Raw genomic sequence first — 219,210 nt, forward strand, 5'->3', positions numbered from 1 at the left:
GGGTTGTAAATCGTCTTTGCAGAATCCACCAACACACGTGTAATCTCGGTGTTGGTCCTTGGTTTAGTCTACAGGGTACTGGTGCATTACAATACTATTGAGAAAATGAAAAAACAAAATATTTTGCAGTCAGCTTAGGTGCTATGAATGTTGAATTTTAGTCATGATAATAATCTGATATATTGCATCAGAAATGAGTGTACACATAAACAGTCAAAAACAGTCAAAGACAAAGAATGCATGTGCACAATCTGTGACCATGTATATGAAAAAAAAAAAAAAAAAACATTTTTTACTGACAGATTACACCAGGGGTCTCCAATCTTATCCAGAAAGGGCCGGTGTGTGTGCAGGTTGTTGTTTTAGCACAGGACTAAGACAGCTGATTCTACTCATCTAGATCTTGATTAAAGACCACGATTAGTTCATTAGTATAATCAGGTGTGTTACTGCTGGGTTAAAACAAAAACCTGCACCCACGTCGGCCCTTTTAGGATAAGATTGGAGACCCCTGGATTACACAGTAGGTAGTAATTCCTCAATGCTATACATAACAGTTGGGGGACAACACCGGTAAGTAATGACTGATTGTATGCATTCTTTTTTTTCCTTAGGACTTGTTATGGATGTAATCTGTGTGTATTTTGAATGTGTACTGCAGATTGCTTTTTGGTTACCATAGATAGCTAGTGCTTCAGTGATAAATATTCACTTGTCAGGGAATGCACTTACTCTGCTGTATGTTTCTCTATTGTAAGTTGCTCTGCATAAGAGCATCTACTTAATGTAATGTACTATAATGAAGGAAATTGAGAAAATGGCTGTAAACATAATGCAGTGGAGAACATTTCCAATACCCTCAATACCAAAGCACAGAAGCATGGCTCACTCTTTTCCCATCAGACAAGATACAGAAAGCAGACGATGTCACTTCCCTTCCATGAAGAGGATCAATGGCTTACTTCTTGTTCTTAGCCTTGGCTACATGATGAAGGCTCCTAACACTGATAAGGACGATGACTGTGTGGGTGATTTTCTGTCAAAGCAGCAGAAATGTTTTTTGTTTAATTCTTATCATTATATTCTCTTTACGTCATCTCTTTTTTTCTGGAACAAATGCCAGAAGGCTTGTCTCTCCATTCATTATCTACTGATTAGTTGTGCAACCCAAAGCCTTGTGCCAGCCTTGCTAGTCCACTCTAATGTTTTCTTACTCTTAGCTAAAGTGAGTGCCAGTGAGGAGGAATTGGATCAGGGACTGTTTATTGAAAGGACCATGGCATACAGTATGATAACCTAGTTTTATAACCACAAATAAACACTATCCTGGCCGTGCCTTGTTAGTACCTCATACTTAGGGGTGTCATTGATCGACATTTGATAACATAAACACACTACGTTTGAATACTGTACATTACCGCAGAGCTTGGCCGCATCATGTCTGCTCACTGCCCTGACAAACGTCTTCAAATACAGTAAGTGTTCTGAAAATTATGCATGAATAGTGACTAAACTTTAAGTGAACTGTCATAGTGCTGACCAATATGTAGGAGCTTATTTGAGTCAGGAAGGGACTAAATGACAATGACCAAACTCTATCAGATATTGAAGAACACCAAATAGGTTTTACACTGAATAATTTATGTTGTAACAGCCAGGATCTGACACGGCTCAAACTCCAGGGAGAGAAGGGGCTGTTCTAACCATTGCGCTAAAGATTTCACCTTTAGTGCAACTGTAATACAGTTCAGTCCTGTAGTTAAGCACAGTAAAAACTTTAGGATACATTTGAGGTTGATGACTGTAGCTGGTGTTTATACAAATGTCATATCAAGATATGGTTGTGCTGAATTAAATATATAATAGCAGAGATTAGCACAAAATCCTGAAACGGATCAGCCCTTCTTGTGTACCCCTACTTTTGTGGGGTGGGCTTCTGTGTTTGCGAAACATATTGGCCGTGCTGCAGTAGCTGGGGGAGTGGCTTGTGTTGTCATTTTTTCCATTTTGATTGGCTGGCATTGTACATCTTCTGCTCATTTAACTGAGGTTTGCAACACTGAGCTGCAACACTGAGCTGCCTAAATAAAATTGTATAGATGGGGAACTTCATTACATCAAAACCCACGCACTTGTACTAATTAATCTAATTTGTTCAAAGGTGAGAAACCAGGGCTGATCAGGATAAATTGGAGCTGGATGTGTGTTAGTAAATTTCATTGCTTTTGTGGAAGTAAGTTGTATTCTAGATCTGCCACCACATATGTAAAATACTGAAACACTGAAAGACTGAAAGACAGAAAGACTGAAAGACTGGAAGTAGGTGGAGAGTGAAAGGAGGACAGAGGTTGTCTGCCTCCCGTGCTGAGTTGCAGGATGTAAGCATCACATCGGATAAGACCGGTCATGACAACCGAGATGGAACTGGGCAATGTGGACAACAGGACAAGGTCCTTCAGAGGCTAGCAGACAATGGGTAAAGAGAAGCAACCAAAATCCTTGTAACTGCATTATAAGCCATCTATGAGTGCCCTCTAGTGCATGTGGCAGGAACTGAGTATGTAACAAGCTCAATTTTTAACGGATTGTTTAATGACCATGATTAGGCTTCACCTTGGTTTATTGGTTCGTTAGTGAGGGAGAGGAGGAGATATTAGATTATATCTATGTATATGTTTGACTGTCTTTGTACGGGGAACCCATGGTCAATAAATGGTTAAACAGTATCTGAGACTCTGTGAGATTATTTCCTTCGTCTTCATCAAACCAACTTCCATCTTAAATTGAACCTAGTGAGGATAAAATGAAGACTTTACTTTCACACTTGTCAAACAAACTAGTCTGAGCCATAAGCTTCAACTGCTGCAGATGTTATAAGCACTTGTAACTAAAAGGTATTAACATGCAATAACATGGTTATAACAGGAAGGCATTCTTTGCTACAATTATACGACTGGGATGAATGTTAAAGGGTATTTTCCTTAGGCTGACTTTGAAGGGAAGTATTTTCCGCTAATTGTCTGTGGGTAAGCAGTAATTCAAACAATAATTAAATCGTAACCAACCATACACTCAGTCAGGCAACCAATCCGCATGTATTTGTGTGTTGTAGAAATGTTTTGCCATTCATGCAATTTATTTTGTATAATGTATGGACCTGTTGGAAAGAGGGTCTGTAAACATTAGTTTGAACTAAATACCTCAAGTGCTTGACATAAATCACAAGTTTAATATTCTTGGCTTCACCACCAGACCACTGTTAATAAATCACATCCACAGTTTATTTAGCAGTATTTCTGTAGTATAATATAAGGTGTAGTAGGCAACACAGGGCATGGAGTATATGCTGTACTTCTCTTATATGTCAAGCTGAGATCAGCTTGTTTTGACATGAAGCTGTCACATTAAGTTTTATGTTCACAAACATCACAGAGGGTATGTTTCCTAGCCATGGTCCTTACATAAATAATCATTGAAACAAATGAAAAATATGCATTATTTATATTATTTATACATTATTTATCCAGGTGAACCCCAATGAGATTAAAACATTTCATGCGAGCATAAAATACAATACAGCACAATACAATTCAATAAGAAAATGGAGGGTCTTAAAGAACTCAAATGTCAACAGCGCCTCATCTGTCACAAATTTGTGTAAACATAAGAGCGATTCAATTACACGGATAAGTGTGGTAATGTGTTGAATTAGGTGCACAGCTATGATGCTCTACACTAGAGATTATTCAATCACGGTCCTCAATGGCTGAGAACTGCTGATTTTCCATCCACCCTTTACCTGAGAGTCAAATGTAAAGTTCAATCAGTAGCACTTATTCTTCAATTATTTACCCGGGAGAAAAGAAAACCAGGTCTGGATTTGGATTTGAGGGCCAGATTTTATGATCCCTGTTCTACACACTGAAAACAGGCAGAGAGAGGGCATTCCCCATCGATAGACAATAGAGCAAGAAGAGACATTCTCAAAGGCGCCTGACGTTCTGCTGGCTACATCGGCAAACCCAGTGCAATCAGGCATCCCAGGGGAAAACAGTGTGTTTTTCATGTATTTTCCATTGTAGTTGGCTAAGACCCCATGGGAAAGCATGGTACCACAAACAATGGGGCTTTGCGTTAACAATGTGTGCAATCTCTGGGCTTTTTCTTTCTGGGGCATGTATGGAACTTAAATTCTGTATGTCAAAAAAAGCAATATAGTCATAAACAATGCAATGCTTTGTAAAGTGTGACATTGGCATAATACAGTATGTATTATGTACGATTATGTTTTTTTCACATGTGAATAATACCAGATAATGCCGCTTAACTTAAGGTCACCTCTCATCTCCATGACTAAAATCTATTCCCAGATGCTTGTAAATAGATTTTAAACATTTTATACTCTGTTCATTTAGTTATTAGGCATGGTACATTAAGGCTTTATGATTAAATATGTATACAGTGTGCTTCTTGATCCAGTAGGGATGATGGATAAATAACTTTGAAGATGCATTGCAAGCACAACCATTTCAGACAGTAAAAGGGAATGAATCATGTCTCACAGTAGCCTCAGTGTTAGACTCCCAGGTGAGGCTCAAGGACAGGGTTTGTTAAATACCCAGGGACCTGCTGTGTCCAGCTCCTGAATTACTGCTGCATTGCCTCAGTGTTGACCTGGGGGTAGGGCGTTGGATATTGCCACTGGACGGGGCTAACATTAGAGGACAGACAACAAACCAGCCATTTTGTACCTCAGGACAAAAATGAACTGCACCATTATCACAAGATACTGAACTTCCAAAACTTAAACATATAATGCAACACATGTTGTGCTTTGTTGTGACGAAACTGAGTTCCCGAACTCTGACTGTGTTCATGACCCCCAGAAGACTGCAATGTGAATGGCCTGTTAAGCTCAACTCTCATCCAATGCCCACGGTCAATGGCATATCTAAACTCATGCTACTCATACACTGTAACAGGCTGTGTGGGACATTACAATGTGCATAAATTCTGGTTAATACAATAGAATGATGAAATCCCAGTTTCAAAATCATTTTTCGCATTTTCATGTTCAATTTCATTTTCATACTTTTTTATGGATTACCAACATAGTGATGTCTTTCAAATGTGAACAAAAATTCAGGAGGGAATCACAAAACTGGTCACAAAACCATGCTTTGTGCTTTTGTTTCACCTGGTACAGGAGCAATAATAATTCTGAACTGAAACACAGATGGTAAATGTGGATATTGAAAAATAAATTCTGAATAGCATGTGTCAGATTTTTTTCCAAGAATCTCACAGCTTTCCAAAGAATAAGGCTCACAGTGTTCTGTGAACTTGGTAAGCCTTTTTTTGCTGAGTTCTGAGCAGAAAAACAAGCTGAGCCATGGTATCAGCATCCAACTCATTACGGGAAAAACGGATCATTCAGGATTTTAGTGCTGTGGACTTTATTGCTGTAGTTATTGCTCATTCACTTACCATCTGTCTAAGTGATCCTTCAGCTACGTGTTCAAAAGAGATTTATTTATCTTTATTTAACCAGGTAGATCAACTGAACTCTTAGTTCTCATTTACAACAATGGCCTGGGGTATTAAAGTGCATAAAAATGCAAAGGATTGTGAAGCCAAACAGATGTAGAGGAAAATTAAGCAGCCAGTTCTAGTGAGAGTTTTTACACAAATAGACACGTAACCCCAGGCATCTTCACTGAGTCTTTTGTAAATAAACTGGATTAGAGGTTCAAAGAAAATGCACGGGGACAGAATATCACAAAAAATCACACATTTACTTAGCACAAGAAATCCTAACTGGAGTCAGTTAGTTAGCTAGCTGCTAAAATACCTGTTATATAAATCAGTTACAAGCCATCAAGCAGTTTTACATTGTGAAATAGGACTTTAAGCAGTCTATCCACTCCAAATAATAGCACAAAAAAAAGAGTTAGAGAACAAGGCTTCACTCAAAGAGAAAGACAATTAACCTGAATTGTTTCAATAAAATATCAAGCTTTATACATGGATTGTATGCAAAACTGTTATCTGTTTGAGCTGCTCTGGATAGTGTCTGCTAAATGCCACACTGCCATGTACAGTCTAAGGTCAGAGGTATAGCCAGATAAGGTGGAATAACTACCAGACAATTGGCAATGCAGTCTTACTAATAATTGTTTGTTATGTCATTTCATAAATGTCTCTTGAATTATCCCCATCCAGCACTGAAAACAGAAGGTTTAATAAGGGTTTACTTTTGTTCTGAGAACTTCCTACCCTCCCGTGTGATTAAAATTAAATTGAGACATGCAAGATTGGATTGAAAATGTCACTGCTCAATTAAGTAGTCCTGATGTTAAATATCAGTGCTGTTCACAAAGAATGTTCAAATGACGTCCGTAACAATATCCCTATGACTCATACATTGTCTTATGATATGAAATTGTATTTTCCACATTTGTTTCTCCATCAGATGTGCAGTTCTGGCACCTTAAACGGGCATTTGATTCGATTCTCAGGCCCAAAACAGACAGGACACCGGAGAAGGTTTCCATGGGGACGAATGAGGAGGTCCGGGGCGGATGTAGCAGGAGAACAGGCTGTGCCGGTGTTGCGAAACTTGTTCTCTCGACACTTGCGCCATTGGCTGTCCCATGGTTTGTCTTTAAAATAGATCATGGAGGCATAACAGTGTGAAAAGGTCAGGATTGTGGGAAAGGGCCCACTCTGAGGACTCACTATTCCGCTCCTTTCACCCCCTGTCCTCCATTCTCCTGCATTGTTCTGGGCAAGCTCGTCATTTTAATAAACCCATGTGTCTCATTCATGCATGCTCGTATGACAAATTCTTGTACGATTCGTATGCTCCTCATACACCCATTCACACACCAATCGCCGATAAGCCTTCGGATTTGCTTTAAAACGGCTTCTAGTGCGAGAAGACTGAAGAGGGTTCCAGGATGTATGACTTCAAGAGACCAGCGTGGTCGGTGGGCGGAGTTAATGAGTGTGCCCCTTCCCATATCAGCCCGTTCTCATAGGCCCATGTCCAGGCGCTCATCAGGACCAAATTACATGGGGATTGGTTCATGGATGACTTAGTGAGAGCAGGGAACAGATTAGAGAGAGCTGCAGAGATTTAGAGTTTAGAGTGCTGCACCTTCATCCGAGTCCAGGGCTGGAATGACTCCCAGCCAAGAACAATATTCACTCTGCTTATATTAAATCCATTGGATGCAGCACTTATTTCTCTCTCTCTCTCTTGCTCCCTCACTCACTCTGTGTTGAGTAACAAATAGTTGCTTAATTAGCATGGACTGGTCAGTATACATGATTTAAAAATAAATAGCTTAAATTAAAACATAGAAAGCTGCTGTAGGATTAGCTTAATCCTATTTCTGAATGGCTATTACTTTGTCATTTGTTTACTATGCCCATAAATGTTTATAAATAATGATAGACATTAAGAATTGAGGTAAGTTGATAGGTGAGGTCATATTAAGTGGATCAGATTGTGAAGTGGGTGAGGTAACAATGCTCAGGACACACGCTCGGTACTCACTACGCAGTGGTCTGTTTAATGTTCCTGCAGGGTCGCTCAAGATGCCAATATAAACACAGCTTCTCTGCCTCAAAGAGAAGAGCTTAGTTCATTCTGGAATGAATTGCCTGGGTGGAACCTCTCTGCCAGTAGATGGCGCCAGACGCCAGGACTTCACATGGTGCTGAGGTTCTTCCTGGATTGGCTGAGCCACCTTTGTAAAGCTTTTCACTGCACACATTTATTATTTAAAATACTAACTAAAATTACATTTCTGAAAGGCAGAAGATTAGATTATTGTCATTGCCTTCAAAGACAATTAAATGCATCCTCTGTGGCCAGCGCCCTGGTTAAGGGCAATGCCAGGAGTACCCCAAGGGGCAATTTAGACTCACCAATTAACCTAACATGGATGTCTTTGGACTGTGGGAAGAAACCAGAGTACCTGGAGGAAACTCACACGGACACAGGGAGAACATGCAAACACAGAAACATTTTAATCTATTTTTAAATTAAAATTGTAAAAACCTATTGTATGCAGTTCAGCTAATTTATTATAACACATTATTGGCAATAACTGAGCACCCAGAGTTGTACTTAGGAGCACTTGCGGATCTCATTTGTGGTTTCTAATTCAAATAGAAGAAAGAGTATAGACACAGCTGTGCTAACAAACTGCCATGTGCCTATTACAATTGGGTCTCATTACTAATGTAGTGATTGTTATTCAGGTCTCATAATGTAACATTGGTAAGAGGAAGTCATATCACTGAATTCAAATGCAATATACTGTATAGATTCATCTGAATGTTACATTTCCAAGCAACTGTCTTACAAGTTACATTGGTCTAAGTGCATGTTCTTTCTGCATACTTCATTCATCAGCTGACATCCAATTCAATTTTATTTGTGTAGTGTTTTGTAAAGAGGCATCTGTGCTAAAACCGTGCCTAGCATAAGGGTTTGTTCCTGCCTTGTAACTTTTACAATGGTTTAATTACATTACAAAGATTCATTACAAAGGTAGGCTCATTATCCCAGTAGAATTTGGGATGACACAGATGAACACACAGCGTTTCCCAGTGCCCAGTGTGCCTGCTGCCAGCCAATCAGCTGAGCCGTGGAGTCATTCCATGAGAAGTCCTCATATAAGCATAAAATTTGGCCGCAGTCCCTCCATTTACCAGAGGGGTCACCCTTGTGCATTGAGAAGGGTTCAATCCTGCTGACTGTAACTGACATTAAACCCAGTGATGGCCACAGACAGGAATTGACTCTGTCATCTCTCAATCAGCTGATACATACATTCAAGAGCTTCCTTCATCTGCACATCTCCACAGCTGCTGAGGACCAAAAGGTGCATCAGCTAGGGCTATCTGTAAAAGGCTCTGGGTCTTCCCCTAAAACCCACTGATATATTGTGAGGAGCATTCCTCAGGCAGGAAGCTGAGACAGCCCGCATTCTCACCTGCTTCCCCAGGAAAGGCCCAGCTGTACCTGGGGATTAGTTTTTGTTAAAGGGTTAGCAGTTGCTGTTTCAGGCCCGGCCACACATTGATTGATCTTATGGGTTTATGCAGGATGAGGCATAGCTGGTTTATTGCTGGGAGTCGGGGATGATACTGAAATAAACACCTCACAGCTGACAGTTTGAGATGAAATGGTGTACGAGCACTATTGCAGAAGATGATCTCATGTGGTTTCATGTTTGACTTTGTGAAAGGTGCCTTGAGATTTGTATGTGTGATATTTTGCCTCGTTTTCTTGTAAGGCAGTGGGTACTGTGTAATGTCAAATAATTTGCCTTACGAATGATCCTCTAAACCCCGATATTAAAAAGTGACTAAGCCACTGATAACATCTTGGTGTACATAATGCAGTGTATTAAACAGTCAGCAGATGATTGCTCTGGTGTTACTGAGACTACAGTGCCACAGTGTTGTGGAAAGTTTGATTAGTACGGTAAAAGCTCCACCTATCACCTAGATCATAAACGTTTGTAAAGCTTCAAGTTCTGGTACTCTTTTTAGAGCCCAGATCCCTGCTGATTCACACTGCCACCTAGTGGTCGCCCACTTAGGTGCCAATAATGTAGCCACAGAAGCTTAAAGGTATAGTTCATTTTTTGGATTTAGTTCTAATATATCTATTCAGTTGGGCCAGACCGTTTTCAAGCATGATGAATGATATCTCCATTTTATAGCGGCTGGTGTAATATCTTTCGCAAGGTATATGCCTTTCAAGTAACTCATGACTCATGAGTCATGAGCCACTTGTTCAATGGTGTTATGTCTCCAGAGGCAGAACTGAAAATTGAGGAGCATAGAACATCCACTGAAACTGATTATTGACCTGTTTTTAATCATTTTCCTTGATTACAAGTTTGCCAATGATCTGAATAATTAATTAGCAGGAACACGCACAGCTGCATTCTTCACACCATGTTAGGGATATTAAATTTAGAAAAAGGTGTTTTATCTGCTACCCAGAAAACATTTTTTCATGTTTTTTTCCATGAATATTGGAAACATTTTTCCATGAATATTATTTGAGTGTGAGTGTGAAAAACAAAGAGTAGCTATATGTATCCACGGTTGTGACTACCGTAGATTGAAATGTGTAAAATTCTGTGTGCAAGGGAAAATAGTTAAATTTCTTGTCTTACCTAATTGAGGAGAACTGATGGTATTGAGTCCAGTAATCTTATTGTTAATCAAGGAAAATTATTTAAAGCAATACTCCATTTAAGGGGATGTTTTCTACCTCCTCCGTTTTCAGGTCTGTATTAAGCTGTTATAAAGCCAGCCATACTGTAAGAATGGAAAATATCCTTAATCTCAGGCGAAATATAGGCTAGCAAAATCATACAATAAAATTGAAATAATATTTTTTTCAAACCTCCAGAACTATCCCTGTTAATATATACTATGAAGGCAACCCAGTCTTTGCTTTCCTCCAGTAACTGTTTGGATTTCCTTTTCCGCAGACAAGTTTAATACAGCAACATGTCTTCAATATAACATCTCCAAGTTATTCTACTGGTAGAGAGAAAATGCTCTCCCAAGCTTTGTTTGGTGCCTCGATAACATCAGATTTTTATGTTTGCTTCAGGCGTGATTTAGAGTGAAATAGGAGTAACTATCTCATCATCATATTAAACTAGCGTTTATTTTATAGACACAGATGCTGCGTTCACCATCAGACACCAGAGGAGGAGAAATGACTAATATGCTTAGCTTCTGGATTTTAAACATCAAGTCAGGAACAGTGATATATATTTTTCTATCAAGATGCTAGATGGATAACATTCTTTAGACACGGGTGGTTTCTGACCCAAAATGTGACCCCACCTGCCTCAGTTCAGCCACCTGAAATCTGCAATGAATAAGCAGTTATTCCTTGATATTTCTGGCTGTGCAATTGGACGCTTAAGCAACTTTGAAACCCATTAAACAGTAAATTATCTTACTCTGTCTCTTCTCCCTTCTCCACTCACACGTTTGGAACGTGTCCGTCGGCCATCCATTAGCACAACTGATGAGAATATGGCTCCCTGGGCAAGCCACTGAGATAGTGCTGCAGGACAGGTGTTGATGTGTGAGACACTATTCTAATGCTAACACAGCCCAGCTGTCATAACAGGGCTTACGTGCTGCTCAACACCACCTTAACTTGACCGTGCTCCTGCAGTTTATTTCTCTACGGCAGAAAATGAGGCGTCTCACACACGCAAATATGTGCATGCAAGTGGGTTTACACACGCCTGCACACCCAGATACACAGACAAGTAAGAGATACACATGCACACACACTATAAGTACGCACACAAGTGCATATCAACAAATGATGACATTGCATTCTTTCTCTTTCATGTGAAATATTGTTTGATCCACTTCATCATGTCCAAATGTTAATACCTTATATTTAAAATTATTATTATTTTCATAAAATGTATCTGGAGTTCATGCTAGGGGTTTCTTAATGAATTTACAGACTGCAGTCAATTATACATGTCATGTGAGGAACTGGTGCATCCTATTCCAGGTTGCAGAGGGATGTTTCCTGTTATGACAGTTATTAAACTGCAGAGTTAATAACCATCTAGTGCTGAGCCGGACCACATGGCTGATCTCCCAAACTGTTTACAGCCCCCTCAACCGAGCCTGTACAAGACACTCTTTACAACACAAGCACCATTTCACCCAGCTCTGTCGTTAGCCACATATGCCATCCAGAAAGAAAGCAGCTTTTATTTTACTAAGTGCATTCGAGAAATACCTTTTTTAAATCCAAACAGGGAAAGATTCAAACATGCAGGCATTTCCTATGAAACTCTATTTGGTTCAATGTGTCCATGACTCCGAGCATTTTCATATTGAGTAACAGCAATTGACTGTGCTGACTGCAAAAAACATCAAAGCCCCCAATCCTCTTGTGATACGGTAAACCCTTTACTAGCTGTTCCTTACTGTAAATTGTCGTCATGTGTTTCCGTCCATTTTGGATAAACAAACTACAGTGCTAAGATTACACTGTGAATTTATTTCATGACTTCAGACTCAACAACATAGTTTCAATGGCATTGGAGGTTAATTTAAAAAAATGCATGGACACACTGCATGCCATGACATGTCAGAAATGAAAGACTGTTTTATCATTGTGGTCAGGATAAAACATAAAATGGATGTGGTAGTAGTAACTGTTACACATTTCTGTAGCACTGTTTACTTTTTCCAGCGGCTCCATTTGTTGCTGGAGACACACACATTGCATGTTTGCTTTTATCTGTATAGTTCATAGTTTGCACCGCTGTGTCATGTTATGACAACCCATCAGCAATGCTGGCAATCCTACAGCAAAGATGACTGGTGCTCCAGGAAAACAATAGTCATTTCCGCCGGCCTGTACACACGGAGGGGTTATGCTCTCGCTTCGATAACGTAAACGTCTGAGAGTGTGAAGACACTCTTCCTGAGTGGTTGGGTGGTCTGAGGATCCCCTCTTGGTTCAGAACTGAATTGGCTTTACTGCAACTGCTTTTACACAGCACATTCCTGCCCTTTTTAGCCAGGGAAATTCACTCAACAAAATCAACAAGATGTGGACAACAAGACATAAACTGTCTGTGCTCACAGCATTCACCATAACCTATGAGACAGACAGAGGTTCATTTTTAATTAACCAAACTATTGTAAGTGCTCATTCAAAATAATATTTGTATTATACGTCAGGTTTGTCAAGCTCAAGTCCAATGGGACCACAATATCTCTGGATTTTTGGTGTGTCCTTTCAGTCAACTGCCAAATAAGGCCTTGGAAACAAGGTGTGTGGATTAATTAGCCAATCAATGACTTACATGAAACACCGCACATGAAACACCAAAGAAACACCACGGAAACACCAAAAACCAGCATCAAAATCAGAATTTTAAAGGATATTGATGGGAAATTGATAGAAATGTCATGTACCGCTGCATTGTGATAGTCAAAAGTCAAACAGTCTAATTCATGGGGTCATCTGGTCAAGACAGTAACACATTTACATTTTACTTCAACCATTACCATCAGAACTAACATTAACTTTACCATTGCAAATTAAAATGTAATGTCTTATTGTTTCTCTGACATCACTGCACAGATGCATCGACCAGTAAAGTGAATTGTGAATAGCATAGGGTTAAGAGGTGCTAACCTCTATAGTGACTAACAATATCAGCCAACATTACAGGAATGGATTGCGGTTTTGGAGGAAAATAAAATGTTTTTTAGCACATTCCTCATCAGATAACGCAAATTCACAACGCATCGCACACCTGTGGCTGACTGCTGGGACAATTCAGCAGTTAGCCACAGGAAAAAGCAGCCGAACGGCCTGAAATTCCACAAAGTCGCTGCTGGAAGCCAAACCCAGCAGAAAGCACTCAGCAGTGGAATGATAATGCTCAGGAAACACTGTCATCAGGTACCTGTTAGATAAGCAGGGTTTCTTATTGTCGGCCTGTTGTCTCCTGCGTGCTTGACAGGCAGTACAGAGCTTCTCTCCACCTACAGTGTGTGAGCAATGCGCCGTAGCGCTGTGTGTTTAAAGCTGTGGGGGCAGTCCTTTCCGTACGCGAGCAGAGTAGCGCAGTGCTGCGTGAGGAGAACTGGCCGCAGGCTGACGCACTGCAGCGGGCTGGCCCGTGTGGCAGCAGAGCGGGGTCGCCCCAGTGCAGCTCCGCTGAGAGATCGTACACATTCGTTCTTCTGGGGGAGGTGCGTGTGAGGCTCAGCATAATGAGAAGGACCACATTTACAAATCGCTTTTCACAAAAGGCTACAGAGGGGGGAACGCTCGCCTCAGTCTGTGTCGGTGTTCCTTAATGTAGCATCTGCCCTCTGTGAGATACGACGGCCATGCTTTCAACAGAACACCGACCTGCACATTAGCTGAGGTGGAGGGGGGCTTTGGTGATGGAGTTGGGTTCATGCTGGGATTGAGTTTGCAGCGTGTTAGGTGGCAAATTACCTAACACCTTACAATCCTGGAATCGCCCATGAGAGGAGGAAATGTCTGAAGCTGGGAAATTAGCCAGGATTTTTGGAAACCCCCTTTGTGTTCCCTTCCCCTGAAGGGTACAACCCAGAGGGGCTTTTCCATAGCTTTTCCATCCTTGGCTCCCTGTAAAAATGTAACAATGTAATGTATTGTTCAAACCTGTATTCCCATGATCCAATATGTCTTCTTATCTTGATTTTGTGTTCAAAAATATTCTGTTTCCTTGAGGAACCATCTCACCACACACTCATCTCAGTTTAGAGTCAGGCTGGAGGTAACCCAAACACTGTAAAAATTAGTAATAACAATACCATGTTGGGCAGGCTTACTTTAGCAATGAGTGTACACAAAGCAAGCCTGGCATCATGAACACAGGTCCTAAGGCCTGTGTGATTAGTGGAGATGATTAGCACAGTAGATTCGCTATGCACCATTGCCTGTTTTAAACAAACACCCGCAAAGTCCCAGATGAACAATAATAATGGATCTCTGTGCTCAAGCAACAACTTTCTCAAGCAGAATGGATGAGACCAAGATGATAGTAATCACCTTTGACAGAAGACTCTGTAATTTCTCTTTGAGGACAGGCAAATGGAAGGTAGCAAATGGACAATAATCGCTCAACGTGTATGTGGATTTGCTGATGAAATTCTGTGGACGGATAGAGCAATCCTTTCTACTGGTAGGGTATTGAGTGCAAACTGTACTTTTCAATGGGCAAAGCAGAAACAAGCATAATAGCTAGTACGTAGCACATCTGCTGGGTGTGTATGGAGTTGGAAAAAGAGAATGAACACCAAGTCTGCTTGCTACAGTGTGTACTGACTACTGACTGCGAGTTGGGAGTATGTGCAAATGAGTGAAATGAAGCAGCTATGACAACATCACATGCTTCAGGGGAGAGCGCTTAAAGAGTTTTAGGAGGTATTTGGTAGCCAGCATCATAAAGCAGAGAAACAATATTGTACTAACTATAAGATTAAAACACCGAATCCCCCCCCCCATGATGTCATATTTTCAACAGCATCCATAGTTCTGCATAAACCTGCCAGACTGGCCATTTTAGTTTGCTCTTACGTGCAAACGAATGGGCAGCCTTCCCACCGTTAGTAAGACGTTCGCCCTGTTTCCTCTGGATCATTAGACGCCGACTGTTAAACTTTACAGTGTGTTTTCATGGTCCTGGCCTGCAGCGGCCAGCACTGGACGCCCGCCCAGTGACTCATTAAATGCACTGTACAGAGCTCTGCAGGTATGTCTTCTCATGCTTATTCTGATTCACACAGGGTTGCTGGAGTCACCTATTTCAGACAATCTAGGATAATTTGATGCATCTTGTGTCAACTTATCTGATTAATTAAATTTGACCATACTCCATAGATCCATAAATGAGAACTAGGATTTGATAAGTGAATCTAGCATTGGATCATCTTGGATAACTGCCCGCATCCACTCCGCTATAAAGGGCAGATGAATCACACGCCAAAATACTGGATCATACTCCTTATGAGGCTGTGCCCACGTCAAAATTGACTAAAGTAGGCTATGAGCCCACTAAATTCCAAAAAGTATTTTTAAGTTGGACAGCCAAGATGAAAAAGAATTCTATATTTTTTAAACTTCGGGGCTTGGTACGAAGCAATATATTTTGACTTGTTGTTTTAACCTGTTTTCTGATAATGCCGGCACAATGAAACATTAAATAATCTTTCATTACTTCCCATGCTCTGGGGAGATTAAATATAATTAGAGCATGGTGGCATTATCGGGAAAGCAAGTAAATCAAATTCTTATGAAGAAAAATATAAATTTGTTACTAAGCACATCGCAATGAACAAGTGGTTAACCTAGCATTTGGGAATACTGTTGAAAACGTTGTTGACAAAAGCTGAGTTCCTTTCAGCCCACGTATCACAAAAATGTGAAAGTACGACGCAAGATGTTAAAAAGAAGATGGTTGGCCAAAAAAAGCACAAAAACATTATTTAAAAGAGAATCAAGAGAGAAACTTTACAAACTGAGATGTTAATTAATTTTATAGTATCGCCAGGCTACTAAATCAACAAATAGCGAATGAAATACAAGATTTAGCCTTTACACCATTTGAGGTTTTAATACTTGGTGTCGAGATGTCCAGACACACACACACAGACAAAGATGTTATTTACACTGTATTTTGATTTAGTTTCCCCTCGATGAATCATATTCCAGTCTGTAGACTGTAAAACATGATATACAGGGCTCTTGAAAGCTAGAATCAACCTACACAAAGCCAAAAAAACTATGGCATTTTTCCAAATCAATATTACCCAGACTGCTACATTGTGCCTTGTGAGACTCCATTTCCACCTAATTCTCCACACAATGCGTTAAGACCCCAAATACTCTAATTGAACATGATTGAGGTAAAAGGACCCTTTCTCCAAAACCTTTATCCAAATGTCAACAGTCCAGAGCTGGAATTCTCCCTGTAGTGGCTTGAGTTCTGTCTGAGCCTCTCCCAAACACTGCTTGCTTTTGTGGTAAGACTCCACTTCTCTCTCGATAGATATGGAGCACCTGAAATACAACCAAAAATAATAATGTGATAAGCTATGCAGTTCAGAATGGTCAGTGTTAGATTACGTTTCATGGGTTTTGGGGTATAAGTACCACAATGAATGCGGTTTTATTGTGGTATTTGTAAGATTTCTTCTGAGCAAGCAAAACATTGTGGTAACCCAGAATATAAGAATGGAATAGCATGCCAGTCCCACATTCATATAGGAGTGAATGGGGAATGCCCACAATCAAACTGTTAAATTATGCACACTTAGTCACCACAGAAGAAGCTGGTGACATGTGCTAGTTTGTTGCTGAGGAAAGACAAAGCCCACCATGCAGATAAGAAATCTCTGAAATTGTGATGCACCTCTTTGTGTAGAAGTCAACAGGTAGGCTGCTATAGCTAGTAATCACAGGGGATTACAGTATAGCACTGTTTTGGGAGGGGATTTTCCCAGGCTCTTGTAGGGTTTGCTGAAAGGGGTCACTGCTGAGTTTTACCTGAGAACTGGCAGCCTTCTCACAAGGTTGGAACACTGTACATGACCACTCTGTGTGTAGTGTAGTATGACCTTTTCACCAGACTTGCTTGATGCATTGCTGAAAACTGTTTTGAATAAGAGATACTGTATACACATGAATATACAAAGATTAATCTGGTTTCCATATGAATTTGAATTTCTTATTTACCTTTGCAGGAAATTTGCCATTTTACTGTTACCCACTAGAAATGGTTTAAAACTCAAAGTTTAAACCTCATTTTAAAGTTCCCTTTCACCTACACTTGCAGCTTTGAGTCACGGTCACCCTGAGAATTTTTTCTGCCCCAGCAATATTCAAAACACTCTTTTCCCCTCATTTCCTGCCAACTAATCACAACCGTTTCCCCTGGCCATGCTTGATGACTTCACCTCAAAAGAAGAAAAGAAAAGAAGGACTGAAGACACAGAAGAAAAACTTAACCTAGTTAATTTCCTGGTTTGTTCAAACTAACTTAACAGCATGATTTCCTTCTACAGCTTCCCCTTCCCAGCTCATGTATACATGCTTGTGCCATGTGTATGTGTGTGTGTATGTACACACATACACACACACACACACACACACACACACACACAAGCAAATTGCATTGTGGTGGAGAGGGCTAGGAGTTGGAGCCATTGTTCCGAGCTGTCCCTGTGGTCTTTATTCTCCTGGTCTTTGCAAGGCACCATGGGATATCCCCCCCGCTCAGCTGCTGTTTATGGAGCTTCGTGTACATGTGCATGTGCAGAGTCCCTCTCAGCTGACCTTTGACCGCCTCCTCACGGGGGAGCCCGGCTAGTTTCTGCGGCCAGAAGGTGGAAGTGACTCCCCGCTAATCCAACTGCATAAACAAATCTCCCTTTTGTTTTGCTGTTGACCCGCCAATCATTTTGTCCCCCAATCAGAGCGGGGCACAAAGGCAGGGTAGTGTTTTCTTCATCCAGGCTGTTTGTTTGGGGGATCTTTATCCTTCCACCTGGTCGGAGTCAGGCCCTCAAAGACGGAGAGAGAGAGAGAGAGAGGGCGACACATGGTTTCCTCCGTCTCCTGGGCGAAGCGAACACAAACAAAAGCAGCGTTATTCAGCTGCGGGACACGGTGGCAAAGCACAGAGGAGTCTTCCCCCGGGCGCGGTGCGCCTCCCAAGCGGTCTCCCCTTTCGCAGACGAGGAGGAAACATTCCATCAAGTCAATTTCATAGCATTCCAGGGGGTCGGATCACATTTCGAAATCCCGTCTCTTTTCCTTAATGCAGTTGTGACTGGACTCTTGCCTCCACGCATTCGCAGACTGAAACGATTACATATTACACAAACCGACATCTGTCTCTCACTCAGCTGCATGACGTGTACATTTGCATGAAATTAATGTTAATAATTGCAGGGTTGATCTCAGAATGAAAAAGAAAAAACAGAGAAGCTGCTTCACAATGATACAGTGACAAAGAATAGCCAGTAACTGTTCAAGTGCTCTCACCTTACCCCTTCTGTGCACTATAGTATGTGATGAAGACGATTTTGGAGAGGTAGCTGGGGGAGCCCTAATATGACACAGATTCTGCTCTTGGCAGCGATGCGCAGTGGTACCAGCAGCGTTGGACCCCGGTCAAGAAACAGTTGGATGGCAGGCGAGCAAAATGCAACCCAAAAGGGGATCTCGCAGACACGCAGATGCGCAAACCGTGACGTATTTCACAGAGCGTCCTGTCGCTGGGCTTCACCGGACCACGCACAAAGGGCTAAAGATAAACCCCTCAGGGGCTTCAGCCAAAAGATGAGCCGTTGTGCCAGCTGTGATCTTTGGGATGTTTATTTTACAAATCGCCGGCCTTTTTCATCAAAAGCAATGGCACAACAAAAGGACAGAGAGTCCATTCACTGGAAATTGCTCTGTCACTGTTTCTAATTCAGGCCAAGACATGGCCCTTGGGAGACCGGTACGGTGAAGATGTGCAGTTATTTCCTCTGAAAAATCAATAAAACACATTATTATTACTAAGGCAGCTTCTCTTTCTTCTTTAGTGCATTAACCTCTACACACCTTTCATTTTCCCCCTGCCTGTTATACAACATTCAAGGCAATGAAAAGCAATGATGGCTCTGAAGAAAACACTACAGTGCACACTAAAAAGCCTACCTGAAGTGTTTTTCATCCTCATGTCAATGACGGAAGAATCTGGAAAGGTTCTGGACTGTGAGGACAAGAAGCAGGAATCCACATTTAATCATCTGCATTCGCTTCCATTCCATTCACTGCCAAGCCTGTGATTTCTTCTTTAAAACACATTTTATTCCCCAGTGTCCTGGCTAAATTCCCATCCCTGGCTCGTTCAACCTGTCACCCAATTATCCCCTGATTCAATTGGCAAACACATTGTTCTCTCCCACTCCACAGTATCTGGTGTGTGGTGAGCGTTCTGACGCAAAATGGCAGCCGTGCATCACCCAGGTGGGTGCTACAGATGTGGTGATGGTTGAGGCGAGTTTCCCCCTCGTCACTGTAAGCTGTGTGTCTTAAAAAGCGAATAATGATCTATCAACACCTATTGGGGGACATCAGCCTTTGGTACTTTTCTATCCATTGCTAGTTAACTGAGCGAACTCCAGAATGTAGAATCAATCTTTTTGAAAGCGCTGCCTCATTCAGAAACAGAAGCAGAAGTGGAAGTCATTCTCTGTACGTCTGTTTCTGTTTTACTCAGCTGGCAGAGGCGCAGATAAATTCCTGGCGGAAAACAAAAAAGTTGCTAGGACCGTAAGCTCTTTCACACATTGCTGAGGGCAGTTTAGGAATGTTGTCCCAGGAACTGTTCGTCTTTTGTCTGGTCGGGCTGTAAAAATGGGGGTGGAATGGTGGAGTGGATATTTAAACTCCTTGTTGACATGCTTGTAGAATTAATCTCTTGAGACACAGCAGACTGTAGAAGAGTGCCATTCTGGGACAGTGCTGCCATTCAGTCGTAGTGTTCACAATGTGGGTAGGGACCGACTGGGAAGCTATGGTAAGGATTTTGGTGGATTAGGAGATAGGCTTGGTTAATATGGATAGATAGATAGATAGATAGATACTTTATTCATCCCGAGGGAAATTTATGCATGTATATGCATTCTGTTTATACATTTAGCACACTTCCCACAGACACATTTACCCTTACTATTATACAATTGTAATACCATATATTGTACCTATATTATTAAGCATTTTTTAGGTAAAATATTGAATCAAAATGTATTCTTTTACACATTTTTAAGAAGAGTTTTAGTTTTAGTTTAGTTTTAAGTGAAAATGCAAATGATGACATTCAGTAGTCATATAAACTTGAATCTGTTGTGCTGAAAAGAAGAGACCACATTGTAGCGAGTTATACTGCAGGGAAACATAAATTATAGCTCAGTGTATGTAACACATATAATGAGATTTTTACATATAGTGCCCTCCAGACATATTGGTGCCTTCAATTAATATGAGCAAAGGATGCTGGATTGCTCAGAGGAAATAACTACTTCAACACAAATGGACTCTGAAAAATATGTGTGTCACAATTATTGGCACCCCTGCATTTAGTACTTTATGCACACTCCCAAACAGCACGGAGTGATCTCTTATGATCTCTTATGATGCTTCATACGGTGCCTGGGAGTACAAAGGGATTCCTCTATAGCCCATACAGAATCTCTCCAGATCCTTCAGAATGAGTAAACAAGTTTCCTCATCATTTGTTTACTCTCCTCTTCAGCTCACCCCATAGGTTTGCAATGGGACTTAGGTCAGACAACTGAGATTGCCATTGAATACGCTTGATTCTGTGATCAATGAACCATTTTGTATGGATTTGGAGATACTGTATTCTTTGTATCATTGTCCTGCTGGAAGGACCAAATGTGGCAACCACAATATTTTTTTTTCTTCATGCGTGCACACACACACACACACACACACATGCACACACACAGCATAATCCATTCCTTAGTGAATTTATTTACACTAAGCTCCAGTGAAGGTAATTAAACTAGACATTTAAGCACAGAGAATTCATGAACATTAGGCGAGGGGCCAGTCTCTCAGTCAGAGTGAGGAGAGAGAGGACATGTTTGATAAATACAAGGTGCAGGCAAACCGTGAATTGCCAAACTGCAGGAGGGCACTGCCATCGTTCTCTCTCTGCCAGCTTCTGAGACAAGGCTGGGGAGCTGAACCCTGTTCATTTAAGGACACTGAATCAGGTTCAACCAGCAAACCACACGCATCAGCCTTCTCTTCCTGGTTTTAGTATCTAAAACGCCCACAAAACGTTCGCAAAGACCAGTCACATAAGCCCCTAACTCTGCCCCCAGAGCCCAGTTCCCCCACACCCTCTGCCTCCTATGGTCAGCTCTTAATTAACATTTAGCAAAGTCGTCCCATAATTATGTCACATGGGAAATTGTTTTACAAACAGCTCTGGAAATGACTAGTTAGATCCTAAAATATGCATACTTCTACCAAAATTGCAATTGTTTTATTTAGATCAGTATATAATACAAATCAAAAGCTCCAGGATGAAATTAACAGCTCAAAAACACAAAGAATATGATTATAATGATATTATAATTATAATGCCTATGCATGCGGCTCATTAAATATGTTTGGTAGCAAGAAATATTTGGAGAAATGAAGTGCAAAACAGGCACAGATGCACTCCATGTGCTGTCCTACAGGGGTTGAGTGGATAGCGTATGCTGTGTCTGGTGCATACCGCCTCGCTTCAACAGCATTTTACATTCCAACGCGGTTTCCACCGAGCCTTTAACGAGCTGTTACCCACCAGTGTCTATTCACCTCTGTTTGAGGACGAGATATCATCACGGCGCTCGTGACCCAGGCTGCTCGTGATGACAAAGGAGGCGTTTAATTGCGTATGCTAGCTTTTTCCCCACAAGTTCGGCTGCAGGCCTGCGTGCAGAAGAGAATTCTCCGGGTGGCTCCCGCCGTTATTGCGGAGGAAAAAAGCCATGCGGTGCTAATGCTCTGTGCTGAGGTACAGCTCTCCAGCTGTGACGCTTAGACGAGTCTCCCGCTGTCCGAGGCATAGATGGCGTGACACCGGCAGGGGCTCGCACCACCGGGTGCAGATCCGAGGGACCACTGCACAGTGCCGTGCGTCGGTGAATAAACACTTTACCTCACTGGAAAATATGACCTGCCCCCCAACAGAGCAGCAGGATAACTGTGTTCCTTAACCCTTGTTCATGAGGAAAACAAGGCCCCCCCGCGGTGTACGTGCAGCATGGAGAGGGCCCGAGGAGGTGGCTGCCAGCGTGGACTGACTCTGTGAGTGCGCTGTAGGTACGGCTGGGTGAGGGGCTCCCACTTTATGACCTTTCATGGGTTCAGTTGATGCCCTTGCCCAGGGTGAGTCACAGCACAGAGGCTAGGCTATGAGACCAGTGCAGGTGACAAATGACCAGACACACAGACACACAAAGTGTTACAAAATACAGTGTTACTACTACTACTACTACTACTAATAATAATAATAATAATAATAATAAGAATAATAATAATAATAATAATAATGCTCTTTACTGATATAGCACATTCCACGCAAAAGGTGCACCAAATATTCATAATAACATCTGGTAAATATATATGATTGACTGCTATGTGCATGTGTGCATATGTCTGATGAAGGCTGTATGCCAACATTTAATCTATAATCTCCTCTTTACTAAATGACACTGGATGCAAATCTTGAATGAGTGCACTCAATGCACTCTAAAATTCCTGTTAATAACCGTGTAATAAGCAGCATAAACGAGAGAAATTAGAGAATGTCCTACATGTGAGAGAGAAAGCCCAGAATTCAGATGAGAAAAGAGCATCATTTTTCTAAATTGGGGTAAGATCTCACTGGGAGGAAGGACAGATGGCTAAAAACTTCCAGAGGAAAAACAAAAATCATCATTAAATGTTGGCAGTCTGTCTGTGGGAATATATGAAAACCATTTCTTTCTTTAAGGGAAAAACCTGATGTTGATCTAGGCAAAGCTGTTAGGCTCCCCTGCAAGTCAAATTTATATATAAATTTATTGTCACATATGAAACAATCTACAGAGATACATCATTAGATGACTTTGTTGTTTGCTTAATTGATCAGATATAAAAGACAAAAATACATAGTTTATGTCCTTGACATTTTGCAAACAGATTTATAACATTGGATTTTTACCAGAGAAATTAAGATAAAACACCTGGCTCAGGCATACACATAGGCCTACATGAGATTTCAACTCATTATCCTTGTTATTTGGCCGTCAGCCAATAAAGTGATGCTGGTTGTCAGCCAGGAATAAGTGAAATATGGTGATCTGGTGATGTTCATCTGATGCTTATTTGTTGCTGTCGCTCTTGTTGACATGTATACTATGGATGTTTCAACAGATGAGGCCAGGAAACATCAGGAATAAACCATCCGTCTGTTTCAGCCTTAGGTTTCAGCTGTACTGCTTCTGACTACCTCTGGCTTAAGGCCCACTGGACTGAGCTGTCTATCTCAAGGGCCTGACTGGAAACATTTGTAATTCTTGGAAACATGAAAGCTACTTTAAGAAACTGTGCAGAGGTCCTGGGACAGTTTATTCATAACAGTAACGATCCAAGAAGCCTCTTGCACTACCAAACATGTGTGTCATCTACAACCTCACAGATGTTCTCACAAGAATCCACATCTTTAGATCCAATTATATATTCATTAGTAACTGTAGCATAAGCCAGTGAAGTGGAAAACTATCAATTTACACATACACAGAGTAAAGTTGATATAATGCCTAGCGGCCCTCTTATGAAAAATGTCAAAGGTGAAGTTTACTTTAAACTTCAGTGCTTTGGGAGCTTGCCGTGGTTTGAAGGAGTCTCATGACAACAATAGATTTGTCATTGTGCTCAATGCACTGCATTTCTTGTGGCTGGTAATGTTTTGTAACTGTCTTTGCTGAGAGAAATTTGTCAGCTGTGAAATTGTGACTAGAACACTGCATCTACAAACCTGACCACCTTGATCTGATCATGTCCTCATTGATTAGGCCGATTTCATCTTCGTTACATGAAGCAGTACGCATTCTGTCACATGAAGGTGCTGGTGTGTTTGTACTGGCCTATCAGCAGGCCTTTAGCTTTAATTTAATTGTACGTATACTTTTGCTTAACAACTGAATTCTCATTTGTGAGACAACCTGGGGAATTAAAGCAGATTGTCGATGCATAGGTTTGTTTAGCCAATCAGTGGTAGCACCACAAGATTCTGGCTCTGGCCTATTTGTACTGCCCTGCAGTTCCACACAGCTAAAGCTAACAGGGTCTGGGATTCATTATTACTTCTGATGGAGATCTGAGAAACCAGGTAGCTGCTGGAATAGCGATTTGCAGGGCAGTGGAGGAACCTTCCAACAGTGACAAGCAGAAGAGGTGCCACTGCCAGCACAGCAACATGACTACACTGTGTTTTGCATGTAATCTGCATCTAGTCCAGGGTCCCAGCCAACATCTCAATTTGTTTCAGTCACCCAGTTGGCCATCTAAATATCTCCCAGTTCACTTGGCTAACTGAATCTTCAAAGCTGATGCATCGCAAGCTTTCCAATACCGATAAGTTAAAAGCTACAGTATACACTCAGTGTACACTTTATCAGGTATTTATTTGACTTATTTTCTAGCATTATTAAGTCTTATGCTGCTGTAGCCTAACCACTTAGAGGTTTTACACGTTGTGTGTTCAGAGATGGTCTTCTGCATTCTACTGTTGTAATGCGTGGTTACTTGCGTTACTGTCACCTTCCTGTCAGCTTTGACCAGTGGCCCTTCTCCTCTGACCTCTCTCATTAACGAGGCGTTTCTGCCTGCAAAACTGCTGCTCACTGGATGTGTTTTAGTTTTTCGCACCATCCTCTGCAGACTTTTGTGCATGAAAATCCCAGGAGATCAGCAATTTCTGAGATACTCAAACCACCCTGTCTGGCACCAACACTCATTTCACAAAGTGAAAGTCACTTTTATCAGATTTCTTTCCTATTTGGTCTGAAAAAAACAGCTGGACCTTTTGATCACATCTGCTTGCTTTTATGCATTTAGTTGCTGTCACATGATTGGCTGATTCAATATTTTCATTAACATGCTGGTGTACAGGTCTACTTAATAAAGTCGTCAATGAGTGTATACTATATACAAACAAAAAAATCTACATACATACACAAATGCACAAACATATATAAATATGCAAGTATGTATGCTGTTTTTTTTTGGTTGCTGTTATGCATATTATATTTTATCTTGGTGTTTCACACAAGCGGTTGTGTGGTGAGTGTACAGGCACAAAATGTCTGCCATGCAACACCCAGGTGAGTGCTACAGTGCATGTTGATGTTGGCTGAGGAGAATTACACCCACATACTGTCTTTGAAACAATTAAGAAATGTAAAATACAATCCTTTATTAGAATTATTATGAATTGAGGTAGACAGAAATTGATTACAACCGCTCAGAGTCCTTACATGCTCTTTCCATTGCAGTGGTAAGAAGGGCATATTTCACAGATCTGTATGTGTCCTTTTTTACCCTCTCTTCAGATTTAGTTGAGCAATGGAGAATAGCTGCCCGCCCTTGGAGAGTATAAACTGCAGACCTTCCGTTTCAGCCGCGAGGGCTAACTTCACAGCGCTTCCACTGATTAATGACTTTCAGTCACTGCCCTCCAATGAGGGAGCCCCTCCCCTCAGACAGGCGGGCTGGGTACTGTAGGTACGGCCCGCCCCTGTCGGGCAGATGAAACACGTTTCGCCTCATTTTTCTGTCCCAAGGTGTATACGGCTTCCGCTGGGGCCCTTGGTGAACTCTAGAGCAGATTCGCTTTAACAAGGAAAGTGGGAATAAAGACAACTCTGCCAATGATAAACTCCTAGTCATCCAGGCCCCCGTAGATGAACTGCTTTAATGCAATTTAAAGTCTCTCTCTCTCTCTCTCCCTCTCTCATTGCCCCTCTCTCTTTCTCTCTCTCTGTCTCTCGCTCCCTCACTCTCTGCCTTTCTCTTCCTTGCTCTCTCTCGCTCTCTCTTCCTCTCTCTCTGTCTCCCTCTATCACTCTCTTCCTCTCTCTTTCTGCCTCACTCTCTCTCTGACTCTGTCTCTCAGAATGAACTGAAATGACCACCACAGTTTAATTAAGGGAAGGAGAGGGATTTTTATGATGGCAGCTGTCATTAATTTAGATGAACATGAGTGGTTTCAATATACTGGCTGAAATGTATTTGTCATACATAAGAATGCTTGTGCACACTAAACCGAATGGAAGTAGGCCAGTCATATACGATAATGGTGTAATTACGTTTCTGCATGATTAAGTACAGGGCCAGAAAATGGCTCTGAACAAGGCTGAACAATAAATGTTACACTATATGATAATGTCCTTACAAAACTTAAAACTCAATCTATGAATGCTAAAGGACAAAAGTACATTATTTTACAACAAAACAAACGGCAGCAACAACAACCAATGATTGAATACACTGCCTGTGAATCACCTCATATATATATATCATGGAGCGGCGGCACGGATGGTGCAGTGGGTAGCACTGCCACCTCACAGCAAGGAGGTCCTGGGTTCGAATCCCCGTCGGCCGGGGCCTCTCTGTGCGGAGTTTGCATGTTCTCCCCGTGTTCGCGTGGGTTTCCTCCGGGTACTCCGGTTTCCTCCCACAGTCCAAAGACATGCATGTTAGGCTGATTGGAGAGTCTAAATTGCCCGTAGGTATGAGTGTGTGAGTGAATGGTGTTTGCGCCCTGCGATGGACTGGCGACCTGTCCAGGGTGTATTCCTGCCTTTCGCCCAATGTATGCTGGGATAGGCTCCAGCCCCCCTGCGACCCTGTTCAGGATAAGCGGGTTCAGATAATGGATGGATGGATGGATGGACCTTCCTTACTCATTCAAAGTGTTTGTATGTACTACCCATCCTTGCCTAACCTGTAGAATTCTGTTCTAAAATCCCTTCCAGATGGATCCCAGTTAAGCCTCACCCAACCTGCTGCACGAATACGGGTGCAACCAGACACCATAGCAGACCCATTAAAGACCAAGGTCATCACTGCCATTAGCCTTTCATCTCAAATTTACAGGAACCCAACTGCTGGTCCACTCAGTGTAAATCAATCAATCCTGCATTTCATTGACAGCAGAAATCCTTAGCTCCTCGTGGTTAAGTTTATTTGGATTTTTCCCAATTTTGATCTCTGGGGCAAGAGAAGAGGTGAGTGAGCCTCTCGTCAGGTGTCCATCATTAACTCAACTAGTTGTGCAAACTTCACTCACAAGGCCTCATAATATACATCTGAATTTTTGAATATGTATAATGCATTATTGAATTAATTAATTTGGTTGTTTTACTACTGCAAAAAGTCAGGTTTTATAGATCTATTACAGGCATAGACATTGTGCTTAAAGTGATAATGCGTGATGTTCTGAGCATTTTAGCTCAGAACATTTAACACTAGTCACAACGTGATGTCCAGATCAATTGGTCTGTGCATCCAGAATTTTGGCTGAACAGGTGAGCTTTGAATTCTCAGGCGACTGTCCGATTTGGTAGATTCTCATTAGAAGTGTCAATAAAAGTGCCCTTAAAAGAAATATAGCCCCAGTCCCATCCAGTTTCTTTCACGATTGTCAGTGCTGTTTTTTAGTCTCTGATGATCTTGCATTTTACCCCACTTTACTGGTCCCAGACTGCTCCAGTATCATTTATGAGGCCAGTTTGATGGATAGTTCTGATCCAATGGCTGACTCGTCCATTGTCCTGGGAATGGAAGCCTCTCCTGGGGGGAACCTGGGGGCCTGCACGTCGCACTGTCGGGGTAACCTGGATACAGTGCCAAAAACTGACTGAGCAATGATCAACATCAACTTACTAACTGGAATGAGGATGTACTGTATATTTGTAGGGGTGACAGGAGTACAATCTAGGACCTAACAAATCCATAGTCTCATTTGTCAGTTTACAATAATAATTTTTAATTTTTTTGAATAAGTTATCATGGTACATCATTCCAGTGTTCATCACGGAAGAGTCACCCTGCAAGACAAGCTTTATAATTATGAACAGTGAACTACATCACCATGTACTCCACATACTGTAGTTGCACAATGTGGGAATCAAAGCATATGATAATGACATGATGAGAGAGAAATCCTGTCTGGCTTTTTATGCTTTTTAGAAAGGGATGCATACGTTACTATCCGTACATGTATTGTTTGCCAGTTTTACATAGTCATTGTTGAGATGGGAAAAATAATTTGGTCACACTATGATATGATATACTTTTTGTGCCAAAATTGTGAAATGTTTTCTCAGAACTGATAATGAAGCAGCAGATGAAAGAGTTTCAGTGACCCGTGTCACCTAAAGACAAGCCGCTTTGAAGAGTCCGGATGCCCGTTTTATGCTTCCTTTTTCGGGATGGGATCCTCTGCCCTTCCGACCCATCCTGAGCTGGTTAGTGCTGACTCAGGGACAGGACAGGACACTCACAGGTGGGGCTTCTCCCCCCTGGCCAATGGGAAGTGCTCGCTACTTCCTCCATGGGGTCATTAGGGCCAGTTTAAGGGTTTCCCCATTATAGGATCTTCAAAGTATCTTCAAAGAGGATGCTCTGAAATGGATGAAACACGAGAGAGCCTCCATCACTTTTACTTTAAAGGTGTGTTAGTGGTCAGCATTAACAGGGGTCCATTAAAGTAATGGGTCAATCCACCGGGTCTATTAATGTGCAACACACACAGAGTCACGCTTCCTCCCTCATTTGCTCTTCTCTTTTCTCTGGTCTTTACCTCTCTGTCCTGCTGAGCATCCCTTCACCCTCAACCCTTCTGGTCCCCTCTAGCGGTGACAGATGAAAGGGCGTGGCCCTTCAGACAGCAGCAGGCAGTTAGACAGTCGCTTCACTGAGGCCTAAGCAAGTCTGAACGCATGTTCGTTTGCTGGGTATGAGCTGGTCAACCAACATGGCCACGCTGGTCATAAAACTGGTCTAGCTGGGTATGAGCTATTCACTTGTCTTTCCAGCTGTTTTAAAACATAACTTGAGCTGGTCAAACCAAATCAAGCTGAGAGCTGGTCTGACTGGTGAACAGCTAAACCATGTTGTGCTGAGAGCTGGTCTGACTTGTGAACAGCTAAACCATGTTGCGCTGAGAGCTGGTTTTTTTCAGCAGGTTCCTGCATGGTGAATAAAGCCCTTGGTAATGTGGTGATGAGGTTTAGGATTTATGCTTCATAGCTAATAAGTGATTATTGAGCATAGTACAGTATATAATAAGCCATATTATATTATCTATTTTTTGGGGAGGGGTCATTAATGTATCAATGGATTGATTATCATCATCATCAATCATCAATGGCATTCGCTCTCATCCAGAGCGACGTACAGTTGATTAGACTAAGCAGGAGACAATCCTCCCCTGGAGCAATGCAGGGTTAAGGGCCTTGCTCAAGCGTCCAATGGCTATGCAGATCATATTGTGGTTACGCCGGGGATCAAACCCCAAACCTTGTCCCAGTCATACCTTAACCACAAGGCTACACTACCACTTATATGGATACCAGATCCTTTTTGGGTATATTTGGGAGTCCTTATAATGCATTCATTACTGATCAGTATGATGACTCTTTTAAATCTGATTTTGCAGTCACCAACTCGCAGTTGATACAGAGTGAGCCCTGTCACCATGAGGGTTCAGGAGAGTTCAGCAGGCCAGGTATTAAGAATAGAGCCTGGCTTCACCGAGACCTACTAGCAGCAGAGACATCCTGTGATTTACTGGGCGTGAAATTGACTTGGGAATGTATTGCAATCTTCGAAAGGGAAAAATAATGTTTCCTCCTCTCTTCAGCTCATTTCATTTTGGCAAAATAGTACATGAATGCATTCCTGCCAAATCGAATATTACCCACAGCCTGAAGAGATTAATTTGTTTGCTTAGCCTTTCTAGGGTTTGCTTTCTGTAGAGATTTGCTATTTCTAAAATGTTTTCAAATTGATAGATCAGTAGAGTGATAGAGTGGTTGGTATCTTTGGTATCTGGAAAGTGTTTGGGCTCAACTTGTCTAATGTAGTATCAAACAACACAAAGAAACACAACAGTTGAAATCAGCAACTTTAATATGTATGGATGTCCAAATTACTCAAAAGAAGTAATAAAAAAAACATAGAAACACTGAGCAGGGCAACAAAAAAATCATTAAACATTCTTTTTTAATAATGAGAAGTCAATGTATTCAAAATGAAATGCATATAATAAAACAATCTAACAAAGTCCAGCTGAGAAAATGTTTGCTTGACATAAAATCTTCACATTATTGTTAGTTCTTTGCCTCTTGACTTCGTTGACTGTTGGTTATAATCCTGTTTGATTCACCACATCATTGAAAACAAATTTTGTTTGGGGGAAAGCCTTGCTTTGGCTTTTATACTGTGGGTCTGTGTTAGTGCTGTGGGCACTGCTGGCCTATACTCAGACACAACATGTTTTCTATTTCACATAGTGTTTTCTGTAATGTTTATGATTGACACCATTGTTAGGAAACAGGATTGTGTAGCATCAGTCTAAGGCATGGCGGGTGGTCCGTTGGTGTGTATGGAGTGTAGTTATCACAGAAGAATAATCTGTCTGTGCCACCTCTCTGAGGTGTTTATAACTAAGCGGCCATGTCTGGGGATGTCTGTTGGGTGTAGTTGTAAGATGTAACAGGGGATCAAACACTAGTTTCATCTGTGGTGACTGGAAACCCATGAAGCTTTACTAACCAACTGCTCTTCATGATAGAAGACAGGTCCTTGGGGCTTCTGGGTGGCTCAATGCTATAGTGTGTGGATGGGCCCCGTGGTCTGGCATGGAGTCAGTGGAAACTGTGGTCGGCAGACCCATAGGGCGACCTGCAATTGGCCCCAGTATCATCAATAGACGGGTTTCACTCAGCTTCACTTCAGCCGGGATCATGCTGAATCAATGCACACCACTGGTGGATTGGATGCCTTCTTCCATCGTCAACAGGTTTCCTCTTGTCCACGAGCCGTGGGAATAATATTTGAACAGTTATGGGCTATTGTACCGACCTTATGCACAATAAATAAAAGGAATGAAAAGCTTAAGTTTGTAGTGTACAGTACGATCCATTGTTTATTGCAGTCTGAAATGGTAATAGTCAAGTCAAGCAGGTCATTACCATCAGTCAAGCCAAGTGAGGGTTGAAGCATTCTCAATGTAAAGGTTTTAATGGCTCAAGCCTCATAAGGCCTGACTGATGTCAGTGACCCGTTTCACTTGAACTGCACCTCTGTTGACGGTACCTGGGATCTGCTATGGAAAAAATTCTGATGCTGAACAGCTTTTTTTGTCATTCTGCAGATTTATGTCCACTGCAAAACTTAAACATCATTTTACGTCCTACCTGGCATGTTGTTTTCTGCTGAGAGGCACTAAATTACCTTATGATGGAGAAAGGTTCATTTTTAGTATGTGTGTGTGTGCACACTAATATAGTACATTCCACACACGCAGCGGTGTGCAAGGCCTTCAGAGAGCAGTTGAGGTTTCTGTTCTTCAAGAACACAGTGCAGTCATGGCTGAATCCCCTCTGGCCTGTGAAATAACGGTGTGATTTACCTGCCCTTCATTTTGAAACAACCTTTCACAAAAGAAGATAGGAAAGCCAAAACCTTCTCTAATATATACGTCTGGTTTTGTTTTATACCCAAAGACCGTTAAATACAGAAATGGGACAGGTCTTGGAGTAAATTTGTGTATATGTTTTTCCCCCCCCCTAATTATTTGACCCACTTTTCCGCAATAAAATTCACACAGTCCGTGTAGCCAAGATAAAATCTGCACAGCTGTTGGGCCCTTGTGCTCCAGGGGGAATTGTCCCCTGCTTACTTTAATCAACATTAAGTCACTTTGGATAAAAGCGTCAGCTAAATTATTATTAGCAATGTCCATCACAACCTCTAATGTCGATATGGGAGAGTGTAGAGGCATGGCTGGAGGCCTCTGCAGCCATCACCCCCTGCTCTCCTGGACTTGCATTAGTCCGGCGCACAATGGAGTGGACTACAGAGAGAGCCCACGGGGCTAAACGGTGCTTTGTATATACAGGCCTGGCCTCATTTCACCCCTCAAACCCTGCTCTACCCCGATCATTCACAGGTCCAGGTGTGGCATGGGGCACGGCTGTCTATGGGTCTTCTACCCGTCATTGCTTAAGCGGTTTAATAAGGGATTCGGCACCCCCCGTAGAGCCATCAATGTTGCACAATTTATGGCCTCCCGTCTGCTATAAACGAGTCATTAAAACGGGGGCATTCACATCTGGAGCCATTACGGATCTACAAAGCAGAGTCGCAGAGGAAGACCACTGGTGCTGTAGGTATTTTTGCAAGGAGAGCTCGGTGGGGTATCCGTGACAATAAAGGCTTCTTTCACGCACTCGTTTGTTGACCTTTCTCTTTGACGCCTCCAGTCGCTAAATGAGGCTACGCTCACGGATGCAAACACCTGCATGCGCTTTAGAGCAGTTACACATTTCTTTACGAGATTCCAAGAGTTCAAGTTTTTCCAACTTAGCGATACATTAAAGCACTCCATCATGAAATCAACATTCATCTTAACCCTTGCACTCTCGCACTAGCAAGAACCAATATGAGTGAAGGCCATCTGTAGGAAGCTTTTCTTAGATCAATTAAAAAATACCCACCGTGCATATAAATTCCAATACCTTTCAGTGTCTTGTGAAGCTGCTCAATTAAAACTACCTCTTGATTCTTCTCTACAAAGAGATGGATGTATAGATTTTCCCAAGGTTGGCAGATACTAGATGAGACATTCATAAAAACCATGTAATTGGTAATACCCAATCCATTGCTGACTTTATTTTATTTCACCTGAACATAGCAGTGTGCAAATAACTTTGTATCTGTAAACCATATTGAGCAATTTTGCCAATTTTGAAAGAACACAAATTCTGTTATACTAAACTGTTTGGACCGGATTCACGGACACAGATTAAGCTTAGTCCCGAACTAAATTGAATCTACATTCATAATTGAATTTAGTCTAGGACTAGGCTTGCCTTTGTCTGCGGAACAGGCCATTTAAGTTCACATAAGGTTTCAACATGGGGATGATGATCAGCTAGCTATTCTCTCTGCCATTCCTTGCCCAAAAATTCATCTGGAAAGTGGAAAGTTTGTAGGCAAACTGCACATCAGCAAACAATGAAACGTTTGTTTTTCAGTGCTCTTCAAAAACATGATTTATTTTTAATAAATCGTTAAATGGCTTTACAAGAGCTGCCGGTCAGCAGGCTCACTGAAACACTTCGGACCGTGTGTACAGGCCCTCAGGAAGGGCCCATGAAGCGCTCGCGCTGTAGAGCGCTGACTTCAAACAAACAGATGGGATAGCTTTTCCGCATTTTGGTGTCTGACAAGCTACTTTGGATGACAGAAAACAACCAAAAAAAAAAAAGAAACATGACATTTTACAATTCCTCAGCCCTCCAACACACGCTATTGACACAGGGGAGGTGGGGGTCCTGGAAAACGAGGCTCCTATGCCGACAGCGACGTTACAAGGGGCCCGCCATGTTATGTTTCTGGAAAGCCCCACAGGCTCGGCAGATGAAGACCTGCGCGTTTGAGCACTCTGCAGTCCGTTTGGCGACCTTTCGGTCTCGGCGACGACCCCAAACTCGTTGCCGCGGGTGACTGGCTGGGAATTGTCCGTTACGTTGATGACGCGCCCGCTCTGGAACAGAGTGGTCAGAAGTAGTAGTTGTAGTAGTCATTGTTGGACCTCGCTGCCTTCCTCGCCGAATCACGCCGGTCCACTCCGTTACGCCGAGCTACTGCCCAAACAGGATGGTCACGGCCATGATGATGCAGCAACAGGCCACGTATGGGCTCTTCCGCTCACCTGTAAGCACAGAACGGACACTCAGAACACAATCATTCAGGTCATACAACATCTATAATCACAGCGTTTTCCATACCGTGTATACACGCCAGACATGTTATTTATACATGATATTTATCTGTGAGCCTGCTATAGTCATTCTATCAGTCAGGCTTTAGTTTACCGAAGGATATATGAGGAAATAATTTTGCTTCATTAGATATGGGAATTGCAGGCTTGTGTTACACTTATGTGTGCCAACAGACTTGGGAGCTGGCAGGGATGTGGTGCTTTGAGGTGGTGTGAAAACTGGTCCCCCTTGTAATGAAAAATGGTACACTCAGGATATTTCACAGCTTACCTATTCTTGCACATTTCCAGAATATTCCCAGAATCCTGCAAACAGGACAAGAAGAACAAAAAAAACCAAAACATTTTAATCACAGGGTAATTAAAATTTATTTCCAGTTTATACAACAATACTTTCGGAGATCACTTCAGATTAGCCTCAAACAATTCAAATGTAGTCATTGAAATAGAAATTATCCGTTTTGCAGAAGATTTATCGAAGGCGCTGTATTTAGGAAGCCATTTGAACTCAATGGAACAGTGTTGGAGAGATACAGAACCATGTATCGGCTGTGGCTAGTCCACAGGGTGGTGTGATGTGACAGTCTGCCAGGCTAGCTCATCCTCTGGTCAGTATAACATCTACACCACCAAGTCTGCCTCCAAGGGCAGCCCACAGTAACTGGGTGCCTTGTGGATCAAGGCAAACAGTCAGTGAGCACAGTCATGGGCACAAACCGGGATGTCAAACTGGGAGACAGAATACACAACAAAATCAGGCTGCACTGCCGTAGAGAGCAACAACTCAGACTTGAGAGAAAGTCTCGAGCCACTCAATGGAAAACAATTTGCCGGAAATTGTGGCTGTGGACAGGAGTGTGTTTATCTGATGGAGACGGATTTGCAGGCTTAAGCGTTTCCTTTCACTTCCTCGCCCAAACCACAGACTAGACTAGATTAGACTCAGATTAGGCCTAAAAGTGCTCTCGTCCACTTGTGATCTGAGCTGTGGGGCTCCAGCAAGGAAAGTGAAAAAATATACATTACCATTTATCGGCAAAAATGTGATTTCTCTGAGTAAATGCAATACCTGTAATGGATGCTGGTATTTTCTGGAGAAGTTTATTTCGATGCGGGCGTGATTCAGTATAAATAAGAGTGTACAGTTTGGCCGAATTTACCTTTGAATCAGCCAATTCAAATACATTTCCTGAATTGAAATGCATTGACCTCTGACCCTGGACTGTACACTTGACTACGTCTGGGAGAAAGCTGACTGGGAGTGTGACTTCTGAGTTCATCACAATTACAATCTCATCAGCCAAGTAGAAAAGCAAACGGCGTCGTCAGCTACCAGTGAACTGTGTTTCACCGATAGCCGGCAGGCGGTCGGTTGCTCCCGTCCTAATTAAGTGACCTGTTCAGACGACTGGTCACAGCTGGGGGAGTCCAGCGGGGTGCAGACGCTCAGACCAAAAACAGCTGCGGCTCTGGGACAGCCAGGAGCCAAAATGGCCGTGATGAGGGGGCCAGCGGAATAAAATACAACACTTCAACTGGAAGCCCCGTCAGGGCACTTCTCTACTCCTGAACCAACTGTCAATACGCATTCATCGTGCAGGGGGATGAGTATAAGTTGCCGGGCCCTGTCCTGATGGAGCAAAAATGCCATATGGACATAATCTGCGAGACAGCATTTGGGTTTAAGGTCTCATCACTGGGGATCTGATGATGCGATTGCACTACAGTACATTACCTCTACTTTGAATAGTACATGCATTTCGCTTAGATTAGCTTCATTTGTGCATGACACGCAAGAAAAATTGAAGAAAACTTTGGGTTTCACAGTTTAGCTCCTTGAGCAAATTCACAAAGGCACTTGCGGTTCTGGGAAATGGGGGTAAAACACTATGTCAAAGATACGGCAAAGCTTTTTCATTTTCAGGATACCATAATTCAGCGCAAAGCAGTCCCGCTGATACTCGTAAATTTGACGGACGGTTGGTTTACAATGCTCCAGCAGCTTGCTCTGCTGCAGTTCAGCCAATACGTTTGTCTAAACTCGCATTCATTTCTCCGTTACAGAAACAGCCTGGTGACTCGAGCCATTTCCTCCTCACGCACAACACAACTGCAGCTACAGCAAGCAGTCCATAACCGCCTGTTTAGTGCTAAACACCATTACAGAAGCACACGTCTTTTATCCGGCTCAGATCGTCTATAGGGCTCAGATGGCGGGACGAGAATAATCCCCTTCATTTCCTCCTCTCCATCTCTCTGTCACATTTCCAAGCATTGGGCAACATCCTGTTGCTGTAGCCTCATTTAAGAAAGGCTTTTTAATGAGAACTTGTCTGTTTTTTTTATTTTTAAAAGGAACAGACATAGAGAACTAGGACTAGGCTACTTTCATTTACTTCTGCAAATAATGAGGATGTGGTAATTTTGTGAATGAATAAAATGAAAACGTTGCTCATTCACATTACCCATCTTCACCATGTTTTCACATGACTCTGCTCCCCGTCCCAGCGAATTACTTACACTTATACTCACGATCAGGAAAGCGTGGCCAGTGCAACAATTTACCTTATGACTCAGTACACAAATAGGCCTAACTAAGAGTTAAACCAACTGGCTTGGACAGTTACCTAGCTCATATGATAACATTTACAAACAAGATTCAATGTAGATAACTAAGAAGAGAAAGACTTCCATTGCTAACTTAATCTTCAGTATTTTACTCAAAGCAGACTATATGCAAGTACACACTACAGTTGTGGTTCTGATCCCACTGTTACGAAAGCAGGGCAGAGCCAAAGTGGATCGGTCCCAACCGAATGTGAAAGTGCATCGTCTCATTACGACCCTGCACCTGGAGGCTCTGTGCCGCAGTCACCCACCCTGTTTTGTTCTTGTCCAGCAGGGTGGGGGTGAGGGAGCGGAGATAGGCACACGTGCAGATGAGGAGCAGGATCACTGTGAGGAGGCTCTGGAAGTTGAAAATGGCAGACTGCAAAAAAGGAAATAGCAATTAGATTTTTACTATGAAATGACATCGTGCTTTGTGAATAAATAGCATGATTATTACAAAAATAGACAAACAGATCTTCAAAACAAAAACATGAGTTGCTGTTAGCCTTAATGTGTGTCTACTGAACCACAGTGCACAAGTATTACAACGCACCACATTAGTAGTATACAGGACCATATAGTGTGCAAAAACAGGGAAAACCATTTCACTCTCAAAGCCCTAATATAGAATCTAAAAAAAATACCTATTATAGTATACTTATAATCCAGTTAAACAGGCTGTCATGTATATTTGACGTTTCCCAGGTAAGGACTTTCATTCATGTTGCAAAGATAATTGGGCTAAAGCACCACAGAGAAACAAATGTGAAGCTTGTGAACCTTTCATAAGAAGGATTTCTGTGGATCTGTCAATTTGACATAAAAAGTGAAGGAAGGGGGCAGACAAACAGGGTACAGAATCACAATCCTGAGAATTTGCTTTGCTGGAATATGTCCCTCTTGGCCTCTCAACGCCCCTGCGAGCTGCAGGTGGAGGTAGGACAAACGTGGCGATGAACAGATGTTCAGACAGCTGAGCAATCTGTCCTCGGCTCTTGATCACTGATTGTGACCTGCCGTCAATGCACCCAGACCTTCAGCGGGTCCTGCAACAGCGTTGCTGTTTCATAACATGTATGTGCAAGTAAAGGATTTCAGACTAGCCTCTAGAATTCTTACTCTACTGCAGTTTAACAACTGTAAGGCAATCTCACATCCATACAAAACTATTCCTTATTTTCCAACCACTTGGAAATAGTCTAGACATAGATTATGTCCAATATTAGCCTGTATACATGTGATGTACATGCACGTGTGTTCCACTGTTTTTGCACTGTAACCACTGCTGCATTGGTAACACGCCACCTTAGTCGCAAACCAGCTGTAACCTAGCAGTGCAAAAACACACTGACCTAGGTATGCTGGCCATCCCCGGACAGAAGGTGTACTTTCCACTGCTGTCTTATGGTTTACCAGACAATTAACATTCAGCCTCCTGCGCTATGCGCTCCTAGCTTGTGCGCGATGTCTTTATGTTGCACTCCCTCCAGAGCAGGAGTAACAAAAGTACATCACATTTCCTTTGCTTGCAAAAGCTTCCCAAACACTATGCAAATTTGCCAAGCTTGTCTTCCCTGATATAGTACTTTACATATATGAAAACCATGGACTGTGAACAGCAGAAATGGCCAGACTTAAACAACCACTTTTGCTACCGTTAGAACAGCACTTCGGAGCACACATGTGACTTCAGTGGCAACTAGGCTCATGACAGAGCATAAAGAGGATGCGACCAGATACTTAATTTCTGTGTAAATTGATCATGCTACATAAGTGAGATTAATGTGCGGAGATCTGTCAATTCAACAGCTAGATCTAAATTTAAGGCTTAAAAAACTGGATTTTTTCTGTAACAGTGCACTAGTGTTAAATACTAGCCAAGTAACTACAATCCATAGCACAGGACATAGCTATGCTTAACAAGATTAAGAAATGTAGCTTTCGGCATCCCGTTACTCCATTCCAACAATAAGCACAAACCAGAGCGGGTTTACTATGAACAGGCGAATCAACGTGACAACGAACCGTATTCATGAACTTAGTCTATACAATTAGCAACTCATAATAACTAGCTAACATTAGCCATGTCAATCACACAACAGAACATAGGTAGTTGTTATGAACCAATCAGTTGCTAATTTGATTGCTCAAGAAAATGTTCAATACTGGGCTACTTCTGGAGTAGTTCGCGTTTCATATTACTACTATTAGCTAGGTAACGTTAGCCAAGGACAGCTACAGGCTCAGCTATACGTCATACAGGTAAGCTGCTAACATCAGTTAGCAAAAAATATTTAGCTCTGCAGCTAGCGAGCTAGATACTGACTGACATATTGCCTTGGATACCAATCAAACCTATAAAAATAGTAACACGAACGTAATTCTCTCAAAAACAAATCTGTAAATTGTAGATAAGTGTTCACTAATTTACATTGGAGCTAATCTCTTACCATTGTGAAAGTAACAGCCACATCACATTTCCTGTGTGACCCTGGAAGTAGCTACCGAAGCCAGGAGGGCATTGGTAAACGTTCACTATGTGCACATGGCGCTGTGATTGGTCTATAATTTTTGGTTTAGGCATATCACCAATCCGAGGAATGCGCGCTTTGTATGCGTAGTGAAAAGCAACGTTCATGAAACCTCACGTGCTCTTCGCGCAATTTTATTGGCTGCTTTGTGTAAACGAAAATCATCTCTCAAGACAAAACAGCGGAACTTTCTTCGTTGAGGTAGGTGTACTGTACTGATGAGTGGAAATGCAGTAGCTACCCACCTAAACTGGGGATGAGAAAGTACATTTGTTCCAGCTAATCTTTGTTAAATACCTCCCACAACTATCGGAGATTTACTGAAACTAACTAGATTTAAACGTGTATGGCCAAGACACATGGGGACGTTGTCAGCCGATACTGTACAATGCATTTAGCTTGCTAAACTGTTGCTATTATTGCGGTATGAAAACAACATTGGCGTATTATAAATATTTCGTGAACAAAGTACAGAGTACCTATAACTCGTGTAACCTTCCACCATTAAAACAATGTATGTGCTATCCACGCCGTTTTTATACATATTGTATTTTGCCATAACCTGCAAACATTATGTCACAGCTCTACGTTTGGTGTAGTTCTAACAGGCTAATATATCTAGGTATACAATCGTTTCACATCAAAAACACCACATGCCACTGTTGCAGTATATTCATATGGTATGAATTGCATTGCACTGAACGGTGACCAGCGTGCATTGTATGGGTGAATTATAGGGTCAGCGTATTGTGACTTCTGTGGCAAAGAAAACCCAAGCCAATCCCAATGAATCTTCTGCATGTTAATAAAAAAAAAAATTTAGTCTAGCGTTTAGGCTAAAGGCCACCAAAATATACAATTAAGACTGCAATCCAATATGTGCATTATAACCCCTCTGAGGTGAAGATTAAAGCATTTTGAGTCCACAATTTGGGAAATTCAATCATGCTTCAATAAAGGTTTCATGAATTAATTGCTGTGGTGTAACCTTGGAATGGACAATATAGGCCTCATTTATATTTTTCATACTGTATGACCATCCAGGTTTTTATGTGCCTGAATGTGATTAATGATAATGACATTTTATGATAATATTTTTGTAAACTGTTTCACTAAACTGTTTAGCTACCAATTCGTTTTCTACATGGAATCAAATTGGTATCAACCAACATGCTGACATGCCTGCTTGGAAGAGACTGGCCAGTGGGTTTTTTTGTTCTTTTTTTTGGTTACGGTTGAGAAAAATGGCTCTCCAGTGGGAAATCTGTCAGGGTAACATAGCTGTTGTGGCAATGAGTTTAGAGATTTTCTTGAGGGATGTAGCGACCCTAAAATTATGCGCACCAGGAGAATTGTCCAGAGAAGGTGACACAATCGCACAAATCAATGGTTACCACTGGCAAGGAAGGGGAAGAGAATGGAACAGAGTTATAGGCTATATTTTACAGACAGGCCTCCATTTAATCAACACACAGTTTACTCACCCAATCAAAATCAGCAGAGAGAAGAAACCTGCGACTATTAGGTGTGCTGTCATTGGGGCGGATGGGTTCATTCCTGAACTAAACCTTAACACTAATAGCATGGAGTCTGTAATTATAAGTGAGGCGGTGAGTGACAGTTTTGGCTCAATTTTAGCCCTGTCAGTGCAGCTGCAGCCATCTGCATGCAAAACATATCCTAGTATCTTTTTTTTTTGGCATTTGAAAGTTTTTCTTTGTTTAATTTCACTGTTTATTCAGATTGCAAATATTATTGGGCTGTTTTTCTGCCACAGATCTAAGGGCTTTTCATCTCTGTTGAAAGATGCAAAGGTGTAATGTAATCCATTTTCTGCCCATCAGTGCAGGCAAGGAATTGTGGGCATTTGTACTTCTGCATGGCCTCTTCTGATCCCCCCATGCCTGCGGGCAGGTCCCCCTTTACAAGGGCCGGGCACGAAGGGAATGTGTTTTAAACACACAGCTGTTACCTCCGTACAACAGAATCTGGATGTGTTATTAGCAAACCACTAATCTCAGAAGACACCTTGAATTAGTGACTACTTGCGGTTTAACCCAAGTTTCTCAGAAGCATAAATCTTCTTGTCGTCAGTCAGAACTCATACAGTATCTGACTGTTTGCTTTGTCTGAGGAGGGAGGGGGGGACCCTCATACAGACATCGCACTGTAGGCCACAGGCAGTAATCATGCTGAATATTGTCCTCTCATTTCCACGCCATCAGCTGGTCCAATGATTCACATGAAAGGCAAACCGTTTATCATCTCCACTTCCAAATGGCGTTGAGTGAAAGCCATTATTTAACCTTCTATGTGGCCTCCATGCATTCTTCTTGCACCTTGCACCCCTTTTGACCTGTGACAAAAAAGTCAATGCAGTATTTTATATTTTGTTTGTTTTCTGAAAGGTTGTGTCAATATGCAACAGACCATACTTGTTTTTAGGTTATAGCTATGTTTGTTTTTAGACTCAATTCTTCACAAAAATAACTCAGAGGTTCAAGGTCAAGATAAATTGTGTGAAGAGAAGTGGTATACAGAGCCCCCCTGGTCACCCTAGTTAAAAAAAGACGAACAGAAATCCATTTCTCGTTTTTTCTAACTGTGTGCTCGGTGTGTCAATCTGTACCCTCAGTTTTGCAAAGGCAAACCGAACGCATGGCTGGCAAAACCAAGAGTACAGATTTCTGCATTGAAATTATATAGGGAGTACAGGGGGGCTCTGTAGGTGTTATGTGTGGAGTGTGTACCTGTATATGATGTCAAACGGATACAACTGCCAGTAAGAATGTGTATTTGGTGCAGTTTTTTGTCAGGCCTCTTCTCTTTGGGAACAACGGTATGAAAAATGCATTGTGAAGGTACAAATGCTTTTCACTGGGGTGGTACCCTATAGGCAGGCATGTGCAGAGGGGGTGGCTCCAGGTATCCAAGCACCCGCACCTTTTACCTCAAGTTCCCAACGGGCCCCTTTGATTTGATACAATTAATATTGGTATTATTATTGTTGCTACCATTCATTTCCATGAATTGATTTTGGTAAAATATATTCGGTACAATAACTGGGTATCATAAAACAGTTTTTTCTAGCTTGGTGTGCCCTGTTCTAAAATTGTACCCCTAGCCATAGTACATAATTCATTTGTACCTTTTTTGGAAAAGGAGTTATTAGTGCCCAAATAAAACATCATCGTACTTTCAGGGTACATTTGCAAATGTACTCTAAAGTTCTCTAAAGAACAAAAATGCACCTGAGAGTTTTTCTGAGAGTCTATATTGGCTCTTCACCGATTTTTCCTTCTAGCTTTGGAAGGTAATGGAACACAGCTACTAAGGCTGCTTTTTGCTGGTTGGCTTAGACACAGGCTGCCCTGCCAGCGTGATGGTTAATAGTGATGGTTATTCTGCTGTAACACCTACCATGGAGACCTAGTGGGCAGAACCAGAAGATAGGAGTGCTGTTCCCGGATTCACACTCACCCCAAAAGATTGGCATATTATGTGTATTTTTACAGGGAGGTAAAGCCATAGATTGCAGGTGGTCACAACTGGTGCTTGGGACAGGCATGGCGAGAGTTTGACATTAAAAATTCGTCCCAGTGTTTCTGGGCTACCACCGTCTCATTTCGAGCCAGCCAGGGCCACCTTGGAGGGAACATCCCAACCTTTTGGCACGGAGACGCGAATGCCTGCTTCTGGGCGCCACCATCTTGGCTCGGCGGGCATCCCTTTAATCACAGCCTCCAAGAAACAAGGAGCGACCACTTTGCCTGGCTATCAGTCACGCTCCGCTTCTTGCAGAATTGCAAGCCATTTTGATGATTCACATGAATGCAGGATATTCGGGCAGCCAGCAGAAGCTGCAGGTCTACTCTGGTTCTGCATTTAAAGCTTAGATGAGTACTTTCTGGGCGTACTCACTAAAGGCTGGCAGCCCACAGAGCTGCTTTTGTTGGAGAGTGGCCTCTGGGCTGGACCCAGGGCTTCCCTGACAGGCAGGGGGTCGGTGTCCAGAGCTGGGCCTGTTATTCACCGGTAGCTCCTGGCTACATGTTCACAACTAAACTGCAGTCTCATGGTGTACAGAATATGTCGGTGCTGAAAGGACTGTGCTTTTTATCTCCTGACAGTTGGTGGTTTTGGCGAAATAGTTTGAGTTGATTTTCTGGAGATTTGGAAAAGGGAATAGTGGAATTGTGCGTTCTCCTCATCAACAGGAGCGAAGTGAAGAAGAGTAGAATTTTAAGCATACTGGAAGTTGCAAGTCTCCAGTCTATTAAAAAAGAAGTCAAACTATGTTCAGAAATCAAGCAAATTATGCAGATTATTAAGGTTAGTAGGGTGAAAAGATAAAATCGGTCAAGGTTTTTGCTCTGGACATTTGGTTTTCATAATAGGCTAAGGAATGTCCTGTGCACAACAGAAGTGCATTAAACAGTTTAAAGAGCTCTCATTACCTCCCTGTAACATTAACAAGGATGGATTGAGATGACCAATGTCAGATTTAACCCCCTCTGTGCTGGTGCTTGTTGACCGTTCTGTGCACACACGTGTTACCTGGCAGCTGCCCGGCTGTTGCACATCCCAGCAGTCCAGGTGGAGCGCACAGCTGATTTACGGGGATTCCGAGCCCGCGCGGGCTAAAGACAGGACTGCGGGATTGCTCCGCCGACTTTGAACTGGCCCCAGCGTCTCCGCGGCAGCAGAATGCGTGGCGGGACTCACGCCTGTCATTACCGCCGGCCATTGCCGCCCGTGCAGCTGTTACCGCTGCTAATGAATGGCTGCCCCGTTTTTTTATGAGGTTAAAGTTTAATCTGTCTCCGAGCATGCACGGTCAGGTTCAATCTGTCCATGGGGTCTGCCTGTTACCTGTCCATTTTGTGTACCGTCCCTGTAAAGCCACCGCAAATTGTTACTGGTAAAAATGCTTCTGTTTTGGGTGCATAAACTGCCCTTTTTGTATAGCAACAGCTGTTCTTTTGTTTCATGAATCCAGAAGGGCGAGTAATAATTTTTGCATACCCTGACTGGCCCAGCAGTGTTCCTGGTACTATTAAAACTTGAGTTTGAGTTCCTGTGTTCACTGCGTTGCCTGACATTATGCAAAAGTTATTTAGTTTAATTCTAGTATATAGTATTGGTGGGGTCAGTGCAGCAAGAACCCTCAATAAAATAGCCCTTGACTGAGTATTGTACTCTCAAGCACAATGGGAATCACCTGGAGCAGTACATTAATGAATGGAAAATACTTTTGCACTGAAGAGTTGAAGGTGAATTTTGTCTATGAGCGTATTTAAAAGTGGGGCCAGGGCAAAGGTCACTGTTTGGCTCTTCCTCAGAGGAGAAATGACATCTTGAGTTCATGACCAGGCCCAGAGTATACAGCCTGAAGATTGTGGGGGTAAAAACCACCACTACACTGGGACCAGCAGATCCAGTTTTATTCGGCGCTCTCCCTGTTCTCTACATGGGCAGAGTGCCCTCCATGTTGTCGGTACACCACAGGCTGGCCATCCTTGCGGTGGCCCAGAACAGCCATTGTCAAACCCAATGGGGTTTCTTTGTGGTCTGGAGAAACCAGGGGCCCAACAGTGGGAGGAACTTTCATTAAGGACAACCCGTGGTGTGTTGCAGCTTCTAACACTGCATGTGTGTTCAGCACCAAGCTGCATTTACAGTAAAAACTTGTGTGTAATAATGTATCAAGAAGGCTAAATCCACAGGGATTGACAGAGGGGCAGCAATTATTAATTGTGCTGAAAGCCTTTTACATGACTCAAGGTTCACAGTAAAATACTTCCCGCAAGCGTTTCTGACTGCTTGATGCTGACACATCTGTGTTCCATATTAAAACTTTCCATGCCTTTGTAATAAAAAATCTAGAATGGTGCAATCTAACAAACATGACAGCGAGAACAAAGTGAATCACTAATTCGATTATTTCTTGAATTGTGGAAACAACTGCAACAACGCGTGTTGCAAAAAGTATATATCTTGTACATTTGACCCCCTGGTGAGCATACAAAACCACTATTACCATAATAAAACCTGCTCCCTTGTTTTATTTTTTTCTAATTGTTTGCCATACACCAGCATAAATGACAATTTTAACATTAGCATTTAAATCTTTAGTAAGGGGGTTCCCCAACTTTTTGAGTGGCCGGCCACATAAGAAAAGTAGGCAGCTTAGGCAGTGGCAGGGAGAGCAATTGTTAGACTGCCATAATTTTTAATGGCTTAGAGGGAAATAAACATCACCTTATTCAGCCTGGAGAAATGTGGTAATTGCTCTATCTAAAAGTAGCCGGCCAGTAGAGATTAAATCAGCTGACAGCCTGCGCTTTGGGGACTCAGTGTTTTAAAAGTTAAAAAACTAAAGCTTGTGATGTGAATGTGAGGCTTTTTCAATCACATAATGAGAGACGCCAGAACATGCTGACAATCCCTGACTCGTGTGAGCCAACCAAAAGGCACCGCAACAAAACCCTGCTATCGATTCAGACCAGTGAATCCCCAATATCAATAGCCCTCTTCCGCCATTCTGAGGAACATGAAGTCTCACTCTCCTACCCAAAGAATTACATTTATGCTTAACATAACGCACAGGGTCTGTTGCTTCGCATGTGCTCTCAGCTTTGAAACGTCTCTTCCGCAGGCTTCAGTCTAGGCCCAGTAGAATGAGTGTCAGCCTGCGTGAGATCAGCGTTTCCTCCAAGCCCGGACACACGTTCTTTCTGAGGGTGGACTGGACGGAGGACCTGGGGGAGGGCTTCACCGTCCTGCTTTGTGATGGCGTCTCTGCCTGGGATGGCAAAGGTAGGCGCAGGCAGGCCCTGAGTAATCCTGGGTTCCAGGAGCCTTTATTTTATCTCCAGCCCACCTTAAGGCCCAGCTAAGAAGTATAGCAAAAAGAGCAGCGCTGACATTAACTCCAAATACAAAATGTGCAGGGTTGTCATAACCATGTGTGCAAGGACACAGTGGTCCTTTTGTATTGGATGCAATTATTCATTTCCATGTGATTTTGCATAATCCTTCAATTTATTAACATTTTTTTACGTAACTTGTGTCCATGAGTCAGACAGAGACAGAAAAAACGTGTGCAAAAACTGGAATTGTTCCCAGACCCTTCTCAGTGATTGAGGTAATTTCCTGGAAAACTCCTCAGACATGTTAAACAAAAAAATTAACCGAAGATTAATTGATGCACATATACTGTATACAGTATGGTGAAATGTATGAATACAGGAAACATATTTATATCGTGGCTGTAGATCAACAAGCACAGTAGTTAAAGGGAAGCATTTTCTACAGCAGAAAATACACTCCTCCTTACACAGAGTTTAAGCATTTATGATCAGTGTTGAGTGAATGAATGAGTTGTGTGGGGTGTGATGGGAATTCAGGCATATTGTGTGCTAAGCTTTGAATAGCCTATGAGTGTCCCTTGATGATCTCAGTGATCCTAATTCAAGGCCTTTGCTTACTGTGGGAACGTAGCGCCCAAAGGTCTGCCACAATAGTGGTGGTGTAAGGAAAATCAATCAAGAATAAGTAGCACTGCATTGTGTATCTGTGCCTGTTTGTCTCTGTAGGCATATGGACCTGCATTATTAAACTGTGCCTGTCACTGCCCGACTGAGTGTGAACACAACACAATATTCAGAGTAAAATCAACTCCAATAGAGTACATTAGACTCTATTACAGTATATGTGGTCCCTGTTGGTGTGTGTAAACTCTTGCAGTTGATTTAACACAGGTATTTTTGTCTTGTGGGCCTCACTGAGATGTCGCTGTTTCTCTGTCTGTGTATGGTCATCACTAATTTTCTCTTGGTGTCTGCACCTCTCTCTCTCGCTCTGGTCATCGCTAATCCCTCTCTCCTGGCCTCCATGTGCGTAGTGTCTGAAGGTGACATTGTGCGGGAGTGTGAGGAGATGGAGATGCCGATGGAGAAGTACCTGCAGGACCTCCAGCTGGCTCTGACTGAAGAAGGAGAGCAGGCCGAGGGCTACGCCTTCCACCTGTCCCCTGCCTCTGCCTCAGCCTCTGCCCCTGCCCGGTCCGGCATCCTTCACCTGTCTTACGAGAAGGTGCAGAAAGACATCTCGGTGAGTGGCTGCGACTAATGTCCTGCAGTCCTTAGGATTTAATACATCCAGAGAAAAAATGGAAAATGAGGGGATCTCTCGCTCTCTCTCTCACACACACACACACAGACACACACACATATTCTGTACACTAAAACATTAAATCGTGCTATAGGATCCAGGCCAACATTTAGGAAGTGCCTACACTTGGATCACATCAGCTCTGGATTCTGTCTAAAAGCATGACATGAAATACAGAACATCCCGGAAACAAGTGGTCAGCTCTTGCTATCATATGGGTTCTTGGATGAAAATGCTTTTTTCTGTTATACATGCCTTTGTAGTACACATATTTTACATGACCCAAACCTATCTCGCTTTGTGAATTTCTGCTGTAAAACAGATGCGAGGAAAGAATAAATATTCACCCCCTTTTGACCTTGTACAGAATGGATACGTAAATCATGTTATGCAATGCTTGTTAGGGATCACTGCACTTTACGTGTCTCGGCTACGAATATTTATTTTTCAGTTTGGGTCACAACTCACACGTACAGCAAATTAAGTTGTATTTCTTTTTTGCGTTAAGTCAAAAAAGAGCCCCAAACTGTATTATTTCCTTCTCACCTTATAACCAAAGTGAGGGTGGATTCCTTGATGGATTTTGGGATACATTACAGGCCTTAAGTTAATGGGCTGAGTAACTCAGGGTCCATTGGCCAAAGAATATGAGACTCATTCTTAAATGCAAAAGCACTAGTTTATGAGGCATATTTAAATTCAATTCAGCATATGCTCATTGTTATCGCCCAGTGACGCCCCCCCCCCCCCCCCCCCCACTGCACACACGGTCTAAACTATCAGAACCCCCCAACTCCAAATAAAAATATTGATGTAAATCGAGACTGATTGGTACCCTGCTTGGTTGGATTGTTGCCGTTCGGTGGCGTTTGGTTGCGTTCGGCCCATAAGCCCGTCTCGTTTCCGTGTTCAGAGATCCATCCTCAGGGTCTCCCTGCTGATTTGGCCTTCCCCCCTCCTTACTGTATTATCCGAAGACCGCTGTTCTCTTCGGCTTTGATGATAGCATTTGGGTATCTGTACAATTTGCTGAAGGACAAATGGTAAGCTTAAAAAAAGATTCAATGATTCTTTTGAGTTTTAGCAAACTCACAATGAAAACTTGGATGGTGGATGGTGCATGAAGGTCTCATGAATTCAATATTCCTAAGACCTTCATGCACCATCCACCATCCAAGTTTTCATTGTGAGTTTGTCTCACAAAAAGGTTTGTGTGAGTTCTATAGATCTTGGATAACTCCAGTATCATAACTTTTATTTCAACATACAACTTTGGCATTTAGTGTTAACATTTATGTAGAAACGGTTTCCCTGTGGGCATTAATGTTGAGGCAAGGCTCCAAACTGTTTAATAATTTGAACAGTTGTACAGAACCCAAAATACCGTGCTCTTTAGAACCCAGGACCTCCCAGACTCCAGACCGATAGGGCCCACCAGTTCCTGCTGACAGAGTGATAGAATTGTTGTTGCTGTGGCTTTGTGTAAACAGTGATTAGTGTGTGTGTGTGTGTGTGTGTGTGTGTGTGTGTGTTTGTGTGTGCATTTGCAAGTATATGCATGTGTGAATGAATGAATGAATGAGTAAAGGAAGGAAAATTAGCACATTTTGTAAAAATACAAAAATATTGAAAAGGGTATAGCCTATAGTGTACAATAAAAAAACAAAAACTTTGCAATAATCATGCTGATAGTGATCGATAACTCATCAATGAAAACATTTAAATCAATTAAAACATCAGATATAAATGAGGTAGGTGGCCTTTTTATCCTCCTTCTGAGTTTTTATATCTGATGGTAGTGGTTTATACTCCAGGAATAATGGATGGCCAGTATCTTGAGGGAAATGAGTGATTTGATGCTTTTCAGCAGGATGGCCTGTTGACTTTAATTACTCTGTCAAGTTTGTTCTTACACAAGCTGTGTATTCTGTTTTGATGTGTTTTACACTGCTGACCTCATGTTAAGACCTTCAACTTTGCTAACTGATGTTGCATGCATACTCTGGTTATGTATGTAATTATAACAATTTTGTAGTTATCGGGAATTGGCTGTGCCTAATAATTACACATGCACACCTAAATGCAATATGTTGGCAGTGGAGGGGTAACTTAATATTGGGAATCTTCCCTAGCATCTGGCAGAGGGGCCCCAAATCCTGCGGTCTGTTTTAATATGGTGCTACAGGAACTGCTACATTAAACCTGTGCTCCCTTTTAATGTGGTGCTACAGGAACTGTTACATTAGACCATGAAAACACCTGAATATTTGACGATGACACAAAGCCATTCAGCCTAACCTGGTCTTAAAACAGCCTACAAGCCATAATTTTATCTCTGATGTATGTATTGGTATGCCATAGCACGAGCCATAAACGGCATAATTAAGCTGGAGTAGAGCCAAAATGTCGAGCCATCGTCATTTGAATACCCAGGTGCAGTGCTGTTCACCATTGCTGCCATACAGGTGGCAGCACACTGTTGCGTGCCTGGCCAGAGTGGGGGGATGGGTGTGAACGGGCCCGATGTTGACAGGGTGGGTGAAGAGGAGCCCACCCACCAGGTCTGAAGTCAGCAACTGCCAGGGGCTTCAGCTCCACCTAAACAAATGGCACAGGCTGGCCGTCCACCCCCCATCCTTCTGGGGAAGAATGTGAGATCAGAAGATGGTGACACTGCTTATCTTACCACCCCCCCCCCCCCCTCCCTACAGCCAGTAATCAATGCACTTGTTTCCCTGAGGCAGTGAGAGGGCCTGTATGGCTGTCCCTAGCAGGCCCTTTTAGGGAACTGAGCTACCGACGATGTGACGGGAGATGCGTCTGTGATTTCCTCTCCAGTTCAGCTGAACACGGCCTGGGTTGTTTTACACCATTAAGAGTCGGGTCTGCTGGATGGCATTAACCAACAGACCAGCCAGATAGCTTGGTTTTCAGTCCCGTCTGAAACTTGCTGTGACCGTCCCAGGGTTTATCTGTGGTAGACAGCAAACCCTGATTTTAGAATAGCATATCCCCCCGAAAAAGTGGCTGAGTTGAATGTGCGCGACAGTGTAATGTGCCACTTCACAACATAAAGGGATCTGACCTAAGGCTTGGGAGGCCTTACACCACACTGCTATCCTGCCAGTAGGGACCCAGCGAAACCACCCCGCTCCTGCTGGAGTTTGTAAGTGAGCCCCAGGCTTTTATTGGCCCATGGATGAATATGGCCTTGTTTGTTAAACAGTACTACACTGTTTGTTAAACAGTATTACACTGGAACCCAGTCTCATTCTCATGCTTTTTGATGAGGCCAGAGCAAGAACATGAAGGCCTTCCTGGAACAGCTGTCGTCCATTTCTGCCCGACGATCGACCCCCGGGCCTGCTCTGCAGGATTGTGGGAAACTTCCCAAACCATCCTGTTCTCTTCTCTGTCCATCCATAATTTCCAGAAAACAATCATCAGTTTTTTTGATTACTGTCTGTACAAACATTTGAGCATTCAGCCACCCTGTTTCTAGGCAAAACATCCCTCCCACTGCCTAACTCACTGTCCTAGTCTTCTTCACTCTAAACACCTAACAGCTGTCATAGATACATACTGAAATGTTCCTTTCTTTTTTTTTTGGAACAGTGTTGGGGGATGTTACCAGGTCTTTTCTCACATGTAGTTATCTGCAATAAAGAAGCATGTTATTGTGTGTTTTCAATGTGAAATAGTGAAGAAAGAGATTTTGGGGTTTTTGAGGTTTCATTTTGGCTTTGTCTGGTAATAGTTATGTGATGGGCATAGTATATTCCTCTTCTTAGGCTCAGTCCAGTGCACTTTTTGTTTGCCTCTCTGTTACCTTTTTGTTCTTCCAATTAAACTATAGTTTGTTGCTCATGTCTGTGATATGCAGTATTTGTTGGGTTTTATATATTTTCTAAACAGGTGTTTTGATATTTGTTAAGTTTTTGAAACTCTCGTTGAAATGTTATCAAAGCAGGTGTTTCCATTGTGCCATTGTGAATGTTGAGTTTTCAAATGGAATTGGGAGGGATGTCAAGATGCGTTACATGATTGACACCTTGGAGTAGCATATGTGATCCTGCTGTGGCCAGAATAGGAATACTGGCCACTTTCAGTTATTTGCTGGCCTGACAAACATGATAAAGTTTGCAAAGTTCATAAAAGTAGACACTGTTTTATTAAGGATTGCTCCATGATAATCGGAATGTTCCAAGTGAAAAACAAAGCAAAACAAAGCAAGGGAATCAAACCCTTACTAATTACCAGATTGTCACGTAGTACATTTTACTGGAACTTACTTCATACTTATCGTAATTCCAAATCAAGTGGATTAAGAAATATACCAACATCTGTTTATATTTTAGGTTCTGTGAATCTGTCTGTCTTCACAGCTTGGAAAGGTTGGCACTATCACGCAGAGATCTTGTTTTGTTGAGCATCAGAGAAATATGAGTCAGAAGTAAAATACCTTCCATTGCTACCATAATAATGACTGTGGGCCCCATGCCTATTATGTAGAGAAATCTTCACATGGAGGTTTGGTTTCTTTTTTATTGCTGGTTTTTAAAAACAATTTCCACTGTGCGGTGTTGGCCTACTAATTAGGCACATAAAATAGTGGGACACTGTATTATAGGATGCTCTTCAGTGACCCGGAGAAACCTCATAAACTACAACAGCATTTTCAAAATGGCTAACAGCTTATGATACGTGCACGTACATGCACACAGGAACACTCGCTCTCTTCAACACACACACGCACACACACACACACTCACACTACAAGAAGTAGATGATAGTTTCTGCCTGGTTCAACCTACTCCATGGTTGCCTATATGAGATGTGTGATGCATTTGAGATTCTGGGAAAAAGAAATACTCAATACTTTTCCATATCCAGTATGTGCCATCATTTGATTGTCAATTTTTAGTGGCAATGTTGTCATTCTTACGCACTCAAAAACCAGAGAAACGGTAAATGTTAGATCATGATTTATGTAGGCTAGCATTTCATATCGTTGACGTTTGTGTGCAAACATGGTACAGTATCTTCATTTCTTGAGAGAGAGAGAAAATGAGTACACTTAGGAGTGTGCGAGCCTGCCTTTCTCCCATCCATGATAAACATGTTCCCTTCAGGATGAGTGACAGGAAGGGTGTTTTAGGGCCCTGATGCCTGAACAGGTGTGATGTTTGATCAGCTGGATTGATGTGTTTGTACAGTTACTTTTTTACTCAACCCCTCTCCAATTACACAAGTGTGGGTGGCACAAAATTCAAGCCTTCCTATTAGGTGTATATTCTAAGCTTGTGTTCTTGTTGTCAGATACCTTGCCTAGAAACCTGTGTCGGGAGAAATCTTAACCTCTTCTCCCAACCCCGGCCGGATATATTCTGTATGTGCATTCCACACTTGCTTTCAGTCTGCTCAACAGCCTTGGTATCGGTTAACATTTTCATTCTATTGTCACATATTGTTATTATCATCATTACAGCAATGTTAGCATTATTCCTACTGGTCCTGAGTATATGCAGTTAGTCAAATAGTGTAAAAATGCTGTAAAAAGCATGAAAATTGGTGTAGGAATACATATACTTTGGAAGTAGGTATCTACAGCGAAGTACCATTATCAATTAATAGAGAATTCATCCAGACTGCAATCTGTAATTTCAGGTTCATATTTCCCCTTCTTTAATTATCACTGGAGCATAAGTGATAACACAGCGTTTATTTAATTAACATGAATATAATCTATACATGGAAAGAAATTGAAAAAGTGAATCATCCTGTAACTGCTTTTGCACAAGCTTTGAACGCGAAAGGCAGTAATTGGGGTCTGATTTGGAATGGATGTGCATGAATGTGCAGACTGGGGCACATCTGCACGGAGTAACTGATTTTCACCTCATTGCTGTGCTTTGGCTATGGTCACAGGAAACGGAGAGTGAACCTGTCTGCACAGATAGATAGTCAACAGATGTGTGCAATAAAAGGTTGCTATCACAAGAGACAACAGCACTGAGTGGGGGAAAAAAAGCAGTTGCATCCCATAATAACCCTCCTGTCAACACTTGATTTTTCTTCTCTGCACAGTCACTCATGTTAGCGTGATTTCTCCAGGCGAGGCACCTGTGGATTTCCTATGTACCGGAGCAGTAATCCACCGGCGGCCTTGCAAGTCAACCATGGACTCACCCTCGAAAGTGCATTTGCAGGCAGACTTAGATTTTGGAGGGATGGTGACACAAAATTGTCAAATCTGAGAAAATGTAACTGGCCAGCAGCATCTTGCACACTGTTCCTGCCAAATGGCTGAAGCTAAGCGGGTGTGGGCTTGGTTTAGTACCTGCTGCTGGAAGTGATGTTGCATCCTGCATTAATCACTTTTGTATTACCCCCAATGCCCCAGCGCAGTGATGGGGACACTACTGTAGGCAACGCCGTCTTTCGGATAAGATGTTAAAATGAGGCCCTGACTCATTAGCGAGGCCCAGTGGTCATTAAAGACCCCGGAACACTCTTCGCAAAGAGTAGGCTCCCAACCTGGCTCTTTCAACTTTCCACCTCATCGTCCCCTGATTCACTTTGAGTGTCTGGAAAAGCGCTATATTAATGTAATGATCTATCTATCTATGATCTAACTTTTCCAAATTTAGATTTTCCCCATTTACTCACCTAGTTTTTTATCAACCGAACAGCACAGCTGGCTTGTGGCTTATGAAGTACAACATTTCATGGAAACACTGAGCATCCATTTTAGATGTTTAGAATAATGGAGAATAAATTGATTGGTATCTTTCATAGTGCAACCAAACGGTGTACAGTTGAACCTGGGTTGACTGATGAAAATAAAAATTGGTTTCTGTTAATGTTTTGGGGGTGGGGGGAAGTTGCTGGAAGTGTGCGTGAAACCCCTCTTCCAATGGGCAGGAGAGCCAGTGCAGCCTCTGCCCATACACGGGGATATGATGTCATCGACTGCAGAGGTCTGCCCCCCCAATCAGCTCCCAGCAAACTGTCTTAGGAGATTTTCCTGGCAGCCCGCTTCCATCTCTCTACTGTACTGTGGCTCAAGGTTCTAAGGCTGAATCCATCCGCCAGCCTTTCCCTCCTGTTCAGGGGGAGCTGTGCCAATGCTCCAGGTTTGAGCCCAGTGTTGCCAGGTCAGCCATCCCGTTTCACTCAGGCAATTGTAATCTTTACAGAAAATACTTGCAAGACCTGCTTTTCAGTGATGTGGGGGCCAAAAAAAAAAATTGATGTGCTGTGTCTTTCACTTTTGGCACATAGAGCATCATGGGAAATGCCATTTGAAAGATAATCTCTTTAGTTGTCCTTGAATTGAACTTCCCTCTTTAAATGACTTGCGGTGGAGGGAGTCCAAAGCTGTCTAGCTTTATCGTTTTGCACAAACCTTCTGGAAATCCTTTGGAACCCAAGATATTCGGTGATGCCGCAGGTTACACTAAATCCATGACTTAAGTGTGGGTAGATGTTTATGCAACCCCATTTAATGCGATTTGCATGTTGAATCCCACTGCTGGATATGTTTCAGTCTATACTGCTTGCAGTATATATATATAAATATATAAATATATGCCACTTTCTGTTAGAAAGAAGGCGGCACGGATGGTGCAGTGGGTAGCACTGCCGCCTCACAGCAAGGAGGTCCTGGGTTCGAATCCCCGTCGGCCGGGGCCTCTCTGTGTGGAGTTTGCATGTTCTCCCCGTGTCTGCGTGGGTTTCCTCCGGGTGCTCCGGTTTCCTCCCACAGTCCAAAGACATGCAGGTTAGGCAGATTGGAGAGTCTAAATTTCCCGTCGGTATGAGTGTGTGAGTGAATGGTGTGTGCGCCCTGCGATGGACTGGCGACCTGTCCAGGGTGTATTCCTGCCTTTCGCCCAATATATGCTGGGATAGGCTCCAGCCCCTCTATAACCCTGTTCAGGATAAGCGGGTTAGGATAATGAATGAATGAATGAATGAATGAATGTTCGAAAGAGCTTTTTGCCCCAGCAATATGGCCTCCTTAGTGGAATCTGGAGGTTTAGCACATGAGAACTTGACAGTGAAAAAGGCTATCCCCCAAATCGCAGGAAGGAATTAAATATATGGTATGTTGCCTGCGGCATGAATCACTTTGGATGCTTAATCACCTTTATGATAATAAGATATCAGAAAAAAAATATATATATATATTTTTAATTTCCAAACTGGTCTCCTCTATGTCTCTATAACATAATAACATAAACATTGTGTTGATGAGTAAGTTAGTGCCTTGTGTGCTTTTCCCCCACAGGTATACAGTTGTAATTAAGTTTTTATTCAGTTCTCTGTTTACTCCTTGAGAACATAATGTCTGGTGGTTTATGTGGTTTTATACACACGTCTTTTCTTCTGCCAGAAAACTTCTGAACCTGATGATAAAAAACCTTTTTTCCTTTGGAGAATCATAATTAAGAACCTATGACTTTTTTTTTTTTACACTGCCAGTGAATTTAGTCATACAATTACAATTCCACATTAAAAAAATGACAGCGAAATGAGGATAAAATAAATACAGTGCGGAGGGCATTGCTGCAGGCGTAGACTCCCCCATGCAGTACCTCTGTTTACACAGGGAAATGAATCCCCTCCTGTGTGGGCTACGGGGGGTCCCATTCCAAAATAATCTCGTGTAGTTTCCAGGTATGAGGAAATATGAGGTGCCGTGTTAACATCAGGTTACAGGGAGAGCCATAACTCAGTAAAAGTAATCAGTGAAAGGAGTGTGACTATGGGTGACTGGACCGTAGATTTTTGTGCATGATAACAGCCCAGCTTGTGAAAAGGCTTGTGTGAGGCTGTCACCAGTCCGACCGCTTCTGACCTCCTTGCTGCGAGGCGGCAGTGCTACCCAGTGCACCATCCGTGCCGCCTCTCCTGAATATCTCCCACAGAACTTATCAGGAATGACCTTCCTGAATCAGCCGAGTTGATTGTGCTGGACTAGTATCATTCCAAAGACACAGAGTTATCCTTCCATTAGCAACACGGAGACAGGAATATTGCTAATATTATGCTGGGGGTCTTCTGTGGAACTTGGGAAAGAAGGCCCTTCAAAGCGGGCAGAGACGTGGTGTTTCACCATGTTTTCCCTATGCGGATAGTTTGAGAGGCTAAACTGCGCCTTAGAGACCAGCATCTGTATCTGCGACCAGTCAAAGTGGTTTGGGGAAAGTGGAGCTTTTGCCATGTGGTGAGTGTCATGCCCCCAGCCTGCCTGCTTTGTATCTCTGTTACACGGTTCAGCCGCAGTTGGCGGGATGCCTCTGGGGACCACTGTTATGCAGAGACCGTCATGGAGTAGGCCCTTCCTATGCAAGTGGTGAGCGATAAAAAACGCTTTCTCAAACATCTCATTTAAAGTGCAGGGCCCCTACCACAGGCCATGCCCAGCTTTCTGCACTGCTAGCGGGGATGCACTCAAGCCCTGATTAGTCTCAGCTCAGAGGCTGACCCACATCCCACACCGAATACCAGACTTCATATTGCTTCGGATGTTACAGTGATTTGGCAGAGTCTTTGCGGTGTTTCTCTGCAGTCAAAACTACACCAGGAACAACTTGGCATGTTATTTTTAAGGCCAGCCATTTGCTTGACTGGAATGTCTAAAGTGCATGCTCTCCTGGACCTGAAAGTACAGTGTGGGGGGTAAAGGAGCTGGGGAGGTGCTAAGCGTGCAGGGAGGTGTGAAGCCTGCAGTGAACATGAGGGTGGAGGCGGTCTCTATCACAGAGACACGGCCGCACAGCACAACAAGGCCCTGACCACGGTGTGATGGAAATGGACGCCCGCCAGGGTGACCCCTCTGGCTGATAGGGAGACCTGGTCCCGCATGCTCCCTGCGGCGGTCCTGTCATCCTGCTCTTCACACCACCGATTGCTGCAGTGCCCAGTCAGGTGTTCTCTGTGACCGCCTGCTCTCCCCTGAGCGACCCAGCAAGCCTCCCTCTCAGCAGCGCTCAGCGTCTCTCTCCGACACGTACCGCCACACTCCGCTAGCGTGCCGTCGTCTGATAACACCCCTGCCCAGACTGACCCCCGGGGCCCCAACTGCCGTATGGGGGCCACATGTTTCAAATGGATATTGGGAAGTCGATTGTGCTGCTGCCATAGTGTCCATGAAAACAGACGGTTTTAGACACAGAAATCATTAATGCAATGAACACTGAATCCTGAAATCATGTCCTTTGGTGTTCTATAAAAAGGAACTACCATGTCTTGATTCCTTTTGAAGGAATGATATTCAATTAGTAGAAGAATATTGATTTCACACGCTTTATTACTGTGTGTAAAATTACATTTATAATGGGAAGAACAGGAAGGCATGTGAGAGCGCAGGGAAGGGGCTGACTGCTCCTCTGATCTCTGATGCTGGTCTGGTGCAGCTGCTTTTTCCATTTAATGGTGCAGTGTGAGAGAGCTGGAATAATCATAACATAAATCTGCTCTGTTTCCCACAATTCAGTCTTTATTGTGGGGAGGAATGATCCAGTTGTGCATTTCCGTTGTGGTTGTATACCGTCATTAGAGTTCAAATTACACATTACATATACCATTCTTACTATAATAGACATTTTCATTTAGTAAGATCTAGTCTACCAAATGTGTTTCACTTTAGTGGGACCTAAACATTTCACTTCATACCATTCAGCTGTAGGGCATTTTACATAAGTGTGCCTCTCTGCAGACCCCCAAAAGGAAACAGACTGTGTTGACCATGTTAACACAGGGTCAACAAGGTTTGATGAAAAGTGCTTGTTAATACAGGACTATTGCTCCCATCATTGTGCTGCCTCTGCGCAATTCTGCCACCTCAGTGGAATGCTCCCAGAACTGATGAGTTGAAATAGCACTGTATAAACCATGGGTTTTCCGAATACAGTGGTTGGTGTCTTTAGATAGCTAATGATGTGGGAAATAGTTTGGTGTCATTGGTGGTGTAGTACACTGGTTGCTGAATAAAGATCTTGTAGGAATAAACCACAGGTAATGCAAGTTACTTGTGAATCAGCATCCAGTAATACAAAGGTTAACCAGGTTTGTTGGACATACAGAGATAACATCAGCATGACCATTGTTACTGCCATCTTGTGACTCTTTATGTGATGATTTGTTGTTTTCCTGTAAACCCTGGGTATATAGAGGGGAACGTGGAATGGTTTGAGGAGACTTGCTCATACGATCTCCTGCGCACTATTTGCGTATAGCCATTCATATTACAACTTGTAATTCTTGCAACACATTGTCATTCTATTTCTGCAATGCACATTGTTTCATAAATTGTATTAATTTGAACCTACATCCTCTTGGCTCGCACCACTGCACACTTAGCAGTTTAGAGTCCTAGCAGACATAGACAACCTAGGATACCTGCACCCCGTAGTCACTCGCCTATACACCAGTGCCGTCACAAGATACATACTAAGTGTATAATTGTAGGCTATACAGGCCACAGGCACGTCCGCGTCTATACAAATAGATAGCGATCATATAGAGCCACACTATTGGCGGACATTTGCAGTTCCTTTTGTTGAACTGTTAGAACAGAGGAGCAGTTGAACTTATCTTTTGGAGTCAGATAAACGAGAACAAAATTAAATTAACCCAGTTCCAGTAGCATTGGTCAGACTACACGCGTTTCCTTCTCCTCTCGGATATTTCCGCCTTTTGGTGTATTTGGGGGGTTTCTTACACAGCCTTTAAGTCCTTAGCACTGTTTAGACCCTGTTTTGGAGAGTTCTTCAGCCACCTACTTTTCCTGTTTAGACCCCCATGTCTCATGATGTATAGTGTGATTTACTCTTTGAGTCTTTTTAAAGCTGCACTTTGGTAGTATACTTCTCTGGGGAAGCATTTTTTAGCCCTAAACTACAAATTGTTCCAATTGAACTGAGTAAATCTTCTGTCGCCCTGGCGTACACTCAGTACATCCAAATGAATGCTATCTCTGGGGGTCAAATTTAATTTCGGGTCTCAAAACAGCCATAAATATTTCATTGAAATTGCTGGTGATGGCCTGAAAAGACGCTCTCTAAGACCTTCAGTATGGCTCCTCTGGCTCATACGCTCACGGTTCTGCCTGTGTGCTTGCAGGTGCTTCGTGGTGAATTCCACTACTGTAGTCCCAGGCATATCTGCCTGCCAGTCTAATCGGCTCCTGTGTTCTGCGGGGCATCACCGAATGCCAAAGGAAGTGGTCCTCACACACCTACCCCCGAATGCCAAAGGAAGCAGTTCTAAAATTTCCCTTGGGATGAATAAAGTATCTATCTATCTATCTTGTCCTCACACATCCATCCCTGTTCCAGAATAGAGTGTCTCCAGTGTGGCAGCTGTCGATGTGGCCTGTGTTGTTTTGAGAAGAAACAGAGAGGCCGTCAGAGAGATTTACGGCTCAGGGACTGGACCTAACGGCCGTGCCCACCCCCGCACACCTCCGCCTGGCTCTCCTCACCCACCCACAGGCCAGACAGCAGGAAAGGCAGGCGACAGCTCTAGATTACCCGTGTCCGCAGAGACGGCCTTACCTCTCCGCTTCCCGCCTTTTATCGCTCCGCGCGGTGGACGCTCTCGTCCGAGGGACGGACGCATGGGCAGGAGCTTCCTGCTGACGCGTGTTAAAGCCCTGCGCCCCCCCTCCCCGCCCCCGCCGTATGGAGATTAACGGCTATTTTCAGCCCGGGGCAGAGAGAAGGCCGGGAAACGGAGGGCACAGGTAGGCGGAAACGGCGGTTTCAAGGACCGTGTCCTCTGTGCCCACACAGGACATCGCCAGAAAGGTCAAAGCTTTCTCAGAGGACTTGTCCCAGCCATATTTTCTTGTTACTCCCAAAATAGCAGCTGCAGTAATGTAACTTAAAAGCACACCTTTCCCGGCTGCCTGTAATCACTTCTGCTAAATCGTTATTACAGTTTGATGTACTTTATAGTCTTTAGATGGACTACAGCTCCTACATATTTGACCTTGGCTAGTTGGAAGTTGTAACTGTGGCGTGCTGCTGGCTACACTTGTGAGACCTCACTGGTGTCCTTATGGGTAGATAAAGGGGAGAAATTAGGCTTTCAGCAGGAAGAGATAGCATATAAACATGCTTCTATCACTCCAGCAGCCCAAAACAGAACAATAGTATTTTTAACTAATCAAATGTCACTTTTTAAATGGCATTTGTAGCTCTCGGGAAGATGACTGTGAGGGGAACCTTTGTAACTTCTGAAACTATTGGGAATTTTTAAGCAAGCTGGTTGTAAAACTTTTGTTTTGAAAGTGAAAAATTTTGTTGGGATTGTTTTCTTTTATAGGTAAGGCATTATGAGGAGAAAATGGGATTTTGAAAAAGGAGAAGAGAAAGAGGGGCAGAGCAGAACGGAAGGGTTTGCTTGCTACACTCCTCCGTTTCTTCATTCATTTATTAATTCCTGGCATCTTGTTTTCCTTTCCCCTTTTCACACCTACGTTTGTCCCTTCAGAGAGCTGACCTTCAGTCCTGCTCCCCGAACCTGTCCTGTGTCCAGACAAGCATGACACCCCCTCTGATAATGCTGTGCTCCTGTTTCCACCCGACCAGCGTGGGTGCCTATCCGCCAGATTCCATGACCTTCACTGATAAAGTGGAAAAGAGCCACAATCTTCCTTAGCCACTTACTTCCTATTACACATTCGCCAATGGTGGATCTTTGAAAGCAGTGCGTGGGCCTACTTACCTGCAGTGAACCCTGTCTCTTAATCCAGTCATAGTGTAGGGTACTGGTCCCTCTCCTGCTGCTCTTTGGCTTTGGCCTTCATAGGACATAGGGCTTTTACAACCAGGTCGATGTGGAAAGAGGTGAGCGGAGGTAACAGTAAGGGGATCCACATGCCCGGACACTCAGTATGGGGCTAAAAGCTTGGGGCAAACTGAAAGGAAATGGAAGACTTTGGGGTCGGTCCAGGCAACGGCTGTGTGCGTCAGGGAGACGCTCACTGTCTGGGAGGGGGGGTGATTATGGGTCGAGCATCTGGGGCAAGTCAGTGTTGGGGTGGGGGTCATAGCCAGAATTTAGGTGAAGGACCCTGGTCTTTGATCTGGAGACTGGAACCAGCATCCCGCTGGTTTTAATGCCCAGTCTGTCTGTGTAGTTATGGGTCTGCTCCAGGCAGTGCAAGCATTACCGTGACAACAGACCAGACTCTGATTTTAAAAATGAAAAAGACAAGAAAGATGACGTGTTGAAGCAACGCCGTCCTCCAAGATTTACTTTGGATCCTGTATTTGATGCGTCATTATATTCCTGCTAATGGGGCAACTCAGCCCATGCAGTCAGCAAAAAGGGTTATAGAGGTAGCAGAGCCCCAGACGTACTACAGCATGGCAGCTGCAGCTTAGCTAACACAGTTCCAAAGGCCTATGAGGACTGGCAATCATTAGGATTTTCTAAGCCGTCATAATGGGGGGTCAACTCAATGTTATGTGCTGTACCCTTAAGGTATAGTGCTGTGTACTGCTGCCCTTGATAAATGTCATTATTTGTTTAAATATCTCCTAGTGAAGTGAATCTGGCAATCTCCAGGAGTTTCAAAATTCACTTTTGTGGTCATGTACTTTTTTCACTGTTTAGGCTAAATGAATAGCCTTGATTGGATGAATGGCCTGTTCTCACTAGAATAAGCTTCTTATGTGTATTCCTTTTCTTCCTCCTCTGAAGACATAGAAATACCTTCTTTGAAATATTATGATGTAGTTCCTGCCACTGAGGAAACCAAGGTGTGAGCTGGTAATTACCCATATGGCCTTGCATGATTAAGATGAGCCTTGTGGATTTTTTTTGTTGACATGTGCAATGGGCCACTGCTAATTGGGTCTTTATGGAAGTATAGGGAAATGTTTACTCCTGATATGGAAAGTTCTCAGGAACTGCATGATTTCCCAAATTGTAGATGTAACAGGAAACATGAAAAACATGGTAAAAACTGTGCTATTCTGGTGTTTTGTCATGCATTGTGACAAAGAATATATTTGATCTGATCCAAACTGCCATTTCCACAATAAAAATGTTCCCTCAATAAAAATAAAGAAGAATATAAAATGATCAGGTTATAACTTGATTACATTGCAATTTAAGTCTGTTAAAATGTGTCATTTGTTCATCATGCTTTGTAAAGTGCAGGTCTGTCGACATTAAGTAGTGGGTAGCAATACTGCAGAGAGACAATCTGTCTTAGAGCACGCTGTCAGATTACACAAGCAGCTTCTTGCCTGCACTGTTGGAAGAACATCAAGTTTATATTTGAGGAACATATTCACTCCAGAATCACAGCATTGTGATGCATACAGTATATAAGTAGAAATGGTTCATCTGGGAGAACGGGAATCCCGTCTAGCTGAATGCCATTGAGAGAAAAAATATGATATGCACTGAAAATATGCCTTTTCCAAAAGTTCAAATCTGCACATCGTCGAATGCTAGTGAATACAATGTGTACAATTTCAACATCAGTCTTCCCATTGAATCAGATAGTTTACTTGTTGTGACTCTCACTGGTTGGTATGCCTGCATTCTGGTTGGTAAACAGCATATCACCAGAATTTACAAGTTGTGGAAATGGCCCATTATTTCTCACTTTTATGGAAGACTTTGTCAGAAAATATTGTGATGTTCGAGCCCAATGCCATGGGAACCATTTAGATGAAATATACTGTTTAGTGTTGATCTGTCTGTTGCTTGTTTGAAGAAAACAAGAAGACCTTCCTCAGCGAAGCAGGGCGGACGTAGGTGGCCTGTCCTGGCTCGGTACGTTACAGGTCCGAACATGTGGACCCCATCAAAGTGCCCATGTCAATCGCAGCAGAAACCACATCTGGGTCTATGACTAAAACAGGAAGACCGGTCTGTTATGGATACACCCCTCGTATATTTTTACAATTATGTTTTCATATAAATCTGTTAACCCAAATGGGCCTAAATCCTCTTTAAAACACCAGGACCCTGTAACTCTTCATAAGTGGAATGTTGGTACTTAGGACATACAAACCTGTTTTCCGAAAGAGGGGGGAAGAGAACGCTATAATTCTGTTGTCGGGGGGAAATTTCCTGTTGAAATGTTGTTTTGATGTCTAACGGTTATCGGTCTCTCTGTGGTTTTCTGTGTGAGGATGTCTGTCCCTCTGAGAAGAGCCTGTTCTCTTCAAAGAGTCCTGAAACTTAAAGTTAAGTTACGTGTCATTGTCAGAGTGTTGAATTCGGCTGTGGACGCTGAGTGGTGTTTTACAACATTTGACAGCTCCATGCCCCCCCCCCGCCCCCCCTTTATTTCCCCATTTGCCTGCATCACCACCCCACCCATCTAGAATTTTCAGCGTTCCCTGGCCTCCTTGACCTCCTACTGCAAAGGTCCTCCGTGGTTCTGGATTTAATCATCACCGTCATCCCTGATAGATTGATATTGTCTGGAGTCTGTCCAATCTCACAAAGATCTTCTTGTCTGTGTGTGTGTGGGTGTGCGCTTGTGTATGCACGTGTGTTTTGTTTTCAGAGTCCCCTCAGTTTTGGTTGAGCAGCGTTGCTCTTGTGGCTGTAAATCCAGCCTGCCACAGAGGGCCCAAAGGTGATCTCGCTGCTGCTGGATGTAGATCTTAGACAGGAAAAACAAACACAGAAGAAGTGCTGAGTGTTTTGTGCTCAGGTTTTGAGTATCCCACCCTGCCTGGCAGATGCGCTTCCCATAAGACATGTTGAGAGGCTATGGCAACAGAAGACAACATAGGCCTGGGTTATGAGTTTCCAAAGCGCTGTTTGTGGATTTGAAAGCCCGACCCATGCAGAGCCTTGGATTACCAATAACGGAGAGGGATTCAGAGACTCCCACAGCCACTGAGCCATCTCCAGCCAGCCGGGGAATGGAGCTTTAGGACTGAGAGGTGTGGAGTTTGTAAGCGGGTCCCGACAGACGGGGATAAAGCTCCTCTTTTATCGCGCTGACGAAGCGTGACTGATTTCCTGCTCCGATTGTTAAAGCGCCAGCGGTGTCTTGCTCTCGGCGGTCTACGGGGACAAAGCTGTCACCTGCGGTTTTGTGGGACGCTGGCAGCTGCCCACCATGTACCGGGAAGGCCGTGCTAAGGGGAGCGCTAACGTGCTAGTAGCTGGGCCTGCATTATCAGACTGTGCCTCCACTGCCTGTCAGCTGTCTTGCTCCGGAAGCCTCCTTTTCCAGCCGAAAGGGGGAAGCTGAACACCTGCTTTGGCGAAGCTTTGGTCACCGCTGTCACGCTGCGACCTGTTCGGCCACCTCGTCTAAGGAAAAGTGCTGGTGAATTATGGGTTCAACGCAGTTGCACATGCTCATTACCTTTACGGGACAGAGAGGAATGTCTCAGACTAATATGTATACCTCCCGCCATCTTGTTTTTACTACTTGTGATTTAAGGGCTAATTTCTTACAGCTCTACTCATTTTTTATAGTGATCTTTTATTTCAGGAGTTTTCATTTTATCCTTAATTTCTTATTGCCAGCTGTGCTGTTTGAGGTCCTGCCATTCCACCAGCAGTTATGCTGCTGAAGTGTAGCAGTCCTGTGATGCACTCACTGGCAAACCCCAACATTTATATATATAGTTCTGTATACCAGGAAAGTTTTTGGTCACAATTTGTATGTATGTTACTTTCTAGGGAATTATCTGTTTGTTTTTCTGTAACCTTTAGTTACCTAAATCTCAGTAACCACTCAAACATAAAGTCTAAAAGTATGTATTCCAAAAAAAATACAAAATAGAATACATGTGTATTTCACTCTTTTTCTTTCCTGCACTTCCTGGAAAAGGATTTTAATTGTGATTTTATGTCATCATGTCCCAGTTCTGTTCCCCTCCAATCACTGTCCCCCCCTCCTCGTTCGAAGTCATTCATGTTGATTCCCCGCCCTTCAAAAATTCCCCCCGTTTTGCCAATGTGAGTGTGTTGTGTTACCGTAGCAATGGAAGCTGAATGGAAAGGCAGCCTTTGAGAAAGTTCTGTTGAAGTGAAAAAAGGGAAATAAAACTATTGCGTCAACTTTTCTGTCTCAAGACAATTAGCCATAAATGAAAGCGTCAAAGATGAGTAATACCTCACTGCGTAGTGTTTCATGGCCACTTTCAGCATTAATAGTGCAGAAGACGTGTGCTGTGTTGCCTTGCTGGAATTCTTCTGGAAATGTATTGGCAGTACTGTGGCTTTTTACATCTATTTCTAAATCAGATCTGCTCATTGACTGACTGGTTATTAATGGAAACAAAGCCTTTTTCCATTCATAGTTGAAATTTGTCATAATGCAGCACAGCTGTCTTTCCAAACGTGCTTCTCTCCTGCTCTTTTAAATGTCCTGCAGAAAGGGGGTGTAGAGGGAGAAGAAGCGGGAGAAAGAATAGGGGGGTTTGTTAATCGGGGGCCGATGACAATGTGGTTTCTTTTCTCAGAGAGAGGCTGTGCTTGAGCCCTGTGGACTTTGGGGAGTGGGACTTGTTGTGTCTGGTGTACTGCTATCAAATGCGCCATGCTGTTGCCTCTGGGAGCAGTGAGAGGTAGACCACTGTTTGTTGCCTGCGTGCTGAGTCTCAGACTGAAAGCATACCCTGGCACCTTCTTAAAGGCCCACACGCATCACCGTTCTCTTTCTGATTTCATTATCTGAAACACCCACAGGTTTTTCCCTAGGTTTGTCCCTATCCCTGTTTACTTGCCTCTTTGATGACAGCACATACTGTATGTATGATAATTCACACGTTCAGCATTTTACAATGTGGCCTTTCATATGGCTTCCAGTGATGAATGCATATACACTAACATGAGGTGCTGGCACACAAGCTCATACGCAGACCCCCGACCCCCTGGTCTTCAGCCTGTGAACGTCTGGGTGTTCTCAGAGAGCTGGGCGCGTGATTGGTTCTGCAGGCTAGTCCTGCTCTGTGTCACAGGGAACTAACGCGGCGCTCACTTTAAGGCTCCTCTTCGCGCCCGGTAACCCGTGGCGATACCGCGGGACCCACACGACGCGGCCTGCTTCACAGGGGGCCCTCCTGTACGAAAGGCATCCAGGCATTTTCTTTCTTTTTGTTCTTTTCCCGACTATTTTGAAAAGCTCTCGCAGCTGTGATTTGACTTTTCTTTTTTTGGCGGACCCCGCGGACCAGCGGGAAGAGGCTGGCATCCGCACAACAGCGGTCCCTGTTTCCCTCTCTCTCTCCATCGTTTTCATCTGTCGTGCGCCCTGCTTGCCATCGCTGCTCTCTTTGTTCTGCTCTTTGGCTCCGGTCACCCCCCCCCCCCCCACTTGAGTGGGTGCCCTGAGTAAAAACCTCTTCTTCAGTGCATAAGGAAAAAGGGATGGACTGAGATAAACAAACTGACTTTGTTTAAACTGTGTTGTATAAAATGGATCTTTGACTTGTTTTGGTGGGTGGGTAGTTGGGGGTGAGGGTGGAGGAGGGGGCTGACAGGGACATCATGGCTGAGCTTATCCAATGGAATAGTTTACCTCTCACTCTGTTATTCCACTGTAAAGGGAAGCGATTTGACGTTTTTATCCAGTGCAGCTTACGAAAGGTGCAGCTGATACGGTGAGCAAAGATCACTGGAGCTAGAGATGGGCAGAGATATACCAAAACCAGTGCTGTTGGTTTTGTTTCCAGACACGGTTTATTCAATAAACACTCTATAAGGTGTAGTCTGAGAAGGTGGCTTTTAGGACATTCGTGAAAAACAGCCAGTGTATCTGCTTCCTGACTACCTATCTCAAATTAAATGTTACATTTCTAAAAACCTCTTAATGATTTGCTGCATTTGCAGACAAAACACACAATCTCAGCATGTTACAAAAGGCAATTTAAACTGGCTCTGCCTGTACAAACAGCAGGCAAATCAATATACAATGGCAATTCTCCAAACTTTCCACCACCGTTATTATTGGCTCTAATGATAACTGATGATTGATTGACACACCAGCCAGCTGTGCTTTGCTTTACAAGTTAAAATGAGACTTAGAGATGAAAAGTTGTGTGGTCAGAAAACAGGTGTGACTCTCCAGGAGAGTTCAAACCAGTATAAATGACAGGTATGGCAAAGACATGTTTGAAGGCAGAAGTTCAGCAGGACCCATGAAGTTCATAACTGCTGTAACCATGTGGCATTTTTCGGAGAACTGTAACTTCTGCTTTCCTATGGTTTCACCACTGTAAAACAAGAAATTCATTTCTGTGAGGATAAAGTCGGATCATTCACATGCCATAAAATAAATCAGGTGTGGCTGTGACAAGTGTTGTACCAGAAAATTAATATTTTGATAACTTTTGTGCCAGAGTTACTTATTTGAGAATTCAACAATTTATACCCACTTATATTGTACTGTTAATGTTGTCAACCTACCATGCTAATGTTCTTCATTATAATTAACTATGAAGCATCTAGTCAATTTCCATAGCTGTGGTTTGGTGTCTTTACCATCACAGCAAGCTAAGATGGCATCTAATAGCGAGGACTGTAATATTAGAGAGAGCACACACGCGCACACACGTGCACACACACACACAGTTTAATGTTTGATTTCTAATTGGTGACCCCTCCTGTTTAATAATCAATTTAATCTACATTTAAAGACCAAAGTTGATTAAATCTGGGCTAAATTCATGGGAAAGGACAGTGTGAATGGCAGAAGATCGAGGAGAGGATTTCCTTAGTTAGAGATTAGCTCATTAGCATACACTTTCTGTCAAGGGGTCAGCCTAATTATGTCTTTGGAGGCAGTAAATGATGAGGCTTTCACTGCTGGACTTTCACTCAAACCTCGGTCCTGTCTCCTGCCTGTGGCTGATGAACTCTTCCTGGAGCCTCTTCCAGGGGCAGGGGCAGAGAAAATGGGGGTTTGGAGATTATTTGAGCTGTTTTTATGGCAGGAGCTGTTTTTGCAGAGCAACAAAACTATAACCATTTTAGAATTATGAAATATTGCAGAAAAAAAATGTTTTATAAAAATCTCTGTACTACAATATACTACATGTGTTTGTTAGATAATATAATGTGTCCGTGTGATAGGCTGGTTTGGCTCCAGCACCATTTGCTTTAAAACAGATGAGCTCTCCCATTAAAGTGTGGGCATAAACACGTTCGCCTGTAGCATGGTGACCTGTTAATTCCTGAAAACATGTTTCAGCACATCAACGCTTCCTCTTTATGGACTTACTTGTTTAACAGGCTTGTAATTAAAGGAAAACAGAGATGGGTTCTGGTGGTTTCATTGGACTGTGTACGATCATGGAGCTGAAACAGTGGTGTAGGCATCAGTAGGCGCTCAATGATGTTTTTTGTGTTCTCACAGGACACAAGGCTAGCTGAAAGTGAAAGCTGTGAAAATATCTAGGCTCCTGAAATTAAACATTGCCATAATTTCTCTAAGGGTGGGACAGGCAAAAGCATGACATTTTCTTAGCGGGTGCAATTGTCAATTTTAGTTGATCATTTCTTCTAAGTGTTAGTACAACAAAGGCAATATTTTCCGCTCAGTATAGTCAGAGGGTGACTAAACTGAGTTATGATTTGATGTCACATTGTCAGTTATTACGAGTCTAAATGAAGATACAAAATAATAAACAACTCTGTTTATGGCCGAATAAAAATGATCATGTAATGCAAAAGAGAAGTAGACCATATTAATACATACTGATTCAAACGAGCCTTTTAGCACATCAAAGGCCACCATTTACCTACACAATGGTGAATATTCAGCATGGGGCCTGTACTAGAACACACATTGAGTCTCTGTTCCTACATAGGAAATAAGATCCTGAGGCCAAAAAGGCTTTTGTATTGCTCAGTCATATCCTCGTAAAACCTGCCAATTCATTTTTGTCCCCTGTAGGGAACATGGCAATATTTTACTGATTACTGATTTGTCTGGATAACTGCACTGGGTAAAGCCCTGAGTCCATGTTCCAGATTTGGGAGCATTCCAGGTTTTACTCTATACTGCAGTAAATACTGACATAATTATACTACTTTATCTCCATAATCCTGCCTCCTGATACAAGCCCCTGTTTTTGTCTTTCAAGCCACTTGCATTATTTAAAAATAATTGAAATACTTAAACTTTTTTCTCTGCTGGGTCTCAGGAGGATATTGCCGACTGGTCCAGAGGATGTCATGTGTGATTGTGAACAGGGGTTTGCTGTGGTGGGGTACAGTGGTATTCATCCTCCTCAATGTTAAAATATCATCTCTTCCAATTGACACTTTAACTGTGTGGCCTGTAGTGTGTTAGGACCTACTTAGTGGCTGCTCCCTGCACTATCTATGATTGCTATTGGTTGCATTACATTACATTATTGGCATTTTGTCAGATGCTCTTATCCAGAGCGACATACAGTTGATTAGACTAAGCAGGAGACAATCCTCCCCTGGAGCAATGCCGGGTTAAGGGCCTTTTTCAAGGGCCCAACGGCTGTGCAGATCTTAATGTGGCTACACCGGGATTAGAACCACCGGCCTTGCGTGTCCCGGTCATTTACCTTAACCACTACGCTACAGGCCGCCCCTTTGCTGTTGGGTCAGATAGTCTGCTTAAGATGCCATTATCCAAGAGTGGAGGGATTTTAGGCCCACCTTTTATTCATTCTGAGCACTTAGATTCCACATGGGCCATTCAGCAATGGTATACTATGTTCTCACCCATACCGTGGATTAGAAATAAGTAGGGGTAGGATCATAAGAAATGGTCTCCAGCTTGCCCATGGCTGAACTGAGGATCTTCAGCTTCAGTGCTGAGGATGTGGCTGGTACCACGGTAACCTGAGAGACACAACTGGCAAAATTTCAAGTTAGGGAAGGACAGTTTTGTTGGGTAAAAAATTAAAGGAAGTGGTTACTTTTCCAGTATTTATGTTTTTGTAACATAGAGGCCCTACAGGGGATGTTTGGGCCAGTCAGAGTAATGAGACTGAGCCTGGAGCCCTTTGCTAGTGCATATCGTATGTACAGTGATGTCAGGGCCCTGGCTCTGACCCAGCCACGGTATGCAGGGTGTCCTGGTCCCTGCACAGCCTCACCTGCTGTGAGCCGCGGGTGGTCCTGTGACAGGCTGGGCCTGTCCCCACACAAAAGTAAAGATGTTTGTTTGTGGATTCAGCCCCTTTCAGCCCACCTGGGCTCATAACTCATGTGCATAATACTGTATCACTTTGTCAACCCTGGTCCTGCATCCCACAGTGTAAGAGAGTATCTGCATTATTGGTAGGGTGACACCAAACAATCCAAGATGGCTAGCTATATGCACTCAATACAGTACGCTGCAAAGTGATATCAACTTGCGATCTAGGAAATAGGCCTACCTGCTGTAGAAAAACTCATCTTACTGTGCTTCTGGCAGGGTGATTGACTCTAGAAGCATAAATGGATCTAATGGTCTTCAATTTTCATCTAATGGTGTTGAGGTATAAGGCCAAACTAGGTGCCACTGGCAGACTCAACTGGCTGCTAAACTTGTGGCTGTTGGAGTGCTCACTTCCCCTTCTTCCTTCTACCCGCTTCTGTTCACTGTGCGTCATCCTGAAGACCGTTAACCTGGGGAAAGTTGGGACTGGATTCTTGTGTTTCCTGTTTACAATTAAAAACGAGAATAAATAAAGAAAAATTGGGTTAAGACTTGTTTGCCCACACTGTTAGATTTAAGGGCAAATGTTTATTGAATAGTCAAGAGGGTAGAATGTATTGCTTGTTTCTACACATCACAAATGAACTGAATGGTAACAGTAACTAGCACTGTAACATATTTTCTGTATTTATATTTGAGTGTTATTTCAATTACTCACATATCCACTTATAGTCCGTAGAGGAAATGTAATAATCCCTGGCAAATCTGTGATGTTCAAAATCATGCTGTAATAGTGCTTTAAAGGAAAGACATTTATTTTGGGTTTGGCAAAGCTCTTATTGACATGAGTCAGGTATTCACAGAGGCAGTCTTCATCCAGCTCTTAGCACAAACACATCTGAGCACTTTTATAGAAACTGGGTGGGGATGCTGAGCAGTCTCCTCTGGCAGTTGCAAGGCCATGTAAATGAATTATATGACATTTCTTCATTTTTTGCGAGACACTGGTATATTTGTGCTAATATAAGTTTTAAAACATTCAAAATGTTCTGATGTAATTTTTGTACACTTCACATGTTTCAAATGTGTCATATACAGTATATCTAAAACGCACATAATGGTCAATATCTGGATATATACTAATAAAGCCTTTAATTAGGAATTATTCTTTCCTGATAAGTGCCTGATAATGCTTTTTATGATGACATGCAGCACACCTTTGCTGATATTTAGCCCGAATGTAAAACAGGTTTTCTGCAAAGCGAAATAAGTTCCCAACTTCTCTTGGAACATTAATTTATATGGGTTTCATCACCTTAAGAAGACTATCACATTCATTTTTGAAAGTTTATTTGAAGGTTAAAACCCCTGTTTTGTATGTTTTGCTTGTCGATTTCTCAGTTAAAATTGTGACCACTGTGTTACTAATTCTTCTGCGCATTTATTCAATAATTTCAGGTAAAGTGCCTTACTCAGGGGTACAATGGCGGTGTCTAACCTGGGAATTCAACCTACGGCATTAATGTTGCAAACCCTGTTCCCTAACCAATATGCCACAGCACTTCCCAAATAACAAAGGCCAACCCTTTAATTTAACCTTTACCTAACGCTAACTCCGTCCCCTAAACCTACCCCAGACCCAAAAATAGGCTCAATTGTCCAAGCTCCTCACCCTATCTCTAAGGCTGAGCCCGGCCACCCTACGGAGGAAGCTCATTTCGGCCGCTTGTATACACGATCTCGTTCTTTCAGTCACTACCCAAAGCTTGTGACCATAGGTGAGGGTTGGGACGTAGATCGACCAGTAATTACTGCATTACTGCTGACGCTGCACCGATCCGCCTGTCGATCTCACGCTCCCTTCTACCCTCACTCGTGAACAAGACCCCGAGATACTTGAACTCCTTCACTTGGGGCAAAGACTCGTTCCCAACCCGGAGGGAGCAATCCACCGTTTTCCGGCAGAGAACCATGGCCTCGGACTTGGAGGTGCTGACTCTCATCCCGGCCGCTTCACACTCGGCTGCAAACCGCTCCAGTGCGTGCTGAAGGTCACGGTCCGATGAAGCCAGCAGAACCACAAAAAGCAGAGATGCGATTCTGAGGTCACCAAACCGGACACTCTCCTCACCTCGGCTGCGCCTTGAGATCCTGTCCATGAATACCACAAACAGGACCGGTGACAAGGGGCAACCTTGGCGGAGTCCAACACCCACAGGAAACGTGCTTGACTTTGTGCCGAGAATGCGGACACAGCTCTCACTTTGGTTATACAGGGACCTGATGGCTCGTAACAACGGCCCCGGTACCCCATACTCCCGCAGTACACCCCACAGGGTTCCCCGGGGGACACGGTCGAAAGCCTTCTCCAAGTCCACAAAGCACATGTGGACTGGATGGGCAAACTCCCATGACCCCGCCAGCAACCCTGCCAAGGTAAAGAGCTGGTCCACTGTTCCACGGCCAGGACGGAAGCCACATTGCTCCTCCTGAATCCGAGGTTCGACCGTCGGTCGGAGCCTCCTTTCCAGTACCCTAAAGTAAGCTTTCCCAGGGAGGCTGAGGAATGTGATACCCCGGTAATTGGAGCACACCCTCCGGTCCCCCTTCTTGAAAATGGGGACCTCCACCCCGGTCTGCCGCTCTACAGGTACTGTCCCCGACCTCCATGCGACACTGAAGAGGCGTGTCAGCCAAGACAGCCCAACAATGTCCAGAGCCTTCAGCATCTCAGGGCGAATCTCATCTACACCCGGCGACTTGCCACTGAGGAGCTTTTTGACTACCTCAGCAACTTCCACCAGGGATATAGGTGCAGATTCCCCCGAGTCTTCGGGCTCTGCCTCTTCCACAGAGGACGTGATGTTCGGGTTCAGGAGCTCCTCGAAGTGCTCTTTCCACCGCCCGACAATATCCCCAGTCCGGGTCAGCAGTTCTCCTCCCCTGCTGAAAACAGCCTGAGACAAGCCCTGCTTTCCCTTTCTGAGTCGTCGGAGGGTTTGCCAGAACTTCCTCGAGGCCAACCGAAAGTCCTTCTCCATAGCCTCCCCGAACTCCTCCCATACCCGGGTTTTTGCTTCAGCGACTGCCGCAGCCCTTCTGGCCACCCGGTACCTGTCTGCTGCTTCAGGGGACCCCTGGGCCAGCCAAGCCCAAAAGGCCTCCTTCTTCAGCTTGACGGCCTCCCTCACCGCTGGTGTCCACCAGCGGGTTCTTGGGTTGCCGCCCCGACAGGCACCGATGACCTTCTGGCCACAGCTCCTGCTTGCCGCCTCTGCAATGGAGGCTTTGAACATGGCCCACTCGGACTCCATGTCCCCAGCTTCCCCCGGGATGCGTGAGAAGTTCTTCCGGAGGTGGGAGTTGAAGACCTCGCGAACAGGGGCCTCCGCCAGACGTTCCCAGTTCACCCTCTCTACACGTTTGGTTTTACCGGGTCTTTCCGGCAGCCTCCCCGGCCACTTGATCCAACTCACCACCAGGTGGTGATCAGTTGACAGCTCTGCTCCTCTCTTCACCCGAGTGTCCAAGACATACGGCCGCAGGTCTGATGATACGACCACAAAGTCGATCATCAATCTTTGGCCTAAGGTGCTCTGGTACCAAGTACACTTATGAGCTACCCTATGCTCGAACATGGTGTTTGTTATCGACAATCCATGACCAGCACAGAAGTCCAATAACAAAACACCGCTTGGGTTCAGATCAGGCAGGCTGTTCCTCCCAATCACCCCCCTCCAGGTTTCTCCATCATTGCCCACGTGAGCGTTGAAGTCGCCCAGCAGAACTATGGAGTCTCCGGGTGGCACCCTTTCCAGGATGCCGCCCAGTGACTCCAAGAAGGCCGGATACTCTGAACTGCCGTTTGGTGCATAAGCACAAATGACAGTCAGAGCTTTCCCCCCAGCGACACGTAGTCGCAGAGAGGCGACCCTCTCGTTCCCCGGGTGGAACTCCAACACAGTGGCGCTCAGCCAGTGGCTTGTGAGTATCCCCACACCCGCCCGGCGCCTCTCACCTTGAGCAACTCCAGAAAAGAACAGAGTCCAGCCCCTCTCCAGGAGTTTGGTTCCGGAACCAGTACTGTGCGTGGAGGTGAGCCCAACTATATCTAGTTGGTACCGCTCCGCCTCCCGCACTAGCTCCGGTTCCTTCCCCACCAGAGAGGTGACGTTCCACGTCCCCAGAACCAGTCTGCGACGCCGAGGTTCAGCACGCCCGGATCCCCGCCTTTGCCTACTGCCCGTTGGGCAAAGCACCCGACTCCGATGCCGACCCCTGCAGGTGGTGAGCCCACAGGGCGGCGACCCCACGTGACCAGTTCGGGCTGTGCCCGGCCGGGCCCCATGGGATAAGGCCCGGCCACCAGACGCTCGCCGACGAGCTCCCCTCCCGGGTCTGGCTCCAGCAGGGGGCCCCGGTTTCCCTTTTCCAGGCGAGGTAACTGGGTCATTGTGTGGCCGTATCATGGAGTCTTTGAATCGCTCTTAGTCCGGCCCCTCCCCCGGGACCAATTTGCCTTGGGAGACCCTACTGGGGGCTAACAGTGCCCCCGACAACCTAGCTCCCAGGATCACCGGGACACACACGTTAAGGTGGCGATTCCTCGGAGGGGCACTTGAGTGGGTATTTCCCACTCATTATAATACGTCACATAACATTTTCTGGAGGTATTTCAGATTGTGTCATACATAAGCCCAAAGCCTTGCATTGGTGTATTTATTTGAGAGAGAGTTTCCATCTCAGATTGTTATGTTTCCAGTTTAATGGTGTGCACCTGCTATTTAGCCGGAGGTGTGTCAAAAAATGTGAGAAATTCAACCCCCTCGCCATATTAGTTCTGCAGCTTTATGAGTGTGACGCACCTACTGAGACATCTCACCTTTTCCATAGACTAAGAGTGGCTCAGTTCACATTGGTTCTTTTATAAGGAACAAATATTACTTCGGTTTGAAGGATCAGCCCAGAAAATAATGACACACAGGTTGTTTGTTTAAAGTGTGTATGAGAAACTGTTTTTTTTTTTCATTATTGTGTTTATATTATGTCTGCAGTTTGGGTGATATAGGAGCAGTCAAATGGTAATAGAAACTACATCGCTTTTCTACTATACTCCCATTGCAATGCAATTATGCGTCCGGTGAAGTAAATGGTCCTTTAAAGACAGTATTTTATCTAAAAATACTTTTATCTACTACTAGTTTTCCCTTTCTTCCCCAGCACCTACTGTTTCAAAAGCATGACGTGCTATATGCAAATCTTGCTAAATTGAAATTAAGATGGTGTTGAGGATATAATGTTAGATGTAACAGCGGTAAACTCTTAGTAAATGCTCACAGGTTGGCCTAAGTTCAGGCAGGTCTGATTACAGCGGCGTTCCTTCCACCACTGAGAAGAGCTGAGAAGAGTCAATATACTGATTTTCTGATTTACTGATTGTGCACATGTGAGTCTTAAAAAAAAAAAATCATAGTACATCAGAGGATGAAGAAGCTGACTGGATTACTCGATGTGTATCATTCCTCTATTCATTTTGTGATAAAACGTTCATATGGCCATAATGGTGGCATAGTCATCTTCACGTTTGATGTGGTACGTTGATTGATAGGTATTTACACTGCTCACAGTGCGAACCAGTCAGTCTGTGATGATAAGCAGAAGCCGTGCTCAGAACACACAGGCTCCACAGCCCAGGCCATGTGGTCAGTGGCTGGGGTCAGTTGTTAGTGTGGAGACAGGTCAGGGCTTTGCCCAAAGGGCGTGAGAAGGTCATGGCAGTTGCTTTGCGCGCATGGTCCTCAGGGAACACTCAGCCTGATCTAAGATGGCCTGAAACATACTTCATTCTGGGAGTGAACAAGGTATGTCTCTTTTATAATTTGCTAACAGGGAGGTTTCAGAGAGTGGCCGTGTCATCTGTGCCTCCTCCAATCGGAGTAATGTTAAATCGCAATCACAATTTCATTGTTCTGTCTATGTTCTGTTATATTTAATGAAATTATATGTAATTATGTCTAATTGCAAACATCACAACTGGAAAAAAGTAACACAGAAAGCTTTCATGCTGCATTCACTGGTATTATATCTAGTGTATTGTGAACTTTTAATGTACCAAATCCTTCCCACCCTGGGTGAAGCCAGGGTCAATTATGGACTGCATGCCAGAGATTTTGGCCATAGTCTGCAGGGAAATGTTAATGCAGCTTAATTAAAACATTTCCTTGATGTATAATTGATAAATGAAGCTACTTGATCTAGCTGTTAGTGTTACATTGGTTTTTATTTTGATATTTAATTTCTGGATAAAAAATTGGCTTGAGAAACAGAAAACTTTTTCTTCTTCAGGAGTGTATTATACTACATTTGCCCTAATCCCCTGACCATTTTACTGGCTTCTCATGGTAGGATGTATGCTAACATATTTAAACCATATACAAGCTTGCATTGACTGTGTGATTGTTCAAGAGACAATGTTGGGTTGCCCATTAGGGAAGACATCACAAACATGCAGCAAGGAACATTTTTGTGTTTGTGTGTCCAAGCTGAGTGCTTTCTCCTGGCTATGGCGTCCAGGGCATCCAAACCCTTGAGATAGGCCTTGTGCATTATCTCCAGGCACTTCTCTAAACGGGCCTGAATCAGCCTGATTAACCCATCAACCATTAGTTCCGCTGGGCCCCCCAAGTGCCCGTGACCTTTATCTGTATGGGGTCGCCGTGGGAAGTGCTCAGCGCCCAGGACCGTGACACTGGACTCGGTATCCCGGTCTCTCCACCCAGCACCTCTGAGCGGTGAAACACAGCTCCACAGACGCCATGTGTCCGGCCATCCTCGAAGAGCACTGCTCTGATAGTGACCATCTCAGCCCATCACTGCGAGAGGCCCCTCTGCTGTTTTAGGGACCCTTAGGGACAACAAACATTGGGATCCATCAATAAGTCCTTATGCCCATCCTGAGTGTCTCCTCTTATCTCTGTGGGAACCATGGTTTGATTCTAATGGCATACACAGGGGTTGTAGGGTCCAGAGATGGCTTTGTTTGACTATGTTGCTCTGGACAAGTAAGCTCCTTTCTGCCTAATGTGTGTATACATACATACTGTGTAGGTCTCGGTGGGCTCCACAGAAAAGTTACCCGCAACATGTAAACACATCGTTTCAACACTTTTAGGGAAGCAGTAATCACCCCAACTCAAACCATAATCCCAAGAAAAGACATTTTGTGTCTGCCACACCACATAGAGGAATGGCTGTGGTTTCACTATACCCATTGTTAAGCTGATGGTGAATGATGGTGTGTGTTGTTTGAAGGAAATGGTATCCTGTGTTGCCAAACTGATGAATGAAAAAATCATATTTATTGCTGAAACAGAAAGAATATTGAAATTAACCATGGTAATTAATGCTATATCCCGTCTCTCTCCCTCCCTCTCTTCTTCTCCCTCCCTTGCTCTCTCCCTCCCCAGTTCAGGCTTGGCTCGGTTGAGCTGGGGCCTGTGGCAGAGCCCTCGGAGGTGATTAAGGAGCTCATTAGCCATGGGCTGGGGCGCAGTGGCCAGCTACAGGCCAGCAACCTCCACCTGCAGGAGGAGAACCAGCATCTGCGAGAGGAGCAGGACCACATGACGGCAGAGTAGGTGATCACTACTGCCCTTGACCGCGCTTCCCCTTTTCTGTTTCTGCTCTGTTCGTCTGTTTCTGCGTGGCGCTCGGGTGAACCGGACACAAGACCGCCCGCAGAAGTCTCGACTGTGTGTGTCTGAATGCGGAGCTTGTTCCTTCTGCCGATGCTTTCCGTGGCACGCCACAATACCTCCGGCATGAGCCACGCGTTGTCACTTACCAACCCTGACATTGGTGTAGCGCGGGTGCTAGTGACGTCATGGCTGGAACACTGTACGCCTCTCTCCTCCAAGCACAATGGCTCTATTTTTGGCTTTCTAAATTTGGGAGGCAGGAATATTGAGCTCCAGGAAATAAAAAAACGTAGGTTGGACCGTGAGACTAATGTATAGCATGTGTTGCTGCTTAGGCTGACGCGAGTCTGCCTGGAACACACGTATTGTGGTTCTGACACGGGGCAGGGTGGGGAAGGGGCCCCACCCGGCCGTCTGTCCGGACGCTCACCCTCCCACGCCCCCGGAGCGTGTGAAGCATCTTCGTGCGTCAGCCGGGCTCACGCCCCCTGGCTCTGTTTACTGCCGTCTCCGCGCCGACGGTCTCCGCTTTTTCCCTTACCAGATGGACCCCGTCCCGAGGATCAGCGATGACACCATCGTCCTGTTCCCCACGCGATATCCCCGCCCGCCCCTCCCGAGAACAGTCAGAGCGGGGTTTTTGTTTTTTAAAGAGAGGGGAGGGTAGAGGGTCTCTCTCACACGTTTATATTCGCCCTCATTCCCCCCGGCTGCTCTGCAGAAGCCAGAGAAGTCAGACACATTGGCCAGGCTTGGCTGTGCGTAAGTGGACCGTATGTTGACATCGTCCCTCCCAGCCAATCCATTTGGGCTTCTCCTTTTAACATTGGTGTAAAAATAGCAATAACACGTTGATGACCACAGCCCCCTTTCCCTGTTCTATGTCAGCTTTCCCAGCTTGCATCATGTTCAGTTTGGCTTCAGGGTTTCTTTCTGACCCTAGTTTAGTCTACTGGGAGAGTTTGGCGCTCTATTGAGAAATTTGATTGCGCATTTTGTGTAATGAAAAAACTCTTCTTTAATTTCTCCATTGTACCATTGACCAACGATGAATGGTTTCACTTCCTTTGTTTGAAATTTTGATGTCAGAATCAAGTGAAAATTGCAAGCTTACATAATAAACCTGCTTATAAACTCAGATTCTAACACACATCCATTAGCTTGTCTAAGATTTTTAAGATTGTTTATCAAGTTATTATCAGCTTCACAAATCTTCTTGAGTTATTTATCTTAATTCCAAATCTATGTTGTTAGGAGAATGAGTGTAAATTCAGTGTAATGTAATCCTGCCCCGTTCATGTGACCACCAGTAGTGTCTGACCTTCAGTGACCTTTCAATTGTTCTGCTGGTCATGTGGCCAGCATAGATAAAAGTGTTTTCTTGAAGAATACACAATTATTCAACTACGCACATTACTGAGGTTGTGTAACCCCTTCTAAACCACTCCCATGTAAATATATACTGTGTATTCATCATAATAATTTAATGAAGTGGGTGCCAATTGGCCCTTGATGTCAAGGAATTTAATATAGTTATTACTACAGTGGTTCTCCTTGTCAAATATAAACTCTGCCAATGTGAAACTGAATGTTGTACGTCGCTCTGGATAAGAGCGTCTGCCAAATGCCAATAATGTAATGTAATGAATGGGAGTGCTATTCTCATCTCTTGTGTTCAAGTAGCCAAAGCAAATATAGCCATAGCCATATCAAATAACCCCTGCCTCTCTGCTCAGGAGTGAATCCTCTGGGCCCCATCTCCCATCACCCCGAGCACCTCCCTTTCTCCCCACAGGATGGAAAGGTACGTCCATGGGAAGGAGGACCTGGAGAAGGAGCTGTACTCGCGCTTTGCCCTGGTCCTGAACGAGAAGAAGGTGAAGATCCGGGGTCTGATGGAGAAGATCAGGCTGCTGGAGAAGGATCTGGGGGGAAAAGGGCAGAGGTGACAGGATATGACCTCGCTTAAGAACACAATGCCACCCAGTCATGCCTGGCAAAAAAATAACTGAAACAATGAAGATATTTGCTTCCTATGGTAACTTAATCGATATTACTTCATATAACAATGGGGTTGTAAGATGAAAAACCCCAATGCAGAACAAATTAAGTTTCTTTTTCCTGAATAAATGCTGAGATTTCTCTTATTACTGTGCCTTCAGCACATGGCACTGTGTCATGTTTTCCTGTTGAGGAAATGTTTATGCCGTAACTTAGTGACACGTATAGTAGTGTAGCTGCTGGTGTTTCACCACAGCTGTGTTGCCTAGGGATGTTACGTGGTTCCCCCTTACTCTTTCTGAGAGGAGAATGTGAAAGGAAAAGAAGCCAAAAACTAGCATGATAAACTGCTGTGGTAATGATCTGAAACATCCATTGCTTCAGCTCAGTAGAGTAGCATTATTAATATAGATAGCATTCTGTTTTTTTGGAATGTCAGTTATCTTCTCCCAGGAGTCAGGGAATCATTTCCCGGTTTTCCCCCTACTGGCTCTTGTTTTCTGCCTTTTAGAGTTCCTCTGGAAACCACTTCCCCTTTGGAGCTTTGTGACAGCTCGGCTTACTGCAAGCTGATAGATTGATATGGCTTTGAGCAAGAGGGGACACTCCATCCTTCTTTCACAGGCCCTCCGTTTATCTCCTTTTTCCTCACTCAGGGAGGGGTCTTCAGGAAAGGGGGAGGCTTCGAGAGAGAACGACGATGAAGGGGGGACCGTGGCCCCAGCGGAAGATGAGTACGGGGGGAGCACTGACGAGGAGCAGTCGCAGAGCCCCCCTCGGTCTGAGGCCCAAACAGCTCCTCTCAGAGGTGCAGTACCATATGGTTAACATGCTTTTTCTCTGGCTAATTAGCATCAGATCCTGGAAGAAGTTCCAGTGCAAACAGAAATTCTGGGTAGACTACAGCAGAGCCTGCCTGGCAGTAATCACCCCCTTATGAAGAGCTTGACAAAATTACAAACATCAGTTTACTCTGGGCACTCTTTGGACCTGATCCGAACCTCTTTCTTCCCACATGAAGAGAGGATCGATTGTTTTGTCTGCTCTGTATGAGCCGTCAGGACCTTTGATCAAGATCACCGCTGATGTGGTTGTGGTTTATCACTGTACGTTTAGTGTTAATTCTCTGAGGAGTTGTTGGGCCAATCAGGAGATGTGTGGGCATCCATGTTTGAACTCCACATTTACACACATGCAGTGTGCTGGTATTTCAGTCATCTTGGGTAAAGGTTAGTGCCACTCATTAAGTTGCTGGGCCGTACCTTTGCCAACCACAAAATGAGTCTTGGAAACCACTCCAGACGTTCCCTCCCATGCGGTCCCACGTGTTCTTTTCCACTGTGCTGTCTGGTGGGAATAAGAAACTCTTAAACTTATAGATCCTGTTGGCATGACTAAGGGGCTGGTGGTAAGAATGTCTCTCTCATCTCTTCCCCCCGCCATTCCCTCTCATCCCTGTGCTTCTCTGTGATCCCCCTCGGAAGAAGGTGTTCATCGCCGTCTGTTCCCTCCAGACCTCCCACTTTATATGAATGCACAAGCTCCAAGTTGTCAGAGTGGGTTATAGTTTTTGATTTGCTGTGTTACAAATACTTTATATATATATATGTGCTTGAACCATAGACTGTAGAAAAATATGGACCAAGTGCCTGTTACGTCACCCACTGACTATCCATGGGCTCGTGAAAAGCGCTTTGAAATCTGCAAGTCAACTTTACTGGTGCTGCCATGTTGTACACTTTGGAGCCAAAGACTGCTCAGTAGGGAAGCCGATGCAGCTCCTCCACTAAGCGTGTGTGAGAGAGTGACATATGCTGTCCTTGATTAGTCCACAAAGTATTGCTGTATTGTCCTAATAACAGAGCGATTGAAAAAACTGAGATTGCCATTACATTTTCTTGTGGGAAAAAATTTTTACTTTGTATTTGCAATTGTACCATTGACTTTATATTGAAAACACTGCTGAATGACCTATACTGGGGCCAACCACTGTGGTGCTAGTGAGCACCGTCTCTCAACACTCTCAGCATGACCAAATGAGCAATGTCTGGAGACATTGTGTTATTACAGATCTGAAGTATTATTGGTTTACAGTGTAGATTGTGTGTGAACTTGGCTGTCTTCTACTTGTTTTTATGACAAAAACAGTGTTAGAGCAGAGTAGCAAACTGGAAGAACATATCCTCCCCTGGGGCTGAGGATGGTGGGGGTGAAACAGACCACCACAGAGCCCCAGATGTGGTGCTCAACCTCCAGGGCCTGTGTGTAGATGATCTGGGAACAGTGCGGGAGAGCCCTGAGACTGCTGCCTTCTTTTTCATATTCCATTCAAACTGACCTGAGCTGTTCTGTCCAACAGGCCCCAGACCTGCTCCATTTGCAGTTCAGAATGAGGCAGGAAATGGAAGGATTAACAGTCGTATGTTACCAGATATAGTTCAGCTCAAGAGTGAGGTCACATTCTGCCATCATTTCCCATGATACTAAGTAGTTCCAGTCACTGTTTTAATTGCTCAATCAAAAAACATCTAGTGATTTAAATTATTCTGACAGGGAGCGCACTGTCAGTGTGACTTGAAAAGTAGACATCTTAATTTTAACATCTTCATATATAATTGTATGTTAATTGAACTGTGTGTAGCCTTTGCTCCTGAAGCCTGCACTACTTACACAGCTGCTGTTGGCAGGCTGCAGCTGCACGATCGACCAGAGGAGGCACTCTTACATGAGGAGTCAGGGACCTTCTCTCTGCCTCCCTGGACAACCCTATGGCCCTGTGCAATTTTGTGTGGCTTCCACTAGCATGGGGGGGGGGAGCTTGGACCATGGGACAGGTCAGTGCATGGAGAAAGTGTGCTTCAGCTGGAACCACTGCTCAAATTTCCTGACGTCTGAACACCTTGATTTCGAACTTCAGTTCTGTAGCATCCTCTGACCTTTCATCACGCTAAAGCCACTCTCAATGGTCTCTCTGGGCGTTCTTGCTGTCTCCACCGCCTGTAGCATTATCACAGTCAGCTGCAGGTGATGACATAAGCTACAGTTGGTTTCATGTTAGTATTTGTTGCTAGGAAACCACGTCTTTTGAGAATCTGATTGTAATGGGGCTGTAATTTGGGTGGGAGTCCTGTCTGTCAGTGTGTGTGTGTCACTTTGACTCACTGAAGATGTGAAATGGGAGATGGAACGGTGGTTCTGCCCTGGCTTTTGTGCTTCGCGTTGGTCAGTTTCCTGTTTTTCTCACTCTTAGCAGTGGAGTAACCATGCTCAGGGGTCAGGTCAGCATTCCTGTTTTGTGCCATATTTTGGAACAGCACCAGTTGAGATTATGAAATGTGCTTTCAATTCTGTGGTATTGCACTCACACACGTGAGCACAGATGAAACACACATTGGTTAAATTGCATGGCGGCAGCGGTGGATAAGACCAGGCATCGCAATTGCAAGACTGGGAGATACTGTAGATATGTAGATATCAGGCCGATGTCCAGGAATGTTTAGGCTGAATGGTTATCGGACATGAATCTGATTTCAATCCATTTTGAAACATTTTTCTTTTACCAAATTAATTAATGGTAAAAAATAATATAAGAAATATAAATCAAATAAGAATACAGTCTGCTGTGGCAGTGACTGTAAGGCAATGTTAAATAAAGGAAATATGGTCAAATGCTTGTTATTTTTTAAAGAAACCTTACAGTGGTGTAAGAATGACAGCTTATCTGAGGTTAGAAAAAGGGAACTTCATAGATAATTTTGTGCACATGTGGCATTTCATAGTTCAGTATGTCCAAGCATACTGGACCTCATTCAGGTGACGCGTGAGATAGTGAGTGTAGATTTAAGAGAATTCCAACCTGGGCCAGCTATGTGACAGTCTTAGTGACAGAAGGTGGATTATTTTCCACCTCGTGGGACCCCTGCCCAGTGCTGGCACAGATACTGTCCAGTGCACCTCACTGCACCAGTAACCAGCACTCTGGCTTCATAAGCCAAATAAAGCCTGTTCTCAGACACTGCCGTATTTCACTCTACAAGTGAATTCAGACTGCTGTAAATCAAACTTTTCACTCAGTGTTCATTTTAGAAAACACTCTCCTGCTGATTAATGGCAGTGTGGGGAAATGCTTGCAGGGTTTCACTGCTGCATAACCGTGACTGCAAGTCAGAGATCCTGCCTTACCGCGCTGCTGCTGGATGAGAGGAGGGAAGTTTTCATGTTTTATTCACTTCTAAGTTATAAGCACACAAATGCAAAACACATCCACCCAAATTCCCACACACAAGTCTATACTTCTGTTCGGTGGCTGTGGTGATTTCCGTGGTCCGTTATCCAGTTATTGCCCTGTTTTCAACAAAGTCTTTAATTTGTCTTTGACTTGCAAGTAAAAGCAAGCTGTGTCTGTAGAGGTTTGTTAAGTTAAGGACAAATGTTGATTGAATCCCAGCCATAGCCAGAGTGAAGTAGTCCCGGTCACATGCATGTAATGTGTATGTATTTCACGAAAACGGTCACTGTGGTGATGAGACCTGATCCATGGCTTGCTCCTCTGTAAGTAACAGATGAGAGTGTAAATGTGTGCCCTCCCCTGATCAGGGGGTGGGTTAGTGTCAAGGGGTGTGTGTCTGTGATCGTGAGACTGCGTTTCCTCTTTATCATGCCTTGGCTAATTGTGTCCTGCTGTACGTGTGTGTTTGCCTTGAAGCAGACACAACCCATCCCCCCCCGTTGTTACTGAGCCACAGTGAATATTTCCCGTTGTTTCACACTTGGTATACTGAAGAAATTTTTTTTGGGAAGTTATCTCACTGCTCATCCCTCTTCCTCCTTTGTGTGTGTGTGTGTGTGTGTGTGAGTGCACGTGTGTGCGCTGTCTGTGTTTATTCATGTGTACATGTGCACACATGCCTGTGATCGTGTATGTGTGTGTTCTGTATGTGCATGCACATGCGTGTGAGTGTGTATATCTGCATCTTTCAGTGTATTGTAGTGTAATTGGATTTACTTAATATTAACATAGAAGGAAATGAATAAATGAAAAAGCAAATCAGAATCTGTTGTTTTAAGCACTGGTGCTGGGAGGGTAGTGGTACTGTGCTCCTTGTGTGTTCCCTCTGCGGAAATCGCTCACTGTCCTAGAGGTTTAGCACCACGACCAAGTTTTTTCACAAACTGATCCGTGGTCAGGTGTAAAGTGCTGCTTGCCCTGTCCTGTCCTGTTCATTTCACAAGAGCCGTGTGCTCGGATCAGCTCGTTAACTGAGCTTTGAAAGATTAATCAGCTTTTTAGATCATAGGGTTGGTTTGATCGTAGGTGTTCTTTATGCTGGAGAAACACCTATGATCTGTTTGAATATAAAGCTGTAAAAATGTAAACAATCTTGACCTTATGAATGGCTCAGTTGGAGAGAGCGTTCACCACAAGCTGAGGCTGGGTCCTGAAGCTGCTGGACCCTCCATCGTGGCATCAGCTCTCTGTGGCCCAGAATCCATCACTGCCACCACATTACCACCTCCCTAAAGCGCTCGAGGCACCCATGAGCTACAGCGTACCATCAGTAAGGGGTTTACATCTTCTGGAGCCGTGGACAACCTGTAGGGTATAAAACCATCGCTGGTTTTCAGTCGAGACCTTCCGCGGAGCGAGAGAACTTCCTCTGCTGCGCTCCCGATGTGCTGGCGTAACTTGAGAGGCAGTTCTGAAATCGGGGGAAAGAAAGGGGGAAAGCCCCTCCCGTACGTGGCGCAGACGGCGGACGCACGACTCCCACAGGCTGTTGCAGACGGCATTGTTCTGCTGGTGGAGCCCCGGAGCAGCAGACATGGTGGTCAGAACAGCAGGGTTTAATGAGGGCTTATTACAGGAGGAGCCCTTGGAAGCGCTTGAAAGACTCGGGTGTGACTTGAAAGTGGGGCTGGAAAGTGATGTCACATATTCGCCGCCTGTTGGACGGCAAGTTGGCGGTCTCTGTGCGCCACATTGCCGGAGGGCCCGAAAGAACGAAGCACAGTTCTCTGCGGCTGAGAACATCTCTTCTCCTCAAACTGTGACTTGTTTCTCATTTTCTTAAGTAACACGCGCCAGAGCAAAGTCAAGCAAAGGCATATGCAGGCCTGGAGATTAGAGAAACACAAGCATTGAGACGGCAGTGTAACTACATCAGGGCTCTGGTATTGTACATAAACCTGAATGTGAGACTAGGTCAGTCTGGAAGTGTCACCGGTATACAAAATAAACTGCAAAGTTTTGGCAAAGGTACTTATATAGAATAGTGACCTGAATCCCTGCAGTTCCCATTCACTTTGAACATTTTTGTTTCTCTAGGTCCCGAGCCTAGCCACAGCCCCATTGAGGACAGCTTGACCGACATCATCGACGTCGCTCCCTGCCGCAAACGTCGCCAACGCCATCTCCAAGATCCGGGGTCAGAGGTCAAGAAAGCGGTTCAAGAGGTCTATAAGAAGGAAAGGTAGACATGGCTAATTTTAAAAATTCAAACACAGATGATGCCTTTAAAAACTTTCCCATAACTAAAAATGCATCTGATATTTTTGAAAATCATACTCCAAGGCATAAATGTATTGCTTGACACATATACTGTATATCAAAGTTCATAGCAAATCAGTTGCAGCTGCATGAGAAACAATATGCAGGAAACAATGAGTGTGTATCACTCGGTCCAAGCATGTGCTTAACAAGTGTGGGAAAGTTCACGCTTATATTTCTTGATTGTGAAAAGTATTTTGTGTTAGAGATTCAGTAACACACTTGATTTAATATTTTCCTTATGTTCCACTGTAGAGCTAGGGGGAAATTCTAAATGATCACATCTGTTACCCAGAAATCCTTTCCATAGAAAACATTTAAATGCCTCTTTGTGGGTCCAAATCTATCTTACATAGGGCTATTTTATACTCATGTAAACTGCAGTTACATGAGTTTCTGTTCTTATTACGCAAAGTAACACCTCAACACCATCCATATATTTTCATTTTCTTCTCTTTGTTCAGCAGCATTCCTTAAGAGTAACAGTGTGGGCAACTAAAATGCATGAAAAATGATTTACAGATATTCATACTGGATGCAAATGCAACAGTTTTAGTGATCACCACAGTACTTTACATCCCGATATAACAATTTAACAAGTTTTTTTACCAGGGCAAATAGTAAGCTTTGAGTGTTAGCTTTGGCGGTATATTTTGTATTTTAACACTAAAACTTAATAAGCAGACATTCAATCCTCTTGGCTCTGTCACTTGGAGCAGTGGCTTCAAACTCTGTGAACAACGAAGCCTGACTTTAGACTCTACATTGGAAGTTGAATCACGGCATTCTTGAGCTGAAGGTTCCATGGGTGGAAAATGTAAATAGCGACAGGAACTTAAGCATGTCTCACCAACACAATCCAATGAAAACCATGTGCTGAAGCTCTGTGCAAATTTCCACAGATAAATGATCCAATAGATCATGTATCCATTGGTGTTTTGAAACTCCCAGCCTATCACAGCACACGGAAACTTACTGTGCTAATTGGAAACACAGAGTGGGGAGGAGAGACCACTCAGGGTCTATATCTCACATTGATTAGTCCCTGAACATGCACTTACCAAGTCCTCCTGTGAAATGTTACAGTATCTTTTATTCTGTTTTAATATTGCTTCTTGTTCCTGATGCCAGCCCACAGCATCTGTTCATTTGTAGTGTGCTTTTCTCAGAAATGAAAGAAGAGCAATGAACAGAAATGCAATGAATGAGTGACAGGCTTGTTTGATATCGGTTGGAGGTGAGGTGCAGCTACACTGAAATGAGGTCACAAAGTGCTATCCTTGCATTGTCAGTTAGTCTAAGGGAAGGCAGTTTGCCATGTCTGGGGAAGTGGATGTCATGCAGCTGAAAGTGCGATTTAAGAGCTGGGAGTCAGGAACCCCTCTGAAGTGTTGCTGCAAGAGCTGAGGTCAGTACCTGCCTGTCGGTTCTGTCATATTTGGGAGGTGTTAGACCTGGATGGCTGCCTTGGTCCACAGTGCATGTGACGCACAACTTTGAGATCGGTTGCGTTAACACAGGATCCACAGAAAAAAGCCAAATGCAATAAAAATACAAAAATACACTGCATTCTATGCACATAGATATTCCGATGTCCTTTTTTTAAAGATCACAACAGACAATGGCCCAGACCTGAACTACAACTAAATGAGTACTGATGTTTTTTTTTAGCCGATCGTCTTTTGTTGGCCTGCATGTTTTTAAAAAAAGCCATTGGTAGCATTGTGAAAGCCAAAGAGACAGCGCTTGATTTGAGTGAAAAGCTGAGAAATGATTAAACACTCAAGCTATCTTGCTGGATATGAGTAAATTAAAACAGAAACTTCAGGTTTGGCGTGACTGGCAGTTGCCATTCATTTGTGTGGAGTAAATGCAGGCTCACATTTTTTTGTGAGGCAAATAATATTGTTTGAATCCAGCTAGCCCAGCTCCTCATCCATTTCCCATGTAGTACCACTCCTCCAAAGCACTGTACATTAAATGCACTGATACCTCACTGATTTCGACCAGGCCTGATATTATCAGGCAGTTTTTGTCTCTTCTGAATGTAAATTGCAGTGCATCTCAGACAGTTCAGACCCCATCTAGCTCCTTTGCTACAAATAGAGGAAATGAAAAAATATTTCCTGTGAATCTCTGGGAAGATTTTGATGCAATTTCTCTGTATTAATGAATGGAAAATGTGCATAATTCCCTGTCATTCTCACGCCTCCTGGGATTTCTATATTTATAATGGATATAACTCCTCCAAAAGCTACAATTGCACAACAGCAGAAGACCTTCACACAAGTTTAGTGCAGAAATGTTTTTCAATGATTTATTATTTTAATGTATGATGATAGTTATGCATGTGGGAATTTTCTGTGTTGTCCTACACTTGTGTTGCTCAGGGGTTCAGTAGCTTTCCTGTTTTTGCCCTTGTGAAAACGTGTGTAATCTGCAATAAGTATCAATGGCACTTTATTTTCACTGCGCTGAGAGACTGCGCTTAACAGAAACAGTATGTTTTTTTAATCACAATTCAATTTATCTCTGGCCACTGAACATCTGGAGCACATTTCTAGCACATTGTCATCAGGGTAAATGCATTTGAATGCATAGGCCTGTTTAATGTCTGGTTCTGGTTTTGGACTCGGTGCATGGAGCCGGTGCCAAAAGATTTTCGTTTTCCCACCTTGCATTGTGTTTAAAACAGTGATAGTGTTACCTCCCTTAACACTCCTCTAGTTCTCCTCTCTCTTCATACTCTCATTATTAGAGCTCTATCAGTCGACTGGTTTGCTATTAATGTGGACTTGAGGAAGCCAAACAGGAACCATGCTTGGAAAGACGCCTTGCAATCATGGGAAAGGTTGAAATGCTGGGGCTCAATTTGACATTTTCCATTGCACTATTTAACACGGAGTTTGTGCTTGCCATAGACCCAGCGGAATCATTGGAAACGATGATGAAGAAATTTGTTACGCTGCAGTGTTTGACTCAGAAATAAATGAGTGCTGTGAGCGTTTAACTTAAACAAAAGCCTTCACCTGAGGCTGCTTCAAAATCTGGAAGGTTCCGTGTTTGTTCGTTTTTTGTCAGAACCACGAGTGCTGTGTGGTGTTGGTAAGACCATAGCTGATTGGTCTGCATGTGATGGGCGGAGTTGGCAGGATGTTTAAAACCTTTCTCTCTGCCAGTGCCCTGGTCCACTCTTGCACCCTGCTCATTTGTCTCTAGTCCTGCTGTTAATTACAACAGTTACCCCGGGGAACAAACCACAATAGCTGCTTTGGTTGTGTTTGAGGTGTATGTTTGGACGGCTGTGTCATATTCTGTGACTCATGACCAATATGGAGTGAAACCCCCTATTTTCCTGGTTCCAGAGTCAAGCTTGATGGACGTAGACAGCACTTCATAACAACTGTAAATGTTTACTGCGAACCCTAAGGCTTGGCGGTTCAGCCCAAAGAAATGTGCAGTTTGAAGTGAATAGTGGGGTAGTTTCTTGTAAACACCTACAGCAGAGGTATTTGCTTGTTTCCAAGCTATGTTGGCTGTGCCTGTTTGCAAGTGGATGTCTTGGAAATGTTCTCAAGCCTATTGAATAGGTTTGGCGTAGCTTTTTCTTACTGCTCTCCTATAGGAGGTATGTGATGCAATATGTAATCAGAGGTTTCTCTTTTTCCCACATAAAAAGGAACCCAGGTCACCCTTAAAAAGATAAAGGGTTTCGTCGGTGGCACGCATGGGTTGATGAATGGGCATGATGGGAGGTGGATGGCAGGTGGGTCTAGGGCTGACCTCGGGTAACCGTGGAGAAGGTCTGTTGATTTTATTTTTTTTATTTCTGGGGAGAAGAGTTTATCGGTTCTGACACGTGGAAAGAGTTTGGATTTTGTACTGTTTACACTGAAGTTTGAATAAATGGAAAATACAGCTGTGACCTTTCTCAGCATAGAGAAACATGTGCTCATTAGCTGTAAAACACAACTGATAGCTATTACTATTATTCTGCTTTCAGGCCCTCAAACTGTGCCACACAAGCCTTTGGGGTTTATTAGATGGCTATACTTTACTGAATTATTGCCATTTTTGTTTTTCCAACATCTGAGAGCATCCTGCCTAGATGCAAGGAATCTTCCTTTAAAGCAATTGGATGATTAAAGATCATCTCTGCTGAGCAACGTTGAAAAGAGTAACACCATATGTGTTTTTTTTTTCTTTTAATTGGCAGTTCTGATTGGCTAATTTTCTAAATGAATGCAACATGGGTATGCAGTCCTCTTTGTAAGCTGCTGGTTGCCTTAGCTATCGCTCCACATACAGTCAACTCCAGAATTATTGGCACCCTTCAGGAAAAATGAAGAAAAAACAACACAGATTACATTACATTACAAGGCATTTAGCAGACACTCTTATCCAGAGCGATGTACAATGAAGTGCAGATTGAACACAGGAACAAGTGTGAAGAGGACCCTAGAGGACAGTACGGTTCCGAGTCTTAGCGTGACCATACAGATACTGTATGTTCAAACATATGGGAAAACGATATACTTTTATTTCAATACAACATCATGTGTTTTATTAAGTAATCTAATTTTTTCTGAAAACCATGGTTGTCAAAAGTATTGGCAATACAATCAAACAAAGTTAAATTGGCAATAACATTTTTCATAATTAAGTTCATCTTGGTCTGCTTTATCTTGTGTCATTCCATCACAAATCCCTTTGTCATCCATCATCCATCATTTGTATGTGCTTTTTTCTTGTTTCATGGACGCCTGCTCTCTGCAGCATATCTGCACATGGCGGACAGCTTGTCAACCTCACCAGCATGACACGCACTGCGTTTTCCCCTGGTTTTCTGAAGGAAGAGTTTATTTTCTCAGCAGAAGGACAGACAAGAGAGAGAGTGAGAAAGTGCTTAATTTAGGTTGGGAAAGGAGAAGTTCTGTCATACTGTGGGGTTTATCTTGTTTTCAAAGAGTGGGAAGTGGTGTCCATGCAGAGGCTGGAACTTGACTCCTTGCCATGTGATGCAGCGCTTCCACTGTACCCTGTGTCTGAGCTTTAATGTAGCAGAGGTGATGATGGCCCACAATATCCCTCTTGGCCCCAACTGTAGGCTGATATAGCCCAGCTACACATGACCAGCTATCTACTACTAACAGCTAAATCTACTTTATCAATATTCTCCATTTTATTCTTCTATTTACTATATATATTCTTTCCAGTTATGGAAGTTTTAATTATCCGATTACTATTTGGGGAGAAAGTATAAATGTACTGTTGCTATTGGTAAAGATTAAAAAGTGTAATATGTTTTTAAATATGGTTTTTGTTTCAGATCTCTGTACGAGATCTCTCGTTTGGAGTCTGAAATTCCAAACAACGTGCCGTGGTCTTACATGAAGACTCGGATTGACACAGAAATTTCCCCTCTCATAATGTCATGCTTTTTTGACTTGAAACAGGTGTGGTGTGTCCGGATCACTGTGTAGCCATCCAAACCCCCCTACCCCCACACTATTGCAGAGGTCAAAGCTGTGATATGGATGCCGATGACAGCTCCAGTGCGGTTGAGTAGAACATGCTGTGTAAGGGTTCTCCTCCCCGTCTCTGCACCTGGAGTCAGGAGCGGGTTCACCTCCAGAGTATCCCAGTCTGGAGGGCTCTGAATGGCCTCATTCACCCTGCCAGTGTGTCATTTCAGTTCAGCCCTCTCGCCCCCCACCCCCCCACCCCCCGAATGGCGTGGCGCTCTGAGCTCACGTCTCCCATAGCTCTTTCCCAGGACGGAACCTTCCAGAATCCTTGCTCCTGTCCTCACTTGACCTTTGCTCCAACTGCAGTCTCAGCAAAGAAGTGATTGGCTCCACCCCCTTTGAAATTAACCACAGCGTCTGTCAGTTTCACTGTCAATTACTGTCATGTGGAATGGACAACAGATTTTCTCTGAATGGCTGCAGTGATAGACTTCCAGTAGAAAGTGCCGCGAGCAAGCGGAGCTGCGGTATGGCCCCTCTCAAACTGTGGCCACTGTTAGCTGCAGAGGCACGTGCCCAATGCAAACCAGATTTAGCTTGGTGGGCCAGAACAACCACAGACCCGGGTCTCTAACCCCGTCCCTCAGTCCCATTATACCAGCTGCCATGCTCCTGTGCCAGGCAGAGTGAGAAATGGGCACCGGCAGATGGGCGAGCCCCACAGACGCCCACATCTGTTCTCTTACGGCGCAACCCCCGAAAAATAAATAATAACTCCTACTTTCCCTTTGACTAATCAGATCTGAGGGGCTGTTTACTACAAGTGAAAGTTGGGGGTGGAGTCAGACAGATTTATTGCAGCCCATTGACTCCTCTCTGCGACAAAGCTCATCGCACCTCCCGCCAACTAAAGACCGATGTGCTGTTCGTGGAGACAGAGATGCTGTTGTGGAGCTCTCGAAGAGGGGTCAGAAGTGGCCTTTGTTTCCCGGGTTTCGCAACGCCGCCAAACCCCGTCCAAGACCCAGGGGAGGGGCAGTGAGCACGCTCAGAAGGGCTCGGGGGGAGCGGGTGAGGAGATATCGGTGAACCCAACCGCCACCGCCCGTCAATCGCGGCTTGGCGGCCCCCTGTGGAAGGTTAATCTGGGACAGCACTGTCAGCCCTCTTCAGTGGCAATTACCCACGTGCCCTTTGCAGCCTGGGACGACCTTTGACCTCTCTTTTGTGTTACAGACGTGTAGGACAGGGGGACAGGAACAGACCCTGAAGGGGTTGCGGTGTCAATGTGCGGTGGACCTTGCTGGGGTCAAACGAATCGCCCTGCTCTGGGCTAATGTGGGTGGCAGCCACAGGTAGCCTCGCTTTTTCCCACAGTTTCAAGGACAGTCCATTCTTCATCTACGACAAGGGGAGCCTGAGTCAAAGTGAGTGATGGTTTGATCGAGTGTGCAAGCTTGTGATTGCGTGGCTTCTATGCGTGAGTGAGTTTTTAGGAGGTGGAATAGAAGTCAGAAACAAAGAGATGGATGGATACTTGTGAAATGGAGAAGGAGATCTGTCCCAGATGTGTCAGGGCTATCAGTGACAGCCATGGCAGCCATGACAGGCAGGCAGGCAGGCAGGCAGAAGGAGAGGTGTTGGACAGTTGAAGAGTGCACACAGAAGCACAGAGACAGAGCAGATCACTCAGTCTAAGAGAGAGAAGAGGCCGTCACTTGCCCCGGGCCCCTCTGTGGGCACTGCCTGCCCTGCAGCTGCCTGGCAGAGCCCCAGAACAGCCACCCCCCTGTCTGGAGGGCCTAAGTGCTGCCAGTGTCTCTACCCACGGGCCCCCTGGACCTTCTCTGAGAACGGCTGTGCGGAGAGCCGTCCATCCCAAAGTTCATGGGAAGCAGACAGGGTGCTGGCTGGCGTACCCCCGCGTTGATATCCACGCTGATGATTTCAATGCATTTCTGCGACGGCTATTCATTTTGATCAATGCCGATCCTTGTCATCACTGTAGAATATCTTTCCTTTGCCTTTTCTTTCCTTCATCCAGCCATTCATCCATCCATCTATCCTTTCTTTGTTCAATCCTTCTTCCTTGCTTGTTTGAGGTACCATGGCATAATTAATGGCATGGCATGGTGACTGGCATTTTAATTCTTCCGGGTCAATTTAAGTGTCTTACCGCCATGCGTGCGGATAATTGAAAAGCAGTGATGTCTCTGCGGTTCTGTCAGCACATGCTCCGGAGCGCTACTGTAGAGGAGCATTAAAGCAGTTTATATGAATGGAGTTGTTGGCAGCGATGTAATGCGCACCCATGTGTTTCTCGTCCATCTCCCTCTTTAACACCTTTCCACAAGGGAAATGAGAGCAATATGTCTTTCCCTTTTGATCTGGAAGAAAAGGAGCAAGCAGAGTCTCCGTAGCTCAAGGTAAACATCCTCTCCCGTCTGTGAGCATTCACAGAAAGCCGATATCTCACGCTGCCTTTATCGCCCCGCTGCCTTTACTTAAAGGCCCGTAGACTGAGAACATGTTCCGCGATGCTTTGCGGGTACAACAGTTTTATTCATTTATTTTTGTTTCGTTCCCATTGAAGATCTTGAGATTCCCTCTGTTCTTATGACTTACACTGTTAAGATCAGAGTGTTTTCTGGGCCCTCATATTCATTACATATTTTATGTCCTTAACTTCTTCCATGCTGAAAACTGTCCTTGCACATGAATATTTAAGTTTAATGGGCTTTTCATGCCAATATATTATTGTGTATGCAAATGTCACGCATCGCTAGGGCTTAATGGTAACCACCAGTATGTATATTTAGTACTTTAACACACAACACATTTGCTTTAACATTAAAACTCTTTAGGTTGATGAACAAACCCGTAAGAAATCCTTTCGTTAAAAGGTCCAGTGAATGTGCTGTGGGATCCCCCGTGACCCACATAATGAAAGGAAACCCCTGTACGAGCAAAGAGACAGGCATAGACTGGCATAAATATGCAGCCCTTCAGTGAAGTATGTAATTGGTTGCTTATCATCATGTTTTACTTAAAGGAGCACCTGCAATGTTTCTTGCAACGAGGGCTGACACAATGCTTCCTGCACACATCATTTCAAGCATCTGAAATTAAACAGGCTCCCTGTTGGCCTGGGGCCTGAACTCTGACCGCCTCTTCATACACGTAGATCTCCGTCAATAAACTACTGTATATTCTCAAGACGTTTATTATTTTCCTGGAATTTCGGGAATTTTGAACTTAAGCCAGGAACCACAATACCCCTTTGAATGAGCTTTGACCGAGAACATTTAGCACTCATTGTTACGGTCTGCTGGTCCCTCCATCCAAATTGAAGTCCACGGCGCGTTGCGGTTAGTCCAGACCTGGCCCTCTGTGCATCCCTGTCATCAGGGCTCAGTTGCCCCTCACTTTCCCGAGTTCAACGTCCCATGAAGAGTGCGGAAAAATGCCGGCGTTCGCGGCAGGCTTCCTCTCGCAGCCGGCCCCAGAGAAACATCGCCCACCGACGGGCAGCTAGGTACGAGCACGCATGAATGCACAATAAGAGCGCAGTGAAAAACGAAACGCTGACGGCGAGTTTCGTTATGATCCCTCCGGTGTTTATACCATAACGCAGGCACATATCCTGTGTGCAGCCGTGCTCTTAGGAGCTGGGAGCACTGACTAGAGTACCTCCACACAAGGGCTGATTTCATACTTCTGAGCTGTGGTTTCAGCTTTTGTGGGAAAGTGTCATTCAGCTTTCTTTAACCCCTGAGGTTACATTTCAGCGCCACAAAAATATCTTAAAACGGTTTCCCCAGACCAGAGTGGACCAGAGCACCTTATGAAGTGTCGTTCTGTTCGGAGTGATTTACAGCAGAAAGAAATGAAATAAATTCAAGTGTTTCAGGAAATGTAAAGCATGTGTCACGATTTTGTTGCTCGCCGAGGTTGCGCGCTGTGGGTATCTTGTAGAGCAGTCAGGGGAAGTATTGTAAAGAAAGGGCTCACAAAGCCTGGTTTCACAGCTTTATGTGGGATACATGCCTGGGCCCATTCCCAGAATCCAGTATAATTGTCACTGTTTCAGGGGAACGTGGTTGAAAGACTGGGAAAAGCAGTTCATTTCAAAATTTCAAAATTAATGTATGCCTTTTAACATTTTTTTTTTCTCTTTTGTAAACATATACACATTCAAAAACTATACCCTGCTCCTTTTCTACCAGCTTGCAGATATGATAAGAAGGATAGAGAAACTACAGGTCTTTACTGCTCTTCCAGATGTCATTTTGGCAACAATAACTATTCACTTAAATTACTTCCTTGTCCTGGGCAATCTACTGTACCTAGCCAGGTGTTCACAGAGGAATTTTGGAGGTCACTCCTTGCCTTTAGAGTCGTAATTGCAATGTCCTATCCAAGATTCAAACCAGGCCCCCAGTCATTTGAGTTGGCATAGGGCTTGTGGTTGACTTCAGTTTTTTCTGCCTTGAATGTTTATTATTCTATTTTAATTATCCATACACTTCCTATGTTACATTTTTGGTGGGGGTGAACCACAGCTCTTTGTAGACTGTTCTTGTCTTCGCTTCTATTGGTTTTGCTCTTATACATGGCGGCAGGAAGCAATGAATCAACTTTAGATTCCTTATACATTTCGGAAATACTGATAACTGGTGTATTGGCAAGCTAACTGATAGAAGCTGTGCAGGTTTAGTGGAGTCTTGGGATGGGTGTTGATGCTACAACTACTTCCTACATTGAGATATATGGCTTTAATCTGAAGCAGACTTTCCATTGCTGTCTGCTCAGTTGGTTCTCAGGAACTCTTCTTTTACTGTGTACTTTTACCCTGTCACATAAAAGTGTTTTACAGGCCATTGAAAGGGAACTCTTCTTAACAGCCCTATAGATGAAAGATGATGTGTTTCTGCAGTGAGTCCCAGGGATGACCAGGTGTGGCCTGAGGACATGGGCTGTCGGGCACGGTCGCGTCCGCAGCTGTGACTGTCCCCTGCGTTCACTCACCTCGTCGCGTCTAAAAACACAGATCCATCTCAGATGGCCCAGTGCACTCTGGGTATGCGCTGTGGTAAAATGTCTCACCCTGTAGCTTTTTTATGGATGTTGTACAGATCACATTTATATTACCCCTACCTCACATATCTATGAGAACATAGAACTCGGTTTGAGTGAATCTACTTCAGTTGTAAAAACGAAAACATAAAAAATTAGATTTTTACCCTCGTCTTTCGCCTGAAGGAGTCCAGAGCTAGTCGCTGCGTAATACGCTGGAATGGCTGACCTCCCACCCCTTCTCTCTCCATGCTACTTGAATTCTGTCTGAACTTACTGAACAGTGGTTTTAGTCATACGTGATTGACGATGATTTACAGCGGTCTCGTGTTATTTAGTTTCTTTTTGAACGGTCAAAAGTTTGCAGTCAAATGAATAAAAGTCAGTATGAATTAAGCAGTGGTGTAAACCATGGCCTGCAAGGTCAGGGGCTGGGTTAATGGAGGACAGAGCCCTGGCAGATTCCTTTTCTTCAGCCTCCTGTGGGACTTCCTGTTTTTCACACCAGGTTGCTGGGGAACTCGGTAGGACAGTTTTAGTTTCGGCAGTTATGAAAAAAAAAAGCATTTATTAATAAAAATGGTCAGCATGACTCATCTCACACACTTAGTGTGTTGTAAGATTTGTGTTAGTGTGTTAACCCCAAATTATCTTTCAATTGACTTCTAGCACTGCAGTGAACCCAGACTTGTGAGTAGCTTATCTTACGGTTCAGGTTTTTTACATTAAACTGCTCCTTTAAGATTGCATATGAATTCATTTTGTACATATTTATTTGGTAATTTTGTTCTTTGCCATCACATACCCTCAGCCCTTTTTTCTGTATAGTTATTGACTAATGTGGGATACCATGTGCTCTATAATGTTTCCTGCTACATTGTGTCTGTGTAAAAACCAAGTCAAATGTTACTTGTTAAAAATGTACATACTTCTACTAATGTAAAGGTTTACTCATCATTTCTGACTCAGTAATGTGTCAAAGATCCACCCTATGACAGGATATTACCACATGGAAATATGGAACTGACTCTGAGAGTGGTCGGCCCCTAATTGGTACATTATTCTGTGGAGCAGGGTTTGGGTTAGACTGTAAGCATCGAGGTAGAGCCAGGCTTAAAGTGATCATGCAGACTTTAAAAAAAGTCACTGTCATTCTTTAACACACTTCCAAACAGCTTAGCCTGGGAGTTAATTACAACTCTTCAAGCACAGGCCGATCATTTGTAATCCAATCTGACACAAAGTGGTTGTGCTCGCTGTTAGACCACACAATGAAGAGGACTCCAGAGTAGCAGACAGCTTCTCATAGCCCTTCTCCCAGAGGAGAAGAATCCCAGAGGGCCTAGTGATTAGGGATAAGGGGTTGAATGGGTTTGGGGGGGGGGGTTTATCCGTCACTGTGTGTTAGCCCTGCTATGACACGTGTGGGGGGTCTGTCTCACCGACAGATATCCAGCCCCCTCTCAGGTTCTGGACAGAGGCACCGCGGCTGGGTGTAACCAACACCCTGCTGAAGAAGCTTATCGCTCCAGGGCATCCTCGCAAAAGATTCTGCTGACATTGATCCCTTTCTGCATTTTAACAGCTAAAACACTGTCGAAGTCTCTCTCTTTTGCTCTCTGCGTGTCTCTCAGCGTTTAACCGATTTGACTAAATATATATGCCACAAAATATGATGAAAAATGTGTACATTAAAAGCTCACCGAGGTGAAATGAAAACGCGGGGTTGAGAAGTGTCGTTTCCCAGCTGGTCCACACAGAGAGTGTTTTCATAGCGCGGTCGCTCCCGGTGTTATCTCGGCCGTGTTCGTGCAGACGCTCACAGCCGGAGGCTGGAACCGCGCCGCGCGCCGAGGACGCTCGACGGACCGGCGGTATTGGCGGGGTGGCGGATGAATGAGGCGCTGTCCGCGGTGCGCCGTCCTCCTCTGACCTGCTCTGGCCTTTCTGTAGGCTGAGAGCAGCGCTGGGAACCGCGGCGGTCGCACAGAGCGGCAGCGTTAAAGAGCAGCAGCTTGGCCTCGCTTTACTGGGCTAATGTGATAATGCGGTGTAGCGGTTCAGCAACTAGGCTCGTTCCTTTAAGGTTACATTCCCTGGGCTTAAGCTGTGCTATACAGTTGTACAATGCGCGTTGCGCCTAAGCACTGTTAGTCATCCAAAGTAAGGAAACAAAACCAACCCAACCTTCCCACCAGTTTCTGTTTTTTTAAGGGCTTGGCACTGGAGAAAGCTGTGTGAGAATTTTTCTTCCAATGAACCGCAATTTGAAATGAATTGATAAATACGCTGCTTCTCTTCTTGAAATTTCACAAAAGAGAGTATAAAGTTTTATTTTAAGGGTCAAACGCACTGCTTCGGTCAACCCCGAGGCGTAAAACAGAAACCTTTCTGACTGGAGCAAATATGTGAGTAACACAGTCCAGATGCAACCAGTCCTGCGCTGGTCCCACACATCATTTGGCCTTTTCTCCTTAATCCAATAAGGGCCTTTTACTCTGTTAACTGCTGGAGAGGTTTGGCCTCAGCTGTGGGGTTTTCTATCCACGTAGGTTGTGTGCAACCAAAACTCAGGATCTCGATGTACAAACTGAGCTTTTAAAAGCATCCGCAACACACTCAGCCTCACGCCATGATACCTGTGTCCAGATTATCAGTCAAGCATTTTGTGTTCTAGGACTGTGGAGTCAGCATGACCGTGTCAATTGACCTTTTTTCAAAAATAATGCATTTTTGAGTTTTTAGTTTGAAATAGAGCTTGCGATGAATACAAAATGTCCTCCATTTCAGAAACATTCAGTATGGTTGGGGTTTTTGTCCATGCATTCAATTTCTATTGCGGCATGAGGTATAATAAAATTGCATTTCAAAAATGCACAGTGATGTTTCAGCATGTCTGATATTTAATGCAGTCACCACAGTCAGCAGTAGCCTAGTAATGTGTGCCCTGAAAGTTCTGTCTTTTTTTTTCTTTCTCAGTTGAAATTAGAACTCCTATTAGATAACTATTACTGTCTTCACATCAGGGCTTCTAGAGGTTTTAATGCTCATTTTGATTAACTTTGTTGGTCCGACTAAGGACTGTTGACTCTGTAATCTCCTCCAAGAGCCACCTGCTGTGTGTTGGTGAGATGCCGTTATTGAAACCTTCTCCACCCGGAAAACCCCCGTTTGAAGCTGCCGCCTCCCAGTCTTGGTCCTGTCCTTGCAGCAGCCAGCAAGCTGAGCGTTCCTGATGATGTCTGAGCTTCATATCACCCCAGTCCTCTGTGTGAATATGGCTCTTCTCTCTCATGCCCTTTGCTGAACTTGCTGTGTGGAAAGGTTTGCCTACTAATGGAGGAATCCGATTTCATATTATGGCTTCTTGACCTTCTGAAAGATTGAGTGGCTTTCCGACGTTTGCCCCCTCAGAGAAAGCATAAAGTGGCAGAGGATTTGAAATGCAATGATATTATTTTCTGGCTGACTTGGGAAGAGTCTGTGTAATTGCATTAATTTAAATCCCCTCTGAGCGGTGAAGTCAGAGCCTTCTCTCTCTCTCTCTCTGGAAGAAAGTCTACCAATTTCCGTGTAATTATACAGGGGACAGCTGAGGGCCGGGCCGGGCTGTTCCTTTTGATCATCTGTGGCTACCCCTGACCTGTTCCCTGTTCCTCATATCACGACTGTGATTTGACAGTAAACAGGGATATCAAGCAGCTGCTTTGACCTAAGTGACCAGATTTCAAACACATACCCTGTGATTAACATTGCCTCATTCCCTCTACTCTAGGGTGACTTAGACATTACCCATGTCTGAACTTAGGTCAAGGCTAAGGGTAGTAATGGGACACTGCCACCTACAACAAGTTGGGTTGAGTACATTTGGCTCTTATTGTACTTGTTAATTTTTCCTGCTGTTGAAGAGGACTATGTCTTGTTAAAGGTGAAGCACTTTTTTAGAGTGTGTCCTTACTTACAAATATCTATGCTGACCAGACTTTATTTTCTGTCACACGAGTTAGGGACAAACATACAAGTGGTCTTTCTTCAGGGACAAGAATAGGGTTGAGCTGAAGAATGGTATCAACCATATTTGTTACACACACGACAAGTGCTACAAGCTGAAGTAGAGTGCAGCTTTTAACACAACAGGCCGACAATCTCAGCCAGAGCATGGCTTTGTGACCTGTGGGACATTGGGAGAGCTTTGTTTAAAATGGGTTGTCCAAATAAATTATAGTTTGTCCTAGGTTGCTTAAACCCTGCCCAGGGTGGTCAGGTATTTTTGGTCCACCTCTGTTTTAGGTTATTTATTCCAGGTTATTTACAGGACAGGGGCTTCAAAATGTCTGTTATTCCAAGTGTCACTGAAGGGCCAATCAAATGATATTTGACGGATTTACAGCAGTCTTCTGGGAGTTGGGTCAAGTCCCACAGGAAAAAGGGCAAAAATCTCCCGCTGTTCACAAAAACAGATTGAGAACCAAACTGCTTAAAATCTTTCATGAATTAATTTACACAACAAATCACACTAAGTGACCTTGTCACAGTGAAGTTGTGTTTATTTATTGCATATTTAGTACTGCATTGAGAAGCAGCAGGTCAGATAACACTGCATCTCTTGTTGCTCGATTAAACTTTACCAGACAGTGTTTAATAGGGATAATGCTGTTATCGATGCTTTATTAAGCATGCATTGCACCGATGTCTTCCCATTCATCTAACCCCCTGATTCCACAAATACACAGTGATGATATAGGTAGTGGAAACGCATTAAGGCCTGAAAGGCTGGCTTCCATGTGCGGACATGGCAGGGAAACGGGCCGTGTCATCGCCGTGGCCCCTAATGAACCGGGGCCTTGTGCGTTTGGCAGATGCGGGCCCTCCCCAGCGCCTCTTTAGCGCGACAGGGTCGTAAAATCCTCTGACATTGCGTAATAAGGCATGGCCCCCGCTTGGCTTTTCCGCCGAGCAGCCATCAATTATCCTCCTGCCTGTAGCAGCAGCCTGGAGCTCAGCCTCAGCCTCTTCTAACCAGCGCCGGGCTGCGTTAAACGCTGCTGCTGGTCTGACTGGGCTGAACTGGGCTGAACTGGGCTGAACTGGGCTGAACGTGGCACTGGGTAGGAACAGCATTCGCTTTTAAGTATCAGGTTAAACTGTTGTGGGATACTCTCTGTGTGGGTATGTGTACATATATGTATTTGCATACATTCATTTGTCTGCTCATATATCAATCCATACAATGTGGAACGTATACATACTGTACGTTCACGTCTAATTGTGAGTGACAATTTGAAACTTTATTTCTCTATATCTCAAAAATGTGTATAGTTGGCTGGCCTCACTGCAGCTAAAAAGATTCTTGCACAAAGATGGAAGCCGTCACACTCCCCGTCCTGGTCTCATTGGGTAAACCGCATTCTGCAAATTGTCTACATGGAGGCATCGATTTCTCAGGTTCATTTTTGATTTGAGTGGCTATTAACTTGGGGCAGGGAAGCACAAAGAACAGGGAACAAGGGTGCTTATGTTTGCAAGCCAGGAAAAAGTTACTGAAATTGATTTTGTTGAGCACATTCTGTTGAAATTAAAATGAGAAAACCAAACAAACTTTCAGAAACAGATCAGGTTACAGAAACATTAATCAAAAGTAAATAAACAAGAATAATCCCATAAACAAACAATCAGAAACAAGCCATGGCATGAAATGAGATGGCACACACAAAGGCTTCACCTCTTTAAGACTGAACAATGGACCACATACAGCCCCCTAATAACCCCAGGAGAGAATAACCATTCAGTAAGAAACATTAAGCCCCCTAGCGCCAACCATGTGGCACAATCCAACTGATAAATGAGAGAAGATAAACATTTTAGCAAAGTTTTCCATTATATTTATATTCTTACACATTTTTTTGATTTTTTAAAATTAAAATTCTAATGTTCTTTAGAAGAGAGTCTCTTGTTCCCTTTTAACACGGTTTTTAAATCGTTTTAACCTGGTTTAGACTAATTGGAGTGTGAATACTGGCGCACGGGAGAATGGGTTTGTTTGTGTGTTATTGCCTTTGTTTGTGGATTTCCACAGCGCTACCGACTTCAGCAACTGAACCTCTTGACCACGTCTGCAGGCTTTTATGAATTTAGTTGCCGCAACATGATTGGCTGATGAGATATTTGAATTAACAAGCTGGTGTACAGGTCTACCTAATAAATTGATCGCTACGTGTATATACTGTATGCTCTTGCATATGTCATGCTCACATTTCCATGCATATACTCTGTTTTATTCATGTATTCATACACACACACACACACATGCACACACACACACACACACACACACACACAAGGACGTCTGTACATACATACTTGCATACATTCCTGTTTTTTCTCAAAATTGCATAACATGATATAATGAGAATGTCTTTATGCATTACTTTTGCTTTTTGCTTTTGTTTGTCCTTTGTGCAAAAACTACAGTCTCCCAGACTCCCATTTCCTGTTCAGCTGGGTTTCCCGCGAACACCATAGTTCACTGCAGTCACTGGGGTCCTCACTTGTCACAGGTAGTTGAGATAACTCTCTCAGCACTCATGGTTGTGTATGCAATAATTCCTCCGTCGCACTCCTTTTTGCCGAGTAAGGTGAAATAAGGTGCCTTTACTTAGCGTATTGCATTTTGAAGCATATTTTCATCAATGCACTCTTGCCAGACATGCAGGGTTCTCCAGAGAATCCTCAGTGTTTGGGGTTAGAAAAGTCAGACATGTACTGATGGGAGTTCTTCCTCTACACGGCTTCCCTCCAACATGTTGCCAGAATACCCCCCCACACACACGCATACACACACACACACACACACACACACACACACACACACACACACAATGACCCGTTTTCCCACAGTTTTCCCACTTTAGATTATGAGATCATCAGTTGTTTGTATATTTGTATCCTGTTAAAATGCAAATGCTTCTCTGAGGGTGTGAACTGGAAGCATGAAGAAATAAAGTACATTGCCTGTTAGTCAAAATGGGCAGAGATCCAATAGAGATGACTTTTTTGAAACTCGGTTTCATGCTTAGAGGCATGTAATATATTCCAGACAAAAACAAACTGCATTTTAACGGTAAGAGTCAACAATGCCAAGCAGGTTAATTTAAATGACTGCTGCTCCATTCTTGATCTAGGTTATGGAAGTGCTGTACAATACCCTATGGGGCTTTGTTTTGGATAAAACCCACCCCTCTTGTCACATCACTGCTATGGTACTGGCTCCAAATGCCTCCAAAGTGCTTCACCCCAGAGCAAGACAATCATTCCAAGCATATACTTGCTCTCTTTCCTCATAATGATGTTCCAAACTGTTTATTTTGTTAAGCCTATTGTTTGGCCTATGTCTCTGACTGTTTTCTTATTTCTTAGCCACATAATGACTTCCTTGACTACCATTGGCACAACTCATTACATTAGTTATTTAGCAGACACTTATCCAAAATGACGTACAGTTGATTAGACCAAGCAGGGGACCATCCCCCCTGGAGCAATGTGGGGTAAAGGGTCCAACATCAGCATGGATCTTATCGTGGCTACACTGGGGCTTGAACCACCAACCCTCCGGGTTTCAGTTGTGTACCCACTAGGCTACAGGCTCTGATTCATGTGGTCAAATAAAAATAGACTCCAAAGGCAACCAAACGCTGAGAATGAAGATGAGATACTTAAAGCTGTCTTAGACCTGCAATAAGGAAGCGATTGAACACACCTAATCAGAAACAGCTGTGACAGCTGGACAGCTGTGTCCAAAATGTTATAGTGCCCTGAAATAGGGGGACTGTATGAAATAAGTGTAGGTCTATGCAGATCACCTGATATGGATGTAAGTACCGTCAAATTTAACTTGACAGTCTACACTTTAACCTCATATTAGCCATTCAAATCCAAAGTGCTAGAGTACATAGCCAAAACACTCACTATTCAATTACTTATGGACTGCACTCTATATACCAAACAGAGTGTATGAATGATAATCCTCCCACGTTGACATTCATTCACTGTAACTGTTCACTCAAGAGATGCTAAAATGTATTTCCGTAAGAACCTGTTTCTCATTATTAGGTATTTGTTCCTGGGGGAAAGGCATTTGAAAGATTGTGTGGATGGTTTATGTGTGCCCTGTAAAACTGTTAATGGACTTCAGCTTCCTCTATGTCAGGCAGGATGATTGCCGATGGCCTCCTCTCTGATGTGAGGGTGAAGGAGGTCCTTCCACAGTTACTGTGTAAGTCATTACAGGGTGAAAAGCTTCATGGAGTAGCCATTTGTGTTTCAATTCGGTTTTGACGGGAGGAAGATCTAGAGGAAGAATTGTTTGGTGCCGACATTATACCTAGTATGGTCAGGCACTGTTAGCTGCAGTCTGCGTAGTTTAACATTTCTCTGGGGAGTCTGAAAAGGAAATCAGTTTGTGAGATTTTTCGCAGGGAATAATCTGATTCTTTTTTGTTTACTGAGTCACCACCAGATATGGTCCTGGTCAGAATTGCTGCCTCTGATTAGAGCACTATGATTCACTTAGTCGTGATTGATCAGCACTGGCAGCTGGCCATTGGTTTATTAGCAAAGCACATATCTGTTGTTGTAGAAGTCCTTCAGGCATCAGTATTCGATCAAGTAACGTTGGAGAAGTGGACCCTCCGTAATGCTGCTTACTAGGGAACCCGAGTGTGGTTCTGTGTGGAGCTGGTCCATCCGAGGAGCCCTTCAGACCAGAGCTCACATTCTGGGGCTGTGACTGACATCTTTCCTCACAACACTCATACACTCATGCAGATGCTCGGTTTCTGTTTTCCCCTACTAACTTACTTCATTATTAGGTTCTGTGTGGAAGTCTGGGGAGTGAGGTTGGGTGAGTGTGGGCTGTTGGGAGTTTGAGGCACACGCTTTCAGGTGACTGTTACAGCAGTGCAGAGTGGTGGACTGCGAAGAGAACACCCTGTGCTATTTACTCTGTTGGTGCGTTCCCATAGGAACTAACTGGCTAACTGGCACCCTCCACATTGATGTACTAGCAAAACCATCAGTTATATATTTACATCAGTTGTCTTTCCCCAGCAGTTTCATAAATGGTTTAACTTATTATTACTTATTTAACTTGTTGTAAGGTCCCACACGCAGTTTACATGTGCAGCTTATATTCTGCATGTATTTAAGGATAAAGTTCTTGGATCCGGTGGTTATAACATTATTATTTTTTTCTCAGAAAGAAAGAGCCCACCTCTATCTTTTGATCCTTCAGCTCCTGGACTGGGTCTGTTGTTCCCTCTTGCTCGAAGCTGCCACTTTTTAATATTCACCACAAGGGTTTCCGTAGTCCTGCATCACCGGAGCCTCAAGCTAACAACGTTTTAAGCCACCGCAAAGACACGTGGGATACCTTGAAGTGAAGCTCATTGTTATGGGGTTTTTTTCAGAGGGCACTTATCGATGCCCTCAGCTGGTCTGGAAGTCATTAGGAACAGGGATTCGGTAAATAAATACTTCTAGACGAATTTACTATTGAAGACTAGCATAGTGCTTTCACTAAAGTTAGCAGTTTAATATGTGGTCTATCTACCTAGGAAATGAGTCATCTCTAGTGAGAGTCATCTCATTGACTAAAAAGAGGAAAAAATGTGTGGTCTTATTTTTCATGAGTTGTTTTTGAAAGTAGAATATATTCATCATATTGGAATTAACCCTGAATCATTTACTGTAGTGTGGGACACAACTCAATGAAACTACTGTTTATTTTTTGTTTCTTTACTGTGTACTGTCTTGTTTTTTTGTTTTCTTTACTTTACACCCTAAAGCCAAAGTAGACTCATCAACTTGCTTTGGGACATTTAACTGGGTGAACTGAATTTATAAAAATGCCCTGGATGTTTGTCTGAACTCCTGATGAACATTTTGTAATATCTTCCTACTGAGCCAGCTGTTGAACCTCTGAGCTTTTGGCTGGGTGGTCTAGACCTTCATATTGGGCTTTAGAGGATAGCTGCTCAGAGCAGGCTAATCTCTCCAAGCTCCTCTGGCAAAGCCCAGTAATTCTTGCCCATAATCTGCATAGGATCTGATAGCACTTCTTCATAAAGGGGCTATGCTGTATACAGTAGTTGAGAGCTCCAGGAGAGGTGATGGTTTGTGTCAGGCGCCTACCTGCATTTTAAAACCGTGTAACAATGTTTATACAGGCTCTGTGTTTGTATGTTTGTATTATGTCTCTGGCTGTGTGAAATTTGTGCTGTTATAGTTTTTCACGAGTATTTCCCCCTTATGTGCCTGAGGGAAGGGCGGTATCAGCTTGCAGCACATCTGGTGAATGGATCTTTTATATCAGCTTGAAGATATTTAGGGAATCCATTGGGTTCGTTCTTAGAGTCAGAGGGAGAAAAATATCAGGCAAGGATATTTTATTGTTTTATATCATAAAAAACCTGTGCATAGCTACCTATATATGCATTTCTGTTGGTATTTTTGCATTTATTTTAAGCAAAACATCTCATTCGCAACCACAGTCCCCAGCCCACACTCAGCCGCGAAGACTTCCATTAAAAGCCGCTACACCCCCTCACCCAGATATGGTAAATGGTTGGCATTTATATAGTGCCTTTATTCAAAGCGCTGTACAATTAATGCTTCTCATTCACCCATTCGTACACAAACTCACACACCAACAGCAATTGGCTGCCATGCAAGGTACCGACCAGCTCGTCAGGAGCATTTGGGGGTTAGGAGTCTTGCTCAGGAACACTTCGACACAGCCCGGGCGGGGAATCGACCCAGCAACCCTCTGACTGCCAGACGACTGCTCTTTCTGCCTGAGCCATGTCGCCCCTATCTGCCATCCACACCAACTGACACCCCAACCTCACTCCCTTTAGAATACCTTTATTAATTTAATATCTATCAAGCGTATATAAAGCATATATAACATAGTGATGTCAGTCTCTCTTTTGTGGAATATGTATGGAGATTCCTTAAGCCTACATGCAGTTATACCTGTTCTGTATGTTCTACAATCAGACCATATCAAGAATTATTTGCCATTTCTACACAGAGCTTGAAGTGGAAATGAACCAGACTTTCCCCATCACATTCTCTGGCTGTTGAGTGCTCTTGGCTGTCACAGAATCTATTCCCCGGCTGATTTGTATGCCATCAGGATACATTTCTCAGTATCTTTTTCACAATGTGTTTACACTGCTGCCAACTTGAATATTATTATCAGCCACACAATGAATAGGCCCTTGCTATAATGACTATGTTGGTTTTTGCTTGTGATATCTGTGATACTTTCCATTTAAAAATTAAATGCCCTGTATTCTAGGGCAGTGGCAGACACAAACTACTTTAAGAGGCCACATGATACACATCCTGAAAGCTGCAGAAAATAGGAGTAAAACCCTTTTTTCTCTCTCCCAGTGTCCAGTTTTCATACATAGAGTGCTTTAAGGGAGCTTGACCTGGCAGCTGTCAAGTGACCTCTCCCGTGGGTCACCGCAGTTCCCAGCTGTGTATCACAGGGAGGGGGCCACTAATTGGCTCCCTGAAATATTTTTGATGATAGGTGTAGTGGTCTCTGGGGTAGGGGTCAATTCAATCGCAACCTTTATGCTTAATGATTGAAATGAAATTGATTTGGAACCGAAAGTGTTTTAGTCTATGGAACAGGAATTTTATTGAATTTACAGATTTACAACTGGAGTTGCATTTTGAAATATTAGTTTCTCATACTTAATAATTTTAATTGAGATTTTCCCGTTCATAGAAAGTTTTTCATATTGACATGATAGTGTCATTGCTCATTTATGCTATGTGTTATGCAGTGCTATGAAAATTGGTATAGATATTGCTCATGTTTGACATCAGGACAAATGTTTGAAGATTTTTTATGGGTTTCTTAGAGTAAACATGAAATGTGAACCCAGAAAAACCTTTTTTCCTACTGTGCAAGTGTAATCAATCAGTCTCAATCATGGTTGTTCACATTTTACATTCATATTGGCAGCATTTACATTTTATTTTGTTTATTTGTTTTAGCATTCACATACAATATGAGAGACTAATTTCCAAAACTTCCATCTCCCACTTAGACATAACTGCATTTACACACAGGTCATACAGTTAAATGGTCTGCTTTGCTTAATGGAACCCCTGCTGTACCTCATCTTGAGGTAGAGGCAACTAGTTATTCAGACCGCTCTGCCTCTCGTCCATGGTCTTTGAAGTTATTCTTGTCATCTCCTTGTTTCTTCCAGCACTCTGTTTGCTTGACAGTAGTTTTTTTTTAATCAGTCAAAAACAAAGGCAAGGAACTGAATCAGCTGCAGATAAGGAGAGCCCGGTATGTGTGCTGAAGTCTTTCTCCAGAACTGTGTGTGCTTGTCATTCCCTCTCCTCGGTCATCGTCATAAGAGAATGCAACAATTCAGCGAGCTTGGCGGAAGGCTGCCAGCAGGTGACGTAATGTATGCAGAGAAACCGACATTAAGGGCTTCTCGCACGAAGAAAATAATTTTAAAAATGCCGCACATTTTTGACACGCGTCCTTTCAAGGTTAAATAGATCTTCGCACCAATTCACTCGGTGGCCCTGGGCAACGTTCTGTCTGGTCGGCACCATAGTAATCGCGGAGACACAATTAGTGTCACTTTATTAGTACAGTTAGACTCACCTGTCAGATTTGCTTCAATGGCTTGCTCTGAAGTTGCACTCATTCATTATCATTGTTACATAGGCACTGAACGCTATGCATTTTTTGTGCCTGATGTGGCCAATGTTTCTCTGTTCGCAGCACGGAACCCACGCGATCCAAAGCAGAGACCAAACGGAAGACGTCTCGAAGGTCCGCACCCATCGCCACGACCAGCAAGCCTACAGAGACAGATGACCTGTTTGATGACTTCTAATCACGATCATCACTGGGGTGCCCAGATACCTTTTACACTACAGTGATGTATTTTCTACAATTATTTTATATGGACATAATAAAAAGTGAATAAAGACTGTTTGGAACACTATTGCTGGTGTAAAGGAATCCTTTGGTGAAATCCATCCATGTTTATACTGGGGACAGGATATTAAATTCAACTCTGTTATAAGCATTTGGATCTGGATTAATCTGCAAAAGAAATTGCAGTTGGCTGCTGTAATCATAATTAAGGAGAAGTTCCGTAATGACAAAGTATGCTTGGATGACACAGCAGTGCTAACTATGTGGGAATATGGTTATGTTATTAGGTTCTTGTGGGGTCTTGTTCAAAAGAATTCATTACAGAACCCTCTATTTGGCTATTCATCAAAAGCGAACAGAAAGTGTAATGTCATGAATCTGTAATAAATCTGTGTCGGATCCGACTCAACCACACATAAGACATGGAGGCACGCACACACACACACACATCTGATGAATATCACTTTCTCTTTTCTTTGACCTGTCTGGTTAGGACAGTGTGCGAGTGCATGGTTTCTTCATCACCTGAATATTTTCTGCTTCGTCATGGAAAGAATCTTGCACTGGTGATTCTGTCATGCCTGATGCTTCACATTAAGTACAATTTGAAAAAGATATCAGCAATAATACTTTTGCAGACTATTTAATATCAGCATCTAGAGTCGGGACTCCAACCCTGGCTCTGGAGAGCTACGGAGAGCTCTGGTTTGTATTTTCCGTTTCAAATCAGTTACTCTACCAGTTCAGACCCATTCAATTTGATCAATTAACAGCTGAACAGTAATGGAAACCAGTAGACCGTATTGTTCTTCATGACCACGGACGCTGCCTTGTGGTCTAAAATGGAAAATGCTGTAAAATACATGCTATTTGTGCATTTTAAACCTTGACTAGAGATGAAGGGTCCTGCTATCCCTGTTACCTGCGGTGCCTGTCAGCTGTTGGTAATGACTGGGTCGCTGTGATAAGACAGCTACAGAGTGAAAGACAGTGAGGGTCATGTCCTTGTCACATACAATCTCCTGAGCATGACAACACTAGCTCTGGCATTCTGGGGTCCTTCACCCAGAACACATTCGAACAGCCATAAAACAAAAGCCTGATCTTCAACCTCCTGATGAATGTCTTTTTGCGTTCGGCATGACAGAAAGATGGACTTAGCCTGGTTTAGCTCTGTTATCTGAAACAGAAAATTAAAAGAATACGTGCATATCCCAGCTCACCTCCACCTGTCTGGATACCAGACGACCAACATGCACATGAATTACTTTAATTCTGTTACACAGGCAGGCTGTAATTCAGTCTTTAACCATCCTTAAATTAAAGAGAAAAGAGAAGTGACAGCACCCAGTTGTCTGCTTTGAAAATGTTTGCCTTTTAGGTTGGAGCTCTGTTAGCAATAAAGGCTGAGTGTGCTGTTAACAGTTAACAATCTTCTTCAGAGCAGAACTGTCCTCAGTTGGTAAATATCAGCAAATATATATAATCCAAGTAAATATATTTTTCTTCAAAAGAATGAAGTTAATTTTCACCATTCCAGGTCATAAGCCCCATCATTTTCCAATAACTGTGTGGCTCTGTAATATCCAAGTGCTGTTCAAAGACGAGCCTATGTTGGAAATATATAAAAAATGAGAACCGATTTTTTTACTTATTGTTTTTTTGTGTCCGTTGTTTCAAAAGAAGTATCTCGAGTAATAACAGGAAATCGATAGAGTTCATCTGAATATTGTTAACCAACTGTGGTGCGGTCTCTCCCCCGTGTGGAAAGAACTGGGAACTTGGAGGCTCCGTTACTATCATTAGGCGCTCTAAGCACAAGAGACTAGTAACATCACATCTTCCAAATGCTTAAGCCTCCGTATCGGTGTCCCATACAATCAGAACTAGGCGATTCGCTTTGATTGTGTTATGACAACGATACCTCAATGTGTAGGCTGTGATAGTGCAAAGCATGAAAATGTGGATCTTCACAAAAGCTAAAAAGAACGGTCGTGTAGCCTGTAAAATGTTTCTGTATTGTCACGTTGTGAAAAGCACTTGAGCTGCTCTGTCACGGAATCTTCTGAAAGAGCAGAGCGTGCCGCTGACTCAGCTGGGAGAGCCGCCTGCGGTAAGACTCAGTTTTCCAGGTACATCCATACATTCCGTTACTCTATTTTCACCTTTCCCATGTAAACATATGAACAAAATAAGGATAATCTAGAAACGACAACTTCACATAAATAGACAGTTTGATCAACGATGACAAATATTTTACATCTCAATTAGTAGGCTAGTGTTTTCAGTCATTAGTATTGGGTGTGCGTATTTCCAATTGTGGATTATACGTAGGCACATTGTCATTAAAAAAATAGTGGTGGATTCATAACAAACCAAATTAATAATTGTGAAAGAGATTATCGCGAACACGTGTTTTAATTATGAGCTCTTTTTTCTTTTTTTTAAAAACTCCTCAGGGGGTATCCGCTCACTTTTTAGGATTGCCGTCTGTGCCCCTCCTCTTGCACTGACGAAATAGTGGGTGTAAATCGAATTTGAACTTGCAGCCGGCTGATTTCTGTGGTTCTTTTAGCCAGCATCTCAGCAGACAACAAACAAGAGCAGGAATCCCTACAGATGGAGCTGTAAGAATCGTCCGCAATCATTGTGGAGAAGAGTAGCCTACTTACTGCTCGCGCTGCCAGTGGGAAGGAAAGCATCCTGGACTAAATTACTTGCGCTGGAACAGGACTAAAGGATATAATTTGAACACTTCTTCAATTCTGGGATTACAAACACGTAAGGTATTATTATTATTATTATTATTATTATTATTATTATTATTATTATTATTATTATTATTACTTCTTTTTTTGTTTTCTGTAAAACACCTAAAATGCAGTTCACTGTACTTAATATGTCAACAAAGCCTATTTTGAATAGCCTAAGTAACGTGAATAATTAAAACCATCAATGATTCGTAAAAATGAGTCCTGAGCTGAAAATTAGAAGGTTCTATCTAAGTTCTGAGTAGTTTTGAGATATTGTGTTTCAAAGATTCCAAAGTGAATGTGCTCCAAGCAGATACGCCCTTTTAAATTGCGCATTTGTTCATACTTTTGAACAGTATTTTTGTATAAAACTTAATTTAGTATTTTTAGTGTACTATAAACAACATATTTATGATATTAACCTATTTTTGTCAAAATGTCTGTTAGAACCTTATCATTTTCAGCTCACGAAGTTAAGAATATAAAGTTATGTGTAAATCGTAACGCTTGTGCGTTTAGTTATCAGTTAGTTATTCAGAAGTGGATATACCTTGCATCCAGCCTCGAGGATCTCATTCTTATTAGAAAACAAAAGAATTTCACTTAGAAAAGAAAATCGATAAGATCGTTGTGTACTTGCCGCACGAGGTACTTGTCTTTTATGAGCGAGCCTTTCAAATTCACTCTTTATTGTTCTATGACAATGACACAACACCGAAGCTGCTTGCATGGAATGCACGCTCCAACTTTTGTTCCCAAGATTCTGAAAGCAAGAAGATTCATCCCGACCGTCCAATGCGACTTAACTTAAGTCTTCAGCAACTGACTGCACTGTCACTTTAGGAAAACGTATACTCTAATCTAACTGATTAAATTTTACTTCATGTAGTTATACAGAACTCGTCTCAGGAAATCAACTGTAGCTGCGACGATGCACGACGAGAGTTTGTCCGGGGCACTCCAAACAAATCAATTCGGCAGTGAAATAATAGTTGCATGGTGATCTAACAGATGTGTTTCACGAAGAATACGGTTAATTAAAAGACAGGGAAGTGCATATCCGCTTAAAACCATCCATTACCCGAGATTAGAGGAGCTCTCGACCAATGCCCCTTCTCAGCAGGTAATGAGCATGTATCGTTGATGTTTTACTTTAGTTGCTACAATGTTTCAACGAAGGAAGGCGGTATCCAGCTGCGCAGTTCGATGTTTCTCGTCACTATTTTGTCACTATGACAGTATCGGACCCTAGTGTTTAACAAGGGCTCACGTTTGCTTGTCCATTTAATGTGTTTTTTTATTATTATTTTTTTAAAGGACATGAGAATATTTGAGTGTTAGCACAGATACTTGTGTACATATTTTGTATGTTTTGTTTGTAGCCTATTTATTTATTTATTTATGCTCCGTCCGTCCATCCATCCATCTGCTTTAGGATAGCCTACTATTCAGTAACGTGCAAAGTACCCAAAGGCAACACGTAGTTTACTGGGTAGGATATTGGTGAAATGATCACGTGCAGATGTTTAGAGTATTGTCACTAGCATATCGGCTGCGTTTCTGGCCAGGGACAGTCAAAACGATCGTGCTGTTGCAGGGACAAACTGGACATCTGCACGGAGGTATCTGGAAGGATCTAAAAGCAGATCGGGGTCAAAAGGGAAGAAAGGAAAACACACGTACCAGCAGGGCAGCGCTCAACTAGAGTCACAAGGGAGCACAACGCTGTGAATTCTCAAGGCACCCCGCTGTCAGGCCGTATTTCAGGTTAGTAGGCATTAGAGATCAGTGACAAGCGAACTGGAAAGTTGTAGAGGAGACATTTTCGGCTAAACTTGCGATAGCTTAAATAAATCAACTGCAGATTGAAGGCACAACGTGTATCCCTCTTATTTAGCTTCATAGCATTTCTAAATGTGAAATGATAGACGGAGAAATTCGAGATATTTTCCTTGATTGTATTTGGAGAAAGGCAGCTTCAGATGATTGCTTTAATTGGCACTATATCGGCTTTCCTTGTTGGGTTTTGAGAGGCCATTTTTTGTTCCCAGCATCTCAGTCTGTTTCTCTGCCTTCCCTTTCTAATAAATTACTAGTATAAATAAGTAATAAATAGTGGGTTCTTAATTTAGATTTTGTTCAAAGTGCCAAATACAATGGCGACTTATTGAAAAAGAGAAAACAGCTTTGGCAATGCTGTCCATAGGATCCGTGGCCCAAGGCTTCTGACCTGACAAGACCTGCACTCCGCAGTCTTTCTCCCTTCATCTGGTGTAAATGTAATGTCACAATGCAGCCAGCAGTGGATCCTGTTGTCCAAGTGCCAAACAGTCAACACCTCCAGAATTTACGGGCCCAGTGTGGTGCTGACCCATGATTGCACACAGAGGCGCGCACTCATAGCTCAAACTCTGTGTGCGCAGCTAACAAAGTGGATTGAGGGTCTCGCGCTGTCCCTTCTCTGCCTCCCACCTGTGACTTGACCCAGCAGGGGAACCTCATTTGGAGTCACTTCGCCACCCACTTAGAAGACTTTGCCCCAGACCGACACATTTCCCCAGACCACCAGAGTACAAGAGTGGCCACAGACGGTCTCTCTGGGCTGTGGGTGTCACACAAAACAGGAAGTGACTGGGTCAGCCGAAATGTGTTTCTCATAACCTGCTTCACTCTTCAACAAGATTCTCTTTTGTGCACTGAAACTTCAGGTGAACACTTTCCTGGCAGACACATCCTCCTCCTCTGTGGACTAAGAGTGATCTGTGATAGTATGTAGCATGATCTTAGAGTGAATGTAGGGTTTCTGTGGAAATGCTACCAAACAAATGTTTTTCATTATATTATTGTTTTGCCATCTGATTTGTTGAGTATGATTGTTTTGTAGAACAGATTAATGCAGTGTTATAATTTGTCTGCTTTGCAGGTCAAAGATGACACTGTTAAGGATAAGACATTTCCTGTGGATATTTTATGTGTGCTGGGCAGTCGCTGAACATGGTAAGATAATGGCTTACGATGACATGCACCCTGAACACTCTCAGGCAAAAAGCCTTTCCTTTTTTAACGGGGAAGACATTGGTAACACAGGTTCCCACAAGCCTTCCCATGTATTTTTATATATATATATATAATTTCAAATATACATAGTATAGTATACTTCCTATACAAATCAGCATGCAGTTTCTTTCACATTACATTACATTACATTACATTAATGGCATTTGGCAGCGACATACAGCAAAGTGCATACCCATAACCAGGGATAAGTGCGCTGAAAGACCCTAGAGGGAAGTACAATTTCAACTGCTACCTGTACAACAAAGATAAGGACAGGGCCTATTTGATCATCAGTTTTTTGTTTTTTGTTTTTTTTAAATAACCGCAACACGCAAATGTATGAACAAACCCCTTAACTAGCCAAACACTGCTTACCTAGTAAAACAACCTGATACAAAAATAAATCACAGAAAGACAACAATTAAGGTTTACAGGGAGGTAGGGAGGGACAGGGAGAGGTGCTGCTTGAAGAGGTGCGTCTTCAGTTTGCGCTTGAAGATGGATTCACATGGGATTCAGAAACTGGTCACTGGAAACAATAGGCCTATCATATTTTGATTTAAGCACTACCAGACAGAAATTCAGCTCACCATGCTGACAGATCTGTGAGGTAAACTTTGGTTAGCATAAATCAAAGGAGACCCAACATCCATGCCCATACAATATTCAAATTTTTCTAAGCAAGATTTTAAACTTCATAATCCTTACATACTTCAAACAAAGCTTATTTGACAATTACACAGTCTATTTACATTACAGGTCACATTGTCATCAGGGTCATATTAGTGTGTGGAATAGCCAACAGGAGAACAGGAGCAATACCAATTTGCATTTACATTAATAACTTGCCCGCAAATGTAACCAACGGTTATACTTTGGGTTTACTCATCCCCAGAAATAGCAACAGTTTTTGTCAGGCAACCGATTGTTGTCAGACTTTGCTAAGCCATGCAGACAGTGCATGCGTCATTAGCTGTGCCACTGGACTGGAACTAAATACTGATTTTCATGTTATCAGGTAATAAGGGCTGCTTGACAGCATATTAACACTACATGCTGCCTGCCTTCATCATCAGATTATTTACAAGCTGATTTGTGTCCCCCCCTCTCTTTCTCTCCTCTCTCCCTGCCTCCCCCCCCTCTCTCTCTCACACTCTATCTCTTATTCTCTCTCTCCCTCCCTCTCTCTCCCCCTCCCCCTCCCTCTCTTCTCTCTCCGCAGAGCCCCTCTGGCAGATGAAGGTGCACAAGAGTCCCCCGGTCAGCGGCTCTCTGGCGGGGAAAGTGGTGCTGTCCTGCCACTTCTCCACCGTGCTGACCACAGCCTCCACCCTCAGCCCCACCTCAGCCAAAACCACCCCCGCTGCCAACCCCGACTCCAGCACCGCCGCCCCAGACCACCTCCGCATCAAGTGGACCAAGCTGGAGGAGGACGGTGAGAGCACGGTGCTGGTGGCCCAGAACGGGGTGATCAAGATCGGGCCGGCCTACAAGGGCAGGGTGTCTGTGCCCAGCCATCCGGAGGTTGTGGGGGATGCCTCCCTGACCATGGTCAGGCTGCGGGCCAGCGACGCTGGGCTGTACCGCTGTGAGGTCATGTACGGCATCGAGGACACCCAGGAAACCGTCTCTCTGGACGTCACTGGTGAGTGCGGGGTGGAGAAAACACCTTTCAGGTCCTGGTTTCGCTGATACAATTTCTTACGGATTGTGCAGTCTATGCAGCTGTGTGTTCCAATGAATAATGATGAATGCACCCTTGCATCCTTGGGTACACACCTTCATGCAATCGATAAAGTATTTTTCAGTACTCATGTTGCAGCTGAAAATTTGAGTTGAGAAGAGATAGGGATAGATGTATGTAGGTGCTTTGTATCGGTTTTTTAGTGAGAATATTTACGTAAATTGAGGTTTATCCAACTTTAACTTAAACCCCATCAGTTCCTCCCCGTTGCGAATCCATCACGCTGGTTCAGCTTCTAAATGTGTCTGACTGTGAGTCAATTCATGGGATGTCATACTTTAGGAGAAGTGGTACACTTTCACACAAATTAGCTTAGCTTTCTCTACCCATGTTTATGCCTACCATTAGCAGCATTGAGACAGACTGCTATCAAGCCTGAGATTTTACTTCTTCAAAAGAAAATTTCAGTTCATAGATGGCCAAACACACCAGGTAAATTATGTCAGGAAATTCAATTCTCCAGATTCATGTTTAATTGCCATTGTATATTTTGACTGGGAAAACCACAAACATACTTTTCATTGTTTGAAGGATCAAATTATGAACATTGTGTATTTTGCTGCAATATCCATGATTGGTGGTGAACTCTGTGAAGCACATTGATACAGTACTTGAAAGATCATTAATATACTTGGAGAAGTTCCTTTGAGACTTACATACCAGCATGTTCAAAACACTAAGGAGTCTGTTATTTTTAAAATTGCCCAATTTTGATTAAACCAATTCATTATTGATCATCATCCTCATAAGGAAGTCCAGGGTCACTATCTGATTACATTTCTCCTTTGGCAGAGTGTGAGTTTGCTCTCACTGTTTTTGAAACTTGAGGAAATTCATGCTGATTCAATGAAAGACACCACACAGAGCTTGAGGACTTGAAAGACCAGCAGATCTGTAATTAGGTGAAGTTAAAAATGATTACTGTCAAAAAAGTTCCACAGTCTGATAGATATAGTTTTGGATGTTCTCACTGGATGTTATTGTCATCCAGCTTAATGCAGACTTCAGGCCTCATTTAATTTTAACTGCAATGCACATTGTCCCAAGGCTGTGTCCTTAACTTTGAGAACCCCTTGTGCAAGTGCAATCTCATAAAATCTTTAGAACATGATAAGTTTGGTGTTTGCTGAGATCAGCCAAAATGTTGTGGAAAAAATGGTAATAGTTTCTTCTTATTAAATGTTAAGGACAAAACAGAACAGAAGGCAACCAGTATGGGCTAGGCCTAGTTATTGCATCCTCTAATGGTTAGTGGAGAATCTGTTTAGTCTGTTTGACTGAGGCAAGCTTGTTGTTTGATTTACTATTAGACTCATAAATCTTTCTATATTTATTTCTGATCCTCAAATGCTGGGACTTGTTATTGACTAGCATATCTCATATAGTTTTATATTTTATTGTTAGGCGCTTTTATTTTTATTTTATTGTAAGGCATTTGCTGTTGCACAAAAATAAATTGAGAAAATTTTTACATGAAGATCGTATAAGAATAGAAAAAAAGGGGGGGGGGGGGGTTAGACAGTGTTGTCACACTGTGCTTAACCACACACGCACACACGTACCCACACACACAAACACACACACAGACTGGTCCATTTTGTGATAGTTTCTTGCTGCTTAACTGGGTGCTGAGTTTTCTGTTAGCCTCTTTAAGACATCCATTACCATAATTTACTGCATCTGGGACAGCGGAAAGAGTCACTTCAGGACAAAGAAATCTCCAGCTTTGGTCCTCGGAGGGCTGAAACAGCCTTGGGTTTTTCACTCCAGCTCAGTTCTCACTCTGTAAAATCGGGTCCATTATTTGCTAAATTAGTAGCCGGCAACATGTTTCCCTGGTTACCTATGCATTGGAAGTTTAAAGATACCTATTATGACTGCAGAAACTGGACAACCTCAACCACTGAGTATAAAGTAGCTCTGTGTAGGTCTGAGTTCATGGGATGTCCCAGTACACATTTTGGGGATGAGTTAGCAGTCAGAAGAGCTCTGGAATGATTCAGGAGACTGACAGTTAATTCACTTGTGTGCAGTGTAACAGCACACCATTGTTTCATCCACATGCCCCTCACCTTCCCTTCGTTTTACTCAGCCACGTGGAATAAAGATAATGTACAGAGCTGCAGACAATCTTGTGTCTATAAAATATCCATCAGTCTTATTCTGATCTTAAAATAATGTCAATAATTGATGGTTGCAACATGCATGGTCCTATGCTTTGCTTACATGCTTTTGGATCTGTAAATCTTGCATCTAATTATGTAGCCTTGTTAATTCAGATTTTTAGAGTGTGTTTATGTTCCCGGATTAGGCAGTCTGCGTAGCACATGGTTTTAGGGTGATTACTGTATGCTAGACTGATTTCCTGTCCCGAGGTTATGGTTGCACATCAAGACAGGTCCAAGGCCACATAAACCAGGAAGTGCTCCAGTCCAATTAGCTCTTCAGGTTTAGACATAACATAGACAGGGACTTCTATTAAAAAAAACCTTAACTGGATTCAATCAGAGGCAGCAAGTCAACTTAAGTGTTACTCAGTAATTCCCTTGAAAAGGAGAATGGGGAGTAATATATTTAGGAGTATATTTTTATACAAACTATATTGTTAATATTACCCATATACATCAACCCCAAGCATAGTTTGGGCACAACTTCAGTATAGTCTTCTTATTTTAACATAATCTGGGAAGGTTGTTTATTTCTTGTAGAAATAATTATTTTGTTTAGCCTAAATAGGACCTGGCAGTTTTGATTGAATCCTGGGCTAACTGTAGTTTCTGGTGTCTGGGTGTGTTTGTGCAGGTGTCGTTTTTCATTACCGGGCTCGCTCCAGCCGTTACACGCTGGACTTCGCCGAAGCCATTGAAGCCTGCCGGCACATCGGGGCCTCCATCGCCACGGCCGACCAGCTGTGGGCCGCGTACGAGGACGGCTTTGACCAGTGTGATGCAGGCTGGGTCGCAGACCAGACTGTTCGGTGAGAGCCAGCGATTATTTGCAGCTGTTTTAATTCTCTTTCTCTCTATTCTGTGACTGGTAGCCAAGGTTTTTCTTCAAGTTTAAAGTGTTGGTTTATAAACATTGGGAAATATAAAGACCCCATCATTTGTTTGTAATCTGAAGCGAACCAGCTGTGTCCTGTTGATGGCCCAACCTTTTTTTTTTTATAGAACACTTTTAAAATGTTAAATATCTCTTTATCAACTGCACCCGCAGCTCCCTTTTATATTGGCATACTTTATGTGATTAAGTTTCTCCTCACAACTTCATCCGGAGCTTTTTCTACAGATATAACCTCAAACTGACCATTATATATCTTCCCTGCTGTGCTTTAAGCCCTGTTTCCTGCCCTTCTGGGATCATTCTAGAGCAATGTGCCGATCACTCACAGAAAAATGTATGCTTCCTGGCATGCGATGAGCGCACAGTGCAACACATCCAATGCTGTGCTTTGGGATTGAGCGTCAAGGAAGCTCACTCTACATTGTAATCCACTCAGATACCCAATCAAGAGGCCCAGGTCTGGTTGCTATGGAGACAAATATGGAAGGCCTGGCGTCAGGACATATGGACTCCGAGAGCCCAGCGAGAAATATGATGTGTACTGTTATGTGAACAAACTTCATGGTAAGCAAACTTATGGCCGCAAATGATATTTATGCTGCATGAACATTAAACACTTTCAGTGTTGTTAAAGAAAATTCTTCATTTGACTCTCCTGGTGAAATAAACCAAAGGAAATATATCTCATATTTCATGGCTGAAATATGAGATGTGAAACAGGTTGACTGGTTAAGTTTCTTTTAATTTGCTGGCCTTGAATAACATTGCTTGGCCTAAAACAGTTGTGTATACAGGAGATTAAGCCATCCTCTGGAGTCTGTTAGACAAGCTGCCAGTCTCTTTCGTAAAAGGCCCATGAGGCAAAGTTTTTAAAAATACATGAAGATGTGTGATAATGTAAGTACACAACATGTCAGACCCCGTAAATGGAAAATTTATGTTAAGCAGATACTTTATCTCTTTGTTTTCCCACAATGTTGACTCTACTGGCACTCTTTGCATGGTTGAGTCATGGCATTGTAATCTAAAGCACTTATTTTGGTTTTGTGTGCTGTGGAGCAGTGCAGTGTCTATTGCAGGTTTACATAAATTGGAATCAGAATTGTTAATCAGAAGACAAGGCAGGTCATACTGCAACAATTTACTCTCACAAAATGTGTCATATTTATCGTCTTGCCGCACGAATATGTAGATTCATAGATTCATGATACTGTACATGTAATTACTGTTCTGCCCTTCCCCTATCTGATCTCCCCATCTGTCCTTTTACATGGGACATTAAAACTTGACATTACTGCTTTGACTTTTTCAATTTTGGACATGCTCTGGATACAGATGGGTGTTGCAAACTTGAGTGCCAAGTTATTCAGGGCCAAATTCCCAGGATTCCAGCTGTGCTTGTTTGATGATTTATACTGCTTCAGCTCCTGAGAGGTGCTCTAAGGGAACACACCTCCGGTTGGACGGTTCAAGTGTGCAGCATTTGCAAAAAAGATTTAACACACAGATTTAAACCCGCAGGCAAAACCACACTGCCTTAGAATCAGCAGTTCTCTTTGTCAAATGAGAGGGAATATATCTACCTGCTGAATACTTAATATATGTGACCTATCTAACTTATTGATAAAATAGTGATGCATCCATGTACAGTAAACATAAACATTTGTACAGAAAGCCAATATAGTGAGTAAAATTGTATTCATTAAAATGTTCACAAGTGAGAAAAGTCCAAAGTTAATGTAATGTAAAGTCAGTGCTTTTACTGTTTGACACACTGGACAAATGTTTAGCTGAATGCTGGCTCCTCCTGACACTAGCACTGCTGTGAAAATACAGATGCCCTTTTGTATGTTATTGTGTTTAATATGTTTAATCTGTTTGAAAAAGAATTCAACAGGACAGGCTCAGGGGGAAAGTCTATATTGTCACGGCAGTCCGTGCTCCACATCGTATGGATAGCTTAGTAATTATTTTCTAGGTTACGCCCAAATCTAAATGAAAACATGCACTCTGTCCCCTTTACTTGCTGCTTTTTCTTCCCCAAACCATCTGCGGGTGAGACATCATTTAGCTGTTTTTAAAGACGTACCGGTGCTTATAAATAGAGCCATAATCTGAGAATCAATATCATCAGGGAGGGGAGATGAGGGTCGTAGTCAGGCATCAAACCAGATGAAGGGTTTGAATGGTTGATTTGAAGGTATATAGTCACATCCCATAATATGTAGTACTCCAGAGCTTGTTCTATCTGTCTGTCTGTCTGTCTGTCTGACTGACTGACTGACTGACTGACTGACTGGTTGACAAAAAAAAAATGAGAGGAACTGTAATGCGTTTGAAATGATTTGCCCTTCCATGTTCCGCACCCTAACTACACTGCCCCGTCTGTTTGTGTGGCTACCCCAGCTACACTACTTACCAATGATACAGCAACTATGTTTTAAGATCTCTTAAAATCTCACCATCTGGACTGAAGATTAGAGCAATCCTGACAACCGCCTTCCCTGTGTGCTTCTCCAGGTGAGGTTTACTTCTCAGCCGCTAAGATGACCTTGGAGGAGGCCAGGAGGGACTGTGAGGGCAGAGGGTATGTGCTGGCCTCCCCAGGTCACCTCCATGCGGCCTGGAGAAAGGGCCTGGACCGCTGTGACTACGGCTGGCTCTCAGACGGCAGCGCCCGCTACCCCATCTCTGTGCCCCGGACCCAGTGCGGAGGGGGGCTCCTGGGCGTCCGGACCTTGTACCAGTACCAGAACCAGACCGGCTTCCCCAAGCCCACCGAGAAGTTTGGGGCCTTCTGCTTCCATGGTAAATGCCCAGCATCTTCTGTGGATCATTTTGAAGTGCTGTGAATTATAGATGTGTGGCAGGGGAAAGACATGTCAGTCTGTAGGCACCTGGCCCCACTGACTTGACTGGCGAACGTGTTTTGTGTGATATGAAGCCACGTGTATGGTACAGTGCCATTTTTAAAAGCTGTCTGTGCAGAAAATGCTGTAATGGGATGTAAGCATGTCAAGGCTCTCCTACTTGAATTTCCAAACTCCTTTAGCTTTCTCAACTCTCACGGGCCCGAATGTTGTTTTTATCTGGAATTACATACACAAAACCTGTGAAATTCGCTGAAGTTTCTTCAGCTTTGAGCCTAGAGCTTAGTGGGTTGGAGTGGGAGTAGAAGACAGACAGGGTCCTTCAGAAAAACATGAATTTTGTTCAATATTAGAGCATATATTAATAACTTGTGCCTCAAGTTTACTGTTTACTGCACAGTGCCATGCGCTTTGAGTGTCACCCTAAATCTAGTGAAGTACCAGAGATTACTCACGCCTTACTTAATGTGTGCCTCAGTGGCTGAGGATTGAAGAATAGTTCTTGGTGATTCTGGATGTGATTGAATACCTCATCTCGTAGGAGCCTCCAAGCGCAGGATTGCATTTTGTGGTTTAGACTGGGCTTTCACTCCAAAGTAAACAGTTTGTTTCCAACAACTGTTATGTTGAATAAAATGTGCATATCCACCTGCAGTAAGCAATCACTCTAGCCAAACAACGGTCAAACATGAGTTAAGGACATTGGTTGACAGGTGATCAGTGCCACCCATATTTATTATCTTAATTGACAAACTGTCGACACTGTTCTTTGTGTCAAGAGCTGTGTATTTTTTTGCCGGATAGCTAACAGAAAATAAAAGGCATGTAAAAGGCAAGCAAACTGAAGGAGTGTTTGGCCCAAACTGGAGGTGTCTGTGTCAGCACTATCCTGGGTGTCCTTATGCCCCCCAGGCTGATCAGACAGTCATCTGCTGGCTTTGGTGCTAGTGCTACCCTCACATCCCATTTCAGTTAGAAAACCTTAGTTGACAAGATAGAGGAAGTAGTACTGATACAATAGTATTATTATCTATGTCTGCTGCATCTAACCTGCATCTATATATTTATTTATACAAAATAGTGTTTATTATTCATTATTTTTGGATATGTGCATAGGTATAGTAACTATTTAGTGTTAGTGGTATTCTGAAGGTGCTTGCCAAGTCTAGGTTATGTTTCAGAGAGTGAAAGCGCTTGAGTTACACTGATTGATAAAGAGATCTTTTGTCTCTAGTCTTCCTTGTTATTTAAAGAGTGTCATCCAGGGAGTATTAACAGAACAGTGAAATCTCTCTAGCTTCAATGTAATAGTTTGTTTGATGGGTGGCCAGATGGGTTCAGTGGGATGAAGGGTGGATGGATTATTTCTCTTCAGTCCTGACGGGACAATATACTAAGATGTCATCTCTTCATGAAAATAATCAGGTTAGGCTTTATCTGACCAGTAACTGTAATTTATTCTGCTGTTGCTTGTCTTGTCCATGTCTCTTAGAAAACAGTAGAGACATGAAATTATTGTCATTGTGGGTGCCTGCCAATGGGTGCTATGACTTTTGACTGCTTTTCTGCACCATTTTATTTCAGTAATAACGGCTTTTAACCACAATGGGGTACTGTAGGGTCCAATGCACCACTATTTGTGAGGGGTCTTTGACCCATCTGATTGTGCAACACACATCTAAAGACGCTGACCCCTGGCCCCTTCACCTCGGCAGTGCTTTCAAGTTACCATTTTGTGAAGTGTTCTTCACCACCCCATGTCAATCAAACTTCAAAGTGACCAAAGAAACTCAGAACACAACAGGGTTTGGATTAACACAAAATCCTCCTAATGTTACACAACTGTTGGTGAGATCATTCTGTTTGTACAGTCCTTAGTAGGTCAGTGTGTGTGTGCACTTTTTCTTTTTTTCAAGAGGGGGAAAACTTGTGCCTCAAATCTTACATCAGAGTATAGCTGCTGAGGAAGAGGGTGTGTCCCTAATGAGGACCAGCTGCCCCTTGCTCCAGACGCTCGATTAAATCAGCTGGGAGAGGGTTCCCTCAATGGCTGCTCTGTGCGGAGTGGGCAGCAGGGGTACGGAGCCATGATAAAAGGGGGACTTCTGTGGTTCTTTTGTTCCAGACAACTTGACCCCGAAACCCCACAAACAATACCTTTATTAAAGCCTCTTGGTCCCTACATCCTATGATATTGGCATGTATGATATTCATAGTGTAGAGAGAAAAGCCTGTTACACCTCAAGTTTGGATTGGCAGGCCAATCAAAAAACTATGGCATGGCAGAACCAGACTGACTGAAAGACCTTATGTGCCAGTGTACAGCTAAGAGGAGAAGCAAAGTGGTTGGCCCAGCAAATCTTGGACATTGTTGGCAATGTAAACTGTCAAAAGCAAAGGACTAAGTTCAAGTTAGATGTTATGAAGGGTCATTAAATGTGTTGTGAACTAATCCCATTGCACTTTTTTAACTGAGGAAAACTAACTCAACCAGATGGATGGCATCTCAAAATGGTGTTTACAGCTGATTCACACTGCACACTCTGTAGTTAAATGCAAAGAACACTGATGAGCATGTATAGTGCTAACACATGGGATAATGTATTGTGTATACAATAATGTATAGTTTGGAAAATACATCAAGTTAGATCCTTCAGATAGCAGTCCCTCCACTAGGAAGTACTGTCACTGTTATAATTTATCAGAGGAAGGGAAGAAAAGGAGGGAATAACTGCATCACCAGTTTGAACTTGTTTGACCTTTCCTTTAATTGTATGGCTTCCCTGATGATATTTTGATTTTATTTTGGCTTATTTTTATTGTAAGAGGTTACAGTAGAGATATGATACAGCTTTTGCTATTTTCATGAAAAAAAGATTTTCCAGTAAAACAGATTACACATTTCTTAGGTTATGAGTTTCGTTATGAAGTTACGAGAGGCAACACACCCTTCTGATAATGAAAGAAAGGGTGGATTTGGGTCTGAATGAAAGTATTGCTAATGCAGACTTTGGCAGATAGAAAAAAAGTCACAAATTAAACTCTTGAATTTTCTCCTCCTATATGTATTCAAATTCAATTACATTTGTGTAAATTATTTAATTTAGAGCTGAGTCTTTATAATTCTTGCGATAATAGAGCTAGCTGTAGGTGGAGAATCACCAAGTCAGCAGATTCCATCATACAGTAGATGGGGTTGTCACAACTATGCACGTTTGAAGACTTTAAGGTGCAGTCTTCGATTAAATATGAATACTCCCTGCAGTGTCTATGGTTACCAGTATCTGGACAGCTGCCAAACGCACTGTTGGAAAAGTAGCACAGAACAAGAACAAGGTGAAGAACAAGTGAGAGAGACTTCAGGGCAAGAGAGAGAGAAGAGAGAGAAGAGAGGGAGAGAGATTAACTACAGCTGACAGAAAGCAAAAACCTATTTGTATAAGTGGTGTGGGAATGTATATCGTTAGACATCATTTCTGAGCCTGTGCTGTAGATATTTAAACTTGGCCTATATCAGCATAGCCTGAGGAAACAGTATGCTTCTGTGCCAGAGAATTTCCATCAGGAAACCGTGGGGGTTAAAATAAGATGGAACGGCCAAATGAAGAGCTGGTGAAACATTGCATTGTCTAAAAATAAGGAGTTGCTGACAAAAAAATATATTTGCACCCTATGTTTCTCTGTTCCCAGAATAAAAATGGTCTCTCTAGATGCCATACCGATGGTTTAAAATATCATTGCCATTGACATTTCAACATCTAGCAATCATTGTTATGAGACTACATGCCATGTTATTATTATGCTATTTTACATAAAATTCCATTTAAAAATATTTGATTAAGCTATCAAGTCTCTAAATGTCAGAAATGTACACACAACTGTTTGGATTGCATTCTGTTTTATTCTGTGTGTATTTTGCTATCAGAGGTTTACACAGTTAAACATTCGTCCCAAATGATGAGTGTTTACCTGTGTTTGGATTAGACAGACATTTTTACCACACTCTTCTTTCCCTCCCAGGTCAGGACCCTGTGACCCCGGAACCCATTACAACGGTGTCTCCCAGCTTGGTCAGCTCTGGGAAACTAGAGTCACGCACGACTCCAATTCCTGTTGGCACAACACCCCTGCCAGAAGCCCCCTCCATGTTCTCTACGAGCATGGCTCCCTCACGAGAAAGGGGCTCCCTCGGGTTGGTCACCCTTCCCCCTGAGGCTACCTTCACCGTCCACGAATTTGACGTGGAGGACTTCATCAGCGAGACCCACGGCAAGCTAGAGTCCATTCCTCGGGGTGACGCACTGGATCGGGCGATGCTGCCCCCACTGCCCACGATGAGGAGTTCCCCACCCTACCTGGACATCGCCGAGGAGGAAGACTCCAGCCCCGGCCTTCCCCTGGGGGTGAAGTCAACGACGGCTTCCCCTAGAGCACAGGGGGTCCAGGAGGGCTCCAGAGTGGAGCACCCTGCGGAAGACGGAAGCTCAGGGAGTCCTGATTCAGAGTCAAAATCGGGAGAAAGGGAAACGGAGAAAGAGCCATCTTCCCCGCACCACGACTTGGCAAAACCAGCCATCGTCTACAAGGAAGAGAAGGAGGGCTCAGCCGACAGTGATGTGTCAAAAGATGTTCCAAAGGCAGAGACAGTCAGCGTCACCACGGAGGTAGTCGTCATTGAGGAGTCTACGACCAGAGTGCCAGGGCTGTTTGAGGAGGCTGCCAAGGTTAAGGTCGAGGTCGATTCAGAATACCTCACACCATCCACAGTGCCTCACACCGTGGACAAACCATTGGACATCCACGATGTGGCCATACCCACAAAGTTTCCATTCCATCTCCTCATTGTCAAAGCTGAAGAAACTAACCAATCAGGTGAGCCTAATGCTTTTTTTTTTCAACGTGTAATTCCTTTTTCATTACATAATCAGACACAGTGCAGGGCCAAATGTGCAACTTTCACCTTTCACGTTCAATGGTTTTTTTGAGTATTCAGATTCAAGTTTGTTTTGATTAACCAAAACATTGTTGCTGTTGTACTTTATACAGAAGAATCCCAGAATTATTTAATGAAACGTATAATTATTTTGTTCCACAATAATGTTATTTATTTTAAAAATCTTTAAAGGGTGATTCTGTTGTGCATATAATTATTAACTGGTATTATGAAAATATCACCTTGACAATGTTAACACAAGGAAATACTCTATATCATATTTCATCTAGAGACAGCTAGAGCTGTATAGATTAGGATTACTTTTCCAGTTTACATTTTAGAGCCCTGTGATTCTGCTGGTGTTGCACTATGGGGGGTCATTAATTGATCTTTATGGCAGGATCTGGACTGGTTGAGTGAAATAATATGTGTGTGAGTTATTGACACATGATCCATGTGAAATAGAAATGAAACCTGAAATGAAAAACCAAGTTTTAAAGTTATGATATCACAAAAACCTGCTTGACCAAACCTATTAATGCTCTTGTGTATACATGTTTTCCACTTATATAGTTATAATATAAGATACACAGATATCACGGTTCTATCTCTATAGCCTATTTTAAGATCGAATGGCTTTAGCGACAACAGTTAATTACTTCGTATCAAAACAAGCATACATGGACCTCACCTTCTCTGCATTTTGGAAATCCACAGACTAAATGAATCATGTGAGTGTCCTTTTCAAGGCAAGGGTCCAGCCAACCAAATGCTTTATACTTTCTAATTCTAAAAACCACAATAATCTGTATCCACTCAAAAATATCAAATATTTTCAGTAAGAAATAAATCTACCACTTCCACTGTGTTTGAGCTTCTGAAACTTTGTTTTAGTTATAGAGTAATTCTGTCTTTTTGGAAAAAAACCACAAAGGGTTACCAGAAGAGACCAGGATTATCCCTGTAGTTTTCAAGCTTGTGCTTGCGATGCCCCCTTTAAATTATTTCTGAGTCTTCATAAAACACTGTGGATTATTACAGCAAATCCATTTGATCTGAAATATCCCAAATATTTGTGGGCCAATAAGAAAATAAATAAATAAATCAGTCCAGGATTTATTTCCGATGAAGATTCATTCGTGAGGTACCTCTGGGTACCCCAGATGCTCTGCTGAATGTGAGATATGCTGATGTGAATAAAAATACACTGACCATTGATGGCTGATCTTGCTGTGAAATTTGGATTACAAAATAGTAGTGTATCTATTTCACTGTCTGGTTGTGAGATGCTGGAGTCATTACTGATGGGGCTGTCCATGGTCCTGAAGCTACTGTATCTTCACCTCCTACCCACTTGATTATAGCTAGCTTGCGCAGCCCAATGTATGTTTTTAATGTATATACCAGCTGTACAACATAGCCGTGCATTTTAAAAAGCACACTGCATTATAAATTGTCGTTCATAAATTTGTACTGACAGTTTTTGGAATAGGAATTTATGACAGAGCAATGTTTTTGTGAATGTAACTTTGTCATCAATGCTGTGGTGGACTGGCCTTTTTGAGGTTGCTTTTCACTTACATCCAGTCTGGCTTTCCCATGCAAAAGTGTAAAAAAATTGGGATGGACCAATAGCGATCCTTCTGCATACTTTGTCTGATCATGCTGGATTCTATTGTACTTTCAGGTCATTAACCTGGCAAGAACGGCTGTTGACTCAGGTTAGAAAGGATATTTCCTGGTGGCTGGAATGATAATTTATTTGTAAAGTTATTTGGTGAATTAGTCCAATGGAACATTTGCACTGCAGATTGCATCACCGATTCTTTGGAATCCATGATTGATGAACTTGTGAACATGAATTTGTTACTTATTTAGAATAGTTCCTTATTTATCCCTGAGTCATTTAGAAATGCAGCTCATGCAATGCATACACACATTCGGTGGCATCCATGTGCAATATGAGTGTGGCTTAGGAAGAACTGGCTGTATGCAGATCTGCAACTGAATACAATCTGGTGAGTAGACCTTAGGTGTGGCTGCTGTAACCTTGGGAACAGCCTTGGGTCAGGATGACCTAATTCGGCCTGTGTGCAGGAAATGTAATAAATCTCGGTATTTTACGGCTACCATCACTCATGGCCCAGACTCCAAGACATGTGCTCATTTCCCAGTTTGTGAGATTTAAGTCATGTCAAGTACCTGTGGAAAATTCCACCTTTTGAACACACCTCAGACTACATAAAGTCTGACGACACTGAAAAGCACAATGAACTACTACATTTCCCAGTGCGTTTCAGACACTTTTATCCTGGGTGATCCAATGTGTTGGACTACGGAGCGATTCAATTAAAATCTAGAGCCAAAGCCAAAACACCAAGGATTGTGTCACTGCCCATGTGCAGTCTGTAACTATATGGACAGCCACACCATTTGTGTTGTTTTGGCTGTGGCTCTGGCTTTAATTTAAACAATTTTTCCAATCTTCAATCCAGTTTTGGTGATCACATGCCCACTGTAGCCTCATCTTCCAGTACTTAGCTGGCCGGTATGGTTTTCTGTTGTTGGAGCCAATCTGCTTCAAGGTTTGATCCATTCTGTGTTCAGAGATTTTCTTATCTCGCTGTTATGAACAGCTGTTTATTGAGCATTTGTGGCCATTGTCTGCCCACTCTCCTCTGACCTCTCTCATTTACAAAGTCTTTCCAGGCACTGGATGTTTTGTTTTTTTAACCACCATTGTCTGTGAACTAGAGACGGAAGTGCATAAAATTCCTACATGCCTGGCACCAACAAACATACCATGGTGAAAGCTGCGTAGATTAAACGACTTTACCATTCTAATGTTTGGTCAGACAAAAACCTCATTTTGGGTGGGTGCACAGCAGCACACATTTATTTTCATTGGGCAAACTACACGCTGAGCTGCATTGCTATTGCACTGGATTCCAAAGAAACCAATGCCACTGGTACAAGCACTCTAGAGCTGAAAAATTGGCCAGAGGAGGTACTTTGCTCATTGAGGTGGGAAAAAATCTGCTGACTGTAATTCTCCCCCCACTGGTGACAGGTTGGTTAATTCCTGGCCATATCGGACACTGACAGGAATTCAAGATCGCCAAACCACTGTAAACTGAGGGCTCATGTTTCAGTTATCTATGCTACCTTGGAGCCAATTACCTGTAAATCAGAAGGCTGTAAGAAGGTGGAGTGATCTGTTGCTCACAACCCACAGTACTATTGCATTTATGAATATGTCTTTACCCAGTATTTGTTGACAGAGCTCTTAGTCAGTTGTAAATTCCAGGGCCACCTTTGTTTGCACAGGTGTGGGACCGTTAGCGTAAGGAAAAAGGCAAGCTGCTTCAGACTCTGAGGTCAGTGAAACCACAGGCCTTCACACGGTGCTTATTTTTATCACTGTGGGACCTGCCAGCTTATGTGTACATCTGTGGGGCAGGAAGAACAGCCCTGAATGTGCGATGCCATGCCAGTAGTCGACCAGCAGGTTATAGTAGCTGACAGTTCTGTACGGCCCAACAGAGGGTGCATTGAGAAACATATTCAGAGCAATGGCACTGCATTATCCTCAAGTTATATAATAATATAATATATGATATAATATATCCTCAAGTTATTTATAAGTTAAACTTAGTATGCAGAGAACTGCAACATTTCAACCTTTGTATGTTTATAGTTAAGCTGGTGTGAAAGCGTGCTTGTGGAAGTCAGATGCTGTTGAGATTCATGCAGTTTTATTCCTTGTGGCAGTATGTAAAAGTGTACTGACACCTTTCCCTGTTTGGACTGGCTGAGGGCCTGGCATACGCACATATGTATATATGGCCGCGCTGTAGCATGGGAATGATGTCATTACAAATGCCAGGGCTCTGTCAGCTGCATACAGCGCAATGGAAGTGAGCACTTAGGGGGATTGTATTGTGTCATCATTGCTCAATACAGCAGAGGCCTGACAGCCAAAGCCCTGCAAATCTGTTGCCTCTTGGCAATGGATTTTGGAAATGCTGTGCTATTTTCCATTTTGATTCCAGCCGGGTTTTATGCTGTTTTAATGAGCATAGTTATAAAGCAAAAACAAAATGAAACTGTATTGGTGCTTTGAACATTCTCATACATTAGTACAGAGTAGTTACCATGATGCAAAGTATGCTATAGCATGTTCTAAGGCTGGTGAAAGACCATTGGTATCTAGCTACCTGGTTTAATGGGATGCATAAGAATCTGCCTGTGTGCATTTCAACAGTCATTTAGAGACATGGATGCTGTGAAAATATGCTCTTTCAGTACATACTACACTAGTTGCATTGTATTGGTTCTTTTGTGTTTGACAAATGTCATCCAAGACAGTTCTGCCTTATTGATTTATTTTCAGTTCATTGCTTAATACTAAGTGACATGTTTGATGGTGGATGTAGCCTGTGCAGCTAAAGGAAAGTTAAGCTAGTGAAATGTTCTTCAAATGATTACAAATTGTGGGCATATTTTTGAGAAGATCAAATACTTTTCAACAATTTTCAAAATGGTGTGATGCACCAAGACTCATCAAACTCTTTCCATTACTAGACAGAGGAACAGACAGGGCTACCCACATAACCTCAAAGCCCCCACTAGTGGAAGATATGATGATATGTTATCAGTTGGTAATGGAAAATCCTAATTTTGCACTACACTCAACTGCTGTTTTGGAGAAAAATGTTAATGTCCTGCTGTGGCAGTGTTATAGGTGACGCAAAGCCTGTCAGAGATAACGGTTGTCCTTGGGGCTGTGCAACCCAGTGTGACGCAATGTAGCAGCATTCTGGCCTTCATCCGAAGCCTGCCCTGACATGTTTTTTTATTTGACGTGGCTTATTTTAACAGATACGTCATATGGCACCAGGGCCTTGGGCATGGGTCATTTCCATTGTCCCCAGGGGCCTCCCACACTCTAGCTCTCCCTAGTCCAGAACACCATAAACAGGTGTCCCCGTGATGGAGAACATGGCTGCATAGGCATGCTGCCACCTGGCCATGCTTATTGTTCAACAACTGTAGTGATTACTGTCTCCCAAAATGAGCAAACATAATGCAAACAGATAGAGGTTTTATACAAGGAAATTGATACAGATATGTTAGGTTGAGGTGCTCCAGACTGTCTGTCTTTCTGCCTGTTCAAATTTTGTGCCACCCACCCTGGTCATGCCAGTAAATGTTTAGAGACAGCTTGTGGAAGTTGCTTCATAATACTGTATGACATGGCTACCAATGTTCTTTTCAGTTGTCCTGGAAGATCATTGTCCTGGATTTTATGTCTGCATATATTTATATCTGGAAGGTGAAATTGAACTATGTGTTGATTTCTGAACCAGGACGGAATATGATTTTCTGTTGTCTTTAAATCAGAAAACATTGCTTTTGGTTTCTCTTGTGTCTGTGCATGTGCTGCTTAAAAGTTTATGAGAGTATTTGACACTGGTGCAAATCCCCCTACTTCAGTCAGCAATCAAATAATCTTTAGCTACTTTAAAATAGATCTAATTGATTTATCCTTATTTTGCTGGAAACTTGCCAAATCTATTTGCACAACACATCCACCTTAAAGATAACAACACAACATTATTACTGTACTTCATTACAGTACTCTGCAAAATTTTGGGCACCCCTGGTCAACTCACAAGCTATATTTCCAGAATAAATAGAATCTGGAGCCAAGAACATGCAAAGAGACAGACACGGACATCAGCATTATTTGTTAAACAAGACAAGAACAATGATGGTTAGGTGTTTACTGTTGTTGGTTTGATTCTCTACACATGTAATTGTAATGTCATTTATCCTCTTTGTTTTGCAGTTGATCCCATTTTGGAGTTCTTAGGAGAGCCTCTCGGCATTGGATCTCCAGATATACCAACCCCAGCAATTGATAGTGAACTCCTCTTGGGTAGCGGAGACAATGATCTCTTTCCTTCTTCTGCCACCACTGTCCCAACCCTGAGCTTTATTAATGGGAAACATGAGTTGACGCTGGAACCTGAGAGAGTCCAAGAAGCCAGAGGAGATAAATTTGAGAGTGTGTCTCCATCAGAGAATGAAGTACCCCAGTTTGAAGGGCCTGAAGACTTTCCACAGGAGACAACAATATCATTTGACTACGCCATCATTATAACTGGTGCTCTGCCTGAAGAAGAAAATGTCTCAAGGGAATCTGTGTCAGCCAAGCCTGGAACCTTAATCTCAACCACCCTTGAGCATGATGACAAAGACTCCATAGGATCGGACACATTTGTGGAGTCTGTTCCTCCCCAACGTCCCTTGGAAAAAGAAGAAGCATCAGGGGAGGAACCTAAAATCAAGGAGACTACATCAACCCATGCTCCCGCAACAGTTGGACCGAGCACCCCATTAGGTACAACACCAGGAAAAGATGCGTCTCTCGCAGAAAAAGAGATATCCCCAGATGTCTCAACACACAGAACTCTCATGGATGAAGACTTGGAAGGATCCACTGGCCCAGAAGGCTCAGGACATGAAGATTCAGCTGTGCCCACAACTGAATCTTTCAGACAAATAGCAGGGGTAACAGATGAGGCAGAAATTTCAGAGTCAGGGAAAGCCTCAGAGGATGTGGGTGTAGAGTTTACCACAAAACCCCCAATTAAAGTTTTCTCTGGTACTACTAGTGGTCCTCCTGCAGACACCAGACAACAACCAGAAGCTTCCGGGGACTTTGAAGGCTCCACTTCAGCTGAAGAGGAAGGCTCCACATCAGACTTGTATCCACCAACCTCCATTGAAGAAGAGTCTAAGAAGGATGTGCATAAAGCTGTGACACCTCTAGAAGTCCCAAGCACAGCTAAGACTGTTACCGAGACTTCAGGTGATCAAACTGCTGAGAAGCTTCCCAAGACGACTTCTGTGACAAAATCACCTCTGCTGCTGGACACAAAGGTGGAATCCACAACTATACATGTGAAGATTGATGTAAAAACTCAGGAAACATTGAGCATAAAGGAGAGTTCAGGAGAAAAAATTGATGCTGAGCATCCTGTTGCGATACCAACTCCAACGAGCAGCTATATCAAAACTGGTTTAGAAGAAAAGTTGGCCGAGGAAAAGCACGATGAGGAAAAGCCTTTCTCAACTGCAACGAAGAGCACGGAAAAACATTGCACAGGTAATGAGGACGTTTGTAAAGAGAGGCCCATCATTAATGTTGATACCTCTTTGATAGTTGAGTCTTCCCCGTCTCCTTTCCCCATCCATACTGAGGAAGCAGTGGGCATGGCTGTTGCAACCATCACCCCAAAAACATCATCTGAAGAGACCCGGGAGCTGGAAGGATCTGGTGAAGTCTTAGCTCCTGATTCTAAGCACGTGCTGTCAAAATCTACCCCTGCCCAACCAACAACTACTTCCAGCTCCTTGGAAGAATTTTCCGGAGACAATTTGACTACTGCCCAGCCTGAAGTGGTCATTTATGTAGAGGCCACCATCATCCCGAAACCTGATGCTACACCAGCCGAAGACTCTTTCCAGCAAGTAGTGGCCGAGGTCACTTCAACACATCTGCCATTTGCTGATAAGGTACTTGTGGAAACTGGGCCTATAACTACAAAGCCTGAATCCACATCTTCTTCCAGTTCTGAAGAGCGACGTCATCCGTCTCTAACTCCAGGCGCAGAAGTCGTAAAATCGGAGTCTTCCAGCTCCGAGAGCTCTTCAGGGGAAATGGAGGCAGGAAAAGAGAAATCCTCATCAGAGGCCGCTATCACCAGCTCCACAGTGGCGTCCACTACAACGTTGGAAGATTATGAAGTCCTGGACTATGATAACACCGCAGGCTCGTCACTGCTTCAGGCTGGGCCTCCTCTCGGACTGGACACCACCGTGGCACCTGAGACGGGAACAGACCTCGGATACACCATTGAGGGTCAGACTGTTGACATACCAGGTACTCTTGCAGTCTGATGCAAGTTAATGCTTTGCTAAAACTGTTCAAAATAATGAAATACCACATGTAAAAATTATCATTTGCATGGATAAAGGAGGCCTTCTTTGCTGTTGGGGACACTTTCACAGAAAGTTATTTTGTTATTGCAGGTGTTCATTCTTGTACTGAAAACAAGTGCCTGAATGGAGGTTCATGCTATAAGAGGGGAGAATCCTATATCTGTGCTTGTGCCCCTGGCTACAGCGGGGTACGCTGTGAAACAGGTGAGTGCCATGCCTTAAATGTCCGTGAACCATGCCTTGGTCACAAAATCACTGCACAGCATACTGGCTCTTGTGCTTTCGTATTCCCGCTCAATTTCCCAAATGCTGGTGTTGAGGCATTTATTCGCTTGTTTAGCACTGATATGTTCAGCTGTCCAAGTCGCTCGGGAGATGAGGATGCAAGATAGTCTTTCATAGTTAGTTTATGTGGAGTAATAATTGTTTTTGCCACATTGCTCTGTTTGAACTACCCTAATCTAATGCATTCCTCTCACTTTGTGCATCTAGATATTGATGAGTGCCAGTCCAACCCCTGTCGAAATGGTGCCACCTGCATAGATGGAATAGACTCGTTCTCATGTGTCTGTCTTCCAAGCTATGCAGGATCACTCTGTGAACATGGTAAGGACTATTAAGCATTATTTTAATTTTTTTTCTTTTTTTTTCCTTTTCATGCAGATTTTTAAAATTAATTCAAGCAAAAGGAGAAGAGAAATTAAGTAATAAAACTGCTGACATTTCTTGCATAAAATTTCCATATACCACACACACGAATGTATACCAACACATCAAATATGAACATATGTTTATACATATGTTTTTATTATTATTTTAACCATTGTTTAACCAGGTTCATCCATTGAAATAAATTATCTTTTGATGACCTGGAGAAGTGCAGAGATAAAATATGGAATTAGGTAGCAAATCAGATGCATGATTAGGTGACCACATATACAGAACACCCCTCCCTCCCTACATACATATATACTGAATATACCTGTATATACCATGACATCCCAAATTTTGTAACACTTTTAGCAGCTGCGGCTCTTCCACAATTGTTGTACCATATGTTAGCAGTTCCTTAAGAAGGGTTTATGATGTTTCTGAAGGCTGTCCCAAGGAATTACACTTCTTCATGTTTATTCTTGAATTGATGTGCTACTGGAATTTCACTGCCCCTCTGTCATTGGGATTAATGCTGAAGCTTTTAGGCGTGGAATATATATCTTCTTTATCCTAATATCTTTTCTATTTTCACAAATTATTATGACCACATTAATAGTCACATTTCACATTTGATTCTGCATAAAACTAAATTACAAGGAGTTAGCTTGCCAGTAAGCCATCATTGTCCTCACCAGCTTTTTTTCATAAAAGCATAATGAAAAAAGATACTTTCAAGGATTTTCAGCCTTATTTTTATAGTGAGTATTGCAAGCCAAGTTTTTTCCTTTTTGAGCATTTCAGCTCTTTTGGTTTTTGTCAACCATGTTAGAATAATTTGAAAATATATTGTGGCATTGAGTGCCCTCCCCCATTCTGATGGCATTGTGGGTTTGTCAGTCGTGGTTTGGGTGCACCTTTATTGTAAACCGCATGAAACCCTATTTCCACTTGGCATTCTATTAAAGTATTATTATATACATACATATAGAATACATAATAGAACCTACTCTTTTATGAGTAGGTTCTGGGACTCAGTAACTGTTTCAGGTAACAGATTTGTGTCCTACCATAGGAAAACAGCAAGTATTTTAGAATTGTTAATACACAAACACAGCTGGGTAAATTGTTTAGTTACTGGAAGTGCAAAGATTATTAAGTATGTATTGAGTAACTGGGGTGTACAGTTAGAGTTGAAATAATGTTTGTGCTGGCTTAACCCCCCAACCCTTCAAAAAAAGAAGAAAAATGCAGCCATAACCTGACCTGTTTTGGCTTATGTTTTATGCACATATGAATAGAAAGCATTCTCAGTGAATACATCAGACACATCTAGTTAGTTGCCATTGTTGTATACCAAAGTGAAAGCCATATTGTATACCTAATGAAGTGAAAACCCAATTACCCCATAGGTTCAGGTGTCAAAACTTCAGGTGTAAGCATTGTAATTAAGGATGCACTGCTGACCATGATTACAACCATGAAATAGTGTTTATATGTATCAGTCCAACATATAAATGTCTAATTTTGAGTCCATTTTGTATACAAAAACTGTATGTAAAATTTGAAGAGACTATAGATGGAGCACATGGAGGACAAAATCAGTACAAAAGAAACGAAGAACAACAAGATGTAGTGACATGGAGAATCTCACAGAGGATGCCTTTCTGAACTTGATTAAATTGAGTTGTTTTCATGGGGGTGACATGCGAGCATGGCTGTAACCAGTTCTTACCGCCCTGCATGTCGCTATTGGGCCAGGCTGCTCCCAGGAGAGGGGAGGCCCTACATGGTTATGGGAATGTGCGCAGTACTGGGAACCCCCATGCAAAGAAAAAAAACAAAAACAGCTGGAGTCAATTTAACAGTGTTTTATGTACCTTTCTGCTTGCACTAAGCAGCCTTCAAAAATGTAATTTTCTTTACCCACTCTACGATTGCCTGTCTGACTGAGTAAGCATCTCCCATGAAGTTGAGGACAGTACCTCAACTAACCACTAGGTGGCAAAAGGCACTTGTTGTGATATCAAACGTTCTTCTGTTGTGTTGGTCTCTAATAACACATGACCCACTTTGGGGGGGGGGGGGAGGCAGTACTGAAACAGATGACCAGTTACAGATTAAACCAAAAAGTGTTTCCGCCTTGCAGTTTTTAAAAAGCCACGCACTTTAATTTCCATCAAGCTTATAAATAATCTTTGCGGTATCACGTGCGCACACCTTTTTTCATTGTTTCGTTCCCTACGGATAATTATCCTGTTCGCACAGTGGGCGTGCTGTTGGTGGCTCTGTGGCTCGGAGTCGTACGTGGTCCAGCTGTTCTCACTTAAATGTGAGAGGTTGGCTTTCATTTTGTCTCAGGTTGTGGTGATTGGCGGACCACATCGACTACATCTATCCCCCTCCCCAAAAATTCTGACACTAGCCATCGTCCCCTCGGTGAATTGGTTCCAGGCACACTTTCAATGTAGCTGTAATTATGCAGCCGCCATGGACAACTCCTCTCCCCTCCCCTCACGCACACATACACACATGCCCCTCCATCTTCACAATCGTTCGTTCGCACACAGCTGTTTTCTCAGGCTTGGCTGCCAGGGATGAGGCAGGAAAAAATAAATAAATAGGAAAAAGGAGCCCATTATCATTTCAGAGGAGATTTGCAGCTGTGGAAATGAAATAATTTCTCTTCTCGCATGTGGCAGGAGAAAGGGACACAGCCATGGCGGTTAGTGCTGGAATGAGCAGACTCTTTGCAGAACTATTCCAAAGCTCCCAGACTATTGAGTCTAGACAATAAAGCTCTCTGGGATGCCATCATTTCTACAGATTTAATTAAGCACCCTTATCTTATTTATTAGTTAAATACCACATTTATTATTTTTTTTGCCATAGACTTTTTCTTTCAGTGGTGGGCTTTGAATTGCATTGACATTTGAAAAGAAAAAACCTAGAATCATCATTAATAGTTCATTAATAGTTCATTCTGAATGAAATGAATATAAATAATTTTGGCATACACTTACTGCAACATCATAATTTAAATGGTATGATGTGGCTATTTTAAGTAGTTGTTTTAGCACTTAATGTTTTGCTGTGTGTTTTCCCAGAGAGTCTAGCCAGGCCCCATCCAAATATGTGTGCCCTTATTAGGCTTTGCCATGATTTTCTTGAGATTTTGCACAGATGGTTAATGTGGATGCTTTGGCATAGACCAAGAAGCCCTAAGAAAAAGGAACTCCCCAAAAGTAACTGTAGTACCTGAATCCTACAACTAGATGGCGGACATGTACTAATCAGGTGACCGTCCAGAGTAGGTGCCACCCCTGAACAGTGCCTGCTCTTGTTCTTGTTTTTGATGGGCTGAGACCTACCGGTAGGGTCACATAACGGGGGTAATCCTGCCCCCCTCCTCCCCCACTCACCCTGGGGGACCCGTATTTGGCTTCATCAACTCCAGACTTCCTGTGAGATCAGGTCTCCTGACAGTAAAACAGGCACGAGCAGGCTGGAAAGTGCAGGGTCTAATTGGCACGCCGGGCACCCGGGCCTAACATTAGGCCTGGAATCAGTCTGTCAGCATCTGTCCTCCCGTGACCCTCAACCCTCCCTCTTCCCCCTTCCCCACAGCCCCGTGGCCCCTCTCACGTATACAGACACAGTAATGGCAGCTTTGCCATAAATCACTCACACTCCAGCCATAATATTAATACAAAGTCTTCATTAAGTAGACTAATATATTATTGGATACGTGATATGGAGGTGTCTCTAGATATGAAAGTACCGTCGCTCCAGGGCAACCTGACGTGATCGCCACACTCCTGAAGCAGAAAAGAGAAACCCACATGCTTTCTGAAAATAGGAAACAAAAAGGGCTCTCATTAGATCTATCGGAAAATAACAGCATAATTGCTAGCTGTGGAATTTCTTTTTTCCAAATTGAAAATGTAATTTTCCAAATTGAATGTCTTCAATGTAATGTAATCAAGGCCACACAGGGATGAACTTCTTTCCTCACTTTTATCCCCAGGGCTGGATTTCAGCCATTGTTTATTTGATAAACAAAGGGCCTTGTTAGACTTCATTACTCTTAGCAAAGGGCAGCGTTTCCTTTACCTATGTGCCAAAAGAGATGCTAGGCTCTGCTGTGTAGAATGGCGTTCAAATTACAGCCTGGACCTCCAGGTTGGCAGCAGTGATTTGCAGCAATTTGTTGATGCAGATTGCAATGTTATTGTTAAAGTTGAATTTTCTGCTATTGTTTTCATCATAAAATAAACATAAAAGATTACCATAATACAAAGCATAATTGTACCTCACATGTAGAACTCAAAGCATTTGTTTTTACAGTTATTACGCATATATTTGTATACAAGTATTGATGAAACATTTCTAATTCAGGTATTTATTGAATTTATCATATTTTGTCAGAGGCTATGGAGCTATTTACATCTTTAAGAATGCCCTGTCAGTCGGCTGTGGTTGAAGCCGGTTTTAACTTGACAGCGGTTTAAAGGACCGTTTGTTTGCGAGCCGCAGTCAGTAATTTGTACTGATGACTCTGTTGTACACTGTATATTTACAACAGCAGCTAATTCAACCTCCGCAACAGCAGCACATCAGCCCAAGAATGAAAGGACAACGGGGTTCGCAAAAGGACTGCCAACAGCCCAGTGTCGCACAAACATGAGCAGTGTGTATGAGTTCATTCATTAAACAGCCCTTTCTTTATGAGCTGTGTGGCGGCCATTGTTTCTCCACTGTGGCTTCCCCCTGTGGATATTGAAACCATTAGGGGTTGGACGACAAGCCAGATCATGATAATAATTGTGCTAAATTGCATTGGCTGGATTTGCATAGCAGTGATTAGCATAGTAGCGGTTGTGTGACTCTGAATGTAGTCTTTCTGTAAGCCAGCATGTCAGACTACCTAGCTGGTACAGCACAGGGCGCCGTTCAGAAAACAGTGGGACTGTAATCTCTCCGATGTCTCTATCTTTCCTTCTATTAAAATTTTTCTTCTTGACTATTATAGTAAAAATAAGTGTCACAGTCTCTTTTATTAGAGTAGACTGCTGATTGAACTGATACAACTTGTTCTTCTTGCACAATATAAGTCACGTTTATGATATATTCTTGCCCATACTGTGAAGTCATGCAACTGATTTGTATTGAAATTTGATATTTTTTTGTAAAAGTTAATAGGCAAAACAATTCATTTAAAGTAGACCCATTCTCCAACTCCCACACCCCATTAACAGTTTGACACCCCCAATGTTGATTAATTGGTTGATTGGATTTGATTGATTGATTGATGGATGGATTTGATTGATTATTGCTGTACTAAAACCAGGTCGTCTCTGCATTCCTTCCCCTCAGACACGGAGACCTGTGACTACGGGTGGCACAAGTTCCAGGGTCACTGCTACAAGTACCTGACGCACCGCCGGACCTGGGACGCCGCGGAGAGAGAGTGTCGCCTGCAGGGAGCGCACCTCACCAGCATCCTCTCGCAGGAGGAGCAGCTGTTTGTCAACCGTAAGCACCCGTCGCTGTTCTCTCTTCACTGGGTCTGGCCGGGAGGAGCTTGGCTGAGACACCACCGAAAGAGAAACACAGGAGGGGCTGCTTATCTGGAGGCACTCCCCTCCCCTCCCCTGGACACTGCTGCCTAAGTTTATCGCTTTTGGCTGCAATTTTACATTAATATATTGGCGCTTTCAGTTTTAAATGATAGCTATAAAACTAATTGTAAATATGCGCATTTAAAAATAAGCATTCTATACAGCATATTGGCAAATGTATGGCATATACCCTATATAAATGGATGATATGAGCTATGTACAGCAAGATGTCCTTGGTAAGGATATCACTAAAAAAACAGTTTGGCTTAACGGATATTTACTTCCATAAACTAAGACTGATCTCTCAAGCATTCAATCCCGGTGCTTAATACCGTAATAACCCGAATATTCAGCTATAGTAATGTCTTCACTAATCAATCACAGCTGCTGAACTAACCTTTGGAAATATGTTTGAACACATAATACTTTTAGATTTTTAAAAAATGATTCAGAGGTATAAAGGGGTCTCTGTGTTGAGCTGAGAGTTTAATATGGCAAACAGGTCAGTTCCTGACTTTGACTCTATGCTGGCAGGCTTGGGGCATGACTATCAGTGGATTGGCCTGAATGACAAGATGTTCGAGAATGATTTCCGCTGGACAGATGGCCGTCCCATGGTAAGAAATTATTACTTTATTGAGGAAGATTGTATGAAATAACAGAGCCGTCCCCTACATCATTGATTTACGATGCACCGGTAACACCACCCTTCTGAACTCAAGTATCACTGTGAGGGTTGAAACAGGGGATGCTACTCAGTGATAATCACTTCTGCTAGTGAGTGTGGTCAGCGATATCCCCATGAGTGTTCCAACAATCACTTCCAGACTCAGTGTGTCTATTTTCTGTGCGAATGGATAGATTCAGTACTGTCCAATTAAACAGGTGTTTGCTTTTTCTGTGTGTGCGTGCGCGTTTGTGTGTTTGTGTATGTGCGTGTGTATGTTTGTGTGCGTGCATGTATGCACACCTTTGTGTGTGTATGTGTGTGTGCACGTGCGTGTATGTGTGGGTGTATGTGTGTGCATGCACAAGCATGCCTGTGTGGAGTAGTGGAGTGTATCACAGCAGCATACCAGTCTGGGGACTGTGTACTGTAGCACCTAATTACTGTTTGTGTGGAGCAGCTGAATCGGTTGTCCATCACTTCAAAGCCAGAGTGACAGAGGACAGAAGGATAGAATGATAGGAGGAGACTGGAGGGCAGGGAAAAGCGTTGACCATCTGCAGGTACTCTGCCGGTGGTCTCACCTGCACGTCCAGATGGAAGCTCTTTGACCGCGATGACACAGGTGTGGACAGATACAGGAAGCTACAGGAAGCTGGGCTCTGGGAGTAAGTGGGCCCCACCTGTCAGAGGAAAGCAGGGGACGGGGCCGTATAGCATACCTTTACAAGGTTCAGTGTGCCCCTGCATGAATGTGGCAGCGTTCAGCTGAGCACCTCGCTTTCGGTGAAAGACAGAGGCTGAGATCAGTAGACTCCATCTGTGCTATTCATTCCCTCCAAGAAGCAGTTTCAATACAGTAAAACAAATCATTTCTGAACAAAGTGATATAGTATGCAGTACCTTGATTTTTTCACAATTTACTGATCACTCAGGGAGTTTTATCTTCTAATCTGGATGACCTTTATTTAGTGCCCAAATGGAGTACTGTAGCATGCAAGGCATTATCTGTTCCCCAGTGTGGGTCCACATGGAAGATGACCTTTTCAAAACTGGCGGCGCTCACAGGGTGCTGTCGATGACTCACTGTCCTGGATTCTTTAAACAGTCTTCCAGCATTTTCACAGTATTATTTATTTGCAAATGCAATTTGGCATTTTCAGCAATCTGGCCAACCGCGTTTGTGAAGAGAAAAGGCCATGCTTGTTTTATGCAGTGCACACTGTGTAGGCACGCCCTGTTTTTGGTAAACCCAAAAATGTAAGGTCCCACCCCTGGTCCACGATCGCCTACCAGAAACCTTTTCTGGTGCACCCACGAGTGATACGAGAAAGTTCTGATACGATTTGTCATTGTATTATGACTGTCCATGCCTGACTGTCCCCCACCCATCGTAATCACACAGTTGTATCAGCAGTCTACTCTAAGGAGCAGATGATGGATCTGATGCTGTGGGGCAGAGGTATATCTTGTGATGACAAGAAGTGATGAAAAGCCACCCAGGTGCTGTTTCTGTGTTCTGGGTATTCACTCTGTGGTTTCAGGCTGCACTTTGGCAGATGTGGCCTGCAGCTAGAGTCAGGCTTCAAAGACAATCCCAAGGTAACCCAAGGTATCAAGCCCACTGAGGCAGGACAGGATGCTTTTACTGATCATTCACAATGACAGGCAGAATGGCTCTATTATTTCATGAGACTACGGGCTATAGCAGTTTATCCAACAGAATCCTAGCCCCCTCTCTCTCTCTTTCTCTTTGTCTCTCTCTCTCTCTCTCTGTCTTTCTCTCTCTGATACTCTCATACAGTATATACAAGTAAATGGTTGGCATTTATATAGCGCCTTTATCCAAAGCGCTGTACAATTGATGCTTCTCATTCACCCATTCATACACACACTCACACACCAACGGCGATTGGTTGCCATGCAAGGCACCGACCAGCTTGTCAGGAGCATTTGGGGGTTAGGTGTCTTGCTCAGGGACACTTCGACACAGCCCAGGCGGGGGATCGAACCAGCAACCCTCCGACTGCCAGACGACCGCTCTTACTGCCTGAGCCATGCCGCCCCTAGGTTCAGGGCATTTGGCAAAACCTTTTCTTGTCTTATAAGATAGACTTCTTGATTGTTATTTTGTGATCCATTGACCACCATGTCACACTGGGCTATATGAGCGCATATACTGGACAGGTTATGCCTTTGATGAAAGACCTTTAGGCAAATAGCCAGCCTTGAAATAAGACTTGAGTCAGAAATATGGGATAAGCACCTTCGTGTGGGGGCTCAAAATATCGTACTCACTGAAAGTTTATTGTTTTAGCACAAAATCCTCAGACCATTCATCTCCAGTGGTTGAAAATCTGCCTGGCTTTGCGATACTTTAAAAAATGAACCAGGACTGCCTGCTTCTCATCAGAAAGCTTGTCCAGTGTGGTTTAATTGTCTTGGGAAACAGAGCTTTTGTGTTTGGGGTTAGTTACGCAACTGCATTGCAGGCCAATTAACATTTAAAACAATATATTTTTAACCAAGCCTTGTCAAGATTTTAAGTCTGTGTGTGTGCATGCATGTTTTTGTGTGTGTGTGTGTGTGTGTGTGTTGTGCATGCATGTGTCTCTGTGTGTGCATGTTTATATGTGTGTGTGTGTAGTTCTGCAGAGGCCTCAGAGAAAGTGCTTTACAAAAAGCAGTCTGTGTGATCACCCCGAGATTAAGATAAAGTGTGTTTGCGGTGAGGATGTTGTTTCCTTAGTTTCTGGAATTATTTGGTTTGTCCTGCTTTTTGTAAAGCTACAGTACCACAGAGATTCAGCTGAGGGACCTGTTCTTCAGTAATGCTTTGGTACTCAGAATGTTTCAGTCAAGTTCTGGGAAAACATGCGCTGTGTCTGAACTCCTGAGTCCCTGAGTCTCTTAACCACTTGTCCAGGTTTTTGCAAATGAAGCAGGAGAAGAGTAAGTGCGCCCCCTAGGGTCCAGTTCACCGCACAAATATTACTGATCTCTGTAATATGAGTCAAAAATGTGCAATTTAACTTACAACCTGCTGGGTCCAAAGAAAAAAGACAGCTAATAAAAATGTTGCATATCACCACAAATCATGTACAGAGATGAGGGAGGACGGGTGTTGCTGAGGAAAATTACAAAAACACTTTTATGGCTGTGCTTTTCTCAGACAGAACACGTATGCAGATGCAATTGTAGTTGTAATTGTCCCTGTAGTTGCCTATATGTTATCCAGTGAATGAGATGGGTGAGCTTTCGTATTTCATACCTGTTATTGGATGGGAAGAGCCATCAATACTCACCTGGAGCAGAATCGTTTCTGTGATTTGTCATAGCTCTAGAGGTGGAGCGAGCAGGAGACTCGAGCGTATGAATTGCGAAGCAGCAGGATTATATCGGGCAGTAATCAGGTCTGAATGTGCGAGAGGCCGGGGATGCGCAGTCTGTATGGAAGTCAGGCTTCTGGGAGGGAAGAGACAAGAAAGGGGGGATCGGGGAGCAGCAGTGTGGTCTGTAGGACTCAAGGGCAGCTTTGTTCAAGCGAGCGTGTTGATGTGTCGGTGTCCCACACCAGCCGTTCCACATTATACAACAGAGTCTCCTGGTGTAACCCTCACCCTAAGCGACTGAAAATTTACAGCTGTTCACCTCTTCATTCAAGCCATCACCAAACTAATTAGAATCCATAAATCAAATCATATAAGCTTGAGTCCACTTTACCAGAAGCCTACTCTGTTTTATAAACTGGTGTTTTATGCTGAGATAAACAAACAAGTTAGTAAATGACAAAAATGTCATGTTTTCATATCCATACTGCATTTTTCTGTGTTTGAGGTACAAGATAATGTGAAAGTTCACTTTACTTCCCACGAAACAACTGAAAAGCAGCAGAATTACTGTAAGTCTCTCTGGAAAAGGCTGTCTGCAAAATGCCTAAATGTACACCAGTGAATAAGAAAAAGAGAAGCTTGGAGGTTTACTTGTGTTCCGTGAAGTTTACATTTCAGAGCTGGTCTAATGAAATTCTAAGTCCGCAGTGTGTAAATAAGACATTTAAACGTTTATACCAGAGTGGTATATCAACCTGCGAGCCTAAATAAAGTGTGGTATATAGACCTGAGAGCCTAAATAAAGTGTGTGGGTCGGGGCGCCTCCCCTCAGCGAGAGAGAGAAGGCTGCGGCCATTTCTGGCCGGCGAAAAGACACTTCGCAGAAGACGTTATCAGATCTTGACGTAATGGGCTTAGTCATGCTGAGGGAATCGGCTGCCGGACCCTGCCAGAGCTCCATCTCTGTCCGAGCTGGCTGTAGAGACCGCTGTTCCCATGGCTCGAATCAACATCCTGAAACCACTGCATTGTTTTCCTTTGACATCGTATCAAACTGATCAGATTGGACCAATGACTGCTTACAACATATTTAAGTCATATCTGATTGTCCTGTGGGTATGGGCTAGTTCCAAATAACTTCTCCAGTAACAGTATTTCAGTATTGTTTGGGTCAGTAAGCATCTGATAGAAGTTGAAAGCATAAAATTGTGTAATTAACTTTAATAACTAAAACCATTTTCCTTGCGAGCTCATTGTTTTTATTTTTACTTTGATTGAAGCACTCGATTTATGTTGGCATTTGGAAAAACACATGCTCATAGCATTTTTATGTTGTGCTTTTTTTGCAGCAATATGAGAACTGGAGACCAAACCAGCCAGACAGCTTCTTTTCCACGGGCGAGGATTGTGTGGTGATGATCTGGCATGAGAGTGGGCAGTGGAATGACGTGCCCTGCAACTACCACCTGACCTTCACCTGCAAGAAGGGCACAGGTGAGGGGTCACCCTGCAGACATGTCTACAGTGTGCTTCTCCGTCAGGGGCTGTTACTGTGATCTTTATCATGGAAAACCCCTGGGGCCTGGTTAGTATTTGGATGGGAGACCTCCTGGGAAAGTTAAGATGCTGCTGGAAGAGCTGTTGGTGAGCCAGTAGGGGGCGTTGTTCTCTGTGGACCAAATGAGAATCCCAATGCCACGGTGCTGTCATTTACCTCAAAATGAATATGCCAGCTGGTTGTCTTGAATGAATGAATGTTCAGTGAAATAAAGTCAAGTAGGGTGCACGATATATGTATATGGAATTGTGATTTTTGAAGCATAATAAGAAAAACCACCACCATGGGGACTATAGGCAAACTTTCAGCAATTTTCTCTGTAAACATATCAACAGACATGGTAGTAAACAACAACACTTCAGTGGCCATGTGAAATGCTTCCCTGATACAAAAAAGCATCACTGATATTTATTGGTCGTTCAAAAGTCTGATATGTGATCATGTAATTCGTTTTTTCAATCACATGGAAGCTGGAAGGCCTTGCTGCTGCTTGGCTGTCTTATCTGCATCCAATAGCTATCGGTGATGTTTTTTTTTTCCCCAGAAGCATTTTGCCATGCTTCTGTTGTTTGGTTGTTTACTACCGTATGAGGTATGATTTAAAAAGATGGAAAATCGGATTTATACCCCTTGGTGGCAGCTATTCTTATTAGGTCTATAAAAACCAGGATTTGATCTTGCAGCCCTAAAGCGAATACTTATATTGAGCTACAAAGGACTCAATATGACATTTTAGTTCTTTGTTGTTCTTTTCATAAAAAGAGACGTTACATAAAGAAGGGTTGAGTGATTTTCATAAGAGTACCGCTCTCTGGAACAGAGTCAGGGCATGGTGTCAGTTCCTTCTCCTTCTCCCTGCAGTGGCTTGCAGCCAGCCCCCGGTGGTGCAGGACGCCCGAATCTTCGGGAGCATGAGGCCTCGTTACGAGATCAACTCTCTGGTGCGTTACCACTGCAAGGACGGCTTCATCCAGAGACACGTGCCCACCATCCGCTGCCGTGGCGATGGCCAATGGGACGAGCCCAAAATCTCCTGCATCAGCCGTGAGTGTCCAGAACTTTCTCTCAATGTTATGTGAGCTGTTCATAAGATGTTCAGTGGCCAATCAACATTTTACTCTAATAGAGTAATAGAGTTTATCCCCCTTAGACTCATATAAACACTGCTAGAGTTAAATTAAGACCAGAAATGTTAGCATGTGGTAAAACTATGGGATATATGGGGCCAGTTGTAGACACTGATAAAGCCTTGTCCTAGATTTAATTGTCCTAGATTCTCCATCCAAAATTCTATTTAGTCCAGGATATGTATCTGTGAAACTGGCCAATAGTGGCACATCTGGCCTTTCTGTTATAAGAAAGAGGTGGATTCACAATGTAGGTATGAGACCCTGTCAATGTGTGTTCATTCACAGTAAAATTAGAATGAACTCACAAATTCAATACAATAATGGGATTCCAATTTTTCTGTGTATCTTGTTATAGCTTCCACCTACCAAAGGACATACTCACCAAAATTTCAATCTAACAACTTCTACAACAACGCCAAGAGGAGATTCGATGAGTCAGCTCGACATGTACACCGCTGGGCCCTCAGACAGGAGAAAAATAACCACTGATCCCTGCGAGTCCCCCATGGCACAAGCGTGGAATATGCTTTTTCCTGACAGACAGCTGAAAAATAGAATGCATCATCAGGTGCCTTTCGAATGTTTCACAACCATTTCCGCCATTTTGTTTTTCCTAAAAAGGCCGAATCCAAGGACAACCAAAGGGACTCTGTCAGCTGGCCCTGAATAATCTCTCTATCTCTGTCTGCCATTGGTTGACTCGCAAAGTCCCTTTGCTGGAGAATTTTAATGTACTTTTATTTTCTTCCTCTCTGATTTAACAGGAATTACTTATGATCTCATGTCTCCTATCTATGACTCCTGTTCACATGGAGCTGATAATTACAAACTTACATTGTGAGGCAAAATACCTGGAACATTATTGAAAGGGGAAAGAGTCAAGGGAATAGCAGCATACTGTATGTAAATAGGCAACAGTGGAAAGCTCAAATAATGTAAATAATCAGTACATCAAATGAAAAAAACACTTAAACTGGTTCTTAAGACTTTCACCTTCAGAGAGACTGATTACTGTTCCATAAATGGGCTCACACTTCAGCAGCTTCTGTACATGAGCATAGAATTTACAATAGAAACAAATAATGTGACAGGCACAACGCAAGGTTTTATCTTAAATATCAAATGTCAGTGTCAAATTTTCTAATAAATTCAGAGATCATGCACATGCTTCTGTCATGTGACATTTTATGTTTTGAAAGGAGGGCCACACTTCCTGTGGAAATGAGATTGCGCACAGTGTGAGGAGAACTGTGTGATCTGTACTGACTGTGTTAGGAGCAAGCCAATAGGACTGCAGGTCTGACCCAATCAGATTTCACATTTCTGGCAGGAACGTTGAACAGCATTTTGAACCGCACATACAAGTAAATATAGGAATCTACATTTTAAATAGTTTTCTTATAGAATTTATAATAAGTTAATAAGTGGGTTCTTGTTTGTGTATATAACCGTTTTAATATGTTTGTTTCATTTATAGTATGATAAAAAAAAGTTGCAAGAAAACTTACTTTGAATGTTAGTGCCTGACTGTTGCTTGCAGAGAACTTCCAACTCTGACATTAGAACTTAAAGTGAAACCACAGAGATTTAGTTTATTGGATATTCTATACAAGGGTAAGGGGAATTTTTTATAAAGATAATATAAATTTATATTAACATCCACTATTTGCTTCTGAATTCCTTGCCATGTCAATAGAAAACTGCTATTTCGCCTTCATATTTAATAGTGACTTTGCTTTGCCAATAACCGAGGGTCTTAATGTGTGTAAGCTGCTCCAGCTTCATCTACGCTTAATAGAATGTACTTTATGGAAAAAAAAAACTCAGAGACTTGAACAATTGCTTTTGATGAGAGCTGCAAATAATTTATTTTAACACACTTTTTCACATGTGTAGGTATCCTGGAGAAGCAATGATATATTTTCATGGCACAGTTTTGATAGAGATGCAGAAATATATTTATGCAATGCAGGATATACGATGAAAACACAAGGCCTCGTTACAGTTTATCCTAAATGTGACTTTGTCCTTAAATTGAATGAAAATATGCTCTGCACTTTTTATTGGAAAGTGAATCCTTTCATCAGTTGTTTCAACCTTGATGCTATGGAAGTGCTGAATAACGGTACTGTTTTTACAGCTGAAAAGCATGTTGTGGATAGACTTGAACTGAGGCCAAAATACAAGTCATTGTAATAGAGATGGTGCTGTAGGATTCATTCACAAAGACATGTAGATGACTTAGTCCGGGCTTAGTGTGGAAACCAAAGCCCCAGATTCACTGTGTCCATCAGTAAGCCATCGGCTCAACACTGAAACCTTTTTATAAACTTGTGTTGCACAAGAGATTCATGTCAATCCATTTGTCTCGTCCCCACCAGCAATGTCCGGAATTAAAACTGTTTTTTTGTTTCTTTTATTTTCTCCTTTTTTTGTCTTGTGTTTTATCATTAAAATGCACATTTATTTGTATTTATATCATAACTTTATTGTATAATGTGAATGTCTGGGATGTTTGTGAATTATGCTTTGTGAAGACTTTTACCTTTTTGTACATGCTCTATGTCACCAAAGAAGGCCACCCATTTTAATACATTATTTTGTGTCTACTGTTTTCTTTTCTTGTTTATTCTTATGATGATTGTGACAATATCAACACATGGAAATATAGCTGATCTTATATTTACAATGACACTCGTAAACAGGTGAGCACTGCTCAGTCACTTGGATTGTTTCACATTGAAATAGGCAAAACATTAATAAAAGTAAAACTGGTTTACCCCATATCCCGGCCCTCAGAGACACTCATGAAATTAACTATGTAATCAGATGTAAGTGAAGAACATTAAATCAATTCTCCCAACAATTTTACATTTATAAAACAATTTGTAAACTCCTTTCCTGAAAACAAGCTAATTGTAGAATGTATAATCTAATGGAAACAACTGTCTTTCTCAAGATATAGCCTGACAATAAGACAGTTGAATAATCAGATACGTTATTAATATCGACCCTCACTATGCACACATAATGAATAGACATGTGCATTTCAGCAAATGCAAAGTAAACATTCTTTGTGAACTGCACATTATCAGCTCAAGGATTCAACCAAAGCCCTTGTGGGCTGCAGTATGTCCATTACAGTGGGATACCACCCATCACAGCTCTCAGAACTAAACAAGGAAAAGGGGAAATAAAAACTATAATATATACATTAAGGGTCAGATGTACGAAGCCTTTTGAGACACATACACTCACTGAGCACTTTATTAAATGGCTGGCATTTATATAGCGCCTTTATCCAAAGCGCTGTACCATCGATGCTTCTCATTCACCCATTCATACACACACTCACATACCAATGGCGATTGGCTGCCATGCAAGACCCCAACCAGCTCGTCAGGAGCATTTTAGGGGTTAGGTATCTTGCTCAGGGACACTTAGACACACCCAGGGCAGGATCAAACTGGCAGCCCTCCGACTGCCAGATGACTGCTCCATTTGTACTTTATTACACCTACTTATTCATGCGATTATCTACTCAGCTACTCAGTTAATGTTCACATCAACCATCAGAAAGGGGAAAAAAATGTGATCTAAGTGAATGAATATTGGTGGCAGACAGGGTGGTTTGAGTATCTCAGAAACTACTGATCTCCTGCTGGGATTTCCACGCACACTAGTCTCTAGAGTTTGCAAAGAATGGTGCCAAAAACAAAAACATCCAATGAGCAGAAGTTCTGCAAACAGAAACGACTTTAATGAGAGACGTCAGAGGAGAATGGCCAGACTGGTCAAAGCTGACAGGTAGGTGACAGTAACGCAAACAATGTGTAACCACACATTACAACAGTGGTAGGCAGAAGAGCATCTCTGAACACACAATGATCATAACTCTAAGCAGACAGGCTACAGTAGTAGAAGTCTAAAAAATAAGTCTAATAAATACCTAATAAAGTGCTCACTGAGTGTATATATTTTTCTTTTTGGTGAAATACTTAGTAAATACATTACTTCAAACAGATGACTTTGTATTTATTTTATTTTATTGAGTAAATGCAATTTAAATAATCATATACAGTATGTCAGAAAAGTTCTCCAAGTGTTATGGAGTTAAAATGAGGTACATATGGTTAAGGAAATGTGTTAGGTCTAAAACAAGATTAGGGTTTTGTAAATGTAAAATAGAAGGGTTAGTCTTTGATTCTGGATGAGTGAAAGGATGCCTGCTTCTTCTGAAACAGGGCATATTCATAAGACATACTGCCAGGTTTAGCTTAGTTATGGGCTGATACTGTCATGTTAGGGAGTTTTCTTATACAGTAAACAAGAGTTACTAGTTAAATGTACCATTAGTGAGGCACCACCACCCCCTAGTGATCATTTGTATATGTGGGTTGTGTTTCATAATAGAACATTGCTGCACAAAAATGCCACTACCCACCTGCTCTGGTCAGCCGGTATTTATGTACAATATGAGAATATGCCTCCTATAATATGTTTTTAGATGTGAAGAGTCTCACGGATTTGCACAAGATGCACAAGATTTCAGCTGCATTGGCGCAAATGGCAAAGTGAGTTCCCATCACTTTGATTGTGTTCATCGTGGCAATCTACCAATAGGAGGGCAAAAGGAAGAGGGGGTTTTCGTTTTGTTTAAGCATTTAAGTGAAATCCAACTTTTAGAATTAGTGGGTCTATAAATAGGCTAGTGAGACACTGCTCTGGTCCTCATGTTGACAAACGGCAATAACAGACAAAAAAGGCAATCAAAAGCCTAGAATCAAGACTGTCCAATTACTTTTGGTCCCCTAAAATGGGGGGACTACATATAAAAAGGGATGTAATTCCTACATATATCCATATTGGGTGAATCCATATTAAACCTGTATTAAATCCATATTAAACCCTCAAAATAAATGTGACGGTCTGCACTTTAACCTCATATTAATTATTTAATTTCAAATCCAATGTGTTGGAGTACAGAGGCAAAAGAACAAAATTGGCCCACTTTCCAAATACTTACGGACTGCACTGTACACTACATCTCTGGCCAGGGAAGCCATGACAAATACACCCCTTAAAATTAACATACTCATACGGAATACGCCCTTTTGTATTTTATTCCGTGTATCTATCCCTAAGCTTTTTTAATGCGGGTAGGCTACTGGTTAATTTGGTTAATTTCCAGGACAGATTGCATGTATAATTGCAATGCTGTTCCATTGATCATTATTTGACCTTTATGGGTCACAATCCAGCATATCTATTACAAGATTAGTGTTAGACATCTGGTAAAAATTAATTTCTCTAAGTCCTAATGAAGGAGGGAAATACATCTTGTTCACTCTGATCTAATCTGAAAGTATTGCATGTCTATGGGTTAATATGATTTTTAAACCTAATTAATTATGTTTGTGGATCAGAGTTACTGTACATAGGTGCATTATCAGTTATACACTGTGCTGTAGGAGATGCCGTCTTTCAGTTGAGACATTGAACTGAGGTCCTGACTGACTGAGGTCACTGAAGACCCCATGACACTCATCACAACCTGCCACCTAATCGTGCCCTAATTTCATTGCCTAAAGATCTCCCACTGAGTGTTCTGAAGCAAAATGGCTGCCATGCATCACCCAGGTGCATGCTATAAGATTCCCTTGTAGAAGTGGTAGTGTCTTGATGCAAGCTTCACCCTCATCACTGTAAAGTGAGAAATAATTCTGTTGACAATGGTACATCAATGTCAATTTGGTGTTCAAATCCCATGACACAGCTGTTGTAAGGAATGTATTCATGTTGACTACTGTAGCTTTGGTGAAGGTGCAGTTGATCCAATAGATAATATTTTCAATTGAAAACATATAACTATTTAATTCAGGCAGTTGTGGGAATAAACAACAATGAATGTTTTCTACAGTGCCCTAGGTACAGCGATACAATCGCAATGTTGTTTAACCAGTAACACATTTATTTATTCAGATACCCTTTATATAGCCAAGAAGGTTAGCTGAAAACAAATGTGATGTTTGTAATGACTAGAGGAAATGAAGCTGGGAAAAGCAAGCAATTAAGTCCATATAGGAAATGGGAAATATCCATAGTCAAGCCTTTTTGTCTTTCGATAAGCACACTTAGGATATGCAATGATGGCGTTGAGTTTGGGAAACAAAAGTGATTTATTGCTTATTTGATTTGAAATCTGGTGGTGGAGTAGAGTATGTGCAGAAGCTGCAGTAAAGTGGAGGCCAGCTCAGCAACAAGGAGACTGTGGTAAAGTTTCATTTTCAGTACTGGACATTTGACAGTAATTCAATATGAAAGCTTTCCAAGGGATGCTAAGGGATTGCCATGAATGTGTACATCCATCCATCCATTATCTGAACCTGCTTATCCCGATCAGGGTCACAGGGGGGCTGGAGCCTATCCCAGCATACATTGGGCGAAAGGCAGGAATACACCCTGGACAGGTCGCCAGTCCATCGCAGGGCACACGCACCATTCACTCACACACTCATGCCTACGGGCAATTTAGACTCTCCAATCGGCCTAACCTGCATGTCTTTGGACTGTGGGAGGAAACCGGAGTACCCGGAGGAAACCCACGCAGACACGGGGAGAACATGCAAACTCCGCACAGAGAGGCCCCGGCCGACGGGGATTCGAACCCAGGACCTCCTTGCTGTGAGGCGGCAGTGCTACCCACTGCACCATCCGTGCCGCCACTGAATGTGTACAGTGCAATTATTTTTTTATGAATATCACTAGAATTATTGATCAGAACCATCCAGTCCATATGACTTGCAGGTCTAAATCAAGATCTATGGTAAGGGGCATCTTTAGTTATTACATTAAATGTTATTTAGCTGATGCCTTTATCCAAAGTGACATACTGTTGATGAGACTAAGCAGTATTCATATAACTGACCAATGAAAAACCAAATGGCATAGTGATGTTATGAAAATTATATAATATATAATATAATAATACATTTTCAATAGCTTGTCATTCATATGACATACAAATCTAAAACCAATTTAATGAAGAAGGACACCCCTTTATTGAACATCCATGATGATAAAAATGGCTGACCACCGAAATAGGGAAGGAATCTAGCTAGGGGATATCTAGCTTTGCTTTAAATTAGACTAGGCTGGGGTTTGGTAGATAATGTCTTTTTGTACAATTAATTAACAATCCCAGTCACTGGTCAGTGAACACAGGCAAGAAAACTATTGGGTGCTTTTATTTATCACAGATCCTTTGAACCGCTGCAGTTTGCGTTTTTGGAGACTATGCAAATATCTTGTGATAGCGAGAAAACAAAACAATGTGCAACAACACCCAAAGGATAATGAACGGCCAGCTGGAAGATACAGTGAGCTCTGCTATATGCATTTACATCATCAGTGAAGACAAGTGAGTAGCCATACATGCCCATACATAAGACCCGCACCACCACATTTCATAGATCTCTTAGATCTTGGGCCAGACTATTCTATTTTGCCTCCACATGTTGCTCTTGCCATACATGTGAATCTTGGTCTCATCAGTCCAGAACAAGGCACTTCTTAGCGAGCTGTACCCTGGCCCTCCAGTTTTTGTGGTGAACTAGTGGTTTGCATTTTGCAGTGTAGTCTGTAGTTCTGTTTGTGAAGTGTTCTGTATACAGTAGTCATTGACACTTCCACACCTCTCTCCTGAAGAGTTTCTGATCTGTCAGGCAGGAATCTGATCTGTCAGGCAGGTGTGGTCCTCATATTGACAAACATAGCAAAAGGGAATCAAAAGCCTTGAATCAAGAAATCTCTCTTATACATGCACTAAGGCAGCAATTGAGCACACCTGACTAATCAAAAACATATGCAAAGCAATTTGTCCCAAACATTATGTTGCCCTGAAATTGGGGGACTATGTGTAAAAGGTTATGTAATTTCTTTGTGTAACCATAAGGTGTGTTCTGCAGTTAATTATTAATGCAATCAGAGGAAACACATAGATGATAAAATTAAATATGTGCATATTCATCCACCATCAAAATGACACTGTTTTTGTGCACTCAGGACAGATATACAATTGCAACAATTTATGTTTTAAATGGTTTTATTTCTCGTGTTGACTTTGGGTCAAAAGGTATTTTACATAGATACAAACAATACTTTGACAAAGTAATGTTTTATGTACATAACAATAATTAGAAAATAAATGTTTGATTTGGTGTGTCATGGCTTTCAAGCATATTTTGTGAAATGACATTGCTCTGTTAAGTCAACCCACTCTTGTCAGTCAACCAGTTTCAACCAGAAGAGTTGCCAGATGGGAAAAAAGCAAGCACAATTATGCTAGTATGGGCACAATAGCAACAGGAACTCCATTTTGCCAGCTTTCTTACCCAGTTTATTTGTTTTTTTGTTTTTTGTTTTTTTTTTAATAGCAAAATTGGTTTCTGCTTGCTACTCCTAGTGGATAGGGTTAAACTGACAGCAAATCCTGTTTGTCCAAAAGTGTGAACAGTATTTTGATTCAAGAAAAAACTAAAATACATTAGTAACATACTTGGGAGGATTGTGGAATTTCTTTCATGTCTAACAAATATTAAGCTACTTAAAAAAAAAAGGTCAGTTTCTGTCCAGCAGTTGATTTCTGTAACTGCCCTGAGTTCATGATATACGCTCCATAGATAGTATTATCAATAATAATATTATCAATAATAGTATTATCAATAATAATAATAATAATAATAATAATAATAATAATAATAATAATAATAATAAAAGGTGTCCCAGGAAAGCTACTCAAAGATAACCTGATACTTGAGGGCTAAATTGTTCTACACATTTAAAAATCATTCCAACGAGTATCAAATGCATTGGTGAGCATCATAGCATCCCTCTGTCTTATATTTTGCACCATGTGCCCTAGCAGAAAGGGAACGGGAAAGAAAAAGAGTAGCTCCCATTCACACAGGGAGCTATTGGGCTGGCCATTTGCCGGAAGTCCATTCCTTTTCTACGAAGCTGAGCGACGGCCAGCAACCCGAGCACCTGGACAACTGAGTGACAAAATTAGCCGGAGAAACATTTCCTGCAGTTCATATTTTTTGCGGGCGTCGCTCACGGACAGACCGAGCTGCTTGTTGTGTGAACTCAGGCTAAGTTCCGCCATCTGTGCATATTAGACGTGTGTAAACCAGTTGTGCCTACCATAAGTTAATGCAGTCAGCAGGTGCGGTGACATTGCTCATTAGCAGCACGCTACTTGTTGCCAGAGACCCTGCTCATTTGTTCCAGTGCTTGACGTACATTTGAGAACTCAGGAAGCGTCAAGGATATTCATTCCCATTGCAAAGCAATGATGACGGAATTAGGCAGTGGGAACAATGTATTGGATACTGTACTGCTAAGTTGTAGTTGATAGCTTTTTTTTTGCATTTGCTTTTGCTGTCCTCAATGAAATGATTGCTGCCATTCACTACCCACTCATGTACATGCTATTTTTCTGTCATTAGCTGTACTGGGGCTTAGCATTGCATCTAACAAACAAGTGACAACATGGAAGAAAATGTCGTCTTAAGGAATATACAGTATATATTACACTAAAAGAGAACACTGGAACAAAGGAATGCATGCCTCTTTGTCTGAAAAAAGTAGTTGTTTACAGGATAATAGACAAACATAAAACCCATATATCTATGGCTTTTCTTTTTTATTCATATTCTGTGTAGTTATATGATAATGATATAAATATGGCAGTTTGGTCCACAGACATTTACAGTATAATTGAAAACGGAATACACAAAGGTTTGACCAAAGTACATCACACTTAATAGCACCCCACATACGTAGATGGTACATATAAGACAGCAAAGGTGCTTGTTACGCATTGTGCTAATTTGTACATAAAGTCCAATGCCTCTGAACGGATTCAGCCTTGAGACAGATTGGGCATCTGCCCATTCAGGAATCAGATGGATCATTCTTGTTTTAAACCACACAGAGATATAGCCTACTTTTGCAATCATACAGGATGGATGATACACTCCATAAGATGTGTTGATTTTGTTTGTCCACCAAAATGTCTAATCTATTTCAAACCAACAACTCTAAGTGCCCAAGCATATCAGTTCCCACTTTGAGAAGCTTTACTGTTTTGTTTTATTTTTTGTCCAATCCCAACAAATTCCTTAAGCTATTACATGCGCCATCGATTCATGGAAGATACTGGGTTGATGTCACTCAGTGTTTTAATTGGTCCTGTACCCTCTTCCCAACCCCCCACCCCAATTCCCACTATACTATACTTTCTAATATAGAACTCCTGATAAAATTACATTAATTTAAAATATCTGAGAATGATTAACAATGAAATAAGTTTCTTTCAGTTTACAAAAAAAAGTTTCGTTCATTACCGCATGAAAATGATTGATTCTCAATTTACTTTCTTACTATAGTATTAGAAGAGAAAGGGACGTTATCACAGTTTGAATTCGTTCGTACTAGTTTAAGTCTAATTCCCACTTGCCTTTTTTTTTTTGTAAAGTGAAATAATTTCTCGGGTGTGGCGTTATTTCTACTACGCGTTTCTGCTGGCTTTGAAGCAGTAGGCGCCGTAGAGCTTGTGCTTCTTATCGGGGAAGCCGGAGAAGCGCACGGCTGCCTCTGTGGGGCTGCAGCGCCTCCTGGGGCGTGAGATGGGGTAGCGCACGCTGCCGTCGGCCAGCCAGCCCGCGTCACAGCGGTCATAGCCCAGCAGCTTCCAGGCCGCGAACATCTGTCCCACCTTGGCGATCTGCGCTCCGTCCTTCCGGCACGCCTGCACCGCCTCGTCATACGTCAGCTTCTTCGGGTGTATCAAGTAGTAGAACCGCCCTGCAGGAAATGACCGAATATTACCAGACAGTAATATACAATATGCAATAGAAATCCGCTCACGTGTAATCAGAGACCCATATTTGTTTCGCATCATAATGTACTACCTCCTCAACATTGAAATCAATAAAAATAGTGTGAAAGAAAATGATAGCTAGTGATGATAGTGGCACTATGACAAATAAGTGGACCTGATATAATTATTCATAAAACATTTTTGCTGTGGAAAGTCAAACATTTTTGTTCGGTTCATTTGATTAAATGTTTTACACAGTACTGTAGCCTCACATATTTTGGCATTGGTAAAGCCTCTAAGAACGAACTGAACCACTCTTTAATGTCTTAAACCATGTTGTAGAAGAAGCACAGTGAAGTTACAGTATATCAAGCCTGGGTCAATTGGGCTTGAAGGCTGTGAATGTGTCTGAATGGAGGAAATTGGGAAGCAGTCTAAATGCATTCCTGCTATCAGTTCATCTTCCTAGACAAAGTGAGGATACTCATGGTTTAGGCTCACCTCTGTAGTTGGATGTGAAGCAGAAGACATCATATCGGTTGATCTCCTTGTCTCGCATGCCGTAGTTTCTGACTCCGGGCACGGTGTTCTTGCCCCCGCAGGGTTCACGGGGCACGGTTATGGGGTACTGCACAGACCCATCACTGAGCCAGCCAGCATTGCACCAGTCCAGCCCTCCTCTCCAGGCATCGTACAGCTGGTCAAAGGAGGCTATGATCGCGTCCTGGTCATGACAAGCCTTCTCCGCATCCTGGAAGTTCAGGTTGTAGCGCCCCAGACGTGGGAAATAGGGGAAAACAATCCCTGCCGAATGACATGCAGATGTGGATCAGTGTCTCCACACGTTTGAGGATATACCATACATTTATTAAGTATAATATCTCTTATACTAGAAGATCACACTGAAAATATAAACAAATGTACTGCATGTGCAAGCATGTATGTTCCTAGAAAATGCTGTTTAATGGGTGTAATGCGTATAATGTTCACATGCAATCAATAAATGTATACATTTCCATTATAAAAATGCATGTTTTTGCTTGATTTATGTTCCAACATATTTTCCATGAATATATTTTCAAAATATGTTCACACATTCTTAATAAAAGTAAATACCCATTAAAAAAAAAATTCTATTTCTATTTCATTTTTTTTCTATGAGAAAAAGATACATATTTTTTTCTATTTCTATTTCTATATGATTGAAATGTATGCGTTGAAAATACATTGCAATCCATTTGGATTACACAAAAACTTTAATGGATCTTACTATGTACATTTGCAGGGATGAAATGAACAGTCCCCTGTTTTTCATTTTGGAGAGAATGGAAAAGCTTTGATTTTGTATTTTAGGGCACGAGGCTGAAGTGGAGCCAGAGATGGAGGCACAAGGGGAGCCACCTCCAGTTATTTTAGTGCGCCACTTCTTCCCCTGCAGCCACTAAATTTAACACCTACAACATCCTTCTGTACAAGGACAGGCTGTTAAAAGTATTCGCAGGGTAAGCTAGAGTCATGTTTTCCTGAAATGAGGACTGCTTCTTTTGGACCAGGCCACACTGCCAGACTAACAAGAAGGCCTGGAGTCATTCCACATGAACTCATAATTAAAGGCAACTGTTTTGTTTCATAAACACAGTTGACAATTTCAGCACAAAAACGGTTGGTAAAAAGTAAACTTGCTTTTACTAAATTGTTAATTGTCTGACAACTAAGTCTCAAGTCTCAATTTAGTAGGTGAAAAAAGGTGTTTAAACCCAGCACTAACCTGTCTTCTGAGAGCCACATGCACTGACCGTGTTAACACTGCATGATACGAGGAAATGAATTAATTCCAACTAAGGCTCATCTTCCCTCTGACCCATAACTGAAAAATGATAGTGTAATTAAACCTGATCCCCAGTCAGTACCGCTTGGGGTACACTTTTGGATGCACAATATACAAGCTCCTCCCTCCACCGATACTGCAGTGAAAACAGACCATTAACGCAGCAGGAGACGCGAGCACAGGCTTTAAGTTTACGTCTTATCACAGTGTAGGGTGTGTCTGCATGTCTCTAGCTGAGTGAAATTCCAGCACAGTGTTTGTGCCGAGGCTGTTCGGAATCTGTCATGGGATTTTCTCTAGAATATCGGCTGGATATTTTCAGTGTGATGTATGGATTTTCTGAAGGCTAATTACTATGGGTGCTCAGGTGTTGTCCCTCAGAGAGGATTCAGTTCCAGAAGCGTGAGATGATCGATTGGAGGCCTCCCCCAGCTTAGTCAGTGAAGTGAGTGCATGAAGAGAACTATCAGCATGACCTCCACAGCAGCTTATTGTTGAAATCCAAAATTATGGTTAAGATAAGATATACTTTATTGAACCCTGTGGGTTAATTTGTCCTCTGCATTTGACCCGTCCTAGTTACCTAGGAGCAGTGGGCAGCCACAGTGCAGCGCCCGGGGAGCAATGTGGGGTTAAGGGCCTTGCTCTAGGGCCCAACGGCTGTGCGGATCATTTATTGTGGCTCGACCGGGATTCGAACCACTGACGTTGTGGCTCCCAGTCATGTACCTTAACCACTACGCTACAAGCCGTTAAAACATACCTTTTCTTCACAACTATGAGTGTTGCAAAAGAGGCACTAATACTGGTCAAATATTTCAAATATCTCCTGCTGTAATACCTGTACTTGGCTCTAGTAACTTTATAATATTCACTGTGCTATTATTGTTACTTTACAGCAGGATACTGTATTACTGTGTTACACAGCACATCATTTAAACTTAATATTGTACATCGCCAAAATTTATGCTCCATTGACAGTAATGTCAACTGTATATATTTACATTAATATTTTTTAAGATATGAACATACAAATATTCTTTAACGAATATGAGTATGGCAAACCCCAGCTGCAACCTGTATTTCTCATTTTAACCGCCCTCTCCCCAGAGTGTTGCATGCTTATTTCAAGTTTTACAAAATTACTCTGTGCTTGTCATGCAAAGCTGGGATCAGCAAAATATAAATTTTCCTCCTGAGGGATAAAGGAGTTGATTTATTCAAGTTGTTTGGGCCACGTTTCATTGTCAGAATTCTACTGGAAATGTGGTTCTGAATTCCAGTAATTTATGTCCAGTCCAGTCCAGAAACAACTTGCAATTCAGGTTGAGCGAGCGTGGGCGGGTCAGAAACGACAGCGGGATTCTGGGAAATCACCTTGCAGATCCAGGGTAACAACCCCGGTGCCGTCCTCCAGGCCGTCGATGATCTCGCACTTGTACTTGCCGTAGTCCTCCAGGGTGAGCTCGGTGATGACTAGCGAGGCGTCGTTCTCCGCGGCCCCCTGGAGATAGACCCGGCCGTGGAACCTGCCGTAGCTCTTCTTGTGGAAGCCCATGGCCACGAACACGTCGTCCTCCTTCAGGTAGTCCGAGGTCAGCTTGGTCCATTTGATCCTCAGTTTGGGGTTGGGGGCCACCGTGGCCTCGCGGGTGAACTTGCAGGGCAGTGTGGCGTTGCCACCGCGGCTGGACATCACTTTGGTCTGCTCCGTCGTCACTGAGAGGCGGGGCCCGTTTTCTGAAATGTAAAAAGCCCACAGAGGGAAGGTTAGGCGCTGTAGCGAAGCCAATGTATGAGATTGAAAATTGAGCTTGTCGTAAGTCACGTTATATTACTGGCTCAGCAAACACTGCATAGTAAAACGCTGAGTATTAGCCAAATGTGACAGAGTTCATGTGAGGCCAATCGGGAAAGCAGAACATAGTCTTTTAGAGTTGATTTAATGTCAAATGTTTGACTGTCCATTCTCCATGGCAGCAAACTTAACTTAAAAGCAACTATCATCCAAAAGGAGGACATTCACTAAAGGGTGGTTATAGGGGGATTGTCATGGTTATATTACATTATTTGCTTGGCAGATGCTGTCTTCCAATGCAGCTGGCTTGGCTTACAGTTTGTAAAATCATGCCTGTCAGGCAGGGTGATGATGCTAGAAAGAGAATTATAGTTGAACATTATACTTTGCCAAGCACCTCAGTCTTTTGGCAATGTCGTAATTTCACTGAATTGTCAAGAATGAAAAAAGGGCTCAATTTTCATGTCCAGCAAGTTAGCACTTTACATCCTAAAAACTCCCTGAGTTTTTATGGAATACCTTTTTTAAGGAAGGTTAAGGGCTTAAAGGAGTGACCTTAATTCGAAATCATACCTGCCTCGGCCATCTTCTAGGCCACTTCAGGAGCCACCATATTAAGATGGTGTGGAGCTAGCTATTAAAGGCTTTAAATTCTCAATCATGTAAAATGACATGCACTCAACTCTCAATGCCAAAGCGAGACCTGCAGATACTTTTTTTAACTAAGCATTTTGTCTTCAACCTTTTTGCTATTAAACTTGGCATCAGCTGATGCTTCACTTTAGTTAAAACATTCCATGGCAATCTTCTCTGGAAGTTCTCCTCTCAAGAGAAAATTGAGTCAAAGTGAATTAAAATCGAGTGAATTTACTCAGAACATTTTGCTCAGATGGCAGCCTCGGGATGAAACAACAGACACTCTCCACATTTCCCGTCTCTAAACAAACCTCTTACAAAACGAAAAAAGCTTTAATTCGCATGGTTAGTTATTCAACATGAATAAGCTATGGACTGCACCAAAACATGATTGTTTTTTGTGCATATGAAGTTCATTATAGAAAGGTTGCCCTGCTGAATACAAATAACAGGAAAGGCCAAGTGAGTGGCAGCTATTCTTGAATGTAACTCAAAATAGATCTTAATATTCTTCAATAAAGATCTTAATTTGCACATTAGCACCAAAAAAAAGGTGTATTGTAAGGTGCCTACAATAGCACCTTACAGTACAATTGTGAGTTATTTCCACAACCTGATACAGTGCAAATTTCTATTGTTTATATAAACAATACAGTCCAATATTAAAAACCTGTGTGTCTGTGTAGCATGGGTAGCTCAGCTAGTTTGTTAGTAAGCATGGTGAAGTGCAGTGAAAGGGAAGGCTGGTAGCAGGTTATCGCGTGACAGCACTCCCTAATGACGTAACCCTCAAATTCAAAAGAACGTTGTTAGCTGACTGGTAATGCGTTCGTTCAACAAATAATTTGGACAATTGAGAAGGCCGGGGTTCAAATCCCACCTTGGACACAGGCAATTTCTCCCCTGTTACATCTGAAATGCAGAGAAAAGAGGGAAAGACATCAATGGAGGTTTACGCAGAAGCACAAGGGCCCGTGCAGTTCTCTCCTCCTGCCTGCAGTCTAAAGACTTTAGATTTATGCTGTATTAGCCTCAGCTCAAATGCCATGGGACAATGCTCATTTAAATGCACCTGCATTACTTTTAATTCCCAATTAAAAGTGATCAATTAAATAAATCCTCCAAATTCTTCATGTTGGCACATCTAAAAAATCTTATTTGACTCAACAACAGTATTTAAATTAAATGACCATTTTATTTATTTATTTAACTTGAATCTTGAATTTTCTTTCAGTGTACAGGGTACCCAAATAACATAATTATTGAGTGATGTAGTTTTAAAAGTATTGGCTATGAATCACAAGCTTTTGGCTGTGGCAGCATCTTTGCATATTTTTGGATAGTTTTTGACATGGCCATCCTTTTAAGAAAATTTTCGTTTGAATGTACAATACTGTACAAAAGTCTTAGGCACCTGTATAACATTCTGTACAGATAAGATTCTTTAAAACATAATTCAATGTAAGGTCCTAAATAAATGTACTATACATTACATTTGAGTAATTTGGCAGAATAGTTGGCAGCAAAAACTGAATCAAATCAATATTTTTTTGTGACCACCCTTCGGCATTAAAATTGCCTCACTTCTCTGAGATAGCCAACGCTGCCCTGCAGTTCTATAAGACAATCAGCAGGGAGGTTGTTCCAAGCATGTTGGAGAACTTGCCACAGTTCTTCTGCAGACTTTGTTTGGCTCCCTACTTCTGATCTCAGACAGCCTTGATCAAGTTTGTATGTAAAAAGTAGTAAATTGCTTACAGTAATATGTTACTTTTTAAAATTAAATACAATTTATAAAACTAAATATATATATATATGTATCTATATATGTATGTATATATATAATATGTTTATTTAGTATAAAAGAACATCTCACATTTGAGATTTCCAAATATTCATTTTCCAAAAGATTATATATATAATCTGGCATATATATATATATATATATATATATATATATATATATATATATAAATGAACGTCTAGGGTGCCTAAGACGTCTGCACAGCACTGTATTTTATAACATCCATCCATCCATCCATCCATCCATCCATCCATCCATCCATCCATTATCTGAACCCACTTATCCTGATCAGGGTCGCAGCATACATTGGGCGAAAGGCAGGAATACACCCTGGACAGGTCGCCAGTCTATCTCAGGGCACACACACCATTCACTCACACACTCACACACTCACACACTCATACACTCATACACTCATACACTCATACACTCATACCTACGGGAAATTTAGACTCTCCAATCAGCCTAACGTGCATGTCTTTGGACTGTGGGAGGAAACCGGAGTACCCGGAGGAAACCCACGCAGACACGGGGAGAACATGCAAACTCCGCACAGAGAGGCCCCGGCCAACGGGGATTCGAACCCAGGACCTCCTTGCTGTGAGGCGGCAGTGCTACCCACTGCACCATCCGTGCCGCCTATTTTATAACATATCTCAATTTTCTATCTTCCCCTACCATAATGAGTAGACCAAGCGTGATTTAAATTCTGTTATCTCCAGCAGGTAAAGTCAACCAACTGAAATGCTGGAAACTTGCTGTGAACTACCACCAATAATTTGGATAAAGGTCATTTGTCTTAATTAAATAATTCAGTTGGACCTATTGGCATTTAAGTAATTAGCAGCAATGTTCCACTGGTTCCTCGCTGCATTATCTCAGCCTGCAGCTGACTGCCATGCCAGGCTCAGAAAGCGCAAGAGAGAGACAGAGGAAGCAACTGTTCTAGCACAGCTACTCTTGAGTGAATCAAAAGGTGCAATGCAGAGCAATTGCAGAATTCCCATCCCACAACTCACAGAACGCTGTTGTGGTACAGCGTCTGGGAAGGCTTCTGGTTGTCTGTGTAGCACAGAGCTCAACAGAACTTAGGTTTTTGACATTGCAGCTTTTAAGGTCTCATATTTCATGTGGCTCTTTGTGCTTGAATGTTAATTGTTGTATACTCTGTTGTATTTTTTAGGGGAAGCCATCATAGCCTTTTTCAAGCACATGAGAGAAAGAATAGAGGATGGAGAAGAATGTTGTGTAAAATAAACACATGCAATACAGTGCGATACAATTCTCTAGTCTGTTAAAAAGCCATTAACTGTCTTTTTAGTTCAGCTTCGCCCAGTAACATTCTGTGCTCACATTTGATAGGAAACATCTGTTTCTCTAAGAGGCCACAGAAAACCACCCCAGTAATTTGGCATCACTACATATGGGGGAAATGTGAAATAATTCATAACATTTTTGAATAGCAGAAAAATATAATTTGTGCTGGGAGTGACAGAAAACACCCGCTGCTGAAAGGCCGATGAAATGATTAGAAATGTATAAGTACAGGGCAGAGAGAAGCTTGGACAAGCTGCGGAACAGCAACTCCAACAAACAGAAAACAAGCCTGAGGGAATCAAGGCCAGTTCCATGTTTGAGGTCATCGAGAAAACAAGCACACTTATTCTTCAGCCCAAATCCAAACCATCTGCCCATTTGTGTAGACAAATCCCCAAGGTCACGGTGCAGGTTTGCTGGCATTCAGACTGACTCTCGGCAGGGACCTGGCACCTGGGGCTATGCATGTACTCTGTTACACTCGAGTGACAACGTGTGTTATGACACTGTGCAGCTCTGTATTTATTCCCCGCTCAACAAACGGTTACTAACCTCAAGCAGGTGCTCCTGCAAGTTTATCGGGGGGGGGTTAATTAAAGTGACACAGATCATTTGAAGCTACAGAAGAGGTTAGCAAGTCGATGAGACAGTGAGAAAGTCCACAAGTCAGCAAGTATCCCACAATATCCTGGGAACTCCCCCTACATTGGCAATAGCCCAGGTTTATGACATCATTGGACCACACAAGTCATGACTACACATATTGTAGGAATCAAATTACCCTCCACCAAAAACGATGATTATTTTTTGTTGTTTTTCCTGAAAAGGAGGGAGCATACTAAATGGAGATCCAAGAGGGAACGCATTACATTTTGAAAAGCTTCCCTAAATTAAAACAGTGGACCTTTTTTCCTAACCCTTACCCAAAAGAAAAAGAGGTTCATTTTTATATTGCTTTATGCTTGCTTTAGATGTGTCTCACCATCTGTATCACAAGGTCAACCATGAATCCAAACCGGTCTGTTTTGCAGCACAAAGTCAACAGAACACACACCGAACTGGAGACGATACGGTCAACAGATAAGGCGGGGCTGTGAGTGTAGCGAGACGCCGCTCTCTTATCATTAATTCATCATCTGTAGTAAAAGCAGCGCTCGGGTTACACAGCGAGTAGGGCGGGGTGGGTGTTGGGGTGGGTGGCTATAGAGAGGGGGTGAGGGGTGGTTGTAGGAGGGGTGGTGCCTATAGAGAGGGGGTGAGGGGTGGTTGTAGGGGGAGGGTGGTAATATGCTGGATGTAGGTTGTAGGGAGGGGGTGAGGGGGTGAGGGGTGGTTGTAGGGGGGGTGGGCGGTTATAGAGAGGGGTGGTTTGGGGGTGGTGGTGATAGAGAGGGGGTGAGGGTGGTTGTAGGGGGGTGGTTGTAGGGTGCGTGGGCAGTTATAGGGAGGGGTAGTTGTGGGTCGGGTGATTATAGAGAGGGGGTGAGGGCGGTTGTAGGGGGGGGGCTTGTAGGGTGTGTGGGCGGTTATAGAGAGGGGTGGTTTGGGGGGGTGGTGATAGAGAGGGGGTGAGGGTGGTTGTAGGGGGGTGGTTATAGGGATGGAGGGGGCAGTGCACGATGCATGTTCGGGGCACTGCTGAGGTGACGTGCAGTGGGAGAGATGCACGGGGGCATGGTTTATTCACTGCTGCATTAGAGGAGAGGGAGAGAGGGAGAGAGGCAGCCTCACCGCAGTCTGTCCTGAACCCCCTGCTCACAGGAACCCCTACCCCCCAGCCCTCCCCTCCTCCTACCTGCGATGTAGATGGTTCTGTAGTGCTCCAGGTCAGTGTACGCGTGGTCAAAGTCCTCAGCCAGCCTCGGGGAGATGAAGCCGAGAAGGAATCCGGAGAGAAGTAGGCAGTTCATTTTTGCAGCACCGCGAGGGGGGGGGAGGCTTCTTCACTGCAAACGGAGGGCGAGAGACAGAAGATGGACGATGCATGAAACTTTGATTGCCGGACCTCATCCTTTCTACAGCAAGAACTAGCAGAAAGTTTAAAACACCCGGAAAAGTAACTTGTTTTCGAAGGTTAAAAGTATCCTCTCCCCTCCCCCCACCCCCCGGGTGGGACGAGCACCTCTCTGCATGTTTAGCACAGAGCGCTTCGTCCCACGCGGGGGGGCGCGTGAAGGGCATGCGTCCAAAAGCATGTGAGTGCATGTCCTGAATCCGTCTCCCCCTGCAACAGAGATGCGGTCCTGGCGGTGTCCTTCAATGTCAGGAAACAGCATCACCAAAAGAACTGGGGCAGTGAAGAATGAGCACTGCCCAGAATAGCACAAAAAGCTTACACCGGCACTACACTGTTCCAGCAAGTACGAAACCTGCAATATCACAACCCTTAAGTAGAAAAAACAACTACAGAAATCACACAAACATTCCATCTAGTAGCTATTTTGGTCATTAATTGTGCATTTAAAGATCAACGCAGCATGAAATATATCATCAAAAAGAGCAGTGGAAAATAACTGCTTCACGGAGCAACTTACAATAAACTTGCTTGTCCTCACACAGATGTATTAGCAAAACCTAAAGAAAACTTTGAGAATCCCACATCGGGTGCAGCATATCCTGGCTACGGCATTCCTCTCTCTCTCTCTCTCTTCTGACAGCTGGCAGTGAAGCCGGGCGATCGGGGAAACTTACCATCTTAAAGAGGACCTGCACCTGCTGGGGGCGTGAGGAGAGCCATGCGCAAGCTAGGCTACAGTTGTGTGGACTCGCTCTGCAGTCATGCCCATTGATTTCTCATTCATTTCTACCCAGAATGCTGACGCACCCGCGCACTGTGCCAGGTAGCGCTTCTGCAGTCAGCAGAACAGCAGTGCGCTGCAGAGGAGCCCCCTCTCACCCCCCCCCCCCCCCAAACCCGCACACACACACATACCCCTCACACCCACCCCTTCCCAAATCCGCCAGCCCCCAAAATGGCAATTACGCAAACGAGGATCCGACGCCGATAAGGAAAGGACAGGGCTACGATACGATACTTTCTCTGTCCTGGGGGAGAGTTGCGAGCGTTACGAAGGGAATTTCCTCGAGAAGTGCAATGTCTGCAGGAGGAGGACGAGCAAGTGCGGGCAAAAGAGAGCGAAAGAGAAAGAAAAGAGAACTGAGTTTGTCTCTGCTGCAGCAGGGCCGGTGCAGAGCTCCAGCCCTTCATCGATGCAGCGATATGCAACATCAGGCAGGAGGGAGGACACTGCCGTCCGCACTGTTAAAGCAGCACTCCAAGCTTTATTACCACAAGAGTTTTTATACAGTAGCCGGGGAACTTTACACTCCCTCCTTCGTTGTCTGACAAATCATCAGCTGTAACTAACAGGACTTCTTTCCAGAGAAAAAAAAAATCCTGAAGTAAATCTTCAAAATGAGAAAATCTCAACTGTTTTGCTGGTTTATTTTGCTCAACCTGGAAGTGAGAGAATCCATGAAGGACACGTCTGCTCTTCTTTGTTTTTTTTTGTTTTTTCTAGTTCTTGGGAAAATAATCCATTGGTTGTCTTGTTTATTATACCTGGCAATAACTTTGAAACCGAAAGCTGCCAATTGTCACTCGTCATTACTGTTGATAAATTATGCCAAGTAATCATAACTCGGATTGGAGACCAGTAATTCCGAGTCAGAGTACCCAGAGTAAACATGTCAATCCCTGGCTTTTAGCTTAGTCTACATGTCAGGGATTGTACACATCAACTCCCTGAATGGGACAGAGATATCAGCAAAGATACGCTGTAATGATATGCACATGTGCTCATGATAATCTGTGTGTGTGTGTGTGTGTGTGTGTGTGTGTGTGTTACACAGTGCAATAATAAATTAGCCTATGGTTTATGGCTAGGTCCTGCAATAGGCTGTTTTGTAGCATATTATTTTGTGCTTTGATAAAAATTATTGCAGGTTGGCAGTGCATTATTTGCTGGACCCATAGGGACCGGGCAAGAATTGTGCTTTTCTATTATCGAGTGATTGACATACCTTGTTAAAATGCACATACAAGAGATTAATTATGCAGTACATACAAACAAACAGAAAGCTGTAACAAGATGTAACATACAGCTATGCCAAGTCGCTTTCTCTTCCAGTCCATGCTATCGAGAAGAAAGCAATATATGACAGTGGGGATTGCAGTAAAAGTGTCTCAGTTAAAATTACGTAGCAGTTTTAATTTTGCTTCACTTTATGGAAAGCTGGCCATTTTTTTTCCAGTAGCCCACAGGTAGCTCGATTAACAAATAAAACTCAATATTTGCTAGCTATTGATGTTGCGAAAATTAGCTAGCTATCTTGCTTGCTTTATTTTGATCAAAAGGATGTGTAGTGGCAATCTCAAAGCTACTAGATAGTGCCCTACCACAACCTAAGCCTCAATTAAATTCTCTAAAAGCCACAAAACACATTTCTACCCACATTTTCTAACACTCTATAGTAATACAAGTAGCCTACTGAGATGGAAATTCCTCAGTGAAGGAAGTCAATGTAGGCTGTTGGAAAAATATTGGGATAATAATGGGAGTTATATTTAACATTGCTTCTGGTTTCATGGCAGAGCTGTTTTATCACGGATATAATGTTATATATTTTTATTATTAATAAAAAGAGAGGATCCAGTTCCACTTCTGTGCTGACAGGCATGGGTCAACCCATATAGTTTCTGCCATACATAATACCCCTTAGCTAGGTCAGGGTCTGGCCAAACCATTTTCAGGATATCATAGCATTTTGTTCAGTAATAAGATGGCCTATAATTTATTACAATGCAATGTGATAATACGGTTTGCTGGTTAGTATAGCACATACAGCAAATTACAAAGTCATTACAGTGTATGGTGCTGTAATAAGCTGGTCTCTATTACTCAGTGCTGTGATAAACTGACCTGGAGATTAGTATGTCAATTATAGGTTATAACAGTAAAGGAAACTGTACTAAGCTGGTTTATGGGTTATAACATAATAATGTGATAAGCTGGCTTATGGTCTATAACATGGTGCTGTGATAAGTTGCGTCTTGCCAGTTCATGCTGAACATAAATTAAGTTTTACTAGGTTATTACAGTATGTAATATTTGCTGCAGTAAACTGGCCTACAGGTGATTTAATGGCCAGATTAGTATTACCTGGCATTGTCAATAAACAACCTGTATGTTATTGCTACCATAAGCAAGCCTGCAAGTCATTACAAGGCAGTTTGCTCTTGGCAGGTCAGCGTAGGGTATCATTTTTCTTGGTGCATGACTATTCCCTGACTCAGTGCCAGTCCGCTGAAGGGAGGCTAGGTGAAGGCTGTCTGGGGGCTGTCCCTAATATGTGCCTCTTTGCTGATCATGCAGCACTCACACAAATCTTATTGCATTATCCACAGGTCTCTCCTATGGCCCATCTGTTTTCTGTTCTTAGGCATCATATGCCATTATCTATCCAATTGTCTATATAATATAATACAATATAATATAATATATATAGAGGTTAATAATTTGATTTATAGTTCACTACACACAATTACATCATTGATGGCTTATTAGTGAAATAAGAAACTGATCATTGGAATGAACACTTCAAAATAATGTAACACATATTGCAAAATATATTCTGCAATATACGTCAAATATGTCGCAGTAATAAAGCAAGTTGGGGGTGGGCGGCGTTCCAGCAAATTCCTTCAAGCGCCATCTAAACATTTTGCAAGAACCGATTTCACAGGCCCGGCACTGCCGCCACCCACCCGGCCCCGGGACTCTCTAGGGATATTCTGATTCATTCGGGCCACAGCTGGTGCTCGCCTGGCCTTAGGACAGACCTCAGAACAGTTTGGCCATAATTGCACAAGAGTGCTGAGTCCAACGACGCATCTTCTTCCCACGGACAATCTTTCTGTATTAGTTATAATTTTATATTAATGTGTGGTATAAATCCGTGCTTGTTATGACGGCCGGCATTAATTAACAGTGGTTCATTTACTTTACCGATGTTGTAGGTGGCATAACGTGGCAATAGCAGTAAGCAGTGGAGACGTGAGGAGTTATCTGATGTAGTTTGATATACACGTAGTTGTTTTATGTATTTATATGTTCTGACTGAATCTTATTTGTTGTGATCCTTGTAGCTAACTGATTCTATCGTGCTTATTAAGATAACTTCATAATGGAGGTTCTCTGGGGTTACTGCATAACTGTATTAACCACAGATTGCACAGATTATGATGAAGATTGTAGGCCAAAAATATTTTGTCCTTTTGTCTACTGACAATAAGTAGTCCCTTTTTTCAAGAAACATCTGTCGAGTGCGATCCATCTTTCCTTCATACTAATTCATACAAATAACAATATCATAGGGAACAAGGCGATCATCAAACAATAGACACTTTTCTCAATTTTCCAAAAGTCGGCATTGATTTAGATACCTCTTGTAAAAATTCAGTCTGTGTATTACTGAAATTGTTACACAAAAACACAACCAGACAGGCTCACCTGTGTGTGCTAACACCACTGCACTCACAAACTATGTACAGTATAGCAGGCATTCATCATCCAGTCTAGAGGGCTGTCATTTCATAAGGGAGGGCAGAGAGACCACAGTCTGCCTTTTACCCAGTGTTGGATATGAGCCTTCAGTTTAATATGTCTCAAGCAGACTATTTCTGCTTTAAAATCCAGGGATATGTCCACACTTTGTGCTATTGAAACAATTATATTGTTTTTGGCTGAGGGTTTGATTGGCAGAACACTGTCTCACCCTTATTCCCCTTTATTGCACACAATGCAAGCTTTTCTTCAACGGAAGATGTGACAAACGGTTTTAGCAATTATTTTCTCAACATACGTCAATGCGGTAAAATATAGCTTCTGCCAAGACATATAACCAATACATATGGGTTTGCTACATTTATTTCGTAATGGTTTTCAGGCAGTGCCTTAAAGGCAAACATTTGGGAATGTTTAGGGAGCCAATATGATATAAATCAGACAGAGAATTTGGAAAACCAGTAAAACAGAAGAAAGAGGTCATATACATTTTTATAACAATGGCTTACTGTACGTTAATGTCATTGCCTGTTACCTACATTAGTAACAGTAAATTATTTTTTGCCATACTGCAAACAGACACAGAACGTGAAGCAAACTAAATTTTGCAACACAAAATCCCTGCATGATTTAATAATGATATTCACTGTCCCAATGGTGCCACTCCACATGTAAATTCTGGTTTTGATATAAAATAAAATCTTGAGGGGTTGACAAACCACAATGGATTCTTACATGTGAAAAGAAAGCATCGAGAATTCCCACACGGTCCAGTTATGGCAACAAAAAAAAAAAGATTTAACAGCAAATCAGTCTTTCAGGTAAACTGATACAAGTAAGAACAAGGAATGTAACAGATTCAATCACACACAACACTATTTGTTCTTTCACACCAGGAACAAACAAGAACAGCAATAAAGAATAATTTGCTGCCATGAAACAATGGTTGGCCTGGGGTAAACCAACAAGTCATCCCTGACATCCCTGACACCATTCTGTGTCCACATTCCATGGGGCACTGACAGGATATTGCCTTGTCAGTCAACAGTAGAGCAGTAATACATTTTATCACAGGGGTATTGTTTTAGAATATGCACAACAGGGGGTAATGGTCTCATTGGGAGTATGCACAATGCCGTAAAACCCAGTCGGTGAGTTTGGATTCTTTGAATTGCAAAGCCCCCTGGGATAGACACAAATGATGAGCAGGCTGGGTTACTCAGGGTTGTTGATGGCCAAGGTGAGGGGAGAGACAGCTCACAAAGGCAGCAGGCCTGCTTGATGGAGGCGCAAGTCTTTCAAGTCAAGCCTTGTGTAACGGGCCTTCAACACCTACAGAGTGTGTGGGTTAAAGAATATATGACTAACATTACAGTAGCATTCCACTATGTTCAGTGGTGTCATCCACCTCGCCCCACCACTGTTTTCATCAGGATTAGCCAGGTCTGTGCAGATTTCTGTCTGAATGCTTTGTGATTTCTACTGATCAGAAGACCTCATGCGGAAGTGATCAAACTGCAGTTATGTCCAGTACCATGAGTATGAGCAAGAGCAACAGACCATTGGGTTTTCTAACAATTCTCCATCCCTTTATGTTCAACTGGCTCCCTTCAGGACTCATGTACAGTGCAGATAATGTATCTGATTACTGAAGCTATTAAAAGTCCTACAGGGAGGATCTTATCTTTGCAGCAATGGGGCTCTTCATTTTACTTCCTTAATGGGTAAGGATTTTTCCATTAAGATTATACAGGTGCAATTTTGTAAACTCTACTTACTACAGAAACTTTCCTAGAGATTGTCAAGTGACTCATTTCTAAATCTTTGCAAGTATGTAAGCTGGCCTTGTGACAAACACAGCCCTTGACCTGGCTGTGAACTGGATTAGGGAGTTAGTTGGATACTTGCACAGAGTAAAACCCAGAACCCTCAGAAATCTGGACTGAACGTGGACTGAAGTAAAAAGCAGTTCCGGGTTTTAATCAGCGTGGTTATCCAGCTAACTAACTCCATAATCCTGCCCTGTGAAATACCCCACAGGAACTGGAATAGATAAATTCAGCATATTGGTGTTCACATTCCTCCACCGGAAACCGATTAATCTAATCTCAAATGGTGAATTTATGGCAGTATTTTATGGTAGAAGCAACCAGCACTACAGGACATTTCCTCACTTCAAATGAGCTAGCCTGTTCAGAGAACAGTCTCTCTTTCTTCAGCTGATAATAGCCAGTGACTGACAGAGACAAAGAGTGAGAGACAAGCTTTTGTCAAAGTTGTCAATGTCAACAGAGAGAGAGAGAAAGAGTATCTATTTTCTCTCCCAAAGGCCATGTTTCATGTAGAAATGGCTTCTGTTTCGTCATTACCTTCATCTTTCAACATTAATGTGGCACAAAACAATTCCTTGCAAACTGGTGATACATTCGAAGTGGAATGGCCATCATTCCTTAAGACTAGTGACAGGCTAGCAGAATAAGAGAATGAGTTTTTGTTTTGCTGTTAAAAATACCAGCCATTCAGAAGGCAATTTCAGATTGATCTACTTATGACCACTGTTATAACTTATAACTTTATAACAGGCAACCAGACAATTTAATCACCAGGGCAACATTCCCACATTTTAAAGAAGATAAATATAAAACTCAGGTGTTTATTTTATTGTAATTACTTGGGAAAATTACAAAATTCTTCTTCAGTAGAGTAACCACTAAGTTTGAAGGCTTTCTGGCTAGCACCAGCACATTGGAGCATGCTGACAACAATCCAAAGCGCTGTTGTCTTTAAAAGGAGCAGGGTCTGGGCTTATACAGACAGTTATTTTAAGAAACAAGGGAACGTGCCATCATACAGTGTGTCAAAGCAGCTTTACAGAGCTGCCTACCAAGGTGTCACTCTGATCCGTGTCAGGCTGGCTCCGTCGGCTGCAGTTCCCTATACTGCGTTTGCTGCTCTGGGTCCAGAGAGTCCCCCTCCTACTGACCCTCTGTTTTAGGCTAAAACACAAGACGAGGCCTCTCTGTATGTTTACTTATTGGGCAACATCTTTGGAGTACATGTCAAAGCTTTTCCATTAGCTGTATATAAAAGGCCATTATACCACTATAGGACATCCGCCAGACAAAGTAACTTTGTGGATTTCTTTACATATGTCGCAACTAAATATACATTTAAAGAAAAACAGATGACTGTGTGTGTTGGGAGTTGCAGTATGTAGTTGGAAATTTCATACTTGTATACTTTAGCTGAATAAGGCATTCACAATGCCACCGCATTCTGCGTAATATATTACACTTTTAGAGACAAAGCCAAATGTTTTTAATGTTTTACAAGATAAAGAACGGGATTTTGTTCAGATATACTGTATACATGTGGCGCATATATTATTCTTTATTAGTTAGGCAGATAGTGGCTATAAAGTGAATTTACAGGTAGGGTATTTTGCAATGAGTTCAGACTGAACCTTACAGCTGAGATATCGCAGGTCCGTGCCATTAGCACGTCAGCTCTGGGAGTCTACTGCCGTGGGATAATATTTGCTTTATCAAAGCAGAGCTGGATTTAAATAAGTCAGAGTTCCAATCTTGGCTTTTATAAGCGAACTGCTTTAAAAGGTACTTGGAGAAACTAAACAAATAATGTTCTTAGCTAAACTTTAACAATCTAATATATACTGCATGCACTGTAGCTAGTTGTCAATCACGTTTTAGCAAACGAAGACACTGCTATTTTTTTCCTTAGTTGAATACACATGACCATTGCTCATCACCAATAACAAACACCCCTGGATCACTTAACTTGCATTGTACAGCATAGCCTGCATATAACAGATATGAGAGCTATGTGGAATTTCAACATTATATTGCCTGATACGAGAGTGCAAGAAATGATACAGAATGGATAAATGGTTGAAATTGTGTCAATCCATCCAGATGCACCTTTTTTAATCTTTATAATGGTAGACAGAATGCTGGAACTCTAAAATTAATAATAAAAAGTTGAGTCTGAGATTAGACAGTGATCGTCTTGCTGATCTTAATTAATAAAAGTTAATTAAAAAGCAAATCTTGGCTGAGAGGGACAGCACCATAAGGCTTTGTCAGGTTTTTCTCACATTGACATAGCTGGTGTGAAGGCCTCAGGAGTACGTTTTAACTGATAGCATATCACAGGCCCTGGGTGGTTGTTGAAACTAACACTGATGTTCTCCACTTTCGTATGTCACTTTGGATAAGAGCCTGGTCATTGATAATTAACTTCAGCTCCCAAACTATCAATCATAAGAACACAGTAAGATTCACCCGATGGAAATGACTGAGTTTCTATCTTCTATCCATTTAGTTGCTGCCACATGATTGGTTGATTCAATATTTGCATTAACAAGCTGGTGTAAATTGCTCACTGACTGTATAAAAACTGTCATTAGCATGAGACAACTGCTTTGTTGAGAATCTTTCTGATGATTAAATGAAAGCATTCCTTTATTTTACATTATTTTGTTCATGTGTATTACTTCTTCTCTTAAACATGGGCATTATGCTGCTATGTTGTTCATTCAATTATTTATTAATTATTTGAAAAAAATTCTAATAAAAAAAGAGACTCAGTTGGATACTGACATACACCCCATGCCATCTAAGAATAGCAACATTAGCATTTCTGCTGAGTCACTCACCATCTCTGAGTGCCAACTGAGGGTGCACCTCTGTGATTTAAAAAAGCAATTTGGCTACTAACAATCTGTTGGCCTATGAACTTTTGAATTGACACTAGAATCCGCTGAGTACACTGTAGTTGGAAGTGGCTGTTCATGCATTATTGAAACATTATATTTACAAAATGAAAGGCCCAGTTATGTACAATACATTAAATCTTTTGGTTTGCAGTCTTAACGTTTTACCTTTGTGTTGAAGTTGATGAATCTTAGTTTTGGTAACTAGACTATTTCATTTGGGGTTGGTAGGTATGGTCTCACATGAACAAGTTAATACTTAATCAGGGGAATCAAGAAATGTGCTTTTAGTACAAGAACTCAAAGCAGTTTCACGCAGTAAAAAAGGCTTCTTTGCCTAGAACAAGTGTGAATGGCAAAACGTCAGCCACCATTTAGAGCAGCCCCATTTTAGGGAAGCAGCATACATTCAGTGTGTATGGGAGTCATTTGATGTGGACAGAACTGCAGACTAGTCACAGTCGCTGCATATAATAAAACGTTTGCTTCTGCATTACTTTTTCATTTGGCCTTCGGGCTGAGAAGATATTTGTTTCCTAGTGGTGAAAAGAGCGGGTTCACTCCAGTCCAGCCACACAGGATTTCATTTAGGGAGATGCTGTGGTTTTCGACGTCACTCATACCCACAGACAAAGAGTCCTCAGTGTGGACTGTGGCCATGTACAGTGAACTCATCATTCCATAATCAAGGTGGTTTTGACTGGCTACCTGCCTAGGTGCCAAGCCCCTCACAGACTGCTCCCCTCCACACCCCCCTCCTGCCCCAACACCAGAAAGCATCCCCTCCCTCTCACCTCACCCCCCTCCTCCAGCTCCCTTATGGTAACTTCAGGCTCTCGCATTAGAACCTGTATGTTACTAGCCTTACACAACAGATTTACAACAGATTTTTCCATGATGTGATGTCCAAGAAAGAACTTGAATACATTCTAGTGTTTACTCGAAGCAACAAATAAAGATGGCAATGATTGTGGAAAAAGGGGTAAATCTCACTTTGGAATGTAATCTTCTTCTGACTATTCTTATTCAGCTCTTAATGTGTCTATAGGGCTGATTAACCTTTCTACATCTGCCAAAATCTTCTCAAACACTTTCCAACTTGGGCTGGGAATTGAACTAAATAAAATCCTGCTGGCTTCATTAAAATCCCCAATGAAGTGCAAAGTGACGTGTGAGAACATGACATTTCCATTTATTTTCCCCATTGTTCTCAGGTTGTTTTTGTTTGGAATGTCCCGTCTTACTTCATCGGCCCGCCCCGTGGCTGCAACAGTCTGGGAAAGCGTCGACAAGCAAAGTATCTTCTGAAAGGCTACATTTCATATGCAGCTAGCAGGGCTCATCACAGGCACCCACATAAATTAAATGAGTCACTTTGGATGAGGTGGAAGGCTGCTTTAGCAGGACCTTAACATCACTGGATCACCGCACTGCTTTAGCAGGACCTTAACATCACTACACCACCTCACTGCTTCAGCAGGCCGGGCTTAACATCACTGCACCACCACACTGCTTCAGCAGGACCTTAACATCACTGCACCACCGCACTGCTTCAGCAGGACCTTAACATCACTGCACCACCGCACTGCTTTAGCAGGACCTTAACATCACTACACCACTGCACTGCTTTAGCAGGACCTTAACATCACTACACCACTGCACTGCTTTAGCAGGACCTTAACATCACTGCACCACCGCACTGCTTTAGCAGGACCTTAACATCACTACACCACTGCACTGCTTTAGCAGGACCTTAACATCACTACACCACTGCACTGCTTTAGCAGGACCTTAACATCACTGCACCAACGCACTGCTTTAGCAGGCCGGGCTTAACGTCACTGCACCACTGCACTGCTTTAGCAGGACCTTAACATCACTGCACCACCACACTGCTTCAGCAGGACCTTAACATCAATGCACCACTGCACTGCTTCAGCAGGACCTTAACATCACTGCACCACCGCACTGCTTTAGCAGGACCTTAACATCACTGCACCACCGCACTGCTTTAGCAGGACCTTAACATCACTTCACCACCACACTGCTTTAGCAGGACCTTAACATCACTGCACCACCGCACTGCTTCAGCAGGACCTTAACATCACTGCACCACCACACTGCTTCAGCAGGACCTTAACATCACTGCACAACCGCACTGCTTTAGCAGGACCTTAACATCACTACACCACTGCACTGCTTTAGCAGGACCTTAACATCACTGCACCAACGCACTGCTTTAGCAGGCCGGGCTTAACGTCACTGCACCACTGCACTGCTTTAGCAGGACCTTAACATCACTGCACCACCACACTGCTTCAGCAGGACCTTAACATCAATGCACCACTGCACTGCTTCAGCAGGACCTTAACATCACTGCACCACCACACTGCTTCAGCAGGACCTTAACATCAATGCACCACCGCACTGCTTCAGCAGGACCTTAACATCACTGCACCACCGCACTGCTTTAGCAGGACCTTAACATCACTGCACCACCGCACTGCTTTAGCAGGACCTTAACATCACTGCACCACCACACTGCTTTAGCAGGACCTTAACATCAATGCACCACTGCACTGCTTCAGCAGGACCTTAACATCACTGCACCACCGCACTGCTTTAGCAGGACCTTAACATCACTGCACCACCGCACTGCTTTAGCAGGACCTTAACATCACTGCACCACCACACTGCTTTAGCAGGACCTTAACATCAATGCACCACTGCACTGCTTCAGCAGGACCTTAACATCACTGCACCACCGCACTGCTTTAGCAGGACCTTAACATCACTACACCACTGCACTGCTTTAGCAGGACCTTAACATCACTGCACCAACGCACTGCTTTAGCAGGCCGGGCTTAACGTCACTGCACCACTGCACTGCTTTAGCAGGACCTTAACATCACTGCACCAACGCACTGCTTTAGCAGGCCGGGCTTAACGTCACTGCACCACTGCACTGCTTTAGCAGGACCTTAACATCACTGCACCACCACACTGCTTCAGCAGGACCTTAACATCAATGCACCACTGCACTGCTTCAGCAGGACCTTAACATCACTGCACCACCGCACTGCTTTAGCAGGACCTTAACATCACTGCACCACCGCACTGCTTTAGCATGACCTTAACATCACTGCACCACCGCACTGCTTTAGCATGACCTTAACATCACTGCACCACCGCACTGCTTTAGCAGGACCTTAACATCACTGCACCACCGCACTGCTTTAGCAGGACCTTAACATCACTGCACCACCACACTGCTTTAGCAGGACCTTAACATCAATGCACCACTGCACTGCTTCAGCAGGACCTTAACATCAATGCACCACTGCACTGCTTCAGCAGGACCTTAACATCACTGCACCACCGCACTGCTTCAGCAGGACCTTAACATCACTGCACCACCACACTGCTTCAGCAGGACCTTAACATCACTGCACAACCGCACTGCTTTAGCAGGACCTTAACATCACTGCACAACCGCACTGTTTTAGCAGGACCTTAACATCACTGCACCACTGCACTGCTTTAGCAGGACGGGGCGTCCGTCAGGCCCAGAAGGCTCATCCTCAAAGATCCACCTCTGTGAGCACATCAACTTCAACTGCATCTGACACTATACATGCCATATCCATCGTGGATATTCATTTATTCATTTAATTAGATTGTTTATTTGACAGGGACAATGCACATTGATAACATTCATGCAAATGTACAGGAGTTACCGTGGAGGCTGATTTTCACCTGTTGTCCCTGGGCTACAGGTCCTTGCTTGATAAACTCCCTTTCAAAGATACAATTCTGTTGTTATATGCTGAATGATGTATAATAATCTGCTATATCTGAGGCTGAATGCCCTATTTGGCAATGCATAGATAATGTGTTTGTGTTGTTTTTTTTCTTTTGGATGTTGACTAATAGTAATATAAATGTATACAAAGGTACACAATAGACATCACTTTGACAGCTGCATTTCCATCCCAGTGGAAAACATTACCTGCATATAAATCTGGGTAATTAGGGAATCATTTACCTCTGATATTTAAGAACAATGCATAACAAAGAAGAACTCCCACCCAATATAGCACACAGATGTGGTGCTGTAATTACAACAGACCACCACAGGCTAAATGTGCAATAAAGCAATTAAACTGTCTCGCTATTCCTCACGGACACCTCCTGCTTGAACAAAGAAACTTCTCTAGAATACAAGCTAACAGAAAAACTCTGATGTTTTGAATAAAGGGAGGGCTGACCATGACTCAGTGTGAACTCAGCCTTGTAGAGTCCCAGTACATTGCCTGGAAGTCCCAGAGTTATATTACATCACTGCTAAACAGTGCAATGCTGGTGCATGTGGTTTGTTGCATCTAAATGGTAATGGTAACGACGGCATTGTAATGTCAACATTGCTATATGATGCCATCAAGCAATTAGCACAATGACATGGTGGTTAAAAGTGTGACACAGAGAGAGCTGATGGGGGGGGCTGAGAGAAGGGGGAGGGGAGACAGAGGTCACCTCTGAAATTACGGCTCCAGCCTGTCACCTCACCTCTGTAGAGCAAGAAGGCAATTAGGCTATGGTACACCTCCACTGGACTGGTAGTAAACTGGGAATGTGGAGAAAGGACTGTTAAATATTCAGGGCTCATTTTACTCTCATAGAGTTTGACTTGTGACAGCATGTTTGAATGGGACAACATGCTATCCGTCAAAGTTATTTAACACTGAACATGCTGTTGTGTATTGTGTCTGGGCGGGCCCACATTAAGGGGTTTGGAGGCCCTGTGTGGCCCTGTGTGGCCCCAAGACAGCGACACACTGGCGATTCTGAGCATGAGCTTGACAGGGTCACATCACTGCTTGCAATCATTAGCCTCCTTCAAAGCCAAAATACACCTATTGGATGCTACTCTACCACATATCACACTTAGCTCATATGAGTGTAACAGAGGCTACAGGAAATAACTAACCTTCTCTCCGAGTACAGGAATAAATAAATTATAAGGTTATTAAAAAAGTGCTTTATTTCATACCAAGTCAATTGTTGGAGAGCACGCACAAAAAAAAAAAAAAAACCCAGTTAAGGCAGTCCAAATATATACGCTATAAGCCCATAACGAATCACGAGCTAGAACAGGTGGTGGAGGCTGTAGGCAGCCGGTGAGAATCATATTACTTGATAATGTAATGTTAGCATTTAGGTTCAACACCTTATCTCCTTTACTTGTCTCCTTTACTTGCTTTAAATTAAGATGCTCATTTTTATTTTCCGGTTTTCTTCTTTTTTTTATGCCCCACTTTTGTGTTTTCTGATGTTAGATTTCTTTCTGACAAGATTTCTCAAATAGTTCAAGAATGCTGTGATGCTAGCTTACAATGTGACGTGCAACAAAATAACTGAAAACTACGGCTTGCATAAAAGGCCAATCAAAGGTGTTTGTTCGTAGGCCAATGTGAATGTGCGGTGGGGTGGGGTGGAGGATGGCAAACACATACATTTTGCATAAAGTTTTGTTTATTTAATTAAGCATAGTTTTATATGTATTATATAGGCCTACTACACAAATGTGTATTTGTTGTACTGTAATGAACATTAAACGCAAGCCTGTGATTGATGAAAAAATGACTGAAGATATCCTGGGGAGGCCCCTTCAGCAGGGAAGGCCCTGGGCTGCAGCCCATGTTGCCCATTGGTTTAACACGGCCATGAGTCAGAGTGGAGTCACAAACAAAGTCAAATTATGTGTCCAACAGGGACCAAGCGTGCTCTATTACGGTTTAAAGTACTCTGTCTGAGTTGATTGTTCACAATACTATACTGAATGTTTTTTGCTGAAATTCTGGGTGGGGTACTTTGGATGGCTTCGTTGTTGACAAAAGGCCCAGCTCACTCTTGCATTTTGGTTGTTTTGAATGTTGCCTCGAAATACAGCAGACTGCTGCGATCACCAACAACACCGTATCCAAGCATACTGTTTGTTCTGTCTGAAACACATTGGAAAAAAGCAACCTTCCAGAAGAAGCAACCTTCAGTGTCATACATCTTCATGCCATGTACATCAGTACAGGTGAATTGCCGTTTTAAAAGTTGCAACAGTGACAAGTTAAACCAAGGAAATAACATACAGATGTGCTAGAAAAATCTAAGGTCCAAAAAAAAGACAAATAATATGTGTATGTCTGTATATCCCATATATCCGTATACAAGACAGAAATATGGCAACATTTAGAAAGGTTATATTGATCCAAAGGACAGAATCAATATATAAATAAAGTTTGGAATGGCTATATAAAATCATTACATATAAGCAATAAACAAAAATTTTCAATAAAGAAAAATATATGAAGAGAAAAAAAGAGTGTAAAAATAAATCTTAAAAGCAGATGGTATTTCCACTAGAGGGCACAGTTTATGGCAAAAAAAATCAATAAATGTGTTTTGTTGTTTTTCTTGCAGACAATATGGACATGTTCTTAAATTGACTAATTATGATTATGTCTAGTACAACTGTTGTAGCCCGTATCCATTCATATTTGCTGAACCATCCCTCCGCATAGAACCTTTCAGCATTCATATCCTTCGGTTTCCACTTATGATCGGTCCTCTTCCATTCAGACCAGAGATTTCTGATAGGGTGTACGTTTTTTTGAGAGGCTGAGATGGCCATTGTATAACCCAGATTTGTAATTCACAGAATCATTCCTGTGTTCATTTTGAGATGTGCTTGGGGTAAAATGTCTTCTTGGTAAGTTCACCAACGGCCAAGTCCTCTGGCAGAGGCAACCTGGTTTTGATTACATTTTCTGGGTACTTGGTGGAATTCATTGTACCACTGATCTTAAAAAGGGCACCTACGACTGGCGGAAAAACAACTGTAAAGCACCATTGATTTACCAACATATTTGAAGGTAGATATGAGGTACATTTCCTTGTATGCATCCCACTTTCATGGCAAACAGTGTGCATGGTCAAAAAGTTCAATTTTGGTCTCATCTGGCCACAGCACCCAGTTCAGGTCATAGTTCCAATGGCATTGGGCAAAGTCCAGATGATGAATTTGTTGGTTGATCTCAGTGGCTGTTCAAGCAGCCCTTCCAAAGAGCCTGTTGGTATGGAAGTGTCTTATCACTTATTTTGAAACTTGGTGAGCCCAAGATGCAATGGAACTTTGACACTTGGGTTCTTCTCTGTCTCACCATGCTCCTTATGTACGTGGATACAACATGCACTTGCCCAAACATTTCCTTATAGCAATTGATGACAAATATTTATATGTGTGCTACTTAATGTTTATATTCAAATGAAGTGAAGGAAGGCCACAATACAGTTCCCTAAGTCTGAGACAGATAAGTCTCACATGCGATGCTCTGTGCAGGCTACACCATGTCAGAGATTCTGAAAATGGAAACTGTAATCAAGGACCAATGGTCTGCTTGTAATTATTAATAAATGCAACAACAACAACAAAATATATATATACAAATAAAAAAATAAACCCACAGAATTTGAAAGCAAGAGGTAAATTCACAATTGCTAACACTAGATCACATTTCAACTCAAGATTGTAAAAATGAGACCGTTTGCCAGTTTGTAATGCGAAAAAGCTTCATACACAGCCTCCACCAATGTCAGCTCGTAACGGAATACATGAGTGAATCGAATACCTGCCATAGTTCATAACCATATACTCATTCAATCCACTTCCGATTCAACATAACGACGTTTTCCACCATAAATGGCCACAACATGAGAAGTGTCTTTCAAACACTTCAGCTCAGACACTTCCCTTGGACGCTTATATTCAGCTTAAACCAGTAGATGGCAAACTAAACTCACTTATCACCACAAGACGCCCCATTCATGAAGTCAATAAAGAAGCGTTTATTAATTTATACCATTACACCAGGACTGCCCCCGATGTTTGTTTAGCCAGCTGTTTCCTCCGGTGTGCTTTCAACTGTATAGAAGTGGGCCTTATGTTAACGTACTCCAAGACCATTCGCTCCAAAAGAACATTCTGTCACCGTGTAAGTACTATAAGTAAGTCTTTTCACATAGTAGATTGTGGCTTGCACTTGCTGGTTTCTCGTGGAGCCAGACAGTCTCATAATTCATCGAGTATCAACAGAAGCAAATTGCGGGGAAAACACTAGCTACGTTAATTTAACTCATTTATTGAACTCAATAGCCTTTGGGGAAACCGCCCCCACAAAGTTCCGTGAATGTGAGCATCGGTAAACTATAGCAAAAGCAAGCTGAGAATATATTGCAGGACATTTATTGCAAAAGCGAGCAGCATATCGATCCCGAACAAACTCTTTTTTTTTATATACACAAAATCGTACATTTACCCACATTGTGAAATGTTTAACAACACCTAGTTTGAATCTTTTAAGAATTATATATATTTTTTCTCAATTGAGAATTGTAAACGACCATATCCTGCATTTTACATGCTCCAGGCAAAGTTTCCCAGGTCCCTCTGAAATTATGACATCATACTGTAAGAATGATCCAAAAACATCTTCCTATTCCCCAGGCCACTGGGTATTTTGTACGATAGAATAAAAAAAAAGAAAAAAAAAAGAAAACATGTAGATTTGGCATATTCTTCAATGTATGACCGTCAAAGCAAAAGGCAACAGAAAACCGAAATATCTGAAAATGGACTGCCTATTCTAAAAATCACTGATGGCAGCGACAATGATGCAGTACTAATACTAGAACAATACATCATAACGATAACATCAGATAACAACACAAATATTAATACTACTACTACTACTACTACCTTTCATAATAATGAATAAGAAGAATAATACGAATAAGTAATACTAATAATAATAATAATAATAATAATAATAATAATAATTAGAAGAAGAAGAAGAAGAAGAAGAAGAAATAGAGAAATAGCTAAATACTCCACAACATACATCACAAACAGCAGTTTCTTCCAATTTTTAAACGGAGTGTCAGCTCCAGTAACTTGATCTGAACTTATTTGTGTCGCCATGAATTCTAAGCCTAATCCTTATTTGTTACCATGTCCTATAATACATCAGTGCGTCCTCGTAGGTCAGTCATATGCAATATAAGAGCATCATTTGTCAACATCTGCTACATGTTTTAAGAAACACGCGGTCTCACTTTAAGAAAGCCGAGCTGGACAATGGCAAGTCCCCGTTGAAAGTTAGTGTGGTCTCACCTTGCGAAGTTGCGCGTTGAGTTGCAGAATGGTTGGGAAGCGGTCCTTGCCTGAGTGAGAGTGAGCCCGCTTTCTCAGACACTCGGAAGGAGGAACCACGTCATAAGCGAAGCAGAAACAACTTCACAAAAAACTTCTTCAAGTGCTCCTAATTACTGACTAACCAGGCACCTCTCACAAACCCGCCCGCTTGATATACTACTGTAAGCGCGACAGTTCAAACACAAAGCCATATGAATTCACTAGGGGATATTTTAGCATACTTCAGATGCGGTTGTTTCCAGTGAACAGTCAAACCCCAAAGAAACACAACAAAAGCGATAGCCTACGATTATATTGCCATCACTAACAGTAGTGGGATGCAACGCTGTAGATGCCAGGATTTATTTATTTATTTATTTATTTATTTGTTGTCCTATGAAACACTTGTGGAGACAGTATATAGCCTACCAGTAAAGGTAAAAACTATTATTATTATTATTATTATTATTATTATTATTATGGTCATGAATAGATTTTTAAAGGACGTCAGGAGAGAGAGAGAGAGAGAGAGAGAGAGAGAGAGAGAGAGAGAGAGAGAGAGAGATTCATTTTGTGATGGTCAAGGCTTCTGTGAAGGGTTGTCCTTACTCCCATCTTTACCCACAAGGAAGCGTGTTAGCACTTCAGATAAGAGTCTGCTAAACCGTTAGGTCCTATCCTGATGCATTCTTCGTTAGACATAGGCTATTTTCTTTCATTTTGCAACAATGCAACAATGCTGTCATAATTTCGTCTTGAGCATCACAAATACAACATTCAGAGTGTTTCTGTCTTGATTTCACAGCAAGTGGCGCTATTGTCTCTGTTTGGATTTCTTTGCAGAAGGGATGGATTTCCCCTTCCAAGAAAAATGTAGTTACGAGAATTGACCAGCAAATATTAAAATAATCCTTGAATTTCCCCAACGCGATTGACGTATATCGCCTATGTCTTATTAAAAAATGTCTAATATCAGATTTAGTTCTATCTGGTATGATGCAATAGGCTAAATTAATACAGTACATGCCGTGATGTTGACTACATCTTTGTAAAACTGTTGATGGTCAATGTTCTAAGCTCAGTAAGTAAGTGAGCAAATGAGTGAGTGAGAGAAATGCATTGCAGTGAAAATACCTAAGAAAATGCTCACTGAGTGTATACAGGCTACCAGGGAAATGATGAAATGCACACCGTGAATTCCCGTCTACCATATTATATTTGGTAATGCTTTAAACTATTCATAGGTCATTCTTTAGCGTGTTAAAAACAAAGTATGTAGCAAGACAATAAAACACATTTCTGGAGGCCCACTGGAACAGTATTAACGTTACACCCTGTCACAGTAAAACGTTTCCAAATGTGCTTGCTTCACTTGGTTCTTAATAGTATCACATTTGTATACAAAGCAGGGTCCCAGTTTGAAAACTATGTGTTGAACACATATCGTAGCAAGCGTCTAACTCTCTCGGACTGTATTCCACAAAGAGACTCCAGGGCAATTTCAGATGAATTTGTACTTCTGGCAGATGCTCAGAGGGCAGAGGAGCCTTCTTAGCAATTCTATGCTATCTGTACTTATGCGTAGCTCTTCTGAACGCTAGTGCTCTGCTATACATGGTTGACTATAGTCGGTTCATAGTCAAAAGGTGATGTGATGAATAACATTATCCCATACTGAAATAAGATGTTTTGTGCGCATAATTAAGTTGATATTAATTGCTTTGTCAGCCTGTTGAGGTTAAAGGTTGACTTATTCAGCACATTTTTCTGGGATGATGATGAATTAGCCTTTGGCAGTGAGAGTGAGGGGGGGGTGGGGTGGGTTTGAGAGCAACAGAAAAAAATGCCCCATTCCAACACTCCTCCACTAACCCCACCCACCCCCTGTTTGCAATGAATTTTGTAGGAAACAAGCACGCATCCCCGCCATGACGAATGAAAAGTTCCCACTTGTTTACACTAGACAAAGTCAATAGTTTCTCTACGATGAACTGCATGATGCGATTTTTTCCCACCTTTTAATTATTGTCCTTTATGCTTTTTTTCCCCAAAATCTGCTAGCAATTACACAATGATAATAAAGGCAGAGATGTAAGCACGTGTAGTCTCAGCTGTGCTGCTCAGAAATGTAAATGTATGTGGCTGCTCCACTATGCAAAGTCTGCTGCACGATTGGGGCCCAGAGATCTTTCCATGACTATAGCCTCAGTTTTCCCGCACACACAGTCTGATGTGTACTTTGTCACTGGCCCTGGGTTCCACGTTCCTTGAGTCTGAATGGCAGGCAAGTAAGGGCCGTAGGTTCTTGTATGTGCCTTAGGTTCTCCATCACACAGTGCACTTGCCCTTGGCAACAAGGGCAGCCAATGCCAGGCTTGTGGTGTTTATATGCAGATCTGGAATGATGACAAAACTGCCAAGTTTGCCTTTGCTTTTGCTTCATTATAAATATAAATTTGTATTATATACATTCTTTTTCAGGGACAATACAAGTAGACATTGTTACAGTTTGAAAATATACAGGGTTTCTAGCTAAAGGTAATTTGCAACCCGTGTCTGGCTTTGGCTTTTCATTTAATATAGATTTCAAAATATAAAAATGATATGAAGTAAAATAAAAGAAACGGGTAGTTATTTATAGAAATTTTCAATAGATATTCAGAGGTGTGTGTATGTATGCTCGATAAAAATGGCTTTATGACCAATGATGCGTGTTGGAAAAAAGGTTCTTCATGATTAAGGATCAATTTGGTTTATGCAAATGTTTAACACTTTTATTAAAAAGCTTGGACTGAAAAAGCTGTGTTTTTATTTCAGCTGGTTGAGTATTCCATTAATGTATGCCTTTAGCTGAGAAGGATAATGGATGAATGGTCATTTTACACTGTGATACTATGCAGTTGCCATTCAATGAGCCCCTATGGTGATTCTACTGCCACTTGTCTGAGTATAGCTGATTTCACACATTTAAAAATCAATTTAATAAAGAAAAATTAAAAAAAGCTGTCAATGCTGAGCAAATGATACATATAAATGATATAGTGATGCCACTTCATTGGTTTCTGATCCTTAATGGTGTGAAAATACCATGCTGTGCATAAACAGCTGTGCTGCATTGAAAGGTATGCGGTGTCTTATCATATGAAAGAAGTTCAGGTTTCCTTTAAAAGTTTTGCCCAACTTCTTAACATGTCTATCAAACTTGTTATTTGCCTACAACAATGCCTAGAATTTAAAATAATTTACCTCCTCTATCTCTCTTGATCAATCTGGATTGCAATTTTTTTTTCTTTCTATTCTTCTTTTTAAGCCATTGACAGATGCTGTCCAATTGCATTGTGAATATCTCTGCTGCCATATGAAGGGTCTTTGCTGACACATATACATTTGACAACCAACTATAGCGTTCAGCTAAGTAATTTATGCATAAGCTGAAGAGCAAGGGGCCCAACATTGAGCCTTGTGGAATGCCCATTCTGCGTCTTCAGTTGATCTTATCACACCGCTCTACATTCAACAACATACGATGTAAACCAACCAAATTAAAACATTAATGGATGCACATAAGAAATATAATTCCCTGATGTCATTTAACCCCAAGATGGTATCTGACAGTACATTTACTTACTGATCATTTGATACATTATAAATTATAATAGTATTTTTATTTTTTCAATAATATATGCTTTCATTTTCTTCACTATGTGTGTTGTAATCTACTGTATGCCCACCTACTTGGTTTTTTGATTGACTGTTTGATTGAATGCTTCACATCTACAGTGTTTGATATTCACAAATAAACCCAATTTGGCTGTCTCAATAGAATAATGCCTTGAGTGTGTCAACCTCTCAAAAAAGGCAGAAAGCTCTCTCTCTTGCTCTTTCTCTCTCCTTCTGCCGTTCTCCCTCTCTTCCTCCCCCTTTCTCCCTCTGTTGGAGAGAGCCTGAACTGAACATGTTCTGCTCTACGAGGCAATGAGTACTACCTCTGTTTACAATCGGTGAGGGCACACAAAGACACCATTTTGGCGGCTATGTACTTGCTCAGTTCCTGGAGTCGTCATATTAAAAAAGCTGACCGTTTCCTTGAATGATTTCTTCTGTAGCCCATGTTGTGTAGAGGCACAGGCTAACAGGCCCAAACTGAGAAAGCAAGCTCTGTGCACCCATCACAAGGTCCGATTCATTTTGGAATGGGCTGGAATGTACGCAGGCAACTCCCCAAGGCCCATGGTTTGCATTCTGGCTCACCGATCAAATCACACACCTCTCAACAAAAATGCACCTCAATATTTTTCAGCTTTCAAAGAATTTATGAACAAGTCATGACCATATCTTGACTTAGGGAAGGGGCTTTTGTGAAGACTGATACACACATTGTCATTGTCAGGCAAAGATTTCAAATCGTTTTGACCAAGCAACCTTAGCTGACACAAGCAGCATTCATACTTTCATCCAGTCATTCATCCTTGTTCTTAGGCAACACACCTTAACTCTCTCTCTCAAAAAAAGTTGAAAACCCTGTAAAGGTTTTTTTTTTTTTTACCCTTTCATGAAATTTCCGTGACCTTTTGAGACATGGGTGGGTCAGCTTAGGGTGTTGCCCTGGACGCTGCAGGAAATGAGGCGTTAAAGGTTTGGGAGTGGGTGGGTTACTGGGATGTAGTTCCACTGAAGGGGGCCATAAAGGGGGAACAGATTCCTGATGTGCAGAAAGGGGCATTGTGGGACAAAAAATAGGGAGTGGTCATTCCAATGAAAGCAATCAACAGGCTCAGTGATTTGGAGCAGCAGGTCCAGGGAGTCCATGCAGTCGTTCGGGAGCTGAGGCCAAACACCACAGATGTTCTGACTTCTCAAGCATAAGACAGCACAACCACTTTGTGGAATCAAGTTGTATGCTCTCTCTCTTTGTCTGCTGAATATTTGGTGGGATTAATAAGAGATACGTCAATGAAGAGTGGAAAACCAGCAGGCTGAAATTGGTTTTGGCCCAATCTGGCCATCCCTCTTGAAGGTGGAAATACTCCTGTGCAAATATAAGCCTTGCCTGGCATTGCCCTTGGGGGGTCTCCCTCCATGGTCAAAAGCTGACCACGTCCAGACCCTGTGTAGGCGCTATGGTTTACATGCGGCTTTTACATTAGCATGGCCCCCTTGCAATAAATAGAAGTGAACAGCTATGCTTTTGTGCTTAAGGATGCTAATATTTTGAAGACTTCCTTCAAATAGTTATCCTCATTTTCCTTAGGCTCCAAAGTCTCCAAAATCACCTTTATTTCTGTATTTTTGCAGTGACTGTTAAAACCACGTTTTCCACACTCTCCCTACCCATATGCTTGCACCAGGAGGCCACCATTACTATTACACATCAACAGCACAGCTGCTAACCTACAGCCTAACCCACACTTACCAATCAGCGCTGCTGCTTCCCCATTTTAATAACATACATATTTGATGTGATGGTGTCACAGCCCAACGACAAGGCAGGTTAATCTGTTGCAGTCTCATCTCAAGGGGTTAATTATACCACAACTACGTGTTGAAGGCGTGTCACCTTGATAGATGTCCTCCCCGTGCTCTCTGTTGCAGGCAGAACATATACCCCCCAGGAGCAGACGCGACTGTCAGAAGGGTTGTTCCGACTGACTGAATAATTTATTTAGCCAGCGTCACACAGCTGAGTTTACAGCAGGGGAATAGTGCGAGGAAAACAAACAACCTGGAGACGTGGCATCCAAAGCAAACACATTCCTCTCCGTCTAATGGCAGAGGGATGATGCTTTGTGTCGCAGAACAGAGGGGGCAATTCAGAGGGATGGGCTACAGGAGGGACGGGGGCCATCGCTGCAGTGCATTGTTACAGCGATTCCTGACGTTTCAAGTGTAAAGATCACCTGTATAAACTGCGGGACTTCTCTGTATTGTAAAACTGGGGTCACTATGAGTGGTATTGTAAAACTGGGGTCACTATGAGTGGTATTGTTAAACTGGGGTCACTATGAGTAGCAGCCCGGCCCACACCAGTCAAACAGAGGACAGCTGCTCCCACATGTACCTCATCCAAAAAGAGTTCCCGTTGCTGGTTTGGTCTTTGGGATTTGGAAACCAGTTATGTGCAAATTCTGAAAGTTTTTTCTTTGTCCACTTCACAATTAGGAAATGATTTTATATTTGTATTAATTCATGAAAAATACCTACATGTTTCACCTTGAATGGGTCCCTGAAAAATACAGCAGGAAAACAGCCATTTGGTTGGAAGGAACATAATGTTGGGAGTTAAAGTCTTACCATGAGCTCACACCTGCAAATTCAGAACAGTGTCCGCCTCGTCCAAGTCATTCCCGCTACCTTTGCAAGAAAGTAGTTAGAAAAGGAGGACAAGAATCCCTCCTTTACAAAAATGTAAAAAGACTAAAGACTGCGGGGGTCTTCCAGGGGCTGTTTAGACTCACGGGTTTTCTTTAAAGAGTTAAATCTGGGGTCTGGACAAAAAAGACCTCTCCCATCTGGAAAGGGAGCGCTATCTCAGAGGACAGATGCCAGGAGGGGCTTTCTCCACAGATAAGGGGACAGACTCACTGTCACCCCGCTGGCTGTCGCAGTCACATGAGGGCTCTCCTAACGTGAGCGGGGCCATGGGTGAGAGGGCCAATGGGGTTCTTCTGAGAACACAGACCATGGATTGAAGGCTTAAAGACAGAATAACAATGAGTATGTGTACTGTGACTGCAACAATGTCTGTCTGTCTTCTGTGGCCTCAAAACGGTCATTTGAATAAGTCATTAATTCTTCCAGAGATTCATCCGTAATACATCTCGGAGGGAATGCCTATGGAGGTTACCATAACAACATGAAATCCCCTGGATGTATAGCAACATGCGTCTGGCCAAACTGAATTTATTTAACCCATTCAGCTAAAAGTTTACAATTCAATTTGCAAACATGAATGGAGCTTAAACTTCAACCATGTGTCATAGCTTAACATTTTTAATTAGATTAAGGGTTTCTGAGCCCTTTGTGTACCTTTCTCATATGATCTAGGGACAGGATAAGTATTTTAAAATATCCTGGCTTTCAGGAATGGAACCAATATTGCCTCTCCTTTTTAAAAAAGGAATGGGGAGGAGATAGTAGCAGTATGTAATGGTAGGAGACCCATTTCTCATGAGATATTCACCCCTATAATACACTGCTGGTCTTACATAACATTTTGGACAGTGTGTTAGATGGATATGAAGAGTTTCATCACAACATGATAACACCAAATCCAAAATATTTAACATACAGTATATAACAACAATATCCCAACGTCATAGATAGCTAACACGAATGCAGTATTTTATTACAAACCATGATAGTCGATGATTATTGCTTATTGTGTTATATCTGCACAGCCAAATAGCGATCTAGTGAATGATGAACAATTGTGACATTTTGGAGGATATGGAGGTGTTTTTGAAGGCGAGGAAGGTCAGTAGCGCATCATGTAGTTGGTGGAAGGCAAGATGCCTGTTATTGGCTGTATAGTGTATTCACACTGTGAGGGACAATGGCCATCAAAAACACCAAGGCTTGTTTGAAGAAAAATCATAACTTCATAAGATTCATATTCATAGTTTTTCTTGAATTGAATTAATTAATTACTCTTAAAGAATATTTCTTGGGCTTTGATTTTTATTTTATTTTTGTATCCTCTGAAATGAACCAACTCACAGTATTGTTCCAGGTAACGCAGGGAGACCTTGTCAGAAGATGAGTCCACATCCGACCTTGCTGTGACACATTTGTTTGAATTCCCCATTTGTCAGCTGTATATCCAAGTCATAAATTATTACCCAACCCTTTTAATTTCATGACTGAAATGTCATGGTTACTCAATTTGATATCTTAGTTTTTTCCCGTTTACTAACCGTGGCAGATAGCCTTCAGCTCCGCAGGTACAGCTGTGAAGTCTCGAAGTCTGTGAAGGTTATTATCTCTGTGAAGCAGTGACAGAGTGTGAGGGTTTGATCTGCAGGTCTCTTGTTGATAACAGCAGGATGTGGGCCTGACAGGAGACTCGCTGACTGTCATTAGGTCAAGAGGTCGGTGGGTAAGGATGGGCGGGCGTTGGGGGGATGCGGTGTAAAGGATGATCTTTGCGTCTCCCTTAGGCTGGAAGGCCGAGACACTGCAGACGGTCACCCGGATGTCTCTGCTGTCTCGGTAGCCTGTTTTCCCTGGGTAAACAGGAACGATCTGTCTTCTGTCTTCTGCACAGATTGCAGTCATCTCTGTCTTTCCAGATGTTTTCCTCTTCAAAGCAGGGCTTCCCAAACAAATGTTACAAAAGTAAATATTTTTCATATTCTTGAAACAACCTTAGGAGCATTCAAATTCAATGACTGTGGTACATGTGCTCACCCACTCATTAGAAACATAGGCATCAGGTAGTAGTCCCTGTTCTATATGAACCTAAATAACATTACACAGTCTTTGGCAGCAACCAGTGGATGCACTGTACTCATGTCAACTGGGGTCATAGGGTTTGATTAAGGAGATGGCAGAAACCCACTTCAAACCATTTTCTGTACCTTTTTCATCAGTGATCAGAGTGTGACTCATAATTTGTATTTATGTACCTTTGAAAAGGACATTATTGAATGTACATTTTCAGCTCTTATTTAGCACACTTTATAAGTATGGGGAAGCCAGTACAAACGGTCCCTTCATACTCTCGAATGGCTGACTGTTGGTTTCCAAGGTGTGTGTGGGCGGGTGTGTGTGTGTGTGTGTGTGTGTGGGTTTGTATGTGTGGGGGAGTTCAGGTCCAAAGCTTGTGAAGCTGAAAGCTCCTCAGTGCCTCAGTGAGGTGTGTGTCCTTGCCTTGCTGGGTGTGTCTGGAAATTGCTGACTCCAAGGCTATTTATGCACACTGTAACAAAAACAGCTAAACAGTTTCTTGCAGAATCCCTCATGTGACTAAAAATGGACATAAAAATAAAACCACTTCAGTGCATAATGGGGGAAAAAAAATACATGTTTCTTTCAGAAATCCCATCGTCCTCAAATACGGTCATTGAGAGTTAAGGTAATTGCACTTTTCCTCCTTGCCATTAGGAGGAGCTGTTTGTCAAAAATGCTGAAGGGAGGAAACTATTACGAGGGAAAGTGTCGAGAATGATGCATGGTCTCCTTTGGATACAGATTCAGTGGTTCCCTCTCCAGCTTTGTGTAATGAGCAGCTCAGTCAGTGTCAGATCTAATACAGAGGATCAGTACAAGGACAGCTCTGGCCCTGCAGTGCGTGCTGTCTATCGCCTCAGAGTCATAGACTCAAGTTTATATTAAACCCAGAACCTGCTTGGTATCACTGCACCAGTGACAGGATATCTGTAATATGAATAGAAAAAAACACTCCCACATGTTTATGTATGTTAGTTCATATGTACCACCGAGAGCAATAAAACACATACATTTATACATTTAAACATTTGCACAATTAACAGAAAAATAGAGAGGGGCTGATCACCCGAGCAAAAACAAACTAACAGTTCTCCCTCCCAAAGACAGCAATGGGCAGAAACCACCTCTCATCCTAACAATCTGGAGTGTTTCCATATATCTTTGCGGCTCTATTCCCTTTTTACAATAGTATGCCAATCAGCATGTGTCCAAACCTACACAAACCTACAATAGAAGGGAAAGGTAGACAGTATATCCCACAGACAGCGGTCCCAGAGGGCTTCCTGAGGGATTAGCTGCCGCTCAGAAACCAGACTGACTCAAGTTCATTATCTTCTGGATCAAACCCGTTCTCACAACCAGGCTCTCGCGGTCTTAACGGTTTACAGAAGAGGTGGGCGGCCACCAGCCTGGATCACAATCTCCTAGGATGGAAGAAGTCTCATTGTGTGAACCCTGCTTCAAAGATATTAGTGATTTGTGCCACTATTTTTCTTTCGCCCAGAGGATAAACAATAAACCATAAAAATGTTTTTTTGAATCCAGGGGGAGGACATTGGAAACGTTGGATCCATTTGAGATATTACTGAAGCAGCCTTAATATGAAATAAATGAGCTCGCCATGAAGGAGAGATATGGAAAAGAGTCAAAAGGCAATGTCCTGTCGGCCATTGGGCTGTTGATGGATAGTTATTTTTCTAGCACCTGTCAAGCTGGTGCATCTTTCTGACAGCAGGGGCTCACGTCGCACAGCAGAGTCTGTCACCGCTCCACAAAGTGATCCAATAAAGGGCTCGGCTCACCTTTTCACACCTGCTGCAGAGGTGAGCAACAAGAGACGTAGTAGAGATGTCAAGACAAATGACGGGGGACCACTGGTCATCACAGCAGGGAGATAAACAGTCTCTGTTTCAGAAAAAAACTGTATGTGTGATCCTGAACCTGGCAGAACCTGCCAATGTTCAAGTGTGTTTGTTTTTGTTTACTTAGATGTGACCAGATTCAGAGGGAACTAGATCAAGTAAACAAACCAATGAAATGCAGAAACCTGAAATCGATCTGTGCGATTTGTGCAACTCTGTTCAAATGTTATCCATTTTGCTTGTGATATTTCCAAAGACACTTGCAGCAATTTCATTTAGAGTGTATCAAAGTTTGATGGCCTCATGGTGTGCTCTGGCTTTGTTGATTGCCATACCACTCTGCTAGTGTCATCTGTATGCTCATGTGAGTTCTCTTTTAATAACCCCGGTACATGGAAGGAAAAACCCTTGTCATGTGTCCTTAAAATCCTCTTTAAGTGGCTAATGATTTGCTAATGTGTAACCTTGTGGCCTGTATATTACATTACTGTCGTATGCTGATTCTCTACCTTGATCATGATACTTGTACATAAACACTCTCTTCTCACAGTGTAGGTTCAATTTGGTTATGTGGGAGCCCTAATGTAACACTTATGTATTATTACGTGAACAGTATATACATGGGTATCTACTGAATGTGTGCACTTCCTTGCAAACGCCTTCATTAAATAAATTGGATATGCAGTATTCTTTCCAAAATACACCCGAACACAGAAAATTCCACAACAGCGGATTGTAGAGAAAATTACTTTTAAAGTCATTATTCTTATTTTAGTGCACAAGACTTCCATGTTGTAAGGTACTGTGGGATTGTGTACTGTGCTCTCCCGCAAGCAGAGCCGTATTCTGTGTGCTGATGACCCCCGGCAGCACACAAAGCCACAGATGCCTATCCATGAATCCTGACAGTCGGGAGACAGTTGTTTCCTGTCTGCGAGACAGTGGAGCAAGCCCAATGCTTTGTGCCTCATGGGAGAGGAGGAAACAGAGTGTGTGCATGTTTTTGTGCATGCTTGTACGTCTCAGTGTCGTGGGGGGATGTTTGAAAGAGATCTGTCCTTTTCGTCAGAAGAAAAAAGAAACATCTCCTTCGGGAGTGACAGCAGTGCCAGGGATTCTGCACACTGAGAATCCCTCTGTTCAGTGATGCTTTACTGTCCCAGGGCTATTCTCCTCAGGTTCCCCCCAACCCCAACGTCAGCAATGACCGATGACTCTGCAGTGACCTCCACAGACCTCTCGCAAAGCCCTGGAGCTACCCCCCGAAAGGCTGATTTCTCCCAGTGCCTTATCTGGAATCCCCAGAGCGGCAGGATAACTGGGCCTGCCAGTGACAGGCTATAAGAGCCAGCTCTCTGATCAGACCCCAGAGGGCCTGATAAGGAGATCTGTCCGGGGCCTATTTCGTCAGGGAAACATCAATACATTCTGCGCTCCCCAGTTCCTGTCAGGCCTAGATCCAGAATGGACTCTTCCAGTGGTGACTCTCCACACTCTGCTCCTGACTGGCAGCTCACAGATACTGCGCCAAACGGCCTCTCCGGCGAGCCTCGCACTCCAGATTTTAGACACCGATTGACTGCCTGTTTTAGCCTGTTCCCGCACCAATGGGATCAGGAATCTTTAATTGGCCTCAGCAGTGGCCTTTTTCAAGATTACACGATTAAAAGGATCATCTTGATTGATAGATCTTTGATCGGCAAACACTGTCATTTGAATGCACATAATCCAGCCATCAACCTCGATGAACCGATTTAAACGTGTTTGTTTTGTGGTTGCCTCTAAGACCTCAGGCTGTGAGGATTAGACCACTTTGGGATTTATATAATCCTGACATGCATTGGGCACATCGATAATATGTTCCTTTTGTTCCAAAGAAGAATCTATTTAAATATGATCAACATATAATCGGCAAGCTTGTGCAGATATTTAAAGATAACATCATGAATACAAAGGGCCATGATTTTTAATGCATTTTAAGAACCTGGAAGCCCAATTGCAATGTTCATTGAGGAACAGCAGATGGAGCTTTTGCTCTCCTCAGAGTAGAAATGAAAACATTTTCCAAAGAGGAGCTGTGGCACTCATTTGACTCATGATATTGGTGTTTTCTGCACATTACTAGAGACGCACAGGTTTTTCAAACAGTCTGATATGAAACCACATTTTTGGGGGGGGTTAAGTTACAATGGTATTAAGAGTACTCTATACCTCTGAAAAGGTTTGGCCATGCTCAGGTTCTTTTTGAACTAATAATAATTTGGACAATTAGAAAATTTCAGGCATTGGTCTGACAAGGAATGATTTCTACTTTTAGGACCATTGCCATGTAAAGAAAACACAGAGAATTGGTCCCCCAGGGATCAATAATCCACCATTTACATAAAATCAGCTGAAACTGCTGCGCCTTTGTACAGATTTGTTTCTGTATCACTCCCACTGTCCCCCAGTGATGAGCATATCAGCTGACAGCTCCTCACTGCTGTGACCCCATCTGTCTGTTTCTCATATCAACTGATCCCCGCCCCTGATCCAGGCCCTTGTGGTGCCCTGTCTGCATTACTGTGACTGCCTGCTTACCGTCCTCCCTCCCTGCACCACCACACTGCTGTGGGTCAATCAGAGTATGGGGGCTTAGCTGGTCTTCATCCTCCCGAAGCGTGATCCCCTACCGCCCCAGCACACTGCCTCTCGTCAGGCAGACTGCCGCTGCGTGACTGGTCTTCAGACTCCCAATACGTGCCCCTGCTTCGCCCCCCCCCCCCCCCCTTACCACTGCTCTTCCCAATGCAATGGACTGCATTTTATGTAAACATGCTGCTGAAAAAACTAGAAGTCTTCCTCAAACCCTTTCTTCATTTGTTGAGTGCTCAGTTTATCGCTCAGTTGTGTACAGTTCTGAAAACAGCTCACTAATTGGTAAATTATTTATGAATTCGCTCATTTCTTCCTGTTGCAGCATTTGAAAATGTAGAAGTCTGTAAAGCCTTTATATACAAGAATAATATTAAATGTAATTAGTATCACTTGCTGTAGGCATTTAATATAATTGCAATGATTATGTGGAACTATCAGTCAGGCTGTTTTCCAGGTGGGATGTGAAATTTAGAGTCCATTACTGCTTATTTTCTCCTGGGCGAACAGAAGCCAGCATCCCTGCCAATGTCTGAGAAGGGATGTACAGGTTTCAATGTTTGTGTTGTCTTTCGTTAAAATGATTCCTATTTAAGCACCAGAGTTGGGTAACCCACTAATTGACAGTGGACATAGTAAATCGGAATTTAATTCATTGTTTATAACTTTTCCAGAGGAGTGTCAAAAATCAAATGAACTGTACAATATGTGAATAGACATTTATATTCAGAGGATGTGGGAGAGCTGGGAATGCCACAAGCACAAAGTAAAATTATGAAAAGGGGAAACAAACAACAAATGAGGAAATAATGTACGCATACATTTATTAATCACAAAAAACATTTAAAGTCATTTGGTGGAACATACTTTCATGTATTTTTGTTTGGGAAAATGGAATCAGTTCATTGGGATATGTTCAAACTAATTGGCTTCAGCATTCAGAAATATTAATATACACTCACTGTGCACTGTAATAGGAACACCTGTACACCTACTTATTCATGCGATTATCGAATCATTGCAGTACAATGCTTAATATCATGCAGATACAGGTCAGGAGCTTCAGTTAATGTTTACATCAACTGTTAGAATGGGAAAAAAGGTGATCTCAGTGATTTCATCCGTGGCATGATTGTTGGTGCCAGACGGGCTGGTTTGAATATTTCTGTAACTGCCGATCTCCTGGGATTTTCACAATAGTCTCGAGAGTTTAATCAGAATAGTGCAAAAAACAAAAAACACCCAGTGTGCACCAGTTCTATGGATGGAAATGCCTTGTTGATGAGAGAGGTCAATGAAGAACGGCCAGACTGGTTCAAGCTGACAGAAAGGCTACGGTAACTCAGATAACCTCAGAATGCACAACATATCCAAACTTGAGGCGGATGGGATATAATAGCAGAAGACAACATAGTGTTCCACTTCTGTCAGCCAACAACAGAAAGCTGAGGCTGCAGTGGGCACAGGCTCACCAAAACTGGACAGTTGAAGACTGGAAAAACATAGCCTGGTCCAATGAATCTCGATTTATGCTGAGGCATACAGATGATAGGGTCAGAATTTGGCATCAACAGCATGAATCCATGGACCCATGCCTTGTGTCAACAGGCTGGTGGCGGTGGTGTAATGCTGTGGGGAACATTTTCTTGGCAAACTTTGTGCCTGTTAATACAAATCAATCATCACTGAATACCACAGCATATTTGAATATTGTTGCTGACCATGTGCGTACCTTCATGGCCACAATGTACCCATTTTCTCAGGGCTACTTCCAGCATGATAATGCACCATGTCAAAAAGTCATCTCAAACTAATTTCATGAACATGACAATGAGTTCAATATTCTTCAGTGGCCTTCCTGAGTCACCGGATCTGAATCCAATAGAACAGGAGATTCACAGCATGAATGTGCAGCTGACAAATCTGCAGAAATTGATGCAATAATGTTGACATGGAACAGAATCTCAAAGGAATGTTTTCAACATCTTGTGGAATCCATGCCACAAAGAATTGACGCTGTTTAAGAGCAAAGGGAGGCCCTACCCAGTATTAGTACAGTGTTCCTAATAAAGTGCTCAGTGAGTGTATACTCTTGTAGAATATTTCTTCACATCTTAATGCTTAGGAAAGAGAGCAGTCATGGATTATCAAAACTGGAAAATTACCTCCTCAGACAGAAAAACAGAACAAAGAGCTTTATGGTAGAGCTAGAGTTAGCTTTGAAACAATACTGTGCACTCCTGGACCCCACCCCCAAAAAAGCCTTACACTTACACTTTGTTAATTTATTCATTGCTTTCCAGAATGAAGCGGAACTCACTTGAAAATATCCCATATGGCTAAGAAGCAGAAGTTAGGTCACCAAGCATTCAGTCATTTGGAAATCCAATATCTCTCTCCTGGTGTTATGTGTGTCAGAGAAATGAGCTATGGGAATTTGTTTGGATATTTATTTTACTGGACTGAGAGAGAGAGCAAGAGTGAGCCAGAGAGAGAGAGATTTTTAAAATCCCTTTATTGGCACAACATTCAAAAACAGAAATTATAGAACTGCAAAAAAAAAAAAAAAACCCAAGTGTGTAAGGTTATTTTTCCCTGGTGCAATGTCTGTAAAGAAAGTAATCCACCGTGCTGCATGATTCCATTCCAAATAGTAGGAAAACAGTTGTTGTTGGAGCTGAACGATTTTAAAAATTTGAGTCTGAGGGTTAATTTAGCTTATTCAATTTCATCCTGAAAAAATATGATTTTATTCATGTTCACATATGAAATTAAATCCAAGCATCTGTCTGAATCTTAAGAATACCAACATTTCCTTTTTGAATAGGAAGTCACAGCAATCTCCAGTAACATGGCCCCACGGACACAGCACTACAGACAGCACATCCTTTGGAAAGAAAGTGGCAAAATATAATGATCTTATAATGTCAGAACATTCATTTTTAAATTCCCCAGTCATCTCTCCAGTTTGGAATGACCATTTTTGCGCATGCTGCGACACTCTTCCACCATCGATTTGAGAGTGCAGATGAACATGGTGTCCTCTGCGGGAGATCTCAGCCATTTCGCATGCACTAATACACGAGAAGGAGTGACGTACAGTGAGATGATGTCACCGCTGTTCTGCTTACGCAGGCTCGAGGCCAAAGGGCCGTGTTTGTCTGCGCTCTGAAATGGAAAATGAAAGTTGTGATGAACGTGGCTGCATGAATATGATACAGCTACTCAGGTTCAAATTTATGTCGTTTTAACGACAGAACGGAGCTCTTCTGAGGTGTTGCTAGGTTACGTATCTCTGATGCCATGAATCAACCCAACGTGAACATAGCGGTTTGGTTTTGCTAAGTGAGGAGTGACTTATTGTGTGTCACTCCTTTGAAAGCCAATCAGAATGCGAGGTCGGAACAAACTGTTGTGTAACTCTTATTAAACAGCAGTTTTGCCAAGTTAAGGAAAACACTTCAGGTGACACACTGAGCCCAGCTGACAAACGGGGGTGTTGGGGGCACAATTAGGCACTGTAATCGCAGCTAATCCCTCCCATTACACTACACAGTCACTTCCAGCACGGTCCAGATTCCAGAACAGACCCTGGGGTTCACCCCTACACTGGGTCCGTAACAGTGCAACCCCCTACACTATATTCTTACATCTCAGAATAACTCACGGCTAGAGTAACATTCTTCCTGAAGAGCAGTCTTAATGCTTTCATCTGATTTATGCATTTTTCTCCTAGCCCTTTACTTTGCCATTTTATTCTTTATGTAGGAGAGCTCAGGCAGGCAGCGGTGTAATGCATTAGCCCATTTTTACAGTTGCCGGGTCGGCCACAGTTCCAGGGCGATTAATCTTTTGACCTTCCCGAGAAATGATTCTCCTGGATTAAGAGCTGTCTGTCTCAGCTAAAAAGCTAAATCAAAACAGCATGATATCAGGCCGGGGTTTTTCGGTGCAACATTTAACTGTGAAGTGACATTTCAGAATCAAGTTTAGCAGAGGGGAGAGGATAGAACACTTTGAAGGACACATAAGCACTACAAAAAAAACTTCAACGATGTCTGCTTCTATCATCCATGCACTGCTACTCCTCAATGACAAACACTGGCCACTGTCAAAGATTTTTATGAATATTTGCTAAATATTGCTCCAGTGTTGCCATAGCAATCGATATTTCCAATAAAATGGCATTCAGTTGTACACCAAATGAATTGCTGTGGTGTAATATAAAGACAATTAATCACAGCCACTTACTTTTAACGACCGCAATGTAGATCATAATATTGAACGTAACATGATCGTCAATCTGCTTATGAAATTATTCCTGGGACATAGGCATCAAAGTATACCTTAGAGGTACTGATTGGTGAGGAAAATGTACTTCTCTGAAACAGGAAGAACATATTGATGTGCAGTGCTCTACTTAATGAATGATTGGAGAGGACTTAGATTACCTTGCACTGTGTGTGCGTGTGTATGCATGTGCATGTGTGTGTGTGTTTGTATTTCTCAGAGATTTCGATCAGTAACACTGCTGATAATCAAATGTTAATTGTGCAAGGATCTCATTAAGCCTCATGCAGGCAACGACACCTCAAAGAAATGAGGGGAGCAGTATCCCAGCATGCCCTTGCTCTTGTGCCTCCCAGTCACATTGGCCTTAGGTGGTATTCCTCCCTGTCACCATTCCGTGTAGTGAAAATGCATAAAAGCCTTCAAACCTGGTTTCGAGTCATTTCAATTGAATTTTCTTTGTTTTGTGCTTTGTTTACACCGACACTATCCCAGTGGTGAAAAACAACTCCCAGGTGTGAAGACGCCTTGGGAGGAACCTGGATATGAAGCAAGAACCCATCCTCTGCAGGCTGTCACAGCTTGTGAACAAAATAACTAAAATGAACTAATAATACTTTATACCGCAATGAAGCTGAAATGAACACCAGTAAAATAAAGTGGCACAGAAAGCATACCTCACCTGGTTCCTTTGGCCTAAATTGGTTTCGGATTTTGTGATAAAAACAAAAAAGCTGACCCTGCATCTTTCTATGACCACAGATACCTTCTCCATATGTAGTGATCTACATAAAAACACAGCATCCTGGGAAATGGAGTATATGTCATGTGACCACCTTGGTCTCTCAATCCTACTCACAAACCCCCCAACCCTCCTCCTCTAGTCTCAGCACCTCCTGATGAGCAGACACAGCTAATTAAATGGTCTACAGGAAGTGGGTCGCAACGAGATATGACGCCAGCACTTATGCCTGGAAGTCAGTGCTATTGTATTCCTTCTGGGTCACAGACTGCACACTGACCCAGTTTAAGAATCAGTTTACAGAACTGAGCTTTACAGGTTCCACAGCAAGCTGTTCATCCTGCACTTTTCTTAAAATTACATTACATTACATTAATGGAATTTGGCAGACGCTCTATCCAGGGCGACGTACAACAAAATGCTGCAATCCCTCAAATGAGTCCATTGCTCAAAGGCTCAGAATATAAAGGGACACATAGGAACAGCAAAAACACTAAAATCGGAATAAAACTTCCTATCTCTTCGATATAAAACCCAAGAATGCTCAGGATGTGGAGAAGTTATGTAAGGTATGTTAAAGGGATGACACTCAGATGGCTCAGATGAAGGCATTAGTGTTTTGATAAGAGTTGGCATACAATAAATGGTGAAAGTGATCTGTCTGGTTTTTTATTATCGGTTGTGCGACCTTATTCCCTTTTTTGAGATAATTGAGCAAAGTGTGTTTAGGGGAATTACAGATAAAGTGGTATTTTTCTTGGGAAGATCATTTAGTGCCTTCCTTTACAGCACTGTCTTTACAGCACTAGCACTGCAAAAAGTCAGTGTGCCAGTGTGGTGTGTGTGTGTTTAATGAATCAAACCTTCTGAATTTGAGGCTGTCCATATACTTGAACAACCTCAAAAACAAACAAGGAAAGAATGTAGGTAGGCCCTTGGTTGGCTATGCGATTATTTCAAAGGGACATGCACAGGCATAAATAACCATATGATTTCACTTCTGATTACTCTAATATCAGGTTTCACCTTTGATTTCACCTCCAATTTCATATTCTCCCTTCCCTCCCTAAGGCTTCCTACAATGCTGAACCTGCTCTGAAGTATTCCACACATACAAGAGCTCACACACAAATACACACAAGCACACACACACACACACACACACACACACACACAGGTGCACACACACAAATACATACACACACACACACACACACACACACACGCATACACGTATGCACACACTCGCAGATATTTACTATTCCTGAGTTGAAATATACAATTAAGATTCAACTACTGATAAGGACAGTAATCCATGCCGGACTCCCTGACCTTGGAGAAGGAGAGGGCATGCGGGATAGTGCTGAAAGGAGGTGGACGGTTATTAGTGTTCCCGGCAGGTTGGAAGGGGAGTTGGTGGGGGGTTACTGTAGCCAGGGAAGACAGCTGGATTTCTGCAGGTTTAATGAGAGATTGAGGGGCTATGGAGGGGGCTGAGAGCAGGATTGGGACAGACAGAGGGCACTTCCAGTCTGATAACTGCCAGACGGTTTCTCAGATGAACAAGTCACGTGCATCTCTTGATCAGAGAACCCCCCTCAGTGAAAGTCCCCTTGCGCAGGTTGTTTAAGAGCAATCTCCCAATTGGGAAGAGCAACCAATCACAATCTGTGGATGTGTAAAGAAAGAAAGAAAGAACATTTTCCATGACTGCTGCAGGAATTCTGCCATGATGAGAACACGTCTAAATGCCGAAGGGCACGAGAGCTTTAAAACGACTAGACGTTGACAGAAGTGGCGGAACATAAGCAGGTGAAAATGAAAGGCCAATCAAGGATGAAGGCAGTGATGCAATGCTGACACTTTGCGCGCAACGGGGTTCTGTACCTCCCCCTCTAAGATGGTGGCACAGTCAATAGGAAAATACAGCTACAAGCAATTATGCTTTATTCATGCCCAACCCCACCTTATGGCTGCCCCCACGTCGATCCTCTCAGAAGTACATCGAAACTTACTTGCATAAGGGTGAAAACTGTGTCTAAAAATTCCTTCAGTCCATTAGGCAGAGCACTAAGGCAAACTGAAACAGTGCGATGGTCTCCCAGTTTAGCGCTCTCAGGTCTGTACTGTATGTGCCATAGGCTGCAGCCGGCTCGGAGACAACGTCCGCTGATACAGAACGAGACGCCTGTGGGCAGCTGAGGTAGAGTGCAGGCGACAGGGATGCATAATGCATGACGCTCCGCAGGAAATGGGAGAGGCGGAAAAAGATTTGTTCTCCCACACACACACACTCACACACACACACATTCACACACTCACACATGCACACACACACACACACACACACACACACATTCACACACTCACACATGCACACACACACACACACACACACACACTCGCCCTCACATACAGACACACGCACACACACAAACACACACTCACACCAGTGTGGGACTGCCCTGGAGGACCACTGCAGGCTACACTTCCATATGTAGGCCTGAGGGCCACATGTGATTGGTGCTTCAGATCCTCCGGCTCAAGGCACCTCGAGGCAGCTGTCCTGAGGGTCGCCCTGGGTCTGTTCACGGACCCATTCATGCTCCCCCTTCCATCTCTCAGCCATCCAAACAGACATGAGGACCCTCCCCGCTCCTCCCTTTAAAAACCTGGGTCTGGCCAAAGTGTTGCTGTAGGGCAGGGGAAACCAAAACCTTGGTAATGGAGACCCTTGGGGTTTGTGGCTTTTTGTTTTCACCTTGAAAATCAGCAACTCACTTAGACACAAAAAGGAACAGGCTGAGCAACAAGAAAAACTAGACAACTCCGTAGCTCGGTTGGAGACCCCTGCTTTTGCCATTTCTTTGGTGTCAGTGGCGTATCTGACATGGCAAACCTGAAAAAGGAACATTGAAAATTCAACTTTTCCATTTCATTTCTATGAATGAACACATTTCTGTGTAACAGTATCTGGGTTCATGCATTTTGCATGGAGCAGACATCAAATAACTCTACTGTTGCAGGCCCCCTGCAACACCACCGCTGATCCCTAGGGGGAGCCAACGATGCGATACATCTTTACTGCAGCATCCCTCCTGCTTAGTGGCCTGGCGAAGTATCATTATGAGATGACACGCTGTCCTAAGCACCTAATAAGCGATGCTTTGTCAGAGTGGACATGGTTTATTGCCGTTGTCTCTTATCTCTCCGAGCATGCGCGTCAAATTAGCCCATGCGCCAGAGCTCGACGCTCAGTCCTCGCACCCAGGCAGCGCTCTTTATTTAGGCTGCGAGAGCAAATGTGAAACTGCAAATGACTGCGAGCTTCTTAAGTGACTATTAACTATCCTCATTTGTCTAGCAAATGACGGCGGGCCATTGAACTGAATTGTAATTCAATATTTACGCAAGTATTATGTGGCAATTTTTCAGGCCGGGAAGGACATCGCGTGATTTCATCTGCATTGCAGAAGGAATCTTTGTTGTTGGTTCTGATTTCATTGAATATGACTGTACAGATAAGACTCTTTATTGATGTTAGCATAGGATTTATCCTCAAACACCAACATTCTGAAAGGGTAGTGTGCATGTGGCAGATATTCATTGATTACTGTAGAATCATTGAAGCGCATTTGCAATAACCCAGTAACAACCACACACACACACACACACACACACACACACACACTAGTGTGCGTGTGCACACACACACCTAGAAACTTACATGTAGAATCTCAGCCGGCATTAAAACAGTGTAAGAGTCAGCTTATTGCAACCTCTAAATGTATAACATAAAAATATCATTATGTTGTCATGAAATACTGCCCAGGGATTGCTGCAGAAACTTGCTGATGGACACTTTTGGCCAGGCGAAGTCATGGGTGAATCCCAGTTGTGCCACCCACCACACAAGGAGCACAATGAATGAATTAACAAATGAACAAATTAATCCATACCTTCTAGAAAAATATATTTGTCAGAATGCGCTTCTGCCGCAAACATAAGGTAACAGCAAACATGACAAACTGCCAGGGAGACAAATGGGGCAAAAAAACCTCTGGAGTAAACAGACCAGTCAGGGAAGCCCATTCTCCTTTAGCCAGCTCATGATGTGGATTTGTACACTTAAAAAGTAAAGGTAGGGAAAGTGCTCAAAAAGCTACTTTTCGGTGGATAAATACATTGAATTGTACCCCTAGCCAGCCACATATAATTACCTTATAATTTGCAGCTTTTCTGCTTGGAAAATGTACACATTTGTATCCGAAGAGAACATTACTGTACAGTCAGGGTACATTTGGAAAATTTGATCCTCCACTGAACAAAAATATACCTCCACTGTCACTTTATTTCTGAGAGTGTGGGGAACACACTCAAGTGCATTTTCCAGTCAAATCAGTTCAGAGACGGCTGTGCAAAGTCATGTGGTGGGGTGACTGGTGCCAGAGCTGGGGGATAAGAATAAGGACTCTAGACAGGTGGGGAAGAGCTACAGGTAACAGGCCTGATGGGTGTTAAATCCTCCCATGCTTTCCAAGGACAATCCAAGCATACTGTCCCTGAAGGAAATAATACTTCTGATGCTATTCAATATGCTGTCCGCTGTCTCCAGTGCAGCTCACAGATCATTATGTCCAGCCATAATCCTTCATTAGTAGTCTGTACTGGTAATCAATACACCGGACGAGGAGGTTATGATGAAACATGGTAATACTGTAGCTAGCCCGTTCTGTCGTGGAAGATAATAAAATAAATATACCAAAGGAACATTGCAAGAATTGCATTGATTTCCCTCTTACTCTTTCAAGTTAGGTAGATGTTCTCACCCAGAATGACATACAATGCAAGACAACAAAGATGTCTACTTTTTTTTTTTATATATAACAAAAGCACAAAGCATGAACATGCTTCACTGTATACTAGTACTTGATTTTTCTTTTCAAATGTTAATTGAAATAGTTAAGTTGACTCAAACATTATGTAGATGTACCACAACTTGAACATGACCCATTCATCTTTTCCTCTTCTTTCATATGATTCTTGGCAAGTTTTTTGTAGTTTTACTACGGTTATTTAAAAATATGTCAAAAATGTGAAAAGCCAGCAATAATAAAGTACAAAAACAAAAAAGGAAAAAACCCACAACATGGGGATACAGAGCAACATGGTGTCAGCAGGAGGGTAGAAGTCTTTCAACTTAACTTGTAGGTTTGAAGATTTTAAATTAAGATGAAGCCAGGTCTAATGTTGAGGTTTAAAGGAAAAATATTTTTCTAACATTTTGATTTTTTAAAATAATATAGCATATGATGGAGCACATGCATGTAACTCCAATGTGTTTACACTTTGAGTACTCGGTACTGTTTTACACATTCTTTAGAAAAGCACAAACCATGTAACCATTTCCACAAATGCTTACGAGCAAATGGGGTGCAAACGTATGCTGTACACTGGCCAGCAATAATGAAAAGGTCACTGCCAGGTAGCCAAATAATGCACTGATTTATATGCAAAGGTCACTAAGCAAGCAAGCCTCTCAGTGTTCAGCAAGAACAGAACAAAACTCATAACTGAGCAGACATGGGTCTTCTCTGTATGTCAGGTTCAGATGATGGTGAATAACTGTCAGGTGTGCTCAGTTAAGGAAGTGATATCCAGTCATCACTTGACCATTGTGCTGCTAGACCAATGAGAAGACTGAATACTAAGGGAATGCTAGGTGCTTGAAGACAAATTGTATACAAATTATATTACTCTAAACTTCTAAAAAAAGAAGAAAAGGCAAGACATGTACCACAACTTGTCTGAATTAATTACTTACATTGGTTTTTTTTTTTTTGTTAAGTGTTTGTTTCATTCTTAAAATAAATCCATTATGTCTACATTTTGGCACAGTGTAGCCTTCTGTGGAACAATACTTAATCTTTCTTGGATGGGTAAATTGAGTACATATTTACAAATGAGCTCAGACTAGACAAGTGATTGACAGGTTAAATAAAGTTGCCTACCATGCATTACCTACACAATATTTGCAGCAGTTTTGTCTTCACAAACACATTTTCAGCACCACAGATACATCTTTGCAGTTTTAGCTTGAGCGGGGTGCTGAAAGATCAGTGATTTAGAAGACAATCATCAAATGTGATAAGGTCAGCTGAAACTTATGTAATGTATGGGAAACATTAGTTACCTGCCAGTGGATACTGCTGTAAAGTGCACCTTTTTGTCATAAATTCTCAGCTAAGTAGCTAAGGAAAGCTAGCCTAAATGAAACTGAAACAAAGCTGTATAGTTTATGGGTGTACCTAGAGAATTTTATCGGGGACATCACATCCGTTGAGAACAGCTTGAATAGAGATATTTCTGAGAAAAGCTGACAATGTTTGATTTTATTTACTATCATCCCTAGCAGAGAAGCTTCATCAGTGTCCAGTGATGCATTATGAAGTATTTTGGGCAATTCCCTTTAATTGAAGCTTCATTCAAACACTTCCTTCCATCCTTGTCCCAATGTTAGGTAAGAATTAATTTTGGTATTTGCTGAACTCACCTAGTGTCTGTAAATAAATTGTAAATCAAATTTGAATCCAGATGTAAACATTTAACGTTTGTAAATGTACTTTGTCAGCCATAACGCTCAAGCTGCAAATCAGCACACTATTAATAACCCAGCACTGGACTATGGCTCAACAGATTCCACAGCTGCCATGACAACCTTGCCAAAATGCACCTTAAGCAAAAATGCTTTACTGCAATCACTGTTATTATGTCAAAGCATATAATTTAATCTGCATCTAAATGAATAGCAAGAAAACTAATGACTTAATTTGAACTGGTATTGAACAAAGTTGGAGGATGTGCATGTTCTCATAAGCAGGCTTCTGGACGCTTGGGCTATTTATCGAACTGACTGGGGCAGCCAGATTACCTCATCCATTAGGGCAAGCATCCACCCTTACCCCAGCGTTCCCTGCCAGCCGGACATGAGTGCAAATAACCGTGCAAGGTGACAAATAAATTAGGACAGCTGCTCTGCACAGATGTTCTTTTTCCAAGTACAGAGACACCCACACTGGTCCCATGTAGGTTGTTTGCATCCTCTGTGGGACTCTGTTGTGTTTTGAATCTCATCCAGAGTGGAATATGGTAGTTAGCATTAAACTCAACATTTAGATCAGTGGTGTTCAGAGTCCAGTCCGACAGAGCCACTGTATCTCCTGGCTTTCCTTTTTCAGCACCGGTAATTCAATGTTACGTAATTTGTCAGCTGATGAGTCCAGGAACCTTGTTTCTAGACTCTGATCGAAAAGAAACCACAAAACCGCAATCACTAAAACCCATAGCCACTGTAGCTCTGCAGGGCTTGAGTTTATATATGTAAATATAGGCCTGTATTTAACCCTTGAAATTCTATTAACATCAGCAGTGGGGAAATGCTTAAATCACTTTTCATGGTCTTTTTCTATATAAATAGTCTGAATGAGAGCTGTTACATTCTTTGGGATAGAACTGCTCATATAAACTTTCATTGCACATGACTCCCTATAGATAAAGTATATAGACATTCAGAGAATGTCTGCTCCTCGTTTGAAGCCTTAGCCTGCCCCTTCTCCTGCTCTCTCAAACCCTATAAAATGTGCATCCAGAATTCTCAAGTGTTTGGAACTCCAGCTTCACCCTGGAGTATGAAAGGGGTAGAGGGCTTTGTTTGTCTGAAATCCAGCGTTACCGCCAGCCTAAAACATTTACCTCAGCTAGCTGACTCGTAGTGGGAAAATCAGCACTCTGAAAAGCTTGGAGGTCCCTTATGTAATCTTAAAGGAGTAAAACAGAGGTTGGTCACACTTTCTAGATTTTCATGTGCAATTTGCGCAAGAGGGCATTGAAGAAACACATTGAAAGTATTAAATATGTCTGTTCTTTTAGTTTTGGAGAAGTAAGAGTTTGAAATTTATTGTCCTATTTTCAACCGGTTGAGAATGTTATCCTCGTAGTATGTCACTCGAGGATAACCACTCCCCTTATCTCTCCCCTATAACCCATGACCCACAGTTTGCACTGCTGGCCTACAGGAAAGTGGGGGCATGTCATAGCTAATTGACAGTGATCATCACCACATCCGAAGAGTTCGGGTGAACTTTTATACTGGGAAATTTACGCTTAGAAAACTATGTTTTAAAATACATTTAAATGACTGAATAAAAATAATATGCACATTTGTTTTATTGTTGCCTAAAGGCAACTGGCAAGTGTCACATTCAACCACCATGTTACTGCTTTAACCCTCCTCATCTCTTCAGTGGAGGACTGGGAGACTGAGAGACTCACAGACCGCAGGTCCCCGGGCACGTGCCTGTCCTGCAGGAAGGGTGAGAACATAAGACACCTCGGCTCTCTCGCTGGGGAAGGACGAGGGCTACAGCTGGAATAGCAGTGAGCGCTGGGCTGAGAAAGCGTGACAGGATCCCACTTCCCCGAAGTATGGGTCTGGTGAGGGCAGGCGGGGTTCCAGGACTCTTGGCAAATCTTGGAGGTCCCTTATGTAATCTTCGGGTGGCTTGAGTCAAAACCACTGAAAGGTTATAGTCACCAGGTCTCGTGATCAATCTTAGCCTCTTAGTTGCTTTGCACAGTGAAACATATACTCTCTCAGGGTGGAAGAGACCATTATGGCAATTAACATGTCTTCAATTGGTGGCAGTCTGCAGAATGTTTTATCTGTGGCTCTGCAGAAGTTTGCCGGGTGAGCCAATTTGTCAGGGCTGTTTGTAAAAAAAGTTTTCCCGCTGTGTTTTGTCCATTTATCTGCTGACAGAGAAAACAGCCTCTTATTTTTGATGGCAGCATTCGACATCTGCAAGCCTGCAAATATCAGTTTTATATGACAGTTAATCTGCACCATCTTCAGTGCGGTCTGGGACTGCTAGGAACCATTTTTTTTCCCCATATGTCATTTTACCTGCTTAGAAACAAAGCAATATTAATTGAATAATGGTGATATAATTGGGCTTGTACTTGTACTCAGGTTGCTGTAGAGTTTTGAAATTATTTGGACAAATATGTTCCTGGCCGGAAAGTATAATTTTCAGTCCCAGTAAATGATGGAAGAGTTTGAAACGAACTTCCCAGTTGGTTTGTAGCACGCATTCTGTTTCATAATGGCTGATGATACCATCACTAAGATCCAAATCTGTGCCCCATCAGTGTGCTGACAAGGAAACAAAATTCAGAAGGAAACATGCAAGATACTGTATGTACTGTATGTTTTTTCTTAAGCAGCGTGTCTTAAACTGTGACCATTTTTTTATTTTCCTTCGATGGAGATGGAACATGATGATAATAAAATTGGATCACCAAAATGGATAATAAAATACAATAAAGTCAAATAAATAAATCAAGGGCTGTACATTACATCATGTAGCAGGATATGATCATCACAAGTACATTGCATTTCTAATTTATATATTATAAACATTAGCAAAATAGTCTAATGAAGGTGATCTCTCACCAAGCATGGACCATTTAGCTCTTTTCAACTTTGCAGTGGCAAACTCTAATGTAATGTCTTGAAGAGTAAGATATAGAAGATCAGGTTCAATCTGTAACCTCAACATAGTTTTTTAAGCCAAAATAAAACATGCAGAAATATATGGAGGGAAGAGGTAAATTGTATATCCATAGGTTAAGCCATAATTAAACAGTATGTTGATAATGATTAGCATGTATTTACACACACACAGGATATATCAGAGACCTTATCATAGGGAAGTGTATGTGGATGAGCATTGAGTGTGCTTGGCTATGTGGCTCAACAAGGAGGAGTGACTATATTTGGACATTCTGGGATGGAACTGTTTCCTGTTTGGAGCCTGTTCCTCCAGCATCAGTTACAGAATGCCAGTCTGCTGGTTTCCATGACAAAGGAGGCTCTGGTGGAAATGGGGCAGACAGAATGTTTACCTTTGGGAGATGTTGACATGGAGAACAATGAGAGAAGCGGACCCCAAAGGGACACTTAATCGCAGGCTTCCTAAATATCTTCCTACCCATGAATTATTTATTGGACGACGATATGCGAATGTTGCTGCATTTGCCTCCTTAGTTTGCAGAGGGACAGCAGTGACAGGTGTCCAATGGGCCATATCCATCCAGACTTTGCCTGGAACCATGCAGAAAAAAAGACAGCTCATGCATTTTTCATGCCTTCCACACTCCGGGACAACAACGCACACTTCCCCTCACAGTTTGTGACACTTTGGTCGGGTTAGATACCACTTGACAAGCTACGCCCAGGAGGCCGCAAAGTTATTATCGGCCAAGAGCAAAGAGCCGCTCCACGGAACTGAACCAGTTTTTTACCGATTTGTTTTTCCCCTTTTCGTCCCTTGGAAGTGTTAAGCGGTATATGATTCAGTTCGGCTCACCACATAAAGGGCTGCCGCCCACCTTTTTACAGATTGCGTGCATGGACATTTGGCTGTTATGGAAATTAGATTGTGTCACTGGATCTGCCTCTCATCGTGGGTTGACATTGCGGCTGTTGGGGGTTTTTTGGCCGTTATTTACAGGTGAATAAAAAATTTGTCATCCACCATTGTCAGGCTAAGGCACTGTTTGCTGCGGCTTCTAAACATGTTGACTGAATCGATTTGCATATATGCCAGCCAGGAAGTAAACATCAGGACTGACTGCACAGTATAAAAAGGAGGGGAAACATTTGTAATTCAGGTTTGTGGTGCATTTACCATTCCCATATTTATTAGACCATATGTTATTGTAATTGCAAAGAAACACACGTCTGCTCGCTCGTTCTCTCTCTCAAACACACACACACTTAGTTTTAATAGACAGGTGTAAGCCCCCCACTAACCCAATGATGAAGTTAGCTGAGCAGGGCGAAGGTATCTGCATCTTTATCCTTCAGGTGCTGTGGGGAAGGGGTTGATCTCGCAAAATATTTTGGACTATTCGGTGAAGATGCTTTCAAAAATAACAAAATGAACAGTTTCTAAATTGTTATACATTTATACATTTGATAATTTTTTGATGGAGCATAGATTCACGGCTGAAAACTAAATCAAACCAATATTTATTGGTGACCATCCTTAAAACTGCATCGTTGTGTAGTTTTATAAGAAACTCAGCTGACAGGTTATTACAAACACATTGGAGATCTTGCCACAGTTGTTCTGCAGACTTTGGTTGTTTCACTTGCTTCTGGCTATGCAGGTAATCCCAGACACCCTTGATCAAGATTTTAGGGGAAAAGTGGTTTATTACATATATTACTTTATTTAATGAAATACAAACATGTCTCTAAAGAAAATAATCCCTTTCATTTAATTGTAAGCCAAAGGCAAGGACAGATGCAAACTAAAGCCTGAGTGTAGGTACAGATATGTCCTTTGAGCATGTCTGCATGTTAACAAAATTAACAACATCAAATTAACTTTGACCAGAATTGGCTTCAAATTAAATATTAAAACAGAAGATTCCTGAAATGTTTAATGCAGGTTGCCTATAATTACATTTCATGCAGATGTCTTGTGTTGTGAATATTTTCAGCATTTTACCTGTAATCATAATGCCATATGCACCTGCTTATGATGGAAGGTAAACAGATGTCTCCTTAATCAACAATAAGTGTGTCTGGCAGTTTATAGTGTTGCAATCCTTTCACCTTCCGTATCGGGCTTTCTGAGCTTGAAATATTGGATTTACGACAAACACAACACCTTCTGTTATGCTATCACAATTATACAGAAACAATAACAATATTGACAAAGCTCTCTATTTGCTCTACCCTCTATGGTTGTTTGGCTGTTGATCGAAATGAAAACAGTAAAACAAACTTTAGGTCGATCTACTTGCTTCAATTAAACCGACTCTTGAGCTAAAGGACGTGGTTCTTATCCCTTCATAAAATCTTATTCATAGGGTAAGTGGCAAAACATCTGACTGAAAGACAAAAGCAAATGCAGACGCGATGATGCTCTACACAGGTGTTGAAAAGCTTTTGGCTTTAGGCACAGCGCTGATAACAAAGCATGCCATTTTTCTTTTGTCAATTTTGTGTCACTTCTGGAAGCAAGTCTCGGGAGGGTAAGATTTAATGAACCCCATGTTGGGGAAGGGGGGTGCTCTTCACTGACCAATGTTCATACATCAATGGGTTTTGGTCTTCACAGCAAAAAGTAATGTTTTGTTGAAATTGGTGAGTCACTAGAGAAATGACATATGGTCAGTGGAATAGAATATGGCTTCATACAGAAGCAGCATTGGCATCATAAAACCTTGCTCTTCCATCACTACTACAGGCCAATGACAATGTGATCTATGACAATGGCATCTTCCAGGAACACTGGATTGAAAATTCTGTCAGATGAAGGGTTACACCTGCACTGTCGGCCCACATGCCAAATATATACTGAATTTATAAAGACAAACATGTGCAGGCAATGCTAATATTGTATGCAAACTGTAAATAGTCTTTAATTAACTCACACTCAGTCACAGCTAAACATAGGCTTTGTGTAACATCAGCATGTCATGAGGAATATAAACTGTATGACTAATGGAATTTCTGCTGTCCAAAGTGAT

The 219,210-nt window shown here is 42.6% G+C and overlaps 3 protein-coding genes and 1 long non-coding RNA gene across 8 annotated transcripts; 2 read left to right on the forward strand and 2 right to left on the reverse strand.

Moving 5' to 3' along the window:
• Positions 1-33,065: 33,065 nt before the first annotated feature.
• LOC133141385 (uncharacterized) lies at positions 33,066-39,384 on the reverse strand. Its single transcript, XR_009710092.1, has 4 exons — positions 39,272-39,384; positions 37,091-37,200; positions 34,483-34,517; positions 33,066-34,142 (listed from the first exon to the last, which is right to left on the reverse strand). It is a non-coding gene; the product is annotated as an uncharacterized LOC133141385 (long non-coding RNA).
• A 45-nt stretch (positions 39,385-39,429) lies between these two features.
• Positions 39,430-110,499, forward strand: xrcc4 (X-ray repair complementing defective repair in Chinese hamster cells 4). The gene is made up of 8 exons (XM_061261907.1): positions 39,430-39,553; positions 46,011-46,171; positions 47,259-47,467; positions 78,125-78,291; positions 80,151-80,300; positions 81,013-81,164; positions 86,682-86,826; positions 110,274-110,499. The coding sequence occupies exons 2-8, from the start codon at positions 46,033-46,035 to the stop codon at positions 110,386-110,388; spliced, it is 1,077 nt and encodes a 358-aa protein (XP_061117891.1). The 5' UTR covers positions 39,430-39,553; positions 46,011-46,032; the 3' UTR covers positions 110,389-110,499.
• Positions 110,500-113,015: 2,516 nt separating this feature from the next.
• Positions 113,016-152,435, forward strand: LOC133105535 (versican core protein-like). 3 transcript variants are annotated; one of them, XM_061215696.1, is made up of 16 exons: positions 113,016-113,218; positions 114,783-114,952; positions 116,109-116,182; positions 117,465-117,887; positions 120,789-120,963; positions 121,486-121,613; positions 123,570-123,857; positions 127,940-128,791; positions 134,704-136,803; positions 136,953-137,066; positions 137,355-137,468; positions 142,890-143,048; positions 143,669-143,751; positions 148,483-148,627; positions 149,553-149,735; positions 150,177-152,435. In XM_061215696.1, exons 3-16 carry the CDS (start codon positions 116,116-116,118, stop codon positions 150,308-150,310), a joined length of 4,965 nt encoding a protein of 1,654 aa, XP_061071680.1. In that variant the 5' UTR covers positions 113,016-113,218; positions 114,783-114,952; positions 116,109-116,115; the 3' UTR covers positions 150,311-152,435. The 3 variants fall into 3 exon arrangements, with proteins under 3 accessions (XP_061071680.1, XP_061071678.1, XP_061071679.1); XM_061215694.1 differs by lacking the exon at positions 114,783-114,952; XM_061215695.1 differs by lacking the exon at positions 114,783-114,952 and having other exon boundaries at positions 113,016-113,213.
• A 5,472-nt stretch (positions 152,436-157,907) lies between these two features.
• On the reverse strand, positions 157,908-188,889 carry hapln1b (hyaluronan and proteoglycan link protein 1b). Of its 3 annotated transcripts, none has more exons than XM_061262936.1 (5): positions 188,611-188,889; positions 169,885-170,035; positions 163,912-164,274; positions 161,208-161,510; positions 157,908-160,690 (listed from the first exon to the last, which is right to left on the reverse strand). In XM_061262936.1, exons 2-5 carry the CDS (start codon positions 169,997-169,999, stop codon positions 160,395-160,397), a joined length of 1,077 nt encoding a protein of 358 aa, XP_061118920.1. In that variant the 5' UTR covers positions 170,000-170,035; positions 188,611-188,889; the 3' UTR covers positions 157,908-160,394. The 3 variants fall into 3 exon arrangements, with proteins under 3 accessions (XP_061118920.1, XP_061118919.1, XP_061118921.1); XM_061262935.1 differs by lacking the exon at positions 188,611-188,889 and adding an exon at positions 170,781-170,921; XM_061262937.1 differs by lacking the exon at positions 188,611-188,889 and adding an exon at positions 170,624-170,731.
• Positions 188,890-219,210: the final 30,321 nt, after the last annotated feature.

The sequence above is a fragment of the Conger conger genome, chromosome 12 (assembly GCF_963514075.1).
Source record: "Conger conger chromosome 12, fConCon1.1, whole genome shotgun sequence".
Classification (NCBI taxonomy): Eukaryota; Metazoa; Chordata; class Actinopteri; order Anguilliformes; family Congridae; genus Conger; species Conger conger.

Excerpts from the sequence above, each read along its gene's own strand:
- xrcc4 (XM_061261907.1), top strand. The coding sequence starts at position 46,033 with ATGAGTGTCAGCCTGCGTGAGATCAGCGTTTCCTCCAAGCCCGGACAC. Across the intron at positions 47,468-78,124 it reads AGGTGCAGAAAGACATCTCG|TTCAGGCTTGGCTCGGTTGA; the intron begins GTGAGTGGCTGC and ends CTCCCTCCCCAG. Across the intron at positions 80,301-81,012 it reads CTGGGGGGAAAAGGGCAGAG|GGAGGGGTCTTCAGGAAAGG; the intron begins GTGACAGGATAT and ends TTCCTCACTCAG.
- LOC133105535 (XM_061215696.1), top strand. The coding sequence starts at position 116,116 with ATGACACTGTTAAGGATAAGACATTTCCTGTGGATATTTTATGTGTGC. Across the intron at positions 143,752-148,482 it reads GGACAGATGGCCGTCCCATG|CAATATGAGAACTGGAGACC; the intron begins GTAAGAAATTAT and ends CTTTTTTTGCAG. Across the intron at positions 148,628-149,552 it reads CACCTGCAAGAAGGGCACAG|TGGCTTGCAGCCAGCCCCCG; the intron begins GTGAGGGGTCAC and ends TTCTCCCTGCAG.
- hapln1b (XM_061262936.1), bottom strand. The coding sequence starts at position 169,999 with ATGAACTGCCTACTTCTCTCCGGATTCCTTCTCGGCTTCATCTCCCCG. Across the intron at positions 164,275-169,884 it reads CAGAACCATCTACATCGCAG|AAAACGGGCCCCGCCTCTCA; the intron begins GTAGGAGGAGGG and ends TTTACATTTCAG. Across the intron at positions 160,691-161,207 it reads CTTCACATCCAACTACAGAG|GGCGGTTCTACTACTTGATA; the intron begins GTGAGCCTAAAC and ends CATTTCCTGCAG.